At 40.8% G+C, this 288,358-nt stretch overlaps 1 protein-coding gene across 1 annotated transcript; it reads left to right on the forward strand.

The window, feature by feature from the left end:
* The first annotated feature begins 14,643 nt into the window (after positions 1-14,643).
* OLFM2 (olfactomedin 2) lies at positions 14,644-234,926 on the forward strand. Its single transcript, XM_070736072.1, has 6 exons — positions 14,644-14,778; positions 122,579-122,728; positions 176,987-177,142; positions 205,929-206,148; positions 211,293-211,399; positions 233,843-234,926. Exons 1-6 carry the CDS (start codon positions 14,644-14,646, stop codon positions 234,518-234,520), a joined length of 1,446 nt encoding a protein of 481 aa, XP_070592173.1. The 3' UTR covers positions 234,521-234,926.
* Positions 234,927-288,358: the final 53,432 nt, after the last annotated feature.

Here is a 288,358-nt window from a genome sequence, read left to right on the forward strand (position 1 = left end):
TGTAAATATCAACTCATACTAGGATTGCCAGGATGCAGTTGAAGTTGTCAGTATAGATTTTTACATTTGCTATATGAAGTAGTAGAGATTCTACAGTATATATATATAACATTTCCGATTACTAGATGGCAGGAGGCTTGCAAACTCGCAGGGGTAGGACTTCAGGTTGGAACTCTACCTCCAAGGAAGAATCTCTACTTTTTGAAGGGAAAAATCTAATCTAAGTACATTGGTACCTCTATTTACTGTTGTGGTTCAGCCTGAGGCTGCTCAGGGACCGGCTGTGTCTCTGCTGGCTCCATGCCCGGAGGAAGAGGACAGTGAAGAGGAGGGGGCTGAACAGTCGGACGGGGGAGAGGAAAGTCAGGAATGGGACGAAGGAGAACAGCATGAGAGCCCCCGGGGGGGGGGCCCTCTCCCCAGCCAGTAGCTTGGAATCATTAGGTGATGAAGCACAAGCCGTCATTGACATGCGACAGAGACGTTCAGATCAAAGAAAGGAGCAATTAAAGAAGTATTATCAGCACTGAATTAGGAACAACTGGGCTTGGGTGTGGTCCTCCTTAGCAGAGTTTAAAAGGCAGGCAAGCCCTTGAAGCCATGTGGAGTGTTATCAGTTGGAGATACAGTGTCCTGCTTTGTTCTCGGCGTCTCTGTTCCTGGCTTGTGGCCCAGCAGTTTGGAAGACCCATGGGGGGTGTAGGTCTGCTATCTACAGCCTCGTCTTGGCAGCAAGAATCCTGTATTGCTGCATGGACTTTTGCCTTCATGGATATATCTGAAGATACAGCGTTTTCCTGTTTGTAAGGACATTTTCTGTTACCTGTGTTTTTCTTGAATTTTATAAACTGCCTTTGCCTTTTACCGGTGTGTCTGGCTTCTCTTTTTGGGTTGGTCTTGGCTTTCGGAGTGACCCAGACAGAACATTTACGAACTTAATTCATTCCATGACCAGGTTCTTAAGTAGAAAAGTTTGTAAGAAGAAGCAATTTTCCCACAGGAAAAGCAAATAATGCATGAGATTGGGAAAACCGCAGGGAGGGTGGAGGCCCTGTTTCCTCCCAGGAGATTCCTAGAAAGGCCCCATGGAGGCTTCTCCTCACCTTTTCTGGCCCTGTTTCCTCCCAGGAGATTCCTAGAGAGGCCCCATAGAGGCTTCTCCCCATCTTTTCTAGCCCTGTTTCCTCCCAGGAGATTCCTAGAGAGGCCCCACAGAGGCTTCTCCCTGCCTTTTCTGTCCCTGTTTCCTCCCGGGAGATTCCTAGAGAGGCCCCACGGAGGCTTCTCCCTGCCTTTTCCGGTTACAGTTTCGGAGGGTCAGGTTTGTAAGTGGAAAATGGTCTTGAGAAGAGGCAAAAAAGTCTTGAACACCCGGTTCTTATCTAGAAAAGTTCATAAATAGAGGCGTTCTTAGTCAGAGGTATCACTGTAATTCCTATAAAGGAGCTCAGTTTTATTCATTATGATCCATAGTTTAGATCCACATTATCACCATCTGGACCTGTGCAGTCAATGCTCTACCTCTAAAGGTTGTTTAGTTCAGGGCTCTCCAGCCTCTGGTCCACGACTGACTACTGGGCCTTGAGTCATTACGGGCTGAGCCGTGGAAGTGGGTGGGCGTGCACATGCACGTGGATCCCCCACCTGCATGAGCAATGGGCAAGCACATAAGCACGCGTCCCATTTGTGCGTGTAGCAGGCATGTATGCCTACTGCTCATGGAAATGGAGCTGCAAGAACTTGCCCATTGCTTGCACAGAACCATCCTCTGCCAGGTCACAAAGCTGGAAAGATTGGGGAACTCTGGTCTAGTTATAATTCAGTTGAGAAAGGAATAGAATATAAGTTGTCATTTCTAGCTAGTTTTAATATCTTTTTTAGTGTCATTTTAATATCGCTTGAGCATTTCAGTGCGACATTTGTGCCACTTCCTAGGCCAGAAGGAGTCAAGCAGTATAGACATTTCAGAAATTATTATGGTGTGCTGCTTAGTCAATCAAATGTTTAGACAGTATTTGGCAGTTTGGTCTGCCTATCGAGTCCTTCCAAAGGACCTGGGACACCGTTAAGATGTAAACTGTTCTGAGTAAAGCTGCCTTTTGCAATTGACTGATGGTGATTTTGTCAATGCCGATGGTGTTCAAGTGATGCCACTTGACTAGACCTAATCTACAGAACAGCCAGGCATGTCATGGTGACATTCTTCCATGATGCAGAATTGACAGATTGTAAAGACGAGAAGATGGAATTGTAGCAAAGTTTAATCATTAACTTTGCAGTTATGTCACTCTTGAATCTGATGTAATTTAATTATTCTGTATTTTTAATTGCTTTGAGAGGTTTGGGTGAAAAATAGTTAAGAGATGATTTCAAAAAAATCATGATGTCAGCTGTGCCTGGTTCTACACTCTATCTATCTATCTATCTATCTATCTATCTATCTATCTATCTATCTATCTATCTATCTATCTATCTATCTATCTATCTATCCATCCATCCATCCATCCATCCATCCATCCATCCATCCACCCACCCACCCACCCACCCACCCATCTCTCTCTCTCTCTCTCTCACTTCCCCCAGCTCTTCCATTTCCTGGTGTCTCCATGTTAGAGAATAAGTTTGGTTTTGTGTTTAGCCTATTTCTTTTCTTTTTCTAGAAAAATGGAGAATCCTTTAAAAATATATTTCTGCATTGAAATTGTGGTAATTCCTAAGAAAGATTGCCAATACTGCCAACTAAAGAACATGAGCATATTTAGATGTAATCAGCTGTTTTGATCACTTTAGTGGGAGGAATTGTACTTGGTGTGGTTGCGCTGTCATTCAAAAAAGAAGTCCTGAGTTTCCTTTGTCTATGCAACTATGAAAAATGTAGGAGCTCCAGTTCTCAGAAGCAAGCTGCAATCTGAAAAAGTGGAAGGCTTCTACTTGTGTAAAAAGAGTGTCAATTGAGTGGGTAGAAATATTACAATTGAGTGGGTCCAGAGGTGTTTCATGAGACAAGTACTCCACTCCCCTGCTCACCTTATGGCACCAGGTTTGAAATTTTGGCCTTGGACAACCTAGAACTATGCCACCTATGGTCAAACCTATGCATGGTACACAAAATTTTCTGCTACAATTCCTACCTGTCAATGACTACTTCAGCTTCACCCACAACAATACACAGGCAAACAATAGATACAAACTCAAGGTCCAAATTCGATTGCAGAAAATATGACTTCAGCAACAGAGTGGTCAATGCCTGGAATGCACTACCTGACTCTGTTGTTACATCCTCAAACCCCCATAGTTTTAAGCTTAAATTGTCTACCGTGGACCTCACCCCATTCCTAAGGGGTTCTGCAAAGGGAGTGCACAAGCGCACCAGTATGTCTAGAGTCCCTGTCCTACTGTCCCCATTTATCTGTACTCATTCATTCATTCATTCATTCATTCATTCACTTATTGGATTTGTATGCCGCCCCTCTCCGCAGACTCGGGGCGGCTAACAACAGTGACAAAAAACAGCATGTAACAATCCAATACTAAACAACTAAAAAAAAACTTATTATAAAACAAAACATACATACAAACATACCATGCGTAAAAGAATATCTCAGTTCCCCCATGCCTGATTGCAGAGGTGGGTTTTAAAAAGCTTACGAAAGGCAAGGAGGGTGGGGGCAATTCTAATCTCTGGGGGGAGTTGGTTCCAAAGGGCCGGGGCCGCCACAGAGAAGGCTCTTCCCCTGGGTCCCGCCAAACAACATTGTTTAGTTGACAGGACCCGGAGAAGGCCCACTCTGTGGGACCTAACTGGTCGCTGAGATTCGTGCAGCAGAAGGCTGTATTCCTGTATTCATGTCCATGTTTATAATTATACTTGTAATCCTGTACATATTTGACAAACTAGATAGATGATCGATCGATAGATAAATAGATAGGTAGATAGATAAAAATAAAATATTTTAAGCCACTAGACAAGAGAAAGATATTATTTACCTGTGAAATCTTGCACCGAAGCCACTAGATGTCACTGTTGATCTTGAAGTGAAAACATGGTCTCTTCCCAACTTCCTCTCATTTTTTTTTTGTAAAAAAGGTTCCTCATTCACAATGCTGGGTTACTTAGTCCTGTTGCTTACTTGATGCAAAATTGTGAGCAGAAGAGTTTTGGACTGCCAAAATATAAAATATTATTTAAGTTCACCCAGATCTACAAAGCAACCAGCAAATGTAACTGTCTGTAAAGTTTGCAAATGCTCTAGGTGATGTTTGCCATTACTGATTTTTTGTTTTGTTTTGTATGTATTGGGGTTGGTTCCGGTTTTCTTCAATGCCGGTTTGCTCAGGGATGTGCCGTGTGCACACTTTGCATGGGGCACATGCATGCGCAGTGCTAAAACAAAGCTTCTGTGCATGCACAGAAGCAAAAAACGAGATAGTGACCCCTATGGCACCACCAAGAGAACCAGCTCAGGGGCATGGCAGGCCTGGGTTGCTGTTGATTCCAATGACCCAGGCTGCCAAGTTACTACTGGTTCTATAGAACCGGTCCAAATTGGAAGAACCTACTTCTGGTATGTGCGTGTTTTCAAGTTAGTCTTGGACTAAGTTCTACAGTTTTCCATAAAAGATTTTGGAAGTGTTTTGCCCATGCCTTCTTCCTAGGTCTGAGAAAGAGGGACTGGCTCAAAGACACCCAGATGGCTTCATGCGTAAGGCAGGACTAGAACTCACAGTCTCCTAGTTTCTAGCTTGGTACCGTAATTATACTGAACTGGCCTTTACTAAAATACTATTATGCTTTTTTAAAAAAATTAGAAATAGTTTATTTTTCCCTGTACACAAGGACTGAACTGAAATCATGAATTATTTTTGGAACATTGCATATATTTTCAAACCAAAATGTTTCACCTATTTATTCCCAAAACCTCCCAAGAACAGAACAGTCCTTCTCTTAACAAAACAAAACCAAGCCTGGGAAAAGAAATTGTGCTTTACAATTATATAGTAATTGATTACCATTATCAGAAAGATACTTTGTTGGCAAATGACCCAATTCCTATGGCTGATTCTTTTTGTCTATTTCTTAGAAATTGAAAAAGCTTCAGTTTTGGTATAATTTGCAAATATAATCTTTCCTACTGTTACCTTAAAATGCCCTCTAGAACAAAAATCCCTATCCTTCAAAATTATCACGATATGTTGAGGTCAGTTCAAGCCTTTGGAGCCATTTATTTTTTTAATTCAGACAGAGAAAGAGTAAATGTGCAGCGTTGGTTCGACGCAAACTTTGCAAAATTAATTAAAGCACGTTGAAGCATTATCCCCAACCCTTTGAACTAGATTGTACTCCAAAGCTATTCACAACAGCAAAGCATCAAGTGAAAGACAAAAGGCTAATGAGATGATGTAGCAAATTAATTAAAATTGATCAGTAAAGACTGGTTTCTTTCATTGAACTAACCACAAAGTGATGCAATAGTAGTGTCAGGATTCTGACCAATGCCCTAACAAAATCAGCATCTTCAAGCCATTGTGCAAGTCTCAAATATTAATAAAGTCAGGTTTGAACCTGGATGGAAGAACTATCTGGAATCTCTCAACTTTAGATGGTGTAATGCATTTCCTTCAATAGCCAGTATTTCCTATTCATTCTGCTAAGTGGAATTCTGGAGTCTTGACAGCAATATCATTGAGCTTAACATTTACCCAACTATGCCCTCCTGGGAAAACGGGTATAAATAATCTCCTGGCCAGTTGGCACCTTGGTAGCTCACTGCATCTGGCCTGTCTGTTTTTCAGTAAATTTATGTTTATTGCTTTTGTTAAATGCACACATGCATACACAAACACATACACCATGGCAAGGGGTAGAAAAAAGGAAAATGAAACAATTCTAAGCCATTTGCAATTTATGTTTTGATGTTGCATCCTCTTTATTGGAATTGGTTATAAGAATTGCTATTGCAAGTGCCCACAGTTAGCAGTTGTAGTGGCCCCACATAAACAGTCTGAAAAGCCATTAAGAAACAACTTTGGCAAGTTATATTTGTATTCCTGAGTCCCCATGTGTTGAAAAAGGTTGGCTCTCTATTATCAGTTCACAGACATTTTATTGAAGCTGAACTGTCCAAGTCTAAAAGTGTTATAGAAAATCATATAGGAAATCACACCCTGTTTAATTGAAAATGAAACTTTGACATATTAAAAAAACATTATGCAAAAAAGAGGAAAAATATAGGAAATCTTACTAATACACACAAACAGGAAGAAATTGAAACATGGGAAGCACATTCAATGCGAATAACTCTTGACCAATGATTGGTAGCCTTGTGATATGTTTTTCTAAACTTCTTTATTATTAAAACACCCTATCAATGTGGAAAGAAGTCCAAACCATTTCTCCTCCTTCATAAGCTCATACATAGGATTTATATCACGGGGTCAACAATTTTATATAAGGGTATACTGTAATAAGAAAATTTATCTAGATTTACTAGATAAATGGTCAAAGCAATGGAAACTGCAGTTTAATGTTCCCAAATGTAAAATAATGCACTTGGGGAAAATGAATCCTCAAGATGAGTATTGTATTGGCAGTTCTGTGTTAGCAAAAACTTCAGAAGAGAAGGATTTAGGGGTAGTGATTTCTGACAGTCTCAAAATGGGTAAGCAGTGTGGTCGGGTGGTCGGGTGATAGGAAAAGCAAGTAGGATGCTTGGCTGCATAGCTAGATATAACAAGCAGGAAGAGGGAGATTGTGATCCCGCTATATAGAGCGCTGGTGAGACCACATTTGGAATACTGTGTTCAGTTCTGGAGACCTCACCTACAAAAAGATATTGACAAAATTGAACGGATCCAAAGATGGGCTACAAGAATGGTGGAAGGTCTTAAGCATAAAACATATCAGGAAAGACTTCATGAACTCAATCTGTATAGTCTGGAGGACAGAAGGGAAAGGGGGGACATGATCGAAATATTTAAATATGTCAAAGGGTTAAATAAGGTTCAGGAGGGAAGTGTTTTTAATAGGAAAGTGCACACAAGAACAAGGGGACACTATCTGAAGTTAGTTGGGGGAAAGATCAAAAGCAACATGAGAAAATATTATTTTACTGAAAGAGTAGTAGATCCTTGGAACAAACTTCCAGCAGACATGGTTGGTAAATCCACAGTAAGTGAATTTAAACATGCCTGGGATAAACATAGATCCATCCTAAGATAAAATACAAAAAATAGTATAAGGGCAGACTAGATGGATCATGATGTCTTTTTCTGCCGTAGGCCTTCTATGTTTCTAAAATACGATTCAGCAAAATGTTGCATGGTTTCATGTATTTCATTCTAATGGATCAGATATACTGACTCATACTTTGCCTATCTACTTGGAAGTATGGTCAACTGCATATCTCAATCAAAATTTACATGGCTGAAAACTTTTGCCTAGTTTATCTTTAGTTTACAAAAATATTTCTGATAGTATTCCTGCAGGCGAACATTAATGTTCACTCAGGCATTAGAGTACAATAAATAAAAGCCTGTCTGATGTATTGGGTACATTTGACATATGTTTTAGTGTCAGTTGTCTGGATTTTAAAGTTCTTCGTTAATTTTATTATATTTTTCTTCTTTGTATTTTATCTTCGTTTCCTCATGTTGTGAGCTGTCTAATGTTATGTGGTGCTGAAATTGAATTAAATCAAATAAAACAGTCAGGACTGACAAGACAAGTATCTTAGTGTGACAATCTTCTCTCTCTCTCTCTGTGTGTGTGTGTGTGTGCACGTGTGTGCTAATCTCACTGTCAGGAATTGGAATTCCTCAACAAAGGAACATTCTTAGAAAGTGCAAAACTTCTCAACTGTATCAAGTAATTCTGAATTAAAATTTGTCAGATTTTACCCTCGGGTTTGTGCAACTTTTGCCACTTGGAAAAGGAACTGTAGGAACAAGCAGGGCAATGGCTATAGCCATGATGGTGAACCTATAGCACACAAACCATAGGTTGCACGCGGAGCCACATCGGAGGGCACACGAGGCTGTGTCAGCTCCAGCATGCATGTGCATGCTAGCCAACTGATGTTCGGTCTTGGGGAAGGCTGTTTCACCCTCCCTGTGAAACAGTGCAAAAAACTATCCAATGTGCAAACCAGAAGTTTAAAAAAATGGACTTCCGTTTTGCCCATTGTGCTGGTTTTTGCACTCTGGAGGGTTCAGGGAAGCTTCCTGAAGCCCCTGAGTGTGAAAACAGCCCAACAAGCAAAGCAGAAGTTCAGAAAACGCACATGCAGTTTAGCCATTGTGCTGTTTTTTGCATGCTGGGGCTTCAGGAAACTTCCCTGAACCCTCTGGAATGCAAAAAAGCATCATAAGGAGCAAACCAGAAGTCTGTTTTTCTGAACTTCTGGCTTGCCTGTTTGCCTGTTTTTTCACTGTCCCAGTCCCATGTGCATGCGTGGGGACAGGGGGGGGATTGTGCACATGCACAGTGGCAGCGCATGGAGTGCACATGCATGGGGAGAAGGGGTGTGGACACGTGCATGCATGCCCTTTTCGCACTACAAATAAAAAAGGTTTGCCATCACTGAGCTATAGGATACTGCTATTTAAATGATATCTCTACATGCCCCCCATTATATGACCATTAGTGCTTAGATAGTACGGCTGAGAAAACCATGTTCTCAAATACAAAGACAGGATACTGTTCCATTGTTAAGTGGAGTGATTCCTGGCACGTACTAGGATTTTTTTATTTGAGTAGGACACCAATTTTCCCTGATTGTTGACTGGCTCAGAGCCATTAGAGCAGTGTTTCCCAACCTTGGCAACTTGAGGATATTTGGACTTCAACTCCCAGAATTCCCCAGCCAGCAAATGCTGACTGGGGAATTCTGGGAGTTGAAGTCCAAATATCTTCAAGTTGCCAAGGTTGGGAAACACTGCATTAGAGGTATGCAGAGAATGCTGTATTCCAGCAAAGAACAAAATAAAGATTATTGCGAGAATTCAGTTTATGAGTATTGAGGAGATACCAATGTCTCTAGATTTTGTATCACTGAGAAAAAGCTGCCTTTCATTCACATTAGGCCAGTATAGAGGGAAATCGATGACATTGGCTTCCTAAACTATAACCACCTTCTCACTTTTAGGTACTGCAAGATAATGCAAATGTAAGTAGTTCTGAAATAAAATGAGCCAGAAAATCAACATGACAAAAAAATGCAGGCTACTTGACTTGCATATAGTTTTTTGTCAATATGATAGATAGGATGTTCTTTCTAATAGTTCTCAATGGTGTTTTTCTTGATCAGAATTGAATGGCAAGGCTTTAAAGATTTATTTATAGTTAAGATAAGGGAAGAAGAGGGGGGGGTTTAAAATATAAATATTATTATTATTGGTATGTATTACATTGTAAAGGAAGTTTAAGAGGAGCCAAAGACAAAATAGTAAAAAATTAATTTGTGAGATTCTACTGGAAGGAATTAAAGATATATTTTTTAATATGCTGCTATTTCTGGTAGCTCTTAATGCTGGTTTTTAAAGCTTCCTTAAGAATTTTAAAGATTTGTTTATAAGAGATAAGATATTGGAAGAAATGTTTTATTCTATTTTTATATAAAATGGGGTTACTATGTTAAAAGAAATGGAAAGGAATAATGAAAATGATTTATTTGATTAAGGTTAAACACAGCAGTAATTATTTGTGGTAACCCTTAATTTGTGTTTGATCATTGAGATCGAAAGACTAGGCTTTATAATTTGTTTAAGATAAGAGAAGAGATAGGGAAAGAAGAGATCTTTGATTGAAAAGTTAGAGAAGGTGATAAATTATTGAAATGGTTTTTACTTGTCTGGATAAGGGGGGGGGAAACCCACTTCTTTATATATATATTTCTCTTTTTTCTTTTATGTTTTTTCTTTCCTTTCCTCCCTTTTGTCCTACCCTTTTCAATTTTTCTTCTTTTTATATTTTAAGGTAGTACAGTATATTTGTATTTTTGAATTTAAATAAAAAATACTATTAAAATTATATATGATGGATATCAAATTAAGCATGGTGACAATGCAGCATCTTTTTTCCCAAGCTCCTTCCGATGACATGTTCATCTTCAGAAAGTTGAAAGTTTTGAAAGTTCTCTACATTAGATATTTTTATAATTGTATGTGTACTATCTTGTATGTACAAACTCAAACTCAACCCAGACAAGACGGAGTGGCTGTGGGTTTTGCCTCCCAAGGACAATTCTATCTGTCCGTCCATTACCCTGGGGGGGGGGGGAATTATTGACCCCCTCAGAGAGGGTCCGCAACTTGGGCGTCCTCCTCTATCCACAGCTCACATTAGAAAAACACCTTTCAGCTGTGGCGAGGGGGGCGTTTGCCCAGGTTCGCCTGGTGCGCCAGTTGCGGCCCTATTTGGACCGGGAGTCATTGCTCACAGTCACTCATGCCCTCATCACCTCGAGGCTCGACTACTGTAACGCTCTCTACATGGGGCTACCTTTGAAAAGTGTTCGGAAACTTCAGATCGTGCAGAATGCAGCTGCGAGAGCAAGTATGCCCATATCACTCCAATACTCCGCAGTCTGCATTGGCTGCCGATCAGTTTCCGGTCACAATTCAAAGTGTTGGTTATGACCTATAAAGCCCTTCATGGCACCGGACCAGAATATCTTCGGGACCGCCTCCCGCCGCACGAATCCCAGCGACCGGTTAGGTCCCACAGAGTTGGCCTTCTCCGGGTCCCGTCGACTAAACAATGTCGTCTGGCGGGACCCAGGGGAAGAGCCTTCTCTGTGGGGGCCCCGACCCTCTGGAACCAGCTCCCCCCTGAGATTAGGATTGCCCCCACCCTCCCTGCCTTTCGTAAACTCCTTAAGACCCACCTTTGCCGTCAGGCATGGGGGAACTAAAACACCTCCCCCTTGCCCATGTTGTTTTGTTGATTGATTGACTGTGTGCCTGTTTTTTATATATACTGTTTTTTATGAGATTATTAATTTAAATTGGAACTGGATGGGTGGGCATTGGATTTGGTATTGTGTACTGTACTGTTTTTTATTATTGTTGTGAGCCGCCCCGAGTTTGCGGAGAGGGGCGGCATATAAATCCAATAAACCTAACCTAACCTAACCTAACAGCATTAACTTGCATAATGGAAATTGAGCCAACAATGACTGAAACTCTTTTGAATGTTGTTCTAATTTCAAATTGCTCTTTGCCCTTGTGCTCAGATTCAGAGTAACCCGAATGGAGTGCTAGGTTGAAATCTCAATCTCTATGGATACCAGGGATCAGTCCAAAGCAGACCATTTGGTATCCCATCTCAGCTTTGCTATCTTGTATCATATTCAGAATCGGGATTACAGTGACCTGATTTCAATTGTAAAAGAGAAAGTAAAATCAGTAGAATCAAGTCAGAATCAATTAGGCAATGATCCATTCATATCCAAAAAAAACCCCCAACAACACCCATTAGGTGGACAAATAATATAATCACAGTTATTGATTTTTTTGCTGTGACTTCCCCAAGTGTGGACTGCTATTCTGTTTTGTTCTATTTCTATTCTATTTCTATTCTATTCTGTTCTGTTCTATTCTGTTCTCTTCTATTCTTTAACACAATGTGTCATTTGGAATTCACAGAATGGAGATAATGACAAAACAGCAAATTCCGTTGTGTGTTATGTGTTTTAACTGTGTAAAACCCATAGTTTTAGCTTTTAAGTAAGTTTAGAATTGGGCTTATTTTTAAGTTTAGAATTGGGCTATCTTCCCAAGGAACATAATAGGAGTTACCTCCATGTGACCAGGATAGTGAACATGCAGCGATATAGAGTGTTCATCTTGAAATCTACTTATGCCCAGTGGAATTTGACTCTACATTGTTTGCTATTAAGCAGGCCACTCCTCTATACACAAAAGTTAATTTGAGAAAGGAGTGTTGAGAGCTGAAGGATTTTGCAAATGTGACTAGGAATGATAACCCATTAAATTCTATAAGATTTAATGCCTGTTAAGTATCTTTTGCTATGCAGTACATATCCATGGAACCTATGCCCAATTATTGATGTTGTTAGTTATTAAGTCATGCTCAACCCATCACAACTCCATGGACAAAGTTCCTGCAAACCCTCCTGTCTCTACCATTCCCCTGGAGTCCGTTTAAGCTCACACCGACTGCTTCAGTGAGTCTATCCAACCACCTCATTCTCTGCCCTGCGGTCCCCTTCTCCTTTTGCCCACAATTTTTCCCAGCATAAGGTTCTTCTCCAGTGAGTCCTTCCTTCTCATTAGGTGGCCAAAGTGCACAATAAGCACTGATCAATTTTGCATACAGGGCTTACTGGAGCGAGAAAGCTTAGTTATAACCTATTCCAGAAAATATTCCAGGAACATCTCTAGAACAGGGAGAACAGGGCAGGGGAAAGAGGAATTTTCAATTACCTAAAGCTTGGCAAGCTGGCACTGGGACAAAATAGAGCTGGGGAGGTGCAGTGGTTAGAGTGCAGCACTGCAGGCTATTTCAGCTAACTGCTAGCTGTAATTCAGCAGTTCAAATCTCACCACCCGCTCAAGGTTGACTCAGCCTTCCATCCATCCGAGGTGGGTAAAATGGGGACCCAGATTGGCAATAGGCTGATTCTGTAAACTGCTTAGAGTCATAGTGTACAAGCACTATGAAGCAGAATATAGGTCTAAATGCTATTGCTAAATGCTATTGCTATTGCCTCACATACGGGAAAGGTGATTCTGGCAACACGCTACCAAGCAGATCTAAGCCATTATCCCCCACCCTTGGTTTAAAATAATAATGAAATAATGTCCGCATTTCAGACACAAATACATTAGAAAGCATCCAGAGATACTTTACGAGAAGAGTCCTCTACTTCTCTATTCACAACAGAATCCCATAAGCAACCAGACTTGAAATCCTAGGCTTAGAAAGCTTGGAGCTTCCTCGCATAGCTCATAAAATCATCTGCTACAATGTCCTTCCTGTCAAGGACTACTTCAGCTTCAACCACAACAATAATGAGCATATAACAGGTACAAACTCAAAGTAAAGTAAGGGGCTTGCATAAGTGCACCATCCCTGTCCTAGGTTTCTCTCTTATTAGTAGCAATGTTTGCAATATCATATGCTGCAAGATGCCTCGAATCCTCAGAGAGGGGTGGGAAATAAATCCAAATAATAATAATAATAATAATAATAATAATAATAATAATAATAATAATACGACTCTGGCATAAGCCAGTGAAAGTGGTCCCAGTGGACCTTGGCACACTGGGCGCAGTGCCAAAGGATCTCGGCGGACATTTGAAAATCATCAGAATTGACAAAATCTCCATCTGTCAATTGCAAAAGGCTGCTTTACTGGGATTGCCACACATAATTTGCCGCTATATCACGCAGTTCTAGGTGCTTGGGAAGCGCCCGACTGGTGCTGCAATACGAAATCCAGCATAGTGATCTCGCTTGCTCTGTTGTATTGTTAATAGTAGTAGTAGTAATAGTAGTAGTAGTAGTAGTAATAATAGTAGTAGTAGTAGTAGTAGTAGTAATAATCCGAGGTGGCACAGTGGGTAGAGTGCAGTACTGCAGGCCTGCAGGTCAGTGGTTCAAATCTCATCACCGGCTCAAGGTTGACTCAGCCTTCCATCCTTCCGAAGTGAGTAAAATGAGGACCCGGATTGTGGGGGCAATATGCTGGCTCTGTTAAAAAGTGCACTACTTTGAAAAGCTTTTTTTTAGGTTGGTTTTTTTTTTTTTAGTTTGTTATGTTTTAACCTCAGTTAACTGTTCAACTTCTTTTACTGTTTTGTATATATTCTTATTGCACTTATACTGTTGTTGTAAGCCGCCCTGGGTCCTTTGGAATTGGGAGGCATAGAAGTCGAATAATACATACATACATACATACATACATACATACATACATACATACATACATACATACATAATATGCATATAAACAATGTTATTTCTTGTATGCTACCAATACGTACTGTTCAAAAATATAAATGAATTAATTGCAGAGAGAGCTGAGGGAAGGGAGGTCTGCAGATAGGGAAGTGGAAAACTCTCGTCTGGCGCTGTAAAAATGAATGGTCGGAAAGCTCCCTGGCATTTGGTGCAGGAGCTTTAAAGGCGAGACTGGGTGAGATTTCCTGCTGCGTTCCATTGAGGAGGAGGAGGAAGAAGAAGAAGAAGAAGAGGAGGAGACTGGCAGGGGAGAGAGAGGCCTGCAGTCAGCGGCCCCTCACTCCGAGGCATGGTAAGGAGGGCACGAGGGCACCCTTCACTCGAGACACCCGCAGTCCCGAGCTTGCCAGCCTTCATTCGCTCACTCCTCATGTTCCAGTCGTTTGAGTCGCGGCTTCTCCTCCCGCCTCTCTCTCCCCACTCTGAGGCGGGCTCGGGCTAGTGGCCGGCGGCGTTGTGACGTCACAGAGGACGGGTCTTTTATAAGGCCGGGCGCGCGAAGCTCCTGCTTTCTTCGGCTCGGCAGTCCCGGGGCGGGGAGTGGGCGCGCGTCCGCCGGGGGAAGCCAGGGAGCCTTTCCTTGGTTGGGCAGATGAGCCGGGAGGGGGGCTGCGTCGCGGGCTTCGCCGGAGGGCCAGGGGCATGAGGCAGGGGGCGACATGACCGTGCCGCTGCTGAAGATCGGCGCCGTGCTCAGCACCATGGCCATGGTCACCAACTGGATGTCCCAGACGCTGCCTTCTCTCGTGGGGCTGAATGGCACCATCTCGCAGGCCGGCACCTCTGAGAGAAGCGTGAGTTCTCCTTCTCTTCCACCCATCCCATCCTACCCCGGAGAAAAAGGGGATCCGGGCCCCCTGCTGGTGTCCCTTCTCGAGGCGAGGGACCTCACTTAGCGGCTCCCATCGCCTTGACTTTTGGACGGCAAAAGGAACCCTGCCCTTCGTTTCTTAAACTCTCAGCTGCGCCAAAAGAGCTCAGAAGTTGCCTATTTTCCCCCCCCAACCTGGTCCGAACCCGGGTTTCCTCTCTTGGCCGTTCCGACGAGACGGGTTTGCCCCCCGCATGAGCCTGGCACTTTGGTTTTTCTAAATCTTGGTTTGGGGCTTCTGGGGGGGGGGGAGAGACGTGAGAAGCGGTTCCGATCGATCGTCACGCGAAGCGCCTTATTCCTACCTTAGGAGGGGAAAGAGGCTGACTTTTTTCTGCTTGGCCAATTTTTTACCTCTGCAAAGATGGGTGCGGGTGCAAAATATAAATTAAAAATATATATATTGGAAAGACAACTTCGTTTTCAGAAGGTTTTCGGTGGTAGGAAACAAGAGGTTAAATCAAGCTCCCTTTTTAATGTCCTCCTGTAGGAATAGGGCCAGACTTCACACCAAGGAAATGATAGTTGCCTCTGCCCAAGGCAGCGGAATCGAGATTTCGGAGTTTTAAGTTGAACTTGGGAAAAAATTGCAGAGCGGGGTAATGTAAGGGTTCGGCATTTTGGAACGGGGATTACGACAGATTGGCACTAAGGTGTGCTTCCCTCAATTTGGAAGTCTGATCGCCTATACTAGGACCAGAAGCCTTATAATCCTCAACGGGAGAGACTAAGGGTTTGGGTCCCTTCTGCTTTCTAAGTCACTTGAAATTATTCCAAAATACTTTTGAATGGATGTGTGTGAATGAGTGGGGTGCCGCTACTGCTGCCTTCTCTCTCAATTCACAACACAGCTGCTGCTGTATGAACTGTCTCTTCCGCCCAGATGTCTTCAACCCAAATGGAGCTCTTATTCGAGGCTTCTTTGAGGGTTGTTTGGATTCTTTCACTCTTCACTCCCTCTCTTCTAAAAACTGAAGTGGTTTGAGTGGGAAGGACTAGATGTCTTCCTTTTTATTACTGCCCTCTATTTTACCGATGTTGTCTTTGAAACTTCTGCTATGCAACCCTCCTGGAATGAAAAGAGGGATTCTGTCTCACCCCCACCCCCACCCAAAAAAATCCATTCTCCTGACTGTGGCTAGTCCTAGCTGCAGTGGATCACTTCTCTGGGCTCCTCCTGGGTTCTCCACACCATTCTCCTCTTCTGAAAACCTCAGGGGGAAAGGACCTGCCAGCCCATTTATTCAGGACCATTGAGGTCATTTGGATTGATTGCTTTATTATTTATTTTCAGCTAGGAGACAGAATTAACAGTTCTCTCCTCATTGAGTTTTGGGGGGGGGTTTCTCTCTCTTTTTTCTTTCACGCTTGCCTGAGTAGATTTTTTCCACCAGTGGAAAACTTTCTCCAATTCTTAAAGGAGAAATGCTTATCTCTGTAAGCCATGGGGAAGAAAGGTTCTGAAATATAGACTGGTTGTGAGCTCTGCAGAGTTGGTGAATTAGTGTGTTTGTGCCTGAGATGTTTTGATTTTTCAATGTGGTTGTGTACAAGGGCAACAGAATCTATTATTCCCATGTGTAGAATTCATTTGATGTTTTCAACAATATCTGCAGCCTTTAAAACAATGTCTCTGGGTATGTTTGTAGAATAAGAATAAGCTTCAAATAGTAGCAAGTAAATGTTTAGAGTAGGAAACACCCATAAAGGTTTTTGATAAACAGATCGGATCTGATCCTTTCCCAGTTGTGCTTCTGTCTCCATATACTGTCTGTTTCTATCTAAACCCATAGGCATATAAAACAGTAAAACCCGAGTCAATAAACTTCTGAAAAGGAATCCCCACATCTTTGATGAGGTTGTGGCTAAGCTGCTGATTTTGAAAATGCTGGATAGATTTATGGACTGTGATGCATAGGTACCAGAAGGGTATTTTCTCAGCACTAAACAGAAAGGAAGAAATGGGATTAGAATATGGTTTTCCACGTAGGAATTGGAGAGGATCTTTAGAGAGAGAATGGAGATGAAGTCTAATATGCCGATTATAGGCATCCAATTGTGAAGCTTAAGGGCACATTGATTTATATACCCATGTGTTGGAATTACTCTAGTGACTGTAATTTGATAGTACGGCAAGCAATGCAAATTTGTACGGAATGATATTGCTTGCCAGCTCCTTGCTCTCTATCGATTCCACAAGTAAAATGTGTGTTCATTTTTCATGTCCAGTTAATTTTAGGGACATGGGAGAAGCAAGCTGAGAAAGATGATGGATGTCAAATGCTAAGCTCATTTCTATGACATCGATGTCTAGGATTTGATAGATCAATGCTTGTTAGGACTGGGGGGAGAAGCTTCCTGATCATAAATAGCAAATACTATAAGCAAATACAGGTGGGACTGGTAGACATGCAATGCCTACCAGAATGGGCAAATCCTAAGATGGAAATGGTTTTCCATTGCCTGGAGAGAAAGTGGAGGTTAGCAGCAGTTTCTGAAAAGAGGCTTGGGACAAATGAATGGATGGGTCTCTGCAAGAAGCTTCTAGATTAACCTAGAGTCCTGCCGGATGCCACCTATAGATTCCAAAGGATCCAGCTTTGTCAGCTGCAGCAAATCTATCCCCTTGAACTCTCATCTTTTATTGCTTTTTTCAGTGTATTCACCTGATGTAGATCACACTAAGTGTGTCTGTTTCACAGTGGGAAAGGCTGAGGTCCCAGTGGAAAAGAAAATGAACATCACAGCTTTCAATTTGAAGTGCTAATTCCTTTCGATTTGGCACGTGGTGGTTCTGTCCTTATCTCAGTCAAGTGCCTGAGGGCATTTTCTCACATGAAATTTACCTTTTCCTTTGCATTTCCTACTTCTTGTAATCTGGATGTAAAGCCAACATGCTCTAGAAAGTGTATGCTTAATTAGGAAAAGAAAAAAAGGTTTCTATCTGCATTTTAAGTGTACTATTGATACACATCCACATATTAAAAAAAACAACAACCCAAGAATGTATAGTACAGTGGTACCTCTACCTAAGAACGCCTCTACTTACAAACTTTTCTAGATAAGAACTGGGTATTCAAGATTTTTTTGCCTCTTCTCAAGAACCATTTTCCACTTACAAACCTGAGCCTCCGAAACTGTAACCGGAAAAGGCAGGGAGAAGCCTCCGTGGGGCCTCTCTAGGAATCTCCTGGGAGGAAACAGGGCTGGAAAAGGCAGGGAGAAACCTCCATGGGGCCTCTCTAGGAATCTCCTGGAAGGAAAAAGGGCCGGAAAAGGCAGGGAGAAGCCTATGTGGGGCCTCTCTAGGAATCTCCTGGGAGGAAACAGGGCTGGAAAAGGCAGATAGAAGCCTCCATGGGGCCTCTCTAGGAATCTCCTGGGAGGAAACAGGGCTGGAAAAGGCAGGGAGAAGCCTCCATGGGGCCTCTCTAGGAATCTTCTGGGAGGAAAAAGGGCTGGAAAAGGCAGGGAGAAGCCTGTGGGGCCTCTCTAGGAATCTCCTTGGAGGGAAAAGGGCTGGAAAAGGCAGAGAGAAGCCTCCGTGGGGCCTCTCTAGGAATCTCCTGGGAGGAAACGGGGCCTCCACCCTCCCTGTGGTTTCCCCAATAGCACGCATTGTTTGCTTTTACATTGATTCCTATGGGAAAAATTGCTTCTTCTTACGAACTTTTCTTCTTAAGAACCTGTTCACGGAACGAATTAAGTTCGTAAGTAGAGGTACCACTGTATGTTTAATATTATATATGGTAATATTCATCATGTCCTTAGGTGGCCTCTTAATAGCACCCTTGGTGGACAAAATTAGAACTGGATGAAAGGTATGTCATGTAAGAAATCACCATAGTTCTGTCTTCCCTGTTGGATTAAAAAAAAAAAAAACCCTGTAGGGGCTTTCCAAATAGCTCACTGCAAAAAAAACAACCAGAAGAATTCCATGATTTTGGCCTGTTTTCACACAATACTGTGACTTGTTTTTCCACTTGTAATAAATCCTTATGCCTTCCTATGGGTTAGGAAGACCATTTCCCAAGTCTCAGGAGAGGAAGCATTCAGATGAATCTATACTGTATATATAGTTTAGGGGTTCATGCAGTCTGTTAAGAACCAAATTCTACAACTTCTCTGCTTTCTTGAATTGGTGGAGGATTTGGAAAAATAAAAATAAATAGATCAGGGGACAAAGCAGGATAATGTAAGCTATTCCTGACAAATTTAAAATTAGATGATATATTTTTGCTACAGTTCTTGATTTTGTGCCCATTGTTGGATATGCAGTATGGTTTTATTAATTGGCAGCATTGTACTCTTCTCCCACTAGGGCTGTAGGGATTCAAATGTTTTGATATTTATCTGTGGCAAGCCACCACACCGTTGAATTGGTGATGTGCTTGTGTCCATTTCAGACACTGGGAGATATGGTGAAATACCATTTGAAAAGCCTTAGTAATTGAAATTTCAATTGTTCAATTGTACATTTCTGAGGTTTGCCTCCTGCTGTTGGGGAAAGCACATGGCATTTTAAGGCAGTCTTCATTCAAAAGGTGTCAGCCAATAATACTGGCATTACTGGGCTTAGAAATACAGTGATACCTTGTCTTACAAACTTAATTGGTTCCGAGATGAGGTTCTTAAGGTGAAAAGTTTGCAAGATGAAACAATGTTTCCCATAGGAATCAATGGAAAAGCGATTAATGCGTGCAAGCCCAAAATTCACCCCTTTTGCCAGCCGAAGCACCCGTTTTTGTACTGCTGGGATTCCCCTGAGGCTCCCCTCCATGGGAAACCCCACCTCTGGACTTCTGTGTTTTTGCGATGCTGCAGGGGAATCCCAGCAGGGAATCCCAGCATCGCAAGAACGAGCGCTTCGCTGGCAACGGAAGTCCGGAGGTGGGGTGTCCCAGCAAGGGGAGCCTCAGTGAAATCGCAGCATCGCAAAAACACTGATGTCCTCAAAACCCCACCTCTGGACCTCTGTGTTTTTGCGATGCTGCGATTTCACTGAGGCTCCCCTTGCTGGGAAACCTCACCTCCGGAGTTCCGTTGCCAGCGAAGCGCCATTTTTGCACTGCTGGGATTCCACTGCAGCATCACAAAAGCATGGAAGTCCAGAGGTGGGGTTTCCCATGGAGGGGAGCCTCAGGGGAATCCCAGCAGCACAAAAAGGGGCGCTTCGCTGGCAATGGAAGTCCAGAGGCGGGGCATCCCAGCAGCTGTGGTGGGTTTGTAAGATGAAAATAATTTGTAAGAAGAGGCAAAAAAATCTTAAACCCCGGGTTTGTATCTCGAAAAGTTTGTATGATGAGGCGTTTGTAAGACGAGGTATCACTGTATAGAAGATTGATGACAGAAAAAGACCTCATGGTCCATCTAGTCTGCCTTTATACTATTTATCTTAGGATGGATATATATGGCTTGCCAGACATCTCACTATTGTCACTATTTCCTTTTGTTCTATATGCTTTCTGTGTATTTTTTTAAATAGTTCCTTTAAATGAAACTTTCTTTTCATGAACTGGAACTGCTTTATGTGTGGGCTGTGTTCACACAACATGCTTACCCTAGCATTTACTGAATTAACCCACTTTCTCACTTGACACATTACACTGAACCATAAATAATAAAGTGGTCTAGATTTATGTAATTCACTGTGGCAAAGAAGCAGCAGCAGCTAATCAAGCCTCATGATGGATGGATGGGTCTGCCAAGACTTTACCTGACCTAGTTAAGCACATTGTTGTGAACTTAGCCTTAGGTTGTATAATTTCCATATATATACCAAATGGCTTTGCTTCTGAATAGCACTGTCATTGATTGAGTTTTCTTGGGAGTCTACAAGTGGAAAGCTCATATTTTAGTTCAAAAGTTACCTACTGTATTTTGAACATATGCAGGTGACTTCATAAGAAAAACAAAAGCAAAAATCTCAATGATTAGTTATAATCCAGTATCTTTTTGAGTTTTTGATTTGTTTTATGGCCCTCCTTTCCTTCCAGAGCTTTGATTGGAGGTTCCCCTTCTTTTAACCTATGGCAGTGGTTCTCAACTTTTCTAATTCCCTGCCCCCTTTACAGATCCTTGTGTTGTGGTGACCCCCAACCACAAGTCTAGTGCCAGTTTTCCCAACAGAGCTTTAAGCTGATTGGCAGGAAGATCAGAGGGACACTCCCACTGTAAATGCCTGATTGGTTGGATTGTAAAAATATGTTCCAAGGTGCCAGAATAGAAGCTTTAGTTCCTAACACCATGGGAAATTTGTCTTTTCCCAGGGTCTCAGGCGACCCCTGTGAAACGGTCGTTCGACCCCCAAAGGGGTCCTGACCCCCAGGTTAAGAACCACTGACCTACAGCAATCACCCAGTCAGTTTTTGTGGCTAAGGGTGGATCTGAAACAAGATTTTCTTGGCCCTTTGGTCCTATAATGGAGAATATAGGTGAAGGTGAAACATATGACAGAATATGTATAGCTCAGTACCATTGATGATGTTACCTAGTCTGGTAATGAAACATTTGTAGGAAAGCAGCTAATGCTCAGAATATAACAAGAACCCAAGTGTACCTTAATCCATACATACTGAACTGTCTCTCCAGAAAGACTTCCTACAGTAAATCCTCTTGTTTTGTCCAATATTAACATATTGCATACATGCATGATTTCTAAGAAATCTAAGGTTGGCAATAGTTATAAATTCCTTTCTGTCTCTGAAAAGAGTTTTAGAAAAATTAAGCTAAAATTAATTAATAGCCTAGACAAAATATTTTCAGGCAAAGGAGTACAGTGGTACCTCGAGATACGAGTTTAATTCGTTCCGGACCTGGGCTCTTAAGTCGAGCAGCTCTTATCTCGAATGACTTTTCCCCATAGGAATTAATGTAAATAATTTTAATTGGTTCCAGCCCTCAAAAAACTCACAAAGTTAGTCTAAATTATGCAGAAAGACATGTTTTTAATGAAGAAATGTACATGTACATATAAATGAATAATGAAGTTTCTTTCACTTAACTTGTAAACTTTCTTAAACTTTTAAATTTACATATGTTCAACTTCTCTGCCACCCAATCCTGTAGGACAGAGGTCCCCAACCCTTTTTGCACCAGGGACCGGCTTTAAGCGATCAAGAGAGGAATGGGTGAATGAATGGACGGAGGGTGGGAAGGAAGGAAGGAAAGAGGGAAGGGACAGGAACAGAGGAAGGAAGCAAGGAAACTTATGAAAGGGGAGAGTAAGAGAGGAATGAGTGAAGGGAGGGAGGGAAGAAGGTGGGAAGGAGAAAGAAAAGAAGAAATAGAGGAAGGGAAGGTAAAAGAGAGAAAGAAAAAGAGCAAGAAAGAAAGAAAGAAAGGGGGAAGGGACAGGAACAGAGGAAGGAAGCAAGGAAACTTATGAAAGGGGAGAGTAAGAGAGGAATGAGTGAAGGGAGGGAGGGAGGGAAGAAGGTGGGAAGGAGAAAGAAAAGAAGAAATAGAGGAAGGGAAGGTAAAAGAGAGAAAGAAAAAGAGCAAGAAAGAAAGCTGCAAGCACCCCCCCGAGCCCCCCAGGCCGGCTGCAACCTTTTAAAACACGCGCGCCGCTTCGCAGCTGTCTCCTGAAGCCGAACGCGGAAGTTAGCGTTGGGCTTGTAAGTAGAACAAAAATATCTCTCCCCTCCCAGCTCTTATCTCGAGTTGCTCTTAAGTAGAGCAGCTCTTATGTCGGGGTTCCACTGTAAAGGTTTTTTCTTAATCTCAAGGGCAATATTTAGCTGAACTACAAAAGCGTGGTAATTCTTAATATCACAGTTAGTGTCAATGGTGATATCCCCTTTGAATAGCTTTCCATTTCTTTGGAAGATGACTATGGTGAATGGTCACAATGTTTTTGTTCAAATGGAGCTCCATTTTTATTTCAAGGAAATTTAATTCTGAGTGAATTGAGTACTGAGACCACAGATTTAAAAGTGTTTTTTTAAATTAAAAAAAAGAATAACTGTTTCACTTTGAGTTTTAGGAGATTAATATGAAAGCAATTGTTTTAGAACCTATGGCCAGTTCTTGAGTTCACATGTGAGAAACCTGAGTGAGCTTTTGATATTTGAAAGCAGAAAGAAAATTATCTGGATGGTCAGCTTCTGAAGCTTTTTCCATAAATTTCACAGCACTGAGCAATATACAACACTGTGCTGCACTTTGTGCTGATATAAATTGTATTTTGACAACAGATGGAACTCTGAATCTTATGAACAAGACATAAGTCCAGGGGTAAAAAAAAAAGAGTTAAAAGTCTTGCACTTGGTGCAAAACCATTCATTATTTGTTGCATGACCTTTGCTGTAGACCTTACAATAATAGTTTCCATGCTTTATGGTGCGATATCAGTGTGTTGCGCAGACAAGGTTATACAATCAAATGGTCTTTGATGTGAGCCCCCAAAGGGAAGTCTTCTGCTGCATCCATAAGTAATTTATGGAGTTAGTCTTTTATGTGTCATCAGATGTGTCAGACATTTATCTCACTTGCTAGAAGTCTAAGCAAAATCTCTCTCGGATCAGTTGGACTGGCTAAATGGACTCTCTCCAACTCCCCCTCACCTCCCTGAGCAACCTCTCATGACTTTATGAATTCTGCTCCAAAAAGTTTTGAATTTTAAATTCACTCCTAATGCAGAAAAAAAAATAGCCAAATCTCTTCATCCAAGAGAAGACATGCATCTAAAAGCAACATGCCTCACAGGAGGAATATAATTTTCTCCATCTCAATGTCAGCAATATTTTCCTTTACCTTCTATGAAAAATAAATCCATTGTTCATGTGGGAGAGTATAGGAGCAACATTTCGCTTTAGTCCTAATAATCAGAAGCATTCTGTCGGGATTCTTCATCACAGTGGTGCCTGCAGTGTTGGATTCCTTTACTGAGAATAATGAGCCAGATATTGAAGGTCTTTTTTGCCCAAATGAAGGCCAACACTGGGCAGAAAGCTGCCAGAAGCCTTCTATTCCCATCCTTTAAATCAGGGGTCCCCAAGCTTTTGGACCTCAGTGACCACCAAGGTCATACTTTTAAATCCCGCAGACCCCCAAATTCATAATTTTAAGTCCTGCAGACCATTAATATGTTTTTTTAAAAGACATAAATATATTTGTAAAATAATGATCAGGGAACTTCCATTTTATTAATATGAAATGCACCTATTTAACATAACAAAATTATAAATGCTATTTAATTATAACAAAATCATAAATGCTATTTAATCATAACAAAATCTTTAAAGGTTGTTTAGTTGTAACAAAATTAGTAAAGATAGTGTAATTATTACAAAATAATTGAAACTTATTTGACAGTGGCTTGCTGATGTTGGGAAAGTTAGTCCCATATTCCAAAAAGCCCATGTAATGCAGTCTTTGTACCTACTCACCAGAAAGTGCATTAGATCTTTTGTTCCAGTTAATATAAATATAGGATTGCATTGTGAAAGATTTCTACAGTTAAAACCAGAGAAATTAAAAGCAATTGAAAAGCAATTGTAAATACATAACATCCTGTGCTAAAGCTTTTTGAAAAACCCACATAGAAGTTAGGATTGAATATCCAATCAGCTAGGAGGGCACTTTGGGGAATTGTGGAAGGCAATTACAGGTGGTCCTTGAATTATAACCAATTGTTTGGTGACCATTCAACATTATAGTGGCATCAGGAAAAAAATGACTTACAAGTGGTCCTTCAACTAAAAACTGTCCCAGAATCCCCATGGTTATCAAAATTCAGGCACTGGGCAACTGGAATCTATTTACAATGGTTGCAGGTTCCTGGGATCATGTGATCTCCATTTGCAACCCTGCCAGCCAGTTTCCAACAAGCAACGGGGGAAGGCTGGATTCACTTAACAACCACATGATTCACTTAACTGCACTGTGGTAAAAGAGGTCATAAAATTGTGTGCAGGACTCACTTAAAAGCACCTTGCCTGTTGTTTTTGATGGAAAGCATGTGATGTCATTTGTGAGCTCTTTTCTTTTTATCCATCCTGGAAATTCTGAGCCCAATTGTGGCCATAAGCCAAGGACTACTTGTACAAAGGAACAATTGATCCCAAACCCTTAGCAAATGTGAGCAGATATTCTGGGATAGAGATCCAGAGGAAAGGGCATTCTCTGAAGAAACTTGGACAGAAGCCATATAAAGAAGTAAAAATAACAGACAGCCGGAGAGTTGCTGTTAGCACAGATATTTCTCAAATACTTCCAGAAACCATGTGGGTTGATGATTTCTGAAAACTTAAGCTTGTGGATTGGACTTAGCGCTAGTTCTATGTAGAATTCCTTACAGGAGATCTACTTGAATCCAGGACTTTCTGATTTATGCCTGATTTGGTTAATCTCTCGGGTATATCAAGTACTACGGAAGTAGTATGAAGTAGTAGTTACATCAAGGTTACACAGTGAACTGAATCTTACTCTGATCGTTGGTGCATCAGAGTCATGATTCTTCCATTCTGTATCCTGGATCCCTGATAGCCTTTGTTGCATTAAGGTCTTCCTGGAAAGATGATAGGGCATCTGGATTAGAATATTGCTACTTTGTGTTGGACTCTAGTTCCTATCAACATAATGCCACAACAGTGAATAGACAAGGAGAATAGGAGCTATCAATATCAGGAAGCAGTCTGATTTCAATGTCTGTCTCCTGTCTCTGTCCGTCCATCCATCCATCCATCCATCCATCCATCCATCCATCTATCTATCATCTATCTATCTCTATCTGCCTGTCTCTGCTTGTCTGTCTGTCTGTCTGCCTGCCTGTCAACCATTTGCCACCTTGGATTTCCATTAGTTGTTTCTTGCAATCTAAAGATTTTCAGATGTGTTAGAATGACAGCTCCCCACATTCCCAGCCAAACAGTCTCATCATGGGTGTGACTGATGGGTGCAGTTGATTTAACATATTTGGGGGCCACCATATTCAGAAATAAACTGTTCTGTTCTCTTAAGTCAGAAAACTAGAGAAAGAAACCACTGACCACCTTGGTTCGAGGCGACGCTGCAGATATGCTATCTCAATACTGTATGTATAAAATCAGGGATTCTGAATTCTTAATCTTGAAATTCTGTCTTTTGTATGTTACAGCAAATTATTTTCTAGCCCCTCTTTTCTAGGTGCCCTTCTTGAGTCACAGGGCTCCCTGGCAGGGCTCCTTGACACTGTGCATCCCTATCACTGTGTTTGCAAGAAAATATAGTTATATGTTTTCCCAGCACACATTTTGATTAGATGGTGCCCAAAGGCTTCATTGAGTATTCCTTGGCTCAATCTTCTGCAAGCTGTTCACTTCAAGATGTGGTAGATTACAAATCTCATCAACCCATTATTTTACTTACTTGATATGACTTGAGTAACTTTTCTAACCCCAATGCAGCCTTCTGAGAACCAGGAATGAAATGCATTTAATCAGCGGTCTTGTATTGGATATTTTTAGAACCAAGTTCTATATAAACAGTGTGCAGTATTCCTGCACAACAAATGCCACGGGCCAGGTGAACCAACCCTGCATAGCAAAATTGTCACACAGGCCGAAAAGAAATCTGTGATTTAGATTTAAGTATCCTCTCTCTCCAGTAGGCATTCAGAGTCAAATGTGCTTCCTTCGGGTACCTTCAAATTCAAATGGAGCTGGAAATGCTTTGAAAGTGAATGAATTTGAATTCAGATGAGTCGAGATGAATGGCGGGAGGCTGCATTAATTCACCAATGTAATCATTTTAGGAAATTCAACTTAAATGGACTTTTTCTTTTTTTAAATAAATAAATAAATCCACATCTGCATTAATTTTGCATTGCATGTTTATGGGTAGATAAATTGGAAATGTTCAGATGGGCAAGTAACAAAAACAGAACAAGACAAAAAAATGTCAGCGTGCTGTATTTAGTCGTGCAGAAATGCTCTGAGGAGTAGAGCTGGATGAATTTATTCTGTTCTAGCAAAGTTCCAGGCTGGGAAGGAACCTCATGATTAAAACCAAGTATGAGAAGACCATGGGCATTTTGCCTTCCTGTTCCTCTTCCATCTGCCTTCCTGCCTCTTATGCTTTCTAGGAAGCTGCAGAAAGGGCTTGAGGAAATCAAGATGTCGCCTCTTACGTGCCACTTCACTTCCAGATGTTGCTGTCTCTGCCACATTAGTAAAATTAAAATGCATACGCACTGGCAAAGGATGAAGGATTCAAATGGTCAATCCTGTTCCAGTGAGTCTTGGCATTGAATAACGTACTGGATAAGCTTATTCTTTAATTGTTCATGAGCTGTACTGAATTGTGGCGTGCACACACTGGATAATCCAAAGATTGAACAGCCCTGTAGCTTCTGAACCTATCTCTTCTCGCCACAAATAGCCTCTTTGAAAGCTTTCTCAGTTATTGGCTGATTCTGCACACATCTTATCTATTCTGTTTATGAATGCAGAACCGTGAACGGGCGAGTGTGAAATTAAAGGCAGAATGTATTAAATGGATTCATGCAAGTTGAATCAGTTTGCTTCGTTGCTTTTAGAAAACTAATGTGAACTGAATTTAAGTTGCACCCAAATTAATGCCAAACTAAACCCTTCAGGAAGGGGCAATGTTTCAGTCTGCTGAGGCTGTAAGAACTAGGTAGGAAGAAGGCAAACCCAATGAAGGGGAAAGCGAGTCTATGCTCTTTCCCTACACACGTCCAATGCGAAATTGGAATGCTTTCCTTCTTCAGTTTTCTTTGGAACTAACCACAGTTCAAGCGGGCGTGAAATGCTGGGAATGAAGTCGTGCTCCAGCTGCTTTTGTTTTACGGCGTGCTCAGTATGAAAATTAATCCAGTTTTGGCTAGGAAAACTCCAAGAGATGAAATGGGAGAACGTTAATAGAAAAAAAGAAACGGGGCTGGAAGTTTCTCAGCCAACCCTTCGGCTTGTCTTTTCTTTTTCTCTGCAAATGTTATTTTTCCACCGAAAGAGTTGCAAAGTCAAATGCTCTTTGTCTCGTGGACTGGGGTACTTAAGGACAAGGAATTTGAAGGTTCAGCCAGGGAGCTGGGATTTTTGTCTTAGATCCCATTGAAAAGATGGTGAGTGGGGAAACAGTTATGGTGCCTTGTAGTGTGTGGTGTACCATTTTCATCTCCTTATTATTACTGTATACCTGTTGCAAGTACAGTCTTGTGTGTTTAGTGGAGGAGAAAGTGAAATAATACGAGAGCCTTTATTTTCTCAGACTCATAATAGAAGGTGAAGGGCCCTCCGGTGTTGCCCAGAGACTTCTTGAAGGGAAGCAAGATGAGTCTCTAAAGCACAGGAACTCGTTCCATAACAGAGGAGAAGAAAGGGGTCCCAAGGAGTAAGATGCCACTCCAATCCCCATCAGTTCTGAGATGGCATGTCAAAAGCAAATGGAAATGCCAGAAGCACAAACACAATCCACAGGAGAAGACAAAGAGAGAAAACACTGAGAGGCTCTTTACTACCAAGGGTGAACTCTCTGACAAGCTGAGGAATTGTATAAGAAATCAGCAGGAGTTGATGACTACAGGTAGTCCTCGACTTACGACCCAACAATTGAGCCCAACGTTTTTGTTTGTTGCTAAGTGAAACATTTGCGAAGTCAATTTTGCCCTATGTTATGACTTTTCGAGCCACAATTGTTAAGTCAATCACTGCAGTGGTTAAGTTAGTATAACCAGGTTGTTAAGTGAACCAGGCTTCTCCACTGACTTTGCTTGACAAAAAAGGGTGCAAAAGGGAATCATATAAATCCAGGACAAATGTCACAAATATGAGTCAGTTGCCAAGGGTCTGGATTTTGATCATGTGACCATACAGACGTGACAGTGGTTATATGTGTGGGAAATGGTCTAGCGTCACCTTTTCCACCACTGTTGTGAATTTGAATGGTCACTAAATAAAAAGTTGTAAGTTGAGTGGAAACTTGAAACGGTTGGGATGGAGTTAGGAAGGCTAAGGTTCAGAATGAGACAAGGCTAGCTAGAAATGCCAAGTATAATATGAACAGGGGGTTGGCGGTATGTTTAAAAGGCAAGGAGACTTAACTTGTTTTGCAGGGAAGGTGGGAAAATAATAAAGAGGAATATATATAAATGACAGTTGCTAACATTCCATTTTACAACAACACAAAGATTGGAACTTCAGCCTGATGATGGTGAATGTGATTTCGCCGAAACGTCAGCCGGGGTGGTACAGTGGCTAGAGTGCAGCACTTCAGGCTACTTCAACTACCTGCTAGCTGTAGTTCAGCTTTTCAAATCTCACCACTGGCTCAGTCTTCCATCCTTCCGAGGTGGGCAAATTTTTATTTATTTATTCATTCATTCATTCATTCATTCATTCATTCATTCATTCATTTGTCAAATACACAAATACATAGGAAGAAAAATAGACATGTGGTAATATATATAAGGGTAAAAGTGAACTTAGAGGAGAGGATATATGAAAGGAAGAGAATATATATGATAGGTGAAAGAAAGGAAAGACAATTGGACAGGGGATGAAAGGCACACCACTGCACTTATGTACGCCCCTTACTGGCCTCTTAGGAACCTGGAGAGATCAATTGTGGAGAGTCTAAGGGAGGGGGTTAGGGGTTGACACAATTGAGTCCAGTAATGAGTTCCACACTTTGATAACTCGATTGTTGAAATCATATTTTTTACAGTCAAGTTTGGAGCGGTTCGTATTAAGTTTGAATCTGTTACATGCTCTTGTGTTGTTGCGGTTGAAGCTGAAGTAGTCATTGACCAGTAGGACGTTGCAGCATATGATCTTGTGGGCAATACTTAAATCATGTTTTAGGCGCTGTAGTTCTAGGATTGAGCCAGATGTTGGGGGCAATAGATGCTGACTCTGTAAACTGCTTAGAGAGGACTGTAAAAGCACTATGAAGCAGTATATAAGTCTAAATGCTATTTGTATAGTCCCAATACTCAAAACAGGGAGAATCTGGGAAACTGCAGACAGACGAGCTTGTCTAGTGCAGAGATGCTAAACTCAATTTCATTGAGGGCCACATCAGGACTGTGGTTGACCTGTGTGTGTGTGTATGTGTGTGGCTGACTGGGTGGGCATAGCCAGCTTGACCCCACTCCCCAAATTGCTGGTATGTTTCCTCTTGGTATTGGACAGACAGGGCCAAAGTGAGGTGAGTAGTTTAGTTTAGTTTAGTTTAGTTTATTAGATTTGTATGCCGTCCCTCTCCAAAGACTCGCACGGCTCACAGCAAAACAGTAATACAATATATTACAAATCCAATAATAATAAAAAAATAAATTCATTTAAAATGCATTAATAACATAATAAAACCCCTAACTATGCAACCATACACATTCAACCTAGTCATAATAAAAAAAGGGGAAAGATGGTAATTATCCCCACGCCTGGTGACAAAGGTGAGTAGATCGGGTTGAAAGCACATTGGCCCGATGTTCCCCTTTTACATTAGGTAGATTGGGCTGAAGTGATGCAGATAGACCAGGCTGAAGCCACACTGGCCCAATGTTTCTTCTTTGCATTGGGTAGACCAGGCTGAAACGATGCAGGCTGGCCTCCAACATTTTCCATGATGGCCCCATGGACCAGATTTGACCACATTGTGAGCGGCAGAGTTTGACAGCCCTGGTCAAAATATTAGAGTGTTAATGTTGATATCTGCAAGTATTTGAAAAGTAATTTTATCGTGACCAGGAATCGTAAGTTTCTCAAGAATAAATAATGTCGAAATATCAATCCCTATAACTAATGGTACTATGGCTACTTTGGAAGACCAAGAAATGGATGTTTGTTTTGATCTCAGTAAAGCATTTGACAAGATCTCATTTTATGGATTTGATGGATAAATAATGTGATGGTCAGGAGCAGTGTTTCCCAACCTTGGCAACTTGAAGATATCTGGACTTCAACTCCCAGAATTCCCCAGCCAGCATCCGCTGGCTGGGGAATTCTGGGAGTTGAAGTCCAAATATCTTCAAGTTGCCAAGGTTGGGAAACACTGGTCTAGAGCAGTGATGGTGAACCTTTTTTTCCTCACATGCCAAAAGAGCATGCGCACATGCTATCACGCATGCACGAGGGCCAACACTCATAATTCAATGCCTGGTGAGAGTGAAAATAACTTCTCCTATCCCTCAGAGGCCCTCTGGAGGCCAGAAACAGCCTGTTTCTCAAATTCTGTTGGGCTCAGTAAGCTCGTGTTTCATCCTTTCCAGGTTCCAAAGGCTTCCCTGGAGCCGGGGGAGGGTAAAACACCCTCCCCCACCCACCCCCTGGAGGCTCTCTGGAAGCCAAAAGCACCCTCCCAGAGCTTCTGTGCAAGCCAGAAATCAGCTGGCTGGCACACACATGCACATTGGAGCTGAGCTAGGATAATAGCTTGTGTGCCAACAGATATGGCTCCGCGTGCCACCTATGGCACCCGTGCCATACGTTCACTATCACTGGTTTAGAGTATTTGCTACTTGTTGAACATTCATAGTGGGTACTCACAAATGGTTCTGTGGACAAGTATATGTTACCTGAATCTGGGTATATACATTCATTTGCATAGCCACAGGTTTGGGATATCCTGGTTTGGGAGCCATGTAGAAGAAAAATATTACATTAGAAAAGCAGTAGTGGACTGAATGGCATGAGCAAGCATGCATTACAACAGGTAAGAAAAACTTAATACAGTTTAAAAAATTAAGACACATGTTGCTGTGTGATACAGACTGTACCCCATTAAATTATGCATGCGTTGGATTGCAGTTGGAATATTCTGTCAATTCTGGGCAAGATACTTGAAAATAGACATTGAAAAATTAGGCAGATTTAAAGGAGTGCTACCAGGACAATAAGGGGTCTGAAAGCCAAACCTTATAGGAAATGCTTAAAGGATCAGGTATTGTTTAGTTTGCAAAATGAAGAGGAAATATAACAACACTTCTCAAATACAGGTAGTTTTTGACTTTTGACCGTAATTGCCAGAATTACCATCATAAGTCATGCTGGTCAATAAGCAGGTCAATACATGACTGCCCAATTCACAGTGGTTTTTTTTTTGAAGGCTGTTGTTAAGTGAGTGCCACAGCTGTTAAACAAATTATTTATCTGCGATGGACACTTTTTGCCAAAAACTGTGTGTCCAATCGCACATAGCCAATAAAGAACTATTCTATAAATAAAGACCAATTTCCTGGGGAGGGGGGAGGACACACATCATCAATTGTGATCCCTTGATCACAGGAGAGTGCAAATGGCCATAACTATGAGCTGGTTACAGAGCACCCAAAACGCAATCATATGACTTCCATTGGAAGAACAGCCATTGGAATTTTGAATTCAGGTCATAAGAGCCCAGGGGTCCAAAACACATAACTTTGAATGAGTCTAAGCAAGTAATTGTAAGTCAAGGACTATCGGTATCTGAAACCCTGTCAGATGCAAGAGGGTGGAATTGTTTCTTTTTGAAATTGAGAGCAGGAGGATAAGGACCAATGTGTTAATTTTTTTAAAAAAAATAGGTGGATATTAGATGGATATTAAGAAGAAACTTTCACTAACGGTTGAAATTGTTAGGCTGTGAAATAATGTGATCAGTAGTGGATTCCCTCTTACTGGATATTTTTAGATGAAATATGGATAGCTATATTTGAATATGATGTAGTGGGCTTCTATATTGATTGGAGAGTTCTATATTGATTGGAAAGTTGGAATCGACGACTCAGAAGAACCCTTCCAGCTAATACACTTTATGTGTTCCTTTCATGCTTTCAAAATTTTCAGAAGGTTATTCCAAGCCTACATACATTTTGAAGTGCTTAAATGCTTTGCAAGCAAGTTTCTATCACCCTTTTTCTTTTCTTCTTCTGATTTTATTTGTTAGCCTTTTTTTTCTCTTTGGGGGAATCATTGTGCATTGTAGGTTTAAAATAACCTAAACAAAGTTTTTTCAAAAAGAATTGGTTAACTTTAGAATGTAGGCAATATTTTCAATATGTTTGTCCCAACCAGTGCCTGAATGATTGCATTTCTCCTGAAAAAGACCGGCAGCTAGACATGGAATTATATTAGCTTTCTCTTTTCAGAAGCTGGATATTTTTCAGTTTTTGCCACATGAAAGGGGGCCTGTTTTATGAATGTTTCTCTTTTGGAAGAGCATCCAGTTCTTCAGCTTGCAAATAAAAATAACCCATTATTGATCTCTGGCAATGACAAAATTTGCTTTCCTTTTCATTTGGATTTCTTCATCATAGCTTCCATCCATCCGTCCCTCCCTACTGACTTCCTCCTCTTTAGCAGCTTCTTCTCTTTTCCTGCCAAATATTTTATTAGAGCATCTGCTTGGTCTCAATCCTAAATGCCCCAGCAGCAAAAATTTCCTTCTGCTTTAAGAATTTACACTGCTGACCTCATGCCAGCTCTGTGATAGCAGCTACACATTAAGGCTATAAAAAGTCTTTTTGCTGTCAAGTCATTTAATGAATCTATTTGTCCCCTCCTTGGAACATTGAGTTGTGTGCTGCACAAGGCATCCTGTATTTTTTTTAAAAAGCCAATAGGATAGCCTTTGTAGTGTTAGATTGAATGTTTTATTAAGACTCTAAAGGATGATTAATGGATTACTCTTGAAGCAGCACCTTGGACAGCAACAGCAAAGACTTAATTTTCTATGGGTTGGTTATCATGTGGATTTGATCTAAATCAGTTGGTGTTGAGCTTTCTGGTACTTATGCCACTTGTTTCTTTGAGTGGATACGACTGCACCATCATCGCATGTAACAGAAAAAAGTACTGGGTGAAGTTCAGTGTGCCATTCAGTATTTCATATTTTTTTTTGCTTCTTTTTATATTTTATGGGCATAGTTATTTTCAAAGACTTGGAAACTAAGGTGAGTGATTTGCTTAGAGACCTTCTGCAGGTGTGATTGACAGAGGATTACTAACCTGTTGCTTTAAATTAAAGAGCCGAGGTGGCACAGTGGGTAGAGTCCAGTACTGCAGGCCACTAAAGCTGACTGCTAGATCTGCAGATCAGCGGTTCAAATCTCATCACTGGCTCAAGGTTGACTCAGCCTTCCATCCTTCTTAGGTGGGTAAAAATGAGGACCCAGACTGTGGGGGAAATATGCTGGCTCTGTTAAAAAGTGCTATTGCTAACATGTCCCTGAGTCTGAGGAGAGGGGCAGCCTTAAAAAAAAATCAATCAAACAAACAAACAAACAAACAAACAAACAAATAAATAAATAAATAAATAAATATAATACAATTCAAGGGTGTCAAACTCAATATCAAGGTCCCAGATAACATCTGAACTAAATCAGAAACTGAGTCAAAGTATTCTTTGAAGTTCCAATTTGTTTCTGGAGCCATGCTGGCACTCCACAGGGAAACCTGCATCTGAGTTTGATCCAGTTAAAAGTTCACATCCTTGCTGTCCCCCACCCACAACTTGTCAAGTTAGCCATTCAGATCTTGCCATTATGGCTGTCCTTTCCTCACTTTCGTTCCTGAGGAATGCAATAGAGGTAACCTCTGTTCCCTCTCCAAGTTCACCCATCCTTATATAGATAGTGTGGCAAGCCATTAATTTATCACCAACCACTGCAGCGGCTTGTCACTCAATTTCATTGAGGACTGTATCAGGGTTGTGTTTGACCTCAGGGGCCAGAATGGGCATGATCAGTTCAGCATCACTCATGTTGGAGGCACCTATAGTGGCCCATGTTCTTTGTCAGTGAAAATGGGCTCCCGAGCTCCGTTTTTGGCTGCAATTGCTTCCTGCAGCCCTTTGCCAGCAAAAACAGAATGGCTCTCCCAAGCTCCATTTTTGCTGGCAGAGGAATCACAGGCTGGTCCTTTGCTATTTGCAGGGAGGCTCCATGGGCCAGATATAACCCCCACATGGGCCACATCCAGCCCATGGGCCTTGAGTTTCACACCCTGATATAATGTCTTCAGCATCACATTGTTTTAGACCACATTCATATCTTTTTCTAATTGTTCTTACCTTAGTTAGCTCATGGGACCACTAAAGTCTTTCATAGTATAGGAGTCTGGCTATCTGAGGGACCCCTTTTTGCTAGTCTGATTAAGATATGACAGTGGACCTACCTCAGGTTGTATCTCCATAGCACAAGTGTTCATAGTACAAGTGTTCATAGTACAAGTGAACTAGAGTGCCTTCCGTCCCCTGTCCTATTGCTCTCCTATATCTCATATACCTTTTTTCTATTCCTATATCTCTTCTTCTATTCTTTCATTGATATGTTTTATTCCTATATCTTCTTTTCTATTCTTTCTTATATATATTTTACTATGAGTATATCCTCTATAACCTTCATCATGTATTTTACTATGTGTATACCCACTAAAACCCTCATTGTGTATTGGACTAAATAGATAGATAGATAGATAGATAGATAGATAGATAGATAGATAGATAGATAGATAGATAGATAGATAGATAAAATCTGATAGGACCCAGGCTGTAGGCCTACTGCTGTCACAATGCTTGCCTGTTGGAATAGCCATTACTGGAGGTTTGAATTGCCTGATTTTGCTGCTGTTAAAATGGGCCTTGAAGATTCTGAAGAGTCCACAAGGAGTTGGGTGGCTTATAAATTTAATAAATTAAATTAAAATCTGGCTCTTTTCATGGATGTTGCTTTAGGAAATACATGTCTTAGTGGAAATTTTGTTAATGCTAGATATATTCATCTATGAGCTATTGCTATTTTTGTTGTCCTGGATCCCATTTTAAAGTGTTTGCCACCCAGAGTTAGGTGACCTATACATTTAATTTATAAATAAATAATTACACTATGAATAATACAGAGTTGCCATTTCCTCTAGCAAATACTGTTTGAAGCAGTTACTTTTGGTCTTATCCTCCCACTAGACCTAATATTTATTCTTCTGTTTATTTATAAGTCATACATAAAATTCTATGGCCTGGAGCCTGTCAGATTCTCTCCCGTGCTAGTAGTACAGGCATTCCTATTCTACTTACTTGCTACTGATCATTACTATTTACTTTATATTCCTTTTAGTCTGAGGAAAACAATCACTCTGGAGTCAAAAATTTGTTTCTGAAATGAAATTGGCCTCTGAGATCTAAAAAGGATGTAACAGTGACATGATAGCATTTTAGGGGGCAAAACTAGTATTTTTATCTCATAATTTTGAATTTTGAAGGTTTAGGAAATTTTATTTTAAAAGGGAAGTTTGCTAGGAAATTTCAACAGTTTTTTGAGGAGGAGTTTTCTGTGGTGACTGAAATGGGGTTCCTGCCCCACAAATTTGTGGTGCTAACCATATTTACCTTAAATTAAATATATTAGATGTTGCATGAATGGCTATAAATAGTCTTATAATCATTTAATTCCATTTTCCCAAGGAAACCAATTTTATGGAGAGTTTATACATGTTAATGACAACCTCTCTGAAATATTTTGAAAACTCTGAAACATGTAGCTATTATTCTGCACAATGATTTCCATATTTCTCAAAGTTAGAAGTCCTGCGGTATGAATATTCAAACACATTGACACATTTCTGTTCTACAAAGTCATCTTCTCTTTTAGTTGACATCCTTTAAAATGCAACTATAACGCCCACCACCTTCATTTCTTCCTTCCATAAATCTCACAGATCTTGCAAACTAGTACTCATTTGCAAAAAGTTAAAAAAAAAGTATCTTGCTGTGCTCTGTCAGATAGGCAAATTAAAATTTTATAGAAAATTACCATGTGATATATCATCTTATTTTTCCATCAATCTTTACTAAGACATTAAATCTGTCTTAAGTTATTGTATTTTATAGGCTTTTTAAAAAAAGATATTGCTCAGACTTTTGCTACTATCACACTTGTCACTGAATTAATACATTTTAAAAAATCCTTTATTGTATTCTGGTGTCTTATAAATCAGAGAATAGGAACATTTAGGGACAGTGGGTCCAACTGCAATCTTAAAAACATGTCACGCCATGAGTATTAACAGAAATGCCTGTGGACTTCAGAAACATTTCAGCCCCAGCACATCAAAACTAAAGGTGTTGACTGCATCGGTTGACGTTGCGGCTGGGATCACATGGGCAGAGTGGGTCTCCACACTTCTGTGCCAAACTCTCCCTGTCTATGAGCTCCAGAAGGAGCCAAAGCTTCCCTGTAGAGGTGGTGAAGCAAAGTGGGATGCCCTGTGAGATTGCAGAAAGTTACAGTTCTCCTGTCTGGCCCAGGGCTTCCTTTTCCCTCTCAGCCCCCGCGTGGAGAAGAGGAAGCCTGAAAATGGCTGCCATGAAGCTGGAGCTGAAGCTTAAAACTTAACTCCAAGAAATAATTTAGAACTATTTGCTAAAAATTATTTGTTGAAGCGATGTTTAAGCATTCTGATGAAAATATCAGACTGGAAGGAAAAGATGTAGGAAGAGAGAAAAATAATAAATCTTTTAAATATACAGAAAACTGGGCTCTTAAACTGGGAAGATATGATAATGGCTGAAGACATTTTAAAATCCTGGAATTATTATTATTTTTTTAATCCTGCTTCAATAATTGAATTGATTGACTAGTGCCAACATTGAAATTTAAGTTGAGAGCACCATCTGCTGATGAAAGGGAAATATACAAGTCTGGAAATATTTGTATGAAGGACTGTGAATATATTTACTGGATTACACCTAACTACTCCGTGACTACTGGAGACTCAATTATGAAAACAAGGAAGTTATTCAACTAAAGGGACTTCTGAATGTTATGCTAGAAGATTGAGTGTGTAAAGGTGATGTAAAAAGGCTTTTTGATAACTTCTGGGACTGTTTAAATGGAGCTGATTGTTTACTATGGAATACAAACTCCCTGAAGGCAATTTTAGGACTGAATACTGTATATAGTTTTTGGACTACTGAACAAAACTTGAACTTTCTAAAATAAAATAAGATGCTTGATAAGGAAGAAATAAGTGGAACCTTGAAGGAGATGGCATTGCTTTTCCAAAGTAGGACATTATGGAAAAAGGATTTAAGGAGATTATGGGAAAAAATGGAAAATACTATAGAAGAGATGATGAGTAAAGGCCAAGATGCTCAGGAAAAGGAGGAGCCAACAGAATAAATGGAGGGAAAGATTAAACCAAAGAACCAGCTAACAAAACAAAATGATAAGGAGGAGATAATAATGAAAACAATGATTGATAAAGGAAACCAGGGGAAAAATATTTTAAGAGAGTTGAAAAAGAATTGGAAATACAGGAAGATAATTTTGAAAGAGAGAGAAAAAAAGCATAGCAGTTAAAGTATCGAAGTGGACAAGAGATAATGAATAGATGATTTTTCTTTTTCTATTTGTTTTGATTTGCTTTTCTATTTATCTGTATTTCTTTCCTCTTTTAGGTAGATGACATGATTAGACGTTAGGTAAGATAGAAAGAAAACATCTTTTAATAAAAGAGTAACATGATTAAAAGTCAGAGATAGAAATAAGAGAAAGTGGAAATATTAGTGTATTTAATAAAATAAAAGTAATAATAAAATATGGAATAATCAAATAATGATAGACCATAACTTAATATAAATGTATATTATTATTATTAGAAATATCTAAGTTGGTTGAATGTAATAACTATGATCAATACTTTTATTTGCATTTGTTTTATTTGTATTAATAGCAATAGCAATAGTATTTAGACTTATATACAACTTCATGTTGCTTTTACAACCTTCTCTAAGCAGTTTACAGAATCAGCATATTGCACCCAACAATCTGGGTCCTCATTTTGCCTCATTTAACATGAGACAGCTCTTAGGTGCTGAGAGAAGCAAAAATGCCCCCATTTTTGTGAAAAACGGGCTTTCCCCCCTGTTTTTTCACAAAAATTGAGGCATTGTTGCCTTCCCCCCAGTCCCCAGGAACACTCTGTATGCTTTCCAGACCCTTTCCTCCTCCCATTTTTGTGGGAAAAAAATGGGTGAAAATTTGCCAGTTTTTCACAAAAATTGGCATTTTTGCCATTCTCTAGCACCCAAGAGCTCCCTGCAGGCGGGGGAGTGGGGAATAGGGGGTTTTGGGACAGCAAAAATGGCTGCATTTGATCTATAAGATACACCAATATTCCCACCCTCTTTTAGGGCGTGGGAAGTGCATCTTATACTCCAAAAATATGGTAATTTAGTACTAAGTCAAGGAAGTACATGAAAAAAAAGAGGACAGAGTCACCAAAGTGACAGTTTGGTGGATGGGCTTGTACATTCACCAAAAATCTGCCATGTCTGCCTCTGTCTCTCTCAGATATATCACAAAATTCTCTTTAAACAAAAGCAGGCAAATAAGTTATGTCTTCGCTTTTTAATCCTCCCTGTTCAATGTATTAACCAATATACAGCTTGTTTACGAATTTATAAAAAATGTATGTTTCTATGTAACATTTAAATGGGACTCACTCCAAAATATACATACTGTACATGCATAATGTAATACCGTATGTGCATACTGTACATACTATACATGCATATTGTACATACACATGCAAACACCAGATTAAACAATTAAACTCTTTGGACTGCAGACAGAAGAGACATTAATTACTAGCTCATTGCAGCATAAATGAAAAGTTAATATTAAAAGCTTGGAACAAGGAAAACATCTTAGCCTGATGCAAAAACCAGAGCTGACCAGAGACCCTCTTTGAGGATGATAGTAAAGATAACCACCCTGGTGCCCATCTCCATCTCTTGGAGCACATTATCCAATGACAGATATTGCAATCCCAAATCAGGAAGCTGATCTTTATCTTTTGTTCTGGATAGTTAAACTTGCATTTAGACCTATAAGTAACGATTGTACATCAAATTATATTTTCTTTGAAATGAAGAAGATTGAAATAGTAGATAGTCTTTAAATTACTGTGAAGTGGAAATTTTCTGACATTTTAAAAATTGATATTTATATAAAAACATCATTTAACAAGTAACTTTTTCTATGTCGCATCACCAAATGTGTGTATTGTTTAAGAGTATGATACATGGATCAGGGGTGGGTTCCTGCATATCATGGCTGTGCCTCATGGCTGCGCACATGCTTTGTGCATGCACACATGCTCAATAGCAAAAATTCAGACAAATTCCCCCCGAAGCCGAAAACAAGATGACACATGTGCAGTGCTGAAAACTCAGCTTCTGCGCACGTCAGAAGAAAAAAACTTGAAAAAATACCCCCCACAACAAATCTTCCCTCTCACAAAAAATCAAAATATTTTTTTAAAAAAATAGATGGCGTGATCTCCATGGACTGGCACCAACTGATCCAGTTCCGTAACATCATCATGACATCACCAGCAAGTTACTTTTTGATTGAACTGGTCCAAACCGGAGGAACCCACCTCTGATATGGATGGTACCTTCAATACATTTTTATAACATATGTATAATCCATCTCTCACTTGTCTAATGTATTGTATAGTCCATTAACAAGAAGCATTATTTCCTTAATATTTTTAAAAAAATATCTATTAACTCAAACTCTATTTCTAAACTTCTTGCTTTGTAAATCATATTGTTTCCAAAGCTACCTGAACATTGATTCTGAAAACCTTGAGTTGAAAACTATTAATATAATTTTATTCACTTCCGAGAACCTACCGTGGAAATCTAATAATATCCCTGCATTCACTTCCAAGAACCTTCAGTTGAAATCTATTAATATAACTATATTCACTTTGCAAATGTAAAAATTTAAGCATGTCCTTCATTGACCCGAAAGCTATTTGTTTCTGCTACTTTGCCATCAGATAATGCCTGTCCTTTGTAGAGAAGGAATAAGTTAGAAATACAGTTTAAAAAGAAAAAAAAGATTCTGGTTTACACCCTCCTTTAAGAATATTACATTATTAGGTTGACTAGTGAGCCTAATAAGAAATAGTAACTAATACATTTGTTTTTATTATTATTATTTTAATGTTACAAAAAGAAACTTATTTTATTCTTTAGGATAGGGTGATTTACTAAAGTGCTGAAATATAAAATTTGAACAAAAACATTAATATAACAATTTATAATAGCAGCAATGGTATAATGATAAAATCTGAAAGGGCAGCATCCATTTTCTTAGAAAAAAACCAGAACATACAAGTTTCCAAGGATTCGGTCTTCCCCACAAAAGAATCAATCACATAGGGAGCTGTCCATGGTGCTATTTTTGGTTTAAAATCTGTTTTTGTTTTGTTTTCCTTTTTTGTTGCCTTTTGAGTTGAAAGCAGCACTGGAGATTCGTCGGAAACACGTGTCTAATCCACCATAGTTATGCTATATAACAAAGGTGGCAAACCCCTTGCACTGCTTATTTCTTTCCCTTTTAGTATTAAACTGACAATGGGCTACATAGTTTATGGATTGTAATTTTATCATTGATTTCAGTTGTTATTTATTCTTTTATAGTAGATTTTTAATTGTATATTTAATATGAGTGTTTTTATTTGCTCTAGTCTCTGGTCTATGACTGTAATAAACTGAATTGAATTGAACTGGTGCCTACCTGGACTAATTCCTTCATTTTTATTGGTGAGCTTTTTTGGAGATGGCTTGCCATCCAACTGCTTTTGGGCCCAAGGCAGGACTAGAATTCATGGTCTCCCAGTTTCTAGCCTGGTGCCCAGTCACTCCACGAACAGGATTTGCAAGGCTTTTATCTTAATATATTGGCTTAGATTTTTCCTATTGAAACTTGTTTGCTGGAGTAAAACTTACAATGGGAACTGCATTTCCCCCCATTCATTTCCTCCTGAAAAAAAAAGCACATTTCCATCTAGCTGTCATCTGCATAATTCACTAGGTGCAATGATTACAGTTGTTTTCTGAGATATTTCTTCAAACCTTAAATGGCTCTGCTTTTCATAAACACTTAAGGTAGTGATTTCTGTTATTGTGCATTTTCAGCAACAGGGAAACAGGGAAATATAAACACAGATCAACCTAAAGAGTAACTAGTATACATTTCCCCCCCATCCCTCCATCCCCCATCCATAACTTCCAGGAACATATACATGCTTTGCAAATGCTTCACCCAACATCAGAAAGAGAGTAAATAAGTACTAATTTGCCACTAGAATGCGAATTGTGGCCCAGAGAATAGGAGAGAGTTATCATTGCTCCATGTGGATCAACCATTCTTGGCTGTGGACAAAGATTATTCAGGAATAAATTTCCCGTGCTAGTTCTGACTATCTCTTGCCTTTCTTCTTCTGTATGAGCCTGTGGAGGCATGCCATCTGACCCAGAGATTGTGAGGCATCCTGGTCTCTTCATCTGTAGCATTCTTCATGATCCACCTTTCTAATACACTCTGTCTGGATTTAGTGAACTGGAAAGGGAGACCAACTAGCCAAGCTACAAACACTTTTCCTTTTTAATGTTGCATGCAGCAGGTAAACAATTGTTCCCATGGTGACTTTGTAGTAAAAGAGGGTCAATTCCCCCATTCCAGCAACGTAAAAAGTTGAGACTCCTTGAGTGCAGAAGTGTCCAGTGTCTCTGATTGAATCCATGCCCAAACAATTTCAATTAAAGATGTTGATAGCTACTTGGCTGGAAATCCCTGCTCCAGAATAGCATTCTATCCTTCAGTGCATGGAGACTTCAACTAAAGCACCCTTAATTAGACACAGTTAATTGGGTTGTTTCCCCCTTCACAGACACCCCAGTGATTATAGCAGGCAAATGATTATGCTCTTATGTACTTAACACTGATGTATTTAACTCCCTTTGCTATATTTGGTCACATGTAGTGATGCCTACTCATAGCTTGGTATAATTTCAGCCACTGAGAAAAACAGACAAACTGACAAAACTGTCTTGTTTGTGAGTGAGAAAAGAGACTAAAATTATGATGTTGATTATGACGATGATGATGATTAACGGTTACAAAATATTGTGAGACCCTATGAACTAAACACAATTCAAAATATTGATGTAGGAATTAGGTTAGGAAGTATTCTTGCAAAGACATTTGTAATTTTATGATGGATCTGAAACCGATCACTCCTGTTTTTTCTTGATTCTGGCTCATTGGGAAGCCTCTTTCATTTCTGACTCTAGCTAAGGCCAGAGGAGTCTTGACTGAATGGGAAAGGAACAGAATGATAGCAGATTTGGATCAAGTGTAACAATTAGAGCTGCCCTCACTAGGGTAGGAAGAGCTTAGGTGTAAAACCAACCTCTGAAGAATTGTGAAATGGAAGGAGCAAGGCAACATTTCTGAGCTGGTGGGTTTTGCTGCATTGCATGTCAGTGAACTTACTGAGTTAACAAGGTTTGGTATGAAGTATGGGTCTTTTGTCTGCCTGTTGTTGATACCGTGGATTGTACTGGATGGTATGGATAACTTGACTGAGACATTTATCAAAGTAAATCTAAGAAATGTTTTTATTTTACAGTTCTGTTTTGCTTTAGCTCCTCCTCAGCTCTTTCAGTGGTCTTCTGAATATATAGCCCCAAACATTATGTGCCTTTAAACTCTGTGAGGAAAAAAAATGCAACCTCTGATGTTTCACTTTGAATGCCAAGGCATAGTATCTCTTCTGATATCCAAAGCAATCTGCCATGGTAGATCACAACCTCCTTTGTACAGGCTTATTAACCTTACAATATTTTTGGTGGGGAAGAATTATATGCAGCTCTGTTGTTTGGCGTTGAACACAAAATCAATATTGGTCTTACAAATCCATTATTCATAAAGTATTGGATTCATATTTTGAAATGCAGCTTTTTATGATTGCATATGATCTGATATGGATTTGTTAATACTTTATACTGTTACATTTTTTCCACTTATTGACATATATTCAGATATTGCTTTGGGTATGATTTACAGTAGCAAAAATCAATGTCAATGTACCTCTATTTGTCTTTGCAACATTTGTATACTTCCTTCAGTGATAAAAACCCTTTGGATCATTTCTGGAGCTAAACGGCAACATGGCCAAGCGTATGGATCTTCAATGTCTGATTGTTTTTCAGCACAGTGTGAATCCCCATTTCTAAATTATGTTTCCCAGTTTCCACTACTCTACATTAACTGAGCCATCCATTAAGCCAGAGCACTGCTGATGGTGCCTCTTAGAGTTGCATTAGCAATGTGCTCTCCTGTTGTGATTAATGATTTTACAGTGACTAATGATTACCCAATTATTGTAAAGTGTTGCTCGCTTTCCCCTGGGCTGTGCTAATTAGCCCTGTAGACCAAGGATCTTTTATGGACCCTTTTTTAAAAAAATAAATAAAAAAAATCTCTTAGTGGTCCTCCATCTCACCCTCTGGTAAGCACCACATGGATAGAATGAATTCCCCATCCTGGCCTGCTAAGTCGATGAAAATGCATCTTGGAACTAGTGTTGAATTTGCTGTTAGCAAATTACACGAGGCTCTAGTTTTCTCTCTCTCTTTAGCAGCAGAGCAAAGTCCTTCAATTCTGGAGCCCTGAATTCTGACCTTAATTCCTGCTTTACTCCTGAAGATACATTTTTTTTTCTTTCTTCCTGTACTTGTATACAGGAACACATGCAGACTGTCCAGTAGTGAACCTCTAAAGAAAAAGAAAAACCAGTGGCTCACTGATCTTTAACCAGCGATCCTTTGGCCTAACCTGTCATTATTTGCATATGTGGATCAAAATGGTTGAAAAATGGTGCTTTGTTTATTGAAAGTGCAGAAAGAGCTCATTTCGTGCCTGTGGGCTTCCTCACAAAACACAGATTTACATGGGCATGTTCCTCACCTCAGTCAGAAAATGGTCATGGAACTCAGCAACCAGTGACAGGGGCATGCCCTAATAGGATCACAGAGGTCTCCTAGACTGAATTAAAGGATGGCAAAGAAACTGCCTAACCAAGCTCATGCCACCACAAGTCAGTCTGTCTGTCTGTCTGTCTGTCTGTCTGTCTGTCTGTCTGTCTGTCTGTCTGTCTGTCTGTCTATCTATCTATCTATCTATCTATCTATCTATCTATCTATCTATCTATCTATCGGATTTGTTTGCCATCCCTCTTGGGGCAGCTCACAATATAACAAAACAATATAAAATATACATATTTGAAAAATCCAATTAATACAGCTAAAAAACATTAAAACTCTAATAACAATTAAAATCATTCATCGCCATTCATGCAGCAAGATTTATTACACTCATTGGCCAGGGGGCTAGGGTGTAATGGCCCCAGGCCTGGCAGCACAGATAGGTGTTTAAACTTTTACGAAAGGCCAGGAGGATGGGGGCAATGCAAATCTCTGGGGGGAGCTGATTCCAGAGGGCCGGGGCTCCCACAAAGAAGACTCTTCCCCTGGGTCCCGCCAAATGACATTGTCTAGTTTACGGGACCTGGAGAAGGCCGACTCTGTGGGACCTAACCGGTTGCTGGGACACGTGGGGCAGTTGGACAACACCAGCTCTGAAGTTGAGCAGGAAATTGCAACTGCCTCAATGCTGGGATGGGAACATCCCCCCAGATATCAGAGTTGCCCCCACCCTCCTTGCCTTTCGTGAGCTCCTTAAAACCCACCTCTGTCATCAGGCATGGGGGAATTGAGATGTTCCCTTCCCCCTAGGCTTATAAAATTTATGCATGGTATGTCTGTGTGTATGATTGGTTTCTTAAATTGGGGTTTTTAAATTAACTAAAATATTAGATTTGTTTATATTGTCTTATTATTGTTGTTAGCTGCCCCGAGTCCAAGGAGAGGGGCGGCATACAAATCTGATAAACAAACAAATAAATAAATAAATAAACAAACAAACAAACAAACAAACACGTACGTGCGTGCATAAATAAATAAATAAATAAATAAATAAATAAATAAATAAGCAAGCAAGCAAGCAAGCAAGCAAGCAAGCAAGCAAGCAAGCAAGCAAGCAAGCAAGCAAGCAAGCAAGCAAGCAAGCAAGCAAGCAAGCAAGCAAGCAAGCAAGCAAGCAAGCAAGCAAGCAAGCAAGCAAGCAAGCAAGCAAGCAAGCAAGCAAGCAAGCAAGCAAGCAAGCAAGCAAGCTGATGCCACTGTTTGTTCAAGCCCACTTAGTATATTCAGAAATGTCCTTGTGCACCAATGCCCTCGGGCAGAACTAACCCCTCTGCAGCCTTCCTCTGATCTCTGAATATTTGGCTGCACTGGCAGAACTCATTGAGTGGGATCAGATATTCTACTGAGCTTTTCCACTTCAGCTTTATCACGGAAGTGAAATGTACAGGAAGATCAAGGAAATGTATAGTGGCAGCTTTTCTTTACCTGGTAACTTCCAGATGTGTTGGGTGATAGCCCCCAACACCCCAACATATGTAGAGGACACTTAGGTGTGGAATATTTGAAGAAAGGTTAGTACTTTTGTTTGCTGTTAGGACTCTTAAAATCTCAGAGTAAATCTTCAGAGATAGAAAAGGCTCTCTTCTACAGGAATGTATTATTTCTACCATTCTCACAAGAAGAAATAAATACATGAATGAAATAATGGAATAAGGCATGGATATTTACCTCTTTCTGGGAAATGAGGCATGAGGCATTTAATGATGGTGGCACCATGCTTCTTGTGATAATTAAACTTTTCCTCCAGTTCTGCAGTTAATGTGAAATATTTAGCTCCGCATTATTCTGTGTCCTGCAGCTTGCATGAACTAAGCTACAGGACTTATAATCAATTCTCAAAGATTCTTCGTGGTTCACCTAATAGAGGAATGTTTAACTCAATTGTATTGTATGAGAAATTCAGCCTATATTATATAGGAAATGTTCTAGGGCTGTCTATAGTAGTTTGCTTTGATTTTTTAGTACCTATTATACAACAGTGCTAGTCTCTAAAGTTCTCTGTGTGTTCCTGATGGCATTGTATTCTTATGGTTATTATATAAGTTTGTACAACACAAAATAAATTATTACAATCTGTACAGTGTTATTTAAGCTTACACATTTACAAAGGAAAAATATGTAGTCTGGTCCATTCTTCCTTAATTCCTTGACTCCCACCCCCTTGTGTTAAAGTTATCTTAGCACTTATTTCCAGGTAAACATTCTTGAGATTATCAGATTCTCTACTATTACCAAACATTCTATTTTTCAATTGTTCGGTTCAGCAAGTTATGTAATATGTTAAGCTGTATGCTCTTATAGATTCTAAGTAGGTACCACTAGCAAGTGTACCCTTAGCTCTCCCTAGTGAGAGAGAGAGAGAGAGAGAGAGAGAGAGAGAGAGAGAGAGAGAGAGAGAGAGAGAGAGATTCTGTATTGTTTGATTACTAGTCCATAAGACAAACTGCATAAGTAAAACTAATGTTCATTCATTAATTAGAAAACTATATCCATCATACTGCTCTGCATTAAATATTACATGACATTTGCTCTTACCTAAAGAAATGCAGTCACTGCATCCAAAAGTAAAGATTTTAACTAAGTTGACCACAATGATAGCAAATCATGTTAAATGTGATTTAACAGCTTATGAAAAGTATTAGCAAACAACAATCAGCATAATTTAAAAAATGGAGGGTTCAGTGGCTCCATTTCTGGATGGGCATAGTCTGGATTTAAATGGGATACTTTTGTATTTCCCCTCTTAAAGCACTATGTCAAGTGTGTTGAATCATGCAAAAATCCAGGCCCTCCTTAGTTTGGGGACAACAATTTTAGATAACTGGCAGGGTTAAAAGGGATGCAAGAACTAATTAGAAACATGTCTACTTATTTAGACATATAATTTAGACATATATTTAGACATATAATAATAAAAATAGACATTTAGCTTTCACTGCTATATAGTAATTCCCCAACTTGTAGCCCTTTAGTTGTCCTCTCTGACTGCTACATTTTAAAGTGTTCTTCTCATGGTAGGAATGAGTACAAATAGGAAGGCACCTGACTGATAAAATAAAGGCGTCTATGGTCGGAAATAGTGTCCACATGGGAATTGCTGGCCGAGAGTACATTTTCTTCATACTTAAAATTGACAACTATTAGAAACAATAGACTAGGTTATTCCTTCGGCTGGAGTATTGCTGTTAATATGTTCCCAAGGAGGATCCAAATTTTTCTTTCATAGCCTGCTTTTCAGTCACATTCGGTGTATTCTGAAGCAGCTTTTTCAAAGGATTTGCACAGACATACAAATGAATCAGTTAAAAATATCATCCTATAAGAGCTGTTTCAGTATTTTAGCTTTCCCCCATACGTTAATTGACCATTGACAATTGACCCACATGCTAAGTAACTATTGGTTTCAGGAGGCCAAAAACGTGGGAGAGAAAAGAAAAGAAGAAAATTACATAAGGAAAAAGAGTGAAGGTGTTGGGAGTGAAATTAAAGTCCTACTTTTGGTAAAAAGCTTTACCAAAAGCTTTAAAAAAAAAATATTTTGATTGATTTTTAACAAGTTTAATATGCACACAACATAAAACAGTGCATAGTGAAATGTGCCCACCATCCCGACACACACACATACCCCACCACCAAATCGGGGGTGTTTCTTATATAACCCACTTTGACCCAAGAGCAATATATCTATTTACATATTATAGAGTGATTCCAATTTATTTCTTGTAGCTTGGTCTCGGATTCTACTCGTCATATATCGTCTTACCTTGTCCCACCGTCCCATCAGTTGTCTCAATTCAGTTTCATTATCCAAATTTATCCTTTTATCCATAATTTCAAATTGAATATGGTCCACCATGTACCTATACCAATTTTGCATTGTCCATTTTGTCGCATCCTTCCAACCCAAAACTATTACCGCCTGAGCGCTTTCTATTGCTGCTTGCTTTATTTCTCTAAATTCTCCCATCGCATTGCTTTTAACTAATACTGCCATTTCCTTAGTAATTGTCTATTGTATATTTAACATTCTATTAATGTCCTCTTGCACTTTTTGCCAAAATTCCTGCACTATCGGACATTCCCAAAACATATGCATAAGCACTCCTTTATCTTGACACCCATGACAACAAATACCCCTGACATTCTGCTGAAAGTGTGCGAGGTGAATGGGAGTATAATACTACTTATGTAATATTTTCCTTCTCATTTCCCTAATTCTTGTATTCTTAATTTTCCTTATATTTTCTAGGAAAAAAGATTGCCAAAAGCTTCAAATAGGATCTGAACAGAATATTGATATAGAGAAGGAAATAGGGATTGTAGGTTTATTCCCCTTCTCTTAGGGCAATATGAATGAAGGGTGCCATAGACAATGGCTGAATCCTTTGTGCATCCTTTGTGACATGGAATATCATATTAGTATAGTGTCACCCTATAGTGTGGATGGGAAAATGCCTAGGGATGATATACATCTGATAATGACACTTTAGAGACAGTGGTTCAGAGAAAAGAAAGAAAGAACAGGAAAGAAAGAAATCATTTTCATTTATTTATATAGAAGTTACAGCATTATGGAGTTTTCCCAGGCCACTGAGTTTTTTTCTGGGCCAAAATTTAGTGGCATCCCCCCCCCACTTAAGTTAACAGAGCAGTTATACAAATGGCTAACTATATAAAATTAAGTTTGTTAAAATATACCTTGATTCCCTTTCCATTCCAATGACTGGCCAAGTCATAGTCACAAGTCTAGGTGACTAACAGCTGATAAAAACACATGAAAAAAGCAACACAAAACAAACCACTATATAAAATTTTCCTGTCCTAATGTCTTTTTATCTTTTCTATCTCTACTTTATATTTATGTTAAACATACTACAATACAATACTATATTTGTATGACAAATAAAATAAATAAATAAATAAAATTGGTAATGACCTCTGATAACTTCCACCAGGGGTGGGCTACTGCCCGGATGGGTGAGGAACGCAGTGAGGTACCAAAAATGGAGCTCCGCCCCAAAGCACCCAATTTGCACTGAAAGATGTTGAAAGAAAATTCATAAGCCACGCCCACAGTGTGGTAGTAAACATTTTGGTAGCCCTTCACTGCTTGGAGATGTGGGATATGAAGAGGGTATGATTTTATCTCTGATTCAAGGACAAACCAATTCAAGTTGCCTTGAGATTCTACATGAAATGGTTTGTATCCTCAAAATGCCCAGAATGGCTGAAGGGGATGAAAGTAGCAGGGATAGTAGATCCTTTAGAGAGCTTTAACCAAACTTTTGAAGAAACGCTTTGAAAAATAAACTACTGCTTTGCCAACTGCTTTTCCATTATACCAGGGTTGGCGTGATATAGCACTGTCCAATTTGATGCAAGGGAGCTTTATGGTTACTGTTGTTTTGACAAAGGGATTCACTCTTCGTGCACAGCCTTGTTATTTTATATAGTGTGCAAAGATGAGTGATGGAGAAAGAAAAAATGTCCTTGCTCCAATCAGTGTATCTAAGACCAAATAATAGATGTGTGTGACTCAGCTCAAATTCAAATGATCAGATTTGATTACCAAAATCTATTCATAAAATTGGGCTGATTTATTTCAGCACTTTAACATGAAGTACTGAGTGACACCAATTTGAATTTCTGAACTGATTTGAAACAAGGAATTTTGTGCCTTTCTGCATTGTTAAATTAATTTGCCTATCCAATTCCTAAATTCAATTCCATTAGAATGAATTTTTCTAAAATGAATTTCCAAATGAAAACCTCCTGATCTGAACTTTTATTTTACTCCATTTCCTATATGCCCTGTACAGTGGTACCTCGAGATACGAGTTTAATTCGTTCCGGACCTGGGCTCTTAAGTCGAGCAGCTCTTATCTCGAACGACTTTTCCCCATAGGAATTAATGTAAATAATTTTAATTGGTTCCAGCCCTCAAAAAAATCACAAAGTTAGTCTAAATTATGCAGAAAGACATGTTTTTAATGAAGAAATGTACATGTACATATAAATGAATAATGAAGTTTCTTTCACTTAACTTGTAAACTTTCTTAAACTTTTAAATTTACATATGTTCAACTTCTCTGCCACCCAATCCTGTAGGACAGAGGTGCCCAACCCTTTTTGCACCAGGGACCGGCTTTAAGCGATCAAGAGAGGAATGGGTGAATGAATGGACGGAGGGTGGGAAGGAAGGAAGGAAAGAGGGAAGGGACAGGAACAGAGGAAGGAAGGAAGGAAACTTATGAAAGGGGAGAGTAAGAGAGGAATGAGTGAAGGGAGGGAGGGAGGGAGGGAAGAAGGTGGGAAGGAGAAAGAAAAGAAGAAATAGAGGAAGGGAAGGTAAAAGAGAGAAAGAAAAAGAGCAAGAAAGAAAGCTGCAAGCACCCCCCCGAGCCCCCCAGGCCGGCTGCAACCTTTTAAAACACGCGCGCCGCTTCGCAGCTGTCTCCTGAAGCCGAACGCGGAAGTTAGCGTTTGGCTTCAGGAGACAGCTCCTTGGCGCTTGTATCTCGAATTTGGGCTTGTAAGTAGAACAAAAATATCTCTCCCCTCCCAGCTCTTATCTCGAGTTGCTCTTAAGTAGAGCAGCTCTTATGTCGGGGTTCCACTGTATACCATTGTTACTTTGTTTTCTTTGGGGAAATGTTAATTATACAAATTTTAGTCCAACATATCTCAACTGCATGAGTTTGAAAGAGATTGCTAGATATCCACAGACAGAATGAAGCAGAAGAAAAGTGTTTTTGTAGTGTGATTTATTCCCCCCCCCCCCCAAGTGGGGCAATTACTGTTGAGATACATTAGCCCTTCATAAGGAGGGTTGTTCAGCTTATTTACTACCCAGCAAAATGGAATTTCAGTTGCTAATTTTCTTCTTTGAGGAAGCTGACAACAGCAATCTAAAACTCAGCAAAATAATGGGCTATGGAATCTCAGCCCAGGTTCCAGAGGCTTTTATCTCTATAGCCCAATCCATTATCTGGATGAATATCAGTGTTATTTTTTTATTTTGTGTCCTTGCCCCTAAGACGGGAGTTGGTGGCTCTGAGTAATAAATTGGTGATAAATGGAGCTCACAGTCCAAGGGGGAAAAAATGACAGGATAATTTTGTTGTTGTTGTAAACACTCATTGAAACTGCCTCACTTCCTTTTCCCCACATCTTCGCTCAACAGTTCAATATTTCAAAGGAACCCAAAGGATGTTTTCCCTGTTGCATGGAGACAAGAAAGTGTACAATCCAAAAAGCAGGTCTTTCAATCTTTCCTAAAGCTACAAGATAAAGCAGCCCTTATAGATGTAACTTGGGAATTGTATGCACATTGTGTATACTAGAAATCTCAGTTCAGCCCTAACACTCTTCTCCTGAGAGATTCAGCAGACTGGGAGTTTGCCAATTCAGGCAGCGGGTGTTTCCCTAAATAGCTTAGTGGGGGGGGGTTTCACTAGTAAAACAAACATTGCCTGATACATTTGCTAAAAGAGAATACAATAAAAGCAGTTGTGCATCAGATTATCTAGCATCTTAGCATCTATAGCAGTGATGGTGAACCTTTTTTCCTTGGGTGCCGAAAGATCATGCATGTGCACTAACGCATATGCACAAGTGCCCATACCCATAATTCAATGCCTAGGGAAGGTGAAAACAGCTCCCCCCCCCCCGGCGGTCCCTCTGGAGGCAGAAATGGCCTGTTTCCCAACTTCTGGTGGGCCAAGTAGGCTCGTGTTTCGCCCTCTCCAGGCTCCAAAGGGTTCCCTGGAGCTGGGGGAGGGTGAAAAGCACTCCCCCATCCACCAGAAGGTTCTCTGGAAGCCAAAACACCCTCCCAAAGCCTCTGTGCGAGCTAAAAATCAGTTGACTGGCACACACATGCACGTTGGAGCTGAGCTAGGGCAACGGCTCGGGTGCCAGCAGATTTGGCTCCGTGTGCCACCTGTGGCACCCATACCATAGGTTCACCATCACTGATCTATAGCAACAACAGTCACTGACCACTGTTTCTGTTTTTTCAAAGCCTTACCATAAAGAGATTCCCCCCAGTGTTTTAAATATTCAAATGGAACCAACTTCAAGAACCTCCCTGTGTACCAGCCTTTCATCCTGAGGTCCCATTAATTAAGCGTAGTTTGAATGGAGGCAGATGGTCCATAAGATCAGTCTCTCAAAACTAGTGCTTTCCAAATACATTACAATTAAACTGCAAACATTCCCAGCAAGCATTATTCAAAAACGGACTAGTTGAGAAGTCCAGAAAATTTGCTGCGTCTAGGAGGCCTCAAAACTGGGCCAGGAACCTATCACCAAGGAAACAAAAACTACTAGTGAAACGAATGTTCTCTGAAAGTGTCAGTTTGATAGCAAGGGGTATGGCAGTGAAGTAGGTGTGGAGGTAGTTTGGAAAGGGAAAATGTTGCTCAGTGGCCTAGTTAAAATTTGAAACAACAGTTACATAACGGAGGCTGAAGTTTGAAGATCCTCTCCTTTCCTAGCTATTCCTGTAGTTGTTTGGGGAGTGAAGTACAGTAGCTTTTCATGTCAATCAGAAAGTTAAACTCTGGGGCATAGACATAAAGGCTCTTAATTTTTTTGTTCTGCAACACAGTCTATTTTTGTGTTAAGGCTTCATTCTTGTCTGCAATAAAGTTTCTAATTTTGGTGAATCATGTCTGAGAAGCTTCTGCGTGAGAGATTAACAGTCAGGAGAGATGTGATTCAGTGGTGAGTCTAGTGTGAAGTCTGACTACCAAAGAAAATATTTCATTCACCCACTCATTCATTTATTCATTCATTCATTCATTCATTCATTCATTCATTCATTCATTCATTCATCATTCATTCTCACTTACAAAATACTATCTGTTTCTTACATATTTTAGATGGCCCATCTCCCTCAACATGCTAAGGCAATGAGAGAGATTGTCCCCGACCACCCAATTTACACAAGTTATTTTATTGTTGTTGTGTGGGGCATGAGTTGCTGCTTTCAAAGAACCAGGCTTAAATTACTCATTATTTTTATTTTCTAAAAATTTGGGAGCCTAAGTGGGATTGCGTGACACCCTTGGAAATAAAAATCAACCCAGCCTTTGCAGCATTTGAGATGTCCATTTCATTGTTGTTTGTTTATTTTTTTACAGAATGTATCATTCATCTTATGATCAGATTGGGTTTTTCAATACCTCTGCCAAAGTACAATTAATTTAAAAGAATGATTCTTCTTTCACTAGAAATTTAGTGAAGTCTCTATCCTGATGGTCATGTTCTGTTAAAAAAAATATAGGTGGTGATATAATGAATGAGAGAAGAGAATTTTGGCATCCCAAAATCTTTTTATTGATTTCTGTCTGCTGGAATTAAGGACCATCCACCATGTGTGAACAACATTCATAATATAACAAAATAGAAAAGTTCATGGTTGTTTGTTTCTTTTTTGGGAGGAGTGGAGGGATAATTTTTATTGTTTTCTTTACATGAAAGACACAAACATGAATAGATGTAAAACAAAATGAAGAAAAAAGATGAATGAAAAAGTGCAGATAAGAAAAAAAAATTAAAAAGCAGGTTCTGATATTTTTTCAATATTTAAAACACTTCCTTTCTCTTCTTTCTCCTCTCTACCCATATTCAACATTTGTTAATTAACAAAAGCAAAATTACCTGGTTTATTTTTTGAGCAAAAAGTCCATAAAGTGTTGTGTTTTAGAGTACTTTTATTAAACAAGACAATTAAAAAGATAAAAAGTAAAGGATATATACTAATGATGGCAAATCTATGGCATGGGCGCCACAGGTGGCACGTGGAGCCATATCTTCTGATACGTAAGCCGTTGCCCTAGTTCAGCATGTGTGTGCCAGCCAGCTGATTTTTGGCTCCCAAAGAGGCTCTGGGAGGCCTCCGGAGGGATGGGGGAGGGCGTTTTTACCATACCACGGCTCCAAGGAAGCCTTTGGAGCTTGGGGAGGGCGAAACACGAGCCTACTAGGCCCACCAGAAGTTGGGAAACAGTCCAGAGCACCTCCAGTGGGCAGAGGAAGCTGTTGTCACCCTCCCCAGGCATTGAATTATGGGTGTGGGCACTCACACACGTGCAATAGTGCGTGCCCACACTCTTTTGGCACCCGAGGAAAAAAAAGTTCGCCATCACTGAAATATACAAACTAAAAGAAAAAGAAAACTAGAAAGTACAGAGAAGAAAAAATAGAATAGAAATGAAATAAAAGAAAAAAGAAAAAGGAAATATAAATATAAATATGAATGATGACCCCCTTCATCCAAGTACTGTATACGTATTGTTTTGTGAAAGAAAGATTATGCATTTGTGGAGCACCAGTCATTGAAGACATTAGATCTATTATTTTTGGCTTCAAACTCTGCTCTGCAGAATGTGCTGCTTATTTAGATTCTAAACTCTCTAATTTTTTGCATGAAACAAACCTGCATATTACTACTAAGACTGCATTTTTTTTTATTTGAAAGGCCATTTCCAAGTGGACAGAATATTTAGGTCAGATTGCAGGTCAACTGAGAGTGACTTACTTACTACAATCATGTTCTATTGTTTTCTTTGTATTTATTTCTATGTTGATATTAGCTTTATATTTTTCAGGTGACTAAATCAATAAACCTTTTATTTTATCTTGTCTAGTCTATTCACAAGTATAAACAATTTTAGTATCTTTACTAATCATCTCTTAAAACACAACAAATGATCTCTTCTTCTCATATCTTGTCTCTTACCTATAAACAAAGCTTTAAAGCCTTGTTCAGAACTAAATAGTAAAAGTCCATAAGGTGATTACAATCTTACATGAAAGTAATTATTATTTACCAAAGGAATCCAACTTGTATTATTTTTCTCATACACAGACTTTTGACAGATGTGTCTTCAGACAAAATTAACTTGATATTGAACTGTTGTTTTGGTTGCAGTGCCTTGGTAATTCTCTCATTATCTGGCATTTTAAACTAATGGCTGATGTTGGGGCTGCCACTTAGAGAAATACAAGCTAATTGGTCTCCTTTTTTCTTATTATTGTCTCTCAACAAAGACTCTCTTAATTTAGAATTGAGGATTAAGTGGTTTTAATTTACAATAGCACCACCCCTAAGGGGCAGCCACCTAGAGTTGGCTGGAAGATGGGTAGCTGTGTAAACATTTCAAATAAATAAATAATTAAATGCTAAAGCATTTCCAAACATGAGGAAATGGAAAACAAAATAGCGGATGCCCACAAAAGATCCTTTTAAGTCTGAGTTTGCTTATGACCCACTGGATAAGGAATAGGACAACTCACCACAGCCAACTTTCCATGACCAATTCACTGTGGGATAATTAAACAATTAAATTTAATTATTTAAAATAAATTTAATTTTTTTATTGTTGTTATTCACGTTTCATTTTGTCCTTCATTTGGCATCCTATCTTTAATATGATTCTGTTTCACTATTTCTCCAATATTAGCGTAACTCTTGTCCCGCGGCAAATGGCCAGGACAAAATAGACATGGTGAATTGTCCCATGGTGACTTGGCCACCGGGAGCTGGCCACAGCAAATTGGCTGTGTCGAATTGGTCATGGCAAATTGTCATAGAGCCACTGAATGATAGTAGCAGTGAGTATTTTCTCTTCTACAATATTTTGTTGCAGATCTTCTAAAAGGTAAAACTTGATATCCATGACTTTTGAGTTTATGGAAGTAGGTAGGCACTGTGGCATTGCAAGGAAACTTGGGGAGTAAACGGGAGCATATATTTAAACCTTAGAATGACACTACACCTCTGACTTGTGGCTCAGCAAAGTTATATCTGAGTTGAAAAGAGGGACTTACAATCTGGATTTGAAGTTCCATTTCATGACGAGTCCCTTTCATGATGATCATCTGACTGAACTTTGAAGACTCGGCAACACAATTTCATTTATGGCCATTTGTAGTATCTCCTGGAGTGTTTTGCAACAGTTTCATCATAAAACTGACACTTCTAGATTTTAGAAAAACAGTTCCCATAGCGCAATGGTCTCCAACCTTGGCAATTTTAAGACTTGTGGACTTCGATTCCAAGAGTTCCTCAGCCAGCAAAGCAAAGACCAATGCCATAGAGAACCATTGATTTGCTTAACAATACTTTTTGACTACCACATTCATTTAACAAAATAGTATGTAAAATTGAGTCAGAAATGTGATGACCATTACAACATGCAATTGTAATGGGCAGACTCCATTATGGTCATATGTTGAACACTACCTGTATACCAATGAAGGCTTTGATGATCAGTGGTGATAAACTTCCAGGCTGATTTGCTGTATTCTAATTATTTGCTCTCTTGGCATTTTGCCAGCTGCCCCAAGTCTTCAGAGAGGGGCAGCATATAAATCCAATAAATAAATAAATAATTACTGTGGCCAGCATCTTCAGGGGTGAATGTGATCTGCTCTGTAATTCACCTCTTGTAAATTCATAGGCAACTGACTAGGAAATGACTGAGCTCTCAGGCTTGCAACCAAACTAATTTCTAATTGGACCACATTGTTGAAATTCTTGAAAACCAGTTTCTGATTGGTTCTTCATCCAGGTGAATTTGCAACTGGTCGAATTTGAATACGTTCCAAGGCCTCCAAGAACATTAGTATTTTTCTCTTCTTGCTTTCTATTTTCTGTAACAAAATGGCTGTGTGCACTGACGTGGAATGTGAATGACAGTTAGGTAGATAATGAGTTACTTGCTCAAGACATCTGGCAAAGAACTCTTGCATATGTTCCTGTAGTTTACTTAGCTCATCTGTTTTTATTTTATTTTTATTTATTTTATTTATATATTTGGTCCAATACACAATAACACACAATGAAGGTTATAGAGGATATAGTAGAGAAGAAATACAAGATATAGGAGAGACTATAGGACAGGGGACGGAAGGCACTCTAGTGCGCTTATGTACGCCCCTTACTGACCTCTTAGGAATCCTGTTTTCTGATGGGGTTTTTCCTGGTAACTTCCAAACATCTGAAAATGGTTCTGAACTCGTTAATCCAGTAGCTCAGAACCTTTCTGAAATTGGTAGCCACTTTGTACCCATGTACAGCAGTTCTGTAGTTTCAGATCCATTTTGAGCATGTTTATTGTGAAATGCTAATGTGATACACAATCTCAAAAGCAAGGAAGAGCAGACCTTAGTTTAATAAAGGCTGAACAAAACCCTCTCAAAACTGCTTCACCTCCCCTTGTTTCTAAAAAGTAGACTGCATGTAGTATGTCTTCTGAGTCCTCTTTTGACAAAGGGGAGGCTAGTCAGCCTGATTATTTGTATTCATATTTATTAGATTTGTATGCCGCCCCTCTCCGAAGACTCAGGGCGGCTAACAACAATATAAAAAGACAATGTAAACAAATCTAATATTAAAACAATCTAAAAAACCCCAATTTAAAGAACCACTCATACATACAAGCATACCATGTATAAATTCTATAAGCCTAGGGGGGAGGGAAATTTCAATTCCCCCATGCCTGATGACAGAGGTGGGTTAAAAATTGTTTAAGAAAGAGGGAGGGCAGAATGCTCAAAACAAGCTTGTTGTTTTTGTAGAGATATAATATCCACTCTTATGGATCAGAAAAGACAGTCACAACTGGGTTACAATTGATTGTTTCCCCCCCTTTGTTCTTTTTGTCTTGTCTTGCTGTCTTAACTGCATGCAGGGATGAAGCAGGATATGATTCTTTCATACCTAGAAGAGAAGATGATGGTATCTTGGTGTTTAAACTTTGAACCTATCACTGGATAATTTCCCAGCCAATCTCTAATGTTCTGGTGAGCAAGATGGTATTTCAGCTTAAGTGTTAACAGAGATTTTTAAAATATTTTGCAATATAGCTTCAAGACTTCAAGAGTTGGAGAATGCCCGGCTCCCCTTAATAGATAATTACACGCTGGAAATAGGCAGAGGGCATGAGTCTCTGTTGTTTATACTGAACCTCGTTGCCATTGGCCATAATAGCTTTCTAGCATGACTGGGTGGTGTGCAATTTGGAGGAACATTTTAATTTTGGCTTAATGCTATTTTTAACCTTACCTTTGCAGTACATGATTTACAATTTCATATGTTGTTCAAGTACAGACAATTGTTAATTTTATAAAGCATTAGATATGCCTATCTTTGCCTTCCAGAAAGCCATTAAAACCTGGCTTTTCCCTCAGGATGGAAGATGTGCCCAGCATTCTTGTGTGTGTGTTTTACTTGAAAAGTTCGCATCATGGCACTGGTAATGTGCTTACAGTCTTAAACTTGCATTTTATTATTTGTCTATTAGCTGCCATGGATAGCAAACAAAATATAGGGGTCCATATACTTTTCAAATAAATAAATAGGTTGGTTAAATAAATGGGTTGGTGAATCTAGCCACGTAAGCTAGATAAGACAGAAATTTGGGTGGTCAGTTGAAAAAATAAAGATCTACTTCTCTTGAGCATTCAGGTCCACAATTCTGGCATTGTTCTGGATTCAGTTGTAAAATTAAATATCCAAGGTTTGGAGATAGCCAGAATGGCATTTGCCTAGGTAATATTGGTGTACGGCTATGCCTTCTTCTGAAAGTCTTAGATTTGGCCATAATGACATCTGTTTTGGCTGCATCTTATTTGGACAATGGGTTGGGGACCAGTCTTTTTAAAAATACCAAAAGCCTTTGGTTTAGAATTCTGCTGCCAGTCAATGGAGCAGGACTCTCCAAGCTTGGCAGATTTAAGACTTGTGGACTTCAGCTCCATGCTGACTGGGGAAAATTCTGGGAGCTGAAGTCCACAAGTCTTAAAAGTTGCCAAGTTTGGAGACTCCTATTCTAGAGAGAGTGAAACTGCAGCATCACAAGTCAAGATCAGTGGCTCAAAACGCTAAATTTGACATGGCTAGGACTAAACTCTCTGATTTTATTCTACCATGGGATTTTAATTTAGAAGAGGTGGTCTCCCCACCCCCACGCACCATGCACTTCAGAAGCACACACAGAGAGCCTTCTCAATGGTTCCTCCCAAGCACTGGCACCCTATCAAGAAAAGCAAAGTACATCGACACAGTTTTTTAGCCCTTAAGCAGATGTGGAAATTGCTGAAATATGTTTCAGCAGGTGGTCGCTGTTTATTTCTTGTTTGCATTGAAGGGAGTTTATAACCAGTGGGCTTTTATTTGATTACACTCCAATTTATTGGTTTGCATTTTATTTTATGGTGATGGGAAAAGGGGAAAAATGGGACAGTAACTTAAGAATGGGCAAATAATGTGCTGCTGCTCTCCTGTGACTGTTCTCTAGTAACTAGTATTCATTGTCCTAGTGCTTCTGACTTGGGAGGTTTATGAGCCATAAAACTATATTCTACACAAAGTAGCCATCACTGCATTACATGCCAGCTAATAAACTAATGTCTAGTGAACTTCAGGCTCCTAGACTGAAAATTGCCTCTAAGATGATTTTGTATATTTAATGCTTCAATTGATGTTTGAACCAGACTCTCATATGTACCATATACAGTATAGTACATGTACATACACTAATAGTGGTGGGGAGTAATATGCTAACTTTTTCCAAAATTTGATTTCATAATATGATTAGTGTTGTGTGTCATTATATTTGCAAGCCTCTGGTAAATAAAAATATTAGCAATTATATCAGGTCCAAACTTCTTTTTTACACCTTGCCCTTTAGGGCTTCCTTTCTCAATTTCCAGTTGACTTCACTCGGATTTGGCATCTCTTTCTGGGGAAGAGGGAAATTGGGCATTAAGCTGAAAGAATTGGACTGATTTTCTCTCCCATTGTTAAACAAGGAAATGTTACAGAGGAAAAGTGCCCTATTTTAAGGGAACATGGATTAAATAAACTCTGTAAGAGAAAAGAAGAGAGCGGGGAATTGCCAGGCTTGTGATAGTGCTGCATCTATAAATGCACCATGGAGGAAAATTTCTCTCCGAGATTGAAACACTATGATGTTGTGGAATGCTTATGAACATTACAAGTGTTGAGAGCAGTGTGTGAGTGTGTGTGTGTGTGTGTGTGTGTACACAGAGATAATAGAAAAGAACAGAGCAATAGAACAGAATATAATAGTGGATGGATGGGATGGGATGGGATGGAATAGAACAGAACAGAACAGAATGCCATGGAATAATACAGATCAGAATATTGGAATGGAATGGAATGGAACATAGGATTGTAATGGAATATTGGAATTGCATGGTATGTTTGTGTGTATGTTTTCTTTTTAATAAGGTTTTTTTTTAGTGATTTTTAATCATTAAATTTGTTTTATATTGTGTTATTACTGTTGTGAGCCGCCCCGAGTCTACGGAGAGGGGCGGCATACAAATCTAATGAATAAATGAATGAATGAATGAAATATAGGAATAGAATAGAATATTATTATTTATTATTATTATTTTATTATTATTTATTAGATTTGTATGCCGCCCCTCTCCGTAGACTCGGGGCGGCGAATAGAATAGAATAGAATAGAATAGATATCTGTGGTTCATCGTGCCTTTAACCAAGCTTAACAAAAACAGAAGTTGCCACATTCCATCTCAGTAATAGGTATGCAATTTTCTAGCCTTCAGTGAAGTTCCAGAACAATGTAATAACAATGTAATAACTCTCTTAAAGTACCTGGGAGTAACACTGGGCAGATCACTAATTTTCCAGCAATACCTGGGAAAAATAGCTGTAAAATTGAAAAGCCACAACAATTTACTGAACGGACTGGTTGTAATGGCCCCGGGTGCTGATGCTAACACCCTACGAACAACAGCCTTGACTTCGGTTTAGTCTACAGCTGAATATTGTGCCAGTGTGGGGCTTAACAATGCCCATCCCCAAATGGTTGATGTCCAACTGTGCCACAGAATGGATATAATCTCTGGTATGTTATATCCCACTCCTGTACACTGGTTACCAGTACTTTGCAATATCACACTACTTAGCAATATCATACTGCTCCACAGAAAAACAAGCTCTCATTTGACTGTGATCAAGGATGCTGAACAAGGCCATCTTTATTCTCTAGGACAATGCACAGCCCTTCACAAGATTGAAATCCCATAGGCCATCTTGGAAAACAGCTATTCACTTAACATCTAACCAGTTTAAATGGGAGAATGCCTGGAGAGAGGAACAGTTGAACACTAATAGTCTTGTGGACCATTTAGTAAACCACCCAGTTTTGACCTGCCTCATTTTGCTGGTCAAAATCGAACAGAATTAAGGGTGATATTGAAAGACGTGCCACTGCCCTGCATTAGGTGGAAGGAAAGATTCCCCTTGTGATTGTAGTGCTGGTTGTGGTGCTGATGTGCAAACTATTAAATAAATTATGCAAGGTTGTCTATGATGTGTGTTCTCTGATTTCCAGAAAATCTACACAAAGCAACACCAGAGGTGATCACCTAGATAGCTGAATTGGACTTCCAGTTTTGAGGCTAGTACCATATCCCTATAGTAGTTTTACTTTATAGAAGTTTTACTTATAATTATGTGGACTCTTTATATATGCTTACTTCTATTCTTTCATGTTCCCATCTTACACTAAATAATAAATATTAATGTAGTTCAGTTTCCACAAGGGAAGCAAAAAATGGTGATTAGACTAGGAGTAGGATGGATAGATATGACAGTGTAATGATAAACCAAGGATAGATAAATGGAGTAAAACTTACTTCTGGCAGGTTATGGAGATGGAGAACTAACTAGGCAATATAGGATAAGAACCTAAGAAGAGGTTGCACACTAAACAAATGCTCCTGCATGCCCCAAATCAAGGGTGAAATCCAGCTGGTTCTGACAGGTTCTGGAGAACCGGTAGTGTAAATTTGGAGTAGTTTGGAGAACCAGCAAATACTACCTCTGGCTGGCCCCAGAGTGGGGTGGGAATGGAGATTTTGCAATATCCTTCCCGCAGGAGTGAGGTGAGAATGGGGATTTTGCTCCTGCCATGCCCACCAAGCCACGCCCTTCAAGCCACGCCCAAGCCACACCCACAGAACTGGCAGTAAAAAAAATAGATTTCATTACTGCCCCAAATCAATGTATGTATTTATTTATTCATTGTACTGAAACCCTATGTAAATCATTTTTACTCACTATTTACAGTGATAGAAAATAATTTAAAACATCCACAGTAGATATTTTTAAAAATAACAATGATAATAAACATGGGTTCTCTGTGTTGTTTTTTTTTTACATAAGTGGCACAGGAATTCCTGAGCCAGGGATATTGGATTCAGCCACTATTGACTGTATGTGCCGATCAGTTTCCGGTCACAATTCAAAGTGTTGGTAATGACCTTTAAAGCCCTACATGGCATCGGACCAGAATACCTCCGGAACCGCCTTCTACCACATGAATCCCAGCGGCTGATAAGGTCCCACAGAGTTGGCCTTCTCCGGGTCCCGTCAACTAAACAATGTCATTTGGCGGGCCCCAGGGGAAGAGCCTTCTCTGTGGTGGCCCTAGCCCTCTGGAATCAACTCCCCCCAGAGATTAGAACTGCCCCCACCCACCTTGTCTTTCGCAAATTACTTAAGACCCACCTGTATCGCCAGGCATGGGGGAGCTGAGACATCTCCCCCAGGCTTTTACACTTTATGTATGGTATGCATGTGTTACATGGTTTTTAAATGATGGGGGTTTTTTTAGCTGTTTTTTAATATTAGATTTGTTTCCATTGTAACATTGTTATTATTATTGTTGTGAGCCGCCCTGAGTGTCTGGAGAGGGGTGGCATACAAATCTAATAAATTTTTATTTTTATTTTTATTTTTTATTTTTATTTTTATTTTTATTTTTATTTTTATTTTTATTTTTATTTTTATTTTTATTTTTATTTTTATTTTTATTTTTATTTTTATTTTTATTTTTATTATTTTTATTTTTATTTAGATTTTTATTTTTATTTAGATTTTTATTTTTATTTTTATTTAGATTTTTATTTTTTTATTTTTTTATTTTTTTTATTTTTTATTTTTTATTTTTTTATATTGTGCAAGCTGGCTATAGTTTAAAGGAGCCTTAGGCCAAAATCTCTAAATTTGCTTAGGAATCCCACTGCCATTTAAGCCAACAGTGTCACCTCTGGCAACAGCTCACTGGAAATATTAATAGTGACCTTTATAATATGGTAGCTTTGTAACCCTTAGGACAGGACTTGGCCTGTCATGCTAGACATGCAAAATATGTGCTCTGCCTTTGAGCCCTCCCTGCTTAAGATGCAGGCCCAGACGATCTGGCAGTGAATGAAGCGAGGAGGGACAGTATCGCCCAAGAGCCTTTAAGCTGAAAATGACAAATGGGAGATCAGGATATGCAGAATGACTGGGGGTTCATTTAATCTTTTCGAAGAGAGAAGAATCTGACATTTTGGCATCAGCTTTTAGTTTCTTCTGTTCCAACTTTTTAAATGTTAATTTTCTAAATTTTTGTGTCACCTTACCTGGGAGACGGGTGACATAAAAATTTAACAAACTAAAACAAATCTGCTCACCTACATTTCATCTACTGAGTATACTGTTATACCAAAACCAGATTTTCCATGAAGAACACTAGACTTCCTAAGGAATCATCAAGGGCAGTGAAATTCAAGCTCAATATTAACCGCTGTAATTGACTGTAAAAATACGTCTTTAGTAATAGAGTTGTTGAAGCGTGGAACTCATTACCGGACTCCGTAGTATCATCCCCTAACCCGCAACATTTTACCCTTAGACTGTCCACGGTTGACCTCTCCAGATTCCTAAGAGGTCAGTAAGAGGCGTGCATAAGTGCACTAGAGTGCCTTCCGACCCCTGTCCTATTGTCTCTCCTATATCCCATATATCTTCTCTTCTATCCCTATATCTTTCTTCTATTCTCTCATTGATTATTTTATCCTATACTCTCTCTTCTATTTTTTCTCTAATTCTATTTCCTCGAAGGTGTCCTCTATTACCTTCATTGTGTATTATTGTGTATTGGACAAAATAAATAAATAAATAAATAAATAATAAAAATAAATAAATTCTTCACTGAATATCATGCTTTTGTTTCTTACCTTGGTACCAGGGTGGTCTAGGTTAAGATTATTTTTAAAAATCTCTCCTATTATTAGCATGGCATTTTAGTAAGACAGGCAAGGAACAACAGCAATAACATCCATTTCCTGCCTCGTGAAAGTTGTGGGAGCCCTGACATCTAAGCCAGAGATCAAAGTAAATGCTACAGCAGTTTCTACGCTGCTGAGGTCAGAGGTCTATGGGTTGTTCCAATTGTTCCTTAAATAGCAATAGCATTTAGACTTATATACCGCTTCACAGTGCTTTACAGAACATAAGAACAAAAGAAGAGCCATGCTGAATCAGGCCAAAGACCATCAAGTCCAACATTCTGTGTTACACAGTGGCCCACCAATTGTCCATGGGGATCTTGTGCAAAAAGAGAAGGCAAGACCCTCCCTTTCCCCTGACCCCCAACAAATGGTACTCAAGGGAATCCTGCCTGTCTCAACCAATATATAGGTGACTCTGTGACCTCAACCAACATACAGCCCTCTCTAAGCGATTTACCGAGAGTAAGAATATTGCCCCCAACAATCTGGCTCTTCATTTTATTGACCTTGGAAGGATGGAAAGCTGAGTCAACTTTGAACCTACTGAGATTCAATCTGCCAAACTGCTTGCAGCTGGTGATCAATAGAAGTAGCTTGCAGTACTGCACTCTAAACACTGCATCACCGAGGCTCTTAAAAACAGGACTGTATGAAAATCTATTGTGACTCTATTGTGACATTGTGACTCTTTTGATACCATAGAAAAGGAACAGTAGCAGATTTAACAGAGTTGGAAGAGACCTTGGGTCATCTAGTCCAATCCTCCCCTCCCAAGCAGTAGACCCCACATTTCTGACAGATGGCAGTCCAGTCTCTTCTTGAAATGTGAGGAAGCTGCCACAACTTTTGTTCCATTGGTTGATTGCTCTCACTGTCACAAAATTTCTCCTTATTTCCAGGTTGAATCTCTCCTTGTTCAGTGTCCATCCATTATTCCTTGTCTGGTCTTCAGGTGCTTTGGAAAATAGTTTGACCCCCTTCTCTCTGTAGTCCTGCCCTATTGGAGGGCAGGACTGCAGCTGAGTCTCAAATTTCTATTACTAACTGACACACTTGTTAACTGAGTTTTACCCCATTTTACAACCTTCCTTGCCACAGTTGTTAAGTGAATCACTGCAGTTGCCAAGTGAGTAATCCGCTTGCCAAGGGAATCTGGTTTCCCCACAGACTTTGTCAGAAGGTTACAAAAGGGATCATATGACCCTGGGACACTGCAACTGTTGTAAATATGAGTCCATTGCCAAGTCTGACTTTTGATCACGTGACCATGGGGACGCTGCAATGGTCCTAAAAGTGTCGGCCATGAGTCGCTTTGTTTAGTGCCGTTGTTTATTTATTGATTTTGTCCGTTGTACAATGAGAGTTATATTGGGTATACATATAGTAAATATATAATGAGGGTTATAGAGGATATACTCATAGTAAAGTATATCTAAGAAAGAAGAGAAGAGAAGAAATAGGAATAAAATATATCAGTGAAAGACTAGAATAAATATAGGAAAGAAGAATGGTATAGGAGATATAGGAGAGCAATAGCACAGGGGATGGAAGGCATGCTGGTTCACTTATGTACGCCCCTTACTGACCTCTTAGGAATCTGGAGAGGTCAACCGTGGATAGTCTAAAGGTAAAGTGTTGGGGGTTAGGGGATGACACTACAGAGTCTGGCAACTTCGAGTAGTCCCTAAATGAACTGTTGTAAGTCAAGGACTACTTGCACATGGTTAATTGGACTGTGTTTGTAATGTCATTATTTTCGGGTTGTTTACCTTCTGTTTTCTCGAGTAGTTTAAAATAGAACGTTCAGATTTTGTTTTACTCTTGCATTATTTATAAAAATCAATACAATTATAAATTTAAAAAGAATGTGCGTATGTGTGTTTGAGAGAGAGAGCGTGAGAGAGAAAATGGCTAGGGGCAATATACCGTTATTTAAGGACACAACACAGCATGAATGTGCAAAAACGAAACAAAACACATAGATGTCCCTGAAGCAGTGAGGAGGTGGGTGTTGCCTCTCTTGGTGACACAACATCTTTTATGGCACTGAGTAGCTGCACAGGGAGTCTTGTGCTCATTTTTGCTCTGAATCTCACTCAAGAGCCATTAAAAGAGCCAGAGTGTATTTTCCCTGAGTTTGCCTCATACACACTTACTTTCTTCACATGCTTCAGGCTCTAAAAGCAACCGATCACAACAATGACTTACCTGTCTTAGTTTTAGATTTAGTATAATTTTTAATAATATTTTAATCCATGTGTCTTTTAAGGTTTTCATATTTAATTGTTTATATATAGTTTATTGATTAGCCCACAGGCCCTCCCCCCAAGGTCAAACACAATCTTGATGCGGCCCTCAATGAAATCAAGTTTGACACCCTTGGTCTAGGATCTCCCAGTTATAATCCTGATGCACTAAATTTCAAATTCCTGTCTGCAAAATAAAATACCTATTTTGTTGATCACTGGCTGCACTAGGTTCCTTACTATGCTCTCTATAAAGGTAGTCCTCAATTTATGACCACTGATGACCCTGAGATTTATATTGCTAAGTGAGAAATTTGTCCCATTGTATGAGTTTTCTTGCCACGTGAATCACTGCAGCTATTTGTAAGATAGTTGTTAAGCAAATTTGGTTTCCCCATTGATTTTGCTTATCAAAAAGTCACACAAGGCAATCACACGATGCCTGCATGCTGAAACCCTCATAAATGTTGGCAACATTTGAATGTAAATCACATAAACACGGGGATGCTGCAAACAGTCTTAAGTGCGAAAAATGGTCATAAGTCACATTTTTCAGTTGTAAGTTCAAATGGTCACTAAGTGAACTGTTTGATGATTACCTGTACACATAATACAAAGAGAATTTATGATACCCCAATTCAGACTTTAAAAGGCAACAGATGCTCAGCTCCTACTGCTTGTAAATGAATGCCTTTATTTTGTGATGGGACCTCTCCTCCAGAGGTGAAATCTACTTACGTTTTCTACCGGTTCGGAAGTGTATGCTTCACGCACAAGCTTTTTCACCCCTGCTCCATTCCCTGTGTGCTTTTTCACCCTCTGCACATGCACAGAAGATTTTGCATATGTGTAGAGGGGTAAAAAAGGAAAATGGCAGTGTTTGGGAGGGTGGGTGGAGCCTTGTATTGCCGCCATTACCAGTTCTTTGAACCACTGGCAGCTGCCGCTACCAGTCCGGGCTGAACCAGTAGCATTTCACCTTCGCTTTCCTCCTATGGATGGTTTAGAGCAGAAGTCCCCAAACTTGGCATCTTTACAACTTGTGGACTTCAACTCCCAGAATTCTCCAGCCAACTATGCAGGCTGGAGAATTCTGGGAGTTGAAGTCCACAAGTCTTAAAGTTGCCAAGTTTGGGGACCTCTGGCTTAGAGTCAGCTTTCCAGTGATTGGGAATCAGATGATGAAAAATGAGAAGGTATAAATGAGTGGGCCATGCATTACTTCTGCAAGTAATACCAACAATCTTGGTGCAGAATTCCTTTACTGGTCGTCTTCCCTAGACTCCTGTCTGTTTTCTGCCATTCATCCTGCTGACTGCCACATTGTTTCTGGGGAGATAATTCTGACGGGCAATAAAGCATGGTGGTATTGTGTAGCTAACTGGTTAATCTCCTTTGTGGGACCACTCAGTTTATGGGACAAAATAGAATTGGTGTCATACATTATTAGATAATAGAAAGGACAGTGTGGTGCTGCCTATGATTTAAGAGCAACAGGCATTGAACTCTACACACTAAACCTTTCCTGACATGCATAATTGATGGCTGTACATCAAATTAATTTTGCCTGTCAGGGCAGGAAGTGAAAAATGCCAGTCAGGTCATCTCATTTGTATTGCTTAAGCAGTCATTACAATGAGATATGACTATCTCAGGTCAATGGTACCGATTAATTTTGTTGAGGTTTATGAGTTGCCGCTACATTGATTTAGCCAAGCTGCCTTGGATGCATCTGTATACAGGCAAGGAGGTGCACATCTATAGCAATAAAATAAGTTCTCATATGGACTTTGGTTGACTGGGGCTTCTTGTGACACCACCAAGAAGAGGAATACAAAACACAATGAACTTGCCAGGGATGCGTTGGCTGTGAGATGAAAGCATTGTTGCAAAGGGAATTCTTGGGCTTAGGTTTGGATGGTTCAACAAGAACATGCTATATTCCCAATAGACTTCATTTGTTTGTTTGTTTAGTTAATTGGCTGTCTGTCTTATTTCAGGGTAACTCTGGGCAGCTTACCCTAATAAAAGATGGGTTTCCTACCTAAGCAGGGGGTTGGACTAGAAGACCTCCAAGTCCCTTCCAACTCTGTTGTTGTTGTTGTTGTTGTTGTTGTTAGATACAAACTATATAGGTGTAAAAGGCATTAATAAGCTAACACAATGGCACCTCTACTTATGAACTTAATTCGTTCCACGACCAGGTTCTTAAGTAGAAAAGTTTGTAAGAAGAAGCATTTTTTCCCATAGGAATCAATGTAAAAGCAAATAATGTGTGCGATTGGGGAAACCACAGGGAGGGTGGAGGCCTTGTTTCCTCCCAGGAGATTCCTAGAGAGGCTCCATGGAAGCTTCTCCCTTCCTTTTCCAGCCCTGTTTCCTCACAAGAGATTCCTAGAGAGGACCCACAGAGGCTTCTCCCCGCCTTTTCCGGCCCTGTTTCCTCCCAGGAGATTACTAGAGAGGCCCCACAGAGGCTTCTCCCTGCCTTTTCTGGGGCTCAGTTTTGTAAGTAGAAAATGGTTCTTGAGAAGAGGCAAAAAAATCCTGAACATCCAGTTCTTATCTAGAAACGTTCGTAAATAGAGGCGTTCTTAGGTAGAGGCACCACTGTAGAAAAAGACAACCACTGTTCCCCAATAAAAAGATGGGGAGGGCAGGAACAGGATGGGGGGGAGGTGGCATGTGTTATTAACCTGTCAATAACCTTCACTGTGATGCTCCTTCATTGCAGCCCCGAGATCTTTACACTATTATGGAAGGTCAGGAAGGTTGTAGCCGACATCCTTCCGAGGGGCAAGATGTTCCAGAGGGCACGTGCAGTAGCAGAGAAAGCCCTTCTCCTGAACCCTGCTAGCTGGGAATAATTGGATCAATGGGAACAATGGCCAAAACAAGAGCCTTGGTGGTGCAATAGTTAGAGTGCAGTACTGCAGGCTACTTCTGCTGATCACCAGCTGCCAGCAGTTAAGCAAATCAAATCTCAGTAGCCTCAAGGATTGACTCAGCCTTCCATCCTTCCAAGGTCTGTAAAATGAGGACCCAGATTGTTGGGGGCAATATGCTGACTCTCTGTGAACCACTTAGAGAGGGCTGTAAAAGCACTGTGAAGCGGTATATAAGTCTAAATGTTATTACTATGCTATTGCTATATGCCTCCTCTGCTGGCACAGATTAAGGTGGCCAATCCCTGTGGGATGAGATGCTGATTTAATGATTTTATTTTTAATGATTTTATTTTGGAGCAGTCCAAAATATTTTGGAGAGTGTTTTCCAAAATTGATTACATACAAGTAGTCGTTGACTTATGATTGCTCGCTCAGCAACCATTCCAAGTTTCCATTGTACACCCCCCCCAAAAAAAAGCTATTTGCAACCTGGATTTGAAGCTCTGATGACCCATAGTTTGGGTGCTCAGCAGTCAGCCCACATTAATAGCTATGTGCCGCATCCCATGGTTATAGGACTGCAATTTATGTTGTTTTGTGACATTTTGCTGAAAACTGACATTTACTTCCAGTTTGCAGGAAAAAAAAATCATAGCAAACAATGAGTTCACTGAAAAACCACCATAGAAAAGTGTCAAGCAAGGGAAGAAATCAGGAGATTCAGGCAGTTGAAATGAGTATGAAGATTTATTGCAAGCTATGGCTCTTTACAAGAATCTTAGCTACTAGAAGTCAAAGCAAATTGGTGTTAGGCAGAGGTGGGCTGCTAAGGTGGAATGGTGGTGTGTGCTCGCCCCTGTGGCTCTGGGTGCCAGCAGAGTCCAGTGCAATTCTGCTACTGCACCTGCGTGTTTGCGTGTGATTTCGCAACCTGCCCAGGTGCAGTAGCAGAATTGTGCTGGACTCTGCTAGCACTCAGAGCCACGGGGGCGAGCACACGCCCCCATTCCACCTTAGCAGCCCACCTCTGCCTAACACCAATTTGCTTTCACTCCTAGTAGCTAAGATTCTTGCAAAGAGCTAAAACCTGCAATAAATCTTCATACGGATGGTAGGTAACAGCCAAAGGAATTCAAGATGGCTGGATTTAGATCCCCTGTGGGTGCATGGAGATTCATGACTGATGGTGCATTGGACCCTCTCTCAGGTTCAGCCTGGTCATCTCCTATGAAAAGAATGCAAAATCAGTCACAGTATGTGATGATCTGTGTGTTGACGTACACCCATAATTGCAGGCTCAATTGCATCGTAAGCAGAAATGAAATACAAATGATTTTTTTACTACTGGTTCTGTGGGTGTGGCTTGATAGGCATGGCAGGGGAAGGACACTGCAAAATCCCCATTCCCTCCCCACTCTGAGGCCAGCCAGAGGTGGTATTTGCCAGTTCTCCGAACTACTCCAAATTTCTCCCACCGATTCTCCAGAAACTGCCTGATTTCACCCCTGATCATAAGCCAAGGACTAGCTGAATCTGATTACTATGAACTTGGTATAATACTGTACAGGAAAACCATACAGATGGAAGGGTGGGGGGAGGCATCAGTGCAAGAATTCAATTTAACATATTCTGGACAGATGGCTGTCTAGCTAATGCTTTAACAAATTCAGGGAAGGGAAGATAATCACTTGTTGCGTAGATATGTGTGGTCTATTTTCCATTACATTATTTCGATTGGCAGTGGAATAGCTTCTTTTTCTCTTCATAGGCCTGTGAGTGTGTTGAATTCCTAGATCTACAGGAACGTGTAGGTCCTTCACAGAAAGGGAATTTTGCATATGCAAATGAGCAATAATGCTAATAATTCCTGTGCTTGGGAATCTACTTGTCTGTGGCTAGAGTTCTTCATAGAATCAGTCCAGCTGCCCTCTTAAACTAGGATGCCTGGTATAAATTAGATTTATCGGATTTATATGCCACTCCTCTCTGCAGATAAATCCCATCTGGCCAAGAGAGCTACTCTGAATAGAACAGTCAGGCAGAGCTTTTCTGCCTGATACTATTGACTAACAATATTAGCTGTTGTTACAGCTGCATGTAACCTTCCCAGCACCTTATGTCAGCAATGCTGTGACTAAAGGTCTATATAATAAGTCATCTAGGCCAGTGATGGGGTGCTACCGGTTTGTACTGGTTATGGAAAATTTCCCCCTGTTCACTAAACCGGTAGTGATGGCCGGCTGGCCACAACACCAGACCAGTTATCTGGTCATCACTCCATGCAATCGTCTTGCAAAGAAATCTCTGTGCATGTACAGAATGCTTCTTTGCATGCTCAGGGGGTCATTTGTGTAACGTGATGGGGTAAACCAGTAGGGAAGGTACTTCAAACCCACCCCTGATCTAGGCCTTTATTTGGTTGAGTCTCAAGGTCTCTTCAGGCAGAGCAGTTAATAAAGTTTCCAATAACACTGCAATGGGCAAATTTCCTAATATAATAAAAATCAAAGCTTGCTAGTCCATGAAATAATGTCATTAGGGCTGGATTTTAAAACAAGTCCTAGATTTGTTAAGTGAACAAGAGACCCTTTATATGAAGTATAATTGGTTTTCAACATTGCAAATAAATAATTACATATTACCAGATAAGAATATTACGCTTGGAAGTTACACCATGGGAATAACACACTCCATTTGCTGTTAGATTTCAAATTCCAGTTCTTTTGCCATTGAAAGTTCCTGACTTTTATGCACAATGTGAAGGATCTTGGCTGGAAACCCTGTCACAAGATTTGAATTTGAGAATTGTGCTCTGCTCTGTCTTGCCCTGATTGTTAAAGGATAAGAAATGAAATCCCTATTCATGAAATTTTGTAGCAATTCAAACTAAGCGCATCGTATTATTTGCAAAAATTAGAATCTTTTAGATCACTATTCACTACTAAGCAGGGAATCTTTGTGTTTTATTCCATCACTACCCATCATCAGCAAACAGTAAACAGCCAGTTGGTGGGCAGATTAAGACATCCATGCCTGTTTATAAAACTATGCATTTCTGGATAAATGTGCTTTTGTGCAACTCATAAGTGCTTTGTTCAAAAATGTATTAGCATGCTGGAGATGAAAGATCCTCTCAGTTACAGCCTCATTGTAGTGACAACATTTGTAAATGTAGTGTAATGACAGGTCTTTCTTCCATGGGCAGATTATGTAGTTGTGTCCAACATAGAAAATAATGGAATATATCATCCCTCCTCTGCAATCCCCATTCCCACCCTACTCCAGGGGAAGGATACTGTAAAATCTCCATTTCTTCCCGATCAGCTGGGAATCAGGAAGCAGAGAGTAGATGGGGTGTGGCTAGTCAGAGGTGGTATTTATCGATTCTCTGAACTACTCAAAATTTCTGCTACTGGTCCTCCAGAACTGGTTAGAACTGCTGAATCCCACCTCTGCTCCTCTGCCAAACAACTGCCACACACACCTGTCTACAGTGCTTCATCACCTGTGTTGACCAGATGAGTGCCAAAATAGAAAACTGCTGTGGTTTAACAAAACTTGGGAAATGCTACCATCTGTCATGGCCGAATTGCATTGATTGGATAGATATGTCTGTTTGGTTGATTGGATTGTTGTGGGTTTATAATAGGATTTTATTGTTTTTATCATTTTAATGTGTTTAGTATTAATATTGACTTCTTCTATTATTGTATTATATTATGTTTTTATATTGTTGTAAGCCCACGGGATTGGGCAGCATAGAAGTCAAATAAATAAATAAATAAATAAATAAATAAATAAATAAATAAACAAACAAACAAACAAACAAACAAATAAATAAATAAATAAGTAAGTAAGTAAGTAAGTAAGTAAATAAGTAAATAAGTAAGTAAGTAAGTAAGTAAGTAAGTAAGTAAGTAAGTAAGTAAGTAAGTAAGTAAATACATAAATACATAAATACATAAATACATAAATACATAAATACATAAATACATAAATACATAAATAAATAAATAAATAAATAAATAAATAAATAAATAAATAAATAAATAAATAAATAAATAAATAAATAAATAAATAAATAAATAAATAAATAAATATGCAGGCTCCAATTACTTGCTATACACGTAGTTCTTGACTTGTAACAGTTCATTTAGTGACCATTCAAAATTACAATGGGACGGAAAAAAGTGACTTATGTTCATTTTTCACACTTAACAATTGCTGGAGATGGTCACTGAGATCAAAATTCAGATGCTTGGCAATTGACTCATATTTATGACTGGTTGCAGTGTTCCCAGGGTCATCTGATCAACGTCCGTGACCTTCTGACATGCAAAGTCAATAGGGAAGCCAGAAATGGGGCAAAACTGACTTAACAGATGTCTCATTTAGCAGCAGAAAGTTTTGGGCTCAATGATGGTCATAAGTCGAGGACTACCTGCACGTCAAAGTTGGTCCCTTGGGAATATTTACTGTCTACTTTGGAGCTGGCAGCTATAAAGTCTAAGAAAATGAAGTGTACACAATGTGGTCATAAAATTATACAACTGGCACGATGCTCCTTATCAGACTGTTCTTTCATCTGGCAAACCAGGTGAAGGGTTAATCCTCTAATGGCTCAATGAAGGTACATAAATTATCTACTACCTGAACCTAGTGCAAACTATGTAAAAGTAATCAGTCACCCAATCACTTTCTTTTGTGTGTGTGTGTGTGTGTGTGTGAAAGAGAGGGGGGGCGTCTTCTTTTTAATTTGATTTTCCACCCCCACACTACTTTTATTCAGGGTGCTTGCTGATGGATTAAAAGACTTAATTATATAATGTGTACTGACCCCCTGGCCCTTTGTTAATGTGCAATTGGAATGGCTTGGCACACTCTGCATCAGAAGCTCAAATGATCAAGTATAAAGGTGGGGATGGATGGGAGGCTTTTCATGGCCAGGTGGTGTCCAGGAAAGCAGGTATACAGGTTATCTTCTCCCAAAATAGCTGATCTTATTATCCGTGATCTTTAATATCTCTTCAATCTGCAGTGGTGACTATTTCATCAAGAAGTAAAAATCCAGATCAAATATAGCCTTGCCAAAACTTCATAATGAAGGAAATGAAATCTGAATGGGAGGGAGTTATTAGGAGCACTTTCCTTCTGTGTATTTTCCTCCCCATTAATGTTATTATCCATTGGTGTGATTTTTGAGGTAGATGCAATCATGACATCCTCTGCTAATAGTTGCTATCTTAGAAAGGCACAGTAAAAAAAAATCCTTCATACAGCATCCAGGAGATATTAGAATGAGAGCAAGACACAACACCTATTTATTAATGCCTATCTTCAGGACCCTGGGAAGCATGCTCACTGTCAGAACTAGCAGTCAAAACAACTGGAATAGGATTGCAAAGCAATATGAACTGCTTCCCTTTAGTTTCAACATTTAGAAATAGGCTTTGGGGTTCTCCTGCCAGTATAATATTGAGGCTTTATTCAAATCAAGCACTAATGTAAATGTTCTTCTCAATAATGCATGCTCGCGTATCTCACTGATCCCTTTTATATTACAAAAAAAAAAATCAGAAGGAGAGGAAAAACCCAGTAAGCATAAGAAATTAAAGTCAAGATATGAAACAAAAGAAAAAGGGAATCAGTCTGAATCTACTCTTCACCAATTTATTATCTTCTTATAATTTTCTGCCCTTGCCAAACATCAAGCATCCATTCTGCCATTATATTCACCCATCTCTTTTATCTGTTGCATGATCCACAGTTTGTGTTCTGTCTGGGTCCCTCCAGAAGCCAACACCAACCAAAAAGAGAAACCAGACACACTGGTAAAAAGCAAAGACAGTTTATATAATTCAAAGCAAACACAGGTAACAGAAACTGTTCTTACAGACAGGAACACGCTGGAACTTCACAGAGGTTTCACGAAGGCCATGAAATAAGACAGGATTCTTGCTGTCAAAAACAACGCTGGAGATAACAAACCTACGCCTCCCCCAAATCTTCCAGACTTCTAGGCCACAAGCCAAGATCAGAGATGCCGAGAAGCAAAGCAGGGTCACAGAACTTCCAGTTGATAACGCTCCACATGGCTTCAAGGGCTGGCCTGCCTTTTAAACCCTGCTGAGGAGAACCACACCCAAACCCAGCTGTTGCCAATTCAGTGGTGCAAATATCTTTCTAATTGGTCCGTCTCTGAGCTGCACGTCGCTGTCTCATGTCAATTATGGCCTGTGCTTCCTCATCCAATGAGTCCAGGCTACTGGCTGGGGAGAGCCCCCCCCCCCGGGGCTCTCAGGCTGCTCTCCCTCATCCTCTTCCTGACTTTCCTCTCCTCCGTCTGCCTGTTCCTCCCCCTCCTGTTCACTGTCCTCCTCCTCCAGGCATGGATCCAGCAGAGACGCAGCCGGTCCCTGAGGAGCCTCAGGCTGAATCACAACAGTTTGGAAGAGATCTCGGAGATAAAACTCAATCTGAAACCCGAATTATTTTTGTTAGGAATAACCATCGACAAATATGAGAAAATAAAGTATACTTAATGTTACATATTTTAACTGCGACAAAATTAGCATATGCCCAGAAATGGAAAAATAAAGATGCCCCTACAGAAGAAGAAATCTTATTCAAAATTCTAACATGTGCGAAGATGAATAAACTGACGCTAGAGTTAAAGGACAAATCAGATACAGATTATTTTGAAACCTGGAATAAATTATATAATTGGATAAAGAGGAAAACCAAGATTAAAGGCTAGAAAGTATGACGGAGAAGTTCTAAATCAATTCAAATTTAAACAGATGTTGAAAAATTAATAGGGGGGCAAAAAGGGAATAATCAGTATACAGTACTGTATATACTGAATAAACTGTCATGTATTTTTCTTTTCTTTTTGTTATCCATCTGTATTGTATTATATTGTTATGTATATCTTATGTTTTTTAAATGTATTATAAATAAAAAACTTTTTAATTATACCTGTATTAAGGCACACAGGTATTCCATGAGCAAACCTCATATTTATTTTAACATTTTCCTGTTTTCCCATTTTTACTTATGAACAATTGCAACTGTGCTTTTTTCATTTCACATACCATATTCACATCACATCCTTAATGTTTTTCATAGACATTAATATTTATAGCATTTGTCTCACTTCTACTTAGTATTTTTCCTATATATTCTAATCTAAAATGTTCCCCTTACTACGGTTTCATCCTAAATAATTTCATCATGTTTATTCCTATTTCTGTTCACTCTGCTGAAGGCTGCTTGCTTAGCCTTTTCTATTCATTTCCAAAATATTTCTTTAATAAGAAGGACTCTGCTGTTTCTCTTCTCTGTGTGTTCCCTGCCTCTATTAATCTTTCCTGCTTTGAGCCTTTTCTCTCTACATTTTGCAATTAACTTTTTATCATTACACATCTCTTACAGTATCTTTCATTATAATCTTTTCATTATTACAGCATTCTCTATTTTTTTTCTCATCCATGTCAACCTTCCAATAAGCATCCCTTTTGCTATTTTCCATGAGCAAAACTGCACACATTTCTCTTGCATCCTGTGATTAAGTTATTTTCCCTTGTTCCAGACATCTTTTACATTATCTTTCCTTAGGTACAATTTTAAGCATTCTGTTTAGTTATTTCTAATCTTTATCCTTATCAGCCCTGTACTTTCGCTTTTTCTGTCATTCTATTTTCACTGTAGATTTCTTCATTGCTTTCATTTTTTCATGTTCTCTACCAGATAATAATCTGTCTTACATTCAGAATTTTTTATCATCTTGTATCCTTCACTATGTTTCTCAGTCTTTTATCATGAACAAATCAATGTATCATGTTTAATTCATGAATTCTCTATGCAAGAATAGACAAGTTTAAAACATATATTCAGAGTAAGACTTCTTTCTAAGGAGATACTCATACAATAAATAATAACCATTCACGTTCGTTCAGATTCAGATAGGACCTCTGAATAATCCAATCACATTTACTGTATGCTGATACAGAATGGTTCCTTCCTATTCATTCACGCAAAATAGTTTTTTTGCAGATTGCATTTATTTGAAATGTTGAACAAAATTTCCCATTTCTTTCATCATCTCCATTTACTGGAGTGTGGCACACAATCATCATTAATCCATGAATTCCCATAAATGTATTGTATTTTGATTGCTCAATTATTAGCAGTTAACAGGAATAGGAATACCTAGTTAAAACATTGGCAGTGCATAATAGACTTAAAATGCCTATAGTAAATATAATGAATGCAAATACATAAATAAGGTGATAGCATTGACATAGCATTCAAGTTTGCCTCCATCCACTGAGACGTTTGGTGTTGGCATGAATTCCTCCCATAAATTGCGTTGGGGGAATCCTGTTATAATATCTGTATCTGTATCTGTATTTTCAGAAAGGCTCTGGGAGTATTCTAGTTTGAATTGGTAGTTTAATAAATATACCTGTAGAGGGTTGAGTGATTTTTGACTTTCTATTTTTTCAAATATTTGGACTGAAACTATATGTGATGTATTATTATTTTTAAGTGCTTTAGCTAGCCCCTGTTCTAACTCCCCTTTCTTGGGCAGTCAACTTAATCCTAGTTAAAATAATTAGATTTTGTATGGAACATCTTAATATTATTATTATTATTTATTAGATTTGTATACCGCCCCTCTCCGAAGACTCGGGGCGGCTAACAACAATATAAAAAGACAATGTAAACAAATCTAATATTAAAAACAATCTAAAAAACCCCAATTTAAAGAACCACTCATATATACAAACATACCATGTATAAATTCTATAAGCCTAGGGGGAAGAGAAATTTCAATTCCCCCATGCCTGACACAGATGTGGGTTTTAAGGAGCTTGCGAAAGGCAAGGAGGATGGGGGCAACTCTGATATCTGGGGGGAGCTGGTTCCAGAGGGTCGGGGCCACCACAGAGAAGGCTCCTCTCCTGGCGTCCTGCCAAACAACATTGCTAAGTCGACAGGACCCGGAGAAGGCCAACTCTGTGGGACCTAACCGGTCGCTGGGATTCATGCAGCAGAAGGCGGTCCCAGAGATAATCTGGTCTGATGCCATGAAGGGCTTTATAGGTCATAACCAACACTTTGAATTGTGACCGAAAATTGATCGGCAAGCAATGCAGACTGCGGAGTGTTGATGTAACATGGGCATACCTTGGGAATTTACCATATACTTTGATGGTCCACCTATAACATATTGTACAGCTTGATTTGAGCTGCTTGTCCAGTTTGATTGCTCATTTATCCAGTCCCCAGTGGTACTTTTGGATCAACCATTTTTCATCTTTGAACAAATTATTTTTTCCAATCATAATCAAACAACTAATCCAAGCTATTTTTTAAATGGAAACGAGAAAGAAAGAAGAACTGTAATACAATTATGACAGATTTATAATGTCTTGTAGATTTCTCTTTTGTGTAAGTGCCAAATACTATTAGGGCATATACCAGTTATTGCATCTTGCAGCACTTAGCTTATGTCCAAAAACTATCATGACTCTAATGTATTTGGATGGGAGAGCCGATTTTAAGATGACCTGTGTTTGACCCAAGTTCTGACAGAATGATCTTGTGACAGAATGATCTGGGATCCAACAAAATTATTATGAACAGCTTGGTTGCAGCGTGATTGTGTTGGCAGTTGAATAAATGCTTGCTTTTTGAGCTTTGATTAAACTCTGATCCATGTGAGCTTTGGTCTTCAGTTCCCCTGAGCTACTTATTTTGAAATCTTGTTTGCTTTGGACAAAGTGATGACAACCTCACTGATTACAAAATGCAAACGACAAGTTTTTTTTCTTTTGAAATATAAATATAACCCCAAATAATACATTATTATTTGCAGGAAATACTTTTTTTCTATTGGAGTACTCTGTTACACTGTAATATGTGTTTTACAGGTATTCCCTGCTTAATGACCATTTGTTCAATGATAGTTCTAAATTGCAGTGCTGTGGAACTAAGGGACTTACAACCAGACGTTTTGGCCATTGCTAAGCCTCCATGGTCAAATAATAAAAATTTGGGTGGCACACTTGCCCTTACCACTGTGTGGGTACTGCAACTCCCTCACCTGCCTATCTCCTCCTGATCTGGGTTGCCCTGCAGAATGACACTTGAAGCCTTTTTATATGGCGCTTCCAAAGTTGCCTTTAAAAAAGTTCTGGGAAAGAAGGCCTACTATGATCAGAAGCTGTGTGGGCTTCTCAACAGCAGGAGATAAACACCTGAAGCTAAGCAGTGTGTGGCAGAAACCTGAGAACAATGGGCAGCAGGGGCAGTTGTGGCATTCTGAAGGCTTGCACACTTTGGAAAATATGGGGAGGCAGCATTTCTCAATGGTAGCAATGGCCCCAGGTTGAGGCTTGGGGCAATGATAGCTGGCTCAGCCTGTCTTAGGCCTCTACTTTAAACCCAGCCTTAGCACTGCCCCTGAGTGCTGCTGTGAAGAATGATCTCGATTGGAGGGGAGAGATAAGCAGGGGCGGGGAGATTGCCTGCATCCCATAGCAGCAGCAGTTGTATTAAGACTCAGCTAGAGCCCTTGGACAATGGTAGCTTGCATCTACTTCAAGTCCAAGTTTGAAACTGCTGCAGGCTGCTGCACTGCAGGGCCAAACATGGGTGGTTGCAGCTTTGCACCACACCGCACTACCACGCTACCCATGCATGGTTTGCACCAGACCTCCCATCCCATGAGGTATCTGCATGCTCCACTTAACAACCCACATAATCACTTAATGATCACAAGTTGGAAGCCAGTAGGACAGTCATTGAGAAAAGTAGTCAGGTGGGTATCTTGCTTAGTGACTACTATAATTTACAACCCAAAATCCAATCTGAATTATGGTTGTAAGTTAAGGACTACCTATATTTATTTATTTAATTTATTTATTAGATTTGTATGTCGCCCCTCTCTGTAGACTCGGGGCGGCTCGGGGTTATACTGTCTTGTATTCACAGCTGATGTTTTTTTGCCAACCGCATATTTTAAGATTCATTGCTGTGGCTGCATCTAGATAATATTATCTAGTAGAGTGTCTAATAAATCCTCTTCCTACTCTCTCCCTCTCTTTTGTTTGAACATTAAATTAAGTTAAATCCACTCTTTGCAAAAATAGCATCTTGTCTCAGACTTGTTACAAAGGACCAGGGCATTTATCTCTGCCTAGCTCTGTGCATAGCATATGATTCTATTCTTGATATGCATAATTAATAATCATGAGTTACCCATTGAAATATTAAGTATCTCAGTGCAAAGCAGCAGCCCCATATGGTGTGAATAAATCAATGGGGCCAAGTCAGAAAAAGAAGGATCAGTCCCATGTAGATCACATCTTTGAGTTCCACACTGATAGAAAGCATCCAAAGAACATGCAATCCAGTGAGAACTGGGTGTCATAACTGTCAGCTTCCTGATTGCAAAGCTTGTTATGAAAAGACAGCAAGCATTGCCTAGCTGCAAAAGAAGTAGAATCTATTAGCCACGTTTCCCACACAACCGAGTAAAGATGTAGCATGCTCAAGGCTGCTGGTTCAAAGAGGAGTGCATATCAATGACTTTGATTCCAACTAGTCATACTTTGCTCCATAAAAGTACTGTAGCTGGAAACTAAAAGGGAGCATAGAAGTTATTCCTAGGAAGTGACGGCCTCCCAATTTTTGTCACATGTAAGGAGTTTGCAGTGGTTTTAGACAAAAGAAGAAACTTGCATAAAACTTAAGGTCACAGAGTAAACAGTAATATTAAACCAGATAACTTAGAAATCCTTTTCTTTATTTCTCTGTTGCAAAAAGCCAATGTGAGCATAACAGAGAACATGTTAGTGGATTTTATCACTCCAATGTTTTATAATAATATTCTCAGCTCTATTCCATCATGAAAGAATCCATAACAGCAGAGTTCCAATTCCATATATTGATAGAAGTCAGCACTGGTATTCACAAAGGCTAAGATGTGCTGTGACCCCCCCCCCCCCAAAAAAAAAATCTCACAAGTTCACCAAAATTCTTTAACATTTTGGTAGACTCATTCCCATGCTGTGAAAGATCTTGTATGAGAAAGCTCTCCAAAGTTATGTTAGAATAGATTTATGTTTTTGTTTATTAGATTTCTAATAATTTTTTCATTCAGGAGGAGTTTAAAGTGGCATACATACTGTTCTGTCAGGCTCTCTGGTAGAATCCTCCCAAAAATTCACAGGTACAAATTTCAGACACACACACGTTTGAAAATTCAAAACAATGTTCTTTATAATGAAAATTCACTTAAACCAAGCCCTCTTTTGGTATAGCAAAGAGCACTCGTCTCCAAACAAACTGGTAGTTTGTACAAGTCCCTTATCAGTTCTGTGATATTTAGCTTGCAGCTGTGAGGCAATTCACAGTCCTTCTTCTTTCACAAAGTGAAACACACTTTGCCCTGGTTTAGTTTCAAAGCGGGGAAAAAATCAGCACACAAAAGATCAAAGTAAAGCAGTCACGAAGCACAACAATCAGATAATCCTCCACAATGGCCAAACCCACAGGCTGCTATTTATAGCAGCCTCACTAATTACCGCAGCCCCACCCAACCACAGGTGTCCTCATTTTCTTTGATAATAATATCTCAGTTGTTGTTGCCTATGCATCGCTCTCCACATGTGTGGCTGTATCATTAACTCTTGTTCTGAATCCAAGGAGGAGCTAGATAATTGATCTCCTTCTGAGCTGTCTGCCCCACTCTCCTCCTCCCTGTCACTTATGTCTTCTTGGTCAGAGGAGCCTTCATCATCAGATTCCACCGGGGGGCAAAACAGGCCTGCAGCATGTGGATGTCTCCCCCACATCAACAGTCCTTGGGGCAGGAGCTGGGCCAGAGCTAACCACAACACATACCAACCCCCTCCAATTTGTTGTATGGTGTTTGTGTACTTGCATCTTATCCTCTAGCACCTGCATGGACCCATGTTGCCAAAACCAAACAGAAAGACCACAGCAAAGTCAAAAAATATACAGTAGCTTAGCTGTGCATGCAACCCGCCAGCATATTTTGTGACTTCCAAATTATGCAGGGTAAAAAAATACAGGGCTTGCATTTAAAAGACTTGCAGGGTTATCACACTGGTCAGTGTATCACATGCAGGCAAGGCCCATCCCAGGTCCGCAAAGGCAAAAAATGGCACAATATGTCATGTGATGTTATGTGACGTGATCGAGTTTGACACCCGTGCTTTAAGATAACAAAGAGTGTTAGCGTTCCAATAAACGCCCCCAACAAAATAAGACCTTGAGGCTAGAAATTCTTCAAAGTTCCAATTTATTAGAGATGCCATGTTGGCAACATCTGTGAAAACCTGAATCTGAAAGCTTCCAGATTTTCTCCACCCAAACGAAAGTTCAAGTCACTGTCCAACACCCACATGTCCCTTCTTTCTTCTGGAAATAATGTTATTTAGACATATCACCTACTCCATATAATCCCCCCTCCCATTTCTCCACAGTCAAAAATGTGGAAGGCCTGAATATAAAAAGGTAACAGATGGCTTTCAGGCCTGATAAATAAGTCTTGAAAGACCTGCATTGTTAATTGTAGCATTAATGCCACTCTGTAAATATCTGAAATACTCTTCCAAAAGTGTTCTTCTTCCACCAAATTCTGGAACTGCAACAATTCTACCCCAAGATCAATCATGGCCTTTCTAGGAATGATGCTTTTTCTAGACTTATAAGGACACTCCTTATTATAGTTTTCTATCTCAATTTCCTCTTTTCAGTAAATAAGAGTACGGCATGAGACTAGAAACCAGGAGTTTAGGAGTTCCAGTCCCATTTTATGGTAATTACAAAGCTAGCTGCGTGACCTTGGACAAGCCACTCTCTCTCAATCCAAGGAGGCAAGCAATAGCAAACCACTTCTGAAATCTTGCCAAGAAAACTGCTGGGACATGTCCAGGTAGGCATGAGGAATCAACTCAAAGGCATAAAAAAACAAAACAAAAACAAAAATCAGGAAGTTGTGCAGGTAAGATAAGGGTAGGCTACCTGGAAGGGAAAATAGAGGCACAGGAATCCTGCCATGATTTGGTCTAAAGAGAAATGAATCTTGGATGCTTCCTCTATTTTCATAGTCCTGCCAGGAGGGAGAAGGCCATTAAGTGTCTCCCTGCTGTTTTCTATACAGTGGTGTGAGCTCTAACAGATCAGTCTGAATTATTGTAAAAAAATAATAATAATAAAAGTTTCATTGCATTGTTTGAAGAGCTGAGAAATGGTCCAGGGCAGGATACTACTGAATAAACATCGCCATTTAGAATAGATAACCAGCTCTTCCTCTCACCTGTTCTGCTGTTATTGTAAAGGAGTGGTGGTGTTAGTTTTAATTCTGCCTCTGTATTTTTCTATTTATGTTTCCCAACCTCAGGAACTTTAAGACTGTAAGAGGATTTCCAAGTCTCACAATTCCCCACAAAACAGCATCCACATATCTTAAAGTTGCTGAGGGAGAGACAGGAAATGAGAGAGAATGAGACTAGATTTGTATCCCACCTTTGCTGAAGAGACGGAATAACGACTCGGACACCAGAGCTGGATTTAAACTTGGGTCATTTTTATTATAATAAATTTGCATAATTTATTAATTAAATTAGCATAAATTAGCATAATTTGCATAATCAACATACTGAACTATGACCCGGAACCAAATGGACCTGCAGGGTCAAACAAACACTTCCGGGGCGGAAATGACGTAAAAGGTCAACATTCCTGGGCAACTATGGGCGTAATCGATGCTGGTCCAGGTGAGGGACCTCTCCCTCACCTGAGACCCTGCCATACACTCGCATGAGGGGGGTCCCGCCGGCTCACCCCTACCCTGGGACTTCAATAGCGGGACCCAAAGACAGGTTCCCCCCAAGTGCGCAGGTAGCACCCACCATGGTCTTGGAGAGAACCTGTCAATCATCCCCAAAGATGCCCAAGGGAGAACGCGCAGTTGCTGAAACCACCCAGATTTCCGCCCCTAACCTGCCTACCCAATGACCAGAGGTAAGCCAATTAACCTAATTAAATGCCAACACCCCCTAACCGCCCATCCATCTCCCCAGTGTGGAATGGGCGAAAAAACAGCCTGGCCTAATGGGCGAGGCTGCAAAAAATTCCCATTCGGCCCCCGCAGGCGACCCCGAAGCACACTGCAAAATAGGGAAGGGCGGGTGGGTGTCTGCTCAGGCACCAGGTCCGGGCGAAAAGGCTCTCTTCCCGGCCTGCTGTCCCTTAAATAGGGCCAGCAGGCCCCGCCCGGACCCGACGTCATGCCCAGCCACGTGGGCAGGGCCTTCTCGGCCGAAATCTCGCATCGCGAGATTTCGGCCGAAACCAAGATGGCGGCCGCCATCGGGAGGGCCCGAGTCTGCCGGCCCTCCAGCAAAAGCGCCGGGAAGCCGGTGAGTCGGCCGGCGATATTGCTGAAGAGACGGAATAACGACTCGGACACCAGAGCTGGATTTAAACTTGGGTCATTTTTATTATAATAAATTTGCATAATTTATTAATTAAATTAGCATAAATTAGCATAATTTGCATAATCAACATACTGAACTATGACCCGGAACCAAATGGACCTGCAGGGTCAAACAAACACTTCCGGGGCGGAAATGACGTAAAAGGTCAACATTCCTGGGCAACTATGGGCGTAATCGATGCTGGTCCAGGTGAGGGACCTCTCCCTCACCTGAGACCCTGCCATACACTCGCATGAGGGGGGTCCCGCCGGCTCACCCCTACCCTGGGACTTCAATAGCGGGACCCAAAGACAGGTTCCCCCCAAGTGCGCAGGTAGCACCCACCATGGTCTTGGAGAGAACCTGTCAATCATCCCCAAAGATGCCCAAGGGAGAACGCGCAGTTGCTGAAACCACCCAGATTTCCGCCCCTAACCTGCCACGGAGCGGGGGTCAGATCTCTATCTTGGCCCCCCGACTCCCCCCTCTATCTGCGCCAGCTCACGCAGAGACCTCTGCAGGTCCTGTAAGAAAATGGCGTTCCCCTGTTCTGACAGGTGAACGCCGTCGGCCCGGTAAAGCCACGGCCGATCTACAGTGATGAGGGGATGGGCAACTACAATCCCCCCTAATTCTTTGACAGTCTTTCCCACAGCCTTATTCACCCTACGTCTAACCCGGTGGATGGCCCTAAGGGAAATGGCGTCCCTCCAAACGATCCTTGGAAGGATCTCTGACCACACCACTTGCGTGGTGGGCCACAACGTGCGAAGCCGCCGCAGGTCTTCGCGCGCCTGGACGATCAACGGTAGACCGCCAAGCAGGCATAGGTCATTGCCACCAAGGTGCAAGACCAGCCATCTGGGTGCGGCTATGGGCTGCCGACCACCCAGTCCCATCTGGGCGCGACCCTGGGTAGCCGCCCGCCCAGCAGCGCCGGGTACCGCCCTGAGATGCTGCGTACCCAGCAGCGTCGGTAGGAGGCCCTCCCACCGCATACCCCTCCGGCCCATCCAAACAACATTGACCCACCGTCCCAACGACAGCTGGGTCCCGATGGCACTTCTGGCAGCTGAGCGGCCGGCCCAGAAGACCATGCTGTGGCCACACAGCAGCGCCGTCGGTTTCTGCCTGGACTGGGAACCTGGAAGAGGACACACACAGAGAGGTTACCTAGCCTAAACCCTGCCCCGGATCCTCAGCGGGCCTAACATAACCCAAATATGCCGCTGACCGCCAGCGGCCGATCTCCTGAATCCGTTGGGCCGGGAGACCAGAAAGTGCCGCGCTAGTGGCGGCGCCAATACGGAACGAATGCGTTCCATAACCGGCGGGATCCATGCCTACCTGAGACATAGCCTTAGACACTATCGCCCAGAATTGATACCGGGTCAGGGGGGAACCATCCTGGTGTATAAAAAGGTACCCATGCCCTGACCCACGCAAAACACAAAATTGCTGCAAAGCAGCCACCGGGCAAACAGACTTATCGGTGGCTGCACTAAGTTCAAGTCTAACCCCTCTGTGTAACTGATCTGTCTTGGAGTGTCTCACCAAAAGGGAGACACCCCCCTGTCTAAAGGACAGATCAGCGAGCTGGAAGGCGCGGAGCGACAAGTCAGACTGCGAGGAGGCCATTGCCTCGCTGACCCTGAGGGCCCCGAAAAACATAACGCAAGTCGCCGCCCTGAACAGCCGAGCCTCATAAGGAGAGGCGCACAGACTGCCAAACATCTGATTAATCAGAGACAGCTGCTGAACCGTCAGGGCCCGACGAGCGTCAGCGGGAAACCCCTGTCGCTCCCTCACCCAACCTTCCAGCATCCTCCGGATGCGAAAATCACCCGTAAAATCACCAAACCCCCCCGCCTTGGACAGAAAGGCGAGGCCGGCTAACCTAGCCCTGATAGTCCTCACTGAAAGGCCACGCCCCTTCAGCAGGACACAGAATTCAGCTAGGTGCTCAACCGGGGCAGGCCAGCAATGAGGGTAACCCTTACCCAGCCTGAAATCCCCAAACTCCTTACCTGCACGCTGATAAGCTCGCAGGGTACTAGGAGCTACCGATAAGGCGATCGCCCTGGAGGCCTCATCTCTCCAGCTCTCGAGAGCCCGCCCAGGCTCCACAGGTGGGCTGGAAACACCTCCGGCGACTCTCGGGCCCACGGGGCCAGGGTCCGAAACCTGGACAACTGACCACGGGACAAGGCGTCAGCCACCCCGTTATCTAAACCAGGGACGTGCCTAGCCAAAAACAAAGCGTTCAAAGACAAGGACCTGTGCACAAAATGGCGGACAAGCCGCATCACCCTGTCACTCTTAGAGGACAGGGCGTTCACAACATGGACAACCGCTAGATTGTCACACCAAAAATGCACAGTCTTATCCCTGAACTGCTCCCCCCAGAGCTCTAAGGCCACTATTAAGGGGAAAAGCTCCAAAAAGGTTAAGTCCTTAACCAATGAACAGGCACTCCATTCCGGAGGCCATGCCGACCAGCACCACTGGTCACCTAACACTACCCCAAAACCGCAAGTCCCTGCGGCGTCGGAACACAGCTGCAGCTCCGCTTCCAAAAGAAGCTCCTGCCGCCAAAACGACAACCCGTTAAAACGTTCCAAAAACTCCCGCCACACGCAGAGGTCAGCCCTGACCCCTGCACATAAGCGGGTACGATGGTGGGGCAAACTCAGCCCCTTCATCGCATCATACAACCGGCGAGAAAAAGCCCTACCGGGCACCACTACCCGACAGGCAAAATTAAGAATCCCAGCCAACTCCTGGAGCTGCCGAAGAGTAACCTTCCTGCAGCCCAGGACCGCATCAAGTTTGGACCTGATCTTAATCAACTTATCCAGGGGCAATCTGGAAGATTGCTCCACTGAATCCAATTCAATACCCAGGAAGGTAATCCTGGTGGCAGGGCCTTCGGTCTTCTCGGAGGCTAAAGGCACCCCCAATTGAGCACAAAGGGCTTCGAAGTCCCGCATCAAAGCAAAGCATTGCTCAGATTGCGCAGGCCCGGCCACCAAGAAATCATCAAGGTAATGAACGACAGACCCCAGGCCACTCCGCCTCCTGAACACCCACTCGAGGAAGGTACTAAAGCTCTCAAAGAGGGAGCAGGAAATAGAGCAGCCCATCGGCAATGCCCTATCCACATAAAACCCACCTTCGAAATGGAAGCCCAGCAGCTCGAAGTCGCCTGGGTGAATGGGGAGGAGCCGAAATGCCGACTTAATGTCGCATTTACCCATAAGGGCTCCCACCCCACACTCCCTAACCATAGCCACGGCCGCATCAAAGGATGCGTACCGGACGGAACAAAGCTCATCAGGAATGAAGTCATTCACTGACTCCCCTTTTGGAAAAGACAAATGGTGAATCAATCTAAATTCACCACTCGCCTTTTTGGGGACCACACCTAAGGGGGACACACGAAGATTCGGAAAGGGCGGCTCCGGGAAGGGCCCAAGGACCCTGCCCTCGGCCACCTCCTTTCGAATCTTAGCCCGTACAATGTCTTCATGCCCGACAACCGACCTGAGGTTGTCGGACATGAAGGCCCTCCTAATACCCACATAAGGGATCCTAAATCCCTCAGAGAAGCCCCTCAAGAGCAACTCGGCTCTCGGGCGAGGGTGGTAGTCGATCAACCAACCCTCTAGCACAGAAACATTAATTGGGCTGGGCCCCTTTTCCCCCAGCTGGAGGGGGAGGTTTTCCTGGACCCCCGCCCTTCTTCTCCGCCCCCTTCTTGGGGCGGGGACAGACTGAAGCTGCATGGGACCCCCCACAATTCCCGCAGGCATGCTTGTATTTACAAAAGGGACGAAAACACGCCCCTTTTGCAGCAAACTCATGACAAGCGGGCGAGGCCCCCTTGCCAGCCACACCAGGAGTCGCCTTGGCCGGCGAAGCCGCGCCGGGCTCCTCCTCCATAAAGTGCCCACTATCCGTGCGCTCACACCCTTCCTTCCCGGACATATGCGTGGCCCGGAACCACAGGTCCGGGACCACCATATCCCACGGCAAGTTGGGCTCCACAGACATCCTCATGCGGAAACCCTTATCATAATGGCGCCAGATGGTGCCCTTATATTCAAAATGGGCCCTGGCGATTAAGTCTATATACTTAAACATGGCAGAGGCCATAGCCGGCTGCCGTTGTATCACTACCGACCCATAGGTAAGAAAGGCATACAGCCATGAGCTGAAGCATTTCGTTACCTTGGTCTTCTTCGTTTTCTCCCCCGGGACGATCTCCTTCTCCTGTTTGGGAACCTCGCGGTTCAACAGCGAAAAGAGATCCACATACTCGCCCCGCCAAATAGCCTCCTTGACCGACGGGTGAAGGTGGCAACCTAGAGGGGTGGATGGAAGCCCGCACGGTATGGCCCCCGCTTTAATACAAGCGAAGGGGTCCCACACCGAGTTGGCCGCCACACCAAACACACCCGCCCCATGGGGATAGGGGAAAACCGGGAGCGGGGGCATGACAGGAGGGGCCGGAGGAACCCACCCCCCTGCCCCGGACACCGCTGGTGTCCCCACAGGACCCGTCCCAGACACCGTAGCAGCGCCGGCCGCCGGCGGCCCCGGAGGAGGTACCGGCGGAGCCCACACCTGCCCACAGGTGCCCGCGGGGGACCCCAAAAAGCTGGCCCCACTCCCGACCCCCGCCGGGGGGAAAACCCGGGGCGGGGGGAGGAAGAAAAGACAGGGATGTGTTGTGTGGTGCAGCCTCACCTGCCCCGTACGGGGTTGAAGACATCCACGGGGGGCCCAATGGTGCGGGGCCCGGGAAAGCCGCCATCGGCCCTGCCGGGGCCTGCCGTCCGAACGGAGCCGGCTGCCCAGCCTGGGCCGCCGCCGGCTCCCTCCCCAACGCTGCGGGAACTTGGTTGCTGGCCGCTCCGGGGACTGCACCACTCCTCCACTGCTCGAGCTCATCGAGCCTCTCCAACACCCTGGCCCAAGACAAAGCAGGAGAAATATCAGTTTGAGGGGCAGGAGGCAACGCGACCACCCCCCCCTGGTCAGGGACCACCCCCGCAGTCCCCTCCCTGCTGGCCCGGGCCCGGGCAGAAGGCCTAAGGGCCCTTCTGGGTCGCACCGCTGGCGGAGCCATCGGAGTAGAGGCAGGCCTCTTCTTAGGAGCCATCACCCTGCTCCTTGTATGCAATGAGTAATAAAACTAGGCCACAACCCACCGCCCGGGTGGCAGGCCCAACTCCCCCAACGCAGGGGCCAACCTAGAGCCTAAGCCCCAGCAACCCTTCACCCCCTTTATTGGGAATAATACTAATGAGAGATTGACACAGTGTTAACTGATTGATATCCCCCCAAATGGCAAGCCTCCCTGCGCAGGCAGGCCTCCAAGGCCTGTGATTCAACCTCCCAAGACCGGGGGCCCAGACAAAGCACCCCCCAGCACGCCCTCCTCCCGGCCGGGAGGAGGTTACCAGTCCCCCTCGGGCCCGAGGGGGATCCTGAAGACTGCAGCCACACGAAGGGAGGATAAGGCCACACGTCGTCCTGTAGAAGAAGAGCCAGATAACCTCGTTGCGCAACGAGCACAGCACTTTTCGCCCCCTCGGCAGGCCACAAAATGGCGGCCGCGACACGAGGGAGACCCAAAATGGCGGCCGAGCAGCACCCAAGAAGTGTCTGCTCAGGCACCAGGTCCGGGCGAAAAGGCTCTCTTCCCGGCCTGCTGTCCCTTAAATAGGGCCAGCAGGCCCCGCCCGGACCCGACGTCATGCCCAGCCACGTGGGCAGGGCCTTCTCGGCCGAAATCTCGCATCGCGAGATTTCGGCCGAAACCAAGATGGCGGCCGCCATCGGGAGGGCCCGAGTCTGCCGGCCCTCCAGCAAAAGCGCCGGGAAGCCGGTGAGTCGGCCGGCGATATTCTTCTAGGACAATGATGGCGAACCTATGGCATCATAACCTATGGAACCATATCTGCTGGCGAGCTGTTCAGAGGTGGGCTGCTAAAGTGGAACGGTGATTTGTGCTCGCCCCCATGGCTCTGAGTCCTAGCACTCAGAGCCATGGGGGCGAGCACACATCACCATTCCACCTTAGCAGGCCACCTCTGGAGCCATTGTCCTAGTTCAACTTCAGCATGCATGTGCGTGCCAGCCAGCTGATTTTTGGCTCACACGGAGGCTCTGGGAGGCTGGTTTCTGCTTCTAGGGAGTGGTGGAGGGCATGGGTGAGATCATCCAAGGGCATGGGGTGAGGTATCATCAGTACGCGGATGATACCCAGCTTTACATCTCCACCCCATGTCCAGTCAATGAAGCAGTAGGAGTGATGTGCCAGTGTCTGGAGGCTGTTGGGGCCTGGATGGGTGTCAACAGACTCAAACTCAACCCTGATAAGACGGAGTGGCTGTGGGTTTTGACTCCCAAGAACAACTCCATCTGTCCGTCCATTACCCTGTGGGGGAATTATTGACCCCCTCAGAGAGGGTCCCCAACTTGGGCGTCCTCCTCGATCCACAGCTCACATTAGTGAAACATCTTTCTGCTGTGGCGAGGGGGGCGTTTGCCCAGGTTCACCTGATCCACCAGTTGCGGCCCTATCTGGACCAGGAGTCACTGCTCACAGTCACTCATGCCCTCATCACCTCGAGGTTCGACTATTGTAACGCTCTCTACATGGGGCTACCTTTGAAAAGTGTTTGGAAACTTCAGATCATGCAGAATGCAGCTGCAAGAGCAATCATGGACTTTCTTAAGTATGCCCATGTTACACCAGCACTCCGCAGTCTGCATTGGTTGCCGATCAGTTTCCGGCCACAATTCAAAGTGTTGGTTATGACCTACAAAGCCCTTCATGGCATCGGACCAGAATATCTCTGGGACCTCCTTCTGCCGCACGAATCCCAGCGTCCGGTTACGTCCCACAGATTTGGTCTTCTCCAGCTCCCGTCGACTAAACAATGTCGTCTGGCGGGACCCAGGGGAAGAGCCTTCTCTGTGGTGGCTCCGACCCTCTGGAATCAATTCCCCCAGAGATTAGGACCGCCCCCACCCTCCTTGCCTTTTGTAAACTCCTTAAAACCCACCCCTGTCATCAGGCTTCGGGGAACTGAGACATCCCCTACTTGCCTATGTAACTTTGTGCATGATATAACTGTGTGTATGTATTTTATCTACTGTTTTTTTAAAGACTTTGTAATGTAAAACTGTTATTTTATATTTTAATTATTAGATTTGTTACCATGTATTGTTTTATGACTGTTGTGAGCTGCCCCGAGTCTACGGAGAGGGGCAGCATACAAATCTAATAAATAATAATAAAAATAATAATAATAATAGTTTTTTCCCTCTCCAGGCTCTAGGGAAGCCTCTGGAGCCTGGGGAGGGTGAAAAATGGGTCTACTGGGCTCACTAGTCATTGGGAAATGTGCCATTTCCATCCTCTAGAGGGCCTCGGGGGGGGGGAAGGAGAGGCCCCTTTCACCCTTCCCAGGCATTGAATTATGTGAGTGGGCATTCACACATGTACGATAGCATGCACACATGCACTTTTGGCACCTGAGGGAAAAAAAGGTTCGCCATCACTGCTCTAGGAACTCAAGACAATGCACCTTGTACTCCTTTCTCCCTTTTCCACCACAATAAAAACCCTATAAGGTGGGCTAGGCTGGCATAGAGTCCTGAACCTGGGAACTCTTCACTTTTGGTCCCCCACCTTCACCGTTACATCATCCTAGTTGTATTTATTCAGAGTCAGTAATAGAATCTTGCCAAATAATGCTCTTTCCATAGTGGAAAAGACAGATCACCCTGGATGTGCATCAGCAGCCATTTTCAGAAAGGGAGAGGGGTGTCATTATTTGGCTCATCCATGGAGAGAGAGGGAGGAGGGAGGGAGGGAGAGGAAGTGTTCAAGTAATAGTAGTAGCAGGAAAAAGTCCTTGGACAACCGGGGAATAATAAGAAAAATACATGAGAAGGTATGCTGAGAATTTAGCAAAAGAAGCTGTAGGTTAGGAAAAAATATAGCCAGCTGTGAAAAAGTATAGAATTTAAAAACAAAACAAAAAACAACCTCCATCTATTTTGAAGAGATTAGATTTTGGAAATGTATATATCAGTATTTATTTGTTTGTTTGTTTGTTTGTTTGTTTATTTATTTATTTGTTTGTTTGTTTGTCCAATACACATGAAGTAATATATATAAGGATAAAAGTAAAAATAGAAGAGAAGATATATGAAAGGAAGAAAATATATATGATATATGAGAGAAAGGAAAGACAATTGGACAGGGGACGAAAGGCACACTAGTGCACTTATGTACGCCCCTTACTGGACTCTTAGGAACCTGGAGAGGTCAATCATGGATAGTCTAAGGGAGAAATGTTGGGGGTTAGGGGTTGACACTACTGAGTCCGGTAATGAGTTCCATGCTTCGACAACTCGATTGTTAAAGTCATATTTTTTACAGTCAAGTTTGGAGTGGTTCGTATTAAGTTTGAATCTGTTGCGTGCTCTTGTGTTGTTGCGGTTGAAGCTGAAGTAGTCATTGACCGGTAGGACATTGGCAGCATATGATCTTGTGGGCAATACTTAAATCGTGTTTTAGTAGCCTGCTGACAGCCAAACAATGACAAGTGGGTAGTACAAGAATCCTTTGCATAATTTAATCTCTCTCGCTCTCCTCTCTTTAGTCTTCACAATCTTCGTTCAGAGTCCCTACCCCACTCCATCCTTTCTAGCAATTAAGGAAAGCAATTAAAATGTGGGTTTTTCCATTACTCTTCTGAGCTTTAGACCATAGGAATGGAAATGGCTGCAAGGCAGTTTATGCATATTGTAAACTAAATTGCCAAGAAGTGGGTTTGCTACTCACAAACCTGTTTGCTCCAAAGAACTGATTTCTTAACTTCCTACTAATTTCACCAGCACTTGACAGGAATTATAGTTAAAAATATCTGGGAGTCTTACCAGTGTGACATGCCCGCACAGGTTCTCAATGCTCTTTTTATACTGCAAACCTTTGTGGCCTGAGCAGACGGGAATTCTGTGGGCGTAGGAAAAGTATCTTCTTAGGTCTCCTCTCTTCCCTGCACTTCCATTATGACTAAGTTTTCTGCCCCAGCACTGACCATCATCCTTTTTTCTAGCAGGTTGCAGAGATAGGTGCCCATGTGGCTTAAGCAAGCTCGGATATGGTAGAATCAGGGATATCTCTGGTCATGTCCTGATTCTGGCTGTACAGTTGTGAAATTCTGGCCCTTTCTTCCCATTCAAGTTATTCCTTGGTGGTTGTTTTTTTTAAGATCCCTCAAGAGTATAAAATGCAATGCAACAACTTTGGGATCGGACCGTTTTGGCACATAGCAGTATAGCTCTGAGGAATGCTGTTCTGCCGCCTAAACCATCCGCTTGGCAGATCATATTATCGGGTGACTAACTCTTGTTTATTTATTCCATTGCCAATAGTTTTATCTCCTCTTCTTTTATCTCTCTCCTCTGCTTTTCTTGCCTAACAGTGTTTGTTTCAGGCTATTGTGCATTTAATTCCCCTGTATGGATTCCCTTGAATATATTTGGGCATTTCTAAAACCTAAATTTTTGAGGCAAGGTTTCCCAAGGCATGGGAATGTTTTTATGCACCCTAAAAAGAGTGGAGCATATAAAATTGTTCTCAATTTCTCCTAAGAAAGCATTGATTTGGAAAAAAAAATGCCTCAAGGGAAATTGAAGTGCCACATTACTTGCTTTTGTTTTTGGAAACCAATAGTTACACTTTAAAATTGCTGGGCTGCAGGGAGAATAGGAGAGAGGGATTCACCAAACCCTGGATTTTCCCCTTTATTTGAGTTTGATTTATCAGTGAAATACAAACTTGCTTATTTTGCTTTGAGTGCCCCCCCCCCAGGGTGTAACTTCACATCAATTGTGCTTGTAGTACATATCTAATGTATTCTGCTGCCTGAGGCAAAAAATGACATCCCTTTGCCATTTCGATGACAGAAATCATTGGTAGTGGTAGCTGAAGCTCACTTTGGGTCTGGTGCTCTCTATTTCATGTCAGGGCAAACATCAGGCTAGTTTAGGGCAGTGTTTTTCAACCAGTGTGCCATTGCACACATAGTCAGTTGTGCTGCGAAGAAGGAAGCTCAGCTTCCGGTCTCGCAACTTTTTCCTAAGGGCGCAAAGAGCAAAAAATTGTGAGACTGGAAGCTGAGCTTTCTTCTTTGCGCCTTCCAAGTTTTCTGGCAGCTGCAGCGCCCTGCCCAGCTGGAGCTTCCCTGGCGGCGGCGGCAGGTGAGCTTTGGGGCCCGGCAGGAGGGTGCCGGCAGTGGGAGCGGGAGGGCGGCGGCAGCAGTGGCACCCGGCAGTAGCTGCGGGGTGGCAGCTGCAAGCGGTCGGCAACAGCGTACACCACACCGGCAACAGCGGCATCGTGCAGTAGCCGTGGGGTGGCAGCAGGGCGGTCAGCTGAGAACAGGAGCTCCAGGACAGAGGCACTGATGGTGGCGGCTGGACGTGTTGCTGGATGTCGTACATGCTGGTGCTGCAGGACTGGCAGTGGCCTGCTGGCTGGGACGGGACGGAGGTGCCAGCCCTGTGCCCATACCCAGCACAGTGCCATCATATACGGCATCCAGCAACACGTCCAGGCACCGCCATCGGTGCTTCCATCCTGGAGCTTCTGCTCGCAGCTGATTGCCCTGCCACCGCCCCGCAGCTACTGCCTGATGCTGCTGTTGCTGGTGTGATGTATGAGAAAGAGAGAGAGAAAGAGAGGGGGAGAGAGAAAGAGATAGAGAAAGAAAGCAAGAAAGAGAGAGAGAGAGAAAGCAAGAGAGAAAGAGAGAACGAGAGTGAGAGAAAGAAAGAAAGCAAGAGAGAAAGAGACAGAAAGAAAGCGAGAGAGAGAGAGAGAGAAAGCAGGAGACAGAGAGTGAGCAAGAGAGAGAAAGAAAGCAAGAGAGAGAGAAAGACAGAAAGAGAGAGAAAGACAGTGATAGAGAGAGAGAATGCAAGAGAGAGAGAGAAAAGGAGAGGAAGGGAGAGAGAGAAAAAAAATGAGAGAAAAAGGGGGAGAAAAAAAGAGAAATGAGAAAATGATTGAGGCAGAGAATGAGAGGAAAGAGAGAGAAACAAAAGAGAGAGAGAAGTGACTCTTGATTTAAAGCATATGATAAAAAGCACCCAAAGAATTGGAACCCCCCCCCCCCCAGCCCTCACCTGTTTTTGGAAATGGTTCAAGAGTGTGTATACACACACACACATACACACACACAAGGGGGGGAGGAGACAGGGATGAAAAAATAGAGGAGAGTGTCTTAGAGTGTTATTTTGTGTCATTTTGGTTGGTGATGTGCCCCAGGATTTTGTAAATGTAAGAAATGTGCCATGGCTCAAAAAAGGTTGAAAATCACTGGTTTAGGGGGTCCAAAACAGACCGTGTGGCTGTCTTCCAATAAGATACTGTAACTAATGAAACTCCATGACCTCATAGCATCTACCACTTAAGGCAATTTTTTCATTTGACCCAATAGTACATCTGGCCCTATTGGGCTTCCTGCAAGTTGAGGTATATATCTGTGTTCTTGGTAGAAAATCTGTTAATAGAAATCTTAACATATATAGTCTTCAACATCCAGCCATAATTTTGACTGGAACTTCCATTGCTAAGCAATGATGTTGCTAAGTAAGTCAAACCCAGCTATATGACCTTTTTGATGGCATTGTTGAGTGAATCACATGATGGTTGAGCAGATTTGCTTTCCTCATTTACTTCACTTTTGGGAAGCTCCTCAAGGTGGCTTTAAGTCATAATCACATGACCACCTCAAGGACACTACAATCACCCTAATACATGCCAATTGCTATACCAAATTTTTATCAAGTGACTGTTGAGATACTGCAGTGGTCCTAAGTGTAAGAACTGGTTATAAGTCACTTTTTCAGTGCCATTGTAGCCAAATGGTCATTAAATGAATAGCCATAAGTCTTGGGCTTCCTGTTCCAGGGGAACTTTTCTTTTTTTATGTTTGGGTGGAAAGTGGCTTATGTGACTTGCATGTACTTCCTCTTATCCTTTGTCCACTGCAAGATATTAAAAAGTTATTGCTAACAGTTCAGCTTAATAATAGTAGTAATTGCTGCTGAAGTTTGCTTTCTCATGTGCCCATACAGTAATTAGGAGCGGTACAAATTGACAAAATCTATCGTCAAAATTAATACATCTCATATAAACCATAACTGAAATATAAAGTCTCAATAACCTGAACAGGCAATAAGATTTAAAACTCTAATTAAAAGTTGCTCTAAAGTAGCAATATCTTTCTTCATAAAGAATTAATACTGAGCCCAGTTTCACAAAGGGCCATTACAAAGAAACATTTTTATCATCTGTTTATATTTTGATAGAGCAGACTGCAAGCATAATTCTGATGGAAGCTGATTGCAGAGAACAAGTGCTGGGTGGGTAAAAGCTCTTGACTCTGATGTGGCTATTTTAGTACACAAGATGTCAGTCAGTCCTGGTTAGATAGACAGGTCAAGCATGCAGTCTCACGAACTACAAGCAGATAGATGTGACTGTGCAATGAGTTGACATATACAACATAAACTGGCATCTTTCATGAAGATAAGGATTGGTTTCAGAGAAGGATATGGATAATTGGACCCTTGAAATGCCGAACCGTATGAACTGTGCTATTCTAAACAAAGATTGATGGTGGAAAGAATCTGACCAACAGTCTACTATAATATTTCAGACGTAAAATTATTAAAATATTAACCAGCTGGTTTGCCCTTGCTGTGATGAAAGATGAGTGGATCTTATGAACATTTGGTATACAAAAGTTACAGACATTGGTGATTTAATAAATTAAGGTTTTGAAGAAATTCCTTTCAAGTTTAGACTTCAAATTTCCAGGGGCCGTGGAGGTGGTCCACAATTTACAGTCCTGAAAACAGAAAGAGGAATGGATGGACGATCAGGGTAAACCACAACTTTTTCTCTCTTGCCCAAATTGAGTTTGAGAAAGGAGACATCCTTTCCAAGACTTCACTAAGGTATTCTAGGAAGGCATTCTCATTGCTATGTTCTGAGTGTCTTCCTACCCTTAAAGCGTAAAATTCAAAAAGAGCCTTTATCTTTACTTTTGCTGAAAAAGTAAAGCAGGAAGAAGTAAGCCTTTTAAAATGTTGGCACATTTGGAATTTTGAGAGGCAGTTGTTGGGTGTCTCACAACCTGGCTACCATAGAAGGCACTTATCTACAGACAAACCTGTGATGGTGATAAATTACAACACACCCGTTTATCACAATGAAAATAGTTGAGGTTAGTCTCCTCACTTTCCCATTTTTTCCTGGGTCATTTCTCCAAATTCTTTATGCTTTGGGAGGATGGGGATTGGTAAACTGTAGAAAGTAAGGTGACTTTGACTGTTATCTTCTGCCAATTTGTTGCTTAGGCAAAAAACGATACAGCACTTTTTAACTCCAGGCCATCCATTCTGGAAGCTGCTCAGACCGATGCTCTTTAACTCCCTGTACTATAAGAAAGAGGTGTAGGTACAGCTCAATCAGACTTGCGAGATTGTTACTGTAGCCCCGGGGTGTCAAACTCACATTGTCATGGCGGCATCACATGACATGTTGGGACTTTTGTTCCTTTGCTAAACTGGGTATGGGCATGGCCTGCCTGTGATGCATTCAGCCCACAGGCAGCGAGTTTGACAGCCCTGCTGTAGCCAATCTCACTAAAAGCAGTTAGAGATAACCCATGAAGTTGATTTCATGGTCTGGTCCAAATGGACCAACACAAACCTCTCAGAACATCACTGAACTATGACTCGTTGTTGTGGCCCGTCCGCATCCTACGCAGCTGATCACGGATTCAGAGGATCGAGAGATGGGTGTGGGTTGATATCCTAGCCCTGGCACCTGAATCTGATAGTGAGGAAGTCAGAGAGGATATGAGGTCAGAGGCTGAAAGCTAACCAGGGCCTGTTGCACATCAGAGGTGCACATGAGTGGCTCAGCCGAAGAGGAGGAGCCTCATCTTGATGCCAGAGTGCACAGAAGTGTCAGAAGGCATGAGTGGCTGAGCAAGAGGAGGTCTCTGCATGAATAGATCTCTAGAACACATGGCCATGCCTTTTGGTTATTTAAGGGTGAGCTCGTGACAAGCCAGTGCAGATGTCAACTTGCTAGTGTGATAGATGGATGATCAGCATCTTGGACTATTTATGTCAATTACAAAAATAAGAAGGTGAAATCTTGGTTTCTGGGCTTCCTGCCAACTCAGAGTGAGTCGTGTTAATTAGAGATCGGATCAAAGAGAACTATTTGGTAGTTTGATTTACTGCTTGAGACTCTAATTAACAGCTCAGATGAATTGGTACCGTATATTTCAGTGTATAAAATGCACCGTTCTCCTCCCTAAAAGAGGCTGATAATTAGGGTGCGTCTTATACTCTGAATGTAGCTCCCCCCCCATCCCTAACTAGCTGTTAACAGCTCTTACCTTGCAGGATCTTTCATTGTTTCTCTCTGTGAAGAATGTTTTCCAAGTCCTAAGTCTTTGCAGAGTTTTTTCCATTGGTCCAACTTGCTCTGAGTAAGTTTCTTTCCAGCCCTAACCAGGTGCTAATGATGTTCCCAGCTCTAACCCGCTTGCAAGTTCTTTCATTGTTACTCTCTGCTAAGAATGTTTTCCAAACCCTGTCTTTGATTTTTTTTTTCATTCTCTATTTGCTCCAAATGTTTCTTTCCAGACCTAACCAGGTGCTAACAATGTCCCCAGCTTTTACCGGCTTGTAAGCACTTTCATTTACCGGCTTATAAGCTCTTTTACCGGCTTGTAAGCTCTTCGGAGAGGGGCGGCATACAAATCTAATAAATAATAATAATAATAATTATTATTATTATTATTATTATTATTATTATTATTATTATTATTATTATTATTATTACTCTCTGCCAAGAATGTTCTCCAAACCCTGTCTTTGTAGGGTCCCCCCTCCATTGATTTACTTGTTCCGAATGTTTCTTTCCAGCCCTAACCAGGTGCTAACAATATTCCCAGCTCTTACCGGCTTGCAAGCTCTTTCATTGTTAACTCTCTGCAAAGAAAAATGTTTTCCAAGCCCTAAGCCTTCGCAGAGTTTTTTTTGCATTGCTCTACATGCTCAGACTGTTTCTTTCCAGGTGCAAATGATGTTCCCAGCTCTTACTGGCTTGCAAGCTCTTTCATTGTTACTCTCTCAGAATAAAGGTTTTTTTAAACCCTTAACCAGGGGATAAAATAATGTGTTGAATCTGACCAGACTAAGGATGCTAGCCAGATGAATACCTGGTAAGCAGATTATTTTCCCTATTTTCCTCCCCAAAAACTAGACCAACATATGTATTAAGGAAAGATGTCTTCAAATGTCCAAGTATTAAAGAGAGAAAGTTCTTGCTAGAGTAGATCTTTTTGAGAAATCATTGCTTTATGTTTCCTTTGGATGTGGTCTGTAACAAGCCCTGATCATCCCTGTGACACAGTGTGACATCACAATGCCTTGTTGGGGGGGGGGGATAAACTTGAGTTGCATGTGGAATCTCAGCTTCATTTTTAAAAACAGATGCTTCATCCACTAAGGTAAGACATCATATAGCCTTTACCTGCAGGGAAGCAGGAAGTCAGCATGATTTTTCTTGATGCCATTTGGGTCTTAGAACAGATCGAGAAAAATCTCCTGATGCTTCTATCGAGATGACAAGGAATGGGGGTAAAGAGCTACCACTGCAATCCAAACAGCTGGAAACAAAATTTAAAAACCATTCCCTCTCCCCCCATGGAATCTTATTGGCATTTGATGTTGTTTCAGCAGAACATAGGGGGATGAAAATAAGGCTAAATGCAGCTCCTGCCTGCCTCTCTCCACTTGCCAATCTCAAGCCAGCTCTTTTTCTCAATGTGATTTAAGTAGCAGTTGACAGGGCATGGGGTTTTCAAGGCTTCTCTTTGGTCTAAGACGGGAGTCAGCAGTGTGCGGCTCTAGAGCCACATGCAGATCTTGGACCCCTCTCCTTCAGCTCTCTGTCAGATGATCACACCTCTGGGTGGCTCACCTGCCCTGAGAAGAGAAGGGCGACTGCAGTGGATGATCACTTTGTATTCCAGAGTGGGAGCCTCTGTTTCTGGCCCTTCTTGGTGCTGTATGCACCTTGGCCACTGGGGGGAGATGCACAACTTTTCTCCACACTGAGACAATGCCTGAGCTGCCCGGCTGCAGCCAAAGCTCCACATTATAATGGGCTCCAGGAGGAGGAGGAGGAGGGGACAGCATCTCCCCCATTGTGCAGTGTACCAAGTTTAAGTGCAAGAGCAGTAAGCATCCAGGGAAGCAGCGAGAGGAATATAGGGAGACATGCCCCAGCTGGTGTCTTGGGGTGGAGAAAGTCACACATCTCCCAACAAGGGCTGGAAAAACAGGCAAGCAGAGGAGCGAGTCTCCATCCATCGCCATCACTCTTCGCTTCTCAGGGCAGGTGAGAAGTGAGGACGGGAGGACAAGGGGCAGGGTGGCAGCCAGCAGGTGGAGCAACAGTAGTGGGATCAAAGAGCTTCATTTATTTTTATTTTTATTTTTTAAAAAAATTTGTTCATCACCTTTATGTAGACATTACTACATATACCATAAATCATATCAAAACATAATTATACATTTCTGTCCAATATGCCATAAACAAATATCCTAATTTTGCACCTTTTGTACTTTGTTTTTCTTCTATATTTCATACTACTCTCCTCCCTCTCCCTCTCTTCCTTCTACCTTCTTTCTCCCTCTCTCTCTTTCCTACTTCCCTCCTCCCTCTCTTTCTTCTTCCTCTTCCTCCCTCTTGTCCTTCCCTGAATACATCGAATCATAACAGATGAGCAACTCAAATTCCTAACTTCATTCCAGCATCGGTGCTACTCTTAAACTTGTATCTTTTCTTTTTGTCGCCTCGGTCTACCACCTTTAATTTTCATATTTCTTCCAAATTAATTGCTATAGCTTATCTTCCATACATATTAATTGTCTCTTGTACCTCTTTTCTTATTTACCTTCAAGTCCACCCTGTTTATATTTTTAATTTTAGGTCTTACTCTTCCCTTTCCTCAATTTATATCTTTACTCGTTTTATTTTTATTCTGTCATTTCTAAATGCCCTAAATTTCTAATCTCAAATCCCCCTTATTACTCATTTTTTCTTGTTTTAGTTCATTCTCAATATTTAAACATATTCTAATATTCTAATCTTAAGCATATTCTAATCCATTGGCTGATAACTTTACCAACTTTCCAATATACTATAAACCACTAATCATCAAAAATATCTTCAACATGAAATCAAATTTATGAATTACATAATCTCATACAAAAAACCTTTGCAAATAATAATTATACAAATGTTATAACTTTTTAACAATAAATTTCTCCTCAGAATTTAGTTTTCAATTTCTATAACAGGTATCATCCTTTTCCAGTCATATAAGGACCTTATATCATAATTAATTATATGTAACTAATAATATTGATACAATGAAATGAAAAATAATTCTAAATTTTTGATAACATTCCGCCACCAATCTTATAACTTAACTTTTATAACTTACTTAATTATATGCAATTATCTACTATAATGTAATTTATTTCCCTTTATCCTTTCTAAGTTCATCATCAAGATTTAATGTTCACTTTTATAATATAGGTCATAGAAAAAGTTTTTTTAGCATTCCATCAGTTACACCTACTATTATATCACTAATTTCTCTTTTTTAAGTATCATATTACAACCTTATTAAAAAAATCTTATACCATAATTAATTATACCCTTTCTTCCTTTCTGTTGACCTTCCCCTCTTCATCCCTTCTCTTTTGGTCTCAAAAATTCTAATTCTTGTGGGGTTTTCCCTTCCAATCCCTTCTCTTAACCGTTTCTTTTATTTTTATACCTATGACTTCTTTTTGTCTGAATTCCTTTTCTTCCTTTGGAATGTATTACCGTAGTTACTTAAATCTATTCTCAATTCCTCCTTGTCTCTTATCTCTATTACCCTGTTTTTAATTGCTTCTTCAAAAACAAATACTCCTCTCTTACTCTTTTCTTATCACTGTAAATCCCAGTGTAATCAACAATCTGTTTTTTTAATTTTCATTTCTTTTTTCATCAGTATAATCTCCTTGTTCTTCATTTCCATTTTCCAGCATTATAAATTCTGAGTGTTCTTTATGTTCCAACTTCATTTCTATGTTCTTACCACCTCTAATTTCCAAAAGGTAAGTTTTTATATCTTCATGAATGTATTTTAACATCTCAGTCAATTCTTTAGAGACACACAACATCAACAGAGGGATAGAATCAAGATCAGTGAACTGTTAATACCACTATATAATGCCTTGATAAGGCCACACTTGGAATATTGCATTCAGTTTTGGTCACCACAATGTAAAAAGGATTTTGAGACTCTAGAAAGAATGCAGAGAAAGATGATTAGGGAAGTGGAGGCTAAAACATATGAAGAATGGTTGCAGGAACTGAGTATGTCTGGTTTAAAGAAAAGAAGGACTAGGGGAGACAAGATAGCAGTTTTCCAATATCTCAGGGGTTGCCCCAAAGGAGGAGGAGTCAGGCTATTCTCCAAAGCACCTGAGGGTAGAACAAGAAGCAATGGGTGGAAACTAAACAAGGAGAGAAGCAACTTAGAACTTAATAAAAAAAATTCCAGTTAGAATAATTGATCAGTGGAACAACTTGCCTCTAGAAGTTGTCACTGCTCCAACACTGGAAGTGTTTAAGAAGATGTTGGATAACCATTTGTCTGAAGTAGTGTAGGGTTTCCTGCCCAACCAGGGGGTTGGACTAGAAGACCAGTTCCTTTCTTCTTCACCACCCCTCCAGGGCTGCTCTTACCTGATTCCAATCTGGTACCTGAAATGATTCTTGAGTTAAAATTAAACCATATGGTAAAAAGCACCCAAGGAAGAAGAAAGAACATCATCAGAAAAAAACCCAACCCCCAACCCTTGCCTGTTTTGGGAAATGGATGCACACACGAGAGAGAGAAGGAGGAAGAAAGAGATAGAGAGATGAGAGATAGAGAGATGAGAAAGAGAGAGAGGGAAAAGAAAAAAGATAAGAGAGAGAGAGGGAAGGAGGGAGGGAGGGAGATATGAGAGAGAAGGAGAAAGATGAGAGAGAGGGGGAAAGAGGGAGAGGGAAAAGGATTAGAGAGAGAGATGAGGGAGAAAGATGAGAAAGAGAGAAAGATGAGGGAGAAAGAGGGGGAAAGATGAGAGGGAGAAAGAGAGAGGGGGGAGAGAGAGAGAGGGAAAGAGAGAGAGAAGGTTAAAAGAAAATGGAACCACAAAACCTGGGTAGGTTTGGCTGGGGTGTCATGACTGGATGAGAATGAGTGATGTCCAGTTGGCCATGCCCATCCAGGTTTTGGGGCTCCTGGTGTTTTGTTTTCTGTGGAAAATGGGCCCAAATGGCTCTTTGAATGTTTAAGGTTGCAAACCCCTGGTATAAGATGTTATTCCTTGTACAGCAAACTGAGTGGAAAAATATAAGCATATGTTATAAAATAAATCCAGAAAGGAGCAACTCAAAGCAGCCATACATATGTTGTGGCTTGCTTAGAATCCAAGATTCCAATAATACAGGGATAAAGTATGGTAGAAAGCAGTACAAAGTTGGTAGCCATGGTTTTTAAACTGATCAAGTGTGGGCAATTAAATCCTTGGGATCATGGTTGAATTAGCATATCTCACAATTGCCCACTTTGACAGCAGCTTCTGGGAGCTGTAGTGTAATAGTATTGGGAAGACCACAGAAACCAAGTTTTCTTTGTCTAGTGATGGATTGCCCTTGGGCTATGTGTAGTTTATGTACCAGGATGAAATTGCTACCTTCCACAAAAGCATTGAAATCAAGAGGAAGCACAATGGAAATTGATAGGCCTCATACCTTTTGAAGGCACCTGGTTATGCACACAGAGGAATTTCCTGTGGAAGAAGCTGTCTTTGCATCCTTCAGAGACAGCAGAAACATTCAATTGTTTTCTGCTTTAGAGGCAAAGATAATAGACATGGCTCTTTATTCCTTGTGACTTTTGCAGACACAGGATTCTACATGTATAGACATCTAATTTAGAAATTGCATTCTTTGAGCTAGTTGTTCTGCGAGAGAGAAAGAAAATATTTTAACTTCTCAGCACCAGCCAAAAACACCAGCAAGCTCAATAAAAGTATTCCATGCATTAGGCTGCCTTTGCAATACTAATTTATGGTGCATACTTCAGATATTCTCAAATTTTGCAATAGCACGATGCCTTAAAATGATAAATGACTTTATGTGATCTCTTTATGAATAAACATGAATAATAATGATATAATACATGAATACCTAAACTATGAATGTCGTGACTGACAAATGGCTTTGACAGATAACCAGAAGTATGGGTTTAGCCATCTCTCAAAACTCTGTTTGGAATTTTCTTCCCAGTTCATCTGATTAGTAAGTCCACACTGACTAAGCAACAAGAAATCATTACATTCTTCTTTAGAAGAATGTATATACTTGTATCTACTGAAACTTTGAAAAATCATTGTGGCCTTTACTTCCTCCTTTGTTTGGGAAAGCCCTTCAAGCTTGTCCAGACAAAACTGGAACAGGTTTTGCATGGTCTAACCACCCCCAAAATTTGTAATCCTACCTTTTGAACTACACTTTGAAAAACCAATTATTCAAATTTATTCTTTACTGGACATAATTATGTATTTTGGAAGTTTTACCTCTTCTGGATCCAAGTAGATGGGGTAATTAGAAGGCAAAAACATATTTGTGAAAAATGCATCATTTTTCGCCCATTATTTTTCGGCAAAGTAGGATGAGGAAAGGGTCTGGGGAACCTGCAGAGCGCTCCTGGAGACTAGAGGAAGGCAAAAATGCCTCCACTTTAATTAAAAAATGGGTGGAAAATGGCCCACTTTTTACAAAAAAGGGAGTATTTTTGCCATCCCCCAGCACCCAAGAGCTGTCTGCAGGCTACCCAGACCCTTTGCCCACTCAGTTTTTGCAAAAAACGGGCAAAAAATGGCCTGTTTTCACAAAAATGGGCTGTTTTTGCCTTCTAATCACCCCGTCTGCCTGACTGAAGGAGGAATTCTGAGAGTTGAACTCTTAAAGCTGTCAAGTTTGAAGATTCCTGGGTTAGGGGTTAGGGATGCAAGGGTATTCAAATTGGCAAGTTTAAGACTTGTGGACTTCAACTCCCATTCCTGAGCTAGCTACGTCTTATACTCCAGTGCGTCTTATACTCCAAAAATATGGTATATGTTTATTTAGTTACTTATTTATTTATTAGTTGGTCTTATATGCCGCCCCTCTCCGTGGACTTGGGGCGGCTCACAACATCTCAATAACAAAAATACAATGTAAACCTTTCTGGGTCCAATTAATAGTGATAATGAATTTAAAATTATTAAAAATTAAACTTTTTAAAATCAAGCATTCACATACATACCATCCAACGCATTCACTGGACAGAGGCTGGGGTCTAATGACCCCAAGCCTGACGGCATAAGTGTGTTTTCAGATTCTTACGAAAGGCAAGGAGGGTGGGGGCAGTGCGAATCTCTGAGGGGAGTTGATTCCAGAGGGCCAGGGCCCCCGCAGAGAAGGCTCTTCCCCTAGGACCCGCCAAACGACATTGTCTACTTGATGGGACCGGGAGAAGGCCAATTCTGTGGGACTTAACCGGACGCTGGGATTCGTTCTGCATCAGGCAGTCCCGCAGGTAATCTGGTCATATGTTCTTCATCCAACATTTTTCTCATATGCCAAACTTTGCTGGCAAAATAATTTTTGCAATTGCATCAAAATTCAACATGCCAAAGAATAGCAAAGACTCTGTCTTTGTAGGAAATGGAGTTTCATTCAATTAGGAAACAATATTGAGAATGTGCAGGAATGTGTTAGATACAGTGAAGAGTTACCAAAATTTTTACTACCACACTGTGGGCGTGGCTTATGCATTTTCTTTCAACATCTTTCAGTGCAAATTGGGTGCTCTGGGGTAGAGCTCCATTTTCGATACCCCGCCATGTTCCCCCCTGTCCGGGCAGTAGCCCACCCCTGGTTAGATAATACAATTGTTGGCTATGGTTCATCCTAATTGCAGATTCAACTTCTGCCTGAGAGTACTCCTTTTACAAAGGAGCCTTGTCTAATTATTTGAGTATACAGCTACCAAACAAGTGACAAAAAGAGAAGTTGGCATGCTAAAGTCTAAATTCAGTATGAAAATGTATGCAGTATATTAATTATGGTGAGAGAGCCAAGGGTTCAAATAATAAATTGCCCATAAATCTCTAAGATGGCTTAGCTAAACTGCTTCCAGCTGAAAGCTTCATCAGCCCTAGATTACTATGATCTGCACAGTTGTGATATTTGTAAATACTGTATAGACACAACTGCATTTACATTTCTTTTCCAAGTCCTTAACAGTTGCTCTACCAAGTGCTAGGTTGCAGTGTACTTCTTGACACTATTCATTTAATAGTGATAGTTAATCATAAAAAGTATAATCATTCACTTCAAGATCTTCATTGTCAATTCTAAGGCTAGTTGTTCACCATGATATTTGGTCATCTTTATATTTAACTATAATTTTACTTTATCATGAGAGCAGTACAGGTTATTGATGTTTCTTCCTACAATTTTAAAGCCACGTTCATTTTTTTCTACTGCAGTTTCCTTTAATATACAGTACTGTACATTCAATATATAGATTGAAGGGGAAAGTATACAGCCTTGCCACACTTCTTTGCCAATCCTTTGTCAGTCTACTTCAATATCTTCTGTCCATCTTGTGGCTCCCTGATCTTCATAGAAGTTTCCATTAGGACAATGTGATGTTTTAGGATTCCCATTTTCTAAGCACATTTCACAGCTTAAGGTGATCAACAGAATCAAAAGCTTTTCTATAATCAAAGCACATTCTGACTCATTTTTAGTACTCTTTGGCTTTCAGAATTATCTAGCATCAGCAATAATGTTTCACCATTTTCTAAAGCCAGATTGAACATCTGGCATCTTGTTTTCCATGTAGAGTGCTAATCTATGTTGGATGATCTTAAACATTATTTTGTTAGCATTGAAATTAAAGATACTGGTCAAAGGTTGGAACATTCAGTGAAAGCTCCTGTTTTGGTATTGAATATAAATGTATCACTCACACACACACACCAAATAGACCTTCTTTCTGAGGAGAACTAGAATAATTTTCAATGGCATCTGGCAGATGGTAAAATACTAGCCTACGTAGGGAATTTTGAGCAAAGCCCAAATACTTCCAAGAAGACAATTGGCTTTTCTCAGAATAAGTTTCTTATTGCCAATGGTTGCCCTATACTGTAGACTTGAGAGACAATCATATGCAGTGATTTCATGATATCTGCTTTGAGTAAACAATTGATCAATTCTAGATTTTGCCTAAAATTATTTTTATGGAACAATTCAAGAATCAGATCAGTTCGTCTCTCCGCTTTAATAAATGATTGCATGGAAAACTCAATAAAGATTTAAAACCTAAAGAAGGAGAAATCATAAATATCACTTCAAATTGAATTAATATTTTAGGATCTTTATAGTCATATCCAGTGAAGGGCTACCAAACTTTTTACTACCGCACTGTGGGCGTGGCTTATGCAGGATGCCCTGCATTTTCTTTCAACATATTTCAGTGCCAATTGGGTGCTCTGGGGTGGAGTTCTATTTTGGCTCACCCATCCGGGCAGCAGCCCACCCCTGGTCATATCCATATTTTTCATTACATATGATGTTTGTAACTTTGGGGGATGTCAGAGTGTCTATTTACTCTAGAGCTCTGCTATCACACTGAGGGGATTTCTGATTAATACACTAATTAGGAGAAAAAATATTCAATAGAAAGATCAGAAGGATTAATATGCTGAAAATTACATTAAAATAGAATTATTACCCAACCATCAATTAAAATATTATTTCAAATTATTTCAAATCACATATAGACTAGGATAACATTTTTTGAAACAGTTTTGGATGAAAAAAGTACCCAAAATAAAGACATTTTATATTTAAACTAACATACTGTATATTACAATAGTGTAATACATACTTTGAAAAGATGTATGACTTTGAAAAATAAGGGTGTCTTTGATATATTTATTAAAGATAAACATTCAAAGTATAGCTTAAAGCATAAGTATATAACAAGTAATAGATTAACTGTACATGAATACTAATTAAAAATCTTGGGCCCAACAATTTCACCACATAAGTTATGAAAGTGAATTGATAAAAGCACCAATTTAAATTTTGAATATAGAAAATTAATTCATTTATTAAATGAAGTTGATATAATAATTGTGGTTCCTAAACTCCCCCCAAAATGGGAAAAGTCAGCATGTTAGGAATATTAGAGAGAAGGTTTGGTGTACTGCCCTGTCCCCTGTCCTATTGTCTCTCCTATATCTCCTTTATCTTTTCTTCTATTCCTATATCCTTTCTCTATTCGTTCATTGATATGTTTTATTCCTATATCTTCTCTTCTGTTCTTTCTCTGATATATTTTACTACGAGTGTATCCTCTATAACTTTCATTGTGTATTGGATTAAATAAAATAAAATAAAATAAAATAAATAAATAATATAACATAACATAACATAAAACATAATATAATATAATATAATGTAATATAATGTAATAAAAAAAATAAAATAAAATAAAAAAAACAAAAAAATAAAAAAATAAAAAATAAAACAAAACAAAACAAAACAAACAAAAACAAAAAAAACAAAAAAACAAAAACAAAACAAACAGACCATGAGTTTGGGTCCCACTTTAGTCATGCAAGCTGTCTGAGTAACTTTGGACTAGACACTCTTTCTCCTCAGCCCAATTCACCTCACCGGTTATGAGGAAAATAGAAGGAGAGAGATAGTTGGCTATGAGTTATTTGTACGAATAATAAAGGAAGGCTATAAATTAAAAGATATTTTGAAATGTGTATTATTTTTGCTATGGTTTCTACTAGCTAACCAATTCAATATTAGGGCCATTATAATGTAATTGAAAAGAGAGTTATTAAAATTAGAAAAAAGATGGCTTTCAAACACATTTTGAAGAAGAATGAGGAACCCGAGTAAAGAATGCAATGAATAGTTTCAAGGGAGTTTTGCAATTCTCCAGATAAATTATGAATTAAAGACAGTACAGTTGGTTAAATTAAACATATAAAAGATAATTGAATCCCACTTAGATTTATACTATAAAATACCATACAGTCAGGAGAAGGACTTGGGGAAAATGATTGATGAGTTTTTTTAAAAAAGGAAATTATTTTCATGCATGAAGGGATGGATTAAAAAAGATCAATGTTCTTTACAGATTCTACAACTCTCTCTGGTATACAGGGGAATTGTTCTGATGGATTCTTGTCTCTCTTCCTCTTGCAATCACATTCCTCAGTGATACCTACTTAAGAAATTAAAAAGAATGCTGGGAGCCTAAAGAGAGGAGAGCTAAAAAGAAGGAAGTAGCTTCACAATATAGGGAGAGATAATAAAAAGGTCATGTCATTATTCACCACAGGGGTTCAGCATGGCCTAAAGCAAGTGAGACTAAAATTAGCCATAGCAGTTCCATAGTTAAAAAGGGAATTGAGCAAACGTCAGGAATTTTGTTATAGTGGTATGGTTTAGCAAAGGGGGAGATTGTAACAAGAGAGCCCATTTTGTTGTAAATGACTTTACAACTTGGACTCTTTTTCGGTTGATTATGTCACATTATTTGAATACCCACAAAAAGGACAGATGATGGACAGCATTATTTGTTGAGGAGCACAGTAACATTTTAAGGTTTTGTACTGAACCCACAAAGTTTAGGCAAGTAGCTCAATTTTCTTTCATTGCCATAAAAGTTCAGTTATAGATAATGATTGAAATTATTAAAGCGTTTATGGGTAAAAACATACTATTTAATTATTTCCTATTTTAAAAGTAATTAATGATCATACTAAGATACTAGAGGAGGAAGGACAATAAAAAACTATTAAGTATTCAATAAATGTGCATAAATATACTACCCCCACTGCGTCCCCCCCCCCCGGGGGCAGCATCCCATCGCTGGCTTCAGTGTTCAAAAGCATTGTTTAACTTTACCCTTTCCAAATTTGTCATCTGCTTTACAATCAAGAGCAAGAGTGAAGAGTAGAAACATAGAAACATAGAAGATTGACAGCAGTAAAAGACCTCATGATCCATCTAGTCTGCCCTTATACTATTTCCTGTATTTTATCTTAGGATGAATCTTCGGAGAGGGGCGGCATACAAATCTAATAAATAATAATTTATTCATTCATTCATTCATTCATTCATTTATTTATTTATTTATTCGATTTTTATGCTGCCCTTCTCCTTAGACTCAGGGCAGCTTACAACATGTTAGCAATAGCACTTTCTAACAGAGCCAAGCATATTGCCCCCACAATCCGGGTCCTCATTTTACCCACCTCGGAAGGATGGAAGGCTGAGTCAATCTTGAGCCGGCGATGAGATTTGAACCGCTGACCTTCAGATCTACAGTCAGTTTCAGTGGCCTGCAGTACAGTACTCTACCTGCTGCACCACCCCAGCTCTATATATGTTTATTCCAGGCATGTTTAAATTCAGTTACTGTGGATTTACCAACCACGTCTAATGGAAGTTTGTTGGGTAGAATCGTAACAAAGGACAGACTTCCTGAGCAAAAAGATGGGGACAATAATTCTGCAAAATAGTGCAAATCTGTAATGTATCAAGCTCAGAACATAATCAATGAGATAGAGATGGACCATTTACAGTTTGACATGATTAGCAGCCAAAGCACATTATACACTTTCAGCCTGCATATGGAATTGCAGCTAAATCTTATGTGGGGAAACTCATTTCCATTTTCAAAAGATGCAGAATGAAGGCAGGTAGTAACAAAATGACTATCAAGGAGGATATTTAATTTATTAATCCTCTTTGGAGCATTTGCTGATTTTTTTGAAGAGGATTTTTTTCTGGCAGGACCTCTGAATGATTTCATTAATTATTGTCAACACCAAAGATTACCATTTGGCACATTGGAACCATCCTGATGAATTGGGGCTACAGTTTCCAGCTTTTTCAGCTAGGACCTACCTATAAGTTTGGGGAAAACTGTTTTAGAGCAAGGTATCATTCCAAGATATTTGGAACTGAAGGTTGGATGAGGATGTCCATTAGTGAAATCTTCCGTGGTCAATGGGACAGACTTCTGAAATAAACTTTGATCCTATTGCTACATGAAATGGAATGGAATGTTGGAATGGAACGCAGTGGAATAGGATTGGATAGGATAGGATAGAATATGGAATGAAACAAAATGTAATGGAATATTGGATTGAATGGAGTGGAATGAATAGAATATTAAAATGGAATTGAGTAGAGTGGAATGGAACATGATAGCAATAGGAATAGGATAAGAATGGAATGTTGGAATGGAATGAATAGAATATTGCAACTGAATGGAAGGGAACAGAATAGGAATAGGATAAGAATAGAATACAGTGATCCCTCGATTTTCGCGATCTCGTTCTTCGCGAAACGCTATATCGCGATTTTTCCCACCCGATGACGTCACTCTCTTCCTTCCTTTCTCATCTTTCTTTCTCTCTCTCTTTCTCTATCTTGCTTCTTCCTCTCTCACACTCTCTTCCTCCCTCTCTCATCTCTTTCTTTCTTTCCTTCTCTCTCTTTCTCTATCTCTCCCCCTCTTGCTGGCGGGCGGCGGGCGGGCGAGCGGGGGCATCAGCGAGGAAGACCCAGGGAAAGTTCCTTCGGCCGCCCAGCAGCTGATCTGCTGGGCGGCCGCAGCAGCAGCTGATCTGCTGGGCGGCCGCAGCAGCAGCGAGCAGACGAAGATCGGGGTTTCCCCGCCGCCTATGCAAAGGGGAAACCCCGATCTTCGTCTGCTCGCTGCTGCTGCGCTGCCGAGCAGATCAGCTGCTGGGCGGCCAAAGGAACCTTCCCTGGCTCTTCCCCGCCGCCCACGCAAACTCCACCATCTGCGCATGCGCGGCCATGAAAAAAAGGGCACGCATGCGCAGATGGTGTTTTTACTTCCGCAACCCTACATCGCGAAAAATCGATTATCGCGAGGGGTCTTGGAACGGAACCCTCGCGATAATCGAGGGATCACTGTACTGGAATAGAATGGAATGGAACAATATAATATTGAAAATGAATGAAATGGAAGGAATAGAATAATGGCATAGCAGGGCATGGCATGCCTAGGAATAGGAATAGGATAAGAATTGAATAATGAAATGGAAAATTATAGAAATTAGATAGAAATAGAAAATAAAATAGCATCGCATAGCATAGTATAGGAGGAACTTAAAATGTATAATTAATTGAATGTAAACAATAAATAATAAGCACATCTTAAATGGCTAAAAATTAAACAGGCCTTTAAAAAAGAAAGCAATTTTAAAAAGCGCATGTTTAATGAGCATGTTTAATATAATAGTAAGTTGATAATTAACATAAATTGATAAATGTCAGTATAATGTATTATCACATATTTTTTAAAAAAATACGGGCTTCCCCGGATTACAGACTTTCATATAGAGGCGGAAAAGGAGCCATGCAAATCTCAACAGCCTGTACGTAATTTGTCTGTTTCAACCCAGCTAGTAAATATTTACAAAAATGAAATGTGGCATTGACTGATGCAAAGCTGGAAAAAACAAACTGAAAGAAATGACATCTCCTCTGATAGAGGAGCTACATGTCTTGGATGGCTATCATCATGATCATCATCATGATCATCATCATCATCATAGCCCAATTGTATCACAGTGGCCAGTTGTTTTGCCAGATTTGGCATTGATTACTAGTCGAACCCCACCCAGTTATATAGATCAGTGTTTCCCAACCTTTTTGGAGCCGCGGCACATTTTTCATATTTTCAAAATCCTGGGGAATATGGAGGGGGGGGGGGCGCTAAAAAAAGTTTGGACAAAAAAAAAATCTCTTCCTCCCTTTCGCTCTATTTCTCTCTCCCTCCCTCTTTCTCTCTCTTCCTTCCTTTCTCTCTCCATCCCTATTTCTTTCTCTCTTCCTTCCTTCCTCTCTTTCTGTCTCCTCCTTCCTCTCTCATCTCTCTTTCCTTCCTCTCCCTCCCTTTCTCTCTTTCCTTTCTCTCCCTTTCTGTCTATCCTTTCTGTCTCTCACCCCTTCTCCCTCTTTTATTCCCTTTCTCTCCCTCCCTTTCTCTCTCATTCCTTTCTCTCCCTCTTTCCTTCCTATCTCTCTTTCTTTTTCTCCCTCCTTCATATCTTCTTTCTCTCCCCCCTTCCTCCCTCTTTCCTTTCTCCCCCTCCCTTTCTCTTCCTTTTTCTCTATCCTTTCTACTTCTTACTCTTTCTTTCTCTCCCTCCTTCATTCAATTTTCTCTCCCTCCCTCCCTTTCTCTCTCTTTCCTTTCTCTCCCTCCCTTTCTCTTCCTTTTTCTCTATCCTTTCCACTTCTTACTCTTTCTTTCTCTCCGTCCTTCATTCAATTTTCTCTCCCTCCCTTTCTCTCTCTTTCCTTTCTCTCCCTCCCTTGTTCTCCCCTGGGGCTGCCTGTGCCTGCCCTGCACCACCCAACATGGACGGACAGCCCCTGGTCGTCGGTTCGTCGCCCCCCACCCCCCACGGAGGGAGATCAGGCTGGCGAGGGCGGTAGATCTGCGTCACCAGCCACTGGAGGGAGATCGGGCTGGCGGGGGCGGCGAATCCACCTCCCCAGCCACACGGAGGAAAATCCGGCAGGCGGGCGGGTGGCCGCGGCTCCCTGCGCGCCCCTGGAAAAGCCTACAGGGAACGGTGCCCAGGGCCGCTGCAGCCACCACCCCGCCCCCCGCCATCTCCCCGTGACTGCCTGCGCCGCTGCAGCGCCCCCCGCTCCCACCGCCAGTGCCCTCCCGCCTGGCCCCAAAGGACACTTGCCGCCGATGACACGGCCAGGTGTGCCGACGATGACAGGGAAACTCCAGCTGGGTGGGGCGCTGCTGTGCCGGTGCCTCCGACCTCCCGGTTCCTGCTCGATGCCGCGGTTTCTGGCGCTCTCCTGCTGGGCCCCAAAGAAGGAAGGCGGGAAAAAGGCGCAAAGAATGAAGCTCTCCTTCTTCCTGCCTTCCTTCTTTGGGGCCCAGCAGGAGAGCGCCAGAAACCGCGGCATCGGGCAGGAGCCGCGGCACACCTGGTGGTGTCTCGCGGCACACCAGTGTGCCGCGGCACACCGGTTGGGAAACGCTGTTCTATACCATTGTGAAATACAGTAGTCCTCAACTTATGGCCACAATGGAGCCAAAATTTCTATTGCTGAATGAGACAGTTATTAAATGAGATTTGCTCCATTTTAGAACTTTTCTTGCTAAGTGAATCACTGCAGTTCATATATTAGTAACATGGTTGTTAAGTGAATCTGGCTTCCCCACTCATTTTGCTTGTCTGAAGGTCACAACTTGTGATAGCATTACCCTGGGACCCTGAAACCTTCATAAATGTGAGTCAGTCACCAAACATCTGAATTTTTGTCACATGATCATGGAGATGCTGCAATGGTTGTTAAGTATGGAAAGTGATCATTAGTTGATTTTTTTTTCCAATGCTGTTCTAACTTTGAATGATCTATAACTGAACTGCTGAAGGGGAGGAATCCCTATTCACTGTGTTGCTAATTTAGATTATGGCAACTATTTCTAAATGTCTGCCTGTCAATACATTAGCTTAACATGTGAAATATTCCTCTTTCGTTTTCTAATTTTATAAAGGTTTTGCAAAGTATTCTGTACTCTAAGAATAATTGGAATAAATTTTGCTAACTTCCCCTGACCCCTTATCTATATCAGTGTTTTTCAACCAGTGTGCCGTGGCACACTAGTGTGCCGCGAGACATGGTCAGGTGTGCCGCGAAGCTCAGAGAGAGAAAGAAAGCAAGAGAGAGAGAAAGAAAGAAAGAGAGAGAAAGAGTGAGTCAGCGAGAAAGAGAACAAGAGAGAGAGAAAGAAAGAAACAGAGAGAGAAAGAGAACAAGAGAAAGAAAGCAAGAGAGAGAAAGAAAGCAAGAGAGAGAGAGAGAAGGAGGGAAGGAGAGAGAGAAAAAGACATAGAGAGAAGTAAGGAGGGAGAGAAAGAGAGCAAAAAAGAGAGGAAGGAAGGAAGAGAAAGAAAGAGGGATGGAGAGAGAGAAAGAAAGGAAGGAAGGGAGAGAGAGAGAGAGAATTTTTTTCTCCAAACTTTTTTTAGCTCCCCCCCCCCCGCCCCGCTCAATGTGCCCCAGGGTTTTGTAAATGTAAAAAATATGCCGCGGCTCAAAAAAGGTTGAAAATCACTGGTCTAGACAAGGCTCACACCATGGAGATCATTCAGAAAACCATGCTGAAGCCTGGCTTTAAGTACCCAGAAAGATAAATCAGTAAAGTGTGTTGAGCCATTGCAAAGAAGCGGTGACATTTATTACATTCACTTATTTTGACAAAAATGTGTGAGAGAGGAAGTGTACATATTCTGCATGAAAAGAAACCAACCGATTTCCCTGAACTGCCTGTATCCTGCCTGAAGGGAATATTTTATTGTTATTTATGAAAGGAACAAAGGTTTGCTCTTTAAAGGCCAAGAAAGTAATTTCACAGGACAATTGAAAGTAATTTAACTTAGAAACCAAAAGACCTGCATTCTACAGCACTTACTCCTTAGTAAAGTAGCGATGCACAGAATTGTGACAGTACTGTGATTTTTTTTAAAAAAAGAGAGAAACCTAGAAATTATGAAATCTCTTTTTTTTCCAGATAGACAGACCCCTACTGAAATTCAAAGGATATAATACCATCCCCTTGCTTGCTTGCTTGCTTGCTTGCTCGCTCGCTCACTCACTCACTCACTCACTCATTCATTCATTCATTCATTCATTCTATTGAATTCAATTTAGACACATTTGACTTGAAACTACTCACCATATAAAACAATAACAACAATAACAAACTAACAGCAAACAAAAAAAACCTGAGTTGCTGGTTCTATACAAAAATATAAACAAATACACATCTAACAAAGATGTTAGATCATTTACACATTATTTCATTTAATTCAAAATTGTATTTACTTAAATAATAATTAATAATAATAATAATTTATTAGATTTGTATGCCGCCCGTCTCCGAGGACTCGGGATGGCTCACAACAATAATAAAATTCAATAAACAGTGGTACAAATGTAATATTAGTAAAAACTAAAGTTAAAACTCCTTAATATTAAAAAACAAGCAATACTACACAATCATACCATTCTCAAGTGCTATAATGAGTAGAGGGGGGAATCAGTCCCCCCATACCTGGTGACATAAGTGGGTCTTTAACATCTTGCAGAAGACGGGGAGGGTGGGGGCAATTTGAATCCCCGGGGGGAGCTGATTCCAGAGGGACAGGGCCCCCACAGAGAAGGCTCTTCCCCTGGGTCCCGCTAGATGACATTGTTTAGTAGACGGGACCCGGAGAAGGCGAACTCTGTGGGACCTAATTGGCTGCTGGGACTCGTGCAGCAGAAGGCGGTCCTGTGGGTATTCTGGTCCGATGCCATGTAGGGCTTTATAGGTCATTACCAACAAAATAGTCTTCTCAGTAATTATTTTTTTAAAGAAATAATTCATATAAGGTTGTTATGGAATCTCTCCCTCTCCCTCCGCCCCCTCACACACACACACAAATGCCACCCCTTCCTAGAGTTCATGTTTTTCTGTATACATTTTTCCTTGCCCTGTACATTTTGAGAGCCAATTTGGAAAAGAGAAAGCTGTCAGTTGGTAAGAGTAAATGCAGTTTGTATTGCATATTGATTCAGGAACTGTAATTATGGGTAGATTTGATTTTAAATGCATTTGTTGTTTGGATACCTACACTTTTCAGAATTCTGCAGTGCAATTTTCCAGATAAAGGATAAGTTCTTAGGCACAAGAACATGAGATATTAAAATATATTCCAGATCGCTTCGGCTATGATTCGGCGACCGGTTAGGTCCCACAGAGTTGGCCTTCTCCGGGTCCCGTCGACTAAACAATGTCGTTTGGCGGGACCCATGAGAAGAGCCTTCTCTGTGGCGGCCCCGACCTTCTGGAACCAGCTCCCCCCAGATATCAGAGTTGCCCCCACCCTCCTTGCCTTTCGCAAGCTCCTTAAAACCCACCTCTGTCATCAGGCACTATAGAATTTATACATGGTATGCTTTTATGTATGATTGGTTCTTTAAATTGGGGTTTTTTAGATTATTTTTAATATTAGATTTGTTTACATTGTCTTTTTCATTGTTGTTAGCCGCTCCGAGTCTTCGGAGAGGGGCGGCATACAAATCTAATAAATAAATAAGATTCCAAGTAAATGGGTCGGGATGGGGAGAAAAGAAAAAAAGCACCTTGGCACCTTTCATTGGTAATGTATGATGCCACTGTTCACATGACAGCACTGAATTTTGATGCACCTGGTAGCTATCCCATATATCCCCGAATCATGTTTTTGACACACAGCTCTAAGACATGTTTACAGGCATGTTTACATGCAAAGAATACTATAGAACCATGATGGCGAACTTATGCCACGTGTGCTGTAGGTGGCGCACGAAGCCATATCTGTTGGCATGCAAGCCATTGCCCTAGCTCAGCTCCAGCGTGCATGTATGTGCTGGCCAGCTGATTTTCAGCTTGCACGGAGGCTCTTGTAGGGCATTTTCGGCCTCTGAGGGCCATGGGAAGGTGTTTTTGCCCTCCCCAGGGCTTCAAGAATGCCTCTGGAGGTTTGGGAGGGTGAAAAATGGGCCTACCAGACCTTCTGGAAATCAGGAAATGGGCCATTTCTGGCCTCCAGGGGGTGGGGGAGGCTGTTTTCACCCTCCCCAGGCTCCAAGAAATGGGGAGGCATTGAATTACGTGTCTGGGTGTATGTGCTTTCAGCACTTGAGGAAAAAAATGTTTGCCATAACTGCTACAGAAGGAAGCTGCTCAGGCTTACAGAGTAATGTGAGGTCTTTTTCATTCTCACGATGTATTCACTTCTGACCACCTTGACATCAAGTATGGTTGATGTTGTCATCTTGAAAGGTGCCCAGGTATTTGTAGTAATGTTCATCCAAATTCTTGATGTTTTTCCCAAAGGGCATCTTAATTTCTTCAGTTATTTAGTTTATTTGTTTATTAAAGTTCCATGCTGCCCATCTAGGTGAATCTAGTTGGCTTGCAGTCATAGAATTAAAATATCATGTAAAACATTAGAACAATAAATAAGAATCATGAATCATGCATATAGTTTTCACTCTTTTTCCTCTGTTGCTGATAAGGCTGGCACATTTGTCCAGTTATTATTTACTTGTTAAAATATTTTATGAATATTTTATTTATATTGGTATTGGTATTGAATGGTTGTATTGTTGTTGTTTGTGTATGATTCAATAAATAAATATTCTATGAATGCTTTATGATTAACTATAAAAATTATAATATTTTAATAAAATTATATGAATTTAATAAAAAGTACATGATTTTAATAAAAATTATAATATAGGAAATATTGATAAATATAACCCATGCAAACAGCAGCTGTTTTGTGATCTTCTAAGATTTTTAAAAATTAGAATGGAATCTTGAGAACTCATAGTTTATTTATTTATTTATTATTTATTACTTAGATTTGTATGCCGCCCCTCTCCGAAGACTCGGGGCGGCTCACAACATGTAAAAACAAATCATAAGCAATCAGACAAATTTAAAATATTTAAATATTTAAAAACCCCATATGCTAGCAGACACACACACAGACATACCATGCATAAATTAAACGTGCCCAGGGGGAGATGTTCAGTTCCCCCATGCCTGACGGCAAAGGTGGGTTTTAAGGAGTTTACGGAAGGCAGGAAGAGTAGGGGCAGTTCTAATCTCCGGGGGGAGTTGGTTCCAGAGGGCCGGTGCCGCCACAGAGAAGGCTCTTCCCCTGGGGCCCGCCAACCGACACTGTTTAGTTGACGGGACCTGGAGAAGGCCCACTCTGTGGGACCTAATCGGTCGCTGGGATTCGTGCGGCAGGAGGCGGTCTCGGAGATATTCTGGTCCGATGCCATGAAGGGCTTTAAAGGTCATAACCAACACTTTGAATTGTGACCGGAAATTGATCGGCAGCCAATGCAGACTGCGGAGTGATGGTGAAACATGGGCATACCTAGGTAGGCCCATGACTGCTCTCGCAGCTGCATTTTGCACGATCTGAAGTTTCCGAACACTTTTCAAAGGTAGCCCCATGTAGAGAGCATTACAGTAGTCGAACCTCGAGGTGATGAGGGCATGAGTGACTGTGAGCAATGAGTCCCGGTCCAGATAGGGCCGCAACTGGTGCACCAGGCGAACCTGGGCAAACGCCCCCCTCGCCACAGCTGAAAGGTGTTGTTCTAATGTGAGCTGTCCGTCCAGGGTAATGGACGGACAGATGGAATTGTCCTTGGGAGGCAAAACCCACAGCCACTCCGTCTTATCCGGGTTGAGCTTGAGTCTGTTGACACCCATCCAGGCCCCAACAGCCTCCAGGCACCGGCACATCACTTCCACTGCTTCATTGACTGGGCATGGGGTGGAGATGTAAAGCTGAGTATCATCCGCATATTGATGATACCTCACCCCATGTCCTTGGATGATCTCGCCCAGCGGTTTCATGTAGATGTTAAATAGCAGGGGGGAGAGGACCGACCCCTGAGGCACCCCACAAGGGAGAGACCTAGGAGTCGACCTCTGTCCCCCCACTAACACCGACTGCGACCGGCCAGAGAGGTAGGAGGAGAACCACTGAAGAACAGTGCCTCCCACCCCCAGCCCCTCCAGCCGGTGCAGAAGGATACCATGGTCGATGGTATCGAAAGCCGCTGAGAGGTCAAGGAGCACTAGGACAGAGGATAAACCCCTGTCCCGGGCCCGCCAGAGATCATCCATCAACGCGACCAAAGCGGTTTCCGTGCTGTAACCGGGCCTGAAACCCGACTGCCGGGGACCTAGATAATCGGCTTCTTCAGTTAAGAAACACTGCTCTAGATTAATTCAGAATCTTCCTGTATGTGGTAGTTCAGCTGTGGTTACATAACAGCTTATTTCATGATGCACGATCACACCTTTGTGAGGATCTTTTTGTCCTTTACCTGTTGATAAGAATAGTTTATTTTATTTTTATTTATTTATTTTGTCCAATACACAATACACATTGAAGAGAATAGACATGTAGTAATATATATAAAGAAAAGGATAGAAGAAAAGATATAAAAATAGAGGAGAAGATATATGAAAGGAAGAAAAGATAAATGAGATAAGGAGAGATAATTGGACAGGGGATGAAAGGCACACTAGTGCACTTATGCACACCCCTTACTGACCTCTTAGGAACCTGGAGAGGTCAATCGTGGATAGTCTGAGGGGAAAATGTTGGGGGTTGTTACTACTGAGTTACGTAATGAGTTCCATGCTTCGACAACTCAATTGCAGAAGTCATATTTTTTACAGTCAAGTTTGGAGCGGTTAATATTAAGTTTGAATCTGTTGCGTGCTCTTGTGTTGTTGCGATTGAAGCTGAAGTAGTCATTGACAGGTAGAACGTTGCAGCATATGATCTTGTGGGCAATACTTAGATCGTGTCTTAGGCGTCGTAGTTCTAAGCTTTCTAGACCCAGGATTGTTAGTCTACTTTCGTAGGGTATCTGTTTCGAGTGTTGTAGTAGGAGTAGTAATATTTGCAGTAGTAATATTGCAAGGGTAGTAATATCTGATTCCAGATACTTTGACCCTCAAATTGTTCAATGTTTGTTGTCCCACGGACATCTATGACATCACCAAACTGCCAATTTAAAGCCTCTTCAATTTCTTGTTTAGAAGTCATAATGCTACAGCTAGTGTAATATTAACAGAAAGGGTCACCCTTTTTGGATTGAAAGCTGCGCAACCTTTGTATTCAATGTTATGTTTTCTTTCTCTCCATAGACTCTCTTCCAAAGCCCAGATGAAGGTTGGCAGGTGTACACGTCAGCTCAGGCTCCCGATGGCAAATGTCTGTGCACAGCAGTCATCCCTGTTCAGGGCACGTGTTCGCGAGATCTGCGTAGCCGGCAACTACGGCAGCTCATGGAGAAAGTAAGCAAAATGTTTCCTATCTGTGGGAGAAGATGACTTCAGCAATGGGAGCCTTTGTTAGGGATGCCAGCATGCCCCATGCTCTTTTCTTGTTCTCCTTTCTCTGCACTTCAATCATAACTGCTGGGAATTTATCCCTGGTTTTTATAAGATTGGGGATTTAGATCTGGTGAAATCCAATTGAAGCTTGATGAAGATAAGTTATTATCCCTCCAAAACCTGGGAAGTGGTAGTTATGATCCAATCTAAACAGAGCAAAACCTTTGATCTGTAGTCTGATTTCATCACCTACCTTAAATCTTGGTGTCATTTATAGAAGACATATTAGGCATTTCTTGAAAGAAGTTTGAAGTGCCCTCCCAACATTATATCCTCAAAATCATTCACTCAAGGTCATTAAAAATAATTATTTGGTACTTGATATATGAAGGAGAAAGGATCTTGCCATCTAACTAAGACTTCATTTATTGGTCAGAAACCCTCTACCCCAAAACAGCTTGTCCAGGACCAGGATTTGACTAATGTTTTAGCAAACTATCCAAATTTATTTCTTTCCTTCACTTGTGCTACATTAGATTTGAGTTACGTGTAATTGCTGACTGTTGCTAAAACAAAATATTAGTAATGAAGGCAGTGCAAAATATGCTGGTGTGCTTGAGTCGTAGTTCACAGATTGAATGAAAGCACATTCATGTGGTTGTGAAGAGCACCCCCACCATCTAGGAAATATTTTTTGTGTGTGATGGAGACTTAAACTGCTCCTTATTAAGTATCCTAATCATTACACAGCAATGGGTATCATTAGCTTGTATACCATCCCCCCTCCTAGAATAGTATAAAGTATTGCAGGCCAAACTCCACGCCCCACCCAAAAATGACTTTGGCATGACAAGGAGATCTAAAACCCCAGAGCTACTCTGCCTTGCTTGGGGTTAAGCCTCTTGCTCCCCATCCAGGTTCACCACCCCTCACAGCCTTAAGGACCTGAGACAGAACCTCCATGGGCTCACTCAGGCAAGCCAAGCTATAATTATAAAGCTTGTATCGTCCACATATTGACGATACTTCATCCCAAAATGTTGAATTACCTCACCCAGCAACTTCATGACACGACTCTTATCTGCAGTTGCATTTCTGGATAAAACTCCAAGCGCCCTTCTCCCAAAAGTGAGAACAGTAGTTTAGGCTTTAGAGATGATATATAGCTCCAAGTCACCCAATGAGCTTCTTGGCTAAGCTGAACTTTGAATCTGGGTTTCCTTGGTCCTAATTTAATTCTCGGATCACAATACTACCATGACTGTGCCTCATATCTGCCTCCCTTTCCATGTAGACAAAGCCACAGTGGTGCCGTGGTTAGAGTGCAGTACTGCAGGCTACTTCTGCTGACTGACTGCAATTTGGCAATTCAGATCTCACCAGGCTCAAGTTTGACTAGACTTCCATCCTTCCAGGGTGGGTAAAATGTGGACCAAGATTGTTGGGGCCAAGATGCTGATGCTGTAAACTGCTCAGACAGGGCGGTAAAGCACCGTGGAGCGATATATAAGTGCTATTGTTATTGCTAGACAGAGTTTGGAACAGAGTATTTGCAAATGGACCATCAACATCTTGAAGAACAGATTTAGTGTCGTGAGTACCAATTAGAACTAAAATATATCAAAGAACTCGCAAAATGCCAATCTGGGCTCCCATTTAGACTCTCTTCCATCTTTTTTTCATCACTGAATTCCACCCCTGCCCTTTCTTCATATTAGACCGGCTGGAAGCTGGTCTTTGATCCTCCTGTAAGTGGTGCTGCATTTTTTGTTCTTCCTCAAAAGGCAGCTTTGCTTCTTAGGGCGCAAGGGAGAAGTCAGAGAGCTTCCTTTGTCTCACCTTCTTCTCCTTAATGAGATGCAAATAGGACCTTTATGGTTCCTGGTGGAGCAGCGCAGCCGGCCACAAGGCAGGATGAGCAGTAAATTCCCTTTCCTCAAGATTAATTGCCTTAAAATCTCATTACCAAGGGAAGACTGCTGCCCATTGACTTTGCATGTGGAAATAAAGTATTTATTAGCCAAATAAGGATCATGCCAATTTACTGTTGCAATTATTATGGGTCTTTTCACAAGGGAATTGCAGAGAAGAATCTGTTGAGTTTTGGCTCAGCTTTCGTGTAGCTTCAAAAGCTTCCACATGGGCCAGAATATGGCAAGTACTGGTGAAGGGTTGCACATCCGCCTTGGCCTATATGAGAATAAGAGGAAGGGGAAGAAATTTAATTTCTAGACCTCTCTGTTTTTAACTGTGGGGTCTTTGAGGTAGTAGCAATGAGGATTAATTGGTTTACCCTCTTACGACATAGACAAAGTGAGCGTTGGAGGAGGAGAAATGAAGCATGTCTGTAAGAGTTTATAAAGATGGAACAGATGGAGAGAGAGAAAATAAAGTTAAAGGAGACATGATCTTTTTTATTCTGCTGGTCATTGACTGGAATTTAAATAAATAATCCTAGAATCAGAGAAAGGGACTACCCATCTGTTTTGATGGGTAAGGAATTGCAAACCTACCTAGTAAATTGCAAGCAGGGTGTACAGTATTTTTGGGAGCATACCACACACCTTCATTTGGGGGGAGGATAATAAGGGAAAAATATTCTGCCTCTGCCTCCCAGCAATTTGCCTCCCAACAAACAGCAAACAGTACAGATGATATACATTGTTTGCTGTGTATTTCTCTGCATGTGTGCCTGACCCCTAGAAATAGCAAAGAATTGCAGAAATGCACATTATGGCAGTATATTAATGCTAGAAAGTTTCTTTAATGTAATTACCCTAACTCTTCCCAATTATTTAAATAGATCTATTCCAAACATGAGCAAGTCAGGGTTTAGCTGCCTTATCTCAATACTAAAACAGGACACTGTTACATTTCAGCCTATACAGATACTATTAAAATTGATGTGGCTTTCTGGAAATATACATTATTCTCTTGTATTTAAAAGAAGATACAAAAGCACTGGGTGTTGTGTATCTTTGGGATTTCATCCTTTCCTTCTCTTTCCCAAATAAAAGTTCAAGCAAAAATTTAGTGGTAGTTGAAAACTGTGGCTGCGGTGAGAGAGATTATATTTTCTCATAAAAAGCAATAGAGAGGAAAAGTCAAGGGCGATGCCTTTATTCAGTCAGACTGACAATTTACAATTTTTCAAGAATTATTCATCAGGGAAGATCGTAAAAGTTAGGGGAGGGGGAATAGACGGCATGGGGAGAAGAAAAATGTGTGATATCTTCTAACTGGGGATCAGTTTACTTTGATGAAGTGAGCAAGAACTTCTGGATCTGAGTTGAGATCTAAAATATTTATAAAAATATAAAATATTAGCATGTTAGTTCAATGCATTTGCTAAGACTGTAATCTGATGAAGCATATTGTACAACTATAACTAGAATGGAATGGAATTCTTTATTGGCCAAGTGTGATTGGACACACAAGGAATTTGTCTTGGTGCATATCCTCTCAAGGTACATAAAAGAAAAGATATGTTCTTCAAGAATCATAAGGTACAACACTTAATGATAGTCTGGATACAAATAGGCAATCAAATCAAATCATATTAGGAACCAGTCAATATAAATTGTAAGGATGCAAGCAACAAAGTTACAGTCATACAGTCCTTTGTGGGAGGAGATGGGTGAAGATTAATAGTAGTGCAGACTTAAACTATCTTCTCACAATAATTACACTAAAACCAGAGTCTTCCTCCCAATCAAGCCAACTCTGTAATTCCCTGCTAGTTACATGATGTCTCTTGAAAGGACTAATGGTTGCCACGTCATTCATAACATATTTAGGGGGAAATGGCTTGGAATGTAGTGAATAGAAAATTCAGATTTTGGTTCCAAGGTTTTTAAATGAGAGAAGTTGGGAGGAATGCCAACTTGAGGTTCCGAGGGGCCAAGTAAGCAAACAAACAGACTGAATACAATGCAGATATTATCATTCATAATTTGGACTTGTACTTAGATGGGAATATCATCACTTAACAATGGTAATGTCACATGATCGCATTGACTTATGACAGCAGTTTCAGCACTTCTGATTGCTGTCATTAAGTGAATCCTGCAAGGTTGTTAGGAATGATGTCTCATGATTGCCATCTGTGCCATCCTGCCAGCTTCCCCCATGGATTTTGTTTGTCAGAAGCTAACAGTGAAATTTGCAAATGGTAATTGGGTGACAGGAGGACATTGTGTCTCTCATAAAGCCAGTTGCCAAGGACTTGGATTGCGATCATGTGATTATGGGGACATGTCAAGTTCCAAATAAACTAATTTATTGCTCATGCCTATGCACACAAATATATTCAATTAATCATTAGCACTATTTTGGTGTTGGGTAAATGAAATTCAGGAAAAGTTGTACTTAGTCTATTTGTAGCTACATGTAGACTGCCCAGACTTTCAAATTCAAACCTCAGTGTATCTATTAGTGTCTTCTCTTCTTCTTAATCCAGCAGCCATTGTCTTGACCATAGAGCAGCTCAACTGCAATTTCATTCAGACACATTAGGCGGTCTGGAGTCTAAAATACATACTGTATTTTTTGGAGTAAAAGGCGCACCAGAGTATAAGATGCATCTTAGTTTGGGGGGAGAAAAATAGGGGAAAAAATCTGCCTATCAGATATTCATCTGGCTAGCATATTTAGTCTGGTCAGCTTCAGCACATTATTTTATCCCATGGTTAGGGCTTAAACCTTATTTGGAGAGGGTAACAATGAAAGAGCTTGCAAGCCGGTCAGAGCTGGGAACATCATTAGCACCTGGTTAGGACTGGAAAGAAACTTATTCAGAGTAAATAGAGCAATGAAAAAAAGCCTGCAAGGATTTAGGGCTTGGAAAACATTTTTTGCAGAGAGTAGCAATGAAAGAGCTTGCATGGGAAGATTGTTAGGGCTGGAAAAAAAGCTTCAAAAATAAAAAGCTACATTCAAAGTATAAGATGCACCCAAATTTTCAGCCTCTTTTAGGGAGGAAAGGGTGCATATTATATTCTGAAAAATATGGTACCCTGTTTCCAGGGGTGGGCTGCTGCCTGGATGAGGGGGGGGGGCACAGTGGGGTGGCAAAAATGGAGTTTCACCCCAGAGCACCCAATTTGCACTGAAAGATGTTGAAAGAAACTGCAGGGCGTCCTGCATAAGCCATGCCCTCCGTGTGGTAATAAAAAAATTGGTAGCCCTTCACTGCCTGTTTCCCCCAAATAAGACATCCCCTGATAAAAAGCCGAATCGGGCTTCTGGGTGCATGGCAATAAGGCCAAGAACTTATTTCAGGGTTCAAAAAAATATAAGACACGTTCTTATTTTCGTGGAAACATATCTATCTATCTATCTATCTATCTATCTATCTATCTATCTATCTATCTATCTATCTATCTATCTATCATCTATCTATCTATCTATCTATCTATCTATCATCTATCTATCATATATCTATCTATCTATCTATCTATCTATCTATCATCTATCTATCTATCTATCTATCTATCTATCTGCCTATCTATATCTATCTATCTATCATCTATCTATCTATCATCTATCTATCTATCTATCTATCTATCTATCTATCTATCTATCTATCTGCCTATCTATATCTATCTATCTATCATATATCTATCTATCTATCTATCTATCATAAAATATTAGCATGATATTTCAATGCATTTGCTTTTTTTATTTGAGTAAAAAATCTCAAGAAATAAATAATGCAGGTTAATAAAATGTCACACAATCCCCATTTCTGACTTCACTTGGGAGGAGAGGGAAGGGAGCCATATATTTCTGATCTTTTGCATTCTGCCTTTTGTGTAAAGCATTGAAAAATATGTCTGAATGGTAAAGGCGATAAAATATGCTGCCAAGCATAGCATAAAGCCCAAGAGTTTTTCTCTATTCAAAACCGAGACAAATTACTGCCCTATAATCATCCTATGAAAGAGCTGGGGGGAGTGGGGAAGTATTCAAGAATTATATTTCAATAAATAAAGTAAAATATGAATGAGTTAATAAAATATTAAACACTTGTTACAACTTGGTATTATATCCGGTGTTAGCCTTTACACATGAAATCAACAGAGTAGTTTGGGAAAGCCATAAGTGGTTCGCAGAGAAGCAAGCAGAAATGCTGAGGATGATGGGAGTTGGACTTTCCCCATTCTGGAGGGTTGGGAAACGCCTTGTTGTAGATTTGGAAGCGTAGAAGGTTTCCAGATAATAAATGCCTGTTAGAAATGCATGCACAATATGAAATATGTCTGCCTGCACGCACACACAGGCACATTGCCAAGGTCAATATATTGTACAATCCTGGCTTGCATACTTAGCTTCCTTTCTACATATCTTTTTATCACTTTTAGTTTATGATAACTCTTGTAAATACAGGCAGTTGCCGACTTACAACAGTTCATTGAGTGGCCGATCAAAGTTACAACATCACTGAAAAAAGTGACTTATGACCTTTTTCACACTTAAGACTGATATAGCACCCCACGGCCCTGTGATCAAAATTGAGACCATTGGAGACAGACTCACATTTATGATGGTTGCAGTGTCCCGGGATCATGCAGCCTCCTAACAAGCAAGGTCAATGGGGAAACCAGATTCACTTAACAACTATGTCTCTAACTTTACAACTACAGTGATTCACTCAACAATGGTGGCAAGAAAGAAAGGCCGTGAAATGGGTCAAAAGTCATTTAACAAATGCGTCACTTGTTGTGAGCCGCCCTGAGTCTTCGGAGAGGGGCGGCATACAAATCCAAATAATAAATAAATAAATAAATAAATAAATAAATAAATAAATAAATAAATAAATAAACAAATAAACAAACAAACATAAATTTTGGGTTCAATTGGGGTTGTAAGTCGAGGACACACACACAGTGTTTTCTTTTTCTGTCAAATTACCTTAGTATACCCAAATATGGGAGGAGCATACTGCTTCCTTTTTGTCTATTGGCCCCTCCAGGAGCCATACCCAAGGCAGTTAAATTTTTATAGCTGACAAACTACGTATATTCTATATGTGTAACATATTTTTGCTGATAATGAAAAGGAAGGGAGACTAGTATAGATATTTCAAGCTATTTTGCTATACAAGCTGAGAGGAGGAGAACCTGTGGTTTAGAGGTTAAAGCTACTGCCTTACAGGCAGACTCCCCAGGTTAAAACCCCGGTAAGAGTATGGCTAGCTGATGAGAGCAAAATAGCTTGAAATAAATTAACTAGTCTTCCTTCCTTTTCATTATCAGGAAAAATATGTTACACACACACACACACACAGAGAGATGTAAATATAGATATAGATTAGATATGGATATGGATATGGAGATAGAGATAGAGATAGAGATAGAGATAGAGATAGAGACACGGAGACACGGAAACACGGAGACAGAGACAGAGACAGAGATAGAGATAGTCAGTACCACGTACTGCACTGGTTGGGTTTTCAATATATGAACTAACCAACAATGTATGTTTGGAGAAAATAGTTTGTTACTTGAAGAGCAAGGCTGCAATTAGCCATAAAAGGGAGACATTGGATTGCATTGCATTGCATTGCGTTGCATTGTATTAGTTGGTTGTTGGTGGCTATCGAGGTTATTCTTGATAATGCTTGCTATATTGCTGTGTGCTAAGTTATGCTATGTGCTAAAGTATTGATGTGTGCTAAGATATGTGTGCTCAATACTCTCTGTGTTAATAAAAGAATATATTATGCTATGTGCTAATACTGCTGTTTGCTAATAAGATAATATATTGCTGTGTGCTAAATGGTATATGTACTTGCTGTGTGCTAATATAATACTGCTGTGTGCTAATAATATAAGATATATTGCTGTGTGCTAAGTGGTATATGTACTTGTTGTGCGCTAATACTGCTGTGTGCTAATAATAAGAGAATACGTTGCTGTGTGCTAGATGGTCTATGTACTTGCTGTGTGCTTAATAGTGGTCTATGTATTATATTATGATACTCTTTAGAACTCTGTGTAATATTAATGGTTAGTGCTGTATGTTTAGAACTTAATTAGGATATGTTTGTAGCTGACTGAATATGCTGGTTAGTCTATTGTATTAATTGTGAATAATATTTATACCTTTACTATATTGGTCCGTATTATTGGCTGAACAACCACCACTCTGTTTCAAGTTTGGTATTCTAACATTGGGTATAAGCCCAGTGTAGAATGCTAACTGGGATAGAAATAGGCAAACAGATACAGATAGAGAGACAGACAGACAGAGACAGAGAGAGAGAGAGAGACAGATAGATATATACAGTGGTACCTCGTAATACAAACCCCCCGTGATACGAACATTTCGAGATACGAACCCGGGGTTCGGAATTTTTTTGCCTCTTCATATGTAACCTTCTGAAACAGCCGGGTGCTTCTCGGCGGCCTTCAGAAACCGAAACCGAACCCGAACTTTTGCCAAACTTCCGGATTTGGCATTCAGGAGAATGCCGAGAAGCCCCCCGGCTGTTTCAGAAGATGACAGGCAGGCGGCGGCGCTTCTCAGCGGCCTCCTGAACCCGAAAAGTTCGGCAAAAGTTCAGGTTCAGGTTCGGGAGAATGCCGAGAAGCCCCCCCGGCTGTTTTAAAAGGTGACAGCCGGGCGGCGGCGCCCAGTGGAGCGCCATTTTGCGATTTTTTTTCCTCCCTTGCACGCATTAATCGCTTTTACATTGTTTCCTATGGGAAACATTGTTTCGTGTTACAAACTTTTCACCTTACGAACCTCCTCCCGGAACCAATTAGGTTCGTAAGACGAGGTATCACTGTATTACTCTTTCTCTGACTTCAGTTCTGCATGATTAGTACTTTCCTACCATTACTCTGGTCGTTGCCTTTCTCTGCCAACATGGCTTGCTTCCTTGAGCTTATTTCAAGCCTCAGAAGGAGATTCTCAGAGCATGGAGGTGACCACAGCATATGATCCCTGTCTGGCAGTTCACATTCAATTAATGTGGCTGAAAACGCAGGATGTGGAGAAGCTGCCTAACAGAGTGTGCTGAATCCTCTGCTGCTGGAACAGTCACGACCACACACTTTCAATACCGAAGCAGTCAGCCATTGACAGCACCTCTCTCGCACACTCCGTGCCTCCCTAATAGGGACAGCAGGGAAAAGCAGCTAACTTTCTCAGCAGTTGTACAGCCTGCCTTTCCAGGTTAGACTAGAAGAGAACTTTCAGCTCTACTGATCACTTAAACTCAGAGCTTAGCAGCTGAGATACTGTAGGAAGGCTTTTGTCGATGGATAGGAGAAGCTTAAGAAATGTTTAAGCAGGAAAATCAGAACGAAAGGCAAATAAATACATTTTTAAAAAAAAAATCAGATGTACAATTACATCATAGATTATCTACGGTTGACCTATCCAGATTCCTAAGAGGTCAATAAGTGCACTAGAGTGCCTTCCGTCCCCTGTCCTATTGCTCTCCTATATCTCCTATACCTTTCTTCTATTCTTTCATTGATATGTTCTATTACTATACCTTCTTTTCTATTATTTCTTAGATATATTTTACTATGAGTATCTCCTCTATAACCTTCATCATGTATTTTACTATGTGTATATAGATATATACCTACTAAAACCCTCATTGTGTATTGGACAAAATAAATAAATAAATAAAATAAATAAATAAATAAAATCTGCAGGTAGTCCTCGACTGATAACCCTTAATTTATTTTTATTTTATTTTTATTTAGAAAAGTTATATTGCCTCCTGCTTGCACATGGTGACTCAAGTCAGCTTACAAAGACATAACACAATATAAAAGAAATAATAATTAACAACAACAACAACATAGTAACTCCCATCATATTCATACTAGCTATTGAATGTGCTCCATCCCACTCTGGTTTCCCCAGACCCGCTAGCAGAACCACGGACTCAGAGCCTTCTGAAAGAGTGTTAGAGCGAGGGCCGGTCTAATCTCCTGGAGGGTGTGGGGGCAGAAGGGATGATGTTCCAGAGAGAGGGAGCCACCACAGAGAAGATCCTTCTTCTGGGTCCCCCCAAATGTATCTCCTTAGGGGATGGTAGATGTGACTAGCAAGAGATAATCCCTCAGATAACCTGATCCCAACTGTCAAGATTGGGGCCTTTCTGATGCAATATTACCCCTTCATGGCATTGGACCAGAATATCTCCGGGACTGTCTTCTGCCACACAAATCCCAGCAACCGATTAGGTCCCACAGAGTTGGCCTTCTCCGGGTCCTGTCGACAAAACAATGCTGTCTGGCGGGATTCAGGGGAAGAGCCTTCTCTGTGGTGGCCCCAACCCTCTGGAATCAACTCCCCCCAGAGATTACGACTGCCCTCACCCTCCTTGCCTTTCGCAAATTCTTGAAAACCCACCTAAATTGCCAGGCATGGGGAAATTGATTCCCCTCGGCCGCTCTGTTTTATGTATGGTTTGTTTGGGTTGTATGATTGTTTTTCAATTAAGGGTTTTTAACTGTTTTGTTTTTAATCATTGGATTTGTATTATGTATTGTTGTTGTGAACCACTCCTAGTCTTCGGAGAGGGGCGGCATACAAATCTAATAAGTTATTGTTATTGTATTCCAAACTGCAGAAAGGGAGAAGAATTGCAAAACTGCTTAGTCACGGTGAATATGCAAATTGTAATGTAACCTGATTGGCTGACAAAAGTACATAATGCACCTTTGCATAGGTGTGGCTTGGCTTGAAGGTATTGTGGCCTAGTATGGTTTAGAATGGCTTGTGAATTAGTGTGGCTTGTGGTATCTGAAGACTTGTAGCTGAATATTGTAAGTGAGAATAGTAGATAGAGAATTGTCAGTACTTTGTATAGTAACTGCTAGAGAGAGAGCTGCAGTGTAAATAGTGTAGGTTTGCTGAGAAAGAAGTAAACATTTTCCTAAGAAAATCTGCAGTATGTGTCTTCAGTTATCTTCAAGATAAAAGGTTCCTGATATCCTGGTCTGAGGCAGGCTGGTTAGCTGCTTTGGCTATCTGGGTAGGCTACCTTCTGCAAAACGTTATTCCAACAGGTTAAGGGCCTGGAGCCTGGGGAAGGCTCAAACGAGGACTCTGTGTTGGAGGCAGAGAGGAGGCCAAAACCTTCTGACAGTTGTCAGTTGCCTCCAGAGTCAGACATCAGAGAGACAGGGGAACAGCTGGAGCCTGGTCTCAGTGTGTGCATGCACAGAGCTGCCAGAAGATAAGAACAGCTAAGAAAGCAGGGTTGACTTAGGAGTAAAGTCACACCTTTGAGATGATTGATCCATCCCATAGGAAATAAAAGAAGAGTGAACAGGATGTAGGCTAGTTCCTTCTGTTGTTTCAAGAGTGGAAAGTTCAGTTTGTGACTAATAGACTGTGTGCCAGGTTTTGCCTTGTCCTGTATTTGGAAGGTAGTTTTTGGCAGGGTTCCAAGTACGATAAGGTTGGTGTTGATAAATATTCCTCTGAAAGACTGTTTGCCAAGCTTTGCGGACTGTGAATGAAAGGAATTCACCATTTTAAAAAAATTATTTATTTGTTTGTTTGTTTGTTTATTTATTTATTTATGTTTATTAATTATATTTCTATGCCACTCTATTCCTCGTAAGTTTATTTACAGTTGTGTAAGTAAAAGAGGTTTTGCTGGGGCTAAGACTCTGCTTCATGCTTTCGAAGGAAGCCTAGGTCAGAACAATCCCTGCTTTAATGTATACCTGGTTCATAGGCACATATGTTTGATTAATTGATTTCTCTATGATTGGTATGCCACTTTAATCCAAAAAGCCTTTAAACAGCTTGAAAATTCAAGCATTACAGAAAAAGAGTAACAAGGAGAAACAATAACAACACAACACAGGTCTGTAAAGAACAGTCCATAGTTTCCAAACTGATAGCAAGATAGTTTCAACACATATCTTGTGTTAATGGTAATATATAATATGTTGATGTTTATAGATTTACATTTTCAATATTATTTTATATGTTGTTTTAACTTTTAATTGGGAGCCATCCAGATTTGCTTAGAAGATTGGCAGTTATATAAATGTTTCAAATAAAAGAAATAAATAACTTCCAAGGCTTTTTTTCTTTAACAAAAACCAAAAAAACCTTCATTGTTTTTTGTTTCATTTATAAAAGAAGAGAAAAAAACAGTCAGTACTCAAATGTATATATGAGAGATAATAGACTTTCTGAAGTGTTCTGGCTACATCACTTATTGCTGATTCATGACCTTTGCCCAACCTATAAATCAGTGGGTTTTTTTACTTTTAAATTATTGGCATTCCTGTGATAACAGGAATCCAAGTCCCTAGACCTATCTTCCTTGGGATCAGGAAGAGAGGATAAAAATGAAAGATCATCAGTCTTTGAAGTGATATGGATAAAAACACGAAGCAAGACACACTCATATCTTGTTCAGCAGACCTGCATATTCCCAAGTACATTGAAACAGCCAAATAAATCTCTTTCTTTCGAACAAAATAAGATGCTTCTGCAAAAAGTATTTGCAAAAGAAATCTCAGAACTGCTCGTCCACTGTACACCCATTGATTCTGAGGCTTCTATTAATGGTTGCAAAAAACAATCTCTGTGGGGGTTCCCCCCCCCCCCTTACCAGTTCAGATGAAAGAGAATCCAATGGGTGTCTTTGAAAAGAGAAGAGAATTTCAGTGTGATTCCCTTGAGACCTGCATTCATGCCCTTGTATGCATGTGTATGATAGTCTGCCTTTCACCGTACAATCCTCTCTCTGATAATCTGCAGCCTCCCTAACTTTCAATTAAACCTTAAGAGAAGACATAATGATGGTATTCTTCCCAACATAGCATTTTCCAGTTAGGTAGCTAGGTAAATTGCAGAGTGATACATAGCTATGGCAGGAGAAGGTGGAAGAGGAAACCTGCAAGCTATAGCCTCTCTGTACTTCCAACAAGCAAAGCAACCCCTGAAACATTAGTAAGAGATTTAAAAAAAAAAATCCATTGAAGAACTACACTGGAAAATTGAGACCAGTTTTAAAATTTTGCTCCTGAACTTTTGTTGCCTACTTGAATAAGCATTTTCGGGTAGCAAGATAATGCTATCTGGGGTATAGAGTAGAGTGGAGTGGAACGGAGTGGAGTGGAGTGGAGTGGAATAGAATAGAATAGAATAGAATAGAATTTTATTGGCCAAGTGTGATTGGACACACAAGGAATTTGTCTTGATATGCTCTCAGTATCCATAAAAGAAAAGATAAGTTTATCAAGAATCATAAGGTGCAACACTTAATTATAGTCTGGGTACAAATAAGCAATCAAATCATATTAGGAATCAGTCAATATAAATTGTAAGGATATAAGCAACAAAGTTAAAGTCATACAATCATTTGTTAAGGGAATTATTTGTTTAGCAGAGTGATGGTGTTCGGGAAAAACTGTTCTTCTATCTAGTTGTTTTGATGTGCAGTGCTCTATAGCATCATTTTGAGAGATGGAATTCTATCCTGGAGAATGTCTGGTTGGGAAGGTTGGCTTATAGGATTCTGAGCAAGGCTGTTTCTACTTCAGTTGAATGGCTGATGACATCCTTCCCTCTCTTAACCTATCCTTCTTATCTACGGGATGACACTTTGAACCATTTTTCTTCTTTCTAAGCAATGGCATGCTGGAAAGAAAGTAAGTAAAAGTCCATATGTTTGTTCATCAGCAATGTTTTTGTCTATCCAAAAAACCAGAATAGCAAAGGACCAAATTTGGTGGAATGAAAGTAGCTGGCAAAAGAAAGCTTTCAAAAGTTGCTGTACCAGACTAGGGGGATCCTAAGGTAGGGAGAGAGAATTGGGAAGTGACTTGGAATATGGATGACTGTTTCATTCTATGTTCTCCTTTCTGATCACACAACCCAGAGAGTAATATGTATGTACATATGCATATGCAGATGCACAAACACATATCAATGCAACATGAAAAGGCACAAACAATATGTTACTTGGGTTATACAGGAAGATAGATAGATGGGTGGGTGGGTGGGTAGGTAGGTAGGTAGGTAGGTAGGTAGGTAGGTAGGTAGGTAGATAGATAGATAGATAGATAGATAGATAGATAGATAGATAGATAGAGATGATGGAGATAGAGATGGGGATTATATAGATCAGTGGAAGCAGGGGAAGAGGGAGAGAGAGAGAATGAGAATCTAGGGCTCTAGTCAGTAAAGAAGTTGAAAATAATTCTAGAAGTATTGCATGCTTTTTCTACTTGGTTTATATATCTGTGGAAGACAGCTCTCTTGAGGGATATTCCTCTTGAAGATTCAGTATCACCTGGGTTATTACCACCAAATGCCAGCTGCAGTGGGTAAGCAGAGGGATAGTATTTTATTCCCACCTCCTCCTTAATAGCATCCCAGAGACATCTGGCAAGCCAACATGAGATTTAAAAAATACTGGACTAAAATGATCCTTGGCTTGACTCATCAGGACTGTTCTTATGGTCTTATCCTAAGTGTCCTCTGCTCGGATGGAGCAGCAGATTCATTCTGGGTTGCAAATAAATGGATAAGGGTCCAAAACTGCACAAACTCTACAATCACTTTTTTTTTTTTTTGCACCTGCCATTTGGAAGCATTTGACATTTAATTACCGGTAACTGCTGTGCTGATGAGGGAGTTGTTGGTGGCAGGAAACAAAGCGGTGGGCAGCCAAGAAGACATAAGAGAATTCTGTGGACAATGATGGCTTGGGGAAAAGAAACAATTGCTCCCTGAAGAGCAAGCAATTAATAGTTTCTGGCGAAGTAAAACTGTGGACTTTCCAACTATGAGCTATCTTGCTTGCTACTCTGGATGTTCTCTTGCTGCTAAATTACCAGCTGGCCAAATAGGGGTTGTTGTTGGGCTTTTTGAATGAAGGTGAATGTACATGTCCCAGAATAATGTTGAAGGACCCAATCTGGGTTGGTCCCTGGGACCAGAGGTTTTGTCTTTTGAGCTTTCAGATGCATACTGGAGCCCTTCCTCAAGGAACATCTCTGTGGTCCCTGATGATGGGTTCCAACATGAGTCCAAAACCTCAGAAGACAAAACCTCTGGTCCCAGGGACCGACCCAGATTGGATCCTGCAAATAGATTTTGGACAAGCAAATTTTTTTGAAAGCATTAGAAATGACATTTCCTCACAGGAAGAGAGTCGTAAACTGTACCTTTTAAAACAAAATAGAAAAAGAGAAGAGAAGCATCAAAATCAAGGACAGAAGGGGAGAATAACATTTCCAAAACTTGAGATGAAGTTCACTTGAGTTCTACAGTTTTTAATTTCTAAGATGTTCTATTTTTTTAAGGTGAATGTCATATTTCTCTCCACCGTTTTGGGATAAAATAAAGAATTTTATAGTCAGATTTTATGCTTATCTCTTCTGCCACATCTTCCAACATCCCTTTTCTCACCATGATTTTTCTTGGGCAGAGAGAACGTTTCCTCCTTTAAAAAATTTACTTGGATCCTTTCTTCTTCAAGTGAAGTGTACTATCAAATCACAAAGAAGGAGCAGCACAAAAGCAGTGGCATAGGAGTGAAAGTCAGTCTAAAGTTGTTTGTCTTGTATGCACAATGAAGTGGAGGGGAAAGCCTCAATTGTGTTGTCACTACCATTTTTTATTTTATTTTTCTCTCTCCCACCCCAGATCCTGCAGCTCGCAACTGTATTCTGTATCAAATGTGGATTATTGAACCAAAAATTGGTTGGGTTCTCAATCTGGACAACTCCTTCCACCCAAAGGTTTGTTCAGGTGGAACTTGGATTTTCCTTGAAACAGCCTTTGAAAGGCAACTGTAGAAGATGACTAGGCTGAACCCAAGGGAGGGTTCAAATGCCTCATCAGTCTCAAGTCCCTTTATGCTAGACCTGGGCAAGGGGCGGGCCGTGTGACTGGCCCGCCCGCTATCTGTGACCGGTCCGCGGAGGTCAGGGTCTGCTCCAGTGCGAGGATGAAAGAGCTCACTGCATCTGCTGGGCCTCCTCCGTTTCCTGCTTTCCTAATGAATCATGAGGAAAGCAGGAACCCGAGGAGTCCCGGCAGACGCGGTGAACTCTTTCATCCTCGCACTGGAGCGGACCCCGACCTCCTACCGAGAGTGGCCGAGCACAGAAACCATGCAAACACTGCAGTGCAGTGATTGTGGTGCACCGTGTTGCCATAAAGCAAACAATTAGTAGTCTGTAGAGTGGGTCTGGGTGTTTAGGTCAGGCCAGGGTCTGGGTCTTTTCAGTATTGGGTAGAACTGAGTTAATTATATTCCTCCGGCCCTCTAAAACCATCCCAATTCCTCATTCGGCCCCATGGCAAAATTAATTGCCCACCTCTGCTTTATGCCCACAAGAGGTCTAAGTCCAGCTAGTGAAGGGCTACCAAAAATTTTACTACCACAGTGGGTGTGGCCTATGCAGGATGCCCTGCATTGAGTGCTCTGAGGTGGAGCTCCATTTTTGCTACCCCACTGCATTCCCCCCACATCCGGGCAGTAGCCCACCCCTGAGTCCAGACCACCTTGAATTCCATAGATTCTTATTTACCACCTATTTGCTTTCACTTTCAGTAGTTCAGATTCTTGTAGAGAGCTTAAGCTTGCAATATTATATTCATTTCAATTACCTGGATTTCCTGATTTCTCATGCCTGAGCGTAGCTCTATGTCACTTCTTTGCCTAACTGCTTTTCCAGGAAGGGCTCTATGGTCTAAGGAACCCATGGATTTGCCTTTTTTAAAGCCTTGGATAGTGGTGACTGTGCAGACTTTCTTTGGCTGCTACTTCATATTTTAGAGAGCGGTTGTGAGTTCTCTGGGATTCTGCAAGGTCTAGGCAACATCTAATCATTTAAAATAAATAATTAAGCAGCTTCTCTGAGAGCTTAAGAGGGTTAAGTGCTGCTGGGGTTGAAGGCATGAGCAGACAGCAGAGGGTGGACGCATGTGCATAACAATAAATATCTTGCAGAGGATATGGGTGTTTTTATTTGAGCCATGATTGAGTTGCTGGCTTCTATTATCATACTGTAATTAGAGACATGTAGGAAAAAAAATCTGTATTCCAGCTCCTGAGACTACCTGCATCAGGGAAAATGGGTTGGGCTGAGTTCAAAAAGGAGAATTGATCACGTAGCTTTATTCAAATCATACTGTACATCTGTTCATACAATGTTTGTAACTCTGAGTGGTTTACAGAGTTAAAACATAGAAACAATGCAACAAAATAACCCAAACCATAGCTGAAAAAATTTAAAAATAATAAAAAACATTTTTAAAAAACCACAATCTGCCAACTGCACAATTTCCCTAGCAATATAGCTACTTTGCAGACTCTAGACCCACATTATCAGATTCCCCAACTCAGATGGCAAAGCCAAGTCTTCAAACCCTTCCAAAAGGCCAAAAAGGTTGGAGCCAGTCTGACCTCAGGGGAATGAGGTTCCAGAGGATAGGTACCATAGCAGAAACGGCCTTCTTCCTGGGTCGGATTAGATGACTTTGTTTTGTAAACAGAACCCACGACATGCCCGTCTGATGGACCTGATGGATAGATGTGATCTGGGAGAGTCCTGCAAATTCAACTTCAGGAACCCATCGCTCCAAAACATAATGATTGTTGCAGTCACTTAAGACAGACTTTCTCAACCCAACACTCACCATATATTTTTTTACTACACATTTCAATCCAGCCAATTATCTCTAGATATAATCATCATAATTCATTCTTTTAATAGAAATAATCCTTTGGTTTATGACAAGCAACGTTTTAGGATTTTAACAATAGAACTTGTAAAATACCGCCGGTGGTCTTCATCCCCCGGCGCATTTTGCAGGAGGCCCGGGGGACACGGATACCGGTGCAGCCGCCATTTTGGATTCGGCCAAGATCTTGCGAGGCTTCGCGAGATCTCAGATGAAGATCAGACCAGAGTGGTCTGATCAGTGACGTGTCTGGGCGGAGCCTGCTAGCCCTATAAAAGGGCTGGCAGGCTCGGAGTCGGCCTTTTCACCCAGACTCCATCAGCAAACACCCGCCCGCCCTATCTTGCAGTGTGCCAATCGGGGTCACCCTATGGGGCCAAATAGGAATTTTTGGCGGTCCTGGCGCTTTGCCGGGACTGTTTTTTCACCTATTCCACACTGTGGAGACGGATAAGCGGTTAGGGGGTGCTTGCACCTGTTTAGGTTAATTGGCTTACCTTTGGTCATTTGGGTAGGCAGGTTAGGGGCGGAAAACTAGGTGGTGGTTTAGCAACTGCGTGTTCTCCGTTGGGCATCTTTGGGGATGATTGACAGGTTCTCTCCAAAGGCTTGTGGTTTTGGCGACCTGAGCAGTTAGGGGGAACCTGTCTTTGGGTCCCGCCCATTTAATTCCCCTTGTAGGGGTCAGCCGGCGGGACCTCCCACATGCACGTGCATGGCAAGGTCTCAGGTGGGGGAGTGGTCCCTCACCTGGATTAGCATGGAGCTACGCCCATAAGTTGCCCCGGAAGTTTGTTATACGTCATTTTCCGCCCCGGAAGCAATTGTTTGACCCTGCGGGTCCTTGTTAGGGTTATTAGTTAATTATGCTAATTATGCTAATTTATTTAAATAAATTATGCAAATTTATTTCAATAAAAATGATCCAGTTTTAAATCCAGCTCTTGTGTCCGTGTCATTACTCCGCCTCTCCTGCAAAAATTGCTTTCATAAGGAAATAAAACAGTACCAATACCAGAGTGTAACTGGAGAAAATAGAAGGGGAAGTGTGTCCCTGCGTGTGTGTGAGAGAGAGAGAGAGAGAAAGAGTGAATGAGAAAGAGGGGGGGGAGAGGGAGCACATATCTTACACAATTTAGTTTAGTCTGATTCTGTTTTTACATGTTCTACTCTCTCTTACATTTTTGAGGTTCATTAAAGAATTGAGCCCAGAATGGAGAAATGGAAAGAAATACCAAATATATCCTGACTAATTTTATGAAAATACAAGATTTACCTTTGCTATACCTATTTTCTCCATCTCTTCAAAATTGCCTTTTAAAATATCCTAAGGCTCACAAAGCTGTGGTCACAGCACATTGATTTTATCCTGACTTTTCTTGTTGGTTTTAATATTTGTAATCTTAGCCTGATTTTTAATGCTTTAAACCAGGCTCACATCACTGTGTATTAAGAGGCTGAGGCACACTCTGTTAAAAAAGGTCATTAGTTAGAGCAGTCTTATTCAACCTGGAGCCCTCTGGATATGCTGGGCTACAACTGCTGGGATATTTACCTGTGGTGGCCAACCTATGGATGACATTACCATTTTGCAGCTCTTTCGGAGAACTAACGAAAATATCAATTTGACTGTGGTTTTGATGACATCAATTGTGAATTGATTTACAGTTCTGCTCTGGATTATTGAAAACCAGAGCAAAGTTGATATATTTTTCTGAGTTCTGCAGTTATACAACCTACTAAGTATGCATTATTATGTATACATTATTTATAATTTTCTTTAAAAACAGTTCTCATTGCCATTTGCACCCATGGCCACTGGTATTGGAAAAAGCATTTTATTATAAAATTGCCGTCACTTCATTTTCAGAAGTTACAAGGCTCTTTAATGCAACAGAGGAATGGTGGCTTAGCAGCCAAAAAGGTCTTTGGAGGAATGTTAATATTTTGTTTACTTGCTTATTATATATGTCTCATATACAAAAGTAATGCAATTTGCACAAACACTTGAAATTCTTCAAAGTACTGTCCTTGGGCCTCTACACATTTTTTCCAGCAACTCTGCCATGACCAGTACATGCCCTGGAAGGCGTCTTCGGGGACCTCTCGCAAGGTCTTTGTCACAGCTGATTGGATCTCTTCTATGGACGAAAAATAGGTTCCTTTCATGGCTGCCTTAATCCAAAGGAACAAAAAGAAGTCTGCTGGGGTGATATCAGGACTATAGCAGGGGTGGGGCAGCGTTGGCACCTGGTGTTTGGCCAGGAATTCACGGACTCGTAGCACATTGTGGCAAGGCGCATTGTCGTGATGGAGTTGCCAGGTAGCGGAGATGTCTTTTCTCGTCCTGATGACCCTTTTTCGGAGTCTTTCCAGCACATCCATGTAGTAGGCAGTGTTAACTGTTTCTCCTTGAGGAACAAACTCTTTATGGACCACCCCTTTACTGTCGAAAAAGACAACGAGCATTGTTTTCATTTTTGATTTGCTCATTCTTGCCTTTTTGGGCTTGGGGGACTGGTCGGTGTGCCACTCAGAACTTTGGCATTTTGTTTCTGGGTCATATTCAAAAACCCAGATTTCATCACCAGTTATAACGTCCAAAGAATCAGATTCAATTTCTATACGCTGCAAAAGTTCACTTGAAATTTCCACTCGGTTGGTCTTTTGGTCGTCTGACAATACCTTGGGCATGAGCTTGGCACACACTTTACTCATCGCTAAATCTTCAGTAACAATGCAAAACACAACAGTAGATGACAAGTTCAGTTCATTGGCAACCATCTTGATACTCAATCGACAGTCAGAGTCCAACAATTGTCGAACACGAGCCACATTGTTGTTGGTTTTGCTGGTTGATGGCCATCCAAAGCATTGTTCGTCATGAAACTCTTCACAACCCTCCTTAAAGCCTTTAACCACCTTGAAACTTGTGAGTAGGACAGAGCAGAGTCCCCGTAAGCTTCACAAATCATTTTGTTAGTCTCCTCAAGAGATTTTTTTCACTTTAGCACAAAACATAATCGCGTAACATTACTCGATCGATTCAATTTTTTTCGTGACACGGTCGGTGCGCAGAGATTTACAATAACTGATGTCCTGCCGCTTCCACAGCTTGGAGAGCACTGAGACTGGTTTCTCAGCAAAGCTTAGTGTCCCCCCCACCTACTCCAAGTGCTTCAGTCCCACTTTGACCAATAGGAGCGGCACAGGAAATTCAATTGCATTACTTTTGGAATGCACCCTGTATAAGTACATCTACTTTTTTGCAGTGGATAGTCCTCTTAATGCAACTTTTGAGATATTTATTTCTAAACCACCAAGAGTGATGGAAGTGTGATGGTAGACAGACAGACAGAATTGCAAATCACAAGACAAATACTTTGAAAAACAAGGAGGGAGTGCTGTTAGGTATTTATTTCATTTTTGTGTGGGTGATATGAGAATTATTTGTCATGCAGCCAGGGAAAATGACAAGATAGCAAATTAAACACAAACACACAAGACATTTGAGCCAGACATCCCAAATAGGTTGGAAGGAAGAAAAACAAAGTATAAAATGTGTGTATGTGTCTTACTCTTGATGTGTGTGTGTGTATTTGGTTTTTCATGTCCTCCCTACTTCATATTTTATTTTAGACACTTAAAAAAATAGAGTGCAAGAATATGTAAACTATAAAATTGTGTTTTTCCCCCCAACAAAAATATTTATTAGAATTTATTGGATTTCTTGTGAGGTTGACTACAATTCATTCCTACCTATCGTCCTCTTAATGCTACTTTTGAGATGATATTTTTTTCTAAACCACCAAAAGTGATGGAAGTGTGATGGTAGACAGACAGACAGAATTGCAAATCACAAGACAAATACTTTGAAAAACAAGGAGGGAGATTAGGACAGTTATACAGCATAGGGGACATCACTGTGCCTTGTAGTGCCAAACAGAAACATATACCATATGCAGACTCAATCACTGAATACCACTGTCTGAAAACACCCCTGCATTTAAAAATAATACCTGTGCAATGTACCCTACAACCAGGGGTGGGCTACTGCCCAGCCGGGGGGAACGTAGTGGGGTAGCGAAAATGGAGCTCCACCCCAGAGTACCAAATTTGCACTGAAATATGTTGAAAGAAAATGCAGGGCGTACTGCATAAGCCACACCCACAGTGTTGTAGTAAAAATTTTGGTAGCTTTTCACTGCGTATAACTAGTACATGCATAGTGCAGAGTACATAATAGTTCATGGGAGATAATTCTAGTGGCGATCATGGTCACCACTGCTGAAAAATGCTGAGGCAAAAGTAGGTCCAGCAGAGATTAGATTAGATTAGATTTATTGGATTTATATGCCGCCCCTCTCCGCAAACTCGGGGCGGCTCAGAACAATAATAAAAAAACAGCACAGTACATAATACCAAATCCAATGCCCACCAATCTAATTACAATTTAAAATTAGTAATCTCATAAAAACAGTATATATAAAAAACAGGCACACAGTCAATCAATCAACAAACAACATGGGCAAGGGGGAGGTGTTTTAGTTCCCCCATGCCTGACGGCAGAGTTTATGAAAGGCAGGGAGGGTGGGGGCAATCCTAATCTCAGGGGGAAGCTGGTTCCAGAGGGTCGGGGCCCCCACAGAGAAGGCTCTTCCCCTGGGTCCCGCCAGACAACATTGTTCAGTCGACGGGACCCGGAGAAGGCCAACTCTGTGGGACCTAACCGGTCGCTGGGATTCGTGCGGCAGGAGGCGGTCCTGAAGATATTCTGGTCCAGTGCCATGAAGGGCTTTATAGGTCATAACCAACACTTTGAATTGTGACCGGAAACTGATCGGCAACCAATGCAGACTGTGGAGTGTTGGAGTGATATGGGCATACTTGGAGAAGCCCATAATTGCTCTCGCAGCTGCATTCTGCATGATCTGAAGTTTCCGAACACTTTTCAAAGGTAGCCCCATGTAAAGAGTGTTACAGTAGTCGAGCCTCAAGGTGATGAGGGCATGAGTGACTGTGAGCAATGAGTCCCGGTCCAAATAGGGCCGCAACTGGTACACCAGGCGAACCTGGGCAAACGCCCCCCTCGCCACAGCTGAAAGGTGTTTTTCTAATGTGAGCTGTGGATCGAGGAGGATGCCCAAGTTGCGGACCCTCTCTGAGAGGGGGTCAATAATTCCCCCCCCCCGGGTAATGGACGGACAGATAGAATTGTCCTTGGGAGGCAAAACCCACAGCCACTCTGTCTTGTCTTGGTTGAGTTTGAGTTTGTTGACACCCAGAGAGACACTCACTCTGTCTCTTGCCCACAGGAAGTCATCTGTCATGGCATCTCTTGCTGATAATTTGGAGCATCAAAGTTCTAGGGGGATATTTTAGGTCAGAGGTCAAGAAATGATTGTAGGGAAACTCCAATATGGTTGTTGTTTGATGGCAGCTTTCCCCAATTCGTACCCCACTAGATGTTTTATTTTTACTACAAATCTCATTATATCCAACCTGTTCGCAGGGGATGATAAAACTTATAGGTAAACCAATTTGGATAGCTTTTTTGGATTAGGGGGAGACTGCTTAGAATACCAGTTTGCACTTTGGGAAATGCCTCCAAAATACAGGGGTTGAGTAATTAGTGTTGTTGTTGGTCTATAGAACAAAGCATCTAATTAAAATAATATTTTCATAATCCTAGTCTTTTTATAATGCAATGGGTGCTCCTGGTTCAGTATACAAGAAGCTATTTGGCAATACCTGTCAGCTTCAGGACTTTAGATAAAGTCACAATCCCTTCTGTTGCCATACTTAGATTTGAAAATCCCATCCTACCATAGGTACATTCAACAGCGCACAGGATGTGAATCTCATCCTCAAGTTGAAATAATTAAGATTTGTGGTTTAGTATAGATATGTGAGGTCATTAGTTAAGGAACACTTGCATGGATCTTGTGGACTGCTACAGTTTGAATGCCATTTCCTTGGTTTCTTGACTGACCTCAAATGAGGGAAAACAAGACTCTAGCAATCTGTTCTGCTCATCCAACTCTCTTGACTCCACCTTTTCATTGTTGATGATAGTCATGACTTCATCAAGGAGCCTAATAATTCAAGTTCTAGAAAGTGCCAAGAATACCTTCTATTCTTCTAAAATTGCTAAGGTCCTTGGTGTTGAGACAAGAAAAGAGCAAGAAAAACAATTCATTTGTAGTGCATGTCAAGCCCAAACCCATAGCTCTCACAGCTCTTTCTCTTTCCTGTATAGACTATTTGAATGAAATGGGTCCTAGACAGCTGAAGTAGCTCATATCCAGCCATTTCTCTCAGGGATGAGTCATCTGCATGTATTTGCTGCCTTGTGTTAGCTTTGGCCTTCTGAATCCTGCTTTTATGGAGATGAGAAGAATTGTGTATTACAAGACTTGAACGCAACAAGGGTCATTGCTTAACTTCATTTAATTTCTCATGTTTTCCCTGCTATTATGTATATTTTTGTGCAATTTATATACATTTCCATTCACAATTTTCCTAATGCCTACATTGTTGCAAAGATTTTTCCCATACTTTAATAGAATAATGAATACATTTTTCCCAAAGATATACTTTAAAAAAAACAGTAATTCATCTTTAATTGGGTACTGGTTTCACAATTTGGAAAGTGTGACTTTTTCTACATAAAATAACTTTCTTTTTAAGGGATCTGTGCTCAGGAAGTTGAAAATTAAACCTTTTCTGAAAGTTAAGGCTTTCAAAATCAAAATGGATTAAAAGAATATTGCCTAGATTTTTCTCATGTGTCAGACATATATTGAAAGGGTTAGAAAGATGGCTCTGGGTTGGTTGAACATGTATGTTTATAGGCAACAGAATGGATGGATGGACAGATGGACAGACACAGCTTTTCAATTCCAGAAACAGGCACAGCAAGGGCTAGTGAAACTCAAGTTACAGGGTATAATAACAAATCCTGATAGAGTTTATCTGTTATACTAAAGAGAATCAAGGCAGAATTACCCTGAGTTTCATTCTCCACCTCTTCTCTCGTTCAAGAATAAGTTGATATTTGTGTAACTACTCTTATGTTCCTTCGAGGTTATTTCTGCACACTTTCATACACACAGAGAGATAGTGTTTCACTTCAAGTTTAGTTTCATAGATGTGTGAGAATGCCCTTGGGGACTGGAGGAAAAGCTGCAGGCAATATAATAATCAGACAACATTTCATCAGTCCTTTAAATGGTGGGAAATTCAAAACTGATAAGAGAACACATTTCTCCACAAATTAAAGATAGTCCTTGCTTAATAACAGTAGTTGAGACCAGAATGCTGAACAACCCACTCATAAAGGATGGTGTCCTATGATCACACTTAGCAACAGCAATTCCAGTGTGTCATGTCACTAAAGTGTCATGAGTGACATATCAAGTGGTTGTCATTTATCACCTCCTGCCAGTTTTCCCATTGACTTGTTTGTTGGAAGCCTAAAATGAAGTTCACAGGTGGTGATCACATGAGTGCAAAATACTGCAACTGTCATTGGAAGCCAATCACTGCTATAGTTGCTATTCCAAGGATAGTTGTCACTACCACTATCATGAGCATCATCATAATGTCAAACGGTCACTGAATGAGTGGTCATTCAACAAGGACCACCAGTACATGGTTAAACTATGGAGCCCATTGTTGTAAGCACGATCACCATCAACATAAACACATTTGGCAGCATATTAGACAATCACAGATAATAAATTTACTAATGGCTTGCAAACATGATAGCAATGTATTATCTCCAGCACACAAATACTTTGCCTCTGAATATCAACTCATGGGAACAGCAATAGCTAGGCTGACTGTGACTTGTTTTGCATGAAATTGGATGCTGCTTCAGAGATACACTTCCCTGTGCTTAACACAGCTCTCCATATGTTCTCATGTAGTACACAAAGTGGCCTGTATCTACAGATGTTTAGGACTACTGGTTTTAATGTGCCACATGAGTCTATTGTGGCAAACTTTGAGTACATATCGGTTAGAAATTAACCTGATAGGTTCAATGTGGCAGCTAAATATAATTGTTGGCTGTTCTGCCGGGCTCTCTGGTAGGAGTCTCCCGAAAATTCAAGGGTACAAATTTCAAACACACACGCATTTGAAAATTCAAACTAATGTTCTTTATCACAAAAGTCAAAATAAACTAAGCACACTTTTTGTATTGCAAAGAGCACTCATCCAAAAACAACCGGGTAGTCTGTACAATTTCCCTTAAGCAGTCATTAAGTACTTAGCTAGCAGCTGTGAAGAAACTTCACACCCCTTCTTCTTCCAACAAAGTGAGACACACAAACACACACATGTTGCTCTGCTTTGGTTTCAAAGGCGTGAAAAATCAACAAACAAATTCCAGAAAACAGCAACACATGATTCCTGAAGAACTGCGATCAGATACTCTTTCACAACGGCCAAACCCACACACTGCTATTTATAGCAGCAGCCCTAATTACTGGAGACTCACCTAACCACAGGTGGCCTCATTTTCTCTTGTAATAATCCTTCAGTTGTTGTCTCCTATGCATCACTCTACGCATGCATGGATGTGTCATTAATTCTTGTTCAGAATCCAGGGATGATACAGATGGTTGATCTCCTCCTGGGCTGTCTGCCAAACTCCCCTCTTCCCTATCACTCATGCTTCCTTGGTCAGAGGAGGCTTCATCAGTAGATTCCATCGGGAGCAAAACATGCCTGCGGCATGTGGATGTCTCCCCCACATCCACCTGCACATTCGTTGGGGCAGGAGCTGGACCAGAGCTAACCACAACAGTTGGCATAATGGCTCTGCATGTGTGTGAGAGAGAGAGTGGGGAGGAGAGAAAAACAGAGAAACAGAGAGAGAAATGCCTTTCAGTTAGGCAAGCAATACCAATCAATAATTTCTTCTGATAGAAGGAGTGGAGAGAATTGGGAAGAGAAGGAGTAAGAAGGAGGAGATGGAGAAAGAAGGAGGGGAGTGTAACGGAATGAAGGAAGCAGATGATGAACAGGATAAAAATAGGTGTGAAACAGGATATTGATTTTGATTCATTGAATAACAGTGTCATAAATATGTATGTTATTGACATTTTAAGATATATTTGTTGACATAAAAATGGAAATTGTGGAGAATTTTTTTAAAAAGATTCCCGAGAAATAGAATTTCTTCCTATGACTGTGGATGGGTGAACTAATATGCATATGTTCATATATACTATGCAACAAACATTTTAAAGCCATTTAATTTTTACCCCTTCAACAGAATGTGGCACTACAATGTCTATGTATTTATTTGCCAGGAAGACCAAAGGGATAGATCTTGGCATAGATTTGCCGAGGACAATTACCACTGAAGGAGTCCTATCCCTTAAATATTACCTCTTCTGACCTTGCAATAGAAGTGCAACATCTAACGAAGATCTCAGTATATAGAATAGGTTCAAAATAGGCATAAAATATCAACGTGTTTTTGGGTGTGATATCAGCTGGAAACCTTTGAAGTTCTTTCAAAAGAGTTTTATGTATATAGTTCTTGGTGCATAACAGCAAGTCCTGGGAACTATATTTTACCCAATGCTTCTTATGGGAAGTCTGGATGTTACTTGAAACATATTTGGAAATTACTAGCCAGACCAGATAATTCAAAGTTTTCCTTCTCCAGAAGAGGGTGTAGCTGTCACATCAAATAATTAATCTGATTAATATGGATTAGACACTTCAGGTGGGTCATACGGCAATGTAAATTTCCCAGCCCTCATTTCCCAATCCTGTACAAAAACCTACACTTTTCTGCATTTTGCAATGCAGGTAGCAACTCAAAAACTGTTCTTAGCATGTTTTAGCCTCCAAGCCCCGATCATCTTTGTTATGCTTCTATGTGCTCTTTCCAAGTGCAGAAAAGGCCTTATTTTTTAAAAAAATTAAATTAGTAAAAAATTCTTAGAAAAATAAGTTTTAGTGAAAATGCATATAAAAATGTATATTGCCGGAGAAATGCATGGGAAGATGCATAAACATACCTGAAGGGACTGTTTGATTGCTTGCTGTTTGAATTCACATACTTTAGCAGAAAAAGGAGAGAATGAATTTAAGAATAGAATAGAATAGAATAGAATAGAATTTTATTGGCCAAGTGTGATTGGACACACAAGGAATTTTTCTTGGTGCATATGCTCTCAGCGTACATAAAATAAAATATACATTTGTCAAGAATCATGTGGTACAACACTTAATGATTGTCATAGGGTCAAATAAGCAATGAAGAAGCAATATTAATAAAAATCTTAGGATATAAGCAACAAGTTACAGTCATACAGTCAACGTGGGAGGAAATGGGTGATAGGAATGATGAGAAAAACTAGTAGAATAGAAGTGCAGACATAGTAGAAAGTCTGACAGTGTTGAGGGAATTATTTGTTTAGTAGAGTGATGGCGTTCGGAAAAAAACTGTTCTTGTGTCTAGTTGTCTTGGTGTGCAGTGCTCTGTAGCGAGGTTTGGAGGATAGGAGGGACAGATGTGAGACCACCAAGTCAAAGGATTCACTCAGTCATGGGCTGCTGCCCACACCGGGGGGGGGGGGGGTCGTAGTGGGGGTAACAAAAATGGAGCTATAGTAGATAATGTATATTTTTGAGTTCCTGTGTATAATATGTACAGTATGTACACATATGGCATATATACAATAGGATTAAATAGTATATTTTGTGTGTTCAGTAATAGTAAATATCTGGTATCTCTTTGAGGCAAGGAGAGGCCAGGCACCCTAACTCAAACCCTTGATGTGAGTGTCATCAAGTTGGCCACCTTTAAGCCGGTCTCATAACCTTTAAGCCACCCCCTAGTCACATGATCGTTAAGTCACTTCCACCTGGTCACATGGCTGCCAAGCCACTCCTACCCAGTCACATGGTTGACAAGCCACTCCCACCCAGTCACATGACCATCAATCCACTCCCACAAAATAAGCCACAGCCACAGTGTGGTAGTAAAACGTTTTGTGGCCCTTCACTGGATTCACTCATCTCTATTGAGTTATATGTTTTTATATGTTGGAAAAGCAACGATAAGCCCTAATATTTCTAGATGTATCCTATTTAGTTCACAAAGTCATAAAGTAACATGACATCAGAAGAAATGCTCTGTTCGTTGCTTAGGAACTCTGAGTAACAAACTCAATTCAATATAAATTCATTCTTCATTTCCTTCATGTTTCTCAGTCTGCCAGTATTAGCTTCTTCATTTGAAAAAGATTGGGAGATGAAGTTTTCCATACTTTTTGCAGCTAAGGTGCTCTGAATGATGCTCTTTTCTGTATTTTCTTTGTGCTGAATGACACTACCAGAGACCTTCTGTTTTTCTCATTTTGCTTCCTTCGCTTTGTTCTCTCTCCGAGCAATGATGTACTCTCCTTTGATTTGTTTGCTCCTGATCTATCCCCAGCTTTCTTCTCAGCCTTCTTGCCCCCCCCCCCCTGAAAACCTACAGGTACAGTGTAATAATGGCAACTTATTATTTTTCGCTGTCTTAACAGACACAGAAATGTGTTTTCCTTTTAAACACGTTGCCTGCAGAAAAGAGGCGAAAGCCATCAGTATTTGAATAGTGGAGATTGCAGGTGGGAGGGGGGGCAACAAGGAGATGTTTTTGTAGAGATATTCTTCATTTTGTTTTGATCTGTAGAAAATAGAAGGGTTATATCTTTTCATGAAAGTCTTTCAAGCTTATCACGTGCACTAGAACTTGCTAACTTGTAATTTGCAAAAGCTGGATTTTGAACCTTTTAACAACATTTCTAGAATTGTAGGAAATGGGCTAAAAACATAACCAGCTGTTTAACGATTTCAGGAAGATAGACGGGATAGCAGTTATACCTTTTAGCAGAATTCACAAAAGAATAGAGAATCCTGCTTGGTTTTGGCTGCTGAGCTCTCTGATGTTTACTACTCTCCATTTAGAATAATCAGAGACTTTCCCCCCTAGATTCATAGTTCACTGGACTCCCCGTAACTCTGGGTGTCTTATATCTCTAAAGGTAGAAAACAGCAAAAGGAAAGACAGGGGCATGTACATATAAGTCTAAGTGCTATTGCTACATTCAAAATAAATGAGCCAGTACATTAAAAACTAACATTAGCACAACCACCATCTCAACCCCAAGCCTGGCATAAAGCCAGATTTTTAAAGATATGCCAAACAGTTGCAGGTTCATTGTTGTATAGATACTGGTATGGGCAAGTGAGGCATGGGATGCTATTCCAAGGGTCAATTATCATGCTTCCTCAGTCCCAGTAGATAACATTTTAAATAAATATTAAAGGGACTTCATATATGTCCACAATGAGTGTGGTTACCATGTGGGCAAAAATTACTGGAAATAGGTAATGACCAGATACTAAGCAAAGAAGGTCTTTATAAGTTATAACTGGTACCTTGAATTACACTAGATAGCCAACTGGCAACCAGTGCAGCTTGCAAAAAGAAGGATGACACATGGGTATATCATAGCATGGCCATCAGGGTCTTCACCATTGCATTCTGAACCAACTGTAGTTTCTGAGTAGTCTTTAAGAGCAGCCTCATGTAGAATGCATGGTAGTATTCTATTTATGACGTAACAATGACATGAGTGATTGTCTGAAGGGCTTCCTACTCTGGCAGTGGGCAGAACTAGTATAACAAATGGATCTGTAATATTCGTACTTTGGATAATAAGAAGTAAGAATTGTTTATGATTACAATAAAATAAGAATTTCTGATATAACATAAATTTGGATCAATGGGAAATAATTTGGAGCAAAAGTTATAAATTAACCAAAGTGAATTCATATAAGGAAAATCTTCATAAAATGTACTACAGATGGCACTTATAACCAGCGAGATTGGGCAAAATATATCAAAATATGAACTGCAAATGTTGGAAATGCCAACACCAAAAATGGAACATACCACTACATGTGGTGGACCTGCCCAATAATGGGAAAAAATGGGAAAAGATACACATCTGGCTCAAAGAAATAATGGAACAAAAAATTAACATGGAACCTGAAGTATTCTTAATAGGAATATTAGATCAAAAGATAGAAAAGAAGTATTGGTATATTATATTACACATTTTGACAGTGGTGAGAATATGCCTGGCATAAAATTGGAAACATGCAGATGTACTATACCATCCAATGATATAATTATTAGAATGTGCAGAATCAGATAAATTGATGATAGAACTAAACCAGAAAGAGGATTCAGAATATTTTGAAGTTTGGAAATTATTTTATAACTGGCTGGAAAGGAAAAAGAAAAAAGAACATGTATAAATGTATATTGATGTTTAGTTAAAGAATGACCATAGGATTTTATAAGTTTGGGTATAATGGATAGATATGTTTACTAATAGATGTATAGATAAAAGCTGTAAAGGAAATACAGTTTATATAAATTATAAATAAAGAAAATTTAACGCTAAGACAATTTACTATAAAAGTAACTAGGAGGTTTATATGTATATTTGTAAATGTACTGTTTATTTTGTTTAATATACTGTAGGAGTAATTAGGAGGTTTATATGCATATTTGTAAATGTGCTGTTTATTTTTGTTTAATATTTTATTTTGTTTTAAAATGTTATTTTAATGTTTATACTCAATAAAAATATTTTTTTTAAAAACACAACAAATCTACCATGTTCTCCAGTCAGTATATATTCTAGTTTTACCTGTGTAAAATACAGAATAACACTCATCAGCCACTGAAATACATTTGGATAAAATCCCAAATGTTTATCCATTAAATATTTTATGTCTGCAGGTGCCATGCAGAGCCATATCAGGGGGCACGTGAGACTTTGTCATGTTTCAGCTCCAGCTGGTCAGCTGATTTTCAGCCTTGGGAAAGGCCTTTTCATCCTCTGGATGCTTCAGGGAAGTTTCCCTAAAACCCCAGAGACAAAAAAATAGATAAAAATTCTCCAACAAACAGACCGGAAGTTTGGAAAAATGCACTTCCGGTTTGCCATTGTGCTAGTTTTTGCACTCTGGAGAGTTCAGTGAATCTTTCTGAAGCCCAGGAGTGCAAAAAACAGTACAGTGGGAAACCAGAAGTGTTCTTTCCAAACTTCTGGTTTGCTGTTGTGCTGTTTTTAGCACTCCGGAGCTTCAGGAAGCTTCCCTGAACCCCTCAGAGTGCAAAAAACAGCACAACGGCAAACTGGAAGTGAATTTTCCCAAACTTCCAGTTTTCACGTTTGGGCATTTTTTTTCACCTACCAAGGTTCAGAAAGTCCTATGCGCATGCGTAGGGGGCAGTGTGGAGTGGCGCACATGCGTGGGGAGGGAGGGGAGGGATGTGGGCACATACACACATGCTAGCACCCCCCCTTTGCCAAACAAACCAAAAAAGGTTCACCATCCCTGCTGTAGGAGATGACCAACTGAGCGAGAGGCAGGGGTCAAACACATCATAAGTCATGAGTCCCTATGGGTCTGCAAAAGATCCAGCCCACCTTGAATGCCTTCCTGATTCCTGCTCATTTCCCTTGACCATTATTAGTAGCTCAGATTTTTGTAGAGAGTTTAAACTTGCAAATAAATATTTATATTCATTTGAACTGCCTGAATTGCCTGATTACCCTGATTTCTTTTTTCATTAAAAATGTATCTCATATAGACAAATTCTATCTTGTTTTCATTGCATCTCTTTTTTGAGCAGCATTTACTTTATTTATATTCCATTTTAATCATTTGTAATACATAATCACAAGCTAAAAATTTAGAAAAATTAATACCTGTAGTGCCTAGTTCAGTATTATCCCAATCAGTTTCCCCTTGGACCTGCTGGGTTTTTTATGTATGACTCTTCTAATTCCTCTTTGGATTTTATTAGGAATTCCCTAGCTGAACAGTATTCATTTGAAATGCCTGCTGTTTAACAATTTAAAAAAAATCACATCTTCAAATTTGTCCTATTGAAATGGAATCTTTTTCTGCTTTAATCTCTCAGTCAAAACCCCTCCCCCTCTTTTATGTAAACATCTATTAGGAATTTCTTTTAAAACAATTACATCTGCATTAACATTTTTCAGCCTTGTATTAAAGTGCTGCTGATTTGATGTTGTGCCTTCTTCCTGAGAAAATGCACCAAAACATTCCTTGGAATGTTATTCCCAAAATATTATTTTGAGAATATTATTTTCATAAATCTAACATTTATTCTATATTTCAGTTATATTTCTGCCTCTGTATAAACCTCATGTCAATAAAGGGACTAACATTTTAATAATATTTTTCTTCTAATAACATTTTATGGCATTGCTCAAAATCTCAAAGTTCCTTCTCTCTCAATTCCAGTAGAACCAGATTATCTCTCCCCCCCCCCTATATACTGTCTATAACTTCTGTGTTACTCTGAAAATTTCCACTTTGCAATTGATTTGTTTTACATCCCCAGACTCTTGTTACAGTTTTCCATATTCTTACCTTTTTCTTTCTCCTCCTCTTTCATTTTGACAAGTCTTTTATCCATGGGTTTTTTTCGAACACTTTCAATTTAGAATCAAGTGATTCCATTAATGTATGGCCCAGCTACTCAAGCAAAACTGGATTAATTCCTCTTTCTGTAGGTTGTTCTAACAATATTCTGTTCCTTTCTATTTTTGCCACTTTTCTGATGAATGCCATTAGGATATTATAATACAAAAGTAAAGGTGTCTCAAAGGAAAAAAGAATGGCAAACTTCACCCTATTTTGTTTTTCTGTGTCATTATTTTAATCTTAAGTAGCACTCCTTAATTATAGTCAGCATCACAAACAACATTTATTTATTTATTTATTTATTCATTCATTCATTCATTCATTCATTCATTCATTTGTCAAACATGAACAAGATAGCAGGTATAAGTATAAACATAAACATAAAGAAAGTAAGTACAGATGAATGGAGACAGTAAGACAGTAGGCATGCTGGTGCGCTTATACAAGCATATCTCCATAGTTATAGTCAGCATCACAATCTAGCTTGTATTACTTTTATCTTTTGTTTTTGTAGAATCCACTAATTATCTATACTCTTTAATGGTAAACAAAAAAGAGTCCCATGAATTGGGACTATTTAAATTACAATGGATTCAAATGTAGTGTCAGGGGAAAAAAATCTTTCAAAATGACTACCCCTTCATTTGTTTCAAACTTCTTTCATTGACTTTTTGTGAAGCTTTTTGCCAGTTTTAATGTTTTTTTAAAATCATTTTTTAATAATGTTATAACCCAGAAAAAAGAACTCACCAAGTGGAAATTGTATCCTGCTACTTAGAAAATCTCTTTTTAGCCGTAAATCAGTTATATCTGAAAATGAGGCTCATACACAACTTTATGTTCATATTAACTACATTATGACTGTAAACCTGATTGAAATTTCCTAATTCCCAGCAGCTCAACTCATGAGCAGACCACAAAAAATCCCAATTCCTTCAGACTACTCATGAGGAGCAACTATCTGGAGTACAAGTGGGCAAGCTCACTATCTCTCCTTTTTCTGGAGAGATTTCACTGGTCAGATTTCACTCCTGATCTCTGCCAAAATGTCCCCACTCCTTTAGGAACATCTAGTTTGTCATGAATCATCGCTGGAAACTCCTCGTAAAGCAACTTTTAATGTTTTTTTAAATTGTTGTTATTACAAACTGCCAAATACAGACTGCTGAAAAACATATGGAAGGAGGCTAGAAGTGTTACCAATTCATTTTCTTTATTCTTAAAAATAATGGGACTAAGGAGATTGAATAATTGTAGCTCAGGAGGGGTAGAGGATTGATTGAACGAAATTTCTTCAATTCCTCTATTAGTCTGCTGAAAAAAGAGAAGGGAAATATAGATTGGCTCATGGTGCTCTTGCATTTCAAGGTTGACAAAGATCTATGAGAGCCAGTCTGTAGTAGTAGGTAAGGCAATAGGCTAGACGCCAGGAGATTGTGAGTTCTAGTCCTACCTTAGGCACAAAGCCAAGAGATGAGTTTGGGCCAGTTCTTCTTTCTCAAGTCTAAGAAGGAGGCAAAGGCAAACTATTTTTTTTTAAAAGAAACTTGCCAGGAAAACTGCAGGGACTAGTCCAGGGAGTTACCAGGAGTCAAAAATTATTGGAAGCACAGACACATATCTATTCTCTACATATTGAAAACTATAACCATTTGTCTTACTTATGTAAGATTGGGAAGTCAAAATAGTGGTAGCATGAAGATCCCACTGATTTCTTGGTCATATAATAGCCACATAGGAATGTTTGGCAACTTCACAATCTTGGACAGAAAATTAGTAGCCTCCATATTTTTCTCTTGCGCAATTGAAATGTAAGATTTTCTGCCAATGATTCTTTAGATAGTCATAACCATCAAACCTAGTAATCATCGATGCTCCACTGATTGCTGTAGTTCCTTTAAAAGTCCACCTTAGTTGATTAGTCACTGTCAAATCTGATAGGAAATTCTAGTTTACCTATCCCTTGAATTATTGTATTCGAAATTTCAGGGAGCTATTAAAGCTACCAAATCCAACCTCCTATCCAGGACAGTAGTACAGTATAACGTAAAGCATCTTGATATGTGGCTGTCTGACATTTGCTTTAAAACATCTGTAGTGAGTCAGAGAGATGACCTTGGCAGAAATATGCAGAAACCTTTGTCTAGGCAAAAAGAGCTAAAGCACTTAAAGTTTAGAAGCAGACATCCCCGTAATTCATTTAACTATCAGGAGTAGGAGATATAGCACTATCAGGCTTGCAAAGTTCTGTTACTATAACCTGTCTCTATTAAATATAGTTGTAGTTATTGTTTTGGTCTGCTCTACTTAATGGGACTTAAAACAACCCAATTAAAAGGATTTCAGGTTGTGTCTTTAAAAAATGGTATGACCCATCTCTTGGGAGGGAGTTTCAAAGATAGGATGTCATTGATTCTTGTGACAGTAAGGGTACAGAAAGGGCTACTGCTGACTTTACTATCTGGGAAGATATAGGTTTTAAGAAGGCAGCTGTTGTTTCTTCCCTCATCTATTACATGGCCAGGCAATTTAAGGGAGTAATCCATCCAGTGACCTTTACATCTCAGATATATAGATGCTTCAGTTTGGGAGGAAGCGTTTATCAAGTCCAAGGAAAGACATTGTCTTCTAGTATTGTCTTGCTCAGGATAAATCTTTTCCAATGTCAGATAGTTCTACTCGTAGAAAGTCACAAAGACAGTTTGTGTCGGGGACCAGTGAGAGAAGCTTTCCATGTGATGATGCAGAACAACATAGCTATAAATTTCCTCTAGAGCCCAGGAGGCTCAGGTTGCAGAGTGACACTCTGACCTTGACTGAGATTGAAATACTTGGAAGGGAGATGGATCAGGAAGGAAACTGCCCTTTTCATAAATAAACCAACAAGCTTGTTTGTGAGTGACATAGGGGAAGGTTTGGTAGGGAAGGTTTGCCTATTTGCCGATGACTCTAAAGTGTGCAATAGGGTTGATATTCCTGGAGGGGTCTGTAATATGGTAAATGATTTAGCGTTACTAGATAAATGGTCAAAGCAATGGAAACTGCAGTTTAATGTTTCCAAATGTAAAATAATGCACTTGGGGAAAAGGAATCCTAAATCTGAGTATTGCATTGGCAATTCTGTGTTAGCAAAAACTTCAGAAGAGAAGGATTTAGGGGTAGTGATTTCTGACAGTCTCAAAATGGGGTGAGCAGTGTGGTCGGGCGGTAGGAAAGGCAAGTAGGATGCTTGGCTGCATAGCTAGAGGTATAACAAGCAGGAAGAGGGAGATTGTGATCCCCTTATATAGAGCGCTGGTGAGACCACATTTGGAGTACTGTGTTCAGTTCTGGAGACCTCACCTACAAAAAGATATTGACAAAATTGAACGGGTCCAAAGACGGGCTACAAGAATGGTGGAAGGTCTGAAGTATAAAACGTATCAGGAAAGACTTAATGAACTCAATCTGTATAGTCTGGAAGACAGAAGGAAAAGGGGGGGACATGATCGAAACATTTAAATATGTTAAAGGGTTAAATAGGGTTCAGGAGGGAAGTGTTTTTAACAGGAAAGTGAACACAAGAACAAGGGGACACAATCTGAAGTTAGTTGGGGGAAAGATCAAAGGCAACATGAGAAAGTATTATTTTACTGAAAGAGTAGTAGATCCTTGGAACAAACTTCCAGCAGACGTGGTTGGTAAATCCACAGTACTGTAACCGAATTTAAACATGCCTGGGATAAACATATATCCATTGTAAGATAAAATACAGGAAATAGTAAAAGGGCAGACTAGATGGACCATGGGGTCTTTTTCTGCCGTCAGTCTTCTATGTTTCTATGTTTCTATGTTTCTAAGCTTGGCTCAGACCACTGATCCTTAAAACAACAGCTCAAGTGGAAAATGCAAGCCTTATTTACATTATCTAGAAGGATTCATAGTTGAGGTCCTCAATTCTTTCTTGCAAGCGCCAATATTCTCTCCAGAACTTGTCTGGGGCATTTGGATATTGTAAATTGTATTGATCTCCTACTTATATGTAAAAACTCACATGTGTGTATTATTGTGTAAGGGAGGGCCTTCTCTGTAGGAGTTCCAGCTCTCTGGAACCAGCTGCCCCCTGAGGTCCATACAGACCCTGCTGGCCTTCTGGAAACCTGTGAAGACCTGGCCATTGATCACTCTGAAACCATCTGGATCTGGCCCTTAGAAGTTATGAATGTTTTTTTTAATGGCTTTTTAGTTTGTTTTTTGTTGTTCCTTATATATTGTACGCCGCCCAGTGTCCAGAAGGAGTTGGGCAGCCTATAAGCATGAAAAACAACAAGCAAACATTATGTGTCCTAAGCTTTGTGTGGAGACTTGATCCTCATTTTCCAGTCAGCACTTTGGAGAGGTAAGGTCAGTATGAAGAGGGAGAAACAGGACATGGAAAATATGTCCATGTTCATTTACATGTGGCAATAGAAATGTAGAAATCATTACCTTTATTTGAATAGAATTCAAATACAGTGTTCCCTTGGTTTTCGTGGGGGATGTGTTCCGAGACCGCCTGCGAAAGTCGAATTTCTGCGAAGTAGAGATTCGGAAGTAAATACACTATCTTTGGCTATGAACAGTATCACAAGCCTTCCCTTAACACTTTAAACTCCTAAATTACAATTTCCCATTCCCTTAGCTACCATTTAGATTATTACTCACCATGTTTATTTATTAAAGTTTATTTAAAAAAAATATTTATTAAAGGCGGACGAAAGTTTGGCGATGACATATGATGTCATTGGGCGAGAAAAACCGTGGTATATAGGAGAAAAAACAGCGAAGTATTTTTTAATTAATATTTTTGAAAAACCTTGGTATAGACTTTTAGCGAAGTTCGAACTCGCGAAAATCGAGGGAACACTGTCCATGTGAAACCTGAACTATTAGAATATCATACAAAAGTTCATTTATTTAAGTAATGCAGCTTAAAAGGTGAAACGCAATATTTGAGAGAGACTCATTACATGTAAGGCAGGATAGTTCAAGCCGCGATTTGTCATAATTGTGATGATTATGGGGTACAGCTCATGAAAACTACGAATTCACCATCTCAGAAAATTTGAATATTACATGTGATCAATAAAACAAGGATTGTACATAGAACAATATCGGACCTCTGAAAAGTATAGCCATGCATATATACTCGGTACTTGGTTTGGGCCCATTTTGCAGCAATTACCACCTCAATGTGGCATGGCATGGAAGCTATCAACCTATGGCACTGCTGAAGGGTTATGAAAGCTCAGAATGTTTCAATAGCAGCCTTCAGCTTTCCTGCATTGTTCGGTCTCATGTCTCTCATCATTCTCTTGGCAATTCTCTGTAGATTCTCTATGGGGTTCAAGTCAGGCGAGTTTGCTGGTCAATCAAGCACAGTAATCCTAGGGTCATTGAACCAGATTTTGGTGCTTTTGGCAGTGCGGGCAGGTGCCAAGTCCTTCTGGAAAATTGAAGTCAGCATCCCCATAAAGCTTGTCTGCAGAAGGAAGCATGAAGTACTCCAAACCTCCTGGTAGATGGCTGCATTGACCATGGATTTAATGAAGCACAGTGGACAAACACCAGCAGATGACATGGCTCTCCAAATCAATACAGACTCTGGAAACTTCACACTGGGCTTCAAACATCTTGCTGTGTGTGCCCTCCACCCCCCCCCCCCCCCCATATTATGGGTCCTTGGTTTCCAAAGGAGATGCAAAAATTTCCAGAGTCTGTGTTCAGTGACCGTAGGATTACTGTTCAATGACCGTAGGATTACTGAAATAAATGAACCTTTGCACAAAATAATAATAATAATAATAATGATAATGATAGTGATAGTGATAGTGATAGTGATAGTGATAGTAATAGTAATAATAGTTTATTAGATTTATATTCTAATTTTTTGAGTTTTACCTGTATATCTCAACAGTATGGTATAAATATGAGTACTGATCGTTTAAACTGCAATTCCATGACTATCTTTATTCAGCAGTTTTAGAGCTACCTCTATTCTCCTTTCATTGCACCTATATCTTTGAACTCAGCTTGGAACCCACAATTCCAGAGATACTGTAGATGTCATCTACAAATCAGGGCACAGTGTTATTCTCCTGATAACCAAAAGCTGCTTGAGTATGTCCAGCTGTTACAGAGAATGAGAGCAGGATGTGTGAAAGGCTGAGTCAAGAATAAATCACAACATTTGAGATATTGTTGTCTCTCTTTAAAAAAAAATAGACTAAGCTACAAGAATTCAAGGAGACCTATGTGTCTTCCAGAAGGTTATTCTAGGACTTGATGAGCAGCCTTGCTATCAGAAGCTCAGCCAAAGAATGATGATCTTGATGGTGATCTTTGCTCTTTGACTCCATAAGTCCTGTCCTTAATCTTAAAATGTAAAGTTGCTCATGCCCTCATCACCTTGAGGTTCGATTGCTGCAACGCTCTCTACATGGGGCTATGTTTGAAAAGTGTTCGGAAACTTCAGATCGTGCAGAACGCAGCTGCGACAGCCATCGTAGGGCTTCCAAGATTCGCCCACGTTTCTTCAACACTCCGTGGCTTGCATTGGCTGCCGATCAGTTTCCGGTCACAATTCAAAGTGTTGGTCATGACCTTTAAAGCCCTACATGGCATTGGACCAGAGTGCCTCCGGAACCGCCTGCTACCGCACGAATCCCAGCGACCGACTTAAATTTATTGCAGGGTACCAGATAGCAGATTTAATTATCTTGATCCAATCCCAGCGACCAGTTAGGTCCCACAGAGTTGGCCTTCTCTGGGTCCCGTCAAATAAACAACGTTGTTTGGCGGGCCCCAGGGGAAGAGCCTTCTCTGTGGCGGCCCCAGCCCTCTGGAACCAACTCCCCCCCCCGGAGATTAGAACTCTCCCCACCCTTCCTGTCTTTCGTAAACTACTCAAGACTCACTTATACCGCCAGGCATGGGGGAGTTGAGACACCTTTCCCCCAGGCTTTTTTTATACTTCGTTTTAGGTTTGGTATAAATGTGCTGTTTGTTTTTTTAAATAAGGATAAGGTTTTATATGTTTTTCAATATTAGATTTGGTTCCACTGCTATATTGTTTTTATTGCTGTTGTGAGCCACCCCGAGTCTTTGGAGAGGGGCGGCATACAAATCTAATAAATAGATAGATAGATAGATAGATAGATAGATAGATAGATAGATAGATAGATAGATAGATAGATAAAGAAAGAAAGAAAGAAAGAAAGAAAGAAAGAAAGAAAGAAAGAAAGAAAGAAAGAAAGAAGGGCAGTAAGAATAAACTCTGCTCTGGCTTCTTGCAATGGTGCCCCTATCAAGAAAGGAGTACAAGCATTCTGCAGATGATGCCAAGTCACCTCAACCCCAACTTGCCAATGGGAGGAGCGTTGGGAGTGTCATTCAGCAATCAATGGGTTGACCAAAGTTGCCCATTTCTTTAGTTGGGATTAATTTGAATAAATTAATTGTACTTAAGAAAGAAGTGGAGACAGAGAGTAGCCCCCTCCCTTGTCACTAATATTGATTTCAATGTCACTTTCAAGCTGTGAATGCCACTACTTAATGCATAGATGTGTGTGCATGTGTTCAAATGACTCTCCACGGTCCTGTGTGCAAGCTGTGCTTCGTGTCTTTTTTTCCTTGCTTTGTCATGCACCCTTGCTCCTCCTCTACCCTTACATACATAAAGAAATTGGGGGTGGGTAGCTGATTAAACTTTTATTACAACATGCTGCAAAATGCCTCTTAAATAGCTCCCTTCAGAGGCCATAGCCGTGGCTGTAAAGTACCAGCTAGGGCAACGTTAATAAATAAACATCCATTTAAAGAACACGAATTGCAATCGAGTCTCTTTAAGGCTCCTGAAATAAAAGAGCTTTATAGCTTGTGCTATGCTGAATTGAGGGGGGGAAATGTCTGGTTCGTGTAAAAAAAAAAAGCATACTTCACTGATGGGTGGGAAAAAGGAAGAAAGCAAGTAACAGCTGAAGGGAATTGGGCAGAAAGTTGCAATGCTGAGTGTTAAAAATGTGCTGAGGGAAGCCTGTTCTCAGAAACGTTTACATAATGGTGCTAAAAAGTGCACAATGTCCCAGGAGGTAGCAGAAGGGGTTCACTTAGACTCAAACTGAAATAGAGAAGTTAACGCTAGTCATCTATGCAGCAGAGGAGCCCAAATCCAAAATGGAAGCCTGCCGGACTGAGAAACAAAATGGCGGGTGTTGTGGTTAGCTCTGGCCCAGCTCCTGCCCCAAGGAATGTGGGGGAGACATCCACATGCCGCAGGCCTGTTTTGCTCCTGATGGAATCTGCCAATGAAGCTTCCTCTGACCAAGGCAGCATGAGTGACAGGGAAGAGGGGAGTTTGGCAGACAGCCCAGGAGGAGATCAATCATCTGTATCATCCTTGGATTCTGAAGAAGAATTAATGACACATCCACGCATGCATAAAGTGATGCATAGGAGACAACAACTGAAGGATTATTACAAGAGAAAATGAGGCCACCTGTGGTTGGGTGGGGCTCCAGTAGTTAGGGCTGCTGCTATAAATAGCAGCATGTGGGTTTGGCCGTTGTGAAAGAGTATCTGATCGCAGTTCTTCAGGAATCATGTGTTGCTGTTTTCTGGACTTTGTTGATTTTTCACGCCTTTGAAACCAAAGCAGAGCAACGTGTGTGTCTCTCACTTCATTGGAAGAAGGGATGTGAAGTTTCTTCACAGCTGCTAGCTAAGTACTTAATGACTGCCTAAGGGAAATTGTACAGACTACCTGGTTGTTTTGGGACGAGTGCTATTTGCAATACAAAAAAAGTGCTTAGTTTATTTTGAATTTTGTGATAAAGAACATTGTTTTGAATTTTCAAACGTGTGTGTGTCTGCAATTTGTACCCTTAAATTTTCGGGAGGCTCCTACCAGAGAGCCCGGCAGAACAGCGGGAAAAGAAGGTCAAGGAGGGGCACACCATTACAGTTGAGATGGTGGGTTATATGAGCCTTGTACAATCAAAGGAAACATTTCTAAGGTTTTTTTCCCCCAATCACATTGCATCCAGTTTACTTCTTTGCCGTTTATTTATTTTAATGAAGGTAGATAAACTTGGATCTTTTCTGTCTAAACTCAGACTGATCCCTGCTTATCTTCATCAAGATTTCTGAGAAGATATTTCCTGTGTTAAAAAGATAAACCTTTCAGTTACTCAAGTGGTAACCTTACTCCTTCTTTCCCCATCTTGGCACATTGTGGAGAAATTGAAGCTGGAAGCATGATGCTAATGACCAGAAAACACCTGCAGTCAATGTACCCTCTATTTTTTTTTCGGTGTGGGCGGAAAAGTATAGTGTCTGAGCGACAGTCCATTTGGGACTGGGCGGCATAGAAGAATAAATAAATAAATAAATAAATAAATAAATAAATAAATAAATAAATAAATAAATGAATGAATAAATAAATAAATAAATAAATAAATAAATAAGGAAAAAAAATCCCTTCTTTTTTATTAAAAGAAATTAATAATTTAAAAAAACCAAAATCCATTACTATTAAAACTAAATCAACCAGCAAAACCAAAAACATAACTTTTAATAAAAACAGGTGAGGGCTGGGTTTTTTTTCTGTTATTATTTAAGTGCTTTTACCATATGTTTTAAATCAAGAGTCACTTCTCACTCTGTTTTTCTCTCTTTCCTGTCATTCTCTGCCTCAATCATTTTCTCATTTCTCTTTTCTACCCTTTTTTCTATCATTTCGCTCTATCTCTTCCTTCCACTCTTCTCTCTCTCTCTTCCTTCCTCTCATCTCTCTCTTGCTTTCTCTCTCTCTCTTTCCCTCTCTCCCCCCCTCTTTCTCTCTCTTTTTCTCACTTTCTCTCGTTTTCTTTCTCTCTCTCTCACTCTTTCTCTCTTGTTTTCTTTTTCACACTCTTTCTCTCTCTTGCTATCTTTCTCTTCCCCCTTTCTCTCTCTCTCTTTCTTTCTCACTTTCTATCTTGCTGTCTGTTGCTCTCACTCTCTCTCCTTCTCTCTCCGTTCTTCTCAGCGGAGGCCGGCGAAGGCGATATTCAATGTCGGGGGGGCGCGGGCGTTTGCGCGCGCTCCAAATCCCCCTGCTAGCCCCCCGGAACATTCAAAATAAGAAAAGCCTTCGCCGGCGAAGGCTTTTCTTATTTTGAATATTCCGAACGGGCTAGCAGGGGGATAGGGAGCGCGCACAACCGCTCGCGCGCCCCCGACATTGAATATCACCTTCGCCGGCCTCCGCTGAGAGAATGCCTGCTCCGCCTCTCCTGCAATCCCCTTGCCGAGAGCCCGGGACGAAAGTGCTCTCGGCAAAGGTGCACTCCTCCGGGTGCAGGAGGAGCCGCGCCGAAAGGCAGGAGGCGGCGGAGGAGCAGAAGGGGCGGGCGGGGGGCAGCGCCGAAAGGCCGAGGGGCCGGAGGAACTGTGGGGAGGCAGGGGCGGCCGCAGCTCCCGTCCCTTCTGCTGCCGGCGCCTCCCCCCCCACGGGCTGGCATGAGGATGGGGAGAGCGCGGCCGTGAAAAAGGCTGTGCGGGGGTGTATTTTGGGGTGCGCGCGCGTGCGCAGCTTTTGGGGAACGGTGCCTGCAGTATTTATTTTTCCTCCTGCTTTTATGCAGTGATTTAGCAGCATTGAAACAAATGCAGGTTTACCACTTTCACTGTTTAATGTACAGTATATTCTACTAAAAGACTAATTCCTATAACTTTTAACTGAGCAAAACATTTGGACCAAGTTACTTCAAGTGAGTTAACTTACAGAATGCATCCAAAATGCAAGATCCATGAATTGAAATTTGGCAAATTTTATAAAGCATTTTATAATATGAACATTATTGCAAAAAAGGAATTATTACATAATACAAAATGTTATAAAACATTTCCTGTGCTCATGTTTGACCATGCTAAGCAATTCAGCAGGGGCTATTTTCAAGGCAGATATACTATAGTTTGAATATATCTTAACTTTTCCAGTAAAGATAGTACTTTAGAAGCTCTGTCACTGTAGTCATTGAGGGATCTGGTATGGAAATATCTCTGAAAATATGATTTAATGTGGCATAGATTGTCTAGTTTAAAAATTTAAAACTACATCCATTCACATATTGGAATGTCCTTGACCAACTCATCTGCTCAGACTAATTTTGAGAATCTGAAGAATTGATATGGGATACCCACTGTTTATAGTACCACACTTGTTGTAATGACTGCAGTTTTTATTATTTATTTATTTATTAAATTTATTACTTCCCACATCATAACAAAATTGACTCTGGGTGGCTTACAACATAAAACATTAAAATCATAACATACAGTATCTTTAAAACAATAAAAATAGAAGTCCCAATCTAATTTCAATATATTTTTATACTTCTAATAAGGCTTCATTGATCAATTAAAGTTTGGCCAATTACATCTTATACTTTTCCATCAAAATATAATTTTTTCTTGTTTTGGTCTGCTTTTGAATACAGTGGTACCTTCATACTCAACTGCTTTGAAACTTGTTGAATTTGGTACTCAACACATTTTGTCACAAACATTTTGCCGTACTACTCATTGTTTTTTGTTACTCAATGGACAAGCTAGAACTTGTCGGTGTCAACTGCCTTGTGACTCACTACTTTATTCCTTAGGGGAAAAACTTGCTTGCTATTCATCATTTTTTGTAGCCATTGCACCTCCCAGAACCAATTAACAATGAGTACTGAGGTACCACTGTAAATCTCAAATACTCCATCTTTTGTCCATTCACACAAACACATGGCATTCTTTGTCATTATGTCATGACATTGCACAAATATTGGTGGACTTATACTAATAACAATGTACTGCTTTTAATTTTTGTGACTTATCAATGAAGATAGCAATATATTGTACAAAAAAATAATCATTTTCTTACAGGTTCAGTTATTGTCTACCTTTCTATCATGTCCAGAATCACACAATAAAAACACACAATTCAGTTTGGTTGACTTCTTAGAGTTCCTATTTATCGTTCCATGATCAAATAGAAGCAATTAGTTGGCAATTATTGAAATATGATAGATGTCTACATACATTTACATGTGGGAAAAGGAAGGGAATTTGTACACTATTCTCAAAAGCAATGGAATGCTTCTATAAAAGACTTACGTAGGGCAATTACAATGCAGGTTAATTGCTAGTATCATACAATTCATATTGTAATGATTTCAATGTCTCATAAAGCAGACTACCTTTTTATTGTCTGTTTACAGTAATAGTGAAGTAGGAGTGACTTCAATTCGATTGAGAAAACATGATGACTATGGCTGGGGCATTCCTGGAAAAACTAATATTTCATGGAATTTCAATAAGCATAGAGAAGACCTATCTCATGAGAAAAAAGCAATCTTCGTGGCTCAGATAAATCAGAAGCCAGAGGCATTTCCAAGATTCAGTGCTTCCATCAAAATGAGAATATAAGGGTAGTAATGCAAGTCACATCCTTTTTTGTATGTGACACATATTCAGAAGGGATGGAGCTTGCATCATAAGTTCATGACTCTCACCATTTGCCTATCTCTTGCAAATGCCAGTGAAGTTGCATAGACTGCACCATCCATCCTTTACCCCTCTCTTTGCCATCTTTCTGGATTGATGGCTGTCAATTTACCACCTCACCATTTTTCACTGTGTCTCTGTGTCTTTCCTGTCCTACTGAAGCCCATCGCATTCCTTTCCGTTTTTACAGCATAGCCACCTGATTTCTATGCCGACACAAAATTGGATACCCCTCCATGTTTCAGAGGATCTGTGGGCAGCATATTCCTGAAAACTTTCAGTTCTCCATTCCTACTTTGTTGAAGTTACCAAAACTCATTGAAGTTTATAAGGAAAGTACTGCAAAAGAAAAAGAAAAGAACCTAGCAGTGGTTCAGCTTTAGGGCTTTCTGGAACCAGGTTATTCACTCAACTTGATGGCTTCCAAAAGACATTTGGGGATTGATTAATTGATGTTAGGATCCACTATATATCTCTGCAACTTCACAGGCACTTTCATCAGTCTCATCTCTGCTTGCAAAGCAGCAGTAATACACTGTAATAGCCTAAATATTACATTTCTTTCAAAAGAAGAAGCTACAGTATTTTTAGAAGCATTTGCTTCCTAGAAACAGCCCATTACACCTATGCTTTTGTTGGATTATCTTAGTGAATCCCTTGTAAACCCATAGACAAATGCACAAATTTGTTATAAGGGGGACAAGTTCATGGATTGCGTTGGACTGAGACAATTTTTTTATATTTCTTTAGGGTTGTTTTTTTTAATGGCATTATAAACTGATTAAGTCCTGAAATGTGTGGCGAGAAGGAAGCTGCCCACTTTGAGAGTTGCTTGTATGAATGAGTGTGGAGTTTGAGTGTTAATTGGCTGTCCTATTCTGGTAGCCTGGGCTGGGATTCTCTAGGCTTAGTCACTAGATGGCTTGGGCTGTATTGGAAAGTCCCGGACTTGATGAAAGAATGTGAAAAAGTCCTGGAAGTTAAATGGAATGACACTGCAGAAGGAAAGCGTGTTGACAATAAAATAGGCTGGGCATGCTTTGAACACAAGATGGATTGAGATATGGCAAGGCTTCAAATTAGTGTACCAATCTGCAGCTTATTTTCTTGAATCACAACAAGGCAAGAGAATCTGGGAGAAGCCTTACTAAACACAGAGGTACATCGGTAGAATTCCTGTTTTCTAGCTGATCTGTAAATACCTCTCTTATTTCAATCACTTTGCATGCTTCAGAAGGCAAAGACTAAGGAGATTTCCCTTCCCTTCCTTTCCAACCAACTAGAATGGAAAGGAATACATTTACTGCTGCTCAGAGAATTGATGCTGAAAGAATGTAAGTCTTTCCCTGACAAACTCAATTAAGAGCAGCTCCAATTCTTGTTGTTTGCCAATAAGTCAAAATGCATTCTATGCTTGCTTTATTATATAAATGGATCCCATGAAAGATCCAGTTAGAATTAAAGCAAGCAAGAAGACAGAAATAGTTAGTTTTTAATGAGCTATGCCACTTTCAAGTGCCCAGGGAGATATATATGAATGCTCCTTCATATATCAGTTCCTTACATAGAGAAGCAGAACCTGAAATATTGAAGTAGTAGAAGTGGTCAATAATCACAGAGACCACAATCAGTTTCCCTGTTTTCCTTTCCTGCTACCAACTGTTTCGCAATAGCTGCTTCTTTCTCTGTCAGCAATTCTAATTCCATAAAACTCCCTCTTAACAAGCAAAACCTAACCAAGGGTAGAATCTGCAAATTCAATGAGAAGGCTGTTTCCTAGTCTCTCTCTGCACTATGATGTCCTTTTGTTTACATGGAAAGTGAGGAAATTAAACCACCAACCAGGCAGCTTAGTAGATGAAAGGGTAGCCTTTGCAATTGCTGCAGCTAAAACCTGTGATCTGCCATGTGATGGGAAAATCTGGGCCCAGTTTTAGAAAGCTAGCATACCTTACAAGTGGGCCCTTAATTCTATTTTTCCTTGCATGGCTAGTATGAATCTGGGCTGTGTAGAACTTTAGATTCAAGGCAAAAAGAGCTTCAGAATGCAAAAACATAGATAAACAGTATAGCAATAGCATTTAGACTTATAACCGCTTCACAGTGCTTTACAACCCTCTCTAAGCAGTTTACAGAGTCAGCATATCACCCCCAACAATCTGGGTCCTCATTTCACCCACCTCGGAAGGATGGATGGAAAGCCTGGTGAACTACAGCCAGCAGTCAGCAGAAGTAGTTTGCAGTATGCACTCTAACCACTGCGCCACCAAGGCTCATATCTGTCTTTAACTCCTCAAACCAATTGTGGAATTTATTTATAAGATTTGTGCCCACCATAATCAAATCTCACTCTCAGCCATTAATAATAGTAGTATGTGACAACACAAACCCAACCCAACGTAAATAAATCCTCTCCAATAAAACACAACATTAAGAACTAAGCCTGTAACATATAAATCTTTTCAGATATCACAAGGCAATACAATATTGATACCTACAGTAGTGCATAGATCACAATCTTTTAGGCCCTTCAGAAGAGCTCAATTTTTAATAATGTTTGAATAGACAGCAATGTGGGGGAAAGTCTGATTTGTTATTAAAAATGGATACTCCTACTGAAAAATAAAAACTAGAAAATGAAGTTTCTCTCATCTTGTAGAATGAAGAACCAACTAAATTTATCCTGCGATATATGGATCAGGTGGATAAGTTCTAGGTGGTAGTGGTAGATCTGACGATGCTAGGCCCGCGATGGCGACCCTATGGCACACGTGCCACAGGTGGCACACATAGCTGTATCAGAGGGCACAGTAGGCATCACCCTATGTTAGCCTCAGTGTGCATACACATGTGACCAGCTGATTTTCAGCCTTCATTTCAGCCATTTTCGCTTTCCCCAGGCTTCAGGGAAGCTTCCTGAAGCCTGGGGATGGCAAAAAATGGCCCAACGGGCCAACTGGAATTTCATTCCTGAACTTCCAATTGGCCCATTGGGCCATTTTTTGCCAACCCCAGGCTTCAGGAATCCTTTGTGAGGCTTGTGTGCATGCACAGGGGACAGCGGGGGAGAATATGCATGCGCAGGGGCAGTGCAGGGGTTGTGTAAATGCATGGGGAGGGCATGGGTGCTAGCATGCACACAGACACTTTTGGCATATGAGCCAAAAAAGGTTCACCATAAGTATACTTAGGCCACACAAGGCTTTATAAATTAAAAATACTTGGAATTGCACTTGGAAACCCACCAGAAACCATGCAGAGCCTACAACATTGGGATCATATGTTAATAACGAACACTGCCAGTTAACAAATGGATTATCGCATTCAGCAGCAGCTGGACCTTCTGGGTAGTCTTCAAGGGCAGATTCCTGTGGAGCACATTATAATAGTCCAAACAAATAGATATAAAGACCGAAATTACTGTTCTGAGATCCTTTCATCCCAGTTGGGTTTCAACTGGCACATTAGTCAATGTTGGGCAAAATCCATATGATGCCATAGCCTCTACCAGTCTGTCCAACAGTAGCCACAAATCCAGGAGCCTCCCACCCCCCAAGACATAGCCCTACCCTTTAATTATCAAAAGATCATACCGAGGTAAAAGAGTACCTAGATGTACAAACAACAATGTCTTGCTTCAGTTCAACTTCAACATGTTTCATTTCATCTGCATCTTAATTGCCTCCAGAGGGTGGCCTTTCCCACACTGATAATATACAAGCATCAGTGTATTGATGATACTATATAGATTGCTTCTCCCAGAACTAAACCCTGGGCATGCCACAATGGAGCATTTACCAGGGCAATCTCTCTTTTCCCCACAACCACTGAGAACTTATTAAGACAGGAATAAAACCAGCATCAAGCAGTGATTTCAGTCCTAGCCCTCCCTGAGGTCTGAGAAAATACCATGGTCAATTATATCAAAGGCTAATAAGAGGTATAAAAGGAATATGAGGAGCAGACTATCCCCATTCAAATCACCAACCATCCAATACCAAAAGGCCACAAGGGGGGTGCATAAGTGCATCACTGTGCCTTCCATCTCCTGTCCAATTGTCTCTCCTTATCTCATTTATCTTTTCTTCCTTTCAAATATGTTCACCTATACTTTTATATCCTTTCTTCTATTCTTTTCTTTATTTATATTATTACATATCTATTCTCTTCAATGTGTATTATGTATTGGACAAAATAAATAAATAAATAAAAATAAATAAAAGATTCAAGATAGCAGTCTTATTGCTAGGAGAAGGACCTTCCTAGCCAGCAGTATCCTTACCTTGTCCCTATGGCCCAACATAATGGATAGGTAACCTGCCAGGAGCGGAATTCCTACCAGTAGGAATAAGCAAAGGGACAAGAGGGGTAAATGTTGTCCTTTTAAAAACAGGCAATATTCTTGCAAGCTTTCATAAATAAATGAAGAAAATGGTTTTGAAGGCATTTTATAAATAAGTACAGTTGTAGGGAGGTGGGAGAAAGGGGAAAAAAGGCATTATTATTTGGTAGGGGAGTAAGAATGGGTGTCAACAGACTCAAGCTCAACCCGGATAAGACGGAGTGGCTGTGGGTTTTGCCTCCCAAGGACAATTCCATCTGTCCGTCCATTACCCTGGGGGGGGAATTATTGACCCCTTCAGAGAGGGTCCGCAACTTGGGCGTCCTCCTCGATCCACAGCTCACATTAGAAAACCATCTCTCAGCTGTGGCGAGGGGGGCGTTTGCCCAGGTTCGCCTGGTGCACCAGTTGCGGCCCTATCTGGACCGGGACTCATTGCTCACAGTCACTCATGCCCTCATCACCTCGAGGTTCGACTACTGTAATGCTCTCTACATGGGGCTACCTTTGAAAAGTGTTCGGAAACTTCAGATCGTGCAGAATGCAGCTGCGAGAGCAGTCATGGGCTTACCCAGGTATGCCCATGTTTCACCATCACTCTGCAGTCTGCATTGGCTGCCGATCAGTTTCCGGTCACAATTCAAAGTGTTGGTTATGACCTTTAAAGCCCTTCATGGCATCGGACCAGAATATCTCCGAGACCGCCTTCTGCCGCACGAATCCCAGCGACCGATTAGGTCCCACAGAGTGGGCCTCCTCCGGGTCCCGTCAACTAAACAATGTCGGTTGGCAGGCCCCAGGGGGAGAGCCTTCTCTGTGGCGGCACCGACTCTCTGGAACCAACTCCCCCCGGAGATCAGAACTGCCCCTACTCTTCCTGCCTTCCGTAAACTTCTCAAAACCCACCTCTGCCGTCAGGCATGGGGAAACTAAACATCTCCCCCTGGGCCCGCCGAATTTATACATGGTATGCTTGTGTGTGTGTATGTTAGTATAGGGGTTTTAAACTTTTTAATATTTTAATTAATTGGATTATGTATTGGATTGTTTTTTCACTTGTTGTGAGCCGCCCCGAGTCTTCGGAAAGGGGCGGCATACAAATCCAAATAATAAATAAATAATAAATAAATAAAGAATACAGAGTTCAAATAGATAAAGTGCTCTGTACAACAAAACAACCAAGTTCTGTACAACAAAACAACCAAGACCTTGTGGTCTACCAAGCAGAAACTACAATGAAATACTGTACTGGCTGAATTCCTGCAAAGCTTTTAGCCAGGTCAAGCAATGGCTTAGCAGATGCATTTGCACAACATGCCAACTTTGGTTGATATTTACCTTGATTTCGGATACTGTGGCTCAGTAGACTGTGAAGGCTGCCTCTTCTCTTGAAAAATGTTTAGATTTATTCATGAGTAATTTGGATACATAGAAAGAAAACTAAAATTAGTCATAATTATCACATGAAAAATGTATATTAGAAAAGAAAAACATATGCCAGTGCATGTATTTATTACTTTAGTATAAACTCCATAGCAGGGACCACAAATGCAACTTCCAGAAGTCATCTTCATCAGCCATTCAGTCGTGTTTGGTCCTTGACCACTTTATGGGTCAGTGCTCTTCATGCCTGTTCTTGTCCTGTCCTGTCCTCCAATTCTAGAAGTATAAAAATATTTGCAGCTCCCTGGAGAAAGTCCTGCATATGTAGCATGCCCAAATCCGAGTGTTGTGTTCCTTCTTGGTCCTTAAATTTTGTCAGGTGCAAAAGATCAAGTACATGACCTCCATACATGGAGGTCTAATGAAACTGATGTATTGCTAAAAGGCCTATGCACAGGAATCTATTTAGCTAATTGTCAACACCTGCTTAGAGTCACCTATGGATTAATAATTCAAGGGTGAGTTAGACTTAGTGTAATTGTGGCTACACAGGGATTCGAGGCCAGTGATGGTGAACCTATGGCATGGGTGCCACAGGTGGCATGTGGAGCCATATCTCCTGGCATACGAGCTGTTGCCCTAGCTCAGTGATTTTCAACCCTTTTTGAGCCGCGGCACATTTTTTACATTTACAAGACCGTGGGGCACATTGAGGGGGGGGGGGGGCAGCTAAAAAAAGTTTGGACAAAAAAATTCTCTCTCTTTCGCTCTATTTCTCTCTCCATCCCTCTTTCTCTCTTCCTTCTTTCCTCTTTTTTGCTCTCTTTCTCTCTCCCTCCCTACCTCCCTCTATGTCTTTCTCCCATCTTCCATCCCTCTCTTTCTCTCTCTCTCTCTCTTGCTTGCTTTCTTTCTCTCTTGCTTTCTTTCTCTCTCTTGTTTTCTTTCTCTCTCTTGTTTTCTTTCTCTCTTGCTTGCTTTCTCTCTCTCTTGCTCTTTCTTTCTCTCTCTTTCTTTCTCTCTCTCTTGTTTTCTTTCTCTCTCTGAGCTTCGCGGCACACCTGACCATGTCTCGCGGCACACTAGTGTGCCACGGCACACTGGTTGAAAAACACTGCCCTAGCTCATCTCCAACCTGCATGTGCGTGCCAGCCAGCTGATTTTTGTCTCATACAGAGGCTCAGGGAGGGTATTTTTGGTTTCCAGAGAGCCTCCGGTGGATGGGGAAGGATGTTTTACCTTCCCCCCGCTCCGGGGAAGCCTTTGGAGCCTGGGGAGGGTAAAACACGAGCCAACTGGGCCCAGCAGAAGTTGGGAAACAGGCCATTTCTGGCCTCCACAGGGCCTCTGAGGGTGTAGGGGAAGGTGTTTTCACCTTCCCAGGCATTGAATTATGGGTGTAGCCACTCATGCAGGCATGAGAGTGTGCGCTCATGCTCTTTCGGCACCCAAGGAAAAAAAGGTTCGCCATCACTGCTATAGTTAATTCCAAAAGGTTATAGGAAACACATAAATCTGCCATCTTAGCATGGTCCTCGGAACAGAAAGCCTGACTGGATTGACTAAGTTGACCTTATGGACTACCTTAATGTAAAGGTTACATAAACAAAATCTTGCAAATTTAGAAGAATATTTCTCCCCCATTCCTTTTACAGCCCAATAAGATAAATCTCAATCCCTTCTGAAATGCATGCCATGCAGGCATTCCTTCTATGGGTTAAACTACCTCTTAAATGACCATTCCCCTGGTTGTCACTCTTCCCCGTTTCTTCCAAGGTCATTCCCACATATTATTGCAAAAATAGAAACTATGATAAGTGATGCATGTGCATATGCATTGGCATCCTTCAGTCTTGAAAGGCCATGGTATGATGCTTTGGATTCCCCAGAGCACGAAGCCTGGGTTGGTTAGTATGGAGGATAGACTGTTACCCAAGCTGCATATATCTTCCCATAAAAAGGCAATGATGGTAAGAAATTGGGGTATGCATTTCAAGTTTGAAACAAAGATTCACCCAGAACATTACAATTTGCCTATGTTCCAGTGCCTATGCTTTTGGCGCCAAATCCAGATCATATTTTGCCCTCCACAATGGAAGCGGAGGACTTCTTCCTAAACATGTCTCCTTCCTTCAAAGGCAAATGTTTAAAGGAGCATTGTCTTTCCCCTTCTCCAGCTTTCATCAGTATTCAGCTCCATCTGGTTCTATTATCATCCATATTTCATGGGTGCAAAGCAGGCAAAAGGAGCTGGAATTCCAGCTGGTGCTGCAGACGGCAGGTTTCGACTCCATTCCCAGAGGAGGGTGCTTCATTGTGAGCTTATTGAACCAGGAATATGAAACAATCTGGTCTGTAAAACTAGTAGGGGCTGGTCTAAATTTAAAAAAAAAGTAGTGGAAGGATCCTGCATGCCTTACTTTTCATTCATCCTATTACAGATTCTGCTTATTTGTCAGCTGTGGATTGGTCCCAAGAAGGATGTCTGTCATTAAGTTAAGGGGAAATCATCAGTACATTTGCTCTAGAGTTATTGGGTTTAAAAATGCCCCTTCATCTATTACTATGCAAAATTCCTTTGAGTAGAGGGTTGTCTGGGTTACTGGGTTACTACCGGCTTTCTTTGATCCCATAAAAGGATCCAAACAATGAGCTAACGGATCCTGCCAATCTAACATCAGTATTCTTTCTCCTTTGAGCAGGTACAGAACATCTCCCAATCCATGGAAGTGCTGGATCTTCGGACCTACCGGGACTTGCAATATGTCCGTAATACAGAATCATTGATGAAAGGACTGGATTCTAGGCTGAAAATGGCCACTGAGGGTCAAAAAAATCTGAATGTCAAAAGTTTCCAGGTAACTCTTTGCATACCTCCCCACTCTCCATTGCAAGTGGAGGGGAAAATATTTGTGCAGGATGAGTGAAAATCTGTCCACTCTTTTCATAACTCTTTATTTTGTACTACAGGTTTGATTTGACCCACTTCACATGGATTTTTCTATTCATTTCTTTTACTAAAATTACTTCTTTTTTTTACTCTGGAGTGCACTCCTTTGCAGACATTGTTTCCTTAATATTATTTATCGTTGTGTGCAGTTTGCTGGGACTGCATGCATTTCTATGCTTAATTTTTTTGAGAGGCAAAACAATATTCTAGAAAGTATATATTTCAGTATTTACTGCACCCTGGCTTTTAATGTAATTGGAAAGATGTCATTGCATAACATAAATATTTTTGATGAATTTAATGTACTCTTACTGAGGAATTTAATGATAATGGTTAATAATAATATTTAGATGTCAATCTCCATGGCATTTAGTTCTAGACCAACTTGATTTTTGTTAAAAACTAAACTTGTGATAACTGGAATTAGATACCTGGCAAGGAAGAGTTTGCTTGGATTTTGCCATTTTGGCATTGAGATGAAGGTGATTTCAAGAATAGCTTTCAATTATGAGTTTGCATATAGTTAAATGTAATTCATAAGGATTGATGGAAAAGAAGCTGTCTTGTACTTATTAACTGTCCTTGATCACATCCATCTTCATGATCAAGTGATTATTCAGGAGGAAAAAACATTTGGGGCATGGAGCAGATGGGAAGGAGAAATGAAATGCTAATCAGTGTGCAGCTAATATCAGTTAGGAGTGCCAGTAGCTTCATAGAATGGACTCATTTGCATAACCTTTGCAAAATTGAGAGTTACTTGCGTCCCTAAGAAACCAAGCTAGATAAAGAAGTAACGTTAGGCCAAACAAGAGGAAGGATCTTGCCAATTATATGAGAGCTGTTTGAGACTAGAATGGGTTGATCTTAACAAGGAAGGAAATTGGTTTTGCTTCAGATATCTTAGGTAAATGCTGAAGATGCTTTGAGGCTGATGTTTAAAGTGCAGGTCTTGTATCTTATTCATTTTAACATAATCATTGCAATATCTCCCATTTGTTGCCTCCTGTGTTGTCTTCCATTTTTTCCCTCCCCCCCTGAAAATAAAAATGGCTAAAGGAAAAAGAGAGAGATATTAGGTCCACAATGCCCTTTGATTGGTGGTATGCAGACACCAAAGCCTGAAAGAACCCCTAGGGAATGTTAAGCAGGACTTTTGATTGTAGATTACAGCATTTATAATCCATTTTTGGGACCATTTTTACACCAATTGAAAGCAAGAGTGCTCTGCAGATTTTGGGCATTCTTATAACAGATTGGGAAAATGGATTTGGTATACAAGTACTCCTAACACATGACTGCAATTGAGCTCAAAATTTCTGCTGTCAAGTAAGGCATTTGTTAAGTGAGTTTAGCCCCATTTTACAACTTTTGTTGTCACAGTTGTGAAGTGAATCACTGAAGTTAACAAGTTAGTAACTGGGTTGTTCAGTGAATCTGGCTTCCCCATTGACTTCGCTTGTCAGAAGGTCACAAAAAGTGATCCCATGGCCTTGGGACACCACAATAGTCTTAAGTATGAACATCTGCCTAGTACCATATCTGAATTTTGATCGCATGGTAATGGGGATGCTGCAAAGGTGGTTACATTGAAAAATGGTCAGAAGTCACTTTTTTTCGGGGCTGTCGTAACTTTGAATGGTCACTAAATGAAGTGTTGTAAATTGAGGGTTATATATTGCAGCTGGCATATCAAGGTTGTGAATAAATTAGGATCTTATCTCTCTTTTTTAATGGGGCATGTTACTATTAGAGGGAGCAGACTCATTTGCCCTGGAAGTGGGAGAGAAACTCCCTTTTGGAATGCCTCTGGTATGTTTCTGAGAATTGATTTTGGAGATAATAAGGTTGGGTTCTGAGGAAAGTATATTTAGCCTAGGAACATAAATCCTGTAATGGGGAACTTATGGCTCATGTGCCATGCGGAACCATATCTGTCAGCATGTGAACCATTGCCCTAGTTCAGCTCCAGCATACATGTGTGCACCAGCCAGATGATTTTCGGTCTGCATAGAGGCTCTGGGAGCACATTTTTGGCTTCTGGAGGGCCTCTGGAGGGTGCGGGGGCCATTTTTGTCTCTCCCAGGCTCCAAGGAAGCCACTGGAGCCAGGGGAGGGCCAGGAAATGGGCCTATTGGGCCCACCATAAGTTAGGAAATGTGCCATTTCTGGCCCCCGGGGGGGCAGGGGAAGCTGTTTTTTCTCACTCCAGGCTCCAAGAAAGTCTCTGGAACCAGGGGAGGGCCAGGAAATGGGCCTATTGGGCCCACCAGAAGTTAGGAAATGTGCCGTTTCTGGCCTCCAGGGGGCAGGGGAAGCTGTTTTTCTCACTCCAGGCTCAAAGAAAGCCTCTTGAACCTAGGGAGGGCAAAAAAAAAAAAGGCATACCAGGCCCATCTGAAGGTGGGAAATGGTGAGCTGGGGGGATGTGCATGCTTGAGCAGCAGGTGGGGCAGCACAGAGGGGAAGTATGTACACATGAACAGGGGGCAGAGCCTATGGGGGCACTGAATTATTGACGTATGATGTGTGCACTATCATATTTTTGGCACATTTGCATGTGCAAAAAGGTTTGCCACCATTGTTGAAGCAGATGAAGCATATTTTACAGTTATGCAGCCTGAGTTCCTAGGGCTGGATTGGGCCTGGGAAAAACTTCGGTGCAGTCTCTGAAAGATCTGCAAAAGTTAGTCGTCAAAGTTTAATTTTATTGTGCTCAAGGAAAAGAGATGAATTACATGAATCAGCTATATTTCATTTTAATTAAGTGGAAATTTAAGTCATGTCTCCCCCCCCCCTTGATGATTCTCCCCTACTTGTGGATTTATGCAGTGGTGGGATTCAAATTTTTAATAATTGATTCTATGTGTGTGGCATATTTGGGATGTAGTTTGGTGGTCACATGACTGGGTGTGGCCAATGACTTCATTGACCTCAAGGGACGCTTCTCTTTGCCTGGACTCTTGTGATCAGGATGATGTTGCAACAGACATAAGTGTGAAAAATAGTCATGTCACTTTTTTCAGTGCCACTTTAACTTTGAATGGTCCCTAAATGAAGGGTTGTAAGTCAAGGATTATATGTACAAAAATACAAAAAGCTTCTTTGCTTGAAAAAAGCTTCCCTAAATACCAATCATTAAATTAAAAATACCTGCAAGCTGGAGTTACAAATCAGGCAAGGTGCCAGAGCTCCTTGAGGAATTAAAATAGTTAAAATGCAATGATAACTATCAGCACCAACTCTTGCTCATAAAGTGAACCCTTTATCAGAGAGGTCATTTAAGCTCTCCAGAAAGAGCACAACCAGGAGAAGCAATCCTTAGATCCATTTGCACCATTAAAAATACCAGCTGGTCTCACTCATCCATATCACATGCCTCCCAGAAAGACAAAAAATCAGTGCTAAGCTTGCATCCTAACTCTTGGAAGTACACCCCAAAAGAACACTGCCAAGAAGAAGTGAAGGAAGATCCCCCTCCCCAGATAGAAAAAGCACTTGAGGTAACTAGAATGAGCAATCACAGTAGCTGTTGCTTAAACCAATTACCAGAACAAATAAACACAGGAACTAGCCAGATTTCTGAAGCTGCTTCTTTTCAGGAACAGAGATTAACATGTTTTCTTCCAAACAAAGCTGAATAGAGAAAATTATCCCATTAATAATCACAGAATTAAACATCACGAAGCACAGAATTAAACTTCACCAAAAACCAGTTTAAGACCAAAAGTAAGAAATAGTATGTTAACTCATGTTTGAATGTCAATTTTTCTAGCTAGCCAAGAAGCCTTGCTTAATGTCACTCATCTTGGTTCCTTGTCATTAAAAACTTTTTTCTGGCAGCTCTGTGTTGGAAGAACTCCAAAAGGGGAGTATTTCCTCCTAACAACAGTGTAAAAAGCTACAAACAACCCTTCCCCTCTAAGAAAGTCAAGCAAAGAAAAAAAAGTAGCAGCAAAGAAAAGAAAAAAATTAACTCCAGGGGCAGTAAGTCTAGGTGTACTGCCAAGAATGTACTGTATTTTGGGGTGTATAAGATACACAGTTTTCCTCCCTAAAAGAGGCTGATAATTTGGGTACATCTTATACTCTGAATATAGCCTTTTTTTCCAGCCCTAACTAACTGCTAACGATCTTCCCAGCTCTTAACTTGCAGGCTCTTTCATTGTTTCTCTCTGCGAAGAATGTTTTCCAAGCCCTAAGTCTTTACAAGGTTTTTTTCCATTAGTCTAACTTGCTCTGAGTAAGTTTCTTTCCAGCCCTAACCAGGTGCTAAAAATGTTCCCAGCTCTTACTGTTTTGCAAGTTCTTTCATTTTTACTTTCTGCTAAGAATGTTTTCCAAACCCTGACTTTGATTTTTTCCCCCTCATTTTCTATTTCCTCCAAATATTTCTTTCCAGCCATAACCAGGTGCTAACAATGTTCTCAGCTTTTACCGGCTTGCAAGCTCTTTCATTGTTACTCTCTGCCAAGATTGTATTCCAAACCTTGTCTTTGTAGGATTTTTTTTTCATAGCTTTACTTGCTCCAGTTATTTCTTTCCAGCCCTAACCAGGTGCTATGAATGTACCCAAGCTCTTTCATTGTTACTCTCTGTGAAGAATGTTTTCCAAGCCCTAAGTCTTTGGCAGAGTTTTTTTCCCCATTGGTCTAACTTGCTCCAAATGATTCTTTCCAGTCCTAACCAGGTGCTAATGATGTTCCCGGCTCTTACCTGTTTGCAAGCTCTTTCATTGTTACTCTCTGCAAAGAAGAATGTTTTCCAAGCCCTAAGTTTCCAAGCAGGATTTTTTCCATTGCTCTACTTGCTCAGATTGTTTCTTTCCAGGTTCTAATGATGTTCCTAGCTCTTACTGGTTTACAAGCTCTTTCATTGTTACTCTCTCAGAATAAAAAAAAAATTAAGCCCTTAACCAGATTATAAAATAATGTGCTGAAACTGACCACACTAAGGACGCTAACCAGATGAATACCTGATAAGCAGATTCTTTTCCCTATTTTCCTCCCCGAAAACTAAGGTACGTCTTGTATTCCAGTGCGTCTTATACTCCAAAAAATATAGTAATAAGGGTTAAGACAGAGGCGGCTTCTGTAAGCAGGGCAATAAAGATTAGGCAATAGAAACTACACCAGAATGTTGTAATTGCTTACAGGATTAATCCTGTCAAGTGGAAAAAAACAAAAGGAGATTTCTTCTAACAACTGGTTCTCCAAACTGTGTTAACAACTGGTTCTAGAGTACCTGTTAGAACCCATAGGATCCACCCACCCCCAGTAGCATGCCTCTGGAAAGCCAAGTGCATCCTTTGGCACAGAAAACATTCTATATCCCAGCTATATTCAGCTTTGGGACTGCCAGATGTTGTGCTATTGTGTTATATGGTTTAACAATATCTGTGTGGCAGAACTCCACACGTAGAAATCTCTGATTTATGTACAGAGTATACATATGTTAATGATAACCTTTCCTCCCCTGCCCCAACAAGGTCGATGAATTCTTTAAATAATACATTTGTCTTTGCTCTCAAATATCTGATTGGTCATAATGGGGCAAGGCAATCACATCTACACATTGCCCAATTAATACTCCTTTCCAGCAGCCCAAAAAATGGAGTCTGTATGCTTAAACCCATATCGCAGGTGCACAGTCTAGAAATGAGTCCTGATGGAGGACAGATTGGAAGAAAGAACATTCTGTTCATCGTGTACATGGAACATCAAAAATTCACACATAGATAACAGTGAATTTCAGCTTACAGAGAAGAACCAAAGCCATTGATTTATTATCTTGATTTTCTCAGGCAGAGCCAGATGATATAACAGCATGAAGACCATTGCCCAGATCTTCATTCTTTATTTAAACATGCCCAATGGTGTCATCTCAGAAATGAACTACAACCATAGAAGGAAGGACTTCAGTTCAGGAACTGAAACCAAATTCCAATCCTATTAATGCTCTATTTTCCCACCCCCCACAGAACAGTATTAGTGTTGTCTGTCCTTGCACTGATTTTTTTTCTGTAGCCATGAAGGGCCAGATCAAAGGAGGATACATTTCTATACGCAAAACTAGTTTTCACTTCATTTTCTGGAGGATCTTCATTGTATGAACCTTATGAAAGCAAATGTGTTAACGGGAGGTAGAGATTGGAGTTGGAGGCAGTCCTTCTCATCATACATTGCATGCAAATACATATGTTGCTGAACTTGGATTGTTTGAGTGATGTTAGAAGAAATAACAGGGAGGGGAGGCTTACCCTTTTCTTTCTATGAGCTCTCCACTGTCCACTGCTTTGGGCCAGTGAGATAGATGGAGATTGAAGACTCAGATAGAGATTTCTTGTGGCTGAATCTAGTCCTTAGGCTGAAAGTCCATCACTGCTAAATCCAGAAGTTACTATCTGGAAAACAGTGTGAATAAGAAAGGAATTAGCCAGATTCATGAGCAAGAAAATAATTCCTTTCCAGATGATTTTTTTGTTTTTTTTAGGATACTCTCCTATCCCCACAGCTGAGCTGTTGATATGCAAGGCATTTGGAGATGTTCAGACCCTGATGATTTATTCCTCAGAGAGACCAAAATCTTATGGCCATGTCAACGCCTTTCCTTCCTGTGAAATACAACCAAAGGAGATGAAGGCGTGAGCTGCATGGCCTTGGATTTGACAGCTACAGAAGACATTGATTAAACACTGGAGCTCTAGCAGACAGTTGGGCTAGCTTTAATGTCAGCAGGCAGGTGGTGAATCTAAGAGACCATTGGGAAATGCAGCAGAGGGGTATGGCTGAGAAATTGGGAACTTTGAGACAATTTGGGGCAAAAAGTGGAGGGACTAAGTGTGCTTCACTCCTATCAAACAACTGCTCAAGGGTCATTTGAAAGATTGCAAGGGAGGCAATTTGCTGAAGTCCCAAATAAAGCTATTTATTAAGGAAATGGAGCAGTGATGTCAGTTCAATAGGAAATAATCTCTCTTGGAACTAAAGGCAGGGAGGCAAAATTAGAGCAGCACAATGGCCATTTCAAGGAACAGTTAAATAATTCAAGTGCTAATGATTGTGCAACATCATTTAGCATTATCTTGAACATCTAAAAAAAACTTGGTGATTTGCAGACAAGGGGCATTTATAGCATATATATGCTATAAACTGAACATCTCCTTTTTAAATAGCAGAATGGCCCTATCAGCAATCCCAATGGAGACCAATTTAAAACATTTGTCTAATTCTTTCAGCATACCACTTGAGCGCTATGGACAGCAGAATTTGGGAGAATCTGGAGGGATTAAGTTCAGTGAGATCAGCAGAAAAGAAAGGGAAGTTTATTTGACAAATGGTGAGGAGCACCTTCAACCTGTAGAATATCAGGTTCATTCTCTTGAATCACTTGCTATGGCTGAACATTTCTTCCACTCAAGATCTTGACACTAATCAGTGGTAATCAGTTGTAGGCAGTCCTGGGCTAGATGGACCATAACTGTAATTTAGTTAAGGATAAAGCAGCATGCCAAGTATTGGAGTAATTAACAGCAGATTGAGGAACAGAAAATGATTCCAGATTCTCATTAAACATCTCCCCATTTTTGGTTTGGCTGTGTTTCAGAGTTAGAAGCAACACATTAGGAACCTTCCATTGTTCCAGGGTTGTTATGTTTCTTATTGCTAAATTTCATTTCAATGCATATTGTATGTGTTCAGTTTTCAATAATTTCTATTCCTTCACGTCTTTCCATTAGCACTTCAACATTATCAAACTGATGTGAAAAAGGCAATGCTACGGTAATTATCAGTTGATAATTATCAATTGTAAATGAAACAAGGGTGGGAAAGTTGTAATTTTCCAAATACAGTGATACCTCGTCTTACAAACGCCTCGTCATACAAACTTTTCGAGATACAAACCCAGGGTTTAAGATTTTTTTGCCTCTTCTTCCAAACTATTTTCACCTTACAAACCCACCACCACCGCTGGGATGCCCCGCCTCCAGACCTCCGTTGCCAGCGAAGCGCCCGTTTTTGTGCTGCTCGGATTCTCCTGAGGCTCCCCTCCATTGGAAACCCCACCTCTGGACTTACGTGTTTTTGTGATGTTGCAGGGGAATACCAGCATCGCAAAAATGAGCGCTTTGCTGGCAACAGAAGTCCGGAGGGGTGGTTTCCTAGCAAGGGGAGCCTCAGTGAAATCGCAGCAGAGGTCCGGAGGTGGGGTTTCAAGGACTTCGATGTTTTTGCGATGCTGTGATTTCACTGATGCTCCCCTCACTGGGAAACCCCACCTCTGGACTTCCGTTGCCAGCGAAGCGATCGTTTTTGCGATGCTGGGATTCCCCTGCTGGGATTCCCCTGCAGCATCGTAAAAACACAGAAGTCCGGAGGTGGGGTTTCCCATGGAGGGGAGTCTCAGGGGAATCCCAGCAGTGCAAAAACGGGCACTTCGGCTGGCAAAAGGGGTGAATTTTGGGCTTGCACGCATTAATCGCTTTTCCATTGATTCCTATGGGAAACATTGTTTTGTCTTACAAACTTTTCACCTTAAGAACCTCATCCTGGAACCAATTAAGTTTGTAAGACAAGGTATCACTGTATTCTCCAAATATTGTGAAGCTATAACTTCAAGTATCTCCCCCTGTTGGTGATACTGATTTGCACTTCTGACAACCTCAGTTAAGCAGTTTGTGATAACCACAGGCTATCATTGGAGGGCATGTATTTATATGTCCATTCTGGTGCCAAAAATTAAGGGATATGTGAACATGTCACATGCATTCAGGCTACATTGCTGTTGGGTGCACTTCAACTCTGGGAATTCTTAGCAATGGCCATGTTGAGAACTCTGGGAATTGAAATCCATATTTGGGCAAATTATCGAAGCTGAGAAAAGCTAGCAGAGTTTGCGGGAGATGAAATTGAGATGCCAGTGTGGTTCTCTGGAAAATATATTTATATATTTAAAAAATGGTACAAGATGCTTATGCATTCAGATCTCACTGTTACTTAATGAATTTTGGAACTTCTTTGTGCATCGTATGAGTGCCAAACACAAATCAGAAATCTGACAATGCATCCTATGGGAGCTGCAACATTGTTATCTCTGGTAAACTTTAATGCATTTTTTTGTGGATACCAGGACTGAAATGTTGATATTTTATGGATTTATTAATGTGAGATACGAGAAAACTAAAAGCAGGAAAGATTTTTCTCTTTTTCTGCATTTTTTCTCTATTTCCTTTTTCATTTTAAATTTGTATTAGTTATTACTGTTTACAATTACTCTAATTATAATTATAATAATTATTATAATTATTATAATAATTCTTAATAAATCACTATTTTAAAAGGGGGCAATTGCTGGGTTTTGTTAAATTATTATTATTATTATTATTATTATTATTATTATTATTATTATTATTTATTAGATTTGTATGCCGCCCCTCTCCGGAGACTCGGAGCGGCTCACAGCAACAAAACAGTACAAATTCAATGGTTAAAACAATTTTAAACCCTTAAAACCCTGCTGTTCTGTTCGGGTCGTATGTGACCCGAAGCCAAGTTTGAGTCCCTGTAAAAAAATTTCCCTGCATATCTGAAACTTGAAATTTCATGACTTTTCATCATTTCTGGGGTTCTCTCTATGAGAATTTTTTTGGGGGGGTGGGGGGTTTCTTTCTTGCTGAAAAACAAAAATTCGCACTTGTTGTGTTCCCGGGTCACCCTGACCCGGACCAAAAACTCTTCATTTGAAGTGCTTATGTTTGGTCAATTTGAATATTTTTTTCACTTGGAAAGTAGTCCAAAATATTTCTGCACACAATGATATGAAAATTGAAATGAAAAAAGTAATTCTTATTGGTTTATTTTGCTGATAGAATGCGTGCCCCCCCCCCCCCCGTTTTTGTGAAATATTTTTCAATTTATGGATAGTTTTGCTTGCAAAAACACGGGGGGGGGAGGCACATTTATGTGCAAAATAAACCAATAAGGATTAATTTTTTCAGTTCAATTTCCATTCCATTGTGTGCAGAAATGTTCAAACTTGTTTCCAGGTGAAAAAAGCTTTCAAAAAGACCAAATATAAGTACCTAAAATGATCAATTTGCAGTCCGGGTCAAATAGACCCGGGAACATAAGATTAGGGAGTTTTCTCGAACTGAACAGCAGGGTATAAAAAACAACCATACATCTCATACAAACCATACGTAAAGTGGAAACAGCCCTGGGGAATCAATTTCCCCATGCCTGGTGACAGAGGTGGGTTTTAAGGAGTTTGCGAAAGGCAAGGAGGGTGGGGGCAATCCTAATCTCTGAGGGGAGTTGATTCCAGAGGGTCGGGGCTGCCACAGAGAAGGCTGTTCCCCTGGGTCCCACCAGACGACATTGTTTTGTCGATGGGACCTGGAGAAGGCCAACTCTGTGGGACCTAACCTGTCACTGGGATTCGTGCGGCAGAAGGCGCTATTTACAATTTGCTATTTACAATTTGCATTTTCTAGAGCCAAACTCTCACTTAAACAAAGGATGGGGAGGAGGAGGGGTTATAAGAGCTATGATGCCATGTGGCTTCACTAATTTTGGAAATGATGTAATCCAACTTTTCAAAAGGACCAAAGGAACTCTTGGCCCATCACATTCATACTCTGGTTTCTCTTCAGATCGTATAAATCTTTCACCTTTTTTCACATTCATATGACTTACATACATAGAACATCATCTGAGTTGTTGAAGTGATTCTTGACTTGTAGAAGTTTGTGAGTACTGACTTTCTGCATTGGAAAATCTTTTTTACAGCAAGTAGGGTCCAAAGTGGCTACAGTGCTTTTAGGCTGGCCTTCCCCTGGAGTGTGAGAATATGCTGAGGAAGGTGAGCTGGTAAATTGATTGCTTTGCTTTAAAAATGGTTAATATGCTGAAGAAGGTGAGCTGGTAAATTGATTGCTTTGCCTTTGCTCTTGATAATCTCAGTTTGCAGAGCTGACTCATGAATCAGCCAAGGGAATATCATCTCTGCAATTAAAACCCAAGCAAATCAACAGTCCTTCCCCCCTCCCTCCCTCTCGGTACCTGCAGGGAGAGGTTGGCATTGCTGATAAATGAGCACAGACCATCCACATTCTGGGCCTTTTGCCATTCAATTACCTTTCCTGGTAATTTTTCAAGTCTAGCCAGGGTGATTACAGCCATTTGCTGAGAATAATGGGCATCTGGTTTATGCTTGGTTGAGAGGGGAGTAGCGAGCTAGAGTGTCCTAATGACAGCTGGGAGAGAGCTGGCTGCTCAGAAAGTCTCTCTTGATTAAACCCCAGGCTGCCAAAATCTATATTCCCCTCCATTTATGTCTGCCATTCTGTGTTACATTTGATTGCATGCAAGGCTACGATCAGTTCAGGGTCAGCCCTTAAAGTAGGCTATCGGGAAATGAGAAGGAAGCCAAGTTTCCTGTGTCACTGGAAGATAGTAAAGGTAGAAATCGCAGTGTATCCACCCACCTGAAGATTTGAGCAACATGGTTACCATTCTTCTGTTCCTTCATCAGCTTTTTCTTACTCAGTTGGCTTCCAGCTTTCATTCTTGACTGGTCCTACATTGGCCGTAACACATAGGCCACCTACTTTCACCATCTTAACTGTGATCCTCATGGGCACCCGGAGTGGACAGGACCTTTTTTATGTTAGGGAACTGGATGAATTTTATTTATTAATCAAATTTATTATTTGTATGGCTGCCCATTTCACAAAAAAGGAGCCCAGGTAGTATACCATGATCAGAAAATATACAAAAACAATCATTATAAAATTATTTTTAAAAAATCATTTTTAGGAATTGAAATATTAAAAAATGTAAATGTACAAACCACAAGGCATGGGGAGAGTGAATATATGAAACACAGTGGTACCCCCCAGGCTGGTGACATAAGGTTAGACTGATTCTTTCTCATATGCTCAATGAGGGTTCCAACTAACACACTCCAGTGATATTTTTATTATCACTAGCAATACATCTAGTCAGGTAGGGTATTAAGGCAACATAGCCTCTTCTAGGTTGGAAATAATGGGTTATATTCACAGGCTTCAGAGGACAATCAGAACTGCAGAAAAAGCAATTGCTGCCAACCTGCCTTTCATTGAGGACCTGTATACTGCACGAGTCAAAAAGAGGGCGGGGAAAATATTTACTGACCCCTCACATCCTGGACACAAACTGTTTCAACTCCTACCCTCAAAACGTCACTACAGAGCACTGCACACCAAGACAACTAGACACAAGAACAGTTTTTTCCCGAACACCATCACTCTACTAAACAAATAATTCCCTCAACACTGTCAGACTTTCTACTAAATCTGCATTTCTATTCTACTAGTTTTTCTCATCATTCCTATCACCCATTTCCTCCCATGTTGACTGTATGACTGTAACTTGTTGCTTATATCCTAAGATTTTTATTAATATTGCTTCTTCATTGCTTATTTGACCCCTATGACAATCATTAAGTGTCGTACCACATGATTCTTGACAAATGTATATTTTATTTTATGTACGCTGAGAGCATATGCACCAAGACAAATTCCTTGTGTGTCCAATCACACTTGGCCAATAAAATTCTATTCTATTCTATTCTATATAAATTCCTTGAGGCACTTTAGAGATCAGCAGACAAATAGATCTCTTGAGATCATTCATACCAATAGGTCTCATATCTCCATCATTAATTGGTTCCTCTTTTAACCCATATCAATAAGATGATATCATGACTAAATTAAAATTTAAGTCTGGATCAATCTCCAGAATATAAAATACCTACACCACTTTTTAATTACTGAAGGAGTAACAGCTAACAACCCACTCCTGTAGGCTTGCTCACAATAGTCACTATCTCTCTCAGATTTCCAGATCAATTCTAAAGAATTTAAAATACCAGAAACATTTTCTACATTGATCAGTCATTCCAACAGTGTCCTTTCATTCATAGAAAGTTCTCTGAACAAGAAGATAACATGTTGCTTCTGAAGCTCAAATATTTAGCCATCCTCTGGCAACCTTTAACAAATACATGCATTCAAGTCTTACTGTTGCTTAATGAATATAGCATTGTGAGTCACAAATGATCAAGTAGCTTACTCACTTAGCCAGATTGACAAAACCAAAAAGTATCCAGCCCCAAATGATAGGAGGAAGCCAGTCAACTCAAACTGACCTGTGATAACCAATAACTACTGATATTTAACAGTGTAATTATAAATGATATTTTTTTGCGGCCAAATGTGATATACACAGGTCAGTTTAATTTTCTCTAAGTTGCAGGCAGTTTATCTAGCACAGTGTTTTTCAACATTTTTTCTTCAGGGGAACCCTTTGGTGTCATCAGATTTCTGGCAGAATCCTGATTGAAAAACACTGCATTAAGCTGAAATAGAATTCTTTTATTGGCCAAGTGTGTTTGGATACACAAGGAATTTGTCTTTGGTACATATGCTCTCAGTGTACATAAAAGAAAAAGATACATTTGTCAAGAATCATGAAGTACTACACAATGATTGTCATAGGCCGATAAGGTCCCACAGAGTTGGCCTTCTCCGGGTCCCATCGACCAAACAATGTTGTTTGGCGGGCCCCAGGGGAAGAGCCTTCTCTGTGGCGGCCCCAGCCCTCTGGAATCAACTCTCCCCAGAGATTAGAACGGCCCCCACCCTCCTTGTCTTTCGCAAATTACTCAAGACCCACCTTTGTCGCCAGGCATGGGGGAGTTAGGATATTCCTTCCCCTAGGCCATTACAAGTTATGTATGGTATGTTTGTGTGTATGTTTGGTTTTTATAATAAGGGTTTTTAGTTGTTTATTAAATTGTTACATGCTGTTTTTTATCATTGTCGTTAGCCACCCCAAGTCTGCGGAGAGGGGTGGCATACAAATCCAATAAATAATAATAATAATAATTAATAATTAATAATTAATAATTAATAATTAATAATAATAATAATAATAATAATAATAATAATAATAATAATAATAATAATAATAATAGGGGTCAAATAAGCAATCAAGAAACAATCAATATAAATCATAAGGATACAAGCAACAAGTTACAATCATAGTCATAAGTGGGAGATCGGTGATAAGAATGATGAGAAGACTAATAGTAATGCAGCCTTAGAGGATGGAGGCAGAATCAGCAAGTGCTGCTGCCGTGTGGCAGAGTAGCAGAAAGAGGGCGAGAGAGAGAGAGGCTGCACCGCATACCCTCACCGGGAGTGCTGGGCCTGAGCAGGGCAATAAGCAGAGGCCGTTCGCTCTATTCCACCCGCTTTCCCTCCTCATTTTTTGGTGGCTGCGGGAGCCAGTGGGAGGGTCGGAGTGAAGGAAAAGCCAGAGCGGATGCCTTCCACTCTGCCTTCCGCTCCTCCTGCCCTCTCAGGCCCCAAGCATGAGGGGAGTAGTAGGGCGCGCTCTTACAGTGCCCTGTGCAAGGAAAAGGGAGATAATGAGTTGGCTGCTTGGCCGAGTGTGGCGGCGTGTACGTAGGTGCGGGAAGGAGGCGTGAGGAGGAGTGGGAGAGAACCTTGAGCCGCCTGGCACACCTTGGCCCTGGACTGGGAAGCTCTGCGTCAGAGGTGCTGGAGAGGCAACTGATCCCGCCTCCTCCCCTTCCTCCTCCTCCTGCTGCAGCTGCAGCCTATGCTTTGGCCCTGCTACAGCAGTGAGGGGCTAGAGGGGTGCTGCTGACGGTACCAAAGCTTCCTCCGCTGCCACTCCTCCTCCTGCTTGTTGGCTGCTGCTGCTGAGCGTGATTGATCTGCCGGACACGAGATGGAGGAAGAGGCTGCCCCATTGCAGAAGCAGGCAGGATTGAAGGGGGGAGCTGCCTTGCCTTGCCTTCTTATTAAGTCGCGGAACCCTTGGCTGGCCCTTGTGGAACTCTTGGGTTCCGCGGAACCTTGTCTGAAAAACACTGATCTAGCATATATGTGGCTACTTGAAAGGACTGATCTGGATAGCATCCTTGCCGCTATCAATGCTGCAGACCATCCAGAAAATAATAACCTGTATTGGGTCATGTTCAGAGCATGATTTTACGACTTCTTCATCGTCTTTTCCTGAAAAAGAGCTTCATCTTATAAGCTGCAATAAGCAGATACACAATGGTCTGATACAGCTCTTTGAAGTAGAACTGGTCAGAAAACAGATACCATAGGAACTAATAGAACTCTCTGTTATCATTGTATGGTATAATAACAGAATTTTGAAAGAGTGACAGACGTACAGGTTGTTCATTTTTTATATATACCATTCTATGCATTTCCCCAGGGAGCTGTTATTCCCTATAAGCTTAGGAATTAACCATTTTTTTCGAACCCTTTCTTTCAACACATTCTAATTGCTTACCTTTTCTCTGTACAATTTGTGGCTGTGTACATGATTTCCCTGATCCTAATTTCATCCTGAAATGTCCTTGTTTGGACATATTGGCTCTGTGTGCCACTATAAAATATTTATTTCCTTCTGCTTGATGTTCCGAAATGGTAAGCCACTATATGTCTTTCTCCCCAAATAATCATTCTGCCCCATTATTGCCAAATTCATTAGAATGGATGGAGCCTTTCCCACTTACCAACTCCTGGATTGCTGTTTTTAATTTGCTAGCAAGGCTGTAGATATTACCTCCATCCCAGACTAGAGAAAACTGTGTAACTCTGGCAGTGGCAAGCCATTGGATAGATGTTCCTCAATATCATGCTATCAAGCTGTTAATTAGCTCACACATATAAACATTTAGCAGGACACAGTAGAAGAGAGAGCCAGATTCATAATCCTGATTTTCACACAGCAATCTACTTATATTTAAGGTTTTGGTTATCCCAGGCTGGCTGGTGTGCAAGCCATGTGCATGAGCAGACAAATACATCCAGGTTTGTTTCTTCTCATTACAACAAATAGTTGTAGACAACGAAGGTGCAAGTATCTTGGTTGCCTTCCCTGATTTAGTACCATCCAGAAATGAAGCTGTAGTTTTGCAGCCTCAACACATCAGGTGGCACCATGTTGGAGAAGGCTGACCTCAGTGTCTGTCTTAAGGTGTTTTAATTAAATCATCTAAGAAAAAGCCACATCTACTGTCCAAAAACGTTGGGAAGTGAAGATGACTCCTGGAGAATATTCCAGAACTTATTGTAAGAAGCATGGCATATTGTTTGAGAGGCAGATTGTCAAATGGTTTTCTAATGGAAACAATATTCCACTAAATTCAAATTAGGTCCTAGCTAATAGTAGAAAAGGCATTTCACCAAACTCCAAAACTTACATATACATACACATTTTATGATTAGGTCAAATATCAGGAATGGACAGACAGTTTACAGAATACAAGTGGCCCCAGCAGCAATTTTGTGGTTCCCCTAAGTACTCAACTTAGCATGATCAAAATTCAAAAGTAAAAATGGCTGATTTCAACTGTATAATGTTTTTTTGGTTTATATATTGGCATCCAACAAGGGATAAAATTTGTATTTTAAAAAAATTGTGAGGGAGACCATTTTCCATACAGTTCCCCAGAGACCCAAGCCAATAAATAACAATGGAACTATATCCTCCAGCTTCAAATACAGTTTAAGGCTCTAACCTTAAACAATGTTGGAAGGCAATGGAATTTTCATTGTCAGACTACATCTTTTAGCAGTTGGCATTTTTGCTTATAATCCAGTATTTGGTTCCAGCATATAACTTCACTCTTGAGCTGCAATTATGTCTGTTCCTTCTCGGGAATCTACTTGGAATTCACAGAATCTGAATTCACAAAACTCAGTTCACTTCTACCATTTCTTAGAGATAAATTTTTATGCTTATTGTAAATAACATGTAGCTCTTACATTCATAAGTCTGAATATAAGATATGTAGGGTAATAAAAAGAACTATACAACCACAAATCAGTCTCCATCTCTATCTGTCTGTCCGTCCGTCCGTCCGTCCATCCGTCCATCCATCCATCCATCCATCCATCCATCCATCCATCCATCCATCCATCTAGCTATGATCTCCCCCCCACCATCCCTCCCTCCCTCCCTCCATCTAAATAATACTGGTAAGAAAATGATCATATAACTAGTGATGGGCGAACCCAATGGTGTTCGGGTTCAGCAAGTTCAGACAAACTTTACGCAAAATTCGGCTGAACCCGAACCGAACCCGAACTCAAATCCAAATGGGGAATCCCACCAAGAGATTCTGGGGGCGGAGATTTGATGTCACGTATACCGGCAGGTTGCTAAGGACGCCAAGGTGATCACTTCCTGGATTTCATGGAATCCAGGAAGTGATCACCTTGGCATCCTTAGCAACCTGCCGGTGACGTCAAGGCTCCACCCCCGGAATCTCTTAGTGGGAGGGATTCCCCAGCTCCTTCAAAGGGAGGTCTTCACATAAAAATAAACATTGTTATTTTTACGAAAAAGGATGCCACAACAGCACTGCAAGCAAAGGGCAGTCCTTTCATGTAAAAATAAACCCCGAATTTTGCCCGAAGTTTCAAAAAATTTCATGTTCGTGTTCGGTATACCGAACACCGCAAAATTCAGTACGGACCCGAATTGTGCGGGTTCGGCTCGCCCATCACTACATATAACACATAAGTAATTTTCCACTGCAAATTCTTCTCAGATATTAGATACTTATTTGGCTTTCTAATTGTAGATTTTCTTATGTTCTCCCATTTAAATATTAATTAGTTTTTTCAAGATCAGCTATAGTTGACTTTTGCAAAGCAAAATAGGAGACAGATTTATGCATGTAACTATAGCCTTTCCTCATTACTGAATAATGGGGCTCCACACCTATTCTTCTGCCTGAAATTTATGATCCCCATTGTTGATTTTCTATCTGTTGTTCCACGGGTTGCAAAGCAGTTTGAAAAAGGCTGTCATGAACAATGCCAATGAATTGTATTGTCATTCACAGTTTCTCTCTCTCTCACACACACACACACACCCCTCTGTGTGCGTTGGAGAGCAAACTAATTATAAAAATTATCATGAAACCAAATACATTCATGGCTAATATTAAGAGATCTTATTTGCTTTCATAGTTTCTGGGTCTGTAAAAGAAAAGGGGAGAGGATTGTACTTGCAAGATTGATGTCTTCTGTGCAGGATAAACCAGGTAGAAATCACACCAAATGAGCTTATTTTATGTTATTGTAAAGTTACATTGACAGAATCTTGCAAGTCTGAAAGTACAGTACAATCCTACCACACACCCTCTTATACAGCACAAGAAACTAGGGGAAACTCTTCTGAATTTCTTTCTCTGTCCACTATCCAATTGTGGACTATACTACATCTGTCCCTTGGCAGCATATCTCTCAAGATCTTTCCCATGTGCTATTATGAGACCAGAATATCTTCGGGACCACCTTCTACCTCACGAATCCCAGTGACCGGTTAGGTCCCACAGAGTTGGCCTTCTCTGGGTCCCGTCGATGAAACAATGTCGTCTGGAGGGACCCAGGGGGAGAGCCTTCTCTGTGGCAGCCCCAACCCTCTGGAATCAACTCCTCCCAGAGATTAGGATTGGCCCCACCCTCCTTGCCTTTCGTAAACTCCTTAAAACCCATCTCTGTCATTAGGCATGAGGAAATTTATTCCTCTGGGCCATTTCCGTTTTATGTATGGTTTGTTTGAGATGTATGATTGTTTTTTATATTAAGGGTTTTAAACTGTTTTAATTATTGGATTTGTACTTTTTTGTTGTTGTGAGCTGCTCCGAGTGTTCGGAGAGGGGCATCATACAAATCTAATAAATAATAATAATAATAATAATAATAATAATAATAATAATAATAATAATAATAATACTACACCTGTGAATTTGATTTCTTGGTCTGGTCTGGTCTGGTCTGTCCTATATAGTGAGATTGATACTACTTGGATCAAACAAATGTTTCATTTTAGAACTGAACCACCCAAAATGATCTGTTCCATGGAAAAGTTCCTTGGAAAAGTTCAGGCACAGAATGTTTTGGACATTTCTAATTCTGAAAATTGCTCCACACCTTCATGCATGAACAGTTTTGATAGGTATTAATATCTAGTAAGTTATTTCTCTCCACCAGCCCTAATTTTAATTAATTTGTAGCTCCATATAGAAAGAGGAGTTCTGTGTTTAAGGTATTTTATTATTTTCTTGATAATAATATTCCACTTCCAAAAGCTGGTGTTGTTTCAGGGATGGGAAATAAAATAAATTGTATTCAAAAGAAAATAGAGGATTGACTTTTAGGCTAGAGCTGGAAGCTATGTTTAGGTCGACCCTTAACACAGGCTTCTCAATATCAGAAGAAAATAGCAGGTACCATAGTATTTCTAAATAGCTGCCTTTCAATTTTATATCTTTATTGCTTCTCAGGGGAGCTGATTCTTGCTAGTATTATGAGCAGGATGCCAAATAATCTATAATGTGATTTCAGGGGCTCCTCTCCATTACACAAAAAAGAAAGAGCTATGATTTGTTACTTCTTGATAAAGACTTATAGCCTATAATGGACTGGCTGGCATCCTTACTTTGAACCAGTGGAGGCTGGAGGGTGCCTATTTTTGCTTCAGTCTCACTTACCATCTTGAACAAATGAGGAATATGATTCAAACTTTTGGACTATGCTCTTGAAGTGCTTGTAAAAATGAAGTTAGCTGAGCACCATCGTAGTTATTAACTTTGAATTGGGAAGCAAATAATGCTTTCTGCATGTTTATGAAGCCATCTGTATTCTAGGAGCTTGGTGGCCATAGTAAACAATGTATAATAAACCAATTGATCTCCATTAGGGGATGGAGGAAGGAAGAAACAACAACATTTATGTGTTTGGGTGAGAAGAAAGCTGAAATAAGTTTTGTTATTAACCCAATTTTACACACACAGAGAGAGAGAGAGAGAGAGAGAGAGAGAATCTAAAAAAATGAAATTCTAATTGCCGAAATCCTACTGGGGAGGCATTCCAGTTGCACAGGCTCTAATCTGTTTTGTTCCTGGCAACAATTCAGTTTCCATACATAAATAGTATAGGAGGAAATTACCACAATCTATATGCTCAACAAGCCGATGGGTAAGTTAAAATAGCTTATGAATCTGATAGAACCTCCTGGCTTAGACAGAGTGGAGAAGCAAAGTTACTCCATCCCAGGATAAAATTCAAGAGGTAGATTTTCATCATTATCAGATGATGAAGGAAACATTCCGGTTATCTTTTTATGTTGCCAGCAGAATAGCTAACACGCTGTCAACAATCCAGACATGGGGTTATTCCAGATCTAAACCAATGTCTGTTCTTTCTATTTTTTTTCCTTTGAAATCTGCCCTGCTGCCATTATTATACTAGAAACATCCACATCAATTTTGCAGATGAAAGAATGGAAGTGTCCTTGGTGGTCTCTGGGCTTGGTTATTTTCTTACAGACATTTCATTACCAAAACTAAGTAACATCATCAGGGCTACCAAAGGAGTTGGGTTTGCTCTCGGTTTATATTCGAGTGGTTTGCCTTGTCAATGTTGGTGGGAGGGGTCTCGGAGGTTCTTTGGTTGGGCTGTTTACTGTTAGCTTGTTTGTCAGTTCCTTGATTGGGATATTGTTTACTTCATGATTGTCGATCTGATGGTAATTGTGGAGCTAATCTAGGCTCGCTTGGGTGCTAAGGTGGGAAGGTGGTTTGGTCTTTTTGCTTGCTTTTTGGCTTGTTGATTGACTCTCGCATAGTCTGAAGATACTGTTTATGTCTATATTTCTATTGATAGCTAATTTGTCAATGTAGCAGGCTTCAAGAAATTCCCTAGTGTTTTTGGACTTGGCTTGGCCTACAATGGGCAGAGGATACATTGTAGGAGAGGATCATTTCTGTACAGAGGGCAATCATATACAATGGTACCTCTACTTAAGAACGCCTCTACTTAAGAACTTTTCTAGATAAGAACTAGGTGTTCAAGATTTTTTTGCCTCTTCTTAAAGAAATTTGAGAGCGGCACAAATGCCTGGCCAGTTTCTGCCAGTCCCCCTTTAATCCCGGCCATTGCAGACTTTTCTGGGCTGCCAGAGGAGCCTTTCGTTGGCTTTGACAGCACAGAGCAAACGGAGCATTTTCCTTTCTCTGGGCACTTAGAAAGGGAATAAACCACTTCTCTGTTGTGACTCCCTCGCGCTGCCTCCCATACACCCGGCTGCCTCCCATACACCCGTTGGCTTTGACAGCACAGAGCAAACGGAGCATTTTCCTTTCTCTGGGCACTTAGAAAGGGAATAAACCACTTCTCTGTTGTGACTCCCTCGCGCTGCCTCCCATACACCCGGCGCGAGGTTGCCTCCCGGAGCATCCAGGCATGGAAAAGCAAAAGGGGGTGCTTCGCCCCGGCCAGATAAACTTGGCTTTAATTTGTTTGTTTGTTTGTTTGTTTGTTTGTTTGTTGATTGATTGATTGATTGGATTTGTATGCCGCCCCTCTCTGCAGACTCGGGGCGGCTAACGACAATAGTAAAAGACAATATGTAACAATCCAATTTAATAAAACAACTAAAAGCCCTAATTATTAAAAAACAGACATACACACAAACATACCATACATAACTTGTAATGGCCTGGGGAAGAAATATCTTAACTCCCCCATGCCTGGCGACAAAGGTGGGTCTTGAGTAGTTTGCGAAAGACAAGGAGGGTGGGGGCCGTTCTAATCTCTGGGGGGAGTTGATTCCAGAGGGCTGGGGCCGCCACAGAGAAGGCTCTTCTCCTGGGTCTTGCCAAATGACATTGGTTGGCCGACGGGACCCGGAGAAGGCCAACTCTGTGGGACCTTATCGGCCGCTGGGATTCGTGTGGTAGAAGGTGGTTCCGGATGAATTCTGGCCCAATGCCATGTAGGGCTTTAAAGGTCATTACCAACACTTTGAATTGTGACCGGAAACCAATCGGCAGCCAGTGTAGGCCGCGGAGTGTTGCAGAAACGTGGGCGAATCTAGGAAGCCCCACAATAGCTATCGCGACCGCATTCTGCACAATCTGAAGTTTCCGAACACTTTTCAAAGGTAGCTCCATGTAGAGAGCGTTGCAGTAATCGAACCTCGAGGTGATGAGGGCATGAGTGACTGTGAGCAATGACTCCCTGCAGCAGCAGCAGCCTCCTTTCGGTCAAAGGAGCGGGAAGTTCCCCCCTCTTGCCCGCCTGGGTTTCTCTCTCTGGCGCAGTGTATGGGAGGCTGCCTCATGCCGGGTGTATGGGAGGCGCGTGCTCCTCCTCGTCACCTCAGAGTCCCTCTTTTTTTAAAAAAGCCTTAAAGTTTTGGATTTTTTTTATTCCCCTCACCTCACCTTTTCCTTCGGCATGACTGTCCTCCTCCTCTTCTTCCTCCTCCTCTTCCTCCTCCCACCCAAATTCCCAGCTTTTCTTTCTTTCCTAATGGGTTTGCACGCATTATTTGCTTTTACATTGATTCTTATGGGAAAAATTGCTTCTACTTAAGAATGTTTCTACTTAAGAACCTGGTCATGGAATGAATTAAGTTCTTAAGTAGAGGTACCACTGTATTGACTTGCTTGGAATATCCGCAACAAAAAATGATTTGTGTTCTCTACGGGCTTAACACTTAAACAGACATTACAGTGGTATGGAAATCACCCTAGATTAGGTCTTTTTATCCGTTTTATCCTCCAGATAACCAAGTTGAATGAAGAGTTTATATTTTCTATTAGTTGCCAATTAGAGTTTTAAAGCCCTGTTATGGTAGCCTGAGCATAGATTTTTAAAAGTAAATATTGTTGGATGTATTTAGAATAGATTTAAAATACACTGTAAAGGTTTGAAAAATGATGGACTGCCAGTCTGGAAAGCCTCATAGAAGTTGCATCTTATTGCTATGTTCTCAACAGATGCTTTGTGTCACTATATTCCTTCCCAGTTGCAACAGTTTGCTAAATTTCTATTTATAATATCTATCTATTGGGAGTTAGATGATGCACAATAATGTAATACATGAGTGTGATTGCTTTGAAACAGATGGGCATAAATAAAGTGTGTTTTACTGCATATAATATTTTTCCCTTGATTTTTTTCCAGGAAGTCATTCTGATTAAACTAGTAGAATACACATTAAAGGCTTTTGGAGGTGGTATTAAAATATGCTATATATTTTTTCTTCTTTCTGTAAAATGGGTATGAAGATAGTAAATATATTCACATTTCCTTTCAGGTCTTCTCCTGCTAATTGAAAGTTCTCATTACAACAAGTTTCTGTTCCTCCTATTTAGATGTTCAATTTTTTTTTAAAGAATTTTGCATATTTTCCAGCTTCTTATTAATTATTTAATGATGAATTATCAGTATGTTTGTATTGTGGTTTGTTCTTATTTATTGCTTGTTGTAATAGTATTATGGTGTTCCCTCGATTTTCGCGGGTTCGAACTTCACGAAAAGTCTATACCACGTTTTTTCAAAAATATTAATTAAAAAAAATACTTCGCTGTTTTTTCCCCTATACCACGGTTTTTCCCGCCCGATGACATCATATGTCATAGCTAAAATTTTGTCCGCCTTTAATAAATATTTTTTAATAAAGTTTAAGTTTCAAGTTTCAAGTTTTATTGGATTTATATGCCGTCCCTCTCCGAAAACTCGGGGCGGCTAACAGCAATCATAGACAGTATACAATAATAATCCAATACTAAAAGCAAATTAAAACCCCTTAATATACAAAACCAAACACACATACAAACATACCATGCATACCATTGTAACGGCCTAGGGGGAGAAGAAATCTTAATTCCCCCATGCCTGGCGGCAGAGGTGGGTTTTAAGTAGCTTACGAAAGGTAAGGAGGGTGGGGGCAATTCTAATCTCTGGGGGGAGTTGGTTCCAGAGGGCCGGGGCCGCCACAGAGAAGGCTCTTCCCCTGGGTCCTGCCAATAAACATGGCGAGTAATAATCTAAATAGTTGCTAAGGGAATGGGAAATTGTAATTTAGGGGTTTAAAGTGTTAAGGGAAGGCTTGTGATACTGTCCATAGCCAAAAATAGTGTATTTACTTTCGCATCTCTACTTCGCGGAAATTCGACTTTCGCGGGTGGTCTCAGAACGCATCCCCTGTGAAAGTCAAGGGAACACTGTATTGCTGTTTAATTGGTGCCCCCTGGGTTGGCTAATGGCCTAAGTTGATATCATCCATTTTAGAGTCTTCTCTATTACAGGGAAATAATGAAGTATGCATAAAGACTTTCAGTATGTTGGTTCAAATCAATAATCTTGCTGTAAAATAAAAAATACTAATTTCCTTCGCTAAACATTAGCTACATTAGATAAGATTGTAACCTAAGTTTATCAGTAAGTTTTCATTCTAATGTGTATCGATATGATACCATCTGTCTCTCTCTCTCCCCCCCTCCCTCCCTCCTTCCCTCCCTCCCTCCCTCTTTCTCTTTCACAACTTTTCTGGAAACTTTGGAAAGAAAATGAATCAAGCTGACCTTTGCATGAACATAGGAGTACTTCTGAAAATTCATAGTAAATGTCATGCTATTATTGTAGGTTTCAAAGGAGAACTCAAATTGTAAACAAAGTAATGTTGAAGGAAGCAAATAGTTGATTTATACCAATCATAAGAGTGTCTCCAAGAATCTGTGCTGTCAGATGGCTCAGCTTTCAAGCTTTGTCTATTGGAGATAGCCCTGCATTGTTTTATTGACTATCCAGGCCAATTCTGATTTAAAAGTGTCTGTAAAATGGGAGAGCTGTCCATACAGTTAGCAAACAAAGAGCAGTTTGAATAGGTACATACAATACTTGATTCCATTTACTGTATTGTATTTCCACTGAACCTGAAATACTGCTTTTCAGATTTGGTTTTTTATATGTACACCAGCACATATTAATGTTCTGCAAACCTGCATTCTCCAATTTTCTATTTATTGGCCATGCATACGCAATCATTATGCTTACATATTTATAAGTAAAGCTTAAGGGCAATAATTTCATGTATGTGTGTATGTGTGTGTACACGCAAACTTGACAGGAAAAAACAGAAAGGTGGATATGAGTTCCATGAGCAGAATAGGGATTGACGAAAGATCGTTAATTGTGATGGCTATTGCCTCTTCAATTATAACTATACCTGGAACTCACATTTTTAGGACAATTCTTGAGTGTATGTATATAGATAGATAGATACTGTAGATAGATAGATTTATATATATATATATGTGTGTGTGTGTGTGTGTGTGTGTGTGTGTGTGTGTGTAGATTGTTCTGAGTTCGGGTTTTGCCCCGTGTAATATTTTGAGTGTCTATGCGACGTTTCGGTGAAATCACATTCACCATCATCAGGCTGAAGTTTCAAGCTTCGTGCTGTTGTAAATATGGAATGTTTGCAACTGCCATTTCTTCCTTGTATATAGTGTTACGGGTGGAGATTTGCTTTGAATGTAGCAAATAGATTAGGTGACTATGTTTTAGTGATCTGATTGGTTGGTGGAATCATAATTACTTGAAGGATTGACATGGCGATTATTATGAAGTGTTTTTTTTGTTTAAGGCTGGTTTCCAAATCTCTGGTAGGCGGGACGTATCATCCCTTTTATTCATGCAGAGGGGGTGTTTCTCAATCTCTATAGCTTCTAAAGTAATTCTTCTATATAAATTTTCTGTTTTGGAAAGTAATTTAGTTTTTTCAAAGTCAATTTCGTGCCCTGTTTTTTTAATGTGCTGGACAAGGGAGGAAGTCTTTTCTTCTTTTTTAACTGCATTCTTATGTTCTGCAATGCGTGCACTTACTCTTCGATTGGTTTGTCCAATGTATGTGGCTGCACATGTTTTGCAAGGGATTTCATAGATTCCTTGGTGTTCTAATTGGATTTTATCTTTTGGGTTCCTTAGGATATTTGATATTTTTTGGTTAGTGAAAAATGAAGTTTTGATGTTATGTTTGCGCAGAATTTTACTAATTTTGTCTGTGGTGCCCTTGATGTAAGGGAGGAGGGTGGTACCATTGTCCTGTTCTTGATCTTGATTTTTTGGGGGGTGTCTCTTTTTTGATTAGGTTTGTGATTGTTTTCCTTTCGAATCCATTAGAAATTAATACATCTTTGAGTTTGTTCAATTCAGTTTTTAAGTGCTCATGGTCAGCTAGGCGTTTGGTTCTGGTGATGAGAGTTTTGGCCACTGAGGTGATCTGTGTGGGGGGGTGGTGGGAGTGTGCATTTAGATAACGGTTGGTATGGGTTTTCTTTTGGTAGATAGTGTGTCCTAGGGTGCCATTGGGTTTTTTATAGACCAGTACATCTAGAAAGGGAAGTTGATCATTGATTTCTGTTTCCATAGTAAATTGTATTTTGGGGTGTAGGTTATTGAGATGTGTGAGGAAATTGTCTAGTTTTTCTCTTCCATGTGGCCAAATTACAAAAGTATCATCAACATATCTCAGCCAAAGTTTAGGTTTGTGTTTGGATTGCTCTAATGCATTATTTTCAAAATATTCCATATAGAGGTTGGCGATGACAGGTGAGAGGGGTGATCCCATGGGGGCTCCCTCTATCTGTTTATATCTTTGTTCGTTATAGATGAAGTATGTATTAGTCAGGCAGTGGTTGGTTAGATCTAGGATATATTTGGGGGGCTTGTGTTTGTCCTGGATAGCTGTTAAGGCTTCTTTAATAGGTATTTGTGTGAAAAGGGATACGACGTCAAAACTCACAAGTAGGTCACCAGGTTGTAGGTTTTGTTTTTAAATTATTTGTATAAAGTGGAATGAATTTTGTACATATGAGGTGATAGTTTCTGTATATGGTTGAAGATATTTGGCTAAAAATTTGGCAAGGTTTTGTAGAGGGGAGCCTATAGAACTGACTATTGGCCTGAGAGGTATTCCTTCTTTGTGTATTTTTGGAAGGCCATAGAGTTTTGGACATATGGAAGATTTTTCTCTGGGGATGATTTTTCGCTGGATTTCTTCACTGATGGGAGAGGCCTTAATTTTGGATTTGGTGGTTTTTTCTAGGTAGGTGGTAGGATCTGTGCTTAGAAGTTTGTAGGCAGGGTTTTGTAGTAGGATGGACATTTTTCTTTGTAGTCTGATGTGTTCATCACTATTGTGGAGTTTCCTTTATCGGCTGGAAGGATGATTATATCATTGTCTTTCTTCAAATTGATAAGTGCATCTCGTTCCTCCTTTTGTATGTTGCTTCTAGGAGGTTTGCTAGAGCAGAGAATATTAGTGACTTTAAGTCTGATTTTGTTGGCTTCATCTGGGTTGATTTTATTTAGAGTAGTTTCAATTACACACACACACACACACACACACACACACACACACACATATATGAAGGGATTGGATACTGTAGCCTAGAGGATAATTCTCTGCCTTACAAGGCAAAGGTTGCAGGTTCAAGTCCCAGTGGGTATGGCTAGCCGATGAGGCCAAAATAAGGCCGAAATAGATCTATCCTAGTCTCCCTTAATTTTCAAATTCAGCTTAAACATGTGATATATATATATATATATATATATATATATATATATATATATATATATATATATATATATGTAGATTGTTCTGAGTTCGGGCTTTGCCCTGTGTAATATTTTGCATGTCTATGCGACGTTTCGTTGAAATCACATTCACCATCATCAGGCTGAAGTTTCAAGCTTCGTGCTGTTGTAAAATGGAATGTTTGCAACTGTCATTTCTTCCTAGTATATAGTGTGGGGGTGGAGATTTGGTTTGAATGTAGCAAATAGATTGGGTGATTATGTTTTAGTGATCTGATTGGTTGGTGGAATCATAATCATTAGAAGGATTGACATGGTGATTTTTATGAAGTGTTTTTTTGTTTAAGGCTGGTTTCCAAATCTCTGGTAGGCGGGACGTGTCATCTCTTTTATTTATGCAAAGGGGGCTCCTCTCAATCTCTATGGCTTCCAAGGCAATTCTTCTATATAAATTCTCTGTTTTGTGAAGTAATTTAGTTTTTTCAAAGTCAATTTCGTGCCCTGTTTTTTTAATGTGCTGGACAAGGGATATATATATATATATATATATATATATATATATATATATATATATATATATATATATATGTCACATGTTTAAGCTGAATTTGAAAATTAAGGGAGACTAGGATAGATCTATTTCGGCCTTATTTTGGCCTCGTCAGCTAGCCATACCCACTGGGACTTGAACCTGTATATATATATATATATATATAGATAGATAGATAGATAGATAGATAGATAGATAGATAGAGAGAGAGAGAGAGAGAGAGAGAGAGAGAGAGAGAGAGACTGTGTGTTTCTGTGTGTATATATTTATTGAAGAGTTCTTAGAACCTCTAAAGTATATATAATACATTTTATAATATACATATTATAAAGCATCCCTTTACAGTTCTTTGAAAAGTGTTGGAAGAATAGTGCATTTTGAAGATAGACATATTTGGCTGACTGTACTTTCAGCTGGCCTACTCCTGTCAGAAGGGGGAGGAATTATGCATTGTTTCATTGCTTATTCTGTCCTGCTTTTTTTCAGTTCACATAGGGTGTATGTTGTGCATCTGAAACTGCAGTCTAGTAGAGGCAGTTCAAGTTCCCATGGTAAAATAATAGTAGCAAAGTAAAAGATTAAAATTTGACCATGACACACTTCTCCTTTTGCTCCCCTTCACTGGATTTTTCTTCTCCCCACTGGCAGGAGCTCAAGGACAAAATGACGGAACTGATGCCCCTTATTCCTGTATTGGATCAATACAAGTCTGATACTCGCACCATCGTGCAGCTCAAAGAGGAAGTGAGAAACCTTTCGGGCAGCTTGCTTCAGATCCAGGAAGAGATGGGTGCCTATGACTACGAGGAACTCCAACAGCGAGTGCTGATTTTGGAGACTCGTTTGCATGCATGCATGCAGAAATTAGGTAAGACATTTTTACCTACAGAGTTAGGTAAGACTTTTCTCTCATCTTCGATAAGCTGAGCCACCCATTGCAATGCAGCATGCATTCAAGCCTTTTGGGAATTTCTTCAAACCTGAATCATGATTGGTAAATGAAAGCCTGTTTACGTTCGTGTAGGTCTTGGTTGCAAGGAATATAGTCAAGAGTTTCAGGTCGCTTACTCCACTTTCCTGCCTCCAAGCAAAATCAGCTGGTCAGAAGTTCCAATTTCAAATAGTCCTGCCATCTTTTCCTCCCATCAGCTGACCATGGAAATTAAGTTTAAGAAGACCTACTTTAGTGCCTCTGGAGTGGGAATTAACAACACTCCAGAACTTTAGCACAATGCTTTAAGTATGATCTAAATAACAAAAAAAAAAAAAAAAACCCAAACCCCACATTCCTGCAAAAAATGCAGACTATCCCAGGGGATTTGAGAACTTTGTCTATTCAGGGTGATTCAGGTTTTTGGTCAGATTTTCAACTGTGTTATCATATTTTCCTTTAGAGGCAGAATACAGAAAAAGCAGAATGGTGTTTGAAATTGGGTTAGTAGGATCTGAAGAGACAGGTGTTCTTTCACTACTGAATTTTTTGTAACAGCTTCCCATCTTTCATGAGCCAATTATCTTGTTTAGAGATTAACCAGGGATCTCCAACCTGAGAGTAGGTGGTATTTTTCTCATTTTGCCTGTAGCAGAATTGAGGTTGGAAGTCCATGTGCTATTACTGTCACTATTTTTATAACTGCCAGTGTGCATGATGTTTTGCTAGATAAAATAAAACAGTGTTTTATTATAAGCTCTGAAGATTTTACACATTAGGGCTCTTGTTCTTTTTTGCCCACACAAATTGTTGCTTGCCAGGGGTTGTGATTGATGGTTGCCAATTACCTTTGCGAATAACTGTGCCAACACCATAATCACAACAAGGATATTTTTCAAATGCTTTCTACATGATATATCTAGGCAATACTCATGTAACTGAGTTGTTATTAATAAAAATATGTCAAACTTGCTTGCACAGATTGCAGAGATTTATCTGCCATTGGGCAAAAATGTTTTGGACATGTAATTTTTATCACTAGTGGCAGGCAAAAAGGAACAAAAACTAACCTGGAAATGAGGTTTTGGGCTATGTAATTTCTCCCAGAGCAGTAGCTCAGTCCTAGAGCACATCATTTATGTGCAAGTATTTGGTGGCTCAGATCCCAAGAAGAGCTCAAAGTACTCCTGTCTTTCCTGCCTGATGCCTTCCCAATAGGCTAAGGTACACCTCCCATCACTCCCAGCCAAAAAGGTCAACAGTCCAGAATCCTGAAAGACGAAGTTCAAAATAATTGAAGGCCCCAATGGAAATTGGTACAAATAATAATGAGCTAATGAACTGGTTCGAATTCACCATAAAACAATGTCTAGCATTCCAGATGCATGCATCAGGAAGTTATTGTTCTTACTTCCTTTTAAGATCATTTATTGAAGCTTGGACACTCACAGATAGGAGTTGTTCATATCTCCACATATATGTTTATAAAAGCAAAGAAAACATGCTTCTTTACTGGTTATACCCAGTTCAGCATGCCTTTTCCTTTTAATTTGCTTGCTGTTTCCCCTATCCGTTAAAAACAAAGGTATGTGTGTGTAAAAAAAAACCCCCCCACATAAAATTTGACCATTGAACTTATACCTGATATTCCATGAGGTAGGAGCTCTCTAAGCATAATGTTTCTCTAATAAACAGGTAGCTAAACCTCTGCTGAACATTTATATATGTCTCTGTGGTTGCGTTCATCCCATGTAGCTGGGCACATAGATTACAGCCAGGGGAACAAAATGTATCCAAATTTGCAGGGATGCTATAGGCCAAAAGAAGAGCGAAGTAACTGCCTGAGGCAGCAGCGGCTGAAAGCTGAGGGTGGAAATTTGGCGGGGAGGGCCTTATAAGCTAGTCTATTCTCCAGGGCTGCAATGTCCTCATTTCCAGAATGGAACAAACATCCATCTGCCAATCTGGTTAGCTTCTACGTGTGGAATAAGGAGAGGCTATTGCCTAGTCTTTCTCTCCTGACAGCAACAGGTATTGAAAAAGCTTTGGTGGCAGTTTGCAGTTTGTTGAAAGTTTTCCTCATTTAGTCAGTAGATCAAGACTTGTGGCTCACTCTGTTCACTAAAGCCTTTTGGAGAAGTTGCTGACATGCTCCTCATGATGAGCAATTGGATAAAAGAAGGAAAACAAAAAAGACATTCAAATATATTCCAAAGCACATATGTTTTTAAGAATAACCAAAGGTAAAAATATAATTAAAAGAAGCTTAGTTTAGGGAATGTGGCAGTCTTAATCACCTGTCTTGAAGCCCACCAAGTTCTCTGCCTTACCTGATACTTATAGGAAGCTGACACACTTCAGAACCAAGACAGCAGCCATCTTACTTAGAATTCCTTTGAACCTGAACTCCTTCAGGCATTTTTGAAAAATAAAACAGATGAGTGATCGTAGCCCAGTGTCATTATTTTAGAATTCTACTGACATGTCCAAAAAAGAGGCCAATTAGAGTCAAAACCAATATACAGCAAGAAGCAACATATGATGTTGGTTTTGGGAACAGACCATGCACTTCATGGCAATATTTTGATGGAGAGCTTCCATAGCATGCTCTTAAAATGTCACACCTCAAAAACTTTGCCTCCTTGTACCATAGTTTCAACATGAGTGAGGAAGATCCATCTACTTCCAAAGATTAAGAATCTTTGCTTGCCTACTGCCAACAGATTGCATCCTTAAAATGGCAGCAAGGAAAACTTTGTTTTTAACAGATATACAGAGTTTTGCAGTCCAGATCTGGTGACCTTATGTTTACCTAATTGAGAAGGGTTGTTATATGGTCCACCTGTGTATAATAACTTAAAATGTTTCATAATTGTTCAATCATGGAACAATATATGACTTCCACCCAGGAGCACACTAATACATCTGAGGAAAAGTAGAGTTATATGTCACATAAAAACATTCTCAAAGCCTGGAAAGTTGGCATGCTACAAACAAAAATAAGATAAATTCCTCACTTTCCTTTTCAGTAGTCCTACGCATAATGGATATCCAAATCTGTGGCTTTTGATGGCAGATTGAAATGTATAATTTGGCAGCATCCACAAGGAAATTAAAATGTGCAAGATGGCAGGCATAACATTATGATCCAAGTCCTACCCCTTTTGTACATATGTCAATATGTGCCTGTTTAATTTGACTATCGTGACAGCCTTGATACAATTCTTTCATAGACATAAAATGGGTATGCAGCGTCTATCAGTATGAGAGTCCCACTAGGGGTTGGTATTCAGGAATTTCAAATGGACAAGGCTAAAATCTATTTTGAAATAGGATTCCAATGTTTGAAGGATTGAAAAACTGCCTTTAGCAGCTGTGAAATTGAAGGCTTTCCATTATCCCCTTAAATCCTTCCCAACCCTCCAGTGTGTCTCACATTTTTGTACTCACCCATTCTGGGAAACGTCACAGGATCAAAAGATGGATGCTGATTTGCTGCATTTAGCCACCAGCCTCCATGCTTGTATCCAAATCTAGAACAATCTGGTGTGGGCATGTTTAATGGGGCATTTATAAAGGCAATTGTGTACTCAGAAATGATGTAAAATATTTTTTTGCCTATGTAAATTGCCACACCATAAGTCTTTCTTCCCCTTTTCAGACAGCAGCTGTTGTTAGTTCTCCTGAGTTCTTGCGTTCCATTTGGTTTGTTGTCCTGCTGGTACCTTGCAAAAAATAATCTGGGCATCATATGCACCTTCTGACTGGACTAAGCAAAAATAAAAGTGCAGAACACTGTGCAGTGGCATGTCTTGATCAGAGGCCAAGTTTAGAAGTCTCTCTCTTTACCTAGCCTAATCTTTGACCCATATGTGGTGTATCTAGTTTAACATTTGATTCATATATACCATATTATTTCAATTGAAAGTGAATAGAGGAGAATCCATAGAATGAAAAGATCAGGAGCTGGAATTATGCAGCATTTTGAATTTGATTCCGTAAAGATACTTCAGAATATATGGGAGACCAAGCCTAATAAATATTTGCAACTCTTTAAAGCAGCCATATCTTTTCCCCAGCTTATTGTGATCTGCGGAAGAATGTCTTTGATTTAAAAAGTTTCAGGCCATGCTGTCCTGCAGGCATGGAAACACATTTTGGGAACTGCATGACAAATGCTACACAATGTTTACTTTTAATAACTTGTTAGGGATCTAGACATCTTCAGAGTTCACTTTCAGAATTCACTTCCTATGTCATGTAACAATATGTTAAATGTCAGTAGTGTTAAAAGTCTTCTTTTGACAAATACACATGGGGGATGTAATTCCTTGTTTATATTTTTTAAACCTCATAAATTTGAATTATTTGTAGCAGAGAGTGATTAAAAAGCCCTGTCTTCCAGGTGACATTAAGAGAAGAACAGTGGAGAAATGGTCTATTGAGAAAACAAAGGACAGTGGAATGATTGGGCACAAATTAATTTTTAAGCTATTGAAACTTAAGAATTTTAACAGTTCATTACTTACATATTTTCCTGGGATTATGAATTGTGTTGTTCTTGTTTCCTTGTTATTGTTATTTGTCCCTACTGTAAAATAAAAGTCCACCATTTTTCTATTTTTAATGAGGACACAGTGTCTCTAGAGTTAATAAAGGATACAAGATTGATTAGAAAACAAAATCTAGCTTCTAGGCCTCAGTAGGGCATTCCCTGTTTGCATCTAGCCACAGAACAAACAAGCTCTGGTAGCATCTCTCTAAGTTTTCATTAAGTTGCCAGCCCACAACGAGACAGGTTTAAATCATCCTTAACTTGCACCAATTTTAAGACAGCATTTTTCCATACTGGCACTTTCTAAGGGCAGCTTAGATTTGTATGAAACCTTTTTGGCATTGTCACTCATACCTCGGAGGGAATTCATGTCAGTGACTTGAGAGAAAAGCAACAGAATGGCACATTTCATGCTAGTATATTTTGCCATTGACTCAGAAATGGGTGGTCAGAGGGGAAGAAAGATTTAATTCAGAGATGGAGAAAGATTTCTTGTTCTCTGTATCTTCTCTATTTTGCATTTCAGGTTGTGGAAAACTCACTGGAATAAGCAACCCCATTACTATTCGAGCATCTGGATCCAGATTTGGCTCTTGGATGACAGACACCATGGCTCCAAGTTCTGACAGCCGGGTGAGTGTGTGAGAAGAAAAAGGTTATCTTCACCTCGTTTTTAGGTAGTCTCAAATTTGGGTTATTTCTAGGGAATCGGGCTGGATTAAATGGTTCCCGACTTAGTGCCAGCAGTACGCTGACATTCTCTAGTTCATTTTCTCCCCCAAATCCAACACAGATGGAATAAAATAGACCAACAGCAGCAAATCCTCCCCACTTATTTGATTTTGTTAGTGAAACACGACATAATAAGCACAATATGCTCAGCAGCAGTGGAAAGCATAAGCTGTAGACAACACCTGCTGCTCAGCATGTTGTTGACTCTCTCAGTTGCAAATGACAGCATTAGTGCAAGGGAGAGAAAAACAGCAAGAAATAAATATTGGAAGGGCATCTCTGGGGAAGCTAGAGACTAGGGGAAGGAAGACCACTGGGAGGGTAATCTCACTCCATTATTTGTGAGGCTGGAAACCTAATATTAGCGGATTTGATGCACAATTTTGTAGATCGGGGGTGTCAAACTTGATTTCATTGAGTTCTGCATCAGGGTTGTGTGTGACTCCAGGGAGGTGGGGGGGGCGCGTGGCCAGGGTACTCATGGCCAGTTTGATGTCACTCAGGTTGGGGACACCTGTGGTAGCCCGAGCACTCCACCAGTGAAAACAGGCTCCCAAGCTCAATTTTTGCTGCCAGAAGCACCCTGCAGTCTTTTAATGTTTACAGAGTGGCTCCACAGGCCAGATCTAAGTGGCTCGAAGGCCAGGTCCATCCCCTGGGCCTTGGGTTTGACACCCGTGATGTACAGTAGGTCATACCTCCTTCTTTCCATTTCTCCCGGTAGTTGCTAGTGCAGTTTTAGCCCAAGCCAAAAGGGAAGGGAAGCACTGAAGCATAATTCACCCACTGAGCCTTTTTTATTCATTGAAGAGACATAACAATGCTGAGATTCAGCACTGTAGGCGATAGCATAATTTTGCCTGACACGGTGTTTTCTCTTCCTCCTCGATCCAGTTATTACGGCAGTGGGCTTGGATAGTTGCCCTGTATAACTCTGGGAGAAGAAAACGACAGCCAGTGGGGAATTTAATTTGGAACAAGGTTTTTGTTGTGGGGAAAGAAAGGGGTACTTTTCTACCCCCTTGCCTGGATGAAGAGTGACTTCCATTATCAGGTTCATAAAAGAGTGATACATTCTGTTGAAACACTCTGGTATCCCCAAATAAGGGAGAGAGCATACTGCTTCCTTTTTGCCACTTGGCTCCTCTAGGGGCCGTTCAAGGCAGTTAATTTTTATAGCCGACAAACTATATTCTATATGTGCAACATATTTTTGCTGATAATGAAAAGGAAGGGAGACTAGTATTGATCTGTTTCAAGCTATTTTGTTCTCATCAAATCTCATCTATAGTAGTCTCCCTTCCTTTTCATTATCAGCAAAAATATGTTACATATTTTTTTTATTCTATGAGTTGGCCAAGTGTGGATGAGGCTTCAGAGGTGATAAAAAGAAGAAATCTTTTGTTACTGGGTGGTGATGGAAGAATGGCAAGAGAAAACACTGCTGAGAGTACCACCCACAGAAGTCCTCCATTCAAAAGGGTTATGGCATTGGAAGAAACCACTAGAGCAGTGTTTCCCAACCTTGGCAACTTGTATATATTTGGACTGCAATTCCCAGAATTCCCCAGCCAGCGAATGCTGGCTGGGGAATTCTGGGAGTTGAAGTCCAAATATATTGAAGTTGCCAAGGTTGGGAAACACTGTACTAGAGTACCATAAACAAAAGTATATTTCAATCTCATGGCCATTGCTGAATCTTGTTCATGAGGTTGAAATATACTCTGGATTATAGTTCTGAAAATATGGCAGGAAAAATGGGAATTGCAATATTGACTTTAAAAATATTTCTTACCATTTTGGAGGTTTCTCCTACTAATCTGAACACTTCCTATTTCCATTCAATTTGTGTGTTTGTGTGCGTGCGCGTGTGTGTGTATGTGTATATACACAGAAAAATACAGAAGTTCTTTTTTTTCAGGTACTTTTGGGAGTATACAATTCCTGTGGTCAGCATCTTTTACAGTTTAATTTATATTGGTTTTGCAGTTTACCTGAATTGATGTGCTAGGAGAAACATCTCGCTTTGAAAGTGGCTACTCTGGTCCCTGGAAAGTTCAAAGCCCTTATTGTAAGCAATATTTGGAGAAGGGGTAACAAAAAAAAAGGGATCGAAAAGTCATCTTCGTAATAATAAGACTGAATAAAGGGAAAGAGGCAACCTTGTTTTCAAGTCTTGCCCAATCAGCATGGCTTTACTGAAGGCAAATCATGTCAGACTAATCTCATTGATTTCTTTGACTATGTCACAAAGCTGTTGGATCAAGGTGGTGCCGTGGATATTGCCTATCTGGACTTCAGCAAAGCCTTTGATACGGTTCCATATAAAGAGCTGATAGATAAATTAGTGAAGATTGGACTTAATCCCTGGATAGTTCAGTGGATTTCAAGCTGGCTGAAGCATAGACATCAGAGAGTCATTGTTAATGGCGAGTATTCTGAGCAGAGACAGGTTACAAGCAGTGTGCCACAAGGGTCTGTTCTGGGTCCTATTCTTTTTAATATGTTTGTGAGTGACATAGGGGAAGGTTTGGTAGGGAAGGTTTGCCTATTTGCCAATGACTCTAAAGTGTGCAATAGGGTTGATATTCCTGGAGGGGTCTGTAATATGGTAAATGATTTAGCTTTACTAGATAAATGGTCAAAGCAATGGAAACTGCAGTTTAATGTTTCCAAATGTAAAATAATGCACTTGGGGAAAAGGAATCCTCAATCTGAATATTGCATTGGCAGTTCTGTGTTAGCAAAAACTTCAGAAGAGAAGGATTTAGGGGTAGTGATTTCTGACAGCCTCAAAATGGATGAGTAGTGTGGTCAGGCAGTAGGAAAAGCAAGTAGGATGGTTGGCTGCATAGCTAGAGGTATAACAAGCAGGAAGAGGGAGATTGTGATCCCCTTATATAGAGCGCTGGTGAGACCACATTTGGAATACTGTGTTCAGTTCTGGAGACCTCACCTACAAAAAGATATTGACAAAATTTTCTGCCATCAGTCTTCTATGTTTCTATGTTTCTATCAGCAGCTGATTTGTTGCTTAACAGTTTTGTAATGAGAAGGCTGTAAAAAGAGTCCTAATTTCATGCTTGTGCGATGAAGTTGGAGGAGGGATAGAGAGCAGGATAGAGGGATAGGAAGTGGAGGGGAGAGAGCAGACATCTGAAATAGATTGGGCATAGAAGGAAATAAACAGGGCACTGTCCAAAGTCATCTTCAAGTGACATATTAAATCATCTTTACAAATAGGTTCAGATCTTCCCATCAACTAAAAGAAAAGAGAGAGGGAAGGAGAGAAAGGAGGCCTGGAAAGTGAGAGGATGGGCCCTTTGACATATATCTAAACTCCAATACATTATACTCAAGAGATGCAGCCCTCTGAACCAGGCCGGGGTTCCTACCTTTTGCGCTAGCGGAATGCTCCTGGAGACCAGCACAGACACGTGCATGTCCGGCAGGGGGGCACGTACACCTTAGCATGAGATTTGACTTTTGCACATGCGACCAGAAATGAAATCTCATGGGAGGAGACATGCGTGAGCGAGATTTTGGTGATTTTCGCCAATATTTTTTATTCTATGTATGCGCAGAAGCAAAAAAAAAAAGCCAAAAATGGGCAAAATCTCTTGTGCAAGAGCATCTCGTGCAGGATTTTGTTTCCGGCGCATGCACAGAAGCCAAATCTCTCATAGGCGCATGTATGTCCACATCAGGGGCACAGAGATGCATGTTCATCTGTAGTAGCGCAGCAGGTAGAGTGCTGTACTCCAGGCCACTAAAGCTAACTATAGATCTGCAGGTCAGCAGTTCAAATTTCAGCACCGGCTCAAGGTTGACTCAGCCTTCCATCCTTCCGAGGTGGGTAAAATGAGGAGCCGGATTGTGGGGGCAATATGCTGGCTCTGTTAAAAAGTGCTATTGATAACATGTTGTAAGCCGCCCTGAGTCTAAGGAAAAGGGCAGCATAAAAATCAAATAAATAAATAAATAAATTTCTGCTAATGGATCGCCGATCCCACTCGTACTGGCTGCAATCCACTACTGCTCTGAACCCCCACAAAAAGGCTTTATCTCCATAATGTAAAAATGAGATAAGCAAGTTTTTGAAGCCATTTGCTTCATTGATAGAAATTTGATGCAAGGTGGCTGAGGATGCCTTAGGCATTTAAGCAGGGTGGGAGTTTTCTGATTTTTCTGAATAGATAGATTTGGAATTTTTTGCTCTCCCTTCTACCCTGCCCTCCACAGTGTTAAGCGCGGTTGGGTTATACAATACATGGCTAGTACCCAATGTTTGGCAACATCTGCACTACTAGCCATGATGTTCTAAAAGACACACCAATATGGTGAAGAGGTAAGTAAGAAAAAGGGGTTTGTCCTTCCTGACTCTTCCCCCCACCCACCCCGGAGCACTTTGCAGGCCACTCAAATGCTCTGTACACCCCGCTTTGTGCAAAAATGGGTGAAAAACAGATAATCACAAGTGAGGAGGGATTTGGATTAGAAGACCTCCAACTTGGGTCCCTTCCAATTCTGTTTTATGTTATTCTGTAAATAGATTTCCTTGCTGTAGTTAAAAAGAAAGTCATTACATTCAGTAGGAAGAAGTAGCCAAGAAACTCTCCCCAACTCCACACATTGTCACTCTAGTCAACCTAAGAACTCTCCACTCGTGACTCCATTGAGGCCAAGACAATTCTACTCCTTTCTGAAGGAAGAATCTCCTTACAGGAGAGATAGGGATGGCTCAGAGGAACTGGAAAGGTGTCAGGGCAGCAAGTCTTCATCTTGCAGTTCTATATCATTCCCCAATTTCAAGTGGAGAATTCATAGGCTGAATTTAGAATAGAATAGAATAGAATTTTATTGGCCAAGTGTGATTGGACACACAAGGAATTTGTCTTGGTGCATATGCTCTCAGCGTACATAAAATAAAAAGATACATTTGTCAAGAGTTATGTGGTACAACACTTAATGATTGTCATAGGGGTCAAATAAGCAATCAAGAAACAATCAATATTAATAAAAACCTTAGGATACAAACAATAAGTTACAGTCATACAGTCCTAAGTGGGAGGAAATGGGTGATAGGAATGATGAGAAAAACTAATAGAATAGAAGTGCAGATTTAGTAAAAAGTCTGACAGTGTTGAGGGAATGATTTGTTTAGTAGTGATGGCATTCGGGGAAAAACTGTTCTTGTGTCTAGTTGTCTTGGTGTGCAGTGCTCTGTAGTGACATTTTGAGGGTAGGAGTTGAAACAGTTTGTGTCCAGGATGCGAGGGGTCGGTAAATATTTTCCCTGCCCTCTTTTTGACTCATACAGTATACAGGTCCTCAATGGAAGGCAGGTTGGCAGCAATTGCTTTTTCTGCAATTCTGATTATCCTCTGAAGTCTGTGTCGGTCCTGTTGGGTTGCCGCACCAAACCAGACAGTTATAGAGGTGCAGATGACAGACTCAATGATTCCTCTGTATTTGATGTCTGCATTTCAATGCACAATTTTCTTTGCAGGTTGCCTTGGACCTTGTGAGGGCTTTCCAAGATGTGTTATTTTATCTATCTTTTAACTGCCACAATCTTTGCATGGTGGTTTACTGCATAAAAGCAGTACAAACTCCAAGGCAGCATATTAGGACCAACACTCTTCATTCTCTATATAAATGACCTTTGCAATCACATTACAAGGAACTGCGTTCTCTTTGCTGATGATGTAAAACTTTTCAACACCACCAATAACACAGCTACTCTCCAAAAAGACTTTCACTTTGTGCCTGAATGGTCAAACATCTGGCAACTCCAAATCTCAACCAAAAAATGCTCTGTCCTAAAATTGGCAAAAAGAATCAGAATACCAAATAAAAGCTGAATAAACACGATCTTACAGAAAACCCTCATTCTGTAAAAGACCTTGGAATTATCATATCAAGTGACCTAAGTGCCAAAGCCCACTGCAACAACATCGCCAAAAGGCTTCAAGAGTTGTTAACCTAATCCTACGTAGTTTCTGCTCCAGTAATCTCACACTACTAACCAGAGCATACAAAATTTTTACCAGACCAATCCTTGAATACAACTCATCTGTCTGGAACCCATACCACATTTTGGACATAAACACATAGAAAACATCCAGAGCTACTTTATTAGAAGAGCCCTTCACACCTCCACTCGCAACAGAACACCCTACACAACTAGACTTACAATCCTAGAAAGCTTACAACTTATATAATCTTAAACATGACCTAAGCATAACCCATAAAATCATCCTTCCTGTCAACGACTACTTCAGCCTTAACCACAACAACACACGAGCACACAACAGATACAAACTTGAAGTAAACTGCTCCAAACTCAACTGCAGGAAATATTACTATAATAACCGAGTAGTTAATGCAAGGAACTCACTACCTCAAAACTTTACCCTTAGACTATCCACTGTTGACCTCACCCAATTCCTAAGAAGTCAGTAAAGGGCGTGCATAAGTGCACCAGCGTGCCTACCGTCCCCTGCTCCTAATGTTTCTCTCTTACTCGTATCATGTATATAAACATTGTTATATCTTTGTATACTACCAGTACATACTTGACAAAATAAATAAATAAATAAAATAATAATAATTCAGAGCCAATGATATTCATAAACCCACATTAATATGCATAGCAGTTTTAACTGAACCAATTACAATAACATACAATCTTGAAATGCCCCTCAGCCAAAAGAAAAATCAACAAAAATCCAGACAATAGAAGATTTTTGGCTTTTGTTTCTTTTTTTTACAAAACTTTTCAACACAACCCTAGCTTGGGCCTGGCTTATATATCTTAAGAGAGATCTCAAAGCCCTGATTGTAATGGCCCTGGGCTGAATAAATGGTATGAATAAAACACCATCCAATTTCAGGGACACCCATAGATAATGCCTTTGTGAATCTCCCCCGCCCTCAGGGTTAACTTTACCCCTTGTTATTTCTCCTGTTTTCTTTAAACAGTCAGCACAGTCAGTAAATGGCAAGACATAAATCAAACAAGCCAAAAGACAGATAGATAACAGGCCTTCCTGTTGGGTGAATACAAATGTTAAGTGGTTGGAGATTTTTATTTCATAATTGTGTGCATTTGGGGGAGGGGGTTTCAGCTGCCCTCAAGTCAGTGTTTATTTTTATTTATTTATTTATTTTGTCCAAAACATAATGAAGGTTACAGAGGATATACTCAGTAAAATATATCAATGAAAGAATAGAAGAAAAGATATAGGAATAAAATATATCAATGAAAGAATAGAAGAAAAGATATAGGATTAGAAGAAAAGATATATAAAGAAATATAGGAGAGACAATAGGACAGGGGACGGAAGGCACGCTGGTGCACTTATGTATGCCCCTTACTGACTTCTTAGGAATCTGGAGAGGTCGACCGTGGATAGAGAGGTCACTCTTCCTACTTCCCAGAGAAGTCCTTGCAGATTTCAGAAGTGGTTTTCCCTTGGCTCCTTTTGAGAGAGAGTGACTGCTTCAGTGTCGCCCAACTGGCTCTGTGCCTAAGGCAGGGGTACGCAAACTTGACTCTTTGATGACTTGTGGACTTCAACTCCCAGAATTCCTGAGCCATTCATATTAACTCAGGAATTCTGGGAGTTGAAGTCCACATGTCGTAAAAGAGCCAACTTTGCCTACCCCTGGCCTAAGGCATAACTAAACTTCATGGTCTCCTGGTTTCTAGCCTGATGCCATAACCGCTATACCAAATGTACCCATCTCAGACAAAACAGAGTATAAACCAATGAAATAAGGGCCTGCTAGCTTGTTCCCGTTACAAATTACAGAATCCACAGTGTTACCCCACCTGTTCAAGTGGGCATGGCTTGGTGGTCAGGTGGGCATGGCCAACCTGTGAATTGTGGTGAAACTCACTTAACAACACTCTTGCTTAGCAACCACAATTTTGGGCTCAATTGTGGTCATCTTTCTTTCTTCACCCTTTTCTCTTCTTTCTTTTTCTTTCTATCTTCATTCCTTCTTACCATCGTTCTTTCTTTTCTTTCTTTCTTTCTTTCTGTCTTCCTAGCATCTTCCTTTTGTCCTTCCTTCCTTCCTTCCTTCCTTCCTTCCTTCCTTCCTACCATCTTTCTTTCTTTCTTCCCTTCCCCTTCTTTCTTTTTTCTTTGCCTTCCTTCCTACCATTTTTCTTTCTTTTCTTTCTGTCTTCCTTCCCACCATCTTTCTTTCTTTCTTTCCCTTCCTTCCTTCCTTCCTCTTTCTTTTTTTCTTTCTCTTTGTTCTGCAATAGAAAGCAACCTCTCCCAAGGCAAATATCTTCTGACAGCAGCTATAAGGTTCTCCTAAAATGCCAAATTACTCACCAACTCCCAAGATGGTGGATTCCTAACACAGAGTTTATGTCTTATAAAATCTTTCCATGTGTAAAGATATATCAGGATGAGAGAAAGTGAGGGTGTCCCTGGATGTACATGGGAAACATCCATGCCTTTTCCAATCTTTTTTCTTTCTTTCTTTCTTTCTTTCTTTCTTTCTTTCTTTCTTTCTTTCTTTCTTTCTCTCTTCTTGGCGGCGGGAGAAGGAAGAAAGTGCTCTGGCCGGCATTTGACTTACTTTCCTGGTGAGGCTCGGAGACCACCCGACATGCCCATCTGCCAGCTCTCCAGGCAGCACCACTTTCTCGCTGCCCTGCAAAGGGCCCCATCAGCCCAGAGGTCAGCAAACCCCTGAAGCCAGCAGAGCTCTGTAGGTGCGCACCCCAATGCTTCCCGGCCCACAAAGATCCCAGAGCTGAAGCCAGGAAGGCAAGAAGGGCAACGGTGGATGCAATTGTGCTCCAGCCCAGCAGTGGCATGTCCCCTGTCATGGGGTGTCCTGAAGTGTGGCCTCTGGGCTGGCAGAGGCCTTGGCGGGGCAGGGAGAACATGGAGAGCCAGTGAATGGGCATGCCAGGCAGTTTCCAAGCGTCACCTGGAAGATAAAATGAGCACCAGCTGGGCCCACACTCTCCCGCCCCTTGCTCATCTTCTGGGAGGTTAGTGGGAAGTGACAGTGGGTGGAGCTGAGCAGGGCAGGGCTTCCAGTGGAACAGTACCCAGCAAGGAAGGCCAGGTGGGGAGGTGTGGCCGATTGTCTTGTTCACAGTGATGTAGGCCATCTTAGTTGAGCAGGGCCGGGTCAGTGTGGCCTATTGTGCATTCTCTTGCCCTCCCTCCTGGAGGGCCGTGCATCCTCCTGCCAATTCTCAGCACAAACTGCCTGCCCCATTTCTACAAAGGCCGGCTGATCTAAAGAGGAGAGGAGATGCTGTAGAAAAGGCCGCCTTTCTCCCATGCAACTCTGCAAGACGCGGGGCAGTCTTCTGCAGGGAGGTGGCCTTTTCTTCAGCATCCTTCTCCTCTTTGGATCACCCTGCAAGAGGGAGGGCGAGCTCTGCCTTTGCAGCGGGACAGGTGCATGTACACTAGCCCTGGGACATCCAGTTGCCCTTCCGCTGTCTCTCTCAGTGTCTGCATTTCCACCAAGTTTCATCCCAAATGGTCTATACAGACTGCTACAAGTCTGTACAGATTCTACAGATGATGAACATCCTTTGAATAGTGTGGGAGTAGGCATGGATTTCCAGAGAAAAAAATTGCACACTGCAGGAACCAGGAGCACTACTCAGATGACCATGAGAACACAGATAAACCTCCAAGTGCTTCAACAACTCTGTAAAGAATGCAGATCACCATCTGTCTGCAAGGAGTATAAATCCTTCCATTCCCCACTATCCTGTCAGAGCTGAAGAAGCTTCTTGGATGAGAAAGGAAACTTCTTCAAAGAAAAAACAAGAAAGTCCAGTTGCCTCCTGAAAAAAACACCTTGGGACAACCATGGCCTGGATGACTGAGAATCCCTACAGATGTTTAGGAGATTCTATCAGAGTTTGTTGCAGATAATTAATTTCCAGAAGCATACACAGATCACTGATTCAGCTGGATTCATTTACTTATTTATAAACATAATAATATATATACCACAATGCCACAAATAGATTATTTCTTCAAATAAACACAAGCAGGAAAATTAGTTTTATTTCAGCAGAGCAAACAAGCATAGAGTGAGAAAGAGTAAAGAATGAACTGAACCACTCCCAGCCTTAAGCTTAAGTTTCCAGTTTTGATTCTCTGCACAGACTCTGAACTGGTGAGCTTCCATTGACTGGCTTAAGTTGCTATGACTATTCATTGACTGACCTTGTTAACATGGCTCTCCCAGTTATGAATATTCTAACAGGTTCTTATTACCTAAAGCAAGAAAGTAAAATGTGATCTCCCCCAACGTTCGGAACCGCCTTCTGCCGCACAAATCCCAGTGACTGATTAGGTCCCACAGAGTTGGCCTTCTCTGGGTCCCATCGACAAAACAATGCTGTCTGGTGGGACCCAGGGGAAGAGCCTTCTCTGTGGTGGCCCCGACTCTCTGGAATCAACTCCCCTCAGAGATCAGGACTGCCCCCACCCTCCTTGCCTTTCGCAAACTCCTAAAAACCTACCTTTGCTGCCAGACATGGGGAAATTGATTCCCCTTGGCCGCTTCGTTTTATGTATGGTTTGTTTGGGTTGCATGAATGTTTTTAATCAAGGACTTTTTGACTGATCTGCTTTTTAAAAAATCATTGGGTTTGTATTTTGTGTTCCTGCTGTGAGCCGCTCTGAGTCTTTGTAGAGGGGCGGCATGCAAATCAATCAATCAATCGAATGAATAAATAAATAAATAAATAAATAAACAAACAAACAAACAAACAAACAAACAAACAAACAAACAAACCTCCACCTCCATGATGTCGGTGAGCCACAACTCTGAGCATCTCTTTGATCAGGCTGGTTATGGCTGCTGTCATTCAGTATTATACAAAGAGTTGGATTCTCCACTTCTGTTATAGAGATTTATTTATGGGACTTTCCTGTGAACTGATGTTGAAATGAATAAGCTTGAAAGCCATGCTGTAATTTTGTAGAATCACTGTTTCCTGACTTTCAAGGACTTGGCAAAGTGTTTTGAATCTAAAACGAATGATTTATGGAGAAGAAAGCCTAACATCACCCAACTTACATCCGCACACAACGATGCATATCCAACTGAGCTTCCCAAAAGAGAATAAGGAGCACTTGGCCTCAGCTGATCATCTTCCAAGCATGAAACCAATCTTGCCTGCTTCTTTGCTATCACAACATTTTTTCAGTTATTAAAAACTACTCAAGCATTTAATCAGGAGGAGAAGAGTGAAAATGCGCTTTAACTCAGTAAATTAAAGGAGATAAAACTTTTATTAAAACACACATAAATCATCTGTTAAGACGGAGATATGTTTACTCAGGCTCCACAGCTGAGCTTCTGGGCAACATAAAGCTGAGTGAAAATGATTGGGAGGAGAAATTGGGATGGCAGGAAGCCCACGCCGTGTATTTGGAGAGTCTTTTGGAAGCTGATATTTGCAGGCCCATTTTTCTCCAATTATGGAATCATGGATAATGAAATGAATTAGCCAAGTACAAACTATTGGCCATGGTGGCTGAGAACCATGGGCAATGTAATCCAGTGCATCTGTGGCATAGGGACAACTGAATTACACTGCCAATGCTTTTCATGAGATACAAGCAGCATTGTGTTTGTATACTGCCTTTTTTGTGAAAAGGTCTAGAGTTCAAGTCCTAGTGGTAATTATTTAAAATATAGTGGGTTGCTGTTTGGGAATGAGCTTTCCAAGTGGTCTTTCCCAGTTCCGGAATGCCCTCCTTTCCCAAGGAACAACTCGACTCTAATTTTGGCATTGTGCAAAAACTTTTTTTTTTCTTCCTAGGCCTTTTAACAGTATACTTTAATATTTTATCAACTCTGCAGAGTTAATTCATTTTCCTTTGGTTGCTTTACTTTTTGCTGCTTTGAAATTGTAGCGGTTTGCATTATTAGCTGCTGCTGTTGGTTTACATTTTTAATTTATGTTTTTAGGTAGTGATTAGAATGTATTTGTATCCATTCCCTGGGGAATAACATCATTTTGAGTAGGCAAAACATAGGAAAGTTTTAAATAAGTAAAGACCAGCCAACATGTGTTGGATACAGATTCAGTTCTAACTTTCTGCCTGAAAGTTGTTTATATGCAATGTATTAATTACTGTTTGCTAGTTGTTTATTAAAAGAATGAGAATACATTTCTGTCACCTGTATTTTAGATTGCCACAATCCAAGGAAGGCTGAATTACATTCAAATTATCAGTTTTAGAAGGATAAATAGTGTTCTGCAAAGTACAGGAAAGGAATAAAAAATGTTACATCAAAAATGTTTAAGGCATGAGATAAGAACACGAAGAAGAAGCAGAGACTAAACCTATTCATACCAAGTCATTCATTGTATCTCACCATACTTTTTTTCCTTGCTGATCTTCCATTCCAAGCACATTTACATTAACTCATTTGTTACTTTTTCTTCTTTTTGAGGATCTCGTTGACTCCATTCTTCCATGACATTTTAGCCCTTTCTCTTGGCTGTCAAAACACGGGCAGGCAGGTAACAATAGTTTGACATGTGGGTTAATCTATATGAGAAATCCACTGAATAATGTCTATATGTTGGGATATATATGAAACCCATTTTTATGTTTATATGATGTTGCATTGCATTCAACTTTTTCAAAGCATTGATCAGATCTTAGTATATGAACCATTACAGGGAATCTGTTCCCAAAACTGGCTGTGCAAATCTATGAAGATGTCCCCTATCTAAAAAAAATAGAGCATTTTCATCAGAATGATGGCATGTGAGTTTGTGTGTGTGTGTGTGTGCTGGTCTGTGCATGGATGACTTTGAACTAGTCATTCTGTAAGCTCGTCCTATCTCACTGGATTGTTATTTTGAGGATAAAAAGAAGGGAGAGTCCCTTGTGAGTGGGGTAGGATTTTAAGAACTAAAATACATAAACATTGAATACTGGGCATCAGCTTCCTCTCCTTTCAAAGTTTTATCTCTTTGAGGCCAATTGGGGAATAATGTTTATTTGCATCTTCACTCAGTTTCCATCCTACAGGATCCCTACAGTGATCAAGCAAATGTTTGCAATTATATTTTTTTTTCTAGTTGACATTTCCCTCTGGGGCCTCAGAAAGTACTTAAGTCTCCTTTGAGATATTGTGTAGGTTTCCCCTCTCCCTTTCTTTTGGTGAGAATACAGGGAAAGAGATTTCTAAACTTCAAAGACATCCTCACTTGAGCTTTCACCATAGAAAAGCTACAGATTAGATGCTGTGGAGAACCAGACTGAAGAGGGAGATGAAGGCAGCTTAATGTTTGAAAGAGGAATGAAAGGGAAACCAGATCACTGGAGATGTGGGCACTACTCCCTTTGTGACCCAGGATCAGGCTACAGACAGAGCAAAACCCACAGCAAAATGTCTAAACTTGGCCTCTCTGTTTCACAAACTTTGGAATCAAGATACTTCACCAGAAGAGCCCTTCACTCCTCCACTCGAAACAGAATACCCTATGAGACTAGACGTTTAATCATGGGACTAGAAAGCCTAGAACTAAGACGCCTTAAACAAGATCTAAGTATTGCCCACAAGATCATATGCTGCAACGTCCTGCCTGTCGGCGACTACTTCAGCTTCAACCACAACAACACAAGAGCACACAACAGATTTAAACTTAATATTAACCGCTCCAAACTTGACTGTAAAAAATATGACTTCAGTAACCGAGTTGTCGAAGCATGAAACTCATTACCAGGCTCCATAGTGTCATCCCCAAACCCCCAACACTTTACCCTTAGATTATCCATGGTTGACCTAACCAGATTCCTAAGGGGCGAGTACAAGTGCACTAGAGTGCCTTCTGTCCCCTGTCCTATTGCTCTCCTATATCTCCTATACCTTTCTTCTATTTCTATATCTCTTCTTCTATTCTTTCATTGATGTGTCCTATTCCTATAACTTCTATTCTATTCTTTCTTAGATATATTTTACTATGAGAATCTCCTCTATAATCTTCATCATGTATTTTACTATGTGTGTCTATATATATGTATACCCACTAAAACCCTCATTGTGTATTGGACAAAATCAATAAATAAAAATAAATCAAAGAGCAAAATTTTGGCATTTGCTCAGGGCTGAGGAAAGAGCCAACCGTGTCCCGAGGACCTGTAGCAACCGAGATGGAACAAACGTCTCTCCATTTTACATGCCCTCCCCCCTCCCAGCTCTGATTTTCCTCTGCAGCCCTGGCTATCCGGTCACTTGTCATCTCACCAGGATTTATTTCCTGCCTCAGCACCATCCGGAAGAAAAATTGGAAACAGAGAGCAGAGAGAAAGGAACAACAAGTGAAAATAAACTTGGCAGGCAAGAAAAAGGTCAAGCGATGCAGATGTTCCATCATGCCTTTAGGATTATGAGCATTAACCTAAACGCTTGGAAATCCCTTAAGACATGGCTCTGGACAAATTGTTTTTGCTGACTGCACTTCAGCTTCTTTAAATCAGAGGTTGCTCTTACTCATAGATTAAAACTGAATGTACAGTGATCCCTCGAGTTTCGCGATCTCGATCTTCGCGAAACGCTATATCGCGATTTTTTAAAAAAGATTAATTTTTAAAAAAAACCACTTCCGGGTTTGGCTTCGGGAGTCAGCTGGGAAGCGGCGTGGCTGTTTTAAAAGGTCGCAGCCGGCCTGGGGGGCTTCCCAGCACCCCCCCAAACCCCCAACCCGGGTTCGGGGGTGCTGGGAAGCCCCCCAGGCCAGCTGCGACCTTTTAAAACAGCCGCGCCGCTTCCCAGCTGAGTCCTGAAGCCAAACGCCAAAGGCGAACCCCCAACCCAGGTTCGGGGGGTGCTGGGAAGCCCCCCAGGCCGGCTGCGACCTTTTAAAACAGCCGCGCCGCTTCCCAGCTGAGTCCTGAAGCCAAACGCCAAAGGCAAACTTCCGCGTTTGGCTTCAGGACTCAGCTGGGAAGCGGCGTGGCTGTTTTAAAATGTCGCAGCCGGCCTAGGGGGCTTCCCAGCACCCCCCCGAACCCCCAACCTGAGTCTTCCCGGCCGCCCACGCAAAGGGGAAACCCCGGCTCCTCGCTGATGCCCGCCGCTCGCCCGCCCGCCAGCAAGAGGGGGAAGACCCAGGGAAGGTTCCTTCGGCCGCCCAGCAGCTGATCTGCTCGGTAGCGCAGCAGCAGCGAGGAGCCGAATCGGGGTTTCCCCTTTGCGTGGGTGGTGGGAAACGCAAACTCCACCATCTACGCATGCGCGGCCATAGAAAAAAGGGCGCGCATGCGCAGATGGTGTTTTTACTTCCACAACCCTACATTGCGAAAAATCGCGATTATCGCGAGGGGTCTTGGAACGGAACCCTCGCGATAATAGAGGGATCACTGTAAATGGTTTTCAGCAGTGGGTTGCTCCCGGTTTGGACTGGTTCTTAGAACCGGTAGCGCCAGTGGCTGGAGGTTGCGCACACCCGCATAGGATTCTTCTGCGTATGCGTAGAAGCATCAGACATGCGAGCAAGTGTGCAAACCAGTAGCAAAATGATTCACAACCTACCACTGATGGCTTTATAACTTGTGGTCACCAAATGTCTCCAGGGGTGGTGTGTGTGTGTGTGTGTGTGAAATTGCCCTTAGCACTACCAGTAGCAATTCTTTTAAAAGAATTAGAGAAGATCAGAGAAGATTTAACTAAAGCAGGTGAAGCCATGAATATTGCAACCTGCTGAACAGATGATTCAACAAAGAAAGATAAGGCATTCATCTAGCATTTGTGGCCACCACCCAACAATTTCTCCTTAATTGGCATGTAGTTTTCCCTGGCTATGAAACAATGTCTCGGGTAGATTCAGTTTTATCAAACCCAAGAACAGATGATTTAAAAAAAAAAAAAAAAGAAGGATCCTTGATCTGCTCAGCAAGACATCAAGCCTGGTTGGATCATAAGGATACAGCATGATCTGTCTTGAATGATTTTCATCCAAGTGAAAAGTCATGATATACATTTAATAAAATAAAATCGTAAAACAAAGCAAAAATTAATAATAATTTATTAGATTTGTATGCCACCCCTCTCCGTGGACTCGGAGTGGCTTTTAAGTAGTTTCATATATTCTTGAATGTATCAAGGGGAGGGTAAGAGTCTTGTGGAACCTTTTCCCAGGTAGTGATCAGGTATGAAGTCATCAAGTAGAGAGATCAGTTAAAATGATCCAACAGATCATTTTAGAGACAGATTAGAAGTAGCAAAAAATATTTTGCAGAGTCGCAGGGTATACCATCCAAAAATAGAACAAGCAAGACAGTGTTGCAAATAATTTGCATACAGTAAAAGCTAATGTAAGAAAAACCTGTATTAAAATTAATCTCGTTTTGACTCCTATATCTGTTTTGGCCAAATACAATACATGACTTGGAGCAGTGGTGGGTTGTTACTGGTTCAGATCAGTTCGCACGAGCTGGTGGAGGAAATTGGGCCCCGTTCACCAAATCAGTAGCAATGGCCGGCTTGCCCCCGAACCATTTCTCGGAGAGTTGGCGGCATAAAAATTGAACTAATAAATAAATATTTTTTCCCCTTTCATTCTGGCAGCATCCTCTGCACCACAGTCACCGTGTGCCTGTCTTTCCCAGTCAGCAAATATATAAGGGTGAGAGCCACAATCCTTCCATGCCTTCTGTTTGCCATCATTAAATTACACTCAGTGATTTATGAATAGCTGGCTCATTTCCTTGAGAGGTTCTTGAAGATTCCCGTTTGTCAAGATGACCCCCACCTGCCAATCACTTTCCTGCCATTAACTCTTTGAGTGAGATGTTGCCATGTGGATCCCTACAGGGCAGCTTTATCCAAACCAAGCTTTCCTGATATATATAGGAGGAGGATCCCGGTTCCCCAGGCCTTGTGCCAGGGCCAGCTATGGCAAGTTCTAGAATGAATGGAGAAGTTGCCATTCATTCAATCTCATTATGGGCTGTTCCAAATTCATTACTTTTGGTTTTTGTTTTCCTCTTGCTTGATAGCTAGCAAAGGGAAAGTAGCACCACGAGCAATATGAGTTCATGGATCATATTTTGAACACAAACTTCCAAACACAGAATGAACAGGAAAGATCGATGGCTGTATATAGAGGGCTGTCAAGGACTCCCAACAGCAGCAGGGACTCTGCAGGTCTTCAGTGTGACCTATAGCTGCATGGATGCAGGAAGGATTTATTTCTAATTTGCAGGTGATTAAATACGCTCATCTTCCCAAACAAGATTTTCATATCTGGACGCAGATGCTGAATGCTAGCTCTTACTTACTCATTCTAAAATTCATTCCTTTTTGTATGGAAAACAAAAATTGTTGCCTGATTTGACTCAGCCTTACAAAATGCTGGAAGTGAATGCCTTTCCCTCATAACAGATCACCATATGGGCTGAAAATAAATTTTTCTTTCTATATATTTTTTTTTGTTCTTGCTATTAGAATCCAAAGCACATGATCTGTTTATTCAAGAATTCCAAAAGTATCTCCTGGCATCAGAAAATTAGTGACAAAGCCACTTCTACTCAGGCTGATTAGAAATGTAAGATATAAGAGGCGTAAAGAAAAATAAACAGGTGAACTGAACCTCAGAATTTGGAGGAAACTGGATGGTAAGGCAGTATCTGCAATGCATTCTGGAATTGAGAAACTAGAAAAATTATCAATAGGAATATTTATTTGAAGAAAAAGAGTCAGATTCATTCCTCCTCATCTTCTAGATCGGGGTAGGCAAAGTTGGCTCTTCTATGACTTGTGGACTTCAAGTCCCAGAATTCCTGAACCAATCCTGCTAGCTCAGGAATTCTGGGACTTGAAGTCCACATGTCATAGAGGAGCCAACTTTGCCTACCCCTGTTTTAGATTGTGCTTGCAGCTCCCCCCAGATATCAGAGTTGCCCCCACCCTCCTTGCCTTTCGCAAGCTCCTTAAAACCCACCTCTGTCATCAGGCATGGGGGAATTGAAATTTCCCTTCTCCCTAGGCTTATAGAATTTATATATGGTATGCTTGTATGTATGAGTGGTTCTTTAAATTGGGGTTTTTTAGATTGTTTTTAATATTAGATTTGTTCACATTGTCTTTTTTATATTGTTGTTAGCCGCCCCGAGTCTTCAGAGAGGGGCGGCATACAAATAAATAAATACAAATATACAAACAATATTGGCAAAAGAAAAAGATGCTTTTGGCAACCTTAACAACATTTTTAAACCTCTTCAGCCATCAATCCTGGCTGTTAGGCTAATAAAGGGTGTTGTAGCTCAAAGAAACTGCAGGGCACCATGTTGGAGATGACCGGGCAAGTAGTCATTCCCACTCTGTGGAAGGTGGATATTAAAAATTTGGCCTTTTCATCCTGGCAATAATAATAACGGTGATGAGGATGTTGGCCACCATAATGATTGTGATTTTACTGTTGCCGAAGGTTAGTTCTGCACAGCTGCTCATTCTCAAGGAAGCCTTAAGGCCATGATTTATTTTATTTGTTTGTTTGTTTATTTATTTGTTTATTTATTTGTTTATTTGCTTGCTTGCTTGCTTGCTTGCTTGCTTGCTTGCTTGCTTGCTTGCTTGCTTGCTTGCTTGCTTGCTTGCTTGCTTGCTTGCTTGCTTGCTTGCTTGCTTGCTTGCTTGCTTGCTTACTTACTTACTTATTTGTATGCCGCCCCTCTCCGCAGACTCGGGGCGGCTAAAAACAGTAATAAAACAGTATATGACAATAATCCAATACTAAAAACAGTTAAAAACCCATTATATAAAAACCAATCATACATACAGACATACTATGCATAAAACTGTAAAGGCCTAGGGGGAAAGTGTATCTCAATTCCCCCATGCCTGGTGGCAGAGGTGGGTTTTAAGGAGCTTACGAAAGGCAAGGAGGGTGGGGGCAATCCTAATCTCTGGGGGGAGCTGGTTCCAGATGGTCGGGGCCACCACAGATAAGGCTCTTCCCCTGGGTCCAGCCAACCGACATTGTTTAGTCGACGGGACCTGGAGAAGGCCAACTCTGTGGGACCTAATCGGTCGCTGGGATTCGTGCAGCAGAAGGCGGTCCCTGAGATATTCTGATCTGGTGCCATGAAGGGCTTTATAGGTCATAACAAACACTTTGAATTGTGACCGGAAACTGATAGGCAACCAATGCAGACTGCGGAGTGTTGGTGTAACATGGGCATATTTGGGAAAGCCCATGATTGCTCTCGCAGCTGCATTCTGCACGATGATGGTGAACCTTTGTCACACGTGCCAGAGAGTAGCATGCAGAGCCCTCTCTGTAGGCATGTGCGGCATCACCAGCTAGTCTTCTGGTTTTCAGCACACACATGAATGCCAGCCAGCTGGTCTTTGCATGCACCAAGTGCTGGAAACCTGAAGACCAGCCAGCTTGTGTTGGCCATCTGGTCTTTGGGTTTATGATGCTCTGGCTCACATGAAGACCAGCTGGCCAGTGCACATTCTTGCGCTGGAAAATCAAAGACCAGATTTCTGGTGCTCCAGCATGCGCACACATATGAACATGTTCCAGTTTGGCACTCAGTGCCAAAAAGGTTTGACATCGCTGCCTTAAGGCAATAAAGGAGAGTCAAGGTTTAAACATCCGATGCAGCTATTAGAATGGATGCTAAAAACAAATGTGCTTGTAAGTTTGAACACATCAGTACAGTCACATGATTCCCTCACCTTTCTTGCCTCCTGCAATAGTTTCACAATGCTCGAGTGTCTTCGTTGCCTGCAAAAAATATGACTTCAGTAACCGAGTTGTCGAAGCATGGAACTCATTACCAGACTCCATAGTGTCATCCCCAAACCCCCAACACTTTACCCTTAGATTATCTACAGTTGACCTATCCAGATTCCTAAGAGGACAGTAAAGGGGGAGTACAAGTGCACTAGAGTGCCTTCTGTCCCCTGTCCTATAGCTCTCTTATATCTCCTATAACTTTCTTCTATCCCTATATCTCTTCTTCTATTCTTTCATTGATATGTTTTATTCCTATATCTTCTCTTCTATTCTATTCTTAGATATATTTTACTATGAGTATCTCCTCTATAACCTTCATTATGTATTTTACTAAAACCCTCATTGTGCATTGGACAAAATCAACCAATAAATAAATCGTTGCTACTCCAGGTAAGCTTGGCCGGCAGAAACTGGGAATGCTTTGCTGCTTGTCTTTTGGTTTCAAAGAAAAACCAGTAACTGCTCTATTGGCACAGCTGTCCTCTAGCCCCACCTAACGTATGGAGAGAAATGCTGTGATGCACTGGCTTCAAGAAGAAGGGAGAAAATACCATTTCCCTCCATTGTTCATCTCAAGTCTTCCCCTTCTTTGAGCAAGTCTCCACTTAATTTCAACCAGTTATAGTAAATAGTATGAAATGATTTGCATCATGTCCTTTCCTTAGAAAAAAAGAGTTGATTTCTTAAAGTGTCAGGAAAGGAACTGTGTATGTGTGTTTGTACATATGAGCATGAGAGGTTGCACATGTGGGAATGCAATAGGAGAATATTCTTGATTCACGAAGAATCCATATTAAACAAAAAACTCTTCAAGGTTTTCTGACTAGTTAAAGCCTAATTAATATTGAATCAATAATCTTGAATAGTTTTACAGCAAAGAAAACCTCTCTTTTTTTAGATATGCGTTGTATCAACCATCAATATTCATTCATTCATTTTGCTAAGGCTTACATCTTGCTCTAATCATTCATCGACTTTGAGCAGCTTACACTCTTACCCGAAATAAACAAGGGGTCAAAATAACAAAAATAACCAAGACTCAAAATAATAGCAAAATTTTCCAGCGCTGAGAAACCCTACATTAATGTAGACTTTTACACAAGAGGAATCCCTTTTGTATCATCTCCCCCTCAAAACCTATGTTTCCAGTATAGAAATGGCTGCCTTCTGAAAGGAGTGTTCTGGTCAGGAACACTGGTGGAATTCCTTATCAACTGGTCACCTACTGCCAAATTCCAGTGGCCAAGCTGGGTCTAATTAGGATATCTCATACTATGGGATAGTATTGAAGCAGCTCGGGGATGGGTTCCACTTACCTTTGCCACCAGTTCATATCAAGATGTTTCATGCTCATCCCTTCATGCGAATTCACTTCTGTGCATGCTCAGAAAGTGTTTTCAGCCTGAAACACAGCTCAGGAGCTGCTCAGCTGGGCTTTGGGAGAAGAAATAAAGGTTGGTATTAACCCGCGGGTGGGCAGGCAGGCTATTTTCACAGCAGAGGATGAGGGAAAGCCATCCAAACACTGAAAAAAAATCACTGAAAATTACAAAAAATTACCCCCAAAAAAGATGGTAGTGCGCACCGACGGGCACCAACACAACCGGATCCGTTGATGCTATCTTCACGTCACCAGTGGGTTGCTAACAGTTTGGGTGATTTGGTCCAAACCGGGAGGAGCCCACCCCTGAAGCAGCTGCTGTAAACCTTAAGAGACCAGATTGCCCCAATGAGGAGAGTTCTCTTTATTTTTCAAAGCAGGGATGACCATCCCAGAGGCAGTGTATGACCCTCTGAGCTGCAAAGCCTTGGACAACCACATGATGGTAGTAGATGGTTTGCTATATTGGCCATCTGCATCTTTAGAAATAAGTAAGTAGCCCTTGGGACTTGAACCCAAGAAGAGAGCCAGGGTGGCACAGTGGTGAGAGTGCAGCACTGCAGACTACTTCAGCTAACTGCTACCTGTAGTTCAGCAGTTCAAATCTCATCACCGGCTCAAGATTGACTCAGGCTTCCATCCTTTTGAAGTGAGTAAAATGAGAACCCAGATTGTTGGGGGGAATATACTGATTCTTTTAATCGCTTAGAGAGGGCTGTAAAAGCACTATGAAGCAATATATAAGTCTAAATGCTATTGCTATGATAAACATTTCAGGCTTAGATGCAATCCTTTTTTTGAGACCAACTAAAAAATCAGCCACCTTGAATTCAATAGATCCAAATTAGTATCTGTAGAATTGTAACTTTATTGGTATCTTTGCACAACACACAAACTGCAAAGAATACAACTATATTCCAGCTGAGAATGTTTCGAGAGGGCAGATAGTGTTATTTACCTACAGTTCCTGTGAAACCTTCCCCCACTCCTAATAAAAAGAAAAAAGAAAGGTTTGGATGAAAAATCCATGCTTTAGGGCACTTTTACTATTGGAAAGTTGCCATTTTGATTTAGTTTGGGCCTGAAAGTATCTTTGGCTTGCTCTGCTTTTTCTCTTTCCACTGAGGCCATTGGGAAATTAAAAGTCTTGTCTCATTTAATTCCTTCTGTTTTTCCTCAGGTGTGGTATATGGATGGCTACTACAAAGGCCGCCGTGTCCTTGAGTATCGTACCCTGAATGACTTCATCACAGGGCAAAATTTTGTCCAGCATTTGCTGCCTCACCCTTGGGCAGGCACTGGCCACGTGGTTTTCAACGGATCCCTCTACTACAACAAGTATCAGAGCAACATTGTGGTGAAGTACCATTTCCGTTCGCGGAGCATTGTTGTACAACGCAGCCTCAACACGGCTGGCTACAACAACACATTCCCATATTCCTGGGGTGGTTTCTCTGACATCGACTTCATGGTGGACGAGAACGGACTCTGGGCAGTTTACACCACCAACCAAAACGCTGGCAACATTGTGGTGAGCAGGATGGACCCCATGACATTGGAGATACTACGCAGCTGGGACACTGGCTATCCCAAGCGGAGCGCAGGAGAATCCTTCATGATTTGCGGGACCCTCTATGTGACAAATTCACACCTGGCTGGGGCAAAAATCTATTTTGCCTACTACACAAACACTTCTAGCTATGAGTACACAGATATTCCCTTCCACAATCAATATTCCCACATATCCATGTTGGACTACAATCCCCGGGAGAGGGTTCTCTACACCTGGAACAATGGCCACCAGGTCATCTACAATGTGACTCTCTTCCATGTTATCAAGACTTCAGGGGAATTATAATACTGTGATCGAAGAGATCTGAACAAGCTTGATGGTCATTTTATTCATTTTCTCTGTTATCTTAAGGAGGTTGGGGGGTATTGCCACCAAATTTTGGTCTAGGAAAGCTCGGTGGCCTGGGAAAACTCCATAATGCTGTTATTTCTATATAATAAATGAAATGAATTTCATCTATCTTTTCTTTCTTTTCTTTCTTTCTTTCTTTCTTTCTTTCCTTCCTTCTTCCTTTTTTTCTTTTTTTCCTTTTTCTTTTTTTCCTTCTTTTTACTTTTTCTCTCTCCTGTGGTTGATGGTGCATGGATCTGATTTGGGGCTTCTTTGGGTGGGGAGGGCTTCTTAATTTTATTTTTGGATTGGTTTTATTTTACTTATTTACCAATGGCAAATAAAGACAGTCTCATTGAGATTGGAAGAGTTTGGGGCTTTCTTGGTTCAAATGAGTCACTTGCCTCAGGGAAATATTTAGGCTTATATCTGGAATAGGATGGTTGGTTTTTCATAAAAAAAAACCCCAACAACCCCACAACCCTCTGCATCTGCATCTTCACCAAGCAACAGTAGAATAAATTTTGTCTTTGAAGCAGGTTCTTCCTCTAAAACATCTCCCCATACTGCTGGAGTTTATTTTATTATCTACCAATTCTAAAAGCCAATTGCTTGTCTTTCTCCAAAGTGAACATTTCAATAACATTCTTCACAATGAGATTCCTTCGCTTATCTTAGTTACGATGAGACAGAAAGGTAGACACAAATATCTTTCTTTCATCATAGCAGTCTGCAGCCTTCTGACATCTCACCCTTCAATTAAAATCTAAGAAAAAATGTTGTGGAGAAACTTTTCCTATTGAAGCTTTTTACGTCAAGAAGTAAGGGATAGCTAGCAGGAAGCTTTAGAGCAAGAGAGAGAGAGATGTCTTGGGGGGGAAAAGCAACATCTGTTTTTTCCATCGTCTCATGGAGATACAATTCCCAACTCACATTTCTTACCAAAATACATTGAAACATGAATGTTATGCATGAGTAACATTCAGAAATGTCTAATTCAGGGGGGAAATAGTATTGGGGAAAAATAGGTATTCAAATTTGGATGTAACAAAGCGCTTGTGAAACAGGACGTGAATTCATTTCCTCTAGTCACTGTTCAACTGTCAAAAAAGTATGCTATACCATGTTTGATGACAGGCATATCAATCAACTGCAGACGGGAAAGGAGAAAGGAATGGCTCAGAGAACAGGACAGAAAGCAAGATGTGGAAAAACAACATATATAGGATGGGAATATATATATAGTCTGCTTTGCCAGCAAATAATCCCAGGTTTAATCCCCAGCCTCTCCTATTAAATAACTTTGAAGTACTACCTCTAGTTATCAGTCAGAATAGAGCTCACCAAGGAGATATAAGAAATGCAGATTCACCCTCGCTTTCTTCTCTCTAGTTCTTTTCCTCCAATGCTTTCATGTGTCAGCTGAAACAAAATCTCCAGGTGAACTATGGATTAGGTTCAGAAGGAGAAAGATGTTTCTGCCTGCTCAGTATTCAAGAATAGCCAATGCTTTTTTAAAAGTTAGCAAGGCTTAAAGGTGTTCTGCCGGGCTCTGGTAGGAGCCTCCCGAAAATTCAAGGATACAAATTTCAGACACACACATGTTTGAAAATTCAAACAATGTTCTTTATCACAAAATTCAAAATAAACTGAGCACTTTTTGTATTGCAAAGAGCACTCGTCCCAAAACAACCAGGTAGTCTGTACAATTTCCCTTAATCAGTCTTTAAGTTCTTAGCTAGCAGCTGTGAAGAAACTTCACACCCCTTCTTCTTCCATGAAATGAAACACTCACACACTTTGCTCTGCGTTGGTTTCAAAGACGTGAAAAATCAACAAACAAAGTCAAGGAACGATTCCTGAAGAACTGCAATCAGATACTCTTCCACAACAGACAAACCTACACACTGCTATTTATAGCAGCAGCCCTAATTACTGGAGCCCCACCCAAACACGGGTGGCCTCTCTTATCTCCAATAATATGTCCTTACATGGTCTCTTCTACGCATAATTCTGTGCTTGCATGGGTCCAAGACGTCTTCATCCGAATCAATGGAAGATAATGGAGATTGACTGCCTGGGCTGTATGCCAAGCCCCCCTCTTCCAAGTCACTCCCACCTTCTTCTTCGTCTGAGGAAACTAAACTCTGAACTGACTGTCAGCAATAACACAGGCCTATGACATATTGAAGTTTCTGCATCCATCTCCACATTCCCTGGGACAGGAGCTGGGCCAGAGCCAACCACAACAAAAGGGGGAAGAGAAAGTCCTTATTGATTCAGAGGCAGGTTTTTTTTTTTTAAAGGGATAGTGGAGTCCCCGAAGATGACATTCCTTCGGCATGTCCGCTTCCTTGAACTCACTGGATAAATAAATTTCAGAAAAGACCTAATCTGGACTATCCATCATTACTTGGGTTGCTACATGTCACACAAGCTTTCCAAATGCATTGCTCCCTTAACCATGAGTTGGAATCCAGGTAGTTCAGCAACACATGGACGTCGACAGATTCCCCACTGCTTTTGGTAAAGGCTTCTTACAATAGAGCCTTGGAGTAAGTCAACATGTCTAATCTGCTATAAATGTAAATCAGAGTGTCTGACCTGGTATAAAATGGCTTCTCATGAAGCAGGCAGGCTTACAGCAAATTATTTGTACAATGTTGTGCAGAGACAATGTCTGATGAACAAAAAAGTCTTAAAAGAATTGAGAATTGTAGGCAAGCAAGCTCTGCCCGACCACAAAACAAAGGGAATGGAAACCAATTCAGAAAGGTCAGATAGATCCTATGTCAAGCTGGTACAGAAGTTGATGATAAATTAACGTCTTACCACACTATCTATAGAATACCTGATGTTTATAGGAACTTGGGAGGGGTGAATTTCAGGAGGGAACAGATGCAGCCACAAACATTCTTTCGAGGGTGGAAGCGAAGAGAGGATTGGCCACGCTGGCACAATCTGAGTGGCCAATGTGACAAGTTTGTGGATGGGGGACAAGAGATGTGAACTTTCAATTGAGTGAGAAACTCAGGTCCAGGTTTCCTTGTGTAGGTGTCAGGATAGCCCCGGAAATAAATTGGAACTTTGAGGAGTAATTTGACTCCTCTAATTTAGTTCAAAAGTTACCTAGATGGAGCCTTGACATTTTATGGATTTAGTGTTCCTTTCAGTTGCTTGGAGCTCCACTCAAGGACACATCCCTCAAAACCTTCCACTTTGTCCCAGCTAACAGTCAGATGATGAGCAGTTTCATAACACAGGGAGGGAGGGGAGATTCCACCTATGGTGATGCTTGCTATTATGCAATACTAGACTTTACACTTTGTAAGAAGAACGCATTTCCGATGCATGTTCATTTTGGTCAAGGCAATTAATGATGACTTTGCTTAGTTGCAAAACTATGTTTTGTCAACATTCCTGGTAAGGTTTCCCTTTGTCTAATTCAAAGACGCTATAGAAAGAAGTCTGTGTTACATTTACAAGAAACTCCTACACTTACCTAATTATATACTGTTCAGTTGAGTACCTGGTACCAGATGACTCATGTAAATTTTACTGTCTAGTAAACATTGAAATTAACCACAGGAAAGAGTACCTGCTGAGAGCTAAAGCCTAGGAATCCTATGAAAATCCCTTGATGTACTAGAATTACATACAAATCTGTCTAAGTATACATTTAACTAAAGAACCTTGCTATGCCACCTTATTGATCCTTTACAGGGTTACAAATCTTTTCTGATTTCCACCCACAAATAGGTTCTCTCTTTTTTAAAGTAACAGGGCTCAGTTATTCTAATTCTGCCTTCTCTCTTTGTCTGAACTAGAAATTGAGGGGGTTTATACACTGTCAGCAGAGGCACAGAATAGCCAGAGAAATGACTGATGCAGGGAAACAACAAGTGTACTCTTTCAGAGTTGAGAGCTGTAGATTCAGGAGACTTTTATCAGTTTAGTTAATTTTGCCTGGACAGACTAGCAGTCTTCTAATAAGGTCACCAGCAATGCTTTTGCACATACCTCAAAAATGAATATTGTTGCAGTCCAGGTGAACAGAATTCAGTCCATATTTCCCTCTTTTCTCGGTGGGTTGCTCAAATAGCTAATTTATTGCCTTTCAGATGAATGGTAACCAAGGCTGTGAAATTTCTTTGAAAAGAAACCTCATTGCTGAGTTGCTACAAAAATGCTGTGCAAATAACTCCATTTTACCCATTCCCGAAGAATTTTTCAGGTTGGAAATAAATTAGGGATGTAGAGTTGTCCTTATAGAATAAAATGTTTTCTATTATGGGTGGTGTGGGGTGAACTTACAGTACCATATTTGGACTGAATATATTTTGGGGGTTGAAGGGCTGAAAAACTTGCCATTCAGAAGAGATTGCTGAATGATGCCTCCGCCTCCCCCCATTCCTCACTTACCTGCACTAGAAGCTGAGGTTTATTTACTGAAGTGGCTCTTTTCAGTAATGTAATATTAATGATAGCTTTTAGGATGCATCTAAAGGCTAAGAGGGAGACATAATTAGTAGCGCCGCAGCAGAAGCATACTCCCAACATATCTGAAATGCATACAGCCTCCTTAAAAAAAAATCAAATTAAAAGAGAATCAGTGCCTAATAGAGTGGAAATAGATTTTTCTTTACTTTAGATAATTTTTATCCTGACTTTATAATTTTTATAAATCACTCAAGATTGTGAACATACCTAATAGTGCTTCCACCTCTTCAGTATTTTCCCCACAACCACCACCACCTATGAATTGGGCTGGGAGAGATTGACTGTCCCGAAGAAACCCAGCCAGCTTTCATGTCCAAGGCACTAGAGCTCATGGTCTCCTGATTTCTAGCCTGGTGCCTTAACCACTAAGCTAAACTGCCTTTGATTTACATTATATGCACTGATTGCTCCTTGTGTTCATGACAAAGCAACTCCCCTCTACTTTTTCAGGACCAGGCTGTGCACAACTCTGATTGGCTGCCCCTTGTATTGATCATAAAGGAATGTTTTCCCTTCAGGCCAATGGTCATGCATGTATCAACTGAAAGTAACCTTCATCTCCTCTCCTTATGTTATTATTGAATAGGCAAAGTGGTATAAATGTAGGAGATCTGCCTCTAGCCAATCTTTTATGGACAAAAATCCAAATTTCAAGCCATGGCAGGTTGGCACAGGTGCTGCTCATGACTTTGGTAAGATTTTCCCTTTGGAAAAACTCAGGAAGGAAATTACAGGACAGACTGGGACAAATTAGTTTTCATGATGAATATCCTCCTCCATGTCAGCTAGTGCTTTGAAATCTTCAACCAGATTAATCGGCTTGAAGTTTGTCTGTTGATAAGGTCCTTGGCTTAACCAAAGGAACATTGGTTTTAGGACTGGGCATATTTCCCCCTTTGCTCTTGAACATCAAATCTATCTATCTATCTATCTATCTATCTATCTATCTATCTATCTATCTATCTATCTATCAATAATAAATAAATAAATATAAATAATGATAGATAGATAGATAGATAGATAGATAGATAGATAGATAGATAGATAGATAATCTATCTATCTATCTATCTATCTATCATTATATTTATTTATTTATTATTTATTTATTTATTTATTTATTATTGTATGGCATATCACACATAGACCAGCAATGTAAATTAATGTAATGTAATTAATGTAAATCAACTACATTAGGAGAACCGAATAAAATACAGTGTTCCCTCGATTTTCGCGGGGGATGCGTTCCGAGACTGCCCGCGAAAGTCGAATTTCCGCAAAGTAGAGATGCGGAAGTAAATACACCATTTTTGGCTACGGACAGTATCACAAGCCATCTCTTAACACTTTAAACCCCTAAATTACCATTTCCCATTCCCTTAACAACAATTTACTCACCATTATTACTGGTATTCACCATTGAATAAGACACTTAGTAATCCTGATATTTATAAACATAATTCTTTATTAACAATAATTTTTGTTTTGTTATTTATTTGCAAAAATTATTAGTTTGGTGATGATGTATGATGTCATCGGGTGGGAAAAACCGTGGTATAGAAAAAAACCCCGCGAAGTATTTTTTAATTAATATTTTTTGAAAAACCGTGGTATAGGCTATTCGCGAAGTTCGAACCCACGAAAATCGAGGGAACACTGTATGTCCAAAAGAGATATGATCAAATATCAATGTCTAGGCCATCTAACCATTAAATTTCATCATTGTTTATATTTTTAAAAAATGTGAGCTAGAGTTTGACATGGGACCCCACAGTCAGTCAGAGAAGGATACTGTGCCCCATTTATACTGAGAGTCCCAGCAGATGCCATGTGAGGTGTGAAACCTATTGAGGATTGTACATTCCTGATGTGATAGTTCAAAATTTGGCACCTTTTCTGGGGCCATTTACATATCTTCCTACAACTGGACATTCAGTGACCCATTTGTCTTTCATTCAGCTTTTTAATATAATAGTATATTTGTTGTGGTTCAGCCTGAGTCAGATGAAAGACCAGCTGCATCTCTGCTGGCTCCATGCCCGGGGGGGAGGATGAGAGCAGAGAGGAAAGTGACGAGGAAGAAAGGCCTGGGAGCCCTGGGGAGGGGCTCTCTCAAGCCAGTAGCTTGGATTCTCTAGAGTCTCTGGAGTCATTGGATGATGAAGCACAAGCTATCATTAGTATGCGACAGAGACGCATAGATCAAAGGAGGAATCAATTGAAGAAATATTATCAGCGTTGAATGAGGAACACCAGGGGGTTGGGTGTGGTCCTCATTAGCAGGGAAGGGTTTATAAGGCAGGCAAACTCTTTCGGCAGCGTGGAGTGTTATTAGAGTGGAGTTGCTGTTATCTGCATTGTGTCTCAGCGTTTCTGTTCCTGGCTCGTGGCCCAGCAGTCTTGAAGACCCATGGGAGGTATATGTCTGTTATCTCAACAGCCTCGTCTTGGCATTAAGGATCCTGTGTTTCTGTATGAACAATTGCCTTCATGTATCTATTTGGAGTTCCAGTGTTTTCCTGATTTGTAAGGACATTTTCTGTTGGCTTCTTTTCTCTTTACCATTATAAAACTGTGTTTGGATTCTACCGGTGTGTCTGGCTTATCTTTTTGGGTTGGTTATAGCTTCCGGAGTGACCCAGATAGAACAATATTATAACAACCATATATAAATAAATACTATTGGTTTATTATTTATTGTTATTGGTTTATTATGAATAAAGAGTATATTCCTTTTTAAAAATATTAGGGGCTGGTTAGGAAGCACTCAGGGTTGCCGATCCTTACTTAGCCACCCCAAAGAATTACAAAGAGAAGTATTTTAAATAATGTGGGTTTTCAAATTTCACATCAGGAAACCAGGAACAATTCCACTTTAGAGTGAAAAAGCTGCAAAATGGAAGGCAGATCGAGGCAGAAGTCTCCACTCCATTAAAGAAATCAATTTTGGACAATTGAAAAAAACTTTATTCCTCTTCAAATACTGGAAATTTGGAAAGCACACAAAATGTATTGTGTGAAAATGTCATCGTTGAACTTCACCTTCATCTTCTGATGGTTAGGACACAATTTTATCTAAAATGCGAGAAGGAAAAAGAAATGTCTAGCCAGACCAAACAGGAAAAAAAAATATTTTAAACCTCCTACCAGGAGAAATCTCAAGGATCTGGAAGCCTTCAAGAAAAGAAGAAACACCTGTATTGTATAGAGGGTCATCACTCATCCAATTATAACTGTAGCAATTGGAACCAAGAAACTTTTGAATCTCACCTTGCAAAGGTTTTTCTTTCAAGTTAAGTTTCCCAACTGGGCAAAACTTGTTCTATCAGATGAAAAAAACTACACTTTACATTTTAATTTAAGTTAAATTACATGTTACATTAATTTGAAAGATCAGGTGATTATTTGCCATTATTTTCAGACTTGGCTTCCTTGGAGATAAACCCGCCCCCCATGACATCTCAAGTTAGCACCTTAGCAGAGGGGAACCAATTCTCAGCAGCTCCTATCAGTATGCCAGTGGTGAGACATGCCAGAGGTTTCTATGCTTTACTGCAGGGTGTCAAAGTCAATTTCATTGAGGGCTTCATGAGGGTTGTATTTGACTTCAGGGAGGGGGGCATGGCCAGAGTGTTGGCATGGCCAGCTCGATGTCACTCATGTTGGGGGTACCTGTGGTGGGCCAAGCGCCTGCCAGCAAAAAATCCCAGGCTCCTGAACTCTCTTTTCAGCTTCCGCGGCCTCCTGCAATCCTCTGCCAGCAAAAATGGAGCTCGAGATGGCTGCATGTAGCCCTCCCAAGGTCTGTTTTCACTGGCACAGGCATTGTGGGCCAGCCCTTCACTGTTTTCAGGGCAACCCCAAAAGTCAAATCTAAGCAACCTATGGGCCGCATCCAGTGAAGGGCTACCAAACGTGGGCATGGCTTATGCAGGATGCCATGCATTTTCTTTTAGCATCTTCCAGTGCAAATTGGATGCTCTGGGGTAGAGCTCCATTTTCACTACCCCACTGTGTTCTACCCCGGCTGGGCAGTAGCCCACCCCTGGCTGGATCCAACCTTCAGGCCTTGATTTTGACACCCGTGCTTCATTGGGATAATTTTGCTCAGTCCTACAAATCCTACTCTACTACAAAGGCTGTGTTTCTGGATGAATTACAACAAAACAATAATAAAAGCTATTAAAAGCAAACTAAACAATCCCAATTATAAACAATTAATTGAAAGTTGTAGATTTAAATTTATTGCAGGGTACCGGATAGCAGATTTAATTATCTTGATCCAATCCCAGCAACCAGTTAGGTCCCACAGAGTTGGCCTTCTCCGGGTCCCGTCAACTAAATAATGTCATTTGGCGGGACCCAGGGGAAGAGCCTTGTCTGTGGTGGCCCCACTCTCTGGAACCAGCTCCCCCCAGAGATCAGAACTGCCCCCACCCTCCTTGCCTTTCGTAAGCTCCTTAAAACCCACCTCTGTTGTCAGGCATGGGGGAATTGAGATATTCCTTCCCCCCCCCAGGCCTATACAATTTATGCATGGTATGTTTGTGTGTATGTTTGGCTTTTAGTAAGGGTTTTTTAGTTATTTTAAATATTAGATTTGTCATATGCTGTTTTATTATTGTTGTTAGCTGCCCCGAGTCTACGGAGAGGGGCGGCATACCAATCAAATCAAACAAACAAACAATCAAATAAATAAAAGAACCAGATTTTCACTGAATATACATAGCATGAATATACATTCTCTGAATAAACATAACATGTATATTCAACTACTTTGTAGCTCTCCTGTGTTGTCTAATGTTAGAATTACAAATATGTCTCTATTTTTCTTCAAGCCAATTAGATCTACAACAAACCTAATGTTACTGTATCTGCTGTTTCCTTGTGTTTATAGTCCCTGCTTCATCATTCTTAATAAGAAACAATGTGACTCTATATAATATTTGGGCTAACACTGAGGTTAAGAACTTTTTATCAAGATTAATTGGCAATATAGGACCATCAGCGAGAGTGGGAAAGGGTGACATATACATTTACTAAATAATTCAGATTCTAGAATGCAATATTGATGTTTGTTACATCTCTGAGCATAGTGCAATTTCTTTGAAATGTCTATTTCAAAACTGGCTCAGGTATTGAAAAATTGGTAATTCAGTGTTTCAGTGCTGAATGATCAGGAATTTAGATTAGATTAGATTTATTGGATTTATATGCCGCCTCTCTCCGTAGACTCGGGGCGGCTCACAACAATGGTAAAAAACAGTATATAGTAACAAATCTAATATTTAGCAATCTAAATTACAGTTTTAGGTTAAAAAATCCAAAAAAAGAAGCCCCAATATATAAAAAACAGGCACACAATCGAATCATACACAAAAACTACATGGGCAAGGGGGAGATGTGGGTTTGTATAACAAATGCTGGTAGAAACCTCACATTATTTATATTCAAATTCAGAAACATCAAGTGTCCTCAGTTTTTTAATCGCAAACATACAAAGTATGAATTTCATAGGATCATAGCCCATGCATCATATAAAAATAAGATTAAAAATAAAAGAGAAAATAACTTGAAAGATGAAGAGAAACATTCATAGGCAGCGATGGTTAGATTCCTATCTCCAGGTTTGTACGAAGAAATACAGAAAAGGAAACCTGAATTAACTACTTAATATCTCAGCAGACAGAATTTATGTTAACATGATGACAGCTGAGATACTGAGAGGATGGTGAAAAATCTGGTAAGATCGTGGCTAATTACTTAAAACAATAAAAAGATATGGCAATGATTCCAATTGTTAGATGTGAAAGAGATGAAATGTATAAAACCTCAACAGCTTTAAGTTGTCATTTTTATAAATTCTATTCTGAATTATATACACTGCTCAAAAAAAAAATAAAGGGAACACTTAAACAACACATTATAACTCCAAGTAAATCAAACTTCTGTGAAATCAAACTGTCCACTTAGGAAGCAATGCTGATTGACAATCAATTTCACATGCTGTTGTGCACATTCAACTTTGTACAGAACAAAGTATTCAATGAGAATATGTCATTCATTCAGATCTAGGATGTGTTCTTTGAGTGTTCCCTTTATTTTTTTTGAGCAGTACATTAAACCAGAGGATGTGCTGAGGTCTTTTTAAATAAAATTGATTTACCATATTTAGCTGATTCACAAAAATAACTTTTATTTGCTCCATTATCTGAGGTAGAGATTAAACGAGTGATTTTAACAATGGCAAGTGGTAAAACACTAGGACGAGACAGGCTCCCTATCAAGTGGTATAAAACATTTATGGATCTTTCGGTGCCAAAACTTTGTCAAGTATATGAAGAAATATCTGACAAGGGAATTTTATCAGCTGCATTTAATCAGGTTTACATTACAGTTTTACCCCCAAAGAGGTAAAGATCATGCTCAGTGTGCTAATTATCATCCTATCTTGCTGATTAATATTGATACAAAGATTTTAACAGGAGTTGGCAAACTAAGCTTTAAATATCACATGTTACAATGTGGTCCTACTGCTCATCACAACTATGCAGTTCGCACCACATGCAACTTCAGACTGACTGACATGCAATTTACCATAACACACAAGCTGATTCGACAACATAAAACAACTGATCAGGCTTGTGATATTGTGGCAATGTCCAATTGCTGCTAACGTTTCTAAATATTTACTCTGGAATTCTATTCTTACCTTGTCATGGATCAGTAGCAAAATAGTTTGTGTACCGGCAGCCGTCCATTTGAGTTACAGTGATAATTTTTAAAGCATGCTTTAAATTTTATAACAATGACTTTACAACCTTGCAAGGCAGAAAAGGAAGAAAAAACACTGACTTGTCGAAGTTGATCAGCCAAGCTCATAGTCGGTGAAGCTCCTGGATCATAACTTACTCTCTCAACCAATATACAACATTGGCTTTATTAATTCATCTGGTGGTGGGGAGAAACCCCTTGGAGAGAAATAAAAGAAAATAACCAGCAGGACGCAGCCAAATATGTGCTTTTAAAAATCCCATTTATATCAATGGAAGAGTTTTAAGTATGTGTTTAATTTTCACCCTGTAATCCTGGGCATTTTAAAAGTGGTTAATTTGAGATCAAGAAGGCCCATGAAAATTAAATCACCCCATGCCTGCTTTAAAAGAGCTTGGAGAAATAATTCACTCTGAATGAATTCTAGCAAAATGCACAACATAATCTCTTTATCAAATAATTTAAGTTAAAGTACATCATTAGCAACCCCCCTAAATCTCATGGCTTGGGGTTTGCTTTTTTAGGAGATCATAGCCTCTATATTCTTCAGAGCAAGGAGTGTCAGATAGTGCCCAGCCAGTGACTGACTCCCTGGCCCGGATTTGCTGCAGGCCAGGGAGACATGGCCCTCGGCGCAGCTGCCATCTTGGAGGCCGGGATCTCACGAGATTTCACGAGATCCCAGCCATTTTGGGTTCCATCGGCCATTGCCGATGATGTCGTCAGGGGTGGAGCCTGCCAGCCCTATAAAAGGGGCTGCGCAGGCTTTGGGCCTCCTTTTCACCCTGACGACGACGAGCAGCGAACACCCACCTGCCCTCCCTATCTTCCAGTGTGCCACTGTGGGTCGCCCTTAGGGGGGCCGAATAGGAATTTTTGGTGGTCTCTGTATTTTCTGCGACTGTTTTTTTGCCTATTCCACACTGTGGTGACGGATAGGCGGTTAGGGGGTGCTTCGCCCCCTGTTTAGGCTAATTGGCTTACCTTTGGTCATTTGGGTAGGCAGGTTAGGGGCGGAAAACTGGGTGGTGTTTAGCAACTGCGTGTTCTCCATTGGGCATCTTTGGGGATGATTGACAGGTTCTCTCCAAAGGTCATGGTGCCTTTAGCTCGATCTGACCATTTGGGGGGAACCTGTCTTTGGGTCCCACCCATTTCTATCCCCTTGTAGGGGTTTAGACGGAGAGACCTCCCACATGCAGTTGCATGGCAGAGATCCTGGTGAGGGCGGGACCCTTCACCTGGATCAGCATGGAGCTACGCCCATAAGTTGCCCCAGAAGTTTTTCTGACGTCATTTTCCGCCCCGGAAGTAATTGTTTGACCCTGTGGGTCCTTGTTAGGGTTTATTTAAATTCATGCTAATTTAATGAATAAATAATGCTAATTTAATGAATAAAAATGACCCATTTTAAATCCAGCTCTTTGTGTCCGTGTCGTTACTCCGCCTCTGCTGCAATGTGCTGACAAATCTTTTGTGCAACACTTAGGTGATATATACATATGCATATCAGTGTAAATAAACACAATTTGCATCATCAATTTTATGAGACGTGCAACATCTTCCTTTAATGTTGGCTTCAGAGTCCATGGGATCTGAGTGAGGCAATATCCAAAAATGTCCTGTTTTACCAACTAGCATCCTTAATCAACTAGCATCCTTAATCATGAAAACTGTCAGAAGATAATTTTGTTTGAAGGCAACCTCTAAGAATCTGCCTAACCCAGGTTTACGGGAAATGTATTGTCACAATCAACTATCAGGCTGAGTAGGCAAACATTGCATGATCTTTCTGTGCTACATGCCTGTAAAAAAATATTTTCTCAGTAAATAACCTAAACCCTAATATTCCCTAGTCATCCTTCATCCAAACATCAATTAGAATCTTTTGAAGATCCTGCCACCAAGCTACACATTCTCCTTCCTTCCTTCCTTCCTTTCTGTCGGGCTCTCTGGCAGACTCCCCCGAAAATTCACAGGCACAAATTTCAGACACACACAGACATCTGTGATACTTAGCTTGCAGCTGTGAGGCAATTTGCAGTCCTTCTTCTTTCACAAAGTGAAACACACTTTGCTCTGGTTTAGTTTCAAAGCAGGAAAAAATCAGTACACAAAGGTCGAAGTCAGTAAAGCAGTCACGAAACACAACGATCAGATAATCCTCCACAATGGCCAAACCAACACGCTGCTATTTATAGCAGCCTCACTAATTACCACAGCCCCACCCAACCACAGGTGGCCTCATTTTCTTTGATAGTAATCTCTCAGTTGTTGCTGCCTATGCATTGCTCTCCGCATGCATGGCTGTAGCATTAACTCTTGTTCTGAATCCAAGGAGGAGCTAGATAATTGATTTCCTTCTGAGCTGTCTGCCACACTCTCCTCCTCCCTGTCACTCATGTCTTCTTGGTCAGAGGAGCCTTCATCAGCAGATTCCACCAGGGGGGGGGGCAAACCAGGCCTGCAGCATGTGGATGTCTCCCCCACATCCACAGTCCTTGGGGCAGGAGCTAGGCCACAGCTAACCACAACACCTTCCTTCCTTCCTTCCTTCCTTCCTTCCTTCCTTCCTTCCTATCTACCTACCTACCTCCATCCATCCATCCATCCATCCATTATTTATTTTCATTCATTCATCGAATTTGTATGTTCTCTCCCCCCACTCCCATCTTACCAAAGGTGATTCTAGGTGAATGTGGATACTATAAAGATGCATGGCTATAAATAGAATAGAGTAGAGTAGAGTAGAGTAGATTAGGGTAGGGTAGGGTCGGACAGGACACGGCATGGCAGGGCAGGGCAAGGCAGAACAGAATAGAACAGAATAGAATAATGATTGGATACACAAGGAATTTGTCTTTGGTGCATAAGCTCTTACTACATAAAAGCTATAAGTGATAAACCATGATCATAAAAATACATTTATCATAAATCATATGATACAACACTTAATTATAGTCATAGGATACTAAATAAGCAATCAATATAAATCATACCAGGAAACTAAATGAAGCAATGTAAATCATAAAGATACAAGCAACAAAGTTACAGTCATAAATAGAAAAGTCAATAGGCGATAGGAAAGATGAGAAGAGGAATACAGTAGTAATACAGACTCACTAAAGTTTGACAGTGTTGTGTGAATGACCACAGAATAGCAGTCATCCTGCAAGTCTGAGTACTCGAGATGAAGATAATCATCAAGCTTTCAAACACAATGGTTTGGACCACCTCATTGTCTAATTATCTTTGCATTTGTAATTATTTCATCATTAAAAGAGTTTTTCAAAATAATTAAGGGTGAAAGACTGCCTGGTGAGTAAAACTTCATCCCAAAACAAAAGAAAAACTAATTAGAAGTTTAGAGAAAAACAGTGAGAGAAAAACTAAATAAGAATATAATCTAAAAAGGTAATAAGTAGATTGAGGACCCAGACAAATTTGGAATATTCAGACTTAATTAAAATCTAAGTTGTCTAAGTTTTTTTAAATAAAATTGGGCATACACAACATTATTTCCATGAAAACCCAAATTGTTTAGCCTTTTAGGAGGGAGATCATTGGCTGAAAGTTGAAAGTAAAACACACACACACACACACACACAAATACATACACACACGCACACACAGACCCTCAAATGTCTCAAACAACATACCTTTATTAGCCATACTGTAAATTTCACTTTTCTTTTTCCTGACTAGAATTTTAGTCCCCTCTAGTGGTTTATTCTGTGTTGACAAATGAACCACTAGAGAAGACTAAAGTTCAGTAAAAAAAGAAAGAAAGAAAGAAATTTACAATATGACAGATAAAGGCATGCTGCCTGAGACATTTGAAAGGGTTTTTGAACAGCCAGGAGAGCAATGTGTAACTTATCTGACAACAGTAACTTCTGGATCTGTAAATATATTTTTTGATGAAGATTATAAAGTGAAAAATGTGACAGAAAACAATATGAAAAAATTTATGGACAGAAAGGATGAAGATGGGAATACAAATTCTAGTTGATAGAGAAATATTGAAAAATAAAGAAACTGAGGATTTTAAGACAAAGATGACTGTCAGAGTCAAAACACAAATGATAAATCAAGAGATGAAAAGGGAGTAATCAAGGACTAATTTTTGAATTATCTCTCAGATAAGTGGGTATACAAGATGGCTGTACTGATCTGAAGATACAGCTGAGAAATAAGATCATGTTATAATGCACAGTGCACAGTTATGTACCGCAAGGAATTATGCAAATGTATACAGATATTTAATCCTGAATAGGTTCAGGATAGTTTGGTCCATGTATCTAAAGTAAAACTGTCTGGTTTGGTTCTGCAATCCAACAAGACCGACACAGACTTCAGCGGATAATCAGAACTGCAGAAAAAACAATTGCTGCCAACCTACCTTCCATTGAGGACCTATATATTGTATGAGTTAAAAAGAGGGCTGTGAAAATATTTACTGACCCGTCGCATCCTGGACACAAACTGTTTCAACTCCTACCATCAAATCGTCGCTACAGAGCACTGCACACCAAGACAACTAGACACAAGAACAGTTTTTTCCCAAACGCTATCACTCTACTAAACAAATAATTCCCTCAATACTGTCAGACCTTTTACTAAATCTGCACTTCTATTTCTACTAGGTTTTTTTCCTCATCATTCCTATCATCCTTTTCCTCCCACTCAGGACTGTATGACTGTAACTTGTTGCTTGTATCCTAAGATTTTTATTAATATTGATTGTTTCTTCATTGCTTATTTGACCCCCATGACAATCATTAAGTGTTGTACAACATGATTCTTGACAAATGTATCTTTTTCTTTTATGTACGCTGAGAGCATATGCACCAAGACAAATTCCTTCTGTGTCCAATCACACTTGGCCAATAGAATTCTATTCTATTCTATTCTATCCTATCCTATCCTATTCTATTCTAATAGGTTGCAAAATCTGTCTTGATAAGAATCAACCTCTTCTACAATATCCCAGTCCCAATCATTCATACAGATCACTGTGTAAATTGCAGTATTCTCAGTATTGTGGCATGATGAGTGGTAGGATCATGGCCAGTTTTGCAAGGTGGTATGGTTGGATCACAGAATCTCTACTCAGCTATTTAAAGCCCGGGGGGGGGGGACACACAGTCTTGAGGAAGCTGACAATTTTAACCTTGCAAATACTGTACAATATTTCCAGTGATCATGGAGCACCCTTTTTGTAATAAATAACTTTATAGAATTGGGAACAGACCCAAACAGTTCATTTCCCAGATTGATTTAAGATGGGCATCTTGACTTCAACCTCTGAATCTGATTTGTCCTTGAAAAAAATATTCCCAAAGCCAATTCTATTTTACCATTTCCATCTATTCGGTTTTATTCTCCCTCATTTGAGTATATCTGCACTTCAAAGAAAACACACACAGAGAGACAAATTTGAAGTCTGACAGGTGCCAAAAAGATTATAATGCTTGCTTCCCCTTGGGGCCATTTTATTTCCTCGAATATTATCTTAAATTCTTTTTTTATTACTATTATTCCTGGTATTTCATATTTTGTAGGAATTGTTTCTCTCCAGAGTTCTCTTCCAACTACCTGTGCTTCCCCCCAAAATAAGACCAGGTCTTATATTGATTTTTTGTTCCAAAAGTTATTATTTTGGGGAAAATAGAGGAAAATGCATCTGTCTGGCTGATTATCTTAACTGGGGTTTATTTTTGGAATAGGGTTTATTTTATGAGCATCCTGAAAAATTATGCTAAGGCGTATTTTCCAGTTGGGTCTTATTTGCAGGAAAACAGGTATATTTTTTGCCCATACCAGTCTTGCAAAGAATCCATAAGTGCTGTAATTGCATTCTCCATGCTTAACATATGTCATGCCTGCAAGTTCAGTTATCATCCCATTTACAAAATGTGTCCTTCATTGATATATATACCAGTGATGGCAAACCTGGGGTGAGTGCCCACCACCATAATTCAATGCCTGAGGAGTGTGAAAAGAGCTTCCCCCGCCCCACCCCCGTAGGTCCTCTGGAGGCTGGAAACAGTTGGTTTCTCAACTTCTGGTGGGCCCAGTAGCATAGTTCCCTCTAAGCTGAGCAGTGAGCAATCTCTCACTTAAAAATCATCATCAACTCAGAGTTTTCCAAACCTGCCCAGAAGCCGAGAGGGAAAGAGTGAGAGGGAAGGAGAGAGAGAGGAAGAGAGAGAAACAGATAGAAAAAAGAGAGGAAGGAAAAGAGAAAGAAAAAGAATGGGAGTAAGGAAGAGAGAAAGAAAATCAAAATCTAGTTTGAAACTAGCTCAACTATTTAAGTGGCATTTTGATATTGATAGAGTTGCCCTATTATGAGCTCACTGTTATAGACACACAGTACAGTATTTTATTTTGAAATTCTCTGAGGCAAAACAGGGTGGTTTGTTTGTTTGTTTGTTTGTTTGTTTGTTTATTTGTTTGTTTGTTTGTTTGTTTATTATTTCTGTGCCGCCCAGTCCCGAAGGGACTGCCGCTCAGACACTATACTTCTCCACCCACCCACCCACCCACCCACCCACCCACCCACCCAAAAATTAGAGGGAACACTGCCCAGTAGATTCATATTTTGCCCTCCCCAGGCTCCAAAGGCTTCCCTGGAGCCAGGCGAGGGTAAAAATGCCCTCCCCCATCCCCCTAGAGGCTCTCTGGAAGCAAAAAACATCCTCCCAGAGCCTCTGTGCTAGCTGAAAATCAGCTGGCCAACACACACATGCACGTTGGAGCTAAGCTACGGTAATGGTTCATGTGCCAGCAGATATGACTCTGTGTGCCACCTATGGCACCCATGCCATAGGTTCACTATCACTGATATATATGAATGAGAATGGAGGGGTACAGCTCTGTTTCTTTAATAACTTATTCTAGGATGTATTAACCAAGGGATACTCTTGCCAGCTGATGCCCTGATGAAACTCTATGGAGAGGGCAGGAGTGAAGAACAGGGGAAAGTAGATACATTGTTGAGAAATGGAAGTTTATTTTCCTTATGACCAGCTTTTATATCTTAGAGACCCGGAGCTGGGGATATGTTAGAAGAAGTAAAATTAAAAATGCTGTAAATAATTGAATAAGCTAAAAGAGAATGTAGGAGAGAGATGGATTTACAGTGCAGCTCCTTAATGAAATCTATGCAGCCATTTGGAGACACCTGGTTATCACTTCTCAGGTAAAAGAGACCCAAATGCTTCCTACAAGTCTACTCTTTCCTGCCAATAATAACCCAGGAAAAGTAACAGAGAACAAATTGACTTTCATGTTCTGAAACTGACAGGGTAACAATTTGCAAATGGGAAAGAAGACAATGCATCTTTGCCCTGAAGGATACCTTGATCTGACCATAATAGGATGGAAACGTTGGGCTTGATATGTTGACGTTGAGAATGATCTGCTCTTTCAGCTGAAGAAAACTCTTGAAGAAGAATAAGTGTAAAAGGGTCAGTTTATTATAGGTGCATGTGAAACCAATTCCAATGGATGAAAGGAGTTTCATTCACACTGATTGCCAAGATGTCACCACTTATGCCATCCACCATGTGGCACCACTTATGGCTTTCAGGGTAGCCTTCTGCTATAGTAGCTCTTTGCAAGGTAATTCAAATCAGCTCCAAGATTCTCCGTGAAAGACAGAAATATAGAGTACAGTGTATAATGTGTAGGTGTTGGAGTTCTTGGATATATGGAGACACATGGTTTATGGAATTCACTTCCAGAAGAGGTTATGACAGCTGTCAGCCTTGATAGTTTCTAGGCAGGATTAGACAGATTCATGGATGCCAAGTGTATCGGTGGTTATTGAAATGGATGTCCAAGTGCCGCCTCTATGTTGGTTGAGGCAGGCAGGATTCCCTTGAGTACCATTTGTTGGGGGTCAAGAAAAAGGGAGGGTTTTGCCTTCTCTTACTCAAGATCCCCATGTACAATTGGTGGGCCACTATGTGACACAGAATGCTGGACTTGATAGGCTTTAGCCTGATTCAGCATGGCTCTTGTTATGTTCTTATGGGCTACAGGACTCAAGGCTGTTGGCTGAGCAACCAGTGCCAGCAATGTTGACAGACTTAATGAGGAGCATAGGCAGACATGGAATGTAGAAGGTATACAGACGGGAGATAGAAAGTATGTAAGCAGCATATTTTCTATCTCTGTTAGAAACATAGAAGATTGATGGCAGAAAAATACCTCATGGTCCATCTAGTCTGCCCTTATACTATTTTCTGTATTTTATCTTAGGATGGATATATGTTTATCCCAGGCATGTTTAAATTCAGTTACTGTGGATTTACCAACCATGTCTGCTGGTAGTTTGTTCCAAGCATCGACTACTCTTTCAGTAAAATAATATTTTCTCACGTTGCTTCTGATCTTTCCCCCAACTGACCTCACATTGTGCCCCCTTGTTCTTGTGTTCACTTTCCTATTAAAAACACTTCCCTCCTGAACCTTATTTAACCCTTTAACATGTTTAAATGTTTTGATCATGTCCCTCCTTTCCCTTCTGTCCTCCAGAATATACATATTGAGTTCATTAAGTCTTTCCTGATACGTTTTATGCTTAAGACTGTTATTTATATATATTAGATGAACAGGAAATTAACAGGCATAGGGAGGATTTTGGTGATTTATGAGGTAGGGAGGGGGGAGTGAGGGAAAGAAGAAAGGAAGGGAGGCAGGGAGAGAGGGAGGGAGGGAAAGGAAAGGAAAGAAAGAAGGATGGAAAGGAGGGAGGGAGAGTGGGAGGGTTTATACCCAAGGAAGAGTGGGGTCTCTACTCCCAGTTTTCAGCAATTTTAGTGAGATTGAGTTCTAAGAATTCACAAAAGGAAATCAAGACCAAAAAATTGGCCTCAAATTGCAAAGGCAATTTCTGTTTAAAAGCTTTCCTCTTAAAGCTAATTTTTATATAGTATTTTATTTCAGAGAAGCCACTTTTCATTTTGCAAATGTTCATCAGCTTCTAACTGAATCCAAGCTAGATTTTAACAATATGATTTCTAACTACATCTGTGCTACTTCATATCAATCTCCCAGAATAAAGCAGCCAATTAATGCTTTATTTATTTCCTCAACTTCAGTGTTAGTTAAGATTGAGGAGAAAACAGAATGTGTCTTTCAGTCAAAACTCTGGATAAATTAGAAGAGATAAGCAAGTACCTCTGGTTCCCAAATGCTCTACACTTGCACTAACAAAATGACTATACCCCCCTTATTTTTTTAAAAAAATAGTGCGAGAATTTTATCTCTCTTAATTGTTCTTAAATGCCAGTCAGTAACAAGAGTTCCCTAGTGGTATAAATTCCATCAAACAAATTATTTAAATAAATTATAGTAAACTGTAAAATATGAAATAGAAAAAGAACATTAAAACAATTAAAATATCACAGTATAAAAACCTACATGGGGAACATCCTAACTGATGAGATAAAAAATAAGGAGTAGCAATAATAATGACAATAAATGTGTCTTTAAAAGAATAGCAGCAAACAGGGAAAGTTGTAAAACCTCAAAGTGCCTCTGGAAATGCCTGGGAGAATTAAAAAATAAAATTCTTCACCTAGAACTCAACAGGCCGTAATGTAAGAAAATTTGCCGAAAGTACAGCTTTGCAGGTAAGAACTAAGCTTTGAATCCCTGATGTCAGTGGTAGGAATCATTAGCAGCAGCAGCATTGTTGGTCTGAAGTTGGATAGTACCCAGGGGTGGGCAGCAGGCAGGATGGGGTGGAACACAGTTCCACTGGCAGAAATGAAGATGTGTGCACAGCTCCAGCTGATCGGCGGCTGTCACTTCCTGGATTACTGGTTTCAGCTTGGCTCTCCTTTTTTCCCCTACTGCTGCTGCTGCATCTGTACTCTTTGCTTTTTTCCTCTTTCCTCCTTCCTGGCCTTGGATGAGCTTCCTTCTCTCTCCTGCCCGGCTCCCCTCCAGCCTCACTTGACCACCTCCCACCTGAGGTGAAAGCAGAAGGTGTGGGTGGAAGCAGTGCTGGCAGCATTTATGCTTCTGGCAGCACCTGTTCGCCTAACTACCCAGCTTGAGGCAGGGGGATGGGGGGTGAGCCAGGAAGGAGAGTGCGGGAAACGCAAAGCAAATTGTCACCCCAGTGAACAATACTGGTAAAGTTATAAGTCGAGGACTTAACAGTTCACTTGAATGTTCATGATCGTTCAAGCCACTCCCACCTGGTCACATGGCTGGCAAGCCACTCCTACTAAGTCACATGACCATTAAGTCACACCCACAAAATAAGCCAAACCCACAGTGTGGCAGTAAAAATTTTGGCTGCCCATTACTGATAGTATCTTAATCAAATCAACTCCTCAGACTCAGATTCTATAACCCTCATTTTTGTCCAACCCTCCCCCCCCTTACTTTTACCAGTTGGTTCTATTCTGGAGGTCACTTATTAGATGTCCTTTTTAATTGCTTCAGTCACAGACACACTAGATCAGAGTATCAGCCAAAGTTTATTCTTCTAGACCGGTGATGGCGAACCTATGGCAGCAGTGCCACAGTTGGTACGTGGAGCCATATCTGAGGGCATGTGAGGCATTGCTCTATGACTGCTCCAGTGTGCATGTGGGCACTGGTCAGCTGATTTTTGGCCTTCTTTTTGTCTATTTTCACTCTCCCCAGGCTTCAGGAAAGCCTCTTGAACTCTGGGGATGGCAAAAAATGCCCCAATGTGCCTACCCAAAGTCCGTAGGCTTCACGAGGCCTATGTGCATGTGCAGGGGGCAGTACGGGGGTTGTACACATGCACAGGTGGAGGGCACTGCATTATGGGTGTGGGCACACACATGCACTCTATTGCACGCCCACACACCTTTTTGACACCTGAGCCAAAAAAGGTTCACCATCACTATGCTAGACTTTTATAAGAAAAGGGGACTTGGTTTCCAGTTATGGTTCTCCCACATCAGCCAGCTGCCATTTACCTGGATGGAAATACATGCTTGTGTGCTTGAAAGGATACAATTAGAAAGTCTAAAAAGAAAACTCTGAAAATCCAAGATTGCTACACGCACACACGCACAAAAGAACTAACTTCCTTCCTTCCTTCCTTTCTTTTTCTCTTTCTTTTTTTCTCTTTCTTTCCTGTCTCAGTGCACCGCACTATAGAAATAAATAAAGGAATAAAATGACATTCTGTTAAATGACTTTGTTCAAGTTTGGCCCCTGAGAGGGAATCTCAAATTTTGCTGATGCTATATGTCTGGAAGCCTATGTTCCTTATTGAGTGATTCTCTGTCTAGTTCCATCCTTACCAATTTTATAGACTTTTATTTTAGTGTTTGTTTTGCCTCCGAGGGCAAAAAGGGGCCCTTGATGATGTGATATGAGGCCAAAAGAGTAAGGCCAATGTGCATCTCACTTTTTTTTTCTGTGCAAAGGAAATATAAAATTGGTATATTAAGTCCACTGCAGACGTTACACTGGTGTGTGTTTAGGTTTACACAGGTTTACTCAGTCTATTTGTACTCAGGATGTTACCTAGTTTGGGAACTGAAATATCTTCAAGAAAACAACCAACGAACACCAAGAACCCCTCATTCCAACACTGATTTATTTTATTTATTAGTTTTATCAAGTACGTATTGGTAGTATACAAAGGTATAACAATGTTTATATACATGATAGTAGTAAGAGAGAAACATTAGGACAGGGGATGGAAGGAACTCTGGTGCAATTAATTAATGCCCCTTACTGACCTCTTAGAAATCAGGAGAGGTCAGCAGTGGATAGTCTAAGGGTAAAGTTTTGGGGGTTAGGTGATGATACTACAGAGTTAGGTAGTGAGTTCCATGCATCAACTACTCGGTTACTAAAGTCGTATTTTCTGTAGTCGAGTTTGGAGTGGTTTACTTTAGGTTTGTATATGTTGTGTGCTCATATGTTGTTGTGGCTGAAGCTGAAATAGCCATTGACAGGAAGGGCATTGTAGCACATGATTTTATGGGCTAGGCTTAGGTTGTGCTTAAGGTGACTTAGTTCTAACCTTTCTAAACCTAGGATTGTAAGTCTAATTGCGTAGGGTATTCTGTTACAAGTGAAGGAATGGAGAATATTTACAGATATTCTCCTTTATTGGTTACACAGGTATTTCTGTCCTCATTTTTAACCAAAAATGTAAAAACAGAAGAAATCATATTGTTCAACCTTAGTACATTATGGGAACTTCCCAAAAGAAGCCGGGGAAGGGGGGCATATACTGTACAGTAAGAACTGTAGGTTGACTTTCCCTGTAAGAACCCCAGTAGCTCTAATTGAAGATATTGGCCTCTCTGTTCATCTGGGTTCAGAAAGATGGATCAGCAGGTTTTATGGACCACACAGCAACCTTAGATCCGAATAATAATAGTTGTCTCAGGGAGTTTATCTCTGAAATGCTCTGGAATGGTTTTTCTGAGAGCAGCAGATGCTTAAGTTCTCTCACCCAACTCTCCCGAGATAATTTAAGAACAAAACTACTAAGAGGAGGGTGATTTAGATATACTAGAATCTTTATTGCCCAAGAATTAATCCCCAAGGCTGTCCCATTGAGCCAGGCTTTTACTGTAATAGATCAAGCTGATCAACAGTCCACAGGAAGAAGAGGGTGGCTGAGGTACTTTCTCCTTGGCTTAAAAACAACAAAAAAGGTGATAATATTTACCAAGGAGGCACCCATTTAATCTGGGAAGATTGTTAAAGTAGAAGTAGGCAACTGTTGTTTTCACACATCACAACCTTTTAGTGCCTCTCAGCAAAACTCTCCCTTGATCCTTTATTGCCAGTGTCCTACACAATAGTAATGCTCCTTCTCTCATGCATTCTCAAAAATAAATTCAATCCAGAAAAGCTCCTTGAAGCCATCTGCCTTGCGGGAGTTCTATCCTTATAGAGGGTGGGGAAAATATTTACTGACCCCTTGCATCCTGGACATAAACTGTTTCAACTCCTACCCTCAAAACATCACTACAGAGCACTGCACGCCAAGACAACTAGACACAAGAACAGTTTTCCCCCGAACGCCATCACTCTACTAAACAAATAATTCCCTCAACACTGTCAGACTTTTTACTAAATCTGCACTACTATTCTACTAGTTTTTCTCATCATTCCTATCATTTCCTCCCACTTAGGACTGTATGACTGTAACTTGTTGCTTGTATCCTAAGATTTTTATTAATATTGATTGTTTCCTCATTGCTTATTTGACACCTATGACAATCATTAAATGTTGTACCACATAACTCTTGACAAATGTATCTTTTTCTTTTATGTACGCTGAGAACATATGCACCAAGACAAATTCCTTGTGTGTCCAATCACACTTGGCCAATAAAAATTCTATTCTATTCTATTCTATTCTATTCTATTCTATTCTTATCCTTGTTGAATTTACATAATTACCACCTTGTAATCTCAAAAGGCGTTTTATTTTTTCAAAAGGCAACTGGACTTTGTTTTACCTTGAAGAAGTTTCGCCTCTCATCCAAGAAGCTTCTTCAGTTCTGATTCCTTGGATGAGATGTAAAATGTCTTCAAGGAAAAACAAAGTCCAATTGCCTTTTGAAATACACACTTTGGGGACAACCACGACCTGGATGACTGAGAATTTTCATATACTATTTGTACCTACACATCGTTGCATCTGGTTAGGGCTGGGAAAAAACTGTACTCAGAGCAAGTTAGAGCAATGAAAAAACCCCTTCAAAGACTTAAGGCTTGGAAAACATTCTTCGCAGAGAGAAACAATGAAAGAACCTGCAAGGTAAGAGCTGTGAAGATCTCATTTATGCCGCCAGGTTTGAGGTCACTAGATTCTACCCCCTGGTCAAAGAATATATAGGGGGCTTGTTTGAATGGACATGTGTGTATGCTAATAGGCTTCTTAGTTTTTAAATATAATTCTTAATTTTAATTTCATATCTTGATGTATACTGATTTTTATATGTTGTAAGCCACCCCAAGTCTTTGGAGAGGGGTGGCATATAAATTTTAATAATAATAATAATAATAATAATAATAATAATAATAATAATAATCATCATCATCATCATCATTAGCACCTAGTTGGGGCTGGGGAAAATAGCTACATTCAGGGTATAAGACTCACACAAATTTTCAGTCTCTTTTAGGGAGGAAAAAGGTGTGTCTTATATTTTGGAAAACATGGTATATATTGAGTTATTATGGTTTGTTCATAAAACAATGGCTTATAATGTAATGCCTTGTTTGAGGCTGATTTTGTCAAACCACTGTAAAGCAAACCATGGCTGAGAGCAACACTTGAGTCCGAGTATTATTTCTTAACTACAGCATACTTGACTTTTCGTTGTGCACATATTAATTTCAGCTTTTCCCTTTATTATTTTCCCATTTGCTCCCTTTCCTTGTGAGAACTGTTTTAAAATGTTTAATATAAAAATAAAACAAATGACAGGAAACCAGTAATTAACTCAAGCTGTCTTCAGCCCCAATAAATGGAAGCTATGAAAGAAAGAATTATTTCACTATTAGTTCCTGTGACACTCTGAACGGAAACAATAACTGTCAGAAGGATCCTTTTAAAATCCTAGAGCGTTTGCCTATCTCTAGTTAATAACAGCAACCGGGCGAGCATATGTCTCACACACAGAGAGAAACATACACTCTAACACACGTTCTGTCTCTGCTCCCCCAATCCCCATTGGGAAAACATTGGAAGGCAGCACAGATAATCCTCAGCTGTAGTAATGAAGCAAGCAATAAAGTTCTCATTTAAGAATGAGTGAATAAAATATGGCAATGAGCTAAAAAGGGCACCAGAAGATAGCTTTGGGTGTGGTAGTTGGTATAATTAGGAATCCATAGTTTATTTAAATAGCAGTTTTTAGTCCTCACGATCGCAAGGATATAATTATCGCTAGACAAGTGGCGTCTTGGGAAATCTCAGAAGTTGACGAGTTTTCGTGAATAAAAATCCCAAAGGCTGGGAGAAGCATGAACACACTTTTATTCAGATAATTAATAGAGAATCCAAATCATTCCAAATCTTACGTGTGGCCATAGATCAAACAACAATATAAAATATGCAACAACCAAGCAGATAACAACACCAAAAGATTAAAAGGTAGAATAATATGGAAACAATCTATCAGTTCTGAATTATACCCAAAGCTTATTGAACTCATTTAATATTGGCCCAGAATGATGTCTTAGCACATCGTTCCAAATATTTGTCATTATCAAAATTCCAGGAATAATTTCTAATTAGTTTGATAAGAGGCATCCTTAGCTGCAGAGGTCTCTCACTACCTAACATATTTTTTGGAGTATAAAACACACCTTTTTACTCCCTAAAAGAGGTTGAAAATTCAGGTACACCTTATACTCTGAATGTAGCCTTTTTTCTAGTCCTAACTAGCTGCTAGCGATCTTCCCAGCTCTTACCTTGCAGGCTCTTTCATTGTTTCTCTCAGCTAAAAATATTTTCCAAGCTCTAAGTCTGTGCATGTTTTTTTTATTGCTTAACTTACTCAGAATATTTCTTTCCAGCCCTAACCAGGTGCTAATGATGTTCCCAGCTCTTAGCAGCTTGCAAGCTTTTTCATTGTTACTCTCTCTTACTAATGTTTTTTTTAAAGCCCTAGCCATGGGATAAAATAATGTGCTGAATCTGATCAGACTAAGGATGCTAGCCAGATGACTATTTGGTGGACAGATTTTTTCCTCCCATTTTCCTCCCAAATAACGACGGTGCGTCTTATACTCCAGTGCGTCTTATACTCCAAAAATATGGTACTCCCCTACCCACATCCTTGTTACAGTATGTATGCCTTGGATGTACTGTGAAAAAAAATGCCCACTTGAAATAGAGTACTAAATCATTTGATGGTAGATGCAATAAAGTCTCTTTTACTGCCACATGTACAGGGTTTTCTAGGCTCCTGGCCACAGCAATGCCAAAAAAACCCACATTAACCAAGGCTATGAATTATATATTCCAAGAATTATTACACAGGATTGGTTTAAAAAGCAATGTAAATCATATTGTGACCTTCACAGCCACAATGTAACTGTAATGGTATGGGATAATGACCTTGTGGGGACAGGAGGAAAAGTCACAGTCTACACAGCTGTCATGGAAAAGGTTTCTTGGCCCACAGAAGGAATGAGAGTAGAGAAAGTGTCTCAGAAGGGACCCTCCCTAATTTTCTGGAACGGAAAAGTAAAGTTGTGGAGAAATGCTTTCAGAGGTGCAAGGGATGTAACTGCAGCTTTATAATAAAAATAGTGTCAGTACAAACAATTTGTGCTTCTTGCCTGCATTACCACAAAGGGCTGATAGTCACATCTGATAATATTATAACATACCAAGGATTAAATGCTCCCGGTTCACTCATGCCTGCGGGCTCTCAGAAAGCCGGTCGCGAAGGAAGCACAAGGCTCCGCCCACCTCCCAGATGCCGCCATTTGGGTTATTTTACCCTCTGCACATGCACAAAGCATTCTGTGCATGCACAGAGGATAAAAGGACCCAATGGTGGCATCCAAGTGGATAGGTGGAGCCTCATGCTCTCTTTGTGACTGGCTCTCCGACGACCGACAGGTGCAATTGAACCAGGAGCGTCTCACACCATTATTTTGGTCTGACCAATGTCTCTAGATCAAATATCATTAAAAGGACTCCAAATCTGTCCCTTTCTACAGATACTAGCACCATCCAATGTCCCTGTAATGGACATTAGGCAGTGACTCCTTTAACACTAGAGAGAAAAACAACACTCTGTTTTTTGTTATCTGTCTTTTCCTTCCAAAGTTAGGTAGTCACAGTTCATCTGTTCTGCCTAATACAGTGGAACCCCGACATACGAAATTAATTGGTTCCGGAAGGAACCTCGTATGTCGAAGAGCTCGTAGGTCGAAGCATTGTTTCCCATAGGAAACAATGGAAAAGTGATTAATGCGTGCAAGCCCGAGGGCTGAGGGGAAAAGACGTCGGCTGAGGGGTGCCCGGTGCTTCGGAGCCGGCATGGGGGGGATGTTCCATGCCGGCTACGATCTTTTCAGACAGATGCGCCGATTCTCCGCTCACTCCGGGTGAGCGGCGAATCGGCGCATCTGTTTAAAAAGATCGTAGCCGGCATGGAACATCCCCCCCATGCCGGCTACGATCTTTTCAGACAGGCGCGCCGATTCTCCGCTCACTCCGGGTGAGCGGCGAATCGGCGCATCTGTTTAAAAAGATCGTAGCCGGCATGGAACATCCCCCCCATGCCGGCTACGATCTTTTCAGACAGGCGCGCCGATTCTCCGCTCACTCCGGGTGAGCGGCGAATCGGCGCATCTGTTTAAAAAGATCGTAGCCGGCATGGAACATCCCCCCCATGCCGGCTACGATCTTTTCAGACAGGTGCGCCGATTCTCCGCTCACTCCAGGTGAGCGGCGAATCGGCGCATCTGTTTAAAAAGATCGTAGCCGGCATGGAACATCCCCCCCATGCCGGCTACGATCTTTTCAGACAGGCGCGCCGATTCTCCGCTCACTCCGGGTGAGCGGCGAATCGGCGCATCTGTTTAAAAAGATCGTAGCCGGCATGGAACATCCCCCCCATGCCGGCTACGATCTTTTCAGACAGGCGTGCCGATTCTCCGCTCACTCCGGGTGAGCGGCGAATCGGCGCATCTGTTTAAAAAGATCGTAGCCGGCATGGAACATCCCCCCCATGCCGGCTACGATCTTTTCAGACAGGCGCGCCGATTCTCCGCTTTTAGCAGTGAGCGGAGAATCGGCGTGCCTGTCTGAAAAGATCGCCGCCGGTCCGGTGGGGTTTTGCAGCAACCTCCGAGCCCAGGCGCGCTTTCTCGAAAGGGCGGAGAAAGCCCTCTCTCGCAGCCTCCTGGCTGGGAGCACTTTCGCTGCGAGAGAGGGCTCCGTCCCTTTCGGGAAAGCCCTCTCTCGCAGCGAAAGTGCTCCCAGCCAGGGAGAGCGTTCAGATCCCCCCACCCCCAGCAGAAAGCGTTCAGATCCCCCCACCCCCAGCAGAAGCCAAGGACTCACCAAGCGCTGGATACGCGGAGAAGAGCCAGGCTGGTTTGCTTTGCTTCCTTCCCCTGCAGAGCCGAATAAAGCGTCACGCCCCCCTGACACTTTTGGCGGCAAAAGAGCCCAGCATCACTTCAGAAGCCGCCGAAAGCGTCAGAGGGGCGTGACGCTTTATTCGGCTCTGCATCAGCTCGGAAGCAAAGCAAGCCCGCTCGGCTCGTATCCCGAATGGAAGCTCGTGAGTCGAGCAAAAATTTCTCTACTCTCCCAGCTCGTATCTCGAGTAGCTCGTAAGTAGAGCTGCTCGTATGTCGGGGTTCCACTGTATACATCTCAGGAATATATTATAGGATGTCCTCACCTTATGATTGCCACAAACTATAAAGAAAACTGGTACAAGATGTATTTCAGGTGGCATATAACCCCCAGAAAATTAGCTAAAATAGACAAAAAGCATTCACCTAGATGTTGGAGGTGCAACAAAGACTTCGGATCATATTACCACATGTGGGGGAGTTGTGACAAAGTTAAAAGATACTGGGGGGGAATTCAAACATGGTTAGAAGAAATGTTAGAGAAAAAATAGAAAAGAAACCTACTTTTTTTGTTACGTATAACACGTGAACATTTGGGGGGAAATCAATTGTTTCTAACCCTCCACATAATGATAGCAGAGAGAATAGTGCTTGCACAACATTGGAAAAACAGAAATTTGCCTATTGTGGAAGATATAATTGAAAAAAAATCACATTGTGTGCAGAAATGGATAGTTTAACCAAAGAAATAAAAAATACAGATGAGCAAGAGTACATTAACTGTTTGAATAAGTTTTATCACTGGATGGAAAAAAGGGGAAAAAAGTAAAATCAGAGAATAAATAAATATTAGATAATATGGGAATCAGTCACAAAAGGAAAACCAAAAGACATACCAGAATAAGATCTTTGCTAAAACTCGATGTATATATGTAAATATAATTTATGTAATAGTAAATAAGCACCATTAAATTTGTACTACAGGCATGTCACAAAAATGTCCAATTTTTATTTTAATGTTTTTTTCTCCTTTTCTGTATGAGTTTAATTGTTTGTATTTTGTGTGCTTAATAAAGTTTACTTAAAAAACCCCTTATGATTGCCACTGAGTTCAAAATTTATATTGCTAAATGAGAAATTTCTTAACTGAGTTGACCTTCCTTGCCACATTTGCTAAGTGAATCACTGTGGTTTTTATATTAGTCAAACCGTCGTTAAGTAAATCGGGTCTCCCTATTGACTTTGCTTGTCAGAAGATTGCAAAAGGGGGTCACGTGACTCCGAGACATTGCAACCATGATAAATGTGAGGCAGATGTCAAGCAGCCAAATGTAGATCATGTGACCATGGGGATACTGCAATTGTCATAACTATGAATAATGGTCATAAGCAGTGATGGGCTGCTGGGGGAGACAGTGGGGGTAATAAGTTTATGAACTATTTATTGAATATTTAATAGTTTTTTTAATTGTCCTTCCTTCTCTGGTACCTTAGTATGATCCTTAATTACTTTTAAAATAGGAAATAATTAAATAGTATGTTTTACTCATAAACCCTTTAATCATTTTAATCATTTAGAACTGAGCTTTTATAGCAATTAAAGAAAAGTGAGCTACTTGCCTAATCTGTTGTCATACCGAACCTTGTGGGTTCAATACAAAACCTTAAAATGTTACTGTGCTCCTCCATAAATAATGCTGTCTATCATTTGTCCTTTTTGTGGCTATTCAAATAATGTGACTTAATCAACTGAAAAAGAGCCCAAGCACCTCTTTGAAAACTTATCTTGGTTGATAAGCCATTCCCACCCAGTCACAGGACCTTTAAGCCACTCCCATCTGTCACATGGCCAGCAAGCCACTCCTACCCAGTCACATGACCATCAAGCCACACCCACAAAATAAGCCACGCCCACAGTGTGGCAGTAAAAATTTTGGCAGTCCATCACTGGTCATAAATCGCTTTTTCCAGTGCCATTGTAACTTCCAACGGTCACTCTCCCCACGATAACATTCAACCCTCCCCTCACAGACACCCACATACATTTTTTTCTCTGTATGCTTCATTGTTATTTTTGTCAATGAAACTCTACAGGAGACTGGTTATTCTGCTTCTACTATGATTGGATAAATAATTCCAATTTCAGAGTTCTTGCCATCAGAGAGACATTTTCTCCCCCTTTTCCCCCACAATGACGTCCTGTATGAAACCAATGTATTGTCCTTTGAGAAAGGTATTTTTTTTTAAAGAAAGTTATTCTTATTTACATATTCAGCCAAATTTCTTTTTGATGGATGTTGCCAGGTTCCAATCTTAATTGTAAATCTGTCTGCTTCGATTAACTCAAAGCTGGGAAAGTCTAACCCAGAGGTGTGGCCATTGAGAGTAAACTACATGATACATTAAAAATGGTTTTTGGCAGCTGCTCTTACTATTTTACTTTTTACTACCAGGGGAAGTGAATGATGGTCTAGCCAGGATTCCCCAACTAATGTAAGCTGGGGAAAGAGTACCGTCCTTTTTCTCAACCCATCTGCAAAATGCACGCTCTCAGAAACATTAAATAATTACTTATTAATCTCTATGTACGCTAGGGAGGAGGGATACCTTTAGTGAAACAAATTGCCTGGAGGCAACCAAGCAGACAGTGATCTTAATCTACAATGGGTTCTTTGTGCTTAAAGGTAAAGTTTCCTTCCAATCATGGGCGGCTTGAGAGCCTGTTTGGTATAGTGCTTAGGGCACTTCTGGTTTAGAAATCAGAAGAATGTAAATTCTACACCTCCCTTGTGTATGAAAGCTAGCAGGGCGATCTTGACCCAGTCACTTAACCCAGGAGAAATAACCCCGTGGGTCGTATAGATAAAGGTGGTATTCAGCCGGTTCAGGCAAACCGGTATCAGATATTTTGAGCAATTCAGAGAACTGGCAAATACCACCTCTAGTTGGCCCTGTCTTCCCATCCCCGCCATCCCTGCTCCTGCCATCCCTTGTCCTATACACCCTTTCTTTTAGCTCAGCTGATTCACATGGCACAGCAGATTGCCGTGCCTCAGCTGAGCTAACCAACAGCGGAGGACCATCTGAGTGCTGCCGCGTGTTTTCAAGCTTCGCAAGTGAAGCGCATGTGCAAACTCACATTTGTGGTGCTGCTGGGTGAACCTGTAGGCAAATTATGTGAATCCTCTGGTGGGATATAAATCTAACAATGAAATAAGTAAACTCAGATGAAAACATGCTGTATCTAAGTAGTTTTCTGGAAGTGGTTTGCCGCTGCTTTCATCTTGCCTGCACAGAAATTTGCTAGCATCTCCCATCCAAGGAGTTTTTGGCTTCCGCAGAGCCTCCGGGGGGATTGGGAAGAGCGTTTTTACCCTGCATCAGCTCCAGGGAAGCCTTTGGAACCTGAGCACGGCGAAACATGAGCCTACTGGACCCTTCAGAAGTTGAGAAACAGGCCATTTCTGGCCTCTGGAGGGTGGGGGAAGCTTTTTTCACCCTCCCCAGGCATTGAATTATGGGTGTGGGCACTCGTGCATGTGTGATAGTGCCCATGCATGCTCTTTTGGCACCCAAGGAAAAAAAGGTTCACCATCACAGTACTAAGATGACCAAAGTCGAGTGCTTACAGTAGGTTCTTGTTATAAATGCATTATTCTTGTATGGATAATCCATTACCTTTGGTTATTGAAATGGATGTCCAAGTGTTGGTTGAGGCAGGCAGGATTCCCTTGGGTTCCATTTGTTGGGGGTCAAGGGAAAGGGAGGGTCTTGCCTTCTCTTTCTGCTCAAGATCCCCCTGGACAATTGGTGGGCCACTGTGTGACACAGAATGCTGGACTGAATGGGCTTTGGCCCGATTCAGCATGGCTCTTTTTATCTTCTTATGTACCTTAATATATTCCATGCTTTGGCATCATCTACAAAGTTCTTCCTATAATCCATAAGGGAAAGTTTTTTTCTCATATTTTTTTACTACCTCTATTCCCCATCAATTAATAGATCTACCTTCTTTTGAAATCTGCTGCTCCTTTAGCATGTCTCCCTCCGTGCATGGCTCTATTCTTCTTTGCAAGATTTTAAGCAAAACTTAAGGAAAAGAAAATTTAGTGCAACGGTTGGTTAATTTGCTTAGTCTCTTGCTTCTTCATTATAAATATATGCAATTTTTTTCCAATCTCAATCTTTTTATCTTGTTCCATATTTGTTTGGCACACAGCTCTAAACACTTTTACAGCTTCTTCCTGGAGATTTAAATAATAAATATGTCATCTGTGCTGGGTTCTTTCCAATTTGACAGCTAGCCTATTGCCTGTCATATCTCATGTCTAGTGGAGTGGAGTTTTGAATATACTGTCTCCCTACAAATGTTTTTATCTTTCTATAATTCCATTTGTCAAAAAGTTTCAGTTCATTCTTCCCATCTTCCCTCAAGCTCATTTGGCTCTGTCAAAACTCTTCTGTGATTACTCTTTTAGTATTCCTGCCTAAGCTGTACATTTTTTCAAGTGGTTTCTCTAACTTTCTTTTAACCAATCTCTCATTTCCTTTCCTTTCTCATTCCTTTATTTGATATCTTGACTTAAATATTTTCCCTCTCCTTTCTAAGCTCTAGGCATGTCTGTGTTTATAAGTCCCAGTTGCCCAAAACTTTCATTTTTCATCATTTCCAGGGTGTCACAATAGCTTGTTCTGAAAACCACTTGATTGCAATTAAATATATAATATTGGCTACCAACCAGCAATTTTAGGATGCCTCAAGAGAAATATAGCTTCTAAATCACAGAAGTCATTTTATTTTATTTGTGTCTTTAGGTCTATTTTAAACTTACTGTCTGCCTAGATCAGTCCCTGCTGTTTCTCGGCAAGATTTTGTAAGGTTTTGTCATTGTCTTCTTCCTAGGGCTGAGAGAAAGTTACTAGCCCAGGGGTTCCCAACTTTTTTTGGCCATGCCCCACCTAAGCATCTCTAAAATCCTGATGCCCCCCACTCCCCAGGACATATAATCCTTACTCTTCATAAAGTAACTCCTACTCACCTGAAGCAAGCATAAAAGGCCAATAACTTGCTTTAAACAAGGTTCCAATTGCCCCCATTAAAAACCAAATTGGCATGGGCCCAGTGAAGGGCTACCAAATTTTTTACTACCACACTGTGGGTGTGGCTTATGCAGGACGTCATGTATTTTCTTTCAACATCTTTCAGTCCAAATTGGGTGCTCTGGGGTGGAGCTCCATTTTTGCTACCCTACTGCATTCCCCCTGTCCGGGCAGTAGCCCACCCCTGCGTGGGGCTCATGTTGGGAACCACTGGACTAGCCCAAGGACACCAAATTGACTTTGTGGCCAGAGGCAGGGTGTGTGTGTGTGTGTGTGGAAAGATTGAGACCTGGGTAAAACAGTAAGAACAATAAGAACATTGTTTTATTGTATATTCCTTGTTTGTTGTGAGCTGCCCCGAGTCCACAGAGAGGGGCGGCATACAAATAAATAAATAAATAAATAAATAAATAAATAAATAGATAGATAGATAGATAGATAGATAGATAGGTAGGTAGGTAGGTAGGTAGGTAGGTAGGTAGACAGACAGACAGACAGACAGACAGACAGACAGACAGACAGACAGACAGACAGACAGACAGACAGACAGACAGACAGACAGATAGACAAACAAACAAACAATGCAGGAAATTGGCTGGGCACCACAGCTGCCCTGAGCCTCATGGGATGGGGTGGCATATAAGTCAATCAAATCAAATCAAATCAAATCTAGAGAATCCCACCTGAATAGTTATTTCATTTTATCTGTTGTTAGAATCATAATGCTTGTGTTATGCAGGAGATGAAGGCAATACAAAACTCTCTTTCTGTCAAAGTGTGGGCTGGGATGAATATTTTAAATAATCAAATGTGTACATATTTGTTTTTCCATTATAGCACCAAAATTAGATAATTAAAATACAATGTCAGGACTTGTTTCAGAGCTTCAGGTTCCCTCACATGCTCTCCATGGCCAGGCTATTAAGTTCAGGGGATTTTTAAAAATGCAGAACAAAACAAGATGCTGTGAAAAGAAAATGGCAGAGGATGAACTGAACTACTTGGAATAATTAAATGGCTGTAAGAGGCAAGGCAGGGGACATGCTTAGCCTTGAGATGGGATGACTGACAGAATGAAGAGAATACAACTTTAGTCTTCAGAGACCTGAAAGGGTGACCTATCAAAGACACACAGACTGTCTGTTCTATCATTCCAAACTGCAAAGCATGGAATGATGGGTTTAAGTTACACGGAGACAGATTCTAATTGAATATTAGATTTATCTTTCAAACAGTGTGTCAGTGGAGCCAATTATATAGAAAAGAGATTATTCCCCTTCTTTAAGTCTGCTCCAACAGGGACTGGGGAGCTATTTGAGGGTAATGGCTTAATTTGAAGCTACAGGTTGGACTTGATGACCTATACAACTTTTTCTAGCTTTATAATTCTATCATTCTGGTTATGCCTCAAAGGCATCCATTTTGTGACTGGGCAACCCTCAGCAGCCATTTTGCAAGAGTAGCCCAGCCTGTCTTTTATATTTTAAATGTGTGGCGAATGTTAACATTATTCTGTTTTCTTTTTCTTTTCTTGGTTTCTGCACCATGCTAAATAGAAAGCTGTCATATACAGGAGTGAGCTTATACTAAAAGTCTATTCATGGAGCCATGTGGCTTCAAAGGTACCTTTCACGGAAAGGTAAGTAACTGGTGCTTGATTTTCTGGCGCAAGTAGAAAGAGGCTTAGAAATCCACCATTTTCGGGCCATTGCTAACTGCTATCTGGACAGAACACCTGGCCACCAATGTTGCCAAGATAAATCAAAATTCCATCTGAATTGCATAGCAACTTCTGCTTCTTAAGCTATTGAAACCTCCACTAGCAAAGCAGAACCTTCTTTACCAGCTCTAGACAATTGTTTGAAGTCCCCTAAGTCGAGTCTTCGGAGAGGTGCGGCATACAAATCTAATGGATTCAATTCAATTCAATTCAAAGGCTCTCTATTCTTCAATACAAGAAAAAGACAGAGAGAGCTCATGCAGGAGGTTGTCTAGTGAAAGCAAATCAGCACTTTCTGCTTGGTCCATCACTGATAAGAGTTTTCTAAATGCAGAAACAGATGATGAAGTTTCTCCTGCTCCTTCCCCATTCCTCTCCTCCTTCCATCTTAATTCAGAATTTCTGTTTTTTGGCCCAATATGCTTCCAAAAAGGATGGCCCTAGTGCTTTGCTTCATTCTAGTAGCAATTCACTTCTGATTGCCCATAGTAATTGGTAGTCCCTCTCCTCTAGTAACTGGTTGTTTCCTTGTGTACCATTTCATATTGGGCTGCTATGATCTCTGCTGGTCTGCATTTGCTCATGTGATTACTAATCTCAAGTTGTCCCAACAATGGCTCATTAGGTCAATGAACTATCTTCACTCATAGAAGTTCAACCTTTACAAACAGGCAATTATTGTTTCTGCTCCAGTTTGGTTAAATATGTTAACTCTCCAAAGTAAAGAAGAGTGGAATCAACAGTAACACAACAAGATGGATTGAACACTGGCTGACCAATCGCACCCAACGAGTAGCCCTCAACGGGACTAAATCCACGTGGAAAGAGGTTGGCGGCGGGGTACCACAGGGATCAGTCCTAGGCCCAGTACTCTTCAACATATTTATCAATGACTTAGACGAGGGAATAGAGGGGGAATTAATTAAATTCGCAGATAACACCAAGCTGGCAGGAGTGGCCAACACCCCAGAGGATAGACACAGAATTCAGAAAGATCTAGACAGACTTGTATAGTGGGCCGAAATGAACAAAATGAAGTTCAATATAGAGAAGAGTAAAATCCTGCACTTAGGCAAAAAAACTCCAAGACCAGAGAGTTAATAATACCACTCTATAAGGTCCTGGTCAGACCGCACCTGGAGTATTGCATCCAGTTCTGATCACCACACTTCAAAAAAGATATAGAGACTCTGGAGAGGGTGCAGAAAAGAGCAACTAAAATGATAAGGGGACTAGAGACCAGGTCATACGAGGAATGGTTGCTGGAACTGGGCATGGATAGTCTAGTAAAAAGAAGGGCTAGGGGGGACATGATAGCTGTATACAGGTACTTAAGGGGTTGCCACGGAGAGGAGGGGGACACACTGTTTTCCAGGGCACCAGAGGGCCAGACAAGGAACAACGGTTTGAAACTGACCAAGGAAAGATTCAACCTGGAGATAAGAAAGAATTTCCTGACAGTGAGAGTTATCAACCAGTGGAACGGCCTGCCAGCGGAGGTTGTGGACTCCCCAACTTTGGAAGTTTTCAAGAGGAGATTGGACTGCCATTTGGCTAGGGTGCTGTAGAATTTCCTGCTCAGGCAGGGGGTTGAACTTGATGACCTATAAGATCCCTTTCAACTCTAATAATAAATAAATAAAATAAATAAATAAATAAAACTTACTCTTTTCACCTCCTCCCCACAATATTGTAGAACCTTTCTTCCTTTCCTTTATTTTCCTTTAAGTTGCAGTGTACAAATATCGCTGTTTTGTTTTTATCCATTGTTTTTTCAGCCACATAGTTCCCATGGTCCCTCCAGAAGAATGCAGGAAGGGAAGAACCATCTGTTTCTTGTTGCCTTGATTATTATGGCTTGATAGCAACTATAATACCATAAGGATCAGTGGCGGGTTCCTCTTCATAGCGGCGCACTGTGCATGCATCCCAATGTTTTGTGCGCGTCCACGCTTGCAACATTTGTGCACACACATGTTCCCTCATGCGCAGAAGCAAAAAGTCACTGAAAATAACGTGCAGGCGAGCATCCCCTCGCACAATTTTGCTTCCTCACATGAGCAGAAGCAAAAAGACCCTGAAAATTAGAAAACAAAATGGTGTCCCAGCAAAGACAGCATTGGAGCTGTTGCATGCAAATTGTGCCATCGGCAGGCCACACTGGAGCGCACCAGTAAGAACCCACCTTTGATAAGGATATCCATAACAAAAACTTAACCAAATTTAAGCAAAAATAACTTGCAATACATCATGCAGTGAGACAAATGCAAATATTTACAATGTTAAGGAGTGCAGAGAATCCTTGAGTTATTAAGGATGTGCACAGAGATGGGATTCCAACAGATATCCAGGAGATATGAGCAATTATTCAGTCATACAAGACAGATACATTAAAGTGTATAATATAGTGTTTAATTTTAGAAATAGTGCAGTCAAGTTAAACAGTAAATATCTCTCAATACAATAATAATATTACAAGCCTGTCTTTGTCTTATATATCAGACATACTTTACAGCTTACAAATCCATCAAACTATCACAGAGCTTACTACATCCTTCACAGTGAATCAGCAGAAAGAACAGAGAGAGCACAGAGAGAGAATCATGTTTTTTGGCTCCCTCTTATGGCAATTTGCAACACTACCTTTTAAAGCTATAGCACTTCAATACATATAAACATTCATTGTCAGCTTGTTTACATATTGCAAACCCAACTGTTTTGTACATAGTACTAACAATTTACACCATGGATTTTTAAATGGTTTAAATGTAACTGTACTGCTATAGGCTTTTGTTCTGCTATTGTCCTCCTTCTCTGTATTCAGACTGATTTGCAATGTCCAAATACAGGGTGCTGACACACTAAAGGGATATTTAGCTCAGATTAGGAGCTGTTTCTTTAAGAGACTGCATTAATGGAATGTAGCTGGAGATTGCACTCTAGGTAATGACATGTGGCTTGTGTGTTCTTATTGGCCATCAAGCTATACCTAGGCTGTTGCGTAATCTTGCCATTCTCTCCAACAGCCATTTTTATATCTTAACAAAGGACCATGCAACTGCCTGCAGATAGGAGAAATAAATCTCTTTTCACCTACGTATAATGGGACAGATTATGGACATAAGATCTGAGGAATTTCATCTCTTAGTAAGCCTATGATATGGAGATACCAGACAATAAATGTAATCTGTATGATATACCCAATTGTGTGGAGTTTTATCTGACCGAGAAAAGCATTTCTAAGCTTGGACCAGAACATACAGAGAAGGGGGACATTCATTCATTCATTCATTCATTCATTCATTCATTCATTCATTCATTCCTTGCTTGCTTGCTTGCTTTTGCTTGCTTGCTTGCTTTTGCTTGCTTGCTTGCTTGCTTGCTTGCTTGCTTGCTTGCTTGCTTGCTTGCTTGCTTGCTTGCTTGCTTGCTTGCTTGCTTGCTTGCTTAGATGTATAGGCCGCCCTTCTCCTAATGGACTCAGGGCGACGTACAGAATAAAATAAAGGTACAAAATATAAACCCCCAAATATTAAAAAATAAATAAAAAAACATTCATCCATCATTCATTCAATACTACCAGCATACTACTAGCTGGAGGAGTGTTATTGCTCAACGGCGACATGCCTGCTGGCAAAGCCAAGTTTTAAAGCTTTTCGAAAGGCCAGGAGTGTGGGGGCATTGTGAATCTCTGAGGGGGAGTTGATTCTAGAGGACTGGAGCCGCCACAGAGAAGGGCCCTCCCCATGGTCCAGCCAACTGGAACTGCTTGGTTGACAGGACCCGGAGAAGGCCAACTCTGTGGGATCTAGTTGGTCTCTGATATATATGAGGCAGAAGACAGTCCTATAAATAAGTATTAGCAGACCAAATGGCTACAGCAGCACAAATGAAAGGCATGATAATGTTGCAAGATCCAATCTGGGTCGGTCATTGGGACCAGAGGTATAGTCTTCTGAGCTTTCAGACCCATGGAGCCTATCCCATTTTGGTGAGAGAGAAGGTCTCTGGGGATGGGCTCCAGCACAAGTCTAAAAGCTCAGAAGACTATACCTCTGGTCCGAGGGACCAACCCAGATTGGATCCTGCCCACAGCAGTGTTTCCAAACTTGACAAAGTTGAGAAACACTTCGCTATAACAAATACTTTTCCCCCAAATACCTCTCTTTTAAAGTTTTCATAAATAACAATAAATGCAGTGGAGATTCTAATACCAAGCTCAATGACCTAAACTTTTAATTTTCATATTACAAAATAATTCAATGTACTTTGCAACTTCTTATCAACATTACAGTCATTATCTACATAACTTAATAATTCAATTTTTTTGACCAATTTCTCATCAAGGTTGTATTTAGCTACACAATTTAAGCAGCTCTCTGTCCATTTATGTTTCGGGAATTATATTTGATATAAATTTTCTATTTTGAAAGGTTTAATTTACCTTAATCACTACAGTGTTAATAGCTTTCAGTTTCTCGTAGGTAGCCATTATTTCTATTCTATAATGTAATAAAATACTTTTAAAATTAATACCGTAAAGAACGGGGGGTGGGGAGTCAGCATCCTTGTGGCACAGGCACTAGTAAGGAAATCAGTCCCTAAAAGGAATAGCAGGCACTAGTCAAGCATATAAGATTTGTCCAGGAAAGTTTGCCTTCCTGCTTTCTGGATGGAAAAGAACAGAAATAAGGAAAGGGCCAATCAATTCTTGTGGGACCATAGTTCTGACTGAGCACCAGCCCAGCCCTGTTGCCAACTGAGTGCTATTCAGATTGGAATGTCTGAACAGCCAGAAGCAACATGGGAGATAATCAACTTAGTCCACAGGGCAGTCCTAAGTGGCTGAAGGCAGGAGCGGGCTGCTGCCCAAATTGGGGGGGGGGACGCAGTGGGGTAGCAAAAATGGAGCACTGAAAGGTGTTGAAAGAAAATCTAGGGTGTTCTGCATAAGCCACGCCCACAGTGGGGTAGTAAAAACCCTTCACTGGTGGAAGGCAATCAGTAAGCTCTGGTTGGTTAGAAGTATGAACATTACAAACATTGTTCTATTTTTCTTATCAAAACCTATGAATCCAAAAAAAACCATAGATGCTGTCAAAGAAATCAAGGAACAGATCTTTATTGTACAAATTAATTATTGCTGGTGATATACAGTATCATATTGTATCCTATCCAATCCCAGTGATGGTTAACCTTTTTTTCCCCTCAGGTGCCAAAAGAGCATGTGTGCATGCTATCGAGTACCCAAACCCATAATTCAATGCCTGGGGAGGACAAAAATAACTTCCTCTGCCCTCCCGGAGGCCTTCTAGAGGCCGGAAATGGTCTGTTTCCCAACTTCTAGTGGGCCCAGTAGGCTCATGTTTCGCCCTCCACAGGCTTCAAAGGCTTCCCTGGAGCTGAGAAAAGGTAAAAACGCCCCCCCGTCCCGCCCCCGCCCGGAGGCTTTCTGGAAGCCAAAAATGCCCTCCCAGAACCTCTGTGTGAGCCAAAAATCAGCTGGCCAGCACATACATGCACGTTGGAGCTGAGCTAGGGCAACAGCTCTCGTGACAGTTGATATGGCTCTGTGTGCCACCTGTGGCACCCATGCTATAGGTTCACCATCACTGTCCTGTCCTGACCTATCATATCCTACCCTACCCTATCCTATCTTATATCAAGAATCAATTTGGTGCACTTTTAAAGGCCCCGGGCTAGACACCAGGAGATTGTGAGTTCTAGTCCCATTTAGGCCAACTAGGTGACCTCAGCCATTGTCTCTCAGCTCTAGGAAGTTGGCAATGGCAAACCACTTCTGAAACCTGCAGGCATTTGTCAGGGAGGAGTCAACGTTGACTTGAAGGCTCAAATATAATAATAATCAACCTTTTAAAAAAGCAAATAACATAATATAAAAGCAAGAAGAATAAAAAACCCCAAAAACCTAGTGGTATCACATGCTATCCTATGCTATGCTGTGTAATGCTGTGCTATGCTATCCTATGCTATGCTATCCTATCTATGCTATATACTATATGCTATATGAACAAGACACATGTATACCCATAAAATGTTTTACCCACCTGTCTGAGCTTTCTCAGAAAATAAAATGTGGTGTAGCATGCAATTTGTGGCCAATGACCATATCTGGGATGGATATTGGCATCATTTCCAAGTGGTCATCACTTCAGCCATTCAATCCTGTGTCACCCTCAGCCCCTCTATGGATCAGCACTCTACATGCTCTTTTGTTTTTCACCACCTTCTTCAGATTCACCATGTTCATCCCAGTGTTATCCTTTGTAGTGTCCCGCCAGTGGGTACCAGGGCAGCCCTTTCTATTTTTTCCTCAAATAATTCCCAGCATGATTGACTTATTTGAGTGGGTCAGCTCTCATGACATGACCAAAGTATGACAGCCTCTATTGAGATCTTGGCTTCAAGCGGTTTCACCTTTCTGCTGAGGTTTGGTCTAGGACCTTTGTTATTTTTGTAGTCTCTGGGACATGTAATAGTCTCCCCCAGCACCACAGTTCAAAGGAATCCACCCTTCTCCTATCTATTCTTACAGAACATCTCTAGTACTGTTCAACTACAGTTTGAAGAAGCATGCCTAGAGCCATAATTGTTGATGTGCCATATCTGAACTGCAGAAAACCAAATGATTCCTAGATGATATTAAAATCAGAATGTTCTGTATCGCTTTGCTGTTTTCTTAATGGACCTCCAAATTTTCTTCAACCCAAATATGACTATGGAGTGGTGCATAACGGCATGTATCTAATAGGTGTAGAGGTATTTAGAAACAGACTTCTATATTTCTATGATTCTATTTAACATATTTGTGTGTTTTCATACAAAATAAAAGCATAACAGCCTTCAAGAAGAGAGCAAAAGCAAAAGATGACAATCCCAAATCATAAAAAGACTCTTTGGAAAAGGTCAGCATGTAAAAGGATCAATGCTTGTTTACCTTTTCCTTACAAAATTTCAGCCTTTGGAAAAATCTCTTCTGAATTTATATGATGTTTCCTTGGCATCAGATTACCCAGATCTGGGTAATCTAAACTACCAAGGCATGAGCCTTGGTGGTGCAGTGGTTAGAGTGCAGTACTGCAAGCTGCTTCTGCTGACTGCTGGCTATAGTTCACCAGTTCAAATCTCACCAGGCTTAAGTTTGACTCAGTCTTCCATCCTTCAGAGGTGGGTAAAATGAGAACCCAGATTGTTGGGGGAAATATACTGACTCTGTAAACTGTGTAGAGGGGGCTGCAAAGGACTGTGGAGCAATATATAAGTCTAAGTCCTATTGTAATTACTATTGCTATTTCATTTAGAGGGTGATATTTTAGGGCCCCAGAAAGGTCTTAGACCTAACCAAGCATGACAGGCACATATCCCAAAAGTTTGTCTTTTGTACAAAGACTGAAAATATGCCAGATTTTTTTCCTAATGCCATGCAGTGGAACAGGACCTTTGGCAGTGCAGAAAATGCAGCTGGGCATATTTGACTCTCAGAAATTGAAATGAGACTTTATCTGCAAGCATATGGCTTTGGGGACAATGAACCAGCCTTCTTCTCTGTGTGAGTTCTCTCTCCCTTTCTCTTTCTTCCCCAGCCTAGTGATAAGGAGACAAATAGTTCTGTTCACATTATGAAACATTAAGTGGACACAAGTTGGATGCTTCATTGTCTCATATTTATCCTCCCCATTCTTGAGAAGCCAGGACGAAAATGGGGAGAAAATCCTCCTTAATCCCATTATCTGCTCGTAAGCAAGAGGAAAAGCTGAAATGGTACCAAATACTCTGTGTTTATGGCTCTACATTTATTTAACTGTGCCTACCATCTTGTAGATTGTCATCATTGAATATAGGGGGCATCGGGGGAGAGAAATGCAGTTTTGTAGTCATCCTTCCCAACAACATAAAATGTCGTTTTGTTATTTTATTATCACTTGTTTCAGAAAAGATCAAATGATACAGAAAGCTTTTTCTACAGTGCTAGGGATGAAGGCTACTACACTCCTTTCTTTGAGAATATCTCATTCCCCAAAACAGCATTCAGTCCATATAAATGTATTTTTTAAAAAAAATTACGTAGTCATCCATCTCACATATGTGACTCTGGGCAGCTCACAACCACTAAAAAACCAATACCAAAACAATAAATAAAATACAAATGAAAATAACAAACATGCAAAACCTTTATTGTATAACCGTATTAAAACCATAAAACACAATCAGCAATAGAGTATAATCCATTGTTTGTTTGTTTAGAGGATTTATATTACCTACCATCTCACACGTCTTGACTATGGGTAGCTTACAATATTAAAAACAATAAAAATAGATGCAATAATATGAAACCCATAGCAGCTGGGGGGGGGGAGTAGAAAGATACATTTCAACATTTCACATAGTCAAGCAACAGCCTTAGAACCCCAGGCTTGGCAGAATAGAATAGAATAGAATAGAATAGAATAGAATAGAATATTATTATTTATTGGCCAAGGATGATTGCACACACATGGAATTTGTCTTTGGTGCATATGCTCTCAGTGTACACAAAACAAAAAGATATATTTGTGAAGAATCATGAGGTACAACACTTAATGATTGTCATAGGGGTCAAATAAGCAACGAGGAAACAATATTAATAAAAAATCTTAAGGATACAAGCAACAAGTTACAGTCATACAATCATAAGTTGGAGGAAATGGGTGATAAGAATTATGAGAAGAAACTAGTAGTAATAGTAATGCAGACTTAGTAAATAGTTTGACAGTGTTGAGGGAACTATTTGTTTAGCAGAGTGATGTTTAGGAAAAAACTGTTCTTGTGTCTAGTTGTCTTGGTGTGCAGTGTTCTGTAGCGATGTTTTGAGGGTAGGAGTTGAAACAGGACGTGAGGGGGTCAGTAAATATTTTCACAGCCCCTTTTTTGACACGTACAGCATACAGGTCCTCAATTGAAGGCAAGTTGACAGCAATTGTTTTTTTGATTATCCTCTGAAGTCTTTGTCCGTCTTGTTGGATTGCAGAACCAAACCAGACAGTTATAGAACCATAGCTTAAGGGGCATATGAAAACTGAACGAGGATGGTGCTAATCTGATATCTGAAAGGATGACTTTCCAGAGAGCGGATGTCACAACAACAACAAAAAGGCTCTCCTACTGTAAGATTAGATTAGATTAGATTTATTGGATTTATATGTCGTCCCTCTCCGCAGACTCGGGGCGGTTCACAACAATGGTAAAAAACAATACATAGTAACAAATCTAATATTTAGCAATCTAAATTACAGTTTTAGGCTAAAAAATCCAAAAGAAACCCCAATATATAAAAAACAAGCACACAATCGAATCATACTCAGAAACTACATGGGCAAGGGGGAGATGTTTCAATTCCCCCATGCCTGATGGCAGAGGTGGGTTTTAAGGAGTTTCCGAAAGGCAAGGAGGGTGGGGGCAATCCTAATCTCTGGGGGGAGCTGGTTCCAGAGGATCAGAGCCACCACAGAGAAGGCTCTTCCCCTGGGTCCCACCAGATGACATTGTTTAGTCTACGGGACCTGGAGAAGGCCCACTCTGTGGGACCTAACCAGTTGCTGGGAAGACAGTCCCGGAGATATTCTGGTCCGATGCCATGAAGGGCTTTATAGGTCATAACCAACACTTTGAATTGTAACCGGAAACTGATCGGCAACCAGTGCAGACTGCGGAGTGTTGGAGTAACATGGGCATACTTAGAGAAGCCCATGATTGCTCTCGCAGCTGCATTCTGCAAGATCTGAAGTTTCCGAACATTCTTCAAAGGTAGCCCCATGTAGAGAGCATTACAGTAGTCGAGCCTTGAGGTGATGAGGGCATGAGTGACTGTGAGCAGTGACTCCCAATTCAGATAGGGCCGCAACTGGTGCACCAGGCGAACCTGGGCAAACGCCCCCCTCGCCACAACTGAAAAATGTTTCTCTAATGTGAACTGTGGATCGAGGAGGACACCCAAGTTGCGGACCCTCTCTGAGGGGGTCAATACTCCCCCCCCCCAGGTTAATGGAAGGACAGATGGAGTTGTCCTTGGGAGGCAAAACCCACAGCCACTCCGTCTTATCCGGGTTGAGTTTGAGTCTGTTGACACCCATCCAGGCCCCAACAGCCTCCAGGCACCGGCACATCACTTCCACTGCTTCATTGACTGGACATGGGGTGGAGATGTACAGCTGGGTATCATCAGCGTACTGATGATATCTCACCCCATGCCCTTGGATGATCTCCCCCAATGGTTTCATGTAGATATTAAATAGCAGGGGGGAGAGGACCAACCCCTGAGGCACCCCGCAAGGGAGAGACCTCGAGTTGACCTCTGACCCCCCACTAACACTGACTGTGACCGGCCGGAGAGATAGGAGGAGAATCACTGAAGAACAGTGTCTCCCACTCCCAACCCCTCCAGCCAGCACAGAAGGATACCATGGTCGATGGTATCGAAAGCTGCTGAGAGATCAAGAAGCACCAGGACAGAGGATAAACCCCTGTCCCGGGCCTGCCAGAGATTTATTATTATTATTTATTTATTTATTATTTGGATTTGTATGCCGCCCCTCTCCGAAGACTCGGGGCGGCTCACAACAGTGAAAACAAATCATAATAATCCAATTAATTAAAATATTTAAAGATTTAAAAAAAACCATATGCTAACAGACACACACACAAGCATACCATGTATAAATTAAACGTGCCCAGAGATCATCCATCAACTTGACCAAAGCAGTTTCTGTGCTGTAACCGGGCCTGAAACCCGACTGCTAAGGACCTAGATAATCTGTTTCTTCCAAGGACCGCTAGAGCTGGAGCGCCACCACCTTCTCAACATTATCTAGGTCCCCAGCAGTCGGGTTTCAGGCCCGGTTACAGCACGGAAACCGCTTTGGTCGCGTTGATGGATGATCTTTGGCGGGCCCGGGACAGGGGTTTATCCTCTGTCCTGGTGCTCCTCGATCTCTCAGCGGCTTTCGATACCATCGACCATGGTATCCTTCTGCACCGGTTGGAGGGGCTGGGGGTGGGAGGCACTGTGCTCCAGTGGTTCTCCTCCTACCTCTCTGGCCGGTTGCAGTCGGTGTTAGTGGGGGGTCAGAGGTTGGCTCCGAGGTCTCTCCCTTGTGGGGTGCCTCAGGGGTCGGTCCTCTCCCCCTTGCTATTTAACATCTACATGAAACCGCTGGGTGAGATCATCCAAGGACATGGGGTGAGGTATCATCAATATGCCGATGATACCCAGCTTTACATCTCCACCCCATGCCCAGTCAACGAAGCGGTGGAAGTGATGTGCCGGTGCCTGGAGGCTGTTGGGGCCTGGATGGGTGTCAACAGACTCAAACTCAACCCGGATAAGACGGAGTGGCTGTGGGTTCTGCCTCCCAAGGACAATCCCATCTGTCCATCCATCACCCTGGGGGGGGGGAATTATTGACCCCCTCAGAGAGGGTCCGCAACTTGGGCGTCCTCCTCGATCCACAGCTCACATTAGAAAACCATCTCTCAGCTGTGGCGAGGGGGGCGTTTGCCCAGGTTCGCCTGGTGCACCAGTTGCGGCCCTATCTGGACCGGGACTCATTGCTCACAGTCACTCATGCCCTCATCACCTCGAGGTTCGACTACTGTAATGCTCTCTACATGGGGCTACCTTTGAAAAGTGTTCGGAAACTTCAGATCGTGCAGAATGCAGCTGCAAGAGCAGTCATGGGCTTACCCAGGTATGCCCATGTTTCACCATCACTCCGCAGTCTGCATTGGCTGCCGATCAATTTCCGGTCACAATTCAAAGTGTTGGTTATGACCTTTAAAGCCCTTCATGGCACTGGACCAGAATATCTCCGAGACCGCCTACTGCCGCACGAATCCCAGCGACCAATTAGGTCCCACAGAGTGGGCCTTCTCCGGGTCCCGTCAACTAAACAATGTCGGTTGGCGGGCCCCAGGGGAAGAGCCTTCTCTGTGGCGGCACCGACTCTCTGGAACCAACTCCCCCCAGATATTAGAACTGCCCCTACTCTCCCTGCCTTCCATAAACTCCTTAAAACCCACCTCTGCCGTCAGGCATGGGGGAACTGAAACACCTCCTCCGGGCATGTTTAATTTATGCATGGTATGTTTGTGTGTGCGTCTGTTAGTTTATGGGGTTCTTTTAAAGCTTGTATAAATTTTAAAGTTTTCTGATTATTTATGATTTGTTCTATTCTGTTGTGAGCCGCCCCGAGTCTTCGGAGAGGGGCGGCATACAAATCTAAATAATAAATAAATAAATAAATAAAGAGAAAGTTGGAGACTGGACAATAGTTGTTAAGAATGGCTGGGTCCAGGGAAGGCTTCTTGAGGAGAGGGTGCACAAGTGCCTCCTTGTACGGAGCCGGGAAGGACCCCCTACCCAAAGAAGCATTGATAATCTCCTGGACCCAGCTCCGCGTCACCTCCCTGCTGGCTGAGACCATCCAGGTGGGACACGGATCCAGTAGGCAGGTAGCGGAACTCACAGCTCCAATGGCCTTGTCCACTTCATCAGGTGTCACCAGATCAAACTCTTCCCAGACAGGTGGACAAGTATGGGCCCCAGTCACCTCGACTGACTCATTGTCAGTCGACTCTGCTATCCAATCGGAGTCGAAGTCCCGCCCGGATCCGAGCGTAAGCCTATTGTAATAATTAATATTGACTATTAATAATAATAATGTAATATTTTTACATTATTATTATATTAATAATGTAGTGTAATAATAATAAGCACTACACATGAGAACAACTAGACAGAAGAAGAGTTTTTTCCCAAACATCACTCTGCTAAACAAGTAATTCCTTCAACACTGTCAAACTATTTATTAAGTCTTATTTATCAATCTTCTCACCGTTCCCACCACCCATCTCCTCCCACAAATCACTGTATGACTGTACCTTTATGGTTTGTATCCCTACAATTTATATTGACTGGTTCCTAATATGATTTGATTGCTTATTTATACCCAGAATCATTAAGTGTTGAACCTTACGATTCTTGATGAACTTATTTTTCTTTTATATACACTGAGAGCATATGCACTAAGACGAATTCCTTGTGTGTCCAATCACACTTGGCCAATAAAATTTATTTATTCATTGATTGTGCTTATAAGCTGCCCAACTCCCAAAGGACTCTGGGCAACTTCTCACAAATGAGAACAGTTCATAAAAGCAACATAAAAACATTAATAAACAAATCCAGTGATACCTCGTCTTACGAACTTAATTGGTTCCGGGAGGAGGTTCGGAAGGCGAAAAGTTTGTAAGATGAAACAATGTTTCCCATAGGAAACAATGTAAAACCGGTTAATGTGTGCAAGCAAAAAAAAATGCAAAAATGGCGCTCTGTTCGGTGCCATCGCCAGGCTGTCACCTTTTGAAACAGCCCAGGGCTTCTCTTTTTTTTAAATTAATATTTTATTGATTTTTATAATATAAAACACACACACAACATATAATATATAACATGTGCTCAGTCCATGTTTCGGCCAGCCAGGAAGGATGTCTCCATGATGTCAAAGCTCCGCCCCTGGAATTCCCTATTGGGATTCCCCACCTCCGTTTGAGCTTCCCTACCTGCTGACAGCTCCACGGCTCTTCTGCAAAGGTGATAGATGGGCAGTGGCGCTTCTCGGCGGCCTCCCGAACCCGAACGCCGAACCTGAACTTTTGCCGAACTTCTAGGTTCGGCGTTCGCGGCGGCGGGTTTGTAAGGCAAGAAAAGTTCATAAGAAGAGGCAAAAATATTCTGAACCCCAGGTTCATATCTCGAAAAGTTCATATGATGAGGGGTTCGTATCACAAGGTACTACTGTATACTCTCTCACTCTCATTCTTGGCCGGATCTAGAGTTCATTTGCTCAATGGCTCCTATTCAAATTCTATTCTATTCTATTTCAGACAGGAAGCAGGACCAGTGGATTAATACTGCTTTATTATAAGGTTACAATAAAGGAATCTTGAAAATTTGAAATGTACAACAAATGAATTAGGAAGGATTTCCTTCTGAGATGTTTTCCACATTCACATTCCTTTTTTGCATTCTCTTGTCTAATTGTTCCTCTGGCTCTTTTCTCTGTCTCACAAGATCTTTCCCATGTACTATGCTCTGCTAGGTGATACTCCTTAACTTAAGGGATGCACAGCGTGGCCCTCCTGTCAGAACAGATTGGGCAACTTTAAAGATATGGTCCAGTTTTATAATCCAGGTTCTACACCATTGCCAGATTCACAAGTTCTATGGCAAACTCACACATCTTCAGAGCCTCTTGAAAAACCATAAATTCACAAATTCTATAGATCTTTCTAACAAGTGTAAATAAGAGAACAACGGCCACTAGTGCTTCTCTTGATTTTATTTCACACAAAATTCTAGTATCACATTAAACATCTGTGTTTGCTTTTTCTTTCTCATCTATAAAATGATTGCTGTGCTGAGATTCATAGTTATTTTGGGGCACAACCTGGGTTTGTATCAGGGTGAAATTCAAAAATATTCCCTTCTGGTTCTATGGATGTGGCTTAATGGGCATGGTAGGGGAAGGATACTGCAAAATCTCCATTCCCACCCAGGTCTGGGGCCAGCCAGAGATGGTATTTGCCAGTTCTCTGAACTACTCAAAATTTCTGCTACCGGTTCTCCAAAACCTGTCAGAAACTACTGGATTTCACTCCTGGTTTTTATCTATTCAATATTCTCAATATTTCACATCTAACACAATAATTTTTAAAATCCATATTAACCTCAACTCGATCATGCTGCCAATATCAATGCCATTCAAATCTCAGGTCCTATCCTTCTAACTCCAAAAGCCTTCTATTTTTCAGCAACACACAGTCTTTCATCCAAGCCAAATCAAACAGCTACCTGCAAAATGTAATTTGAAAAACACGTAACCCAATCCTCCTCTTTTCTTTACATCTTGTAACACCTTATATTTAACTTGTGCTCACCCCCCCTTTTTTAAAACTTTGCCACATAAATTTAGATGTATCCTCCTGCCACTGATTAAATGCTGCATCAGTGGTCAAAACATGTATTGTCTGAAACACAAACATCATTCTAAGCAAGACATTCATTTTTATTACAGAAATTCCCCCCAGCAATGACAATTGTAATTTCTTCTGTCTTAACATATCTTTTTTAAAAACTTCATTCTATTTCTTAACAGTTGTTTTAAAATAACATACTATTAATATTTGTCATGGTGATTGCCAGATGTGTTATCTTCTTTGCCATCTTAAAGCTTATTTTATTCATTAATTCTGTTTGAGTTCCTATTTTTAATTTTTTTCTTAGCATCTTCAGCTTCTGTTCATTATTCTTAAAACCTATTTTTGCACAAAATTCTTTTACTTTGCCCATTAATATTTCAATTCCCTTTTAAAGAATCTTCCAGAACCAAACACCATCTGCAAAACCCTTGACTTACAGGTTTTTTCTTTAACATTTATTCCCACAATCCTCTTATTTTGTCTTATGTCTCTACTCAGTGTTTTAAGAACCAAAATAAACAAAGAGAGGAGACAGTGGACATTCTGGTCTTGTTCTTTTTGTATCCCACAAGGTTTTGTTACATCCCCATGAACAATTATTTTTACATTCTGTGAAGTATAGATCAATCTTACCCATTTTATGGTCCCTGGATACACTCAAAGATGGCAGGAGAATCCTACGTTGGTGCCAAGTGAGAACAAATTCAGACATAAGACACACACACACACACACACACACACACACACACAAAATTATTAGGAATGGTTTTAACCTCCATAGAAGAGGGATGCTCCAGCATTCTTAGTAAAACATAATGTTAAAAATATGAAAGATCAGTATGTTCCTTCTGATAGGTTTATATATCTTACATTCTCCTTTTCCCTCCAGAGTCTGGTATGTAAGATGAGGGTAAGTCAACATTTCTCTATCCAAATAGAGGTAGTCCTTGACTTATGACCACAATTAAGCCCAAAATTTCAATTGCTAAGTGGGACAGGTCTTAAGTGAATTTTGACCCATTTCACAACCTTATTGTCACAGTAGTTAAATGAACCACTGCACTTAAGTTAGTAACACAATTTTTTAAATGAATCTAGCTTTCCCGTTGACTTTGGTTGTCAAAAGAGGATCACATGTCCCTGAGACACTGCATCATAAATACATGCCAGTTGCCAGAGAATGCTGCAATGATTGTAAGCATGAAAAACAATCAATAAGGCATTTTTGTCACTGACACTGTAACTTCGAACGGTCATTAAATGAATTGGTATAAGTTGGACTACTTATGTTGGACTACTCCAGTGCTTCCCAATTATTTTCTGTTATGCCCCTGCTAGGAAGAAGTAAACATTTCACATGCCCCAAACTCTCCACAGGACAATTGTTTGCAATATTCGGCACGTTTTCACTGAAAAAAACTCAAGCGGATTATCAGCGTGATTGGGGTGTAATGGGTTTAAGTGACGCCTTAATTTATTTGGCTTCATGCTGTCTGCTGCCAACATTTTTAGACACCGTAAACACAGTCATTTTTCCTCATCTCCCTGCGTAGTCACAGTGAAGCCAAGCACTACATACGCTTCGTTATATTTCCTTGTCTTAGCTTTCGGGAGACTTACCTTTGTCTCATTATCTCCATCTCTCTCATTTCTTTTCATTCCTGTTAAATATTTTTCTATGATGTCTCTTAAGAGTTTGTTATCTACGCTTCATATCTCCTACTGTGTTCCCTGGGGCAAAAAAAAAGCACGTTCCTTGGGGATCATGCACCCCCCTCGGCCTCGCTCCATGCTCCCCCCAGTGGGAAGCAACCCCATTATTTGAGAAGCACTGGACTATTCCAAGAGTCCAGTGGTAGAACATCTAAACTAAAGCAAGGTGTCAAACTTGATTTCATTGAGGGCTGCATCAGGGTTGTGTTGGACTTTGGGAGGCTGAAGTGGGTGTGGTAAGGATGGACATGACCAGTATAAGATTGTTTGCTTTGGGTAGGTGCCTGTGGTGACCCGAGCACCCTGCCAGTGAAAATGGGTTCCCGAGCTCTGTTTTTGGCTGCAATGGCCTCCTGCAACATCCTGCCAACACAAAAGGAGCTCAGGAGGCCTCATATGGCTAAAGTGACCAGACATCCCGATTTTGAATGATTTGTCCCGCGTCCTGACCGCTTTCCAAAATGTCCCGATTTCTTAATGGAAGAGCAGGATGGCTAGCGGCTGTGGGAGAGCAGGAGGGGAGCGTCCGGGGTGCTTCGGAGGATCTTGTCCGGGTAACCCATGGGGCTACTGAGCTGGTCTGGACCGGGCAGGCTAGACCGGGGAGGCTTGGAAGCAATGCCGCCACCTGGGAAGAAGCCACAGCCGCTCGGCACAATGATTCAAAGTCTTACAAACTTTCTTCAAATTTTCCCACCTTTCTTCTCAGCCCCTGCCCACCTCACCACCGCTGCTGCTGCCGCCACCTTGCCTCGGCCCGCCGCTGGCCTGCCACATCCCCGGGGCTAGAACAGAAAGGAGGGCAGCTGGGGACTTCGCAGCAGACAGCTGTGAGCCGGTGGGGGCTGCTGGCATCAGAGCGCCT

Source organism: Erythrolamprus reginae, chromosome 2 (genome assembly GCF_031021105.1).
Source record: "Erythrolamprus reginae isolate rEryReg1 chromosome 2, rEryReg1.hap1, whole genome shotgun sequence".
NCBI lineage: Eukaryota > Metazoa > Chordata > Lepidosauria > Squamata > Dipsadidae > Erythrolamprus > Erythrolamprus reginae.

Coding starts and splice junctions, on each gene's coding strand:
- OLFM2 (XM_070736072.1), top strand. CDS start 14,644: ATGACCGTGCCGCTGCTGAAGATCGGCGCCGTGCTCAGCACCATGGCC. Junction 14,779..122,578: donor CCGGCACCTCTGAGAGAAGC/GTGAGTTCTCCT, acceptor TTCTCTCCATAG/ACTCTCTTCCAAAGCCCAGA. Junction 177,143..205,928: donor TGAATGTCAAAAGTTTCCAG/GTAACTCTTTGC, acceptor CCCCACTGGCAG/GAGCTCAAGGACAAAATGAC.